At 46.3% G+C, this 288,358-nt stretch overlaps 1 protein-coding gene across 1 annotated transcript; it reads right to left on the bottom strand.

Moving 5' to 3' along the window:
* Nucleotides 1-66,075: 66,075 nt before the first annotated feature.
* Nucleotides 66,076-286,966, bottom strand: ANOS1 (anosmin 1). The gene is made up of 14 exons (XM_068962943.1): nt 286,760-286,966; nt 243,279-243,326; nt 153,218-153,280; nt 129,378-129,600; nt 115,885-116,069; nt 108,892-109,021; nt 99,537-99,742; nt 96,123-96,267; nt 86,903-87,049; nt 74,856-74,950; nt 72,493-72,671; nt 70,923-71,142; nt 69,551-69,677; nt 66,076-66,134 (listed from the first exon to the last, which is right to left on the bottom strand). The coding sequence occupies exons 1-14, from the start codon at nt 286,964-286,966 to the stop codon at nt 66,076-66,078; spliced, it is 2,034 nt and encodes a 677-aa protein (XP_068819044.1).
* Between the last annotated feature and the right edge of the window lie 1,392 nt (nt 286,967-288,358).

The raw sequence follows: 288,358 nt of genomic DNA, 5'->3' as shown, positions 1-288,358 counted from the left end.
TCGAATAATTAGCAGTATCGATCACCTTTTCACCTATGTTGGCTGTCTAGCTATTGACAATTGCCATGTGCTGTATGGCCTGTCTTGTTTACAGATTTGTTGCTTTGGATTTGTTCTGTATTTATAAAAATCCATCGATTTATTTGGGGCTTTCTGGGTGGCTCAGTGGTAAAGAATTTGCCTGCCAGTGCAGGGGACCCGAGTTCTACCACTGGGTCAGGAAGATCCCCTGGAGGAGGGCACGGGAACCCACTCCAGGATTCTTGCCAGGAGAATCCCATGGACAGAGGAGCCTGGCAGGCTGCAGTCCATGAGGTCAGAAAAGAATTCAGCAACAAGTTAGTGAGTAAACAACAACAAAATAAATTTACTTTTTCATTTTAGGCTATCATATCCCTGTGGAACATTTTAATATTTGCATAACAAGCCATCTTATGTTTTACTTACATACTTTTTGTATTGCTGGACATTTTTCTCTTTTTTGCTAACAATTTGTATTTTAACTAAGACTTTGGCAAATTTGTTTGATGCTTGTTGATATCTGTTAACATTTGTTATGATTATATCTTTTAGGTTTAACATCTTCAGGATAGATTTCCAAATGTGAAGTTGTCAAATAAAGGCCATTCTCATATTTTACGTACATGACAGATAATACCAGAAACCTTACTAAAGTAGCATTTAGATCCACTGTACACACTCAAACAAGAGACAGTCTTAACTTCTAAAAGGGCTGTTTACCCGATTGCAAGAGACAGTCTTAACTTCTAAAAGGAACTGCCTGTTTACCTGATTGAAAACCTACTGTGCTTTTTGTAACTGTGTGGTTCTTTTGATACATTTTAAAAGTCACTCTATTGAGGTATAACTGACATGTAAAAAACCTATGATTATTTAATGTATACAGCTTGGTAACTTGGGTGTTTACTTCCCATAAGATGTAGCTCTTGGAATATTGAAGGATACACTGGAGTGTTTTTTGTTTTTTTTTTTTTTTGGCTGCATTGAGTCTTCGTTGCAAGCTTTTTCTCATTACAGCCAGTCCATTCTTTTTGGCCAACCCAACAGAAATTTCAATGATACATGATATAAGATGCCTTCGGAATCATGTCTTCAATTTTTTCTTCAAGGATTAACACATATTCCTTTAAAAACTTGTTTTAAACGAATCTTATGGAGGTGGCTTAGAGATTCTGAAAGTTATCATAAGCTGTATGGAGACTATTACCTTAACGGGAAAGAGTAAGAAACATTAGCAACAAAAGCAAGGTTTTAATATCGAGAAATAGAGTGGTTATATTTTGACAAGAAATAGAGCCATTCAACTGCATTTTAAATAGAGTGATTGATTAGGAATGAAATCCTGGATACACATCTGTCTGGCTCAGAAAGCTGAACTGTGGAGGTAATAGTGCTTGCTAGGAGCCCACCTGGCTGTTCCCTGGTGGCTCAGATGGTAAAGACCGCACCTGCAATGCAGGAGATGGGGGCTCGATGCCTGGGTCGGAAAGATCCCCTGGAGGAAGGCATGGCAACCCACTCCGGTATTCTCGCCTGGAGAACCCCAGGACAGAGGAGCCTGGCGGGCTGCATGCAGTCCATAGAGTTGCAAGAGTCAGACTCGACCAAGTGGCAGCACACACCGTTGCCCCTGCCATCCTCCTGCGGTGCAGCTCCTACTGGAATCTGGCCTTCTCTGTTCTCGTGGCAGTTCCTGGTCGGAGCTCAAGAGGCACTCAGTGAAGGGCCTCCCCTCTGCCAGTCCCCATGCCCGCGTTGCTGCAGCCAGCTCCTGGTGCTCTGCATGTCTGATGTCTCCCAGACCTCCTCGGGGTTCCCGCCGTGGTTCACTTTAGACCCCGGAGAGGTGACTTCTCCTTCTGTAGCATGCGTTTTCTTGTGTTGCCAGTAACAGCAAACAGATGCCTGTGCGGCGAATCTTTGGCAGGCCATAAATTCTACAGAGAACACATTCCTTTTTTTTTTTTTTTTCCTTCCTGGCCTTCCCCTGGAAGGGCTGCGAGGGTTCCCAGACATGTGGGCCCTTGTTCAAAGGCATGACCCCTGAGCTCCGTGCAGTCCTCAGCAAGAGAGGTAAACCCACCCCCGAAAAGGTGCACCTGTTTAGACCATCTGCTGAGCTCGAACAGGATGCATTTTTTCTCGCACCTCATTGACATGAACAGAACTCATGTGGTTAGAGCCGAATTCTGCAGGCAAGGCCTCTGGGGGTAGGGGTGGGGGGCGTCACTGTGTCCACCCCAACTGACCTTCCCGGTTAGGGCACGATTGTGTGCCCGAGTCCTTCAGAAATCTGCTACCGTGACCTCCTGCTTCCCCAGTGGAAAAGAATCTGCCTGCCAGTCTCTGGTCCAGGAAGACCCCCTGGAGAAGGGCATGGCAACCCACTCCAGTATTCTTGCCGGAAAAATCCCATGAACAGAGGAGCCTGGTAGGGTCACAAAGAGTCAGACACGACTGAGCAACTGAAAAACAGCAGCAAGCCACTTATTTTCAGATATCAAGAAACGAAAGCTTCGATCAAATAGAGTGGCCCATCTTCTGAGATCACTGACACATGGTGGACACAGCCCTAAAGTCTCTTTACAGCCACTCAGCTGTTCAGTTCAGTTCAGTTCAGTCGCTCAGTCGTGTCCGACTCTTTGTGACCCCATGAACCGCAGCACGCCAGGCCTCCCTGTCCATCACCAACTCCCGGAGTCCACCCAAACCCATGTCCATCGAGTCAGTGACGCCATCCAGCCATCTCATCCTCTGTCGTCCCCTTCTCCTCCCACCCTCAATCTTTCCCAGCATCAGGGTCTTTTCTAATGAGTCAGCTCTTTGCATCAGGTGGCCAAGGTATTAGAGTTTCAGCTTCAGCATCAGTCCTTCCAATGAAGATTCAAGACTGATCTCCTTTAGGATGGACTGGTTGGATCTCTTTGCAGTCCAAGGCACTCTCAAGAGTCTTTGCCAACACCCCAGTTCAAAAGCATCAGTTCTTTGGTGCTCAGCTTTCTTCACAGTCCAGCTCTCACATCCATACATAACCACTAGAAAAACCATAGCCTTGATTAGACGGACCTTTGTTGACAAAGTAATGTCTCTGCTTTTCAATATACTGTCTAAATTAGTCATAAGGTTCTTTCCAAGGAGTAAGCATCTTTTAATTTCATGGCTGTTAAATACATCCATTTGGAGAAGGACGTATTGTCTGTATCCTAAGTGGACAATTTTTAAGGGTCTTTTTAATGCTAAAAAAAAAAAAATGATCAGGCCTATGTTAAAAATCATATGGTGTTGTTAGGCCATTGTGTAACTGTTTGAGAATAACCAACTTTTGCAACCATCCATTTATAAGGTCAGACACTTAAACCATCCATCACCAACCTTTTTCGGCAACAGGGACTGGTTTTGTGGAAGATAGTTTTTCCATGGACCAGGGCTGAGGGGGGGCGTTGGTTTTCAGATGATTCAAGCACGTTATATTTATTGTGCACTTTATTTCTGTTCCCTGGAGAAGGAAATGGCAACCCAATCCAGAATGGACAGAGGAGCCTGGTGGGCTACGGTCCATGGGGTCACAAAGAGTCAGATACGAATAAGTGACTTTATCTTTTTCTTTCTTCATTCCATTTAGTATTACATCAGTTCCACCACAGATCATCCAGGGTTAGATCCCAGAGACTGGGGACTCCTGACTTACGCTGTCAGTCAGACAAATTGGCTACTTGGATTACCCTGCCCTCCAGACTCGAAATCTTTATCCTCCAGACTCGAAATCTTTACCCTTGTATGTGGTTGTTGCTGTTTAGTTGCTAAGTCGTGTCTGACTCTTGGCGACCCCATGGACTGTAGCCCTCCCAGGCTCCTCTGTCCATGGGATTCTCCAGGCAAGAGTACTGGAGTGGGTTGCCCTTCCCTTCTCCAGGGCATCTTTCCGACCCAGGGATCCAACCCACATCTCCTGGTTTGGCAGGCAGATTCTTTAGCATGTTAGCCACCAGGGAAGCCGAGACACATGTATATATCATTACCTTTATTCTTAGAGGGCTTCCCCTGGGGCTCAGACGGTAAAGCGTCTGCCTCCAATGCAGGAGACCCGGGTTCGATCCCTGGGTCGGGAAGCTCCCCTGGAGAAGGAAATGGCAACTCACTTCAGTATTCTTGCCTGGAAAATCCCATGGACGGAGGAGCCCCGTAGGCTACAGTCCATGGGGTCGCCAAGAGTCAGACACGACTGAGCGACTTCGCTTCACTTCACTTCACTTCACTTCTGTTTTACTCTTAAGGAAGGAGGGAAGCTTTTGGTAAAGTCCTGTATCTTGAGCAAACAATGGTATTTCCCGACTTTTACCCTCTTACAGTATTTAATCAATACTCTTCACATTTTCCTGGCCTTCTGCTGGGTTTTTTCTTAAAGGAGTATTTAGAGTACGCTTGAGGTCTCAAGGCTTATAAGCACTATGAGCAGAACTCATTATTCATGACAACATTCTGTGATGAGCAGAACTCATTATTCATGACAACATTCGGTAATGTCAGAGCTATGGTTCTGCGATGCCTAAAAATTATGCACTTCTGTGAGACGAGGCTAATGAATGAGGCATGTGGGCTTGATGGGCCTGCCTGTGTCAAGCTGAAGCTATTAGTCCAGACTCTGATACAGCGTTGCCCTCATTTCTTTGATATTTTGAAGACATTGCTATGATCACGGAAATCAACAACTGCCTTTCAAAAATGATGTTATCTCATTTAATAATTTTGTTTCCTAAGTAATAAATCTACATAAATATCTGCTTACATAAAAATGTTAGGAGTTAACAAGGGTCTTAAAAGCTACATTTAATCATTGATAATAAATTATTACTGATGATAATAAATATTACTGTAAACTATTACTGATAAAAATTATTACTGATATAATTATTATTATATTTTCCAAGATTTAACTAATCAATTAAATTACATGGCTACTTGTGAATATAGGACACTCCCAAAAGTTACATTGTGTATTTTTTTTTTAATTTTATTTCATGTTTAAGTTCAGCCAATTAACAATGTTAAGATGGTTTCGGGTGAACAGTGAAGGGAGTCAGCAATACATGTACATGTATCCCTTCTCCCCCAAACTCCCCTCCCATCCAGGCTGCCACGTGACACTGAGGAGAGTTCCCTGTGCTGGACAGCAGGTCCTTGCTGGTTCTCCATGTTAAACACAGCAGTGTGTCCATGTCCATCCCAAAGTCCCTAACTATCCCTCCCCCCATCCTTCCCACCCCTCAACCATAAATTCATTCTCTTAAGTCGGTGAGTCTTTCTCTGTTTTTTTTTTTTCTATTTTTGAAATTTAAAAAATATATATATTTAAAATTATATAAAATAAATTTGTATAAAATTATCTCAAGTTTATATAAAAATGAGAACTCTTAACTTGTAAACTGCTGTGTCGGTTTCTGCCATGCAGCCCTCAGTTCAGCCACAATTACGCAGACATCCTGCCTCCCTCCAGGCCCCGATCCCATCCCTGCAGGTCATCACAGAGCAGCAGAGTGAGCTTCCTGTGCCTCATAGCAGCTTCTCACCAGCTCTCCATCCGACCCCTGATAGTTCACGTGTGTTGGTGGTATTTTCTTCGTTTGTCACACTCTTTCCCTCCCTCACTGTGTCCACAAAGTCCCTTCTCTGCTCTCTGCATCTCCATTCCTTCCCTGCAAATCGGTTCATCCATTTTTCTAGATCCCATAGATATGAGTTAATATACAACATTTTTCTTCCTGACATACTCTGTGTAACAGGCTTTTGTTTTGCTCATTCGTATCGCTTCTTTTTAGATTCTGCATCTACGGGATCAATCATACGATATTTGTCTTTCTCTCTCTGGCTTAATTTCACTCAGTGTGACAATGTGGCTGCTCAGTCTAGTTTCTAAGAGAAGACTGTTTACATTAACTGCACTCTGCTATTGAATTTTAGTAGTTGTTAAAGAAGGGCATGAAAATGGGTAAGATTCTCATTTGAATTCTCCTTTCTTCTTGTGATCCTGTGGAATGTGTGTTGAACTTACATAATTCCTGCAACTCTAATCAAAGCATTTGGAAGGACGTGTGGGCTCTAGAAGACAGACATGATTAAATAACAGAAAAAACGGAGTAACTGTGAAGCAAAGTTGAAATATTTTTCAAAAGCAACAATGAATGGGGCTTAGCGATTATTGAAAGTATTCCCAAGAGATTACAGAAGCTGGTAAATGTGCATGTTTAACTTGCAGAAGTATTTCCAAAGATGCATAAGAAAGTACGACATGATAAAGGTGGAATCTTCATCAGTGGAAACGGGTGACGTTGACCAGTAAATGGATTTGAGGCAGCTGGCTATTTTGAAAACAAAGTTATTATGCGTTACCTCATAATATGCAATACAATATCCAGATGGGGTAAAGATTCAAAAGTTATCCGTTGACAGAGGAATGGATAAAGCAGCTATGGTACATACACACAGTGGAATATTCAGTTCAGTTCAGTTCAGTCACTCAATTGTGTCCGACTCTTTGCGACCCCATGAATCGCAGCACACCAGGCCTCCCTGTCCATCACCATCTCCCGGAGTTCACCCAAACTCCTGTCCATCAAGTCAGTGATGCCATCCAGCCATCTCATCCTCAGTCATCCCCTTCTCCTCCTGCCCCCAATCCCTCCCTGCATCAGAGTCTTTTCCAATGAGTCAACTCTTCGCATCAGGTGGCCAAAGTATTGGAGTTTCAGCTTTAGCATCAGTCCTTCCAAAGAACACCCAGGACTGATCTCCTTTAGAATAGACTGGTTGGATCTCCTTGCAGTCCAAGGGACTCTCAAGAGTCTTCTCCAACTCAGCCATAAAAGGAGTGATTTTTGCGTCAGTTTTAGTGAGGTGGATGAATGTAGAGTCTATTATACTGAGTGACATAAGTCACAAAGAGAAAAACAAATATCATATATTAACACATGTAGATGGAGTTTAGAGGAGAAGGAAATGGCACCCCACTCCAGTATTCTTGCCTGGAGAATCCCATGGACAGAGGAGCCTGGAGGGCTACAGGCCATGGGGTTGCATAGAGTCAGACACGAGTAAAGCAACTTTGCACGCACACACGGAGTTTAGAAAGATGGTACTTACGAACCTATCTACATGGCGGCAAGGGAGATGCAGGGAAAAGAGTTGTGGAAGTTGTAGGGGAAGGGGAGAGTGGGATGAGTTGGGAGAGTAGCGTTGACATATACGCGCTCCTGGGTGTGAATTAGGCAGCTAGTGGGAGCTGCTGTATAACAGAAGGAGCTCAGCTCGGTGCTCTGTGATGACCTAGGGGGCTGGGATGGGGGCTGGGAGGATGGCAGGGAGGTCAAGAAGGAGGAGACATACGCATACTTACGACCGATTCATGTTCTGTGTGGCAGAAACCAACACAACATCGTACGTAAAGCAATTGTCCTCCAAGCAAATGCTGAAGTTATAAAGAAGGGCAATGGTGGTGGAAGCTCAGACATAAAACCAGGTGGGGAATGCGTGGGAGACATCCTGGGAACCCCCTCACCCAGCCCGAGGCTGAGCTGTCCCTTTTGTCGAGAGTGATAACGTAATGAATTGCTGGTATTACGGAGAATGTTCACTCCAGCCTACACTCATGTCTCCTGCGCATCTCCCACTGACAAGTTGTTCCCTGTCCAAAGCCACTGCAAATATAAGCTGCACTGTCTTCTCACGCAAGCAGTCACCCTCTTGGGTTCCCCGTCAGAGCAAACCCCGTGTTGTTCTGTAGCCATCCCCTTGCTCCTCACGTCTCAGGCAACTACTGCGATCTCCTCTCGCCCACAGATGTGTCCTTTTTGACGGTGATGGACAGGGTGGGCCTGGCGTGCTGCAGTCCATGGCATTGCAAAGACTCGGACACAACTGAGCAACTGAACTGAACTGATGCAATAGACGTGTGTGAGCTCAGTCGTGTCTGACTCTTTGCAGCCCCATGGACTGTAGCCTGCCAGCCTCATTTGTCCATGGGATTTCCCCAGCCAGAATAATGGAGTGGGTTCCCGCCCCTGAGGGATCTTCCCCACCCAGGGATCGAACCCACATCTCTTGAAGCTGCTGCATTGGCAGGCGGGTTCTTTAGCCCTAGTGCCACCTGGGAAGCCCCATGGGATAAATCGATTCTGTTTTTAAAATACTAATAGCCAGTTCTTTCTTTTTTATTTTTTAAACCAGATTCTCATCTCATTTTGTGTATGGGGTTTGTATTTTTCACATGCGAAAGGCATAGGCTGTCCCATCTTAAAGTGGAAGCACTATATTACACCGTTTAATGTTTCTATTATTATGCAACTAACCCGTGAGATAAATGGATTTAGCTTTTAAAATACCAATAGCTATTTATATCTTTTCTTTTTTGAAACTGGATTCCATTTTTCTTACTTCATTTTGTGTGTGTGTTAAACTGGAAGCACTGTGTTACACCGTTTAATGCTTCCATTATAATGTAACTAAAGCAGGTTAATAACAAAATGCGTTTGCAGTGATCAGCATGCATGAGAATTCAGAAGATTCCCCCAGAAAATATATACTGAATCCTTCTTCAGGGGACACACATCTTTTAATTTCACGTATTAACAGAGTGTATAGATTTTTCTTCTGTTCCTCTCTTTTTGAAAAAAACAAAAACAAAAAAAAAGCTTCAGAAGTAAAATGACCCGACTGTGGAAACTGAATCAATCAATGCTTATTTGATTGGTCCTCGGTGATGCAGTTTGGCTTGGATGATAGGAGCGTAGGCTTTCGTTTGATTGCAGACTCGTTAATGTGAATTTGATTGTAAAGCCTGGAAGGCCTGTCTCATGCTTTTGTGTCTGTTTTCTTAAAAAAAAATAGATATATATAGATACCAGCACCGTGGCTTATTTATTGACAGGCCGGGGCACCAAGGGGGAATTTCTGACCCAGGTCATACCAGCCAGCGGAGGTCTGTAGGGCAATTAGGTCAAACCCTGTTTTGAGTAACCCGAAATCGTTTCAGCATCGTTCTGACTTTCCCCCTAATTGCTGTCGTCCTCAGGGGACTTGTGGACTCCGCTAGCTGCTCCAAGGTTTTTAACAGGATCCCATCATGGTGATGCCCCAATTGTATTTCAGAAACGCAGGTTTTTTGATTTAAAGTTAAATATCATTCTCGGAGGCACTGCTGGTTGGCATGTGTATGCAAGTACATACGCACGCACACAATTAATTCATGGTTAATCTGGAAGTTTTCACGTGTCCTAGCCGACGGGAAATAAAGTTTTGTAAACAGAGCAGAAGGCCTGTTGTTCCTGATGGTTGGGGAGGTCAGCTTAAGTGGCAATACTTTGTAAACAAAGCCATGCCGATATGTGTTAGTAGAATGAGAGCCTTGATTTTTATGCAGGGTACATTCCAGGACCTTTGCGTATTTCCCCATTAATGAACATTGCTCTAAGGTTTGGGCTTCCCTGGTGGCTCAGATGCTAAAGAATCCACTTGCAATGTGGGAGACCTCGGTTCGATCCTTGGGTCGGGAAGATTCCCCTGGAGATGGGAATAGACTACCCCCACTCCAGTATTCTTGGGCCTCCCTGGTGGCTCAGCTGGTAAAGAACCTGCCTGCAATGTGTGAGACCTGGGTTCGATCCCTGGGTAGGGAAGATCCCCTGGAGAAGGGAAAGGCTACCCACTCCAGTATTCTGGTCTGGAGAATTCCATGGACAGTGGAGCCTGGAGGGGTTACAGTCCATGGATTCTAAGAGTCGGACACGACCGACGGACTGACACTTTCACTAAAAGGCATACTTTGACGCACAAAGTTGCTGAGCATACTTGCAATGTCTGTGTCGGTATTTGGACGCTAAAGGTAGGTTAACTCAAGGTGTTGCAGAAGAAAAACGGCTTTTACATTACAATGATGAGTAGGGAAGCAAAACAAAAAAAAGAAAAAGCCATGCCAACCCCATGAAGGAAGCCTGAAGTCTTGCTAGCATCATTAGGAAGCTGCCGACCAGAGTCTGAATTGCTACGTCAGCAGAATTCAGACTCGTTACGGGCTGTGGGATTGTCAAGGTCCCTCATTAGTGCACTGTTGAGCACTGGTGTCCAGCAGGCCTGTTTGTCCAGGCTGCCTGGGAGTCCGGCTTCCCACGCAGCACCAGTCCAATTATCCCTCCTCCCCTTCCTGGGTTCACCGTAAGAAACGTAAACCCAGAGACATAATAAAGAGTGGAACTCACGGACACAGCAAGTCATTAGGGGATGGAAGGGACATCTCTCTGTGTCCTGAACTTGGCTCCGTCTCTGGACGCCTTTGTGGGTAGAGCACACGCGATAAACAAACACAGCCTCCTCCCTTTGAAACATGGTGACCGACCATCAGTCCGTTCACTTTCGGTGTAGCAGAGAAATACTGCTGTTCAAAAATGCTGAGACCCTGCCCCGGAAGGCAGGAGTAGCAGGTTGAAAGGTCTTCGTGGTTAAAACCACTGAATGCTGGCGTTAGATGGTCAAAACCTTCATCCTTTATGCAGGTTCCTGTTGGGTCTCTGACACGTGCTGTCAGAAAGCGTGGAGGGGACACTGGCCAGCTTCCCAGCCAACCCTCCCCACGCGTGCCTGTCTGCCTGATTCTTGATTGAAAGCATGTGAAATGCACATCTGAAAGTTGGGGGAAAAGGTTTTCAGAGGAAAAAGGACATGGGCGACTTCTTTCCGAACAGATATAGGCTCAGTGCGTTTCTCAAGGGTTGCGTTCTGCTTTTATTTTTCACTGCTACTTTAGAAAAATATTTTGTTGATTTTATCTTATTGGTTTGGCCGAGTCGGGTGTCAGTTGCGGCTCGTGGGATCTTTGTTGTATCACGTGGGCTTTTTTTCTTGGGCCACAGAGGCTCTCTAGTCATGGTGCAAGGCCCTCAACTACTCTGCTGCACGTAGGATCCTGGTTCCCCGACCAGGGATTGAACCCCGTGTCTCCTGCATTGCAGGGCAGATTCTTAACCGTTGGACCACCAGGGAAGTCTCTGGATTCTACTTCCAATTTAAGTACGCAACGTTGTTTGAAAGATCCGTTGGTGGTTTAGACGATTAATCATGTACTGATACTAACATATGTATCTCTGAAATGAATCTACTTCTGAAAGTTCAGTCTTCATTTTGACTGCTTCAGCGACCTCAGGAACGTTTTTTGTATCTGAATTTCCATTCATTCCTTAATACGTTGCCATCTCATGATTCATATTCAGGTTTGATACAGTTGTTTCTTCTTTTGTCCTATTTTGGTTTCATCACATTGCCTGGAGAATCCCAGGGATGGAGGAGCCTGGTGGGCTGCTGTCTATGGAGTCGCACAGAGTCGGACACGACTGAAGCGACTTAGCAGCAGCAGCAGTGTATTTAAGATGTTTCCATTAAACGTTAACATCGTAAACATGAACAAATTAATTGTATGTTAACTCTCGAAGTTACCCCTTATCTCTGCCCATCTAAAAGATTCAAATTTATTTTTACTTCAGATCCCTCCCTTACATCCTCAAATAACTGATAAAGATCAGCGGGTTTTGAATGATGTAAATTTTTTGTTGTGTCGTTCCTTCACTTTACGGCTCATGAACGGCAGAACATGAGAAATGCACATATTTCAACAGTCATTAAAATCAGAGTCCTCTGCCCTGGGCTGTTTCCTGCTGATGTATCGGTTGCGATGAGGCGTTCATACGTTTGTGCTGTCGCCCTGGGTCAGCTCAAATCCCGAGAGAAAAGTGACAGGTCCATGCATCTGGCAGGAGGCTTCGAGGCATCTCCTGAGATGTAGCATCGTCTTATGGTCTGGGCGGGACAGAATCGTCCCCCCAAAGCTGACAGTGTGAATTTAGGCAGCAGCTGCGATCTCACTGGAGACGCGTCTGTATTTCCCAGAACTACTTCATCGATGCTTTTGTTAATCGTGATGCACCGTAGATGAAGCCCGGAGAAGCACAAGGCTAAAAAAATAAATAAATAAAGTGGAACTGTCACTCCAGATAGATTCAGCATTTAACGTGTGTGGTCTTCTGAACAATGAAGTCAGTTATGTAATCATTTAGCATGAGTGATCTTGTTTGGAGTAAAACCGCACAAAGCCCCTGCCTCCAGAGGGTCCAGCATCCAGTTCAGCGTGTGGAGAAAGCAGCATTTGCACACGATCCAAACAGCACTGGTGTGTTTTCTGTGTTTGATTATGACAAGCAGTACTGGAAGTATTTTTGGTAGTTCTGAGAATGTACGGAGCCATTGAAATAAAAACGTACAACGGAAGACTCGGGAGGAGGCGTGTCCTGGCATACAGACTGCTACTGAATGTTTCTTTCATTTGTGGCATGTCCCAAGGCAGCCCAGGACCCTAATGGAGTGGGTGTTTGCAGTGAGGGGACCGCTGGGAGTCAGAAACAGTGGGAAATCCATTCATCCATCAGCAAATAGGCATTGACGGACAGACTTAACGGTAACGCTGTATCCTGGGTATTTGCATGCTAAGTCGCTTCAGTCGTGTCCGACTCTTTCCATCCTGATGAACTGTAGCCCGCCAGGCTCCTCTGTCCATGGGGATTCTCCAGGCAAGAATACTGGAGTGGGGTTGCCGTGCTCTCCTCCAAGGGATCTTCCCAACCCAAGGATCGAACCTGGGTCTCCTGCACTGTAGGCAGATTCTTTACTGTCTGAGCCATCAGGGAAGCCCTAAAAAGCATAAGCTACCTACATATTGTGCATACGCCCCCTGTTTAAAACGGGCTGCTTTTCAGAGCCCTCGCAAGCTGTCAGCTTTGCCATGAAAAAGTCTTCAACACTGTCTTCATTAAACCCACATTAGCGTCACTGTGGTGCCAGACACACGATCTTGTGGTCGAGGACATAATCGTACGATGTCCGTGAATGGCTCTTTCATGTCTGTTAACAAGTTACCTTTTGAGTGTTTCTGATGGACACGGTTTTGCATGAGACAAGATTTCTGTTGTACGAGACCTAGAAGTCTTGGAGCAGAAGTAGGGAATAAAGAGAGAAATGCAGAGCCCTGAAGCAACTTAGCACACACGGAACCAATGACGTGTGTATATGTGTGAGTTAACACACACACACACACACACACAGAGGTCTGCTTTAGTTTCTGTGATGTATTAGCGTTCTCCAGAGGAATAGAACCAGTAAAAGTCTGTGTGTGTGTGTGTGTGGTTGTTTAGTCAGTAAGTTGTGTCCGTCTCTTGTGAACCTATGGACTGTAGCCTGCCAGGCTCCTCTGTCCATGGGATCCTCCAGGCAAGAATATTGGAGTGGGTTCTTTCTCGTGTGTGTGTGTGTGTGTGTGTGTGTGTGCGCGTGCATGTGTGTGTGCGCGCATTTTATGTGTGTGCTTAGTCTCTCAATTGTGTCTGACTCTCTGCAACCCCACAGACTGTAGCCCACCAGGCTCCTCTGTCCGTGGGGATTCTCCAGGCAAGAATACTGGAGTGGGTTGCCATGCCCTCCTCCAGGAGATCTTTCCAACCCAGGGCATGCTGCAGTCCATGAGGTCACAAAGAGTTGCACATGACTGAGCAACTGAACTGAACTGACTTGAGGGGTCAGACCCAGGTCTTCTGCATTCCCGGTGGATTCTTCACCGTCTGAGCCACCAGGGAAGCCTGAAAATACTGGAATGGGTAGCCTCTCCCTTCTCCAGGGGAGCTTCCCGACCCACAAATCAAACTGAGGTCTCCTGCTTTGCAGGCGAATTCTTTACCAGCTGAGCTAGCAAGGAAGCCCCATATATATAAATATATGTGTGTGTACAATCTCCAAATACATATATATGTATATGCATGTGAGATCTCTTGCTGTGACCTGTGGGATTTAGTTCCCTGGCCAGAGATGGAACCCATGCCTCCTGCATTGGGAGTTCAGAGTCTTGGCCACTGAACCACCAGGAAGTCCCTCTGGCTGTCTTGTAGACCATGAACTGGAGAAAGGATCAGTGTATTGTGGGTGGAATTAAAAAAAGAAAGAAGTAAGTTTGCAAGCACAGTCCCATGAGCTTCCATCCCCAGATCCCTTGAGTGTGACTGAACTGAGTGAAGGGCTTCCAGAACAGCATGCGGAAAGGGGGGAATGGTCACTATAGTTGAAAGATGGGCAAAGACTCTGTCCCCTGGCAATGCCACGTGGATGGCTTGTCCCTGTTGATCTGATGTCACCTCAAAGAGACCAGGGCACCTCACCTCTGTGATATTCCTCTCCAGAACCCAGAACCCCAGTCACCCCATGACAAAAACATCCTATAAACCCAGATTAAATGGGCTCTGCAAAAAAGAAAGAAAGAAACCTGACCAGTGCATCTCAGATCTGTCAAGGTCATCCAGAAGGAGACAAGTGCCCATCCAAGGTGGACGAAGACCACATCCCCCAAAGACAGTGGCACGTCCAGGATTGCAGGCCGGAATGGAAAAAAAAGGAACCTCAGTAGGAAAACTCATAAAAGTCTGACAAAACCCAGTCTGGTCAATAGCAGTGCAAGCATTTGGGTTTTCCTTAGCCTGACAGACATGCCCTCGGGGCCCAAAGGCTTGACCTGAAGGGGAGACTGGATGTGTGGGCACCAAGGACAGTTTGTGATGTCTTCGCAGCTTTTCTGTAAATCCAGAAATGCTCCTAAGTGAGAACTGTGGTGTTGGAGAAGACTCTTGAGAGTCCCTAGGACTGCAAGGAGATCCAACCAATCCATTCTAAAGGAGATCAGTCCTGGGTGTTCTCTGGAAGGACTGATGCTAAAGTTGAAACTCCAATACTTTGCCCACCTCATGCGAAGAGTTGACTCATTGGAAAAGACTCTGATGCTGGGAGGGATTGGGGGCAGGAGGAGAAGGGGATGACCGAGGATGAGATGGCTGGATGGCATCACCAATTCGATGGACCTGAGTCTGAGTGAACTCCAGGAGTTGGTGATACTGAACTGAACTGAAAAGGTTTTGTTTTTCCAAACCAGAGGAATGGGCGAGAGAGAACAGAGTGAGCTGAGGACGGATGGCTGGAGGTTGTGTGAACTCGCGATGCGGGAATCACCTGTGGTGTTGGAGGAGATGAGGCTGGGAGTTAGGAAGTCGATGAACTAAAAACAGAGAGACACGGTGAGCAGGAAACAGGATCTTCTCGGGTGAGGTGGCAGGAAAGAGATGCCTGCTTGAAGGCCATTTCCGAAGAGAGCCTGATGAGTTCTGTGCTCTGGAACGCGGGAGGCTAGAATTGACAGGAAGTGACCGAGGGCTGAACCCGACAGAGTCGTCAACATCCAAGCCTGGATGCCTGGGTGATCACAGACTCGTTTGCAGAAGAGGAGTCCCCGTGAGGGAGACGGGGCAGGAGGAAGCGGAAACTCGGGTGCGAACGCACGCTGACGCAGAGGGAGGGACCACGTCCAAGCGGAAGTGATCTCATGGCGTCGAGCCGACTTGAAAGGAGCGTCAGACGGCGTGATGCAAAATAGCTCAGGCTGCGTGCACGGTGTTGCCGAGATGGGACTCTGAGCTGGAAACCGTCAGACGCCGTGATCAGGTGGGAAGGACAGGCTGACGGTGGACCACCACAGATCTGTGAAGGCAGCCGGGGTCTTGGGGAGACTCAGGAGCAGGGCCCACAGGAATCGAGGGGGCCTCTTCGGGGTCCCCAGCCCCAGTGCAGACGAGAGAGCAAGCCAGGGGTGAGACCACAACACCAACACTGTTGGTGCCCGTGGGCTTTGGGGGTGACCCAGAGAGGCATGCAGTGGAGATGCCAGGCAGGGGCGTTCCGCAGCATGATGAGGGTTCAGTTCAGTTCAGGTCAGTCGCTCAGTCGTTTCCGACTCTTTGCAACCCCATGAACTGGAGCACGCCAGGCCTCCAACTCATGTCCATCGAGTTGGTGATGCCATCCAACCATCTCATTGTCTGTCATCCCCTTCTCCTCCTGCCCTCAATCTTTCCCAGCATCAGGGTCTTTTCAAATGAGTTGTTTCTTTGCATCAGATGGCCATAGGATTGGAGTTTCAGCTTTAGCATCAGTCCTTCCAATGAACACCCAGGACTGATCTCCTTTAGGATGGACTGGTTGGATGTCGTCACAGTCCAAGGGACTCTCAAGAGTCTTCTCCAACACCACAGTTCAACAGCATCAATTCTTCAGCGCTCAGCTTTCTTTCTAGTCCAACTCTCATATCCATACATGACTACTGGAAAAAACTATATAGCCTTGACTAGATGGACCTTTGTTGGCAAAGTCATGTCTCTGCTTTTTAATATTTCCAAAAGTTTTCCAAAGTGACAGTGAGGGTGGAGTCCCAGTAAAAAGACTAAAAAGAGCGTGAAGGAGAGAGAGAAAGACAGGGAGGTGTTAGACCTCAAGGGCTCTGTGATGGAGACCTCAGAAGCTGACCACTCAGCACGTCTACCCCCCTGATTTCTCAGCCATGGCACCACTCGCCTTTGTGGCCACGTGATTCTTGGTCATGGGGTGCATTGCCCACTGCAGAGTGATGAGCGGCTTGCCTGGCCTCCACCCACTAGGTGCCAGGGCTGCCCCAACACCCCCCCCCCATCACGATGCTGAAAAGTGTCCCCCATGTGTTAGGAGATGTCCTCCTTGAGGGAGGCAGTCAGGATGGTTCATCCTGACTTGGAGTTCAAGTTTCGTTTGTGAAGGAGAGAACACTTCAGTGCGGGGGTGGGGAGGGGATGGAAAGAGAGAATGGAGATACTTGTATCTCTTTCGAGTTTGTGACAATTTCAAATGCCAGCCAGCAGCATCTGTTCCGACTTTTTGTGACTCCATGGACTGTAGCACGCCAGGCCTCCCTGTCTATCACCAACTCCTGGAGTTTGCTCAAACTCATGTCCATCGAGTCGGTGATGCCATCCAACCATCTCGTCCTCTGTCGTTCCCTTCTCCTCCCGCCTTCAATCTTTCCCAGCATCAGGGTCTTTTCAAATGAGTCAGCATCAGGTGGCCCAAAGTATTGGAGTTTCAGCTTTGGCATCAGTCTTTCCAATGAAGATTCAGGACTGATCTCCTTTAGGATGGACTGGTTGGATCTTCCTGTGGTCCAAGGGACTTTGAAGAGTCTTGTCCAACACCACCATTCAAATACGACCAGCATTGACACACTTAAAATCACCACCCTCCCTGGTCTGTGCTGGATGGCCTTGGTAGACAGGAAGTTGCGTGCCTTATGTGCGTCCTTGCCACTAAGCTCACGTTTCAGAAGGACCGATTCCCTCTCCAAGTGGGAAGAATGCTTCTGTTCTTGGAGGCCCAGCTCTCTGGTCAAGCCGGGGGCTGGTGGGGGGGGGGGGTGGCGCACACATGCAGAGCCATGTGTGCCCGAGAACACATCTGGATGCACCGTCAGCCAAGAGCCTGATGCAGCTGGTAATGACAGAGGACAGAAGACTAGTCAGGCTGGTGCTCTGAAAGCCAGCGGTGCAGGGAGGCGTTTCCCAAAGCGACCGTGGCCCATCCGCGTTTCTGTTTGTTCATTTCTGTGCCCCAGAGCTCAGCGCTCATCGGTCCTGTCGGGAACGTGTGACCTCTGTCGTCCACGCGCCGCTGAGAAGCCTACGCCGGACAGGACACCCCGAGCAACGGCATTCTGTAAAAGCGGGGTTCCAGAAGCATCGAAGACTCTTTCAGAACCACCCACTGGCTGCTAGCGCATGATTGCTTCCAGGCGCTTTGCACGGCATTGTTATCATGGCCCCAGAGTCGTGTAGGGAAGGACTCTTCCCCACTGGGGTGCTCTCCCCTCCACCCCAGACCTGTAACTGCACCGTGATGCTCCCAAAAGCGTCCGCAAAGCGGAGATGGGGGGACATACTCTAGCAGCATGAATTCATGAGCAGCACTCCTCAGTGTGGTTGAGGTCGTGAAAGTACGAAAGACTGCCTCGCCTAGGAGGAACAGGGTGGGACTGGAAGAGTAGTGCGGTGTGAGGTCCTAAACGGGACCTGGGATGAGGCGGAGGAGGCTGGTGCAGCCACTAGGAAACCAAACGTACTCTGGAGGGCAAATGATAGTCGTGACTGTCTTAGCTGTGGCAAGTGCCCTGTGGTCACGGAAGATGCTGCCGTGACGGGAAACTGGATAAGGGGTCTCAGACAGCTCTCTCTATTAGTACGTCCCCGCCTTTGCTTATGTCCAGGAATTTTCTCTTTAAAAAAAAAAATATTAACTTTTCTTTTTGGAGTGGCTTTGCAGTGTTGTGTTACTTTTGCTGCACAGCAAACCGAGTCAGCTCCGCGTACGCGTATTTCCACTTCTCTTTTGGATTTCCTTCCCATTTAGGTCACCACAGAGCTTTGGGTAGAGTTCCCTGTGCGGTACAGCAACTTCTCCTTAGTTTTCCCATTTTATACAGCATGGGCTTCCCTGCTGCCTCAGTTGGTAAAGAATCTGCGTGCAGTTTGCAGGAGTGGGTTGCCATGCCCTCCTCCAGGAGATCTTCCTGACTGAGGTCGAACCCAGGTCTCCTGCACTGCAGGCAGATTATTCTTTACGATCTGAGCCACTTAGAAACCCCGAGTCTCGTGTGTAGGTTCAAAACAGGGCTGAGAAGAGGCTGTGCGGACTATGGAAACTTTATAAAGCCCTTAGAGGCAAGACAGATGTTTAGCAGGTGGCTGTCGCAAGGCAGCCGTGGAATCGGTGTGACTCCATGCCGTTCTCACAGCGTCTTCTAGGGAAGGGTTTACTGTTAAAGGTGGAGGAACGGTCGCCCCGGGGGTGGCGCCCCTAATTCCCTATCACAGGGCTGCAGGGAGCGGACCTGCATTCTATTTCATCTCCATCTGGGTCAGAAGCCCGTCTTCTGCAGAACTGACCTCCTGCCTGCCAAGTGTGGGTTTGCTGCAAAGGCGTAGGATGCAGGAGAGGAAACCCAGGGGTCAAGGGAGCTTCCAGCACATCCCCAGGTTAGAGGGAGTGGGGTCAGGCGGGCGGCAGGAGACAGGAAGTGAAAGGAGTGGCTGGTAGGGTGGGAAAGATGGGCTTTGATGTGTCACGGGCAACGGGGGAGAGTGGAGACAGCAACCGGGGAGCTGAGGCATGAACCGGAGGGCCACACGCACACACGCGTGACGGTGTGTGTGTGTCTCCTAGCTCATGTCACTCCTGGGTGAGGCGAGTTCAGGTTACCATTCCCGACCGTTTGAGAGTGAAATGCAACAGTCACACGCAGATGACACAGAAAGTTAAAGAGTTAGTCGCTCAGTCGTGTCCGAGTCTTTGCAACCCCCATGGACTGCAACCCCGCCAGGCTCCTCTGTCCATGAGATTGCCCAGGCGAGAATACTGGAGTGAGTTGTCATTCCGTTTCCCCCAGGGGATTTTCCCGACCCAGGGACTGAACCTGGGTCTCCTGCAGTGCAGGCGGATTCTTTATACTGTGTGAGCCACCAGGAGAGCCCACACAGCACACAGGATGCATTTAAAAGTCAGTTTCTTTCCCCTCCAAGGGTGCTGCACCAGGAAATGTTTGTATCCCCCAAATCACTGTGTGTAGCAGTCCTCACACGTGTGGAAAGAACGTGTGTGTCCCTGGAGAAAGAAATGAATGGGGAGTCCTGCCCTGAGTGGTCATTCCCCTGCGGTTGCAATGGACAAGACAGCCCTCCAGAGGGATGTGGGTGGTGCACTTGTGCAGGGTGTCTCCAGCTATAAAGTAGTTACTTACTATTCTGCAGTTTTGAAAAGTAGCAACTGTTTTGAAACATTGTCAATGCCAGGCCTCTCTCTCCACCTTCCCTGGCTTTCTCGGTTCTAAGGTGAGGAGTCAGACAACTGCAAAATGACATCTGCAGTAGAGGAAAGAAAGCAAGGCAAGGTTTATGTAAATGATCTAAACAGTGTGTGGAGTTCACGGGAAAGCTTGCTGTTATGGCAGCCCCGATCCTTTCTAAAGCTGGCCGGTAAGCTGAGAATGTGCCTCGGCCGACTTCTCCTTGGAAATATACCCGGTGATGGTGGCGCTGGTTTCACTGAAAGTTGTCCTGAGTTCACACTTCATCATGCCTGGGTGTGAGGGTCTGGAAGCAATGACGCGTGGACCAGGCTCCAACGCTGAGCCCAGAATGTTCCGTCCTGTGGTGAAATCAGATCCTCTTGTGTGCGTTTTTCTCTGCACATGGATAGACCACAGTGAAAACACAGTGCTGTTCACAAGCATGTGTGTTAGTACCTTTCTGAAGTTTATTGTATTCATGACAGCTAGGGAAAGTGGCAAAGGGAAGGAATTTTAGGAAGGAAGAGAGAAGACTTAAAAAAAAAATCAGAGTCAGGATATAAAGTTAAGCCTGGAGAAAGAAGAAAATCCTTCATAAACTAACATAAGAATAACAACTTTGGTGGTAGACCTAGGTATGGATGTTTGCTCTGCCGCTGTCTTGGTTAGATTTTCGTTCCTGTTTATTGTCCAATCATGAAGTCATTTTTAACACGAAGAGGATAAGGAATGTTCTGATGAACGGGTTTGCACCTTGCCTTAGCTTTCGTATTTCACCTCGTTTGCTGTAGATGTTTTTAAACTGTTACAGACAGAATCATCGACCAGGTGGATCGGTCCCAGTCCTCCAGCCCCTCCTTCCCTCCCCACACATAATTAACAATCTTTTTGTGGTCTTTATTACCCCCTTATGAGCTGTTACGCTTTTATTGTGCGTGGGCATCTGTAAACAATACACAAGTATGGCTCAACGTGCTTATGTTATGGAAATGACATCATAGTATCCCTGTTATCGCGTGTTTGCCTTTTCCCGCAAAATTGTGCTTGAGTTTCAATCATGCTGTGAGATGAGGGTATAAATTCGTTAATTTTCAGTGCCAGATAGATTTTCTTACACGTGCATGATATACTTAGGCATCATCCTGTTATGGGCTCCCCATAATAGTGGCTCAGACAGTAAAGAACGTGCCTGCAATGCAGGAGACCTGGGTTCGATCCCTGGGGTCGGGAAGATCCCCTGGAGAAGGGAATGGCAACCCGCTCCAGTCTTCTTGCCTGGAGAATCCCACAGACAGAGAAGCCTGGCGGGCTACCGTCCATGGGGTTGCAAAGAGTCGGACACGACTGAGTGACTCACACACACAGATGCATTATCCTATCAACGAACACTTGAGTTTCTTGCAGGCGTCTCACTACTATGCGATACTGTAAATGTTTAAGGAAGTGTTTATTTATTTGGCTTCTCTCTAGCTGTGGTGCCTGGGCTCAGTAGTTGCAGCTCACAACTTTAGTTGTCTGCAGCATGTGAGATCTTAGTTCCCTGACCAGGGATCAAACCCATGTCCCTTGCATAGGAAGACGGATTCTTAACCACTGGACCACCACGAACACGGTGTCATTTGTCCACAATGCTGTCATTTCTTTGTGCTAGATACATGGAGCCCAAATCCGAGATTTGGGGATTGCATTCTGAATCTCAAGATTTTCGAAAGTTCCCCGGGAAAACCTACCGGGTCGCCCAGATTCCTCGGTCAGACCTCTCCTGACCACCGAAATGCGATTCAGCAGATGGCGGATGACTGGATTTTGTTTTTTGTGAAGAACCCTTTGGGAGAGTCTAACAGGCCCCCAGAACGGAGACACACCCTCCCTCAAGAGGAATGCTTGCGTTTGGTGGACAAGGAAGGAGACCCAAGAGTGTTTGCTGTACAGCATCCTAGAGCAGTGATTCTGACTCTGACGTGCAGCCAGGGCTCACGCGCTCACACCTATGCAGTGGGCCTCCCAGGCGGTCCGGGTGGTAGGATCCAGGGCCTGTATCTGGGTACCCTGACTCTGCTCAGGGTGGTCAACTGCCCACCCATGGAATTACATCGGCCGTGTTTGTTCCCGTGAACCTACAGTATCACCACTCCTTTGGGGTGGACGGTGCATGCGTTTGTAACCATTATAACTCTCTCACGGTGAGATCAAGCTCTTTCCTGGACATTGTCCACTTGAGTTGCTCTACAAAAAAGTTGCAGTTGTCCATGTAATTTGTCCATTTGTAAATCTCTTGAGGATTTTTAAAGTTTTTTTTTTTTAGGTAATTTGTTGATTTAAAAAGACACATATGTGGAAGTTGTGGTACATATGTAGACTGTAATATTATTTAGCTGTTAAAAAAAGAACACATTACTAAGCTATTTTAAAAAATGCATTTGAGTCAGTTCTAATGAGATGGAGGAAACTGGAGCCTATTATGCAGAGTGAAGTAAGTCAGAAAGAGAAACACCAATACAGTATCAGTTCAGTTCAGTTCAGTCGCTCCGTCGTGTCCGACTCCTTGCGACCCCATGGATCGCAGCACGCCAGGCCTCCCTGTCCATCACCACCTCCCAGAGTTCACCTAAACTCAGGTACATCAAGTCGGTGATGCCATCCAGCCATCTCATCCTCGGTCATCCCCTCCTCCTGCTCCCAATCCCTCCCAGTATCAGAGTCTTTTCCAATGAGTCAACTCTTCCCATGAGGTGGCCAAAGTACTGGAGTTTCAGCCTTAGCATCGTTCCTTCCAAAGAACACCCAGGGCTGATCTCCTTTAGAATGGACTGATTGGATCTCCTTGCAGCCCAAGGGACTCTCAAGAGTCTTCTCCAACACCACAGTTGAAAAGCATCAATTCTTCAGCGCTCAGCTTTCTTCACAGTCCAACTCTTGCATCCATACATGACCACTGGAGAAACCATAGCCTTGACTAGACGGACCTTTACAGTATACTAACGCATATATCAGGAATTTAGAAAGATGGTAATGACAACCCTATATACAGTACAGCAAAAGAGACGCAGATGTAAACAACAGACTTTTGGGCTCTGTGGGAGAAGGCAAGTGCGGGATGATTTGAGAGACTAGCTTTGAAACATGTATATTACCATATGTGAAATAGATCTCCAGGGCAAGTTTGCAGGGCGCTCAAAGCCGGTGTTCTGGGACAACCCAGAGGGATGAGGTGGGGAGGGAGGTGGAAGGAGGGTTTGGGACAGGGGGACACGTGTACACCCATGGCTGAGTCATGTCGATGTATGGCAAAAACCACCACAATATTGTAAGGTAATTAGCCTCCAATTAAATTAATAATTATTTTAAGAAAAAGATATGTATGTATGTGTGTGCTCAGCTGTGTCCGAGTCTTTGTGACCCCATGGACTGTAGCCCGCCAGGCTCCTCTGTCCATAGGATTCTCCAGGCCAGAATACTGGAGTGGGTTGCCATTTCCTCCTCCAGGAGATCTTTCCAACCCCGGGATCAAACCTGGGTCTCCTGGGTCTCCTGCATTGGCAGCTGGGTTCTTTACCACTAAGCCACCGGGGAAGACCAAAAATATATACCCAGATACAGTCCATGTCAGTAAAGGGAAGTTGTGTAAGCCTTTTTCTCATCTGTGTCTTGATTTTTACCTCCAAAGTCTTGTGCAGAATAAAAGGAAGTGAAAGTGAAGTCGCTCAGTCGTGTCTGACTCTTTGCGACCCCGTGGACTGTAGCCCACCAGGCTCCTCTGTCCATGGAATTTTCCAGGCAAGAATACTGGAGTGGGTTGCCATTTCCTTCTCCAGGGTATCTTCCCCACCCAGGGATCGAACCAGGATCTCCCATACTGCAGGCAGATGCTTTACCATCTGAGCCACCAGGGAAACTCAGGATGAAAGAACGTAATGTCAAATTTTCAATGATTTTAGGAGATTTTGAAAAATGATTGACTTTGTGCTAGTTTGAGGAATATGGGCTTCCCGGGTCGTTCAGCTAGTAACCAATCTATCTGTAAGGCAGGAGACCCCGGTTTGATTCCTGGGCTGGGAAAATCCCCTGGAGGAGGGCATGGCAAGCCACTCCAGTATTCTTGCCTGGAGAATCCCCACGGACTGGCTCCTCTGTCCATGGGGTCACCAAGAGTCAGACATGACTGAAGGACTAAACACAGCACAGTTTGAGGAATAGTGTGCAATACCCATACCCGTGTGAAACACACCCCCTGTGAAAGCGCTGAGCATTGCAGCACCCCAGGAAGTTCCCTCGTGTGCCTACCTACTGATCTGAGCCCCCCCGTAGTCAGCCCTCCCCGCCAGCCACCTGTTCCCAGCTTCCCGGTGGATTCGCTTGGAAGTTGTCAAACATCCTGTAAAATTTCATCTTACAGAGTCTTCTCTTTGGTGATCGGCTCCTTCCACCCGAGCGTAGGGTTCTCGAGACACACGCGTGGTAGGGGGTGTATAAACGGCTCATCGCTTGTACCGAGGACATTCTTAGCAGCAGTAGACAGTGTGTTGGTCTCTCCTCCTGTGGACGGAACAGTGATGGGTCTCCAGCACTGGGCACTGATGAGTAAAGCTTACATGAGCAAGTCTCTGTGTGGACATACATATTCTTTTTCAAATCTTTCTTTATTTGGTTGTACCTCTTCTTAATTGTGGCATACAGGATCCTTAGCTGGCTGTGGCATGTGACTTTTATTTCTCCGACCAGGGATAGATCCCAGGGCCCCCTGCATTGGGAAAGTAGAGCTTCAGAGTCACTACTGAAAGCCAGTCATGGGAACCTCTAGATTTCTTTTTTTTTTTTTTTCTCAAAAGTCATTTGGCTCTTCTGGGCCCTTGACAACTCCTCATGAATTTCAGGAGTTACTTGTCAACAAAGCTTGCTGGCAGGATAATTAGAATTGCATTCCATCTCCGGATAATCTGCAGACAGTTGCGAGCTTGATGATACTGAGTCATCTAATCCTTATCTGTGACTTACCTTTTCATGTATCTCAATCGACTTTTAATTCCCTCTCAGCACTGTTTTGTTATTTCAGGGTAGAGGTCTTGCTCCACTTTTGTTCAATTTATCTCCATTGTTCTCTGTTTTATGACGTTACTGTGGATGGCATTTTGGTACGCGAATTTCCATTTGTTGGGTGCTATGTTGTGTAAAAAGACTGACCGTTTGTTTACTGACCTTTGATTCCGTACCCACGCTGAATTCACTCGTTAGGATTAATTGTTGTTTACTTTTGTTAACCTAGCATGGAATAGATGAGCTGCGAGGATCAGATGGTTGGATGGCATCACCGACTCGATGGACATGAGTTTGAGCAAACTCCGGGAGTTGGTGATGGACAGGGAAGCCTGGCGTGCTGCAGTCCATGGGGTTGCAAAGAGTCGGAAACGACTCAGCGACTGAACTGACCTGAGCGTGGAATAATGAAAGTAATTAGATTTTTTAAAACTGTTTATTTGGGGGCTGTGCTGGGTCTCTGTTGCTGCATGTGGGTTTGCGGCGAGCAGGGCCTCCTCTCAAGGTGCACAGGTATTTTCACTGTGGCGGCTTCCCTTGTTGGGGCTTAGAAGTTGTGGCTCATGGTTTCTTGAGCACAGACTCAGCAGTTGTGAGACTTGGACTTAGCTGCCCCCTCAGCATGGTGGGATCTTCCCAGATCAGGGATCGAACCCGTGCCCCCTGCCTTGGCAGGCGGATTCTTCACCACCGAGCCAGCAGGGAAGCCCAGTAATGGTTTGTACATCTCAGCACTTTCTACCCAGAAAAGCATGTCTCTGCACTGATAGACCCTTACTTCTTCCTTGTTAATATTCTTACTTTAACTGATACAATCCACTGTGTTATTGCACCTTGACCTCCAGTACAACCGTGGATAAAGAGGAGAGTGAACATTCTCTCTGTTTTATCCTTGTCAGAGTGGAAAGCCTTCGGTCTTTCATCAGCAGACTTCCGTAATCTCAACTGGGTCTTGAGTTTTATCACAAACCCTTTCTGTATCGGAGAAGACCCTGATGCTGGGAAAGATTGAGGGCAGGAGGAGAAGAGGGCGACAGAGGATGAGGTGGTTGGATGGCATCACCGACTCAATGGACATGGGTTTGGGTAAATTCCAGGAGCTGGTGATGGACAGCGAGGCCTGGCGTGCTGCAGGCCACGGGGTCACAGAGAGTCAGACATGACCAAACGACTGAACTGAACTGATTCCAAAAGGCTGGCCTTCCCCCTGTCTTCAAAACACACTCTGTGTTTACTTAACTTCTATGCCCTCACTCACGTGATGTCCAAAATTACCTTCTGTCCTCTACTCACTTTCATTGGAATTCCATCATTTGGAGCCCCATGGAAGACCCAGTTCCTGGGAGAAAATTTCTGATCTCATTCTTTTGGTGACAGAGAGGCAATTTTTTTTCTCTGTGACGTTGGAGTAGGCGATCGTAAATGAGGTTTGCACACGTCCTTAGACCTTTAGTGTTTCTCATGCTTAGTATGTTCCTTCTCTCACAGCAGTGTGTTGTTCGGTGAGGAGTAGCAACCACGTCTTCCTCTTTCCTTGGAATCCCCACCAAAGTGGGTGCCAGGCCTTGTGCGAAGTTCAGGGTGGACATTCCACAGTTGGTATTTCATGTATTAATGTTGGCATCGTTAGGCTCTTTTTTTAAAAAATCATGTATACCTTCCAGTGTTCTTATTAAATGATGTTGAAGTATTCACGTTGCTCACGGGGAACCAGACATAACAGAAGATTCGTGTTCCATTCTCTTGAATGTTGACTCCTGACTGATGTCCCGTAAAAGTCTTTGTTGGTTCACGGAGAGATTACTTGGGGCTTTGGGTCTGTTTCTTTTCTTTTTTTTTTTTCCACAGTTTTTCTGGGTTTTGTTCCTTTCCCCCCCTTATTCTGGCATACTTCATGGCCCTCTGACTGAACACCACTTCAAATCAGTGCTCAGAAATTTCCAGCATAAAGCCAGACCTCGGAGTGGATGAAAGCATCTCCGAATCATACAGACAGGGAGGAAGACACCTTTAGGGTACAAGATCCCGGGAGCCTCAGGCAGTTCCCTGAGGGGGATAGAGCAGGATTCACCTGATTGGTGGTTGCTATGGAAATCAAGGCCCACCCAACCACGCTGGGTGTGATCACGCCCCAGTGGTAGGAGGAGGACTGGGGAGTGCTGGGGGTGGAGGCAGGGGAGACTCAGGGGGTGCTGACCCAGCCCTGTGTACTTACTTAGGGCAGGAAGCACGGTATTAAATCTGCCATGTGTATGGAAGTCGGTCAGCAGATGTATAGAGCCACAATCCACCCATTTTAAACTCTTCAGTGAAGTTCCATTCAGTTCAGTCGCTCAGTCGTGTCCTACTCTTTGCGACCCCAGGGACTGCAGCACGCCAGGCCTCCCTGTTCATCACCAACTTCTGGAGCTTGCTCAAACTCATGTCCATCGAGTCAGTGGTGCCATCCAACCATCTCATCCTCTGTTGTCCACTTCTCCTCCCGCCTTCAATCTTTCTCAGCATCGGGGTCTTTTCAAATGAGTCAGCTCTTCGCATCAGGTGGCCAAAGGATTGGAGTTTCAGCTTCAGCATCAGTCCTTCCAATGAACACCCAGGACTGGTTGGATCTCCTTGCAGTCCAAGGGACTCTCAAGCATCTCCTCCAACACCACAGTTCAAAAGCGTCAATTCTTTGGCGCTCAGCTTTCTTTATGGTCCAACTCTCACATCCATATCTGACTACTGGGAAAACCATAGCCTTGGCTAGATGGACTTTTGTTGGCCAAGCCTGGCATGCTGCAGTCTCTGGGGTGGCAAAGAGTTGGACACGACTGAGCGACTGAACTGAACTGAACTGAACTGTGTCTTACTTGCAGCTTACAAGATCTTTAGTTATGGCATGCAAACTCTCAGTTGCACCATGTGGGGATCCTAGTTCCCTGACCAGGGATTGAACCCAGGCCCCCCTGCATTGGGAGCTGGAATCTTGCCCACTGATACCACCAGGAACGTCCCAAGGCCTGTACTTCTGCTATGAAGTGAGAGAATCGTATCTTCCTCTTTTTAAAGCAAGGACTTTTGGACTCAGAGGGAGAGGGAGAGGGTGGGATGATTTGGGAGAATGGCATTCTAACATGTATACTATCATGTAAGAATTGAATCGCCAGTCTATGTCTGACGCAGGATACAGCATGCTTGGGGCTGGTGCATGGGGATGACCCACAGAGATGTTATGGGGAGGGAGGTGGGAAGGGGGTTCATGTTTGGGAGCGCATGTAATAATTAAAGATTTTAAAATTAAAAAAATAAAAAACTAATAAAAAATAAATAAAAAAATAAAAACAACCTAAAGATGATTCAAAGTTATCACTAAAGTGTATTTTCATTTCCATATATTTTATTGAATGGAGGAAATAAAATATTATGTCTACAAAAAAAAAAAATAATAAAGCCAGGAATTCAACTTTAATCTTTCTTACGTGATTATCCTTTCCTAGAGCCATGAGCTTCAGGACCAAAGGCTGATTTTAACAGTGAGGATCTGTGGAAAATAAAATAAGTACCAAGAAGAAAGCATGTGCCAGATATCATTTCCAAAAAGTTACAGTAATGTGTATTCATATAAGAATTTGGAAGGAAGAGTATAAATCTTAACAGGATGCTTGTGGACAGCGATCATCCAGAAAATGAGGAAAAGGTTGACACATATCTTTTTCACTTTCACTTACATGAGCAGGTCGAGTCAAGAAACATCACTTAATTTAGGTTTTTGTAAGTTTACCTAAAGCCAAAAAGAGAACAGATTTATCTGAGAAGAAATGTCACCAAAGTTTTACATTAGTACTGAGTGAGTGTCCTGAAACACTTTGAAAATATCGATACAACAAACCAAAAGTTTGTTTTCTGTTTTTTTTTTTTTCTTTCTCTTTCACTAAGATTTTCTTATTTGCATATAATCTCCCAAATCTACGATGAACCTGTCTTGTTTCCCCCCACCCCCGTGTCTTTTTGAATTACTGCTGAAAGGAAAGTTTCCATATTTAAGAACTAAAGTGTCTTTCTATGTGTTCTTATAATCCCCCGGCTAGGTAAACTGATGTAATTTATATTTGTAGCATAAACATTGGGAATATTTTTTTTCCTCCCAAAGTCTTTTTTTTTTTTGAAAGAAAAAACCAAAAAGTTGTGAGTGGTAGAAAACAGAGAGATTTTGCCAAAATGGAAAGGAAAATTATCTGCATAGTTCAAGTCAGGCACACACGTTTGCAGAATGTTTCACGTGAGACCAGGGAGCCCATGCGTTTCCCTGAGTTATCGTGGAGGAAACTGGTGTCGTGTGACTTGTAACGCGGCTGGAGTATCTTGGTGAGCTATTGTCTACAGATGTCTGATGGAGCAAACAGACCCCAGGAACCCCAGGCTCTTGTGAAATCTCTGCTCAAGCGCTGTTAAGTCAGTCAAGATTTATGACTCCTGAATCCAAAGACAGGAACACAAATCTCATTATCCCCATTACTTAACGTAAGATGATCGCAAACACCCCGCCTTGCAGGCAGGCACCAAAGGGTGGTGGCACTCTGAGCATCTAAAATGCTTACCATTGCGTTCGGGGGGAAGGATGGAAAATCACTTAAGAGTCCACATTCTTCACCAGCTCCTAGCGGTGCGTCCCATGGAATCACGGGGAAAACACGACCACAAATTAAATGGACAGGCTTAGGAATGCGGTACCTTCCTCTCAGAATTTTCCAGCGCTTTATACCTCAGGGGATGTCTACTTCTCACCTAGAGGACTCATATTTCTGGATTATACAGTGGTTTCTGTCTCCTCATGGGTTATTACCTTTTTTTTTTTAAGTTGGTGGAAAAATTTTATTTACAATGTTGCGTTGGTTTTTGCCATACAGCAGTGCGAATCAGGCATAATTATGTGTATGTGGCCTCCTTCTTGAGCCTCCACTTGGTTTGTCAGTACTGGTTTTCCAGATTCCATATATGCGCATTCATAGATGATACTTGTTTGTCTGTTTCTGACTTACTTCCCTCTGTATAAGAGGCTTTAGGTTCATCTGCACCGCTACAGCGGACCCAGATTTGTTCCTTCTCTATGGCTGAGTAGTATTCCGTCGTGTAAATGTACTACATCTCTTTACCCGTTCATCCCTTGATGGAGGTCTAGGTTGCTTCCACGTCCTGGCTACCGTGCATAGCACTGGAATGAACACTGGTGTATGTCTTTTAGAACTGTGGTTTTCTGAGGTTATATGCTTGGCAGTGCGATTACTGGGTCATACGGTAGATTTATGCCTAGTTTCTTAAGGAATCTCTATACCATTTCCCATAACGGCCTGTATCAGTTTATACTCCCACCCACAGGGTAGGAGGGTTCCCTTTTCTCCACATCCTCTCCAGCTTATATTGTTCGTAGACTTTCTGATGATGGCCCTTCTGACCAGTGTGAGGGGAAACCTCACCGTAGTTTGGATTTGCACATCTCTCGTCATGAGTGAGTTGAGCCTCTTTTCATATGTTTTTGGCCATCTGTACGTATTTTCTTTGAAAAATGTCTGTTGAGGTCCTCTGCCCATTTTTTTGATTGTGCTGTCTTTCTGACATTAAGCCGTATGAGCCGCTTGGTTATCTTGGAGATTAATCCTTTGTCAGTTGCTTGAGTATAATCTTGAAGAATAAAACACTTTCAGCCCTTCTCCTGAAATACACACGATGAAATGAAGAACTAAATTGTGCAGTTTTCCGCTTCTCCATCTTAGCATTGTTTGATTTTGAGATGAGACAGTCTGTGGGAGCTGGGAAAGAGCCAAGATGAAGAGAGCGCCATGAATATAGCCTCTGAGGTTTTTCAGTGAGCACAGTACGCAGTGGTGATGTCACTGTGAGACTTTACGGGAAACGTTGTTTTAAATCCATTTCCGGTGAGAATTTGGCCTCTATGTGAAAGCTTCCTCTGATGCTCGTCTAAATGGTGCCAATCTATGGGATAATGGATTTACTCAGAGGGGACACTGCCTGAATGAGGGACATCCCCCAAATGAGGCTCACAACTGAAAAAAAAAATTATTCCAAGACCTGTAACTGCAGAATTTGGCCCCGGTTCACAGAAAGCAATGAGAGCTTGGTCCAGGGATGTGGGGAGTAGGTCCTGGTGGAGAGCTCACTTGTTGCGAAAGTCAGCTTGATGCTTGGACAGTCCCCGGTGTCTGGATCTGGGGCAGGCAGTGAAGGGCATGAGCCTCCCATTGGAGAGACCATTCATGCTGTCTTCACACGAGTACCACCCGTTTCGGTGAGGCACACGTCTCATTTTCTCGGGACAGACTCGTCAGTGCCAGCCTGAGGTCGTCTGGGTCTCAGAATCTGCCAGTGCCTTGGTACCTGGAAGAAGAACTGTTTGCAGCATCTCAGGGAGTTTGACCACTTGGTGGACAGTCGCCCTCCAGCTCTGTCTGCAGGTCAGTGTACCGGCACGAGCTGCTGTGAGCCCTTCTGAGATGCTGTTTTCTCGAGGGGGTTCAGCAGTGCTGGGGTTTCAGAAGCTTTCGAGCCTCAGCTGAAACCCCTGGGCCTTCTACCTGCCATCTGAAGCTCAGGCTTCAGCGTAGAAACGATGCTAAACTCCTTCCAGGAGAGAGCGAGAAGAATCCATTCCAGACTGAGTCTCAGGGAGCAGGGCTGTTTAATCACCATCTCATCTATTCGTGGAGTGGACTAAACCTGCTTAGGGTATTCTTAAAACCCGTTCCAAATGGGAATAAGACACTCAACGCTCATTTATTTTATTCAGACCTCCTTTTTGCGTCTCGTCCTTCCTTCCTTCCCTGAGCCTTCACCCCAGACAATGGGACTAAGAGATGCATTTTTTTTTTTTTTGGCCCTATGAAGAAAGAGGATTGGCAGCAAGGTTTCTGACCCGAATTCCTCAAACACATGTTGTGTGGGTGGGATTTCCTGGAAATCCATCATGACATTGAACTCCGTGAATGGAATGAGCAACGCTGTATACATGTAATTAAACTTGGAATCTGCCTCTGCAAGCTAAGCTTGAACTGAAATATAAATCACTGTACGTCTCTGGGTAAGCAAGAAGTTGTGTCTTGAGGTCATACCGACTGAATCTTCGGAGGAATTGACTGCGGTGAGAGAGCTGGCTTTCCGGTATGTTTGAGCTGTGGTGTTAGGCTCTCTGATACACAAAAGCCAGGTTCTAGGGAGGCAGAGAGGAAGCCCCAGGGTGGGCGGTCAACGTTGAAGCGGGACTCGGCAGGACACCTCGTACCAAGAAGCCCAATGGATCTTCCCCTCGCCAGAAACACGCCTCATAACTAGTTAGGTTTCCAGGCTGTGCCAGGCGCGTCTGCAGAAGTGTCTGGAATGCCTGAGCTGTTCAGCAGAAGCGGCAGAACTTGGGCGAGGCCCAGCTCCAAATGTGAGAGCTGGAAGCCGTCACGCTCGTCTACGTTCAGTTTTGCAACGATGCACGTTCTAGAGGGTGCTTAGACGTACGGTGAGCGCTAACGTCACGGACTATATGCTGCATTCTCTGGTTGCCCCAGATTTGGTATCAGATGTTCACAGAATGAGCAGTATCACTTTTATTTCTGATAGGACTTTCTTACAGCTCATTTTGTTTTAAAAAAATTTTATTTGTTGCTATTTATTTATGTATTTGTTGCTGTACGGGGTCTCACTGCAGTGGCCTCTCTTGTCCGGTAACACAGGATCTAGGGCACCTGGGCTCCAGAGTTGCGGCCCCCGGGCTCCAGGGCACAGACTTGGTGCTTGTGGAGCGTGGACTTAGTTGCTCCACAGCATGTGGGATCTTCCTGGACCAGGGATCGAACCAACCCACGTTTTCCTGCACCGGTGGGTGGATTCTTTACCACTGGACCACCAGGGAAGCCCTACGTTTATGTTTCTTTTATCTCAGTTTTCATCCTTGTTTCTCCTTTATTCTACTCAATTAAAAAAAAATTTTTTTTAATGTCTTTGTCTCTGTAGGATCTTAAGTTTTATTTCAGCGTATACAGGCTTCATTGCATCATACAGGGATCTTTCCTGTACAGTGAGTTAAGGGCAGCCTTTCATTGGTAACGTGTGTGTGTGTGTGTCTGTGTATTTGAAATAAATGCTGGGCATCGCTTGTAGTTTGAATTACTGATCAAACCTCGATATTCTCATCCTTCCAGCTTGGCTTTGGAAAGCTCGTGAGTCGTCGTGAAGTCTGGTCTCCCCTTCAGCGCTAGCTAATGAAGCCTTAGTAAGTGGGAGATGTCCCAGCCCTATACATTTTCCCTTTTTCTCTCTTCAGAATCAGCCAACCAAAGGTGTTCTCAGTATTTACAGGAAGGGATGATAGTTTCTGAGCCTGTTTTCCGATTGCAGGGAACCTGCATCTATTAAACACATAGCTCCCCCTAACCATTTCTGCCTTCCTTATTATATTAAGAGCTCTTTGGTGACTGGGAGCATTTCTGTTGGATTCAGATCTCAGTGGGGCTTCCCTGGTGGCTCAGTGGTAAAGAATCCGCCTGCAGTGCGGGAGACCTGGGGTCGATCCCTGGGTTGGGAAGATCCCCTGGAGAAGGGAAAGGCTACCCACTCCAGTATTCTGGCCTGGAGAATCCCACGGACAGGGGAGCCTGGCGGGCTCCATGAGGTTGCAAAGAGTCAGACACCGCTGAGCGAATAACACTTTACTTTCCTCACATCTGTAAACGACTGCTGGAAGAACCAGGGGCTTGACTGTATACAGACATGTGCGCGCACACACACACACTCTTTTCCAGATTCTCCTCCATCCTGACCTATCACAGGATATTGAATGGAGCTCCTGTGCTCTATAGTAGGTCCTTATTGTTTATCCGTCCTGCATATAACTATTTACCAACCCCAAACGGTTAGTCGATGCCTTCTCCACCCCCTCGGTAACCACGTATCTATGAAGAAGTCACTTTATATGAATGACAGAGCGTATTAGACTGGAAAGCTCTGAATTATGTTCCCCTGAGGTTCTCAATAAGTCAGCCTAGAAGCCGCACACTCATAATGACAGAGTCGAGGCTTATAAAATCAATTTAGAAGATTCTGATTTTTTCAGTCGTGTTACAAAGACAGGAGCCTCATTCCCTTTTATCATTTATACTTGTGAACTACTAATGTATGCATGGCCTTGCTATACATGATTAAATTTCACTGTAAGTGGGGAATGTTAATATTTTAACCCAGTAGTTTAAATGCTAGTAATACTAATGTTGTCTTTCTAAGGGAGAGCTTTTCAAATTCAATTGGAATCTTCTTAAATTTTGTTTCTGCAGTGTTGGAAAAGACCCTTCTAGTGGGGTGGATTATCCTAGATCTAAGATAATGAAAAACCAATGTACGTGTGACTTGAATGCGTTTGGGGATTTGCTTGAATAGGCATCCCATTCTTTTTTATCAGTGACTGGGACACAGTCTCCCAAAGGGAGTGCAGTCAACAAGCTGTGCCTCTTCAGGCTTCAGCTGCAAGCTGGAGCACATCAGTGTCATCCGCTTCCCGCAGGCCTGACCAGGTCTCCTCTCCAAGCCCAGAACCAAGAGGGGCGGACCCTGGAGCTCCCACTCTGTGGGTCAGGGGTGTAACTCTAGGACCAGCAGAGCTGGAACAATGGAAAGCAGTGACTCAATGTTCCCTCTTGAGTTTGAACAAACTCAGGAAGATACTGATGGACAGGGGAGCCTGGCGTGCTGCAGTCCATGGGGTTGCAAAGAGTCAGACATGACTGAGCAACTGAACAACAGCAACCTGATTCTTTAGCATCATTCTCCGGAAGTCTCCGGAAGTCCTGGGATGGGTTTACCCATTGCTCTACCTTCCCTGGCTTTAGTAAGAGCGTATTATGTTGTTCTTGCTGTTGCTGCTCTTGTTCAGTCGCTCAGTCGTGTCCAACTCTTTGTGACCCCGTGGACTGCAGCACGCCAGGCTTCCTGTCCATCACCAACTCCCAGAGCTTACTCAAATTCTTGTCCGTCGAGTCGGTGATACCATTTAACCATCTCATCCTCTGCTGCTCTTTCTCCTCCCGCCTTCAATCTGTCCCCAGATTGAAGACCGCATCAGGGTCTTTTCCAGTGAGTCAGCTTTTCCCACCAAATGGCCAGAGTATTGGAACTTGAACCTCAGCAACAATCCTTCCAATGAATATTCAGTATTGGTTTCCTTTAGGATTGACCGGCTTGATCTTATCGGCTTGAGAGTCAAGAGTCTTCTCCAACACCACGCTTCAAAAGCATCAATTCTTTGGCGCTCAGCCTTCTTTATGCTCCAACTCTCACATCCATACATGACTACTGGAAAAACTATAGCTTTTAGTATAAGCAACTTTCTCAGCAAAGTGATGTCTCTGCTTTTTAATATGCAGTCTATGTTGGTCATAGCTTTTCTTCCAAGGAGCAAGCGTCTTTTAATTTCATGGCTGCAGTCACCATCTGCAGTGATTTTGGAGCCCCCCCAAAATAAAGTCAGCCACTGTTTCCACTGTTTCCCCATCTATTTGCCATGAAGTGATGGGACCAGATGCCATGATTCTAGGTTTTTGAATGTTGAGTTTTAAGCCAGCTTTATCACTATCCTCTTTCACCTTCAAGAAGCTCTTTAGTTCCTCTTCATTTTCTGCCACTAGGATCTTGTCATCTGCAAATCTGAGGTTATCGATATTTCTCCCGGCAATCTTGATTCCAGATTGAGATCCATCCAGTCCAGCGTTTCTCATGATATACTCTGCATAGAAGTTAAATAAGCAGGGTGACAATACACAGCCTTGACGGACTCCTTTCCCAATTTCGAAGCAGTCTGGTGTTCCATGTCCAGTTCTAACTGTTGCTTCCTGACCTACATACAGGTTTTTCAGGAGGCAGGTCAGGTGGTCTGGTATTCCCATCTCTTTCAGAATTTTCCACAGTTTGTTGTGATCCACGCAGTCAAAGGCTTTAGCATAGTCAGTGAAGAAGAAGTAGATGTTTTTCTGGAATTCTCTTGCTTTTCCCATGATCCAGTGAATACCGGCAATTTGATCTCTTGTTCCTCTCTGCCAGCTTATACATCAGAAATTTCTCCGTTCACATTCTGCTGAAGCCTAACTAGAAGGATTTTGAGCATTACCTTGCTAGTGTGTGAATGAGCACAATTGTACGGTAATTTGGACTTTCCTTGTGGCTGGTGAAGAATTCGCCTGCAATGCAGGAGACCTGGGTTCGATCCCTGGGTTGGGAAGATCCCCTGGAGAAGGGAATTGCTACCCACTCCAGTATTCTGGCCTGGAGAATTCCATGGATGGTACAGTCCATGGGGTTACAAACAGTCGGACTGAGCAACTTGTAAGGTAAGGTATAGTAATCTGAACATTATTTTTCATTTCCCTTGTTTAGGATTGGGATGAAAACTGACATTTTCCAGTCCTGTGGCCACTGCTGAGCTTTGCAAATTTGCTAGCTGATTGGGTGCAACACTTTCACAGCATTATCTTTCAGGATTTGAAATAGCTCCACTGGATTCCATCACCTCCACTAGCTTTGTTCGTAGTGATGCTTCCTAAGGCTTACTTGACTTCATGTTCCAGGATGTCTAGCTCCAGGTGAGTGATCACACCGTGATTATCTGGGTTGTGAAGATCTTTTTTGTACAGTTCTTCTGTGTATTCTTGCCACCTCTTCTTAATATCTTCTGCTTCTGTTAGATCCATACCATTTCTGTCCTCTATTGAGCCCATCTTTGCATGAAATGTTCCCTTGGTATCTCTACTTTTCTGGAAGAGCTCCCTAGTCTTTCCCATTCTATTGTTTTCCTCTATTTCTTTTCACTGATCACTGAGGAAGGCTTTCTTATCTTTCCTTGCTATTCCTTGGAACTCTGCATTCAGATGCTTATATCTTTCCTTTTGTCTTTTGCTTTTTGCTTTTCTTCGTCTCACAGCTATTTGTAAGGCCTCCTCAGACAGCCATTTTGCTTTCTTGCATTTCTTTTTCTTGGGGATGGTCTTGATCACTCCTTCCTGTAGAGTGTTACCAAGCTCTGTCCCGTAGTTCATCAGGCACTCTATCTACCAGATCTAATCCCTTGAATCTGTTCATCAGCAGCAGCGTATAATCATAAGGGATTTGATTTAGGTCATACCTGAATGGTCTAGTGGTTTTCCCTACTTTCTTCAATTGAAGTCTGAACTTAGCAGTAGGAGCTCATGATCTGAGTCACAGGTCCAGGTCTTGTTTTTGCTGACTCTGCATAATTTCTCCATCTTTGACTGCCAAGAATATAATCAATGTGATTTCAGTATTGACCATCTGGTGATATCCATGTGTAGGGTCATCCCTTGGTCACTGGAAAAGGGTGTTTGCTATAAACAGCGCATTCTCTTGACAAAATTCTGTTTGCCTTGGCCCTGCTTCATTTTGTACTGCAAGGCCAAACTTGCCTGTTAATTCCAGGTATCTCTTGACTTCCTAGTTTTGCATTCCAGTCCCCTATGACGAAAAGGACATCTTTTCTTGGTGTTAGTTCTAGAAGGTCTTGTCTGTCTTCATTGAAATGGCCAGGTTTAGCTTTTTCAGCATCAGTGGTTGGGGCATAGACTTGGATTACTGTGATGTTGAATGGTTTGCCTTGGAAATGAACAGAGATCATCTATCATTTTTGAAGTTGCACCCAAGTACTTCATTTTGGACCTTTTGTTGACTATGATGGCTACTCCATTTCCTCTAAGGGATTCTTGCCCAGAGTAGTAGATATAATGGTCATCTGCGTTAAATTCACCCATTCCAGTCCATTTAAGTTCACTGATTCCTAAAATGTCGACGTTCACTCTTGCCATTTCCTGCTTGACAATTTACAACTTCCAAGCTACCTTGACTCATGGACCTAACATTCCAGCTTCCTGCGCAATATTGCTCTTGACAGCATCGGACTTGACTTTCACCACCAGACGTATCCACAGCTGAGCGTCATTCCCGCTTTGGCCCAGCCAATTGATCCTTTCTGGAGTTGTTAGTAATTGCCGTCTGCTCTTCCCCAGTTGTATATTTGGACAGCTTCCAACCTGGGGAGCTCATCGTCTGGGAGTATCTTTTTTGCCTTTTCATACAGTCTATGAGGTTCTCACAGTGAGAATCCTGGCATGGATTGCTATTTCCTCCTCCAAGGGACCGCATTTTGTCAGAACTCTTCACTATGACCCGTCCCTCTTGGGTGGCCCTGTGCAGCATGGTTACAGCTTCATTGAGTTACACAAGCCCCTTCGCCATGACAAGGCTGCGATCCATGAAAGGGATATTTTTTTTAAAAATCAGACAACAACTTGGGAGTTAAACTAGATTACATTAGCGAAAAATCAAAATGTTCTCTAGCTTTATTGAGAGGGAATTTTTGTTAAGAATAACATAACGGTAACTATAATAATTGCTTATACCCACATATACCTGATGCATGTGTGCTGAAAAACTGTGGGTAACATAGAACATAATGTTATCTGGACTGTCTAAACACCAAGTGTTTACTTTGCCTAACTACATGTTGAATAGTGAATTGTTCTGTTTAATAAGCAAAATGCTTTCAGTATTTAAACACCATATCCATACGACCCCAAAGAGTAAGGCTGCTTAATGATTTCCACTGATTTTTCGTGGAATGAGGTGAATCCGATGAAGAACTTGGTCGCAGTGTACTTTGACATGCAAGTGAACTCCTGGCACCCAGGATGATCGTGACGAAGAACTTCTGAACAACCTCATGTACATTGGAAGGCTGGAAAAGCCTGAAAGAGTCTTCGATGATTTACAGTAGAAAGGCTCTTGTTATTCTTTTAAATACCCCTTGAAGAAAGGCCAGATAACAGAGGGCAGGTTTCATCTCAATTTGTATCCATGTCCTCTCTAAGCATCTAATCTCTGGCAGCATTTCACAAAATTACAGGACGTACGATCTGCGTGAAGACATGATTCAGAGAATGTCGGGGAAATTTATCTGTCCTCTGTTAAACTGCCTCTGGCATATTACCGTGTGAGCCCCAAACCATTAGTTAAGAGCTTTACAAGGGTTACCTGCCAGGACTCATCCAATGTATACCAGTTTGGTGCCACAGAGATAAGAAACACTGATGGACGTTTTCTGACTTCAGCTGTATCTAGTTTGACATATTGCTGAAATGTAGGTCAGCAATATGTCTTATATTGACTTGTGTTTTTTTTTTTTTTGGTTAGTTGGGTTTTTTTCTGAATCAGGCCAGTATGCATAGATGTAGGCTATCATACCACATTAAAAAAAAAAAAAACAGTCGCTCAGTCGTGTCCGACTCTTTGCGACCCATGGACTGTAGCCCACCAAACTCCTCCGTCCATGGGATTCTCCAGGCAAGAATACTGGAGTGGGTTGCCATTTCCTTCTCCAGGGGATCTTCCCGACCCAGGGATTGAACCCAGGTCTCCCACACTGGAGGCAGACGCTCATCGTACCACATATCATGGTGTATACCAAAATGTTAATGCTGGCTTTTTTTTCTCCTCAAAGTCTCAAGTATTGGATTGTCCCAGCTTGCATGTCTGTTATTGTTGTTCAAGAAGAAGTTACCGAAATGAGCTAACATCCGTGTCTGCATGTTCAGTTGCTCAGTCGTATCCAATTGTTTGCGACCCCATGGACTGTCGCCCACCAAGCTCCTTTGTCCATGGTATTCTCCAGGCAAGAATACTGGAGTCTGTTGCCATTTCCTCCTCCAGGGGATGTTCAAGACCCAGGGGTCGAATCTGTGTGTCCTGCATTTCTTGCACTGCAGGCAAATTTTTTACCACTGAGCCCCTGGAGAAGCTCTAACATCTGCTTCTAGTCAGATTGAAATAATCCCCCCACTGGAAGCTGGGCTTAACTGACCCTGTCATCTGCCACTTTGAGAAGCCTTATCAGAGGGAGAGTGGCCCCCTATTCAGATAGTAAGCTAACATTCTGGGGAAAGTCTTTCTACTCATAGTATGCCTGCTTTGATGTCATGTAACTTCATTCAGGATAACAGATTGTGATCTGAATTAGAATGGAGATTCTTAACTTATGTAGTATATGTGTTACTCACCAAAAAGTGTTACCAGGTCATTCCATGTCTTTCTATTCTGGTCAAATTAAGTCTGGAATGCCCTGTCCTTATTAGTATTGTTCCATTGCTCAGTCGTGTCAGACTCTTTTCAACCCCATGGACCACAGCACGCCAGGCCTCCCTGTCCATCACCAACTCCCAGAGCTTGCTCAAACTCATGGCCATCGAGTCGGTGATGCCATCCAACCATCTCATCCTCTGTCATCCCCTTCTCCTCCTGCCTTCATTCTTTCCCAGCATCGGGGTCTTTTCCAATGAGTTAATTCTTCAAGTCAGATGGCCAGAGTATTGGAGCTTTAGCCCTGGGGGGCAGTCCTGAGCACAAACCTTGCAATTGTCACTCCAAGGAAAGAAGGAGCTGAACTCTGAGACATCAGCTCCTTTCAGGCAGTGGTTGGGCCAGTGTAGGAGGCCTTTATCCCCTGGCACTTGCAGAGTAGGCTCCGGTGGCCCGGGAAAGCCCCGTGCCAAGGGCACGCTGTTGCTGGCAGACTGGTGGACAGGTGAGAGCACTGTGCCTGCAAACCATCAGGACTAAGGAAATACAGGAGTGGGATGTCTGTATCTGTGACTGTGTCTATGTCTAATTGTATGTATATCCACAGCTTCGTATGTAATGGAATCCAAGTCTGTAACTGTTTCTGTGAAGTGACGTGAAGTCGCTCAGTCGAGCCCGCCTCTTTGCAACCCCATGGATAGTGGCCTGCACCAGGCTCCTCCGTCCGTGGGATTTTCCAGGCACGAGTACTGGAGTGGGTTGCCATTGCCTTCTCCAGGGAATCTTCCCAACCCAGGGATCGAACCCAGGTCTCTCACATTGTAGACAGACGCTTTACCGTCTGAGCCACCAGGCAAGTCCCTAGCGATTCCTGTAACTGTACCTGTATGTGTAGCTGCCTCTGGAATTGTATACATATCTAAACATAGAAGTGTCTGTGTCTGGTAAAGTAGCTGTATCTATATCTGTAATTGTGTCTATATCAGCCTCTGTCATTGTCTGTATATCAAAGTCTGCAGCTATATATATCTGTAACAGGACCTATTTCTACAGTAAAGTAAAGTCACTCAGTCGTGTCCGACTCTTTGTGACCCCGTGGACTGCAGCCCACCAGGCTCCTCAGTCCATGGGGTTTCCCAGGCAAGAGCGCCGGAGTGGGGTTGCCATTTCCTTCTCCAGGGGATCTTCCCAACCCAGGGATCGAACCCGGGTCTCCTGCATTGGGGGCGGATGCTTTAACCTCTGAGCCACCAGGGAAGTTTCACCTATATCTATAAGCATATATGTACATTTATATATTTACACAGATATGTCTGCCTATATGAATCCACATACTGATTATGAGTTGGTTTAAAAAAAATCCTAAAAAAAAAAAAGAAAATGTCCAAGTTTTACAAAACACTTTCATACACGAAACTGCACAACAGCAGTACAGATTGACCCCCCCCCAATCATTTATAAGTTGGCTCATGTGTACACTGATGAAAAAAAAGAGGATTGTGTAAAGTGAGACCCAGATCAAAGGGAAAATTGTAGCAGAACTAATTGTCACTTGTCTACCACGTCATGAAAAGGTGAATTCCATATGGCAAAGCCTGTCACAGACCTATTTATATCCACCTAAACTCTCCTTATTACCGTGAAAAAGACTGAATATAAATAAAGTACATCTTCAGTATACGAAACTAGAAAACATAACTGGAAAAGCAAAATAAGACATCTGGTTTCTGGTTCCACAAGAAAGGAGAAAAATCAACAGCTCTTCTCAAATCCATGACAGAGAGGAAGACACCACTGTCCCCAGCATTGATGAATTGCTGGAGGCTCACATGGACAAGTCTAAGAGTTGAAAATTCCAGGGGGGTGGGGGGTGGGGGGTGCAATTTTCTGTGCACTTACTGCAAGGAGAATATGGCTTCCCTGGTGGCTCAGAGGTTAAAGCGTCTGCCTCCAATGCGGGAGACCTGGGTTCAATCCCTGGGTTGGGAAGATCCCCTGGAGAAGGAAATGGCAATCCACTCTAGTATTCTTGCCTGGAGAATCCCATGGATGGAGAAGTCCATGGGGTCGCAAAGAGTCGGACACGGCTGAGCGACTTCACCTCACCTACTGCAAGGAACTCGATTAGGTTTTATACGGTAAATACTGGAGAAGGATGCCCTCACGATTCCAGCAGGAGGAAGGGGAACTCAGAGAGCAGGAGTCAGTAGTGTGTAAGTCACATCTGTTGGCTGCTTCGTCCAGCAACAGCACACACGTGCTTCTCGAGATCACGTGCAATCACTCTCCAAGACAGACCCTATTCTGAGCCATAAGCACAAACTTGCAGGGATGGAAATCGTACGCTATCTGCTCTCAGGACACAGCAGAATTAAGCTAGACATCAGTAACAGAAAGAGAGGTGCAAAACCCCAAATACATGGAAATGAGCACACCTCTCCATCACACAGAGGTAAAAGAAACCTCAAGAGAAAGTTTAAAGTACTATGAACTCGCTGGAAACGAAAACACCCCTTGTCAAAATTTGTCCAATGCGATGCAGGCATTAGGAACGACGAGAAATCTAAACTCAGCAATCCGAGTTTTTAGTTGAAGAAAAGAAATAGTGAGAATCAGCAGAAATCATTGAAAATAGGAAAGCAATTATTAAAACTAAAAGGATAATAAGGGAATTCTGTGAATGACTCTACGTCCACATGTTTGGTGACCTAGATGAAATGAACCAATTCCTTGAAAGATATAGTCTTCCCAAATTCACATAAGAAGAAAGAGATGAAGTGAATGGGCCTAGCTCTCCTAAATAAATTGAATCAATAATTAATAGCAATAACCTTCCAGAGCAGAAAGCAGCAGGCACAAGTGGGTTCCCTGGTGAACGTTACCAACCATGTAAGGAGGGAATTATACCAGGTCTCCTAGAGTCTCTGTCAGAGGACAGAAGCAGAAAGAATGCGTCCTCACTCACTCCGTGAGAACCAGAGACATCACGAGAAAACTGGAGATAAACCTCTCTCCCGTGCACTCAGACGCAAAATCGTTAGGACAATGTTAGTGACTCAAATATAAAAAAGTATAAGAAGAATTATACTCTGTGACCAAGTGGGAAATCTTCCTGCAGTGAATCCAATGTGGGTTCCGTATTCAAAAATTAATGTAGTTCATGACATCAACACTTTGGAAAACACACACACACACGTGTGTTTCTATCAGTGGATGCACAGAAAACATTTAACAAAATCCAACACATATTCATGATAAAAAGCTCTCAGTAAACTAGCAGTAGAGATGAACTTCAACTTGATAAAAAGTATTCATAATAAAGCAAAATAAATGATTAAAGAAAAGACTGAAAATTGCTAAAATAGGGAAATAATAGCAATAATTAATGTCATAAATATATCCAGATGCTATTCCTTTGAAGTTATTTTTTTTTCAGAAAGTTAGATTAGAAAATTAGATGAAGCAAAAATGAATGAGATTATGAATAAAAATAGCAATGTAATCATATGTTAAAGAGATGGAAAGAAGTATGAGAACAGATTTTGTACACTGCTATTGCAATCCCCTTGAGAATTCTGAAGAGAATGGCTGATTTCTTGAAAAAATATCCCAAAGAGGCAGAAAACTGAATCCACGGGTCATCAAGGAGGGTGTTGAGAAAGCAACTTAAAGAGACGCAGGTTTTAAAAAAGTAATACTCATCAGACCCAGATGGTATTACAGCCGGTGTCTATTTGAGCTTTAAGGTATAAGTCATTTCTATGTAATGAAAACTTTTCTAGGCTGTAGGAAAAAAAACTGGGAAACAGTCCAGTTTCATGGTATGGGTGTAATTTTATTGCTGAAACTTGCTAAAGTACAAAATCATTGAACAAATTCTAGAATATATATATGATTATTGTGTATGATTTGATGCAAAAGCTTATGGATTACTAGTCAGTAGAGAAGGCAATGGCAACCCACTCCAGGGCTCTTACCTGGAGAATCCCAGGGACGGGGGAGCCTGGTGGGCTGCCGTCTATGGGGTCGCACAGAGTCGGACATGACTGAAGGGACTTAGCAGCAGAGCCTGAGGTGTTCAAGCAGATGCCTGACATTCTCAGTCCAAGATGCAGTGATGATTGAGGGTCTTCCTTTGTACCAAACTAAAGGGTGAACCATGCGTTCATATCCGTGGTAGCTCATGACCCAAGGTGTGAGACATGTTCAGTAGCTGCTCCTGAGTAAAGTCTGAGATAGGAGTAGAGGGAAACAGCCTCATCACGAAGAAGACTACACACCACCACTTACCATCAGAAAGAAGGAATAAGCTAGTTCTATTAAAAATAGGAAAAACAAAACCAGGGGTATGTGCCATCCAGGGGTATATGTTTAAAGGAGACCAGCCCTGGGTGCTCACTGGAAGGACAGACGCTGAAGCTGAAGCTCCAGTCCTCTGGCCATCTGATGCGAACAGCTGACTCATTGGAGAAGACCCTGATGCTGGGAAAGACTGAGGGCAGGAGGAGAAGGGGACGACAGAGGATGAGATGGTTGGATGGCATCATCGACTCGATGGACATGGGTTTGGGTGGACTCCGGGAGTTGGTGATGGACAGGGAGGCTTGGCATGCTGCTGTCCATGGGGTCGCAAAGAGTCAGACATGACTGAGAGACTGAACTGAATTGATGTGATAGCACCATTCTTAGCCAACATTGCTTTGAAGCATTAAATCACAAAGGCCAGAAAAAAGAAATTATTTTACATAGTTTAAGTTAAAGTTTAGTATACAGATACTGATACCGTATATCTAATTTTTTAAAAATTAAAAGTATTTAACAATTTATAAGATAAGCTATTAGAATAAATGGTGCAAGTCACGTATAAAGCTTTCTCTCTATTCTAACCATATCCAAGAGGAAGTGAGGAAAATCTACACTGTATTCATAATAGCAGCCAAAATGATAGAAAGCCTAAGAAAAACATCATTATAATAAATTTATTATCTACAAACATGGCTTCATTTTCTTAGTCATTATCTCTCTCTACATCCTGTATGCATATAATGTACATCTTATATAAGGTATTTTTCTAATATATTTATATGTAAGGACTTCAGTATATCATATACCATATATTTATGAACAGATATGTCCTGTGTCCGCTTAGTCACTCAAGTCGTGTCAGACTGTTCGTGACCCCATGGGCTGTAGCCCACCAGGCTCCTCTGTCCATGGGATTCTCCTGGCAAAAATACTGAAGTGGGTTGCCATGCCCTCCTCTGGGGAAGCTTCCTGAACCAAGGATCAACCCTCGTCTCCTGCATTGCAGGCAGATTCTTTACCGTCTGAGCCACCAGGGAAGCCCACCCTTTGTAGAGCCCTGCCTTATATATATTACCTATGTGTAATAGATAAATTCTGGAGTTTTTTGGTGCATATTGAAGGAAAAAATACTTTTGGTTGAGAGGATGAAAAAAATACACTGCTTCAAAATCAGTATATGGATCTGATACAGTTGCAAGCAGCATCGTGTTGCGGGTTTTTTTGTTTTTGTTTTTTGGTTTTTGAACTGAACAGGAAGGAAGACACTGAAGAGGTAGCGGACGGGTGCTCTCAGCCCTCGGGGCCATGCTGGAGTGGACAGCTCTGTCAGATGCTAGCTCTCCTGCAGCTCAGCCCACTTGCACGTTGAGTGAACGGACTCCCCCACGCGAGGAGGAGATGCTCCTGAGGACCTGTTTTGTCTGCTTGCCCTAAATCAGTGCACTGGTACCCAAACATCTGGATTCAGCAGAGTTCCAGGGAAACAATGAGTGAGCACGCAATGTCACGATAACCACAGCAGCTGATTGGCACAGTTCAGAGAGGGCGACCCTGCAGACCGCTGGGTGGCACTGAAGATGTTCCTTACTCTCTCTGCCGCTTTTACTCTTCGCCATCTTGCAAAAGAACTGATGCTTTTGAACTGTGGTGTTGGAGGAGACTCTTGAGAGTCCCTTGGGCAAGCAGATCCAACCAGTCCATCCTAAAGGAGATCAGTCCTGAATGTTCATTGGAAGGACTGATGTTGAAGCGGAAACTCCAATACCTTGGCCACCTGATGCTAAGAACTGACTCATTGGAAAAGACCCTGATGCTGGGAAAGATTGAAGGCAGGTGGAGGACGGGGTGACAGAGGATGGGATGGTTGGATGGCATCACCGATGGGATGGACATGAGTTTGAGCAAACTCCGGGATCTGATAATGGACAAGGAAGCCTTAATCAGGGAACTAAGGTCTCACATGCTTTGCAGCAAAAACATGAAAAAGTAGAAGCAATATTATAACAGATTCAATAAAGACTTTTAGAAAATGGTCCACATCAAAAAAAAAAAAGAATATATGAACATTTGAAGTTCTGATTGGGTATTTTAATAACTTTAGCTTGAAAGGAATGGCATTTAAAAATGGTTTTAAACTGCTACATTTTTAAATAGCCAAGCAGTCTTTCCTTCTGCCAGAGGTATCACCTAGATGTGGTGTCACCCTGAGAAGTCCAGCTGGGTCCAGTGCCATTTCTGTGGCAGCACAGAACATCCCAGGATGGTTTTACGTGAGGAAAACTAGATTGCTAATGATGAAAACCGTCATGGTTCTATGGCAGACACTTAACTACCACATGCAGCACTTGCTGTAAATTGAATGATTAATGCCGTGTTTTAAAGGTGCATCAATGAAGCCCCAAAGACTGCAGACACGACAGAAAGACTTGCGAGTGAATCCCAGGTCTTTGACAGATTTCAAGTGACACCTACTGAAATATGAATCAAAGCTCTGTGAGCGTTCAGCTGTCTTAGTAACAGAGATCGTTGCCGACTGAGAGAGCTGACCGATGCTGTCTTCAGCCTTCCCATCACGGTTTCTCAAACAGCTCACTGAAATCTGGTAGAAATTTTATTTGGTAACTCGGTATATTTGTTTCCTCTGAAACTTACCTCAAAGATTCCAGGGGCATGTTGTGGTTTTCATCATTATGCTTTAAAGGAAATAATTAGCATAGCTTCAAAAGAAATGGAATACAAATATAAATTCTGACTCCTTGGTAATGCAGTGTTAAAAGTGGCTTTGTTCTGTATGAACACCAATATGCGCAAATGATTTCTCATATTGTATTTTTCCCACATAGAATGACATTTATAATTCTGTTTCTTAAAAAAAAAAGAATGTTACAAATGACCACCATTACAATATACACTTAAACTCAACACAGAAATGTACCAGATCTTCATTTGCTAAACGATGTTTTCCTGTTGCTCTCCGGGATTGAAACCACACAATCTGTGTAACAGACATGTTCTTAGGGTCTTAAGCATGCTGGGGGCATAGCGGACGGTTTTGGCTGGCATCTAGCCTAGGTCCACGTCAACTCGCTAAACAGCATCAGAATACTCTGTGAGGCTGTGTTGCGTCAGAACTCATGAGGATTGACTAGTCTTATGTTCTAAGTAGGAAAAAGAAATGTGTTCATGACCTAGCAGAGGGGACAGTTAAAACACCTGCCATAATTAGGATGGGAAAGATCCCTTTCTCCAAGGAAGACGTCTGACTCTGCCACGTGTGGCTAGAGTTTTCCTTCGATCATTAATTAATCAATTTTTTTTAATGACTGTACTGGGTCTTTATTGCTGCCAGTGGGATTTCTCTAGTTGCCAAGGAGGGTGGGGGAGCTACTCTTCTTTGGGGCGGTGTGAGCTTCTCTTCGTTGGGGCGGTGTGAGCTTCTCACTTCAGTGGCTTCTGTTGTGGTGGAGCATGGGCCCTAAGGCCGTGTGGGTTTCTTTCAGTCGTTTCGGTACTCAGGCTCAGAAGTTGCGGCTCCGAGGCTCTAGATCACGACTTCGGTAGTTGTGGCAGGCAGGCTTAAGTTGCTCCAAGGCATATTGGAATCGAACCCATGTCCCTTGTGTCGCAAGGCAAGATTCTTAATCGCCGGACCACCAGGGAAGTCCCTTTGATTATTTCCGTTGCGTTGACCTGATGGTTGTAAATTACCGGTCCCCCGAAGATTTTGCAGCAAGATGAAAGGTAATATCCTCGTCACCGGGCTTCCGTCCACAGAGCACTGGGGCGGGCATCAGGACTTCTAGTTACTGCTAGAAGGACTTCTAGTTACGGTTGAATCAAGGATTGCTTAAAGCAGGAAAACTGCTGAAACAACAAGACTTCTTTCCGAGGCAAGGGCTTGCAGTGCACCTCGGACGGCAGCCTCGTGGGTTCATCTCCCAGCAGGCTGGGATTGTTTCCACACCCCGGCTGTCTCTGTCTCGTCTGACACCGCCTGCAAAGCACTGTAAACGTTGTCCCCGTGCAGAAGTTAAGAGCTGAGAGGTGAGATGCATGTGGGTTGTGTCAGCTTGCATTGGTAGGGGTGCTGCTGTGAGAAATTCAACTGAACTTGGCAGGAGCCTAGACTAAGTCAGCATTCTCCTTTCTTAAAAGCTGGAGGAAGAGTGTTGTTGTTTGGGAGGTTTGTTTTCGGCTGTAAATTGACTTGGCATGTAATTCCAAGCTTTGAGTTTTGTTGCATAGTTCGAAACCAGCTCTGTCGTTGCTTCAAAAATATCTATAGTTAAGCCCTAAAGCACTTTCAGGGGAAAAGTAACTAGAATTTATTCCCACTTAAGACAAGTAACAACCATGTCTAAAGACATTTCAAAACTTTCCTTGGGTTTCCAGTGCTAAATGGAAAACATGGAGTCCTTCATTCAAAACAGGTATCAACATTGCTTCTTTTTTTTTTTGCTCAACAGTGGATGCAAAAACTTACCGGGATAAACAGATAACACTTGAATAAACATGCCCCTGATGGAGAGGGCACATTTTCCCAAAGAACCAACATTTTCCCTCCCTCCATTTTTATCTAGCATTGGTCAAAACCTTCCCCTGCCAAATTTAATTGTGTTAAAAAAAAAAAATGTGGTCTTTCTCTGCTCCTTTATGAACAATGGGAAAAGAAGGAAGTCATCCTCTGTGGTTCAGAGTCAGCTCCCTTCACTTTTCCCCGTGGTGTGTCTCTTGATCTTCGGCTGAACCTCGCAAACACGTTTCATGCCCCTCCAAGGTAGTGTGACTTTTGTTCGAGGCTTCCTGTGGCGTTCCTAGGTTCCGGTGAGAATTAGAGTCTTGCAGCTGTTGTTTAGTACACTTGGTACACTTGGTACCAGTTCCACACTGGCCAGGTCAGTGTTGGCTCCCATCCTTCATTCTATTTTTTTTCTGAATGTATTTTTTACATTTTGCCTGCACTCCACAGAATATGGGAGCGTAGTCCCCCAACCAGGGATCAAAGCCATGCCCCCTGCATGGAAAGGCAAAGTCTCAGCCACTGGACTGCCAGGGAAGTCCCCCTCTCATCCTTCACTCTCTGTTTGTTGTTCCTCAGTCACTCAGTCCTGTCTCTTTGTGACCCCCGGGACTGCAGCACGCCGGGCCTCCCTGTCCATCACTGTCTCCCGAAGCTTGCTCAAACTCATGTCCATCGAGTCGGTGATGCCATCCAACCATCTCATCCTCTGTCACCCCCTTCTCTTCCTGCCTTCAGTCTTTCCCCGCAGCAGGGTCTTTTGCAATGAGTTGGCTCTTTGCATCAAGTGCCCAAAGTATTGGAGCTTCACCTTCAGCATCAGTTCTTCCAGTGAATATTCAGGGTTGATTTTCTATAGTATTCATTGATTTGATTTCCTTGCTGTCCAAGGGACTCTCAAGAGTCTTCTCCAACACCACAGTTCAAAAGCATCCATTCTTCAGTGCTCAGCTTTCTTTAGAGTCCAACTCTGATATCCATACATGACTACTGGAAAAACCATAGCTTTGATTAGATGGGCCTTTGTGGACAAAGCAATGTCTCTGCTTTACAATATGTTGTCTAGGTTTGTCATAGCTTTTCTTCCAAGGAGCAAGTGTCTTTTAATTACATGGCTGAAGTCACCATCTGCAGTGACTTTAGAGCCCAAGAAAATAAGGTTTGTCACTGTTTCCATTTTTTTCCTCCATCTATTTGCCATGAAGTGATGGGACCAGATGCCATGATCTTAATTCTTGGAATGTTCAATTTTAAGCCAGCTTTTAAAGTCATTCTCTACTTGGTCTCCTTAAATTATCACTAATATGCATTTATCTTTACCAAGGACTCCATAGTAGTTCAGTATATAGGTTTAAAAAAAAGAGAGAGATAAAGATGAGGGAGGAAACGAGGCTTTCTGAATGTGACAGTGCTTTTGCTACCATCACGTGCGTTTGACTGTCAGGTCAGGTCAGTTCAGTTCAGTTCAGTTCAGTCACTCAGGTGTGTCCAACTCTTTGCAACCCCATGAACCGCAGCACACCAGGCCTCCCTGTCCATCACCAACTCCCGGAGTCGACCCAAACCCACATCCATTGAGTTGGTGGTGCCATTCAACCATCTCATCCTCTGTCGTCCCCTTCTCCTCCTACCCTCAATCTTTCCCAGCATCAGAGTCTTTTCCAATGAGTCAGCTCTTCACATCAGGTGGCCAAAGTATTGGAGTTTCAGCTTCAGCATCAGTCCTTCCAATGAACACCCAGGACTGATCTCCTTTAGGATGATCAGTCAGTCAGTTCAGTTGCTCAGTTGTGTCCGACTCTGCGACCCCATGAATCTCAGCACGCCAGGCCTCCCTGTCCATCACCATCTCCTGGAGTTCACTCAGACTCACGTCCATCGAGTCCATGGTGCCATCCAGCCATCTCATCCTCTGTCCCCTTCTCCTCCTGCCCCCAATCCCTCCCAGCATCAAAGTCTTTTCCAATGAGTCAACTCTTTGCATAAGGTGGCCAAAGTACTGGAGTTTCAGCTTTAGCATCATTCCTTCCAAAGAAATCCCAGGGTTGATCTCCTTCAGAATGGACTGGTTGGATCTCCTTGCAGTCCAAGGGACTCTCAAGAGTCTTGTCCAACACCACAGTTCAAAAGCATCAATTCTTCAGTGCTCAGCCTTCTTCACAGTCCAACTCTCGCCCATGATCACCAGACAAGGGCAAATGTGGGTGGCCACCATCTTGAAACCTGGACTGCCTCGTTCAGGTTCAGGAAGATTTCGCGTGACACTTTTTATCTGTTTGGGAGTCATTGGTTCATTGTTTTCATTCATTCATTCATTATGCAATTGCATCTATCTTTCTTTCTTTATTAGTGGGTGCACTGCATCTTGGTTGCTGTGTGACGGCTTTCTCCAGCTGCAGTGGGCAGGGGCCGCTCTCCTCTGGGTTGCAAGGCGTGGACTTCTCATTGCAGTGGCCTCTCCTGTTGCAGGACACAGGCCCTAGGTGCTTGCCCTTCCGCACTTGCAGCTCGTAGGCTCAGTGCTTGTGACATGTTGGCTTAGTTGCTCCGTGGCCTGTGGGATATTCCCGGACCAGGGGTCAAACCCATGTCCCCTGCACTGGCAGGCAGGTTCTTCACCACCGGACCACCAGGGAAGTCCCCACAAATGTTTCTTAAAATGCTAAATTTCCTTGGAGAAAGGGCTCGAGGATTGGGTAAGCAGAACGTGGGCAGCCCTGGGCAGCCCTGGACAGCGTTCGTGTCCTCATGCCAGAGTTGGTATAGTCTGTGGAAATGGAGATGCCACCCTCAGGCACTTCCTTTCTCTGTACCCCAAGAAGTGCCCTTCCCCCACAGGCCAGAACTGATGCACAAAATGAACTGGAAAATGCTAAAGAGCTTTTTTAAAAGCTCCCCCTGGGGTCATTCCACCAGCAGTCCCAGTTTGGCTGAACTCCAGTGGTGTTATCTAACATAGGGTGAAGTTCGTAAGATAATTAATTTGGGTGTAGAAAGTACTAGAACGTCCTTTTATTAATATTTTATTTCTACCTAACAAGTTAAGAGGAGAAGGCAATGACAACCCACTCCAGTACTCTTGCCTGGAAAACCCCATGGACGGAGGAGCCTGGTAGGCTGCAGTCCATGGGGTCGCTAAGAGTCGGGCATGACTTGAGAGACTTTACTTTCACTTTTTACTTTCATGCATTGGAGAAGGAAATGGCAACACACTCCAGTATTCTTGCCTGGAGAATCCCAGGGATGGAGGAGCCTGGTGGGCTGCCGTCTATGGGGTCGCACAGAGTCGGACACAACTGAAGCGACTTAGCAGCAGCAGCAGCAATGAGTTAAGAGGGTGACTAAGAAGGAGTGAGTGGTTTTCTTTTTTAGATTCCACGTATAAGCACCATCGGATGATATGTGTCTTTTGACTTACTTCACTTAGTGTCATAGTCTCTGAGTCCATCCATGTTGCTGTGAATGGCATGATGTCATTCTTATTTATGGCTGAGCAGTATTCCACTGTGTGTGTGTGTGTGTGTGTGTGTGTGTGTGTGTGTGTGTGTGTGATTTCTTTATCCATTCATCTGTCAACGGGCAAAGTTTTCTTCCATGTTCTGACTATTCTAAATACCACTGCAGTGTACTGTGGGGGTACATGTATCTTTTCAAGTTATGGTTTTCTCCAGTCACACGCCCAGGAGTGGGATTGCAGAATCAAGATGCAAATGAGCTTATTTACAAAAGAGAGTGAGACTCACAGACAGAGAAAACAAACTTGCGGTTACCAGAGGGAGAAGGTTGGGGGCAGGGAGAGGGATGAAACAGGAGGTGAGGATTAGCATAGACACATTTCCCTGGTGGCTCAGACAGTACAGAATCTGCCTGCAAGTGCAGGAGGCCTGGGTTCGATCCCTGGGTCAGGAAGATCCTCTGGAGAAGGGACTGCCCGCTCACCCCAGTATTCTCACCTGGAGAGTCCCAGGGACAGAGGAGCCTGGTGGGCTACAGTCCGTGGGGTCGCAGAGAGTCGGACAGGACTGAGCGGTCTGTAGCCCACCAGGCTCCTCTGTCCATGGGTATTCTCCAGGCAAGAATACTGGAGTGGGTTGCCATTTATGTAAAATAAACACCAAGGACCTACCACATAGCATGCGCGACTATGCTCAGTAATTTTTAATAACCTGTAAGGCAAAGGAGATCAGCCCTGGGATTTCTTTGGAAGGAATGATGCTAAAGTTGAAGCTCCAGTACTTTGGCCACCTCATGTGAAGAGTTGACTCATTGGAAAAGACTCTGATGCTGGGAGGGATTGGGGGCAGGAGGAGAAGGGGGCGACAGAGGATGAGATGGATGGATGGCGTCACTGACTCAATGGACGTGAGTCTGAGTGAACTCTGGGAGTTGGTGATGGACAGGGAGGCCTGGCATGCTGCGATTCATGGGGTTGCAGAGTTGGACACGCCTGAGTGACTGAACTGAACTGAACTGAACTGAAGGGGAAAGAATCTGAAAAAGAACCTAAAGACAGCTGAGTAACTCTACACCAGAGTCTAAAGCAGTATTGTACACATAAAAGGCGTATTGATTCATAACATTCAGCCTTATATTGAGTCCTCACTGAGTGCCAAGAAGATGGGGTGTGCCCTTTCCCAAGTATGTGAGATGTCCTGAGGGTTGGTTGGGATTTTGTGCCAGCTGCTGTGGAGTCTGTGCAGATTCCAGCTGACCTCATGTCACAGAGGGGCTGCAGTTGCCCAGTTCACGCTGCCCAGTCCATGGGCAGAACAGAGACCCTGCACCCTGTGTGACTCCCAAATGCCCTGTCTGCCCCCCAGCCTGCAGGGCTTGCTTTTGCTTTTTACAGGTGCTGGCTTGTCAGCAACTGGGTGAACACCCATGTTTGGCTGCAGAGGACAGCCCAGCACCCGTGAACACACGGGGACAAAGGTCCCTGGTGGCTCTGCAGGGGGCCAAAATGCGCCTTTCCTGCCGTGGGAACAGAACCGGGCCAGGGCATGGGTCTAGAACAGTTCCCGGAATCCCTGGGAGAGGCTGAGGTACAGGCTGATAGATGGGGCTGTGGCGGGGTTGGGGGGACAGTGTGTGATCACCTCCTGACACCGAGAACCAGCGTCACGCCCTGACATTTAGGAGGGAGGCAGTGGAGGCGACTGTGACGATTAAGAGGGCACAGGTATGCTTCCTGTCACTGGTCAGTGGTTCCCGGGGCGTCTTGCAGCGGCTACCTCTGAGCATCTCTGCTGCCTGGTGAGGAGGCTTCCTTAATGTTGGAGGCATGACTTCATTTTCAGACTCCAGGGTTCCCTCACTACCTGATCTGAGCCACTGACTTGGTTTCTCACTTGTACTTCTGAGCTGTAAGATGCTCCCTGCTCCCCTCGCCCCCGCCCCCAGGGATGCTGGCAGAAATGAATGAGTTAATGCAAACAGCACCTTTAGCCAAACACAGTATCGCTGGTGCTGTCTTAGCTCTGGGGTTGATTCCATGAGCTGTGTCTCTAAAGTGCAAGAGCTTCCCAGGTGGCGCTAGTGATCAAGAACCTATATGTCAATGCGGGAGACTTAATGAGACGCGGGTTCGATCCCTAGTTCAGGACGATCTCCCGGAGGAGGGCGTGGTAACCCACTTCAGTATTCTTGCCTGGACAATCCCCATGGACAGAGGAGCCTGGTGAGCTGCAGTCCCTGGGGTTGCAAAAGAGTCAGACACGACTGAAGCGACTTAGCCCGCACACGAAAATACAAAGCCGGGAGGGGGAGGGGGTGGTCTTCGGATCACGCCAGGGCAATTCCAGGCGGGTTGAATCCACACAGGAATGAAGCATGGTTTCCATTATACATAATGAACCTAATTGCCTGTGATGGGATGTTGTTTGAGATGGGGAGGGCGATACCGGGGTTGGAAAGGTCACTCAGCATCCAGTCAGGGTCACACACGAGCTGGTGCTGTAGGTAGGCCCCCCCGGCTCCATCCTAATTGGCTCCTGAGATTGCGTTTAAATCACTCCAAGCTGCCTGTCTGAAAGCTCTTTCACAGCAGCTAGGAAAAACATGCAGTCTCTCCTAACTCACACCCTGTTGCTGTTTAGCTGCTAAGTTGTGTCGGACTCTTGCGACCCCGTGAGCTGTATGTGGCCCGCCAGGCTCCTCTGTCCATGGGATTTCTCCAGGCCAGCATACTGGAGTGGGTTGCCATTTCCTCCTCCAGGGGATCTTCCCAACCCAGGGATGGAACCCAGGTCTCCCACATGGCAGTTGGGTTCTTTACCACTGAGCCACTTGGGAAGCCCATACACCCTAGAATATCCCAAACTGTATCTGACTACCCTGTGTTTTATTAGTGTTTCCCACAGTAAATTCGCAATGACGCCCCAAACACAGAATGGGAGATGTCTGCATATAGGAATGCCCACATCCATCTACGCAGCTATACAGCTGCACCCACGCTGAGGTGGGCAGCTGTGTCTTGCTGCATAATTTACTCTGGCGTAAAAGTGGGGCAAGAAAGCAGCTCTGGTGCAGTCCCAGTATAGTGCCTTTTCCTGAGACTTTTAACTTCTTCAGCTCCACGAGCAGGATGTTTGTAACAGGTAACAGGGTCTGCAGGACAGGTTCTCACCGTGGGTCCATCTTAGAATTATCCAAGGACGCTTAATTTACTTATTCATTTATTTACATTTGGACTTCCCTGGTGGCTCAGACGGTAAAGCGTCTGTCTACAATGTGGGAGACCAGGGTTCGATCCCTGGGTCGGGAAGATCCCCTGGAGAAGGAAATGGCAACCCACTCCAGTACTATTGCCTGGAAAATCCCATGGACAGAGGAGCCTGGTAGGCTACAGTCCATGGGGTCGCAAAGAGTCGGACACGACTGAGCGACTTCACTTACTTACATCTTGTGTGGAAGGCGGGGATCTTAGTTCCCTGACCAGGAATCAAACCCGTGTGCCCTGCAGTGTGGAAGCCTGGAGTCTTAACCACTGGACCCCCAGGCAAGGCCCCCGGGGACCCTTGAGCACAGCTCTGAGGTCCACGCTTTCACTCTAGTCCTGAAGGTGCCGGAGGACTCTAGCGAGGTCTCCCCTAGAATCTAACCGGCAGCAAGTTTTGAAAGCATCTGGACTGAACTGAGGTTGATATCAACTGGAGGCTGTTCTTCAAAACTCATCTCTTGGAATTATGTTAATCTGAAACAACAGTGTGTTTACTACTTTGGGCAAGGTCTGACCTTCTAAACAGGAACAAACCTCAGTTTCTTTTTTTTTTTTTTAACTCTCCATAAAACCCACATCTCAACCATAAATATGCACATACATTCCTCTCAATCCGTGAAATGAGTTTTCAGATCTGTGGATTTTATTTACACATAGGTTTAGTTTCATTGGACAAGACAGAGCTTTATAGGCAGAACTGGTGGTAGGCATGCAGCTTTAGGAAAACAAGTCATAGCCTGACATTCGAGACACTGTCAAATACGTAATGAGCTGATGGTTTTGATAGCATTGAAGTTAACATTGCCCTGAAACAAATGGCATCCAGCTTGAGGGAAATTGCAAAAATACACAATACTTCCTTAAAGTGAATTTAACTAATTGTGGTTTAGATGTTCTTTTGCTTAGAAAACAGTGCTGTTCAGTTGATTAGTCGTGTCCAGGACTGCAGCACGCCGAGCTTCCCTGTCCATCACCATCTCCCAGAGCTTGCTTAAACTCATGTCCCCTGAGTCAGTGATGCCATCCAACCATCTCATCTTCTGTCATCCCCTTCTCCTCCTACTTTCGATCTTTCCCAGCATCGGGGTCTTTTCCAATGAAGTTGGTTCTTTGCATCAGGTGGCCAAAGGATTGGAGTTTCAGCTTCAGCATCAGTCCTTCAGGATGGACTGGTTGGATCTCTTTGTTGTCCAAGGGACTCTCAAGTCTTCTCCAGCACCACCGTTCAAAAACATCAGTTCTTCGTCACTCAGCCTTCTTTATGGTCCAACTCTCACACCTATACCCGGCTACTGGAAAAAAACCATAGTTTTGACTATATGGACCTTTGTTGGCAAAGTGATATCTCTGCTGTTTAATGACGCTGTCTAGGTTGGTCATAGTTTTTCTTCCAAGGAGCAACCCCATGCATAGTATGAAAAGATAAAAAGAAACAGTGGCATGTACATACATGTAGTAAAATCACATAGAACTAAATAGACACACACGCACGTGCATGTAAAGCCAGAGACATCTGAGTCATCTGACTAAGTTCTCTGGATGGTGTCGATGGCACGTTTCCGGTTATGACTCTGTCCTGTAGTTTGTTTGAACGACGTTACCGCTGGGGGGAAACCCGGATGAGGTTCTTGGAGAGTGACCTGTTTTGACTATTTTTTCTTACTGTTGAACTGTAGTCGATTTTCAATATTGTGTTAGTTCCAGGGGTACATCAAGGTAATTTCATGATCTATGTATATATGTTGTTTCAGATCAATTAGCATCGCAGGTGATTCCAACAAATTATCGTTCCCTGCTGTTGTTGGGTCCGTTGTGTCCGACTCTTTGTGACCTCACGGACTGTAGCATGTCAGGGCTCCCTGTCCCTCACTATCTCCTGGAGTTTGCCCAAGTGTGCTACACAGTAGCTCCTTGCTGCTTGTCTATTTTATATACTGTACTTACCAAAGGGAGAAGGTATCTGATAAAGCCTTTGACTGTGTGGATCACAATAAACTGGGAAAATTCTGAAAGAGATGGTCATACCAGATCACCTGACCTGCCTCTTGAGAAACCTGTATGCAGGTCAGGAAGCAACAGTTAGAACTGACATGGAACAACAGACTGGATTGAAATAGGAAAAGGAGTACATCAAGGCTGTATATTGTCACCCTGCTTATTAACTTATATGCAGAGTACATCATGAGAAATGCTGGGCTGGAGGAAGCACTAGCTGGAATCAAGATTGCCAGGAGAAATATTAATAATCTCAGATATGCAGATGACACCACCCTTATGGCAGAAACTGAAGAGGAACTAAAAAGCCTCTTGATAAAATTGGAAGAGGTGAGTGAAAAAATTGGCTTAAAGCTCAACATTCAGAAAACGAAGATCATGGCATCTGGTCCCATCACTTCGTGGGAAATAGATGGGGAAACAGTGGAAACAGTGGCTGACTTTATTTTTCTGGGCTCCAAAATCACTGCAGATGGTGACTGCAGCCATGAAATTAAAAGACGCTTACTCCTTGGAAGGAAAGCTATGACCAACCTAGACAGTATATTCAAAAGTAGAGACATTACTTTGCCAACAACAGTCCATCTAGTCAAGGCTATGGTTTTCCCAGTGGTCATGTATGGATGTGAGAGTTGGACTGTGAAGAAAGCTGAGCGCTGAAAAATTGATGCTTTTGAACTGTGGTGTTGGAGAAGACTCTTGAGAGTCCCTTGGACGGCAAGGAGATCCAAGCGATCCATCCTAAAGGAGATCAACTCTGAGTATTCATTGAAAGTACTGATGCTGAAGCTCCAATACTTTGGCCACCTCATGCGAAGAGTTGACTCATTGGAAAAGACTCATGTTGGGAGGGATTTGGGGCAGGAGGAGAAGGGGACGACCGAGGATGAGATGGCTGGATGGCATCACTGACTCGATGGACATGAGTCTGAGTGAACTCCAGGAGTTGGTGATGGACAAGGAGACCTGGCATGCTGCAGTTCATGGGGTCGCAGAGTCAGGACACAACTGAGCGACTGAACTGAACTGAACTGAATCCCATACTCCTGATCTGTCCCCTTCACTTTCCCCTTTGGTGATCATGAGTTTGTTTTCTCTGTCTGTGGGTCTGTTGTATATAGGTTTCTTTGTATCACTGTTTAGATTTCACAGAGAAACGATATCATATAACATTTGTCTTTGACTTACTTCACTTACTATGATCATCTCTGGGTTCATCCACGCTGACCTAAGTGGCAATATTTGATTCTTTTTATGGCTGAGTAATATTCCAGATTATCTGTGTATGTACACATATAGATGCAGAACTGATTCATTAGAAAAGACGCTGATGCTGGGAAAGATCGAGGGTAGGAGGAGAAGGGGGCGTTGCAGGATGAGATGGTTGGATGGCATCACTGACTCAATGGACATGAGTTTGAGTAAACTCCAGGAGTTGGTGATGGACAGGCAAGCCTGGCATGCTGCAGTCCATGGGGTCGCAAAGAGTCAGACAGGACTGAGCGACTGAACTGAACTGAACTGAACACACATATATTGACACGTAACACATCTTCTTAAATCAGTTGTCTGCCGACGGGCACTTGGGTTGTTTCCGTGCCTTGACTGTTGTAAACAGTGCTGCTGTGAACATTGAGATCCATGTATCTTTTTGAATTCGAGGTTTCATTTCTTTCCAGACACTTGCCCAGCCGTGTGATTGCTGGATCCCATGGTAGCTCCATTTTTAAATTTTTAAGAAACTTCCATACTGTTCTCCATAATGGCTAGACCAACTTGCATTCCCACCAACAGTGTAGGAGGGTTCCCTTTTCTCCACATTATCTCCAGTATTTATTTGTAGACTTTTTAATGCTGGCCATTCTGAGCTGTGGGAGGTGGTCTTTCATTGTAGGTTTTATTTGCAATTCTCTAATAAATAGTGAGTCTGAGCATCTTTTTACGTGCCTATTGTATGGCCATCTGTATGGCCGACAGACATTTTGGAGAAATTGGCCTCGTGGACCGGAGGACCCGATGGGGTTGAAGTGGGGTTCCTTGGGGGTGAAGCCTCAATGCTGAGAGTGACTCAGGCAGCTGGTGCGGGGGCTCAGGGGCAGGGCTGCCGTCAGGAGGGGCACTGCCTGGGCCTGGATTCGGGATACCAGGAGTGGGACTGAGAACCAGCACACCCTCCTGGTTAAGATCATGGCCAGGGACATTATTCCTTCAGTGGGATTTCTGCTTGCTTTTCACTTGAAAGGCAGATGGCTAATTCTTTCTGCAAATAAGTTGTATTTGTACTCACACTGGGTTATGATATGTAACCTGTGTTTGTATTTGGAAATTACGTGGTGTTGCTTATATGTTTTTCCTAGTGAAGTTAAGGCTTGCGTCGGATAAACTGAACCATTTTAAGAGCGTAATTCAGTGGCATTTAGTTCCTGTTGAAAACGCACAACCATCCCCTCTATAAAGTTGCAAAACCTTGTCATCACTTTCAGACATGAACACTGTCCCCATGAAGCACTTACCACCCGGTCCCTCTCCAGTCCCTGGCAGCTAACCCAGGTGTTTTCTGCTTCCATGGACTTTACTGTTCTAGAAAGTTCACAAAAACACAGTCAGGCAACAGCAGACCTTGTGTGTCGAGATTCTTAGGTGTGGCTCATATTTTTTTTTTTTAAAAGAGTCCATTACCACTGTTTGAGAATTTACTGGGCCAATGACCAGCACAGTCTCTCTAGATGCAGCCGCTTCTGATTACAAAGAAACACAACACAAACGTGTGAGTTTTTTTGGTCAGGAAAATCCCATCATTTTTTCAAGGAGAGATTAGAAAACAACAGAAGGAAATGTAGCTGGCTCTGGAGGTCACTCAGGAAGCCCAGGCTCACACCTCAGAGGTCCCGTGTCTCCCTGTGGGTGCCCCACGTCCATCCCTTGGGTAGCCGCCAGCTTCTTCACCATGGGGGTCTCAGCCCAGAGTGATCCTGCCTAAGAACACGGAAGTCAGGACCCCACAGCCTCTCCCTCACCCAACACTCTGCTTTCGTTTCCTCCTCGGGTTTCTCCCACTCTCCAGTTCTGTCTAGTTGCTTTCTCCTAGAAGGAGCAGCCCTTGAAGCCCTGGGACCTGCCCTCATAGCCAATATCCCACCCATATAGCAGGACCACGCAGCAGCAGAAACTTGAAGGACGTTCCTGCCGGGTGAACGCGTAGAGAAATAAGTAGGTGATTTGATGGAGACAGAACTCATTTTGGCTTTCGCATGGACCGCCTTCTTCAGGTGGTTTATGGAGTAGCATCCTCCTGAGTCATGGATGGAGATGCCCGTGGGCACAGCGGCCACCCAGTGTGGGGTCTGCACGGGTGGGAGGGGACCCCCCCCCTTCTCCGGCCTGCAGTGACTGTGCTGTTGAGAACCAAGGGCTGTGGCTGAAAGCTTATGAGTACATGTATCTAGTGGCATTTTATGGACAGCACCTGGGGTCAGGAGTGGTAGGGGGGGACAGTTGTTTAAGCCTGTGGACCAATGGATGGAAAATGCCACCAAAACCACTGAGAGTCATGCTTGTAAATCGAGAGAAAACCGTGACGCACTGATCTCTGTCAATGGTCCAGAACGCTCTGTTCAGGACGACGAGCTGCCTTGTGGCATTTTTGTTCATTGTTGTTCAGTTGCACAGTTGTGTCTGTCTGTGACACCGTGGACTGCAGCACGCCGGGCCTCCCTGTCCCTCACCATCTCCTGGAGTTTACTCAAACTCATGTCCATCGAGTTGACAATGCCATGCAACCATCCCATCCTCTGTCGCCCCCTTCTCCTCCTAACCTCCAATCTTTCACCAGACCTTGAGTTCCATTCGTACTGACAGGAGAATGAGGCTGTTTCAGTCTCCCCAGCTTCACAGGAAACTGCTCACTTTTCTTTCTAAATGAAAATAAAATGTGCGTGTGTGTTTTCAGGAACATAAGGAGTCCAGTCCACTGGGCAGGTTTAAAGGTCCTTTATTACGGAATCAGTCAGTATGTACAAACTCTACCGTTAAAATAATGAGTGACAGGGATCAGACTATTTACAATGCTTTTGTGTGTTTTTTTTACAACATTTCTTTACAAGATTATTTCTCTCTAAATAACATGAGACACAAACAAAATCATTTTTTATTACATACATAAATAAATATTGACTTTTAAATGACCTAAGGGACGTGGTTTGCATGAGAGGGTAGCCATTCTGTTATCTGTGCACTACAGTTATGTCAAGAAGTCCTAACAGTTTTGCAGAGAGACCTGTGTGAGTCACTCTGTGAATCGTGTAACTTGCCAAGTGTTCAAGAGAGCTGAGAAGCTGAGTTTGGCCATGCAAAACCGTAGACACCATAGGTCACCGGCTTTGTGCATTTTTATCGTAAATGAATGCACAACGCAACAAGTATTTAACCACTGTGTTCTGGTGACGATGGGCACGTGTGCATAAGCTTAGATTGAGATATTCTCAGTCACAGGACTGAACATGATGAACCCCACGACATGTGGTGTAAGGGCGTTAAGTAAGACTCCCATCATCGTGAATGATGCTGCCTGGTCAGTAGGACAAAATGAATATTTGCACTCACATGATAGACAAACTCAGCCTTTTAATCAGGTTCTTCAGTGGAGATAAAAGATACCGCTGAGGTGGTGAAGGACAGGGAGGCCTGGCGTGCTGCGATTCATGGGGTCGCAAAGAGTCGGACACGACTGAGCGACTGAACTGAACTGAACTGAAGGGCTTTGAGGTTCAGTGTAAGCACTTCCCAGGTATGCCTACTCCACTTGACTCAGTTCCACGTTGCAGAGGGCAGTTTTCCTCTATTCAGTGAACATTATTACGATGCAGTGATTCTCACCGGGGGCGACTCTGTACCCTAAGACGGTGTGGACCGTGATGACAGAGCGCGTGGTTATCACACCCGGGGTGGGGTGCTCCTTGCCTCTGGTGGGTGGAGACCAGGGGTGCCCCACGCCCCACAGTGCAGAGGGCAGGTCCCGCCCGCCGACAGAGAGCCGTGTGGCCCCAAGTCTCAGCAGTGCTGAGCTGGAGGATGGGTTCTGCTCTCTAGATGGGTTCTGGGTTCTTCCAGGTCTTTCTAGGACAGAGATCTGTTTGTAAACTTTGGATTCTGGAAGTTTTACCTGTCATAAACATCATTGTCTCTTGAAGAAAATTTTATTGGGAGTGTAACTGCTTTATAATGTTGTGTTAGTCTCTGCTCAGACCTAAGTGCACATGTATCCCCTCGTTTCTGGATTTCCTTCCCATTTATGTATATTAAAACAACACTGGCTGATACGGAGGGCACACATTCATTTACAAAGATTGCTCCCTGAGCCCACTTCCAACAAGAGGATAGCCCAGATAAATAAACCCATCACTGAGGAGTGAACATTCTCAGCAAAAAAGACGCACATAGCCTTGATGTAGATCGGGTTACACACCTGTATTTGATGTCTTCATATGTTTGACGAGCTTGCCTTTTTTAAAGAGTAAATGCTGTCACTGAATCTACTTTTTCTCATAGGAGAGAAGTGCATCTAATTTCAATAAAACAGAGAATCAGCCATGAAACTGGTTTTAAAACTAAACAACATAAATTTTTAGACCTTTATTAGGGCAAATTTTTAAAAATTCAAAAAACTGTAATTATATTTCTGCTCATTTCAGTACTATTGAAATTTATAAAGGAAACTCAGCTTTCTCTTATTGCCTAGTCTTCTCTTCCAATAATACTAATAAAATTTATCAAATGTTATAGCAGGATGAAATGCTCGTAAGACCTACTTCAGGTATTTCAAGGAAGATAGAAGCTTCAGAACCTTGATCCGAACTAAAAATGTATATGCTCAACGTCTATGACCCAGGCAAAAGAAACGTCATTAAATTTTACAAAATTGTGTATTTAATAATTTAATAATATTTCGCATCTATGTATATACTCCCGCGTTTTAAACTATACAACAGTACAAAGATGAGCTGGCACAAATACTTACTGATATATTTAGGACCAATGAAGGTAGACGATAAACACACAGCCAATAATAATTTGAAGCCTTCCCTTTTGAGATTCTGAGGGTTTGAAAATCCAGATGCTGGGAACGGCGTCTCGGGAAAACCCATGGTTTCAGAGATGAGCTCTGTGTTTACGCATGCGTCCTCCGTGAAGACTGTCCCTCCCGTCTCCGTGCAGAAGGGGAACCTGCTGACTCTGCAGGGACATTCTGTTGCAGAGTCCACCCCAAACCACGTAAGGAGCTGCAGAGAAACAGCCCGAAGCCCCGTGAGCTGGCTGCACCCTTGAGATCCCCCCGTAGCCCCTCCTTCAGGCTGCAATGCACCGCCCGCCTGCTCAAGCTTCCAAGCTCATCGAAGACGGAGGAAGTAGTTTTTTTTTTTCCCATCTGTTCCGTCGGAGATCCATGCGTACCGGCCCCGGGGTTCTCCGGGGAGAGAGGCGTGCGTGTGATAACAGGGGTCGTCTCTCTGCCTGGTGTCCGCACTTAAGAGCTTAGGCCTCCCAAGAGGAGTCGAGACCCTCACATTCTCGGCCTGCGCCGCTCATTCAACCCCTCGCCACTCATTGAACCCCCAGCAACCAGGGCGCCCACCACAGGCTTTCGGAAAGCAAGGGAAACGGCAGGCTCCCAGGCGCACAAGAGCTTTCACTGTGTTCCTCGTGTACATAATGAGATGAGGACGCCCTTCCATGTTTAATTTGGAGAAATCGCTGTTTTCTCATAGAATAGACACCGATGGGGAAAACAGATTACTTGAATGATGTTTAGAGTTGCATCCATCACGGGTGAGCTGGTTAAATAATTATTGCAGCGACTTGTACTCAAGCTACCCACGCGTATATGTGTGTGTCTGTGTGTATGTACTTACACGTATGTATGTATTGTATGCTGCTGCTGCTGCTAAGTCACTTCAGTCGTGCCCGACTCTGTTAGACCTCATAGATGGCAGCCCACCAGGCTCCTCTGTCCCTGGGATTCTCCAGGCAAGAATACTGGAGTGGGTTGCCATTTCCTTCTCCATATATATTGTATACCTACCTGGAAATATACAGACACACATACATACATGTATATACACATGGGTGTTCCTTCAAGCAAAAAATATATTAAAACATCTCTAGTTTAAGGGTGCCCCAACATTCCCCTCAACACTATATACTAACACCGTGTCTTCAGTTGAGTTCATGCTATGAGGCATTAGCATGGCGCCTCACAATTTTTCAATTAAAATTTTCATAAGATTTTCAAATAAGATGTAATAGATTTGAAGGAGTAGACAAAGGTTTCCTGTTTAGTTGCTAAACTGTGTCTGACTCTTTGCAATCCCACGGACTGTAGCCCACCAGGCTTCTCTGTCCATGGGATTTTCTCCAGGCAAGAATACTGGAGTGGGTTGCCATTTCCTCCTCCAGGGGAATCTTTGCAACCCAGGGACCGAACCCATCACTGCATCTCCTGCGTTGGGAGGCAGATTCTTTACCACTGAGCCACCTGGAAAGCAAAGCCAGGTTAGTCCAAGGCCAACAGCCGTCCTTCTCTACCTTCCAGAGGCCCCCTCTGCCTTTTCTACATTATGGAGAATATTCTACCAAACAAAGAGCTTGCTTTGATTAAGGAAAGGGGAAAAGATTTGAAAATGTTCAATAGTTGGGTTTCTTTCATTTCAAGCAAGAGGTTTTGTAGCGTGTTAAGACACGGGAAAGTGGCCGAACAAAGCACAGCAGCAGGTGTCTTCCCCATCAAGGAAAAAAGGAAAATATCAATCAAGTATCAGGAAACCTTCTTGTAGGATGAAATATTAAAGCCCCAGGAAACAGTTTTAATTTCTCCAGGGCAGACTCTGGGTAGCAGTGTTGACTCCTGGCTGGGAATGTCTTAACAGAAACTGTCCTTTCGAGGCCAAACTCATCTATGTCTTTGTATAAAATGAAGCCTGAGTGCTTGAAACTGGAGCATTTTAGATTTAAACTAATGGGCAATATTTTGGGTTTACAGACTTTTCAGTTGAAAAAAAAAAAAAACCCACAGGGGATTAAAAAACATTCATCTTCAGAAATCTCTGAATCAATATTAGGACGTAAAAATCTGGGTACTTTCCCATTGACCTGGCAAATCCAATCAATAATGTAATCTCCAAGTGTTCAGTGAGTAACTGTATGCTTACTACGGGCAGGCCTATTATGTGTGTAAATTGCTTCTTTGGAGAATCTGTTGATGCAAATTCGGGGACAACTCAGACCTGCATTGGGAGGAGCTTTACCACACAGGCAGGCAAGAATTAGAAGTGGAACAGGGCTGGGCTGCGTGTTGTCTGTTGTCATGGGAACCTGTCCCAACCCCCCCACCCCCCCTCCACCCCCGCCTTTGCTAGGCTCACTTCAGGTCCTTGGTTTTGGGGGCACGTTTTCCAGAGCAGACAGAGTGTTGAGCGCCCTGCGGTTATTAGGCAGGGGCAGGCGGTCTTCCGGGAAGGGCCTGATGCCTCCCAGTGGGCACGGCCAGTCCTTGGGGGGTTGTGCCAGCTTCCACACTCGCTCAGGGTTCAGACGGGCTCTCAGAGCAGCTCAGTACCTTTCTGCAGGAGGCTTGTAGTGGTGGGGATGGCGGTGTTTCAGATGGGGGCCTAGAGACAGAACGGACGTGTCAGTCCGGCCACCATCCCCGGCTAGACCGACTGGAGGAACAGGTGTGTGACTGTGCCCTGCCCTGCCTGGGTCCATGCCACCCAGGTCCTCCCGAACCTGACTCTGAACTTGGAGACACACATCCACCCTGCCTCTCTTTTCTCTCTGCCTTCCCCAGCTCTCTGGTTCGCTCCATAAAACCTTCAAGATCGCAAGAGAAAGAAGACAAGCCCCTTTCTTTATAATAATGTAAGCCGGGCAGAACCCTTTGTATTTCCTTGGAAAAGTTTAGAAATTAACACATCCTTTCATGACACACACACTTTCGGTAGAGGGACATTGTAAGTGATGGGTGGACATGGTCCCAACTGGGACAGGGCGTCACACAGGGCCCTCCCAATGGGGTGGTTTTTATTTGTCTTTAAACTCCTAAGTGCAAAAAGCTGCTGGGGCAAATTTGATCCATCATTTAAAAATTAAACCCAGGATCATTACTTCTTATCAACACATAAACCGTTGACGTGGCTTTTTAAAGTTTAAGCTGAGAAAGCAATGTACATAATCTGAAACCCAACAGGATGCTCTCTTTGTTTTAAATACACCATTGTTACCATTTAGTTTTGCTAATAACTAATTTTTGTAAATACACAATTAATGCCATTTAGTTTTGCTAATAACTAATCTTTGTAAATACACAATTGTTGCTGTTTAGTTGTGCTAATAACTAATCTTTGTAAATACACAATTAATGCCATTTAGTTTTGCTAATAACTAATCTTTGTAAATACACAATTGTTGCTGTTTAGTTGTGCTAATAACTAATCTTTGTAAATACACAATTGCTGCCATTTAGTTTTGCTAATAACTAAAATTAGCTTCTGTATGTGTTTACTAATAGGGCAGAGGCTTAAGTGTGTAACAGTGGAGGGGATGGATGTCTACTCTTTCTAGCACATCGCCTGCATGAACAATTTAAAGTGATGGAAGAATTGAAGCAAAAAGTAAGAATCTGATATTTTAAATGATCTGCTTAAAAACAGGAACAGAAATGAAAGCATTGCTCCTACAATATAGCTGTTGAAATGACTGTTAAAAAACAACTGGTATTTAGCCACAAGAATTTGGGAAGACATAGACTATTCTCCATGTAGTTTCTTCACACAGCACTTCCCCTGGTCTTGTCCAAGCCTAATTCTCCTCACCTTCCTGACCTCCAGTACACAGCCCCACGTTCAATTACTACCCACATGCCGATGACCTTCAAAGCTTTCAGCGCTGGACCCTGCAGTCCCGAAGGCCTTCAGGAAGTCTCTGTCTCACTATCCCACAGGTGACTCAGATGCAGTCGTCTCTACGTTAATCTGACCATCCTCCGTCTCACACCCCAACCTGGGCCTCAAGCACCTTGGACCACGGTTCCAGCAAACCGTATCCTCTTGCACTAAATGACTCTTGGCTTCCTCCCGCACTTATTCCTCTGTGCATACTTTTTGTTTCCAAACACATACGTTTTAAAATTTTATTAGAGTATAGTTGATTTACAATGTTGTGTTTAATTTCTGCTGTAGACCAAAGTGATTCAATTTTATATATACAGTGTGTGTGTGTGTGTATATATATATATATATATATATATATATATATAGGGAGAGAGAGAGAGAGTACAGTTTTATATATTCTCTTTTTATATGTATGCACACACTGTATATATTCTTTTCCATTGTGGTTCCCTGGTGGCTCAGATGGTAAAGCCTGCAATGCAAGAGACCCAGGTTCAATCCTGGGGTGGGAAGATCCCCTGGAGAAGGAAATGGCAACCCTACTCCAGTACTCTTGCCTAGAAAATTCCATGGATGGAGGAGGCTGGTGGGTTACAGTCCATGGGGTCGCAAAGAGTTGGACATGACTAGGCAACTTCACTTTCTTTCTTTCTTATCACAGAATATGGAATGCAGTTCCCTTGCTCCATGGAAGGACCTTGGTGTTTATGCATCCTGTGCATGCTGGGCTCTATCTGCTGATCCCACACTCCCACAAGTCTGTTCTCTCTGTCTGTGGGTCTGCTTCTGCTTCGTAGTCAAGTTCCTTTGTGCTGTAGTTTAGACCCCACGCGAGTGACATCTATGAAACAAGAACAGACTAACAGACATAGAGAACAGGCTTGTGGCTGTGGAGGGTGGAAGGGAGGGTGGGGCGGGGGGTGGACCAGGAGTTTAGGGTCAACAGACCCAGCACGTATTCAATCACTGCCAAAGCTAACAGTTCCGGCCCCTGAAGACATCACTAGATTTTCTTTCCCGTTTTTTCAGTATCAGCAAACACAGTAGGATGAGGACTCCTTTATGGTCAATAACTGCGACTACTCCCCGGCATATGTCCTTAGTGTTGCCCGGGAGGCTCTTTGTTTTGAAACAATAGGTGGAAATCATTTTTAATCTACGTGATTTAGCAGGAAGTCAAGTAGACTGATTTGGATCGTATCGTGAAGAAAATTTATGTAATATAGACAGTGAAAATGAAAGTTGGCTCAGTGGTGTCCGACTCTCTGTAACCTCAAGGACTATACAGTCCATGGAATTCTCCAGGCTGGGATACTGGAGTGGGTAGCCTTTCCCTTCTCCAGGGGGATCTTCCCAATCCAGGGATTGAACCCAGGTCTCCCGCATTGCAGATGATTCTTTACCAGCTGACCCACCAGGGAAGCCCAAAGATACTGGAGTGGGTAGGCTATCCCTTCTCCAGGGGGTCTTCCTGACCCAGGAATTGAACCAGGGTCTCCTACATTGCAGGCGGATTCAGGGAAGCCAATAGATTATTATACAGTAGAAATACACGTAATAAGCTGCATAGCAAAGTAGTATTTCCTATACAGTTATATTTGAACGTCTTAATTTTTAAAAAATTTCAGAATGATATGAGATGATGGAGATTTTCTTTCCCCCTTGTGTGGGCGCATGCTAAGTCACCTCAGACGTGTCCGATTCTGTGCGACCCCATGGAACATAGCCTGTCCAGGTTCCTCTGTCCGTGGGATTCTCCAGGCAAGAAACCTGGAGTGGGTTGCCATGCCCTCCTCCAGGGGATCTTCCCGACCCAGGGATCGAGCCTTACGTCTCTAATGTCTACCTGCATTAGAAGCCCTACCTCTTGGGTATTAAGGTTAGAAGATAAGAAAAAAGCATGCCTTAGAGCAAAAAAGTGACGGAAGGGGAGGAGGAGGTGCACGGGAGGGAAAAAGGGAGCACGTCAGGTCGGCTGGGAGGAAGCCCGTACAAAGGGGAGGGGGCGCTTCGGGTTCAGAGGACACCCTGTGGGTAGGAGCCTGCAATGTGGATCTATGGATTGCCGTTTTTCACCAAGACTTTCTGTGTGTCTGCAAGCTGGGCGGGACCCCCGCCCCCTGGCCAGGACTCACCGTGCATGTCGGGGGTCCGGAAGGTCCTGATGGTGGCGGGCCCCTCCCCGCCCGCAGTCAGCACCTGCACCTCCAGGCGGTAGAGGGTGGCGGGCCGCAGACCTGGGACCGAGAGCTCAGGGTGATCCTGGGGAAGGGGAGGGAAGGCGTTGGGGGACACGGGTCCGTCAGCCACTGCCTCTGACCACGACCCATGTCTGGACTCTCCTCCAGAGACTACGCCTCCCTCGCGACATCACCGTGATCCGTGCAGTTGCGGTTGGCTTGTTTCCACTCCACCGTGTTCAGGAACCCGCAATCTGTCCATGTTCGCTGGAGACCCCTTACCCCCTCCACCCCTGGGTGGTCTGGGCAGCAAGGAGACCCCGGCTCTTGGCAGCCAAGAGCTCACATGAGTCAGGCCAGTTCTGGCCTCTCACCCCCACCCCCTCCAGGGGACTGTATTTTCCATTCCTGAATCTAAGACTTTCCAGGCTTTAAAAGTTTTCATCTGCACATCTTGTGATGTGAATTCTTGATAATCCATGTCTCGGGGAAACGCGCCAACTTGCGCTCCTTAAAAGACAGTATCTGTCAGTGCCAGCAGCCAAAAAATGTTTCTTTTTATGCCAACACTTTTTTTTTTTTTTTTTTTTGGTCTTAGAACTCAATGGAACCTAACGCACATACACAGAATAATTACTGTCCAATTCCATGGAATTTTTTTTTCCTTCCGGGATTTAAGGTGTTTTTTTTTTTTTTTTCTTCTCTTTTTGGAGCAAGAATTGCATATTCTAAGGGCATTTTGAGAGTTGGTAAAAGCCCACACATGCTTTTTTTGTTCTCCCCCCAAACCAAGGAATTAAGTTGGCCTGGAAGGCACTCCAGCTCATTAAGTGCTCTGGCCAGATTTGAAGGGGAAAATGAAGAGAAAAAACAAGGTTCTTTTTAGCTCTTTTCCCCCCCAAATTTAGCACTTCAAATGGGGCACGTCCGCTTGGCCCAGAAGGACAGGGATTCAAAAGAACAGAAAATGGTGAAAGCTTTGCGTTCCGTGTGGACAGGAGAGGCCTCCTTAAGAGCTGGTCCTGGTCATCACGTTTAGCTAGATGGCAGTTTCTCCGAAGTTTATGGTAATGATAGTTAATCTACAGGAACCCTGATGGTGTGCTCCGATTTTTACAAAAGAATTTACTGGGGGCCCACAGGAACCCTATTGGTATGTTCTGATTCTTGCAAAAGAATTCACACAGGAGAAGAAAGCCTACATGTTGAGTCTCAACACGTTGCCCCTGCAGTGGGGGTTTGGGGTGCCCGAGTGCCTCCCCCAGGGATGCTCCCTCCGGGTTGGGGGGAACCCACCCTGAGATGGGGCAGGTGGGCGGGCACTCACCGCGGGCAGAATCTGGGACTGAGAGATGATGCTGTTCGGGAGGCTGTTGGGCCGGCTCTCAGTGGTGACCTCGGCCCAGGTCACCTGGAAGCCGGTGGCCGGCCGCGGCAAGCCCGCCTGGTTCACCTTCCAGGAGAAGTGCCCCGTGATGTTGGCATCGCGTACCACAAAGGAGGCGGACAGGTTCTCAGGTTTGGCCTGCACTTTGGGGCGCACGTGACTGTAACCTGCGGGCGCAGGAAGGGGAACCGTGCAGCGGTTAGAGGGGTGGAGAGAGGGCAGCCCCAGAGGACACGGTGTTCAGACTGCCATTCTCTGGGATCCGGGATCAGCAACCTGACCTCCCTTAGCGGGTGGGGGCGGGGGGAGGTCCCATGGCTGCCTGGCGGATGACATCTGAGCTGGACCCTGATCTCTGCAGCTCTGTGCCCAGTGGCTGCTGATGGCTCGGGGTCATTTGCGAGTCCAGCTTGCAGATGGGAGTGGACGATGCAGAAAAGAGTGCTGTGATCTCAGAGGACCCGGCCACTGAGAGGGCAGGAGCGGGTGCTGTGGGAGGGGGTGGGTGGGGAAGGCTGGGGTCGCGGTGAGAGCCATTGGCAGTGACCAGAACCAGCTCTCGGGCGGGGCCTCTGAGGATAAGTGTCCCTCGATGTGGGCCAGGGCTGCGGAAGGTGGAGATGGGGGATGGAAGGGCTGTGAAGGGTAACGCCCCTGGGGCCGGGCTGAACACGAGTCAAGTGAGGCACCCCAGAGCACCCACAGAAAGATACCGGCCCCCCTTCTAAGGGCTTGGGCTTCTAAGGTTGGGCTTCCCTGTTGGCTCAGCTGGTAAAGAATCTGCCTGCAATGCAGGAGACCCTGGATCAATTCCTGGGTCGGGACGATCTGCTGGAGAAGGGAAAGGCTACCCAGTCCAGTATTCTTGGGCTTCCCTGGTGGCTCAGCTGGTAAAGAATCTGCCTGCAATGCAGGAGACCCTGATTCAATTCCTGGGTTGGCAAGATCCCCTGAAGAAAGGAAAGGCTACCCACTCCAGTATTCTTGGGCTTCCCTGGTGACTCAGCTGGTAAAGAATCCGCCTGCAATGAAGGAGACCCTGATTCCATTCCTGGGTTGGGAAGATCCCCTGGAGAAGAGATAGGCTACCCACTCTAGTATTCTTCGGCTTCTCTGGTATCTCAGCTGGTAAACAATCTGTCTGCAAGGCGGGAGACCTGGGATCCATCCCTGGGTTGGGAAGATCCCCCTGGAGAAGGGAAAGGCTACCCACTCCAGTATTCCGGCTTGGAGAATTCCACGGACTGTACAGTCCATGGGGTCACAAAGACTCGGACACCACTGAGTGACTTTCACTTTCACTTCTAAGGGCTGATCCTTCAGCAAAGCCTGTCGCTAAGTGCGGCTGGACTTCAGAGGCTAGGCGAGGGTTCGTATACACACGTTCTCTTTAGACAGGGCTGTCCTAGGGCCGTCTGGAAAGGGGTGATCCTTGTGGGTTTCAGGGCCTTGTGAATCGCACTTTGGAGCTGTGCCCAGCGACGCGCCTCCCGGGGATTCCAGGTGACACGTACCCTCCTCCGTGCCAGGGCAGCTGAAGTGCTTGTGGGTCTTGCCCTTGAGCGCAGAGCACGGCGGGGTTGTGAAGGACGCGCTCTCCGCCTTCCAGCGGCCCTGGGGCCGCGCGGCTTGCACGATCACCTTGTATTTGCAGGAGAATGACAGGTCTGGAAGAATCATGTAGTTTTCCTAGAGCGAGATGGAGACAGAGAACACGCCAGCTGTAAAAATCTCACGAGGGAACGGACTTGGCAGGAGATGCGATGATGTCCCAGGAGGTTGTCTTCTTGTATGTGGTGGGGTGGGTGTGTTTGTGTGTGTGCGTGTGTGATACAGCCTTTACACAAAGCACACAGGGTCCTCGCCGAGATGATTTACAACCATGACCTGCTCCTGCGGTGAAGAGGGTCACCCAGGCTCTAGAACAAGCGGGTGGAAGCGTTCAGTCCACGGCAGCCCTGTTCTGACTGTCACGACCCACTGTGGGGAGCTGGCTGGACAGGGAGGGTGAAAAGCTGTGAATATCAACCCAAATTGTTATTAAAAAAAAAAAAAAGCTGACTCGGGCTTCCTCCCAGACACAGGCTCAGTTTAGACCTGAGTCTTTCCTGAAGGCAGAGAAGACATTCTGGAGGCGTGTCTCTTCTCCCCTTTCTGGAGGGCTCTCTCTGTTGCTTCCGGCCAGAGTGTGATGATTAAACAGAATTACGAGGCCAGACTCAACCGTGGAGGGCTGAGGGGCTGGGAATGTCGCCTTACAGGAAGAAGAAGCTGATGGTTATGGTTGTAACAAGCTACTGTGCCGTTTCTTTCTCTTTGTGTGTGAGCGTGTGCGTGTCCCCTGTAGGGTGGCGTTGTCGCAGCCTCCTGCACACATATATAACCTTACGGGAACAGGAAAGCTGACTGTGACATTTGTAACAAGCTGGTGCGAGGTTTATCTCCCTTGTGTGTTTGTCAGGGCGTGTGTGTCCATTCTAGGTGCTGTCAAGGCCCTGGGTGCACTTGTATAACCTTATGCCAACGTGAAGCATGACAGTGATGTTTGTGACAAGCTAGTGCGATGCTTCCTTCCCTTGGTGTGTTAGGGTGTGTGTGTGTGACCCTTCTAGGGTGTTGTTTTCAGGGCCTTGTATACACGTAAATAACCTGGGGAAAGCTGACGGTGATGGTTGTAACAAGCTAGTGTGACGTCTCCTTCCCTTGGTGTGTTAGGGTGTGTGTCCCTTCTAGGGTGTCGTTGTCAGGACCCTGTGTATAATACATATATAACCTTACAGAACAGGAAAGCTGACGGTGATGGTTGTAACAAGCCAGTGTGATATCTCCTTTCCTTGGTGTGTTAGGGTGTGTGTGTCAATTCTAGGCCAGCAGTTGTGTTAGGGTGTGTGTGTCAATTGTAGGTGAGTTGTGTTAGTGTGTATGTGTCAATTCTAGACAAGCGGTTGTATTAGGGTGTGTGTGTCAATTCTAGACACGCAGTTGTATTAGGGTGTGTGTGTCAATTGTAGGTGAGTTGTGTTAGGGTGTGTGTCAATTCTAGACAAGCGGTTGTATTAGGGTGTGTGTGTCAATTGTAGGTGAGTTGTGTTAGGGTGTGTGTGTGTCAATTCTAGACAAGCAGTTGTTTTAGGGTGTGTGTGTCAATTGTAGGTGAGTTGTGTTAGGGTGTGTGTGTCAATTGTAGGTGAGTTGTGTTAGGGTGTGGGTCAATTCTAGACAAGTGGTTGTATTAGGGTGTGTGTGTCAGTTGTAGGCGAGTTGTGTTAGGGTGTGTGTGGGTCAAGTCTAGGCATGCAGTTGTCAGGGCCTCCTGCCCCCATACAAGAGCTGCAGCTGCGAGCATGTCTGGGACCCTTAACGTCAGAAGAGCATGTGCTGGGGCCCAAGACGGGCGGGTCTTCCACCCCCAGCACAAGCTGGCACAAGGTAGGGTTGTAGCAAAAGGGTGAGGCTGAGGGACAGGGTTGCAGAGAAACCCTGGGAAATTTTCCCACTTGCCCTGGGAAAACAAGGCCTTCAGGTCACAGGGCATTCTGACTCAGAATGGAGAAGAGAATTCCGAACTTCTGTGTGATTAAGAGGAAACACTCCCAGGCTGATGCTGTATGCCCTGGGAGCTCCGTGTGAGTTGTGTCTGGAATCTCCGCATCTCAGGGTCCCCTCCCTCAAGCTGACAACGTGCAGGGATGAGGGGTGAGGGAACACGTGACCCTGTGTCTCCTCCCCGCCTGTCCCTACGGTAACGGGTTGGTGACCGAGTCACCCACAGCACATTCAGCCTGCACCTCTTCCCGTCCAGCTGCACCCGCAGGGCGAGTGTGTCTAAGAGCCCCCAAGCACCCCCATTTCAAGCCTCTTCCTCCTCCTCACCTGGGTCACGGCCGAGGACGCCTCCAGCCTGGCGGATTTGTTGTGGGCGCAGACTTCTGGAAACCACTCCACGTGATACGGTCCGACGCCAGGATCTGTAAGGTGAACGCAATTGAGCAAAAAAAAAAAAAAAAAAAAAAAAAGAACAGTCCGCAAGCGAGAGGGCTCGCGGCCCGACTTTCCTGAGGCTGGAGAGAACAGGAAGGGGGCGGAGGACCCTGCAGGCAATGCAGACGGGCACCCGCCAGGCTGAGGATGGAGGTCTCCCCAAATTCTGCGTGCTGTTTCCTCAAGAGAAAATCAGCTCAGGACTTCCCTGATGGTCCAGTGGTTGGGACTCTACCTTCCCATGCAGGGGGTGTCGGTTCCATCCCTGTCTGGGGATCTAAGATCCCACACGCCTCATGGCCAAAGAACCAAAGTGTAAAACGGAAGTGAACCGCTTCACACGTTCCGTGAAGGCTTTAAAAACGGTCCGTATCAAAGAAATCTTCAAGAACGGAGTCGGGGAAGAGAATGAAGTCGGGGGGGACGTAATAGAGCATAAAAGGAGAAGTAATTTGAGACATGAGAACCAGATAGGAAAAAAGACAATCATGAGGAAAGCGGCAGTGTGACGCGTCTGCAGAGGTCTTGAGCCCAGCCCAGCCGTGGCGCCCACGGTAACGGAACCCGAGGAGAATGGGGGATGCTCAGCGCCCCTCCTCTTGTTTCCTAGGTGATGAGAGAGATTCCGCAGGAGTCTCTGAATCCTGCAAGTTTCTGAGGAAGCTGGTGGAAGAAATCCTGCAGCCGGGCAGGAGTAAACACCTGGCCCTTCCTCACCCTGAAGGCCTGGCTGCCCCAGTGTGCTCCGTGTGGACTTGGTATGGACTCTGTGTGTGCTCCATGTGGACTCCATATGTGCACCGTGTGTGCTCTATGTGTACTCCATGCGGACTGCGCGTGTGCTCTGTGTGGACTCTGCGTGTGCTTGGTGTGTGCTGTGTGGACTCCGTGTGGACTGTGTGTGTGTTCCATGTGTGCTGTGTGGACTCTGTGTGTGCTCCGTGTGGACTCTGCGTGTGCTCTGTGTGGACTCTGCATGTGCTCCATGGGTGCTCTGTGTGTGCTCTGTGTGGACTCCATGCGGACTGTGCATGTGCTCTGTGTGGACTCTGCATGTGCTTGGTGTGTGCTGTGTGGACTCCATGTCTGCTCTGCATGTGTTCCATGTGTGCTGTGTGGACTCCATGTGGACTGTGTGTGCTCCGTGTGGACTCTGCATGTGCTCTGTGTGGACTCCATGTCTGCTCCGTGTGTGCTCTGTGGACTCCGTGTGTCCTCTGTGTGTATTCAGCATGTGCTGTGTGTGTGCTCTGTGGACTCCATGTGGACTCTGTGTGTGCTCCGTGTGGACTCCATGTCTGCTCTGCGTGTGTTCCATGTGTGCTGTGTGGACTCCATGTGGACTGTGTGTGCTCCGTGTGGACTCTGCATGTGCTCTGTGTGGACTCCATGTCTGCTCCGTGTCTGCTCCGTGTGTGCTCCATGTGTGCTGTGTGGACTCTGCGTGTGCTCCGTGTGTGCTCCATGTGCACAGGGTCTCCTCCTCAGGAGACGAGAGTGAGAACAGTGTGCAGTGAGTGCACCCCAGCCTCGCCGGCTGTGTGACCCCTGCAGAATCAGACCTGCTGCCCCAGCACCCAGAGGACAGGGCCGCTTACGTAACGTCTCCACCTCCAGCCCGAGCGGCGCGTTTTCTGTCCGTGTCTTTTCTTTGGGAGATCGACCGAGTGGAAAAAAAGACAAAAGTGCTGCAGAGCCAGGCCTGAGTGCGGGAACAGAGGCTGGCAGGGTTTATCAATCACCCAGTGAGTCCCCGGGCGGGCGTGAAAGGCATCGCCCCTACCCACACCACCCCCACCCCTGCGGTGATTAGCCTCGCATCCCGGCCGCACTCAAACCAAGCGTTTAAACGGAGGTTTTCAGAGCGCAGACCTCTTTGACGGAGTGCTGGGTCCGCTGGGAACTTGCTCTGGAGCACTTTGGGAATCGAGAAAAGGAGAACTTTTCCACCAGAAAGTAAAGAGATACCAAGCAGGCACCAACGCTGTTTAGCTAAAAAAGGGTTGAGGTAACTTCTTACATGGCAGACATCAAGAGCTATGGGTTGACTGGAGAACCGTACATTATACGCAAAGTATGAAGTCAACTGATGAGCGAATTCATACCCTTTCTTTCAACAGGTGCTGCGACTCGACGCATCCTGCTGAAATGACCTCCCAGAGGCAGCTGGACTTGTGGACCCGAAACCCGGAGGCGTCTGGGTAAGTAGCAGAGTGCCTGGGTGACATCCACGTTAGTTTGGACGGAAGTGGGACGCAGGTGAATACAGAACAACCTTGACAGAAGCTCAGTGTACTGACGAGACGGTGATGGCGATAACTCGGCATGGGCACAGCTCACGGAAGGGGTGGGCAGAGCCCTGAGCAGGGCAGGTAGTGGCGGGCAGGGTGCCACCCGGCGCCCGTGTGCCCCGATGCAAACTTACTTCTGTACGTGGTGAACCCCTGCGTCCCTCAAGCCCACAAAGCAAATGGAAGCATTTGCTGCTGCCACTGAAGGGATCAGACTCTTCCTCTTAATGTAAAATCCCACTGGACAGGTGGGTGCCCCACCCCCCCATCAGAGAGCGTGATTCGCACCACAGAGAACAGGCCAGTTCCTGCCAAGTCCCGAGCCGGGCACAGAGGAATCCTCACAGTCCCCGGTGCAGAGCAGCCAAGTGGACCCTACTTTGCCACGCTACAGCTGTGTGATGTGCAATTACTACCCATAGCTCCCCCAGGAACCCATGGGTTCCTACAGCGCGGTTCACAGGAGCATGTACACACATCCCACGGCCCCTCCCACCCTTTAGCTCTGCAAGCTGCCGGCTCTGAGTGCACGACCTGGGTCTCTGGAGACAGACCCCCACCTTGGTGAGGATCTCCGTGCAAACCCAAGGCTTTCCAATCACTTCCCATGGCTGGCTCAGCAGACTCCACACCCTAGATTCCTGCCCCCCTACATTCCCTCTGCCTTTATTTAACGATGCCTTTGGTTTCCTGTATCTGTGAGGCTCTGACCTCCTGGGGCCTGGCGGGACGGCCCTCCCCAAGATGGCCTTATGTCCAGAGAGCAGACGGCTCACCTGCAGGCATCCGTGTTCTGTGCAGACCGGCCGACCCAGAGCCTGCAACCCAGCATCCCTTCAGAGGGGGGACCCTCACCCTCGGGGCCACCAGGTCTACCCTCATCAGCCCCCCAGGGCCAGGGAACTGGGGCAGCCTGTGTCCAGAGCCTGAGCTTCCCTGGTGGCTCAGATGGTAAAGAATCCACCTTCAATTCAGGAGACCCGGGTTCCATCCCTGGGTTGGGAAGATCCCCTGGAGGAGGGCAAGGCAACCCACTCTGGTATTCTTCCCTGGAGAATCCACATGGACAGAGGAGCCTGGCGGGCTACAGACTCGCAAAGAGTCGGACACGACTGAGTGACTAAATCACCATCACTTCCCAGAGCCCACTTTGATGATGCAGACCCACCAACCCTGAGAACGACCAGTGTTTCCTGTCCCCCGTCCACAGAAAGCATGGTCAAGGCTCCTGAGCACTGTTTCTGCCTCCTGCCTGACCCTGGAGTCTGCCCGAGAGGAATGGAGGGCCCCCACTTTGGCCGCCAAGAGTCACACACCATCTTCTCAACGGCAGGTCTCTGTTGATCAGTTGCCTTCCACCAAACACAGTTTACACGAACTGCCTGTCTTTCCCACAGTCCTTGATGGAGTGTTTTCTGACACAACTCACGGTCCAAGCTTTTCTGAGGTGGGTCAAAGAGTGGCCTGCATCTCACATCAAGCCTGCAGCCGTCTTGTAACTTGCACAAGTTAGGGTTTTGAAAGTCACTGTGAACACACCATAGCAAATCCTGGGTGGCTGCTCCTTGGCGGAAATGCAGGGTTACTGGATTCTTGTGATGACAGGTATCGTTGTCCGCTGATCAGTAAGTAACCTGTTTTAATGTGTTTGTTTTTTTAAAAAACTTACTATATCTCTCTTAAAAGCATCAGTCGTCCCAGTCATGTCTGACTCTTTTGTGATCTCCATGGGCTCACTGGAGCCCGCCAGGTTCCTCTGTCTTGTCTGAGCTTCTCCAGGCAAAAGCACTGGAGTGGGTTGCCATTTCCTTCTCCAGGGGAATCTTCTCCACTCCAGGATGGAACCCATGTCTCCCGCATTGCAGGGGGATTCTTTACCATCTGAGCCACCAGGGAAACCCAAATCTAATCTAAGAGATATTACAATTATTTATGAACTGAAAGAACTCTAGGGAATGGCCATCCGCTTCAGTGTTCTTGCCTGGAGAATTCCATGGACAGAGAAGCCTGGTGGGTTACAGTCCGTGGGGTTGCAAAGAGTCACACGACTGAGCTACTCACACACACACACACACACACACACACACACACAGAACTCTAGTTGAAAACATTTTCACAATCACACACACAGAACTCTAGTTGAAAACATTTTCACAATCCCGAATAGAAGGACAGCAAATGTCTTTTGCCTCCAGCCCCATTGTACTTCAATCCATCGTCATCTCAGAACCCACAAACTTAACCCCTTTTTTACATTTTTTTGGGCTTCCCTGGTGGCTCAGCTGGTAAAGAATCTGCCTGCAATGTGGGAGACCTGGGTTCAATCCCTGGGTTGGGAAGATCCCCTGGAGAAGGGAAAAGCTACCCCCTCCAGTATCCTGGCCTGGAGAATCCCATGGGCTGTATAGGCCATGGGGTCGCAGAGAGTTGGACACGACTGAGCGACTTGCACTGTTACTTTCTGCCCCCTTTCCAGAGCATCCTCACGGGCTCTCAGTGTGACCCCAGCCCCTGCCACGTAACCGCAAGCCTGAATCAGGGGCTCTCCTCTCGCTGTTTCTGGAGGCGGCTCCAGGTTACTACCTCCCTCTCACTGAGCTCACGGTGCCACAGGCCACACCTGCAGGGAGACGGGCCCGCCGCCCACCTCCATTGCCAGGTGGGGCGTCACCTTCCTCCTGGGGAGCCTTAGGGGGCAGCTCTGCACTCTGGGCCACTTTCACACAGAACAGAACGAGACAGACATGGCGTACAGGGTGGGAAAGCAGACCATGCCGAGGGTGTGTTCCGGTTCGAGGGCGGAACCGAGAGGGCAGCGGCGGGTGGGAACGTGGACGCAGGGTCCCTTCCAGCCCAGCACCACGCTCTGCACGAGCATCTCCACCAAGGACCACAAGCACCCCGGGACTGGCGTGTAAACCCCAGTGACTCCATGAATCTGCAAGGACACAGTCCCGTGGGCACACACGATCCACAGCCTGTCTTTCCTTTTCAAATCAGTAGCATAAGGTAGAGCTTTAAAGACACACAGTCCACAGCACATTCATTAAGCCACTGCGTGCTCAGTCGCTCAGTCGTGTCCAGTTCCTCTGGGCACTCACTATTTGGGTTCTTGGCTGCCTCACCCCGCTTTGTGCGGGCTGTTGAGACGGGTCTCGATTCCTCTTCCCTCCACAGCAGTGGTCCCCGACTTTCATGGTAGTATCAGGGACCCATTTCGTCCACGGATAAGGGTGGGGGGTGGAGGTGGATGGTTTTAGAGATGATTCAAGTGCATTCCTGCAGAAGGAAGTGGCCACCCACTCCAATTCTCTTGCCTGGAAAAGTCCCATGGACAGAGGAGCCTGGTAGGCTACAAGTCTATGGGGTCACAAAGAGTCGGGCACGGCTGAGCGACTTCACTTTCATAAGTGGCGCTCCATTTATTGTGTGCTTTCTCTTATTATTTATTCCATCAGCTCCACCTCCGAGCATCAAGCATTAGATCAGAGGTTCGGGACCGCTGCTCTAGGGGATCTTAAGTTCTTCCCTTACTTAAGAACGTATTCTTAAACTCTGACTTAACTCCGGCCCCAGTCCAAGTGAACCGTGTTTTACATACAATGGTTGCTTGGAGATACTCAGTTGCAGTGATTTCTCTTACTTATAAATAATACTACTACCTGTTTCCATATTACTAGTGGAACCATGAGACCTGTTTTCTAATTACTGGTAAACTGATCATGGAACCTAGAAGAAAGCAAAGAAAAAAGTGCTTCTGACTGATTCTTATTTTGAATAACCAGAAATGAAAGAGGCAAAAAGGAATTTCAAGCAAACATGGTGTCTATAACCATCACTTTCAGTCAACATTGTACTCAAAGTCTCAGCCAGCAGTAAGACAGGGCAAAAAAGCAAAAATGCGCAAAGCCTGGGAAGAAAAATGTGACTTTCTTATGATTTACTGACAACATGATGATTTTCATAGAAAATGGTGGAAAACAACTATGCTTCAATTAAAAAAAATCATTTCTTTGGGGAGAAAAAAACAGGGAAAGAAAAATAAAGGAACACGGATGCCCTACGCTGGATCCTTACGACAGAAATGAAATCCAAACAAAAGCCAGCTGAGAAGCAAAGATGGAACAATGCCACTCCTGGGATGTAAGGAGGGCACCTGAGTGACCCTGTGTGAGGAGAGCGCTCACACAAGACACGGAGCCCAGTGAACCTGAAGGAAACAAAACGATGAACTGATCATCTCTTAAAGGAAGAACTATTAAGAAACTGAAAAAAAAAAAAGTAGAGAAAGACTTAGATAAAACCAGGAAAGACCTGGATAAAACCAGCACAGCCAGTTCCCTTCTCCAGGGGCTCTTCCCAACCCAGGGATCGAACCTGGGTCTCCCGCATTGCAGGCACGTTGTTTACCATCTGAGCCAGTAGTGAAGCCCCAAGTGAAAGTGAAAGTCGCTAAGTTGTGTCCGACTCTTTGTGACCCCATGGACTATACAGTCTATGGAATTCTCCAGGCCAGAATACTGGAGTGGGCAGCCTTTCCCTTCTCCAGGGGATCTTCCCTACCCAGGAATCGAACTGGGGTCTCCTGCATTGCAGGCAGATTCTTTACCAGCAGAGCCACAGGGGCAGCCCAAGAGTACTGGAGTGGGTAGCCCATCCCTTCTCCAGTGCATCTTCCCTACCCAGGAATCGAACCAGGGTCTCCTGCATTGCAGGCAGATTCTTTACCAACTGAGCCACCAGGCAAGCCCAGTGAAGCCCCAAAGTAAGAACTATCAGGAAAGTGAAAGAAATAAAAGTAGAAAGAAACTGAGATGAAACCAGCACAGAACTCGAATACTCCATACATAAAGGACTCTTGCAGGACAGACTGGCTAAACCACCTGGACCGTGCTTTGGAAAAGAGGAGCCCCGTCGCCAATAAACTCACGACGAGCTGTTCAACCCCTGGACGAGCGGCAACATGCTAACACAAACAGCAGCGAGCCATCACGACACATGTTCCAGAAGGGCTGAGCTGAGAAAAAGATGGATTCTCCACTTGGGAGACTGTGTGAAGAAGATCTAAGCCTCCTGGTGGGCGGGTGCATGGTCCAAGCACTGTGCAAGACTCTGCTAGGGCTCAACATCCTCTGACCTAAGAGTCTCACCTCTGGGTGTGGGGAATATGTACGCACATGTGTGACTCAGCAAGCGTGTTCACAGGATGTTCACAACGGTGCTGTTCTTTTCGATCTTTAAGATTCTTTGATGCGGATCCTTTGAAAAGTATCGAATTTGCTACAACATCATTTCTGTTTTATGTTTAGTTTTGCTTTTGGCCCCAAGGCATGTGTGATCCTAGCTTCCTGCCCAAGGACGGAACCTGCAACTCCTGTGTTGGAAGGGGATGTCTTGACCACTGGACCGCCAGGGAAGTCCTCCTTACCAGCCCATCACTGGGGCCAACCAAATCTCCAGCCGCTGTTGACAAGAAGCTTCACAGCTGGAGGTGTCCCGGGGACAAAACGGTGCAGCAAGATGAGTGGATGAATCAGTGCTTCCTGCAGGAGACTCAGTGAGTGTCCCCCATGTACTGTTCACTGCGGGAAGCCAGGTGCAGAGCGTTAAGATCCCATCTGGATAAACTCAAGTACAGGGACAACACATGTGCATGCTCAGAAGTCAGGATGTTGGCGGTTTACCCCTCTGTGCCTGAAATGCTTTCATCTCCCGTATGTTCACCTTTTCGTTAGATGAGATGCTTACATGTTCGATAATAAAACGTGTTATTTCATTAATACTAATGTCATATGGATGTACAATGCTAATTTTAAATTGGTAAGGACAGTCATCCTCTGATACCCACTGGAGGTTGGGTCCAACCCGACCCAACCTCCAGTGGGTATTCAAGAATCGGACCCCCGCCTTGAATACCAAATTCCAAGGATGGATGCTGGAGTCCCACAGTGAGCTCTTCATACCTGTGGGTTCTGCATCCTCGGGTTCAACCAGCTGCTGACCGTAGACAAGAGTACGGAACTCACAGGCCGGTGAATCCGCAGACACAGAACCCGCTGATGTGGAGAGCTGACTGTACAAGAGATTAAATAAATTCTATCATTTAATGTTAACTTAATATGAACATTAAAACTAATAAATTAATATTAATTCTAATGTTGCAATATGTATACATAATGTTACTTTAGCAATATTGAATAAATTTAAATTAACATACAATAGTAATAAAATACTAAACCTTATTGGTAATGCTATTTTAGCTACAGAATGAATTTGAGCAGCTTAGAAGAAAATTCCAGAATAAGAGCTCCAGCACCAATATCCCCAAATGGCACATGAGCTAATACAGTGAGTAAAATAGTGCCTCAGAAAAGTAAGAATTTTGAAAACTAATTCACGAAACAGTTTGCCTAAAATAGATTTTGTGTCTTAAAATGCATAGAAGTGATAATGTGTATGTCAATTATCTCTAAAAGCAGTATTTCAGTAATGCAAAACAAATTCTCTTAGGAAACAAAACAAAGGAATGAAAGCAATTTGTCTCAAAGATAAAAAGAAAACAGAATCTATTCTAAGGATGAACGTTCACTGTAGTATTAATGATAAAACAAATTCTGAAGGAAGCTAAATGTTTGGCTACAGTGCAATTACCACAACACACCATCAAGGTAACCATTTCAAAATGTTATTAAAAATACTAACAGGATATAAAATGCAAATATATTATTTGAAAATGTGTTCATTTTACATACACACACACATAAAAATGGCTTCCCTGGTGGCTCAGCCTGCAATCCAAGAGACCTGGGTTAGATCCCTGGGTCAGGAAGATCCCCTGGGGAAGGGAATGGCAACCCACTCCAGCATTCTTGCCTGGAGAATCCCATGGACACAGGAGCCTGGTGGGCTGCAGTCTATGGGGTCAGAAAAGAATTGGACCCCACTGAGAGACTACAGTTCAGTTCAGTTCAGTCATTCAGCCATGTCTGACTCTTTGCGACCCCATGAATCGCAGCATGACAGGCCTCCCTGTCCATCACCAACTCCCAGAGTTCACCCAAACTCATGTGCATCAAGTCGGTGATGCCATCCAGCCATCTCATCCTCTGTTGTCCCCTTCTCTTCCTGCCCTCAATCCCTTGCAGCATCAGGGTATTTTCCAATTAGTCAACTGTTCGCATCAGGTGGCCAAAGGATTGGAGTTTCAGCCTCAGCATCAGTCCTTCCAATGAACACCCAGGACTGGTCTTTAGAATGGACGGGTTGGATCTCCTTGCAGTCCAAGTGACTCTCAAGAGTCTTTTCCAACAGCACAATTCAAAAGCACCAATTTGGTGCTCAGCTTTCTTCACAGTCCAACTCTCACATCCATACATGACCACTGGCAAAACCATAGCCTTGACTAGATGGACCTTTGTTGGCAAAGTAATGTCTCTGCTTTTTAATATGCTGTCTAGGTTGGTCATAACTTTCCTTCAAGGGGTAAGCGTCTTTTAATTTCCTGGCTGCAATCACCATCTGTAGTGATTTTGGAGCCCCTCAAAATAAAGTCTGCCAATGTTTCCACTGTTTCTGAGAGACTACATATATAATAACTGGGTGAAACATGAGTATAGAAAACTTACGAAAGCAAGTCTACAAAAACGCTATTTCCATGAAATACTGGGAAGAGAATTGGTTTTTCTCCTGTCTTCCAAATTATCTGCATTATGCACCTTTTTAATAAACAATTATTTTAGAACAGAGCTTTACAGTGCAAAATAACGACTGTTCCGAGTGTTTTAACACAAGACCAGCTTTCTAGGAAAGAGGTGAAGACAGGTCAATATCCCTGAAATGATGCAATGTCAGCAGCAGATTTCAGAACGTGATAACACATTCCTGGGAACCAGGGGCAACCCATTCAAACGTCAGAGCAGCAAGGCATTCGATAAAAGAAGAAAGCGTGCACGCATTTTGTTCAGCTGTTTCCTAAAGAGCAGTAGTGTGGCTTGATGGTGACATTCGCACAAGCACCCCGACAGCTCAGAGCTCTTCAGTGCAAACAACAAACATAAAACTCTTAGACAGAAGCAGAGGCAGAACACTCTCTGCAATAAATCACAGCAAGATCTTTTTGGATCCACTTCTCAAGAGTAATGAAAATAAAATCAGAAAAGAAACAAACGGGACCTAATGAAACTTGAGAGCTTCTGCACAGCAAAGGAAATAATAAAACAAAAAGACAACCCAGAAATGCGAGAAAATATCTGCATACGACTGATGAAGGCTTAATCTACAAAATATACGAGACGCTCATCCGCCTCAATACCAACAAACAGCCCAATCAAAAAATCACAAGACCTAAAAAGACATTTCTCCAAAGACATGCACATGGCTAAGAGCAACATGAAAGATGCTCAATGTTACTAATTATTACAGAAATACAAATCAAAACTACAATGAGTTACCACCTCACACCAGGCAAAACGGCTCTCATCAACAAATCTGCAAACAATAAATGCTGGAGAGAGTGTGGAGAAAAGGAAACTTGCCTGCACTGTTGGTGGGAAGGCAAATTGGCACAGCCACTTCAGAGAACAGTCTGGAAGTTCCTAAGAAAACTAGAAACAGAGCTACCATATGACCCAGCAACCCCACTCCTGGACACATACCTGGAGAAAACCATCATTTGAAAATGTACATGCACCCCACTGCAGCACTATTTACAACAGTCAAGACGGGGTAGCGACCTCAATGTCCACCGACAGAGGAATCCATGTGGCGCACGTGCACACACAATACTACCCAGCTTCATAACGAGTGAAATAAATGCCATGTGCAGTGACACGGGTAGGGAGGTAGAGATGATCGCAGAAGGGGAATCAGGGAAAGAAACAGGATATCGCTTCTCTGCGGAATCTAAAGAAAAAATGATAGCGACGAACTTATTTACAAAACAGAAATAGATTTACAGACTTAGAAAGCAAATTGACAGTTACCAAAGGGGACTGGTGGGGGTCGGGGGGAACAGACTGGGAGACTGGGATGGGCAGGTACACGCTGCTGCTGCTGCTGCTGCTAAGTCGCTTCAGTTGTGTCCGACTCTGTGCGACCCCATAGACGGTAGCCCACCAGGCTCCCCCGTCCCTGGGATTCTCCAGGCAAGAACACTGCAGTGGGTTGCCATTGCCTTCTCCAGTGCATGAAAGTGAGAAGTGAAAGTGAAGTCCACGCTACTATATTTAAAATAATCAACAGGGACCTACTGTATAGCACAGGGATCTCTGCTTAATGTAATAACCTAAGGCTTCCCTCATAGCTCATTTGGTAAAGAATCTGCCTGCAATGCAGGAGACCTGACTTCGATTCCTGGGTCAGGAAGATCCCCTGGAGAAGGGAATGGCAACCCACTCCAGTACTCTTGCTTGGAGAATCCCATGGACAGAGGAGCCTGGCAGGCTACGGTCCATGGGGTCGCAAGGAGTCGGACACGACTTGGCGACTAAACCACCACCACCACCAACTGGAAAAAGAATCAGTCTGTGTATAGGTACAATTGAATCTCTTTGGTGTACACCTGAAACTCGCACAACACTGTACATCAACTGTCCTCCAATATTAGAATAAAACTCGAAGACAACGATGACTAAGCAAGCATCTGCTCACCTTCCGTCTTCTTCCAGTAGACCTTGACTTGCAGCTGGCTGTCTTGGAAGAACGGAGCCCCGACTTCCAGGAGGCGAGCGGGCCGGCGTCTTTGCAGGGGAGGCTGCGTGTGCATCACACTCTTTGTGCTTTTCCCGAGCTGTTCTTCTACAAGAGTGCACAACATTTTGATTTACTGTCTAAAAAGCAACATGCAACCTGATGGTAATCCCAGTGCATCTGATTTCCCTCTGTGATCCTTTCATATTTAGTGCCTGTTTTTTAAAGGAAAATGTAATTCAGCCACAGACTCCTTCCTGCCCAGGTTGACCACACTTCCCCCTTCATCACAGGCTGTAATGCAGACCTTAAAGTATGCCGTGTAGATTACACTGAACCCCCAAATTTAACTTGGTAAGAAACACATATCCACCAACCTTGATAGATGCTCTGATTTCAGGAATAAGTGGAAATAGTATTTCTCACAATACATGAATTTTTTTTTGGCACTTGTGAAGAAAGTCAATGAGATAATATTAAAATACCATTTAAACAGTATACTCGGTGGGTTTTCGCTGAAGGACCAGCATGTTAGATTCCTCCATCTTGAGACAGACAGAGGAGAGTTCACATGGCCTAGTAGGAAAGATACCCAAAATTCCTGGCCTCCAATCTCTCCTTTTGCAGCTCACTGACTTTTAGAAGTTGCATTTGTAGAAATAATGTCCTTTTCTGCTTTCAGAATTCCAAGTACTCCTATGAGATATAACATCTCAACCTGTATTGATGAGAAACCAGTAAGCAATGTAAAAAAGTTCACTTAAAACTGAGCATTTAGAAAACTAAGATCATGGCATCTGGTCCCATCACTTCATGGCAAATAGATGGGGAAACATTAGAAACAGTGACAGACTTCATTTCTGGGGCTTCGAAATCACTGCAGATGGTGACTGCAGCCATGAAATTAAAAGATGCTTGCTCCTTGGAAGAAAAGCTATGACCAACCTACACAACAGAGACATTACTTTGCCAACAAAGGTCCATCTAGTCAAGGCTATGGTTTTTCCAGTGGTCATGTGTGGATGTGAGAGTTGGACTATAAAGAAAGCTGAGCACTGAAGAACTGATGCTTTTGAACTGTGGTGTTGGAGAAGACTCTGGAGAGCCCCTTGGACTGCAGGGAGATCCAACCAGTCCATCCTAAAGGAAATCAATCCTAAATATTCATTGGAAGGACTGATGCTGAAGCTGAAACTCCAATCCTTTGGCCACCTGATGCGAGAGCTGACTCATTGGAAAAGACCCTGATGCTGGGAAGATGGAAAGCAGGAGGAGAAGGAGACGACAGCGTATGAGATGGTTGGATGGCATCACCGACTGAATGGACATGAGTTTGAGTAAACTCCAGGAGTTGGTGATGGACAGGGAGGCCTGGAGTGCTGCAGTCCACAGGGTCGCAGAGAGTCGGACACAACTGAGTGACTGAACTGACTGTTCTTCAAAGGTAGTGATGCCTAAGTGTGAAATCTGATTTAGATATATGAAAAAAGAGAAAAAAAAAGGATATAAATCAGAAACAGCCAGATTGCAGAGCGGCGTGGGATACGGTGGGGAGAAGGGGGTGGGGCTTCCTGCTCTAGGGAGTCCCCCTCCCAGCACGGATTCACCAAGTCCAGAGCCTTCTGAATCCTGGTGTCCGGGGTTTACAGAGGCTTTATTACACAGACATGACGGATTAAATTATTAGCCACCAATGACTGAACTGTACCTCCAGCCACTCTCTCTTCCTCAGACGTGGTGGTAGGAAGTGGAGACAGAAAGTTCCAACCTTCCAGTCACTGGTACGTTCCTTTCATGCCCACCCTGCCCTTAGGTGCTGTACAAAAAAAATCACCTCATCCACATAAGAAAACACACCTTCATGGCTCTCATTGCTTAGGGAATTCTAAGAGTTTCTGGAGCCGTGTGCCTGGAACGGGCAAACACCAATGTCAGCTTCAAGTCACAACATCACAGGCTGTGTGCCTTGCATCCCAGTCTGCAGACCCCAACACAGCAAGCCTGGGGCCCAGAGTGGGGGCAGGGTCACAGGGAACCCACAAGACAGGCACCCAAACATGCCCCTTTCCAGATGCCACCGTGGGCTTACAGAATCCCTCTGCTTACATCTAAGGCATTGTTTAAAAAGAATTGAAGGTGTAATGGAATATTACTCAGCCATAAACAGGAATTAAACTCTGCCTTCTTCATAGACATGGAGGGACGTGGAGACTGTCATACAGTGTGAAGGAAGTCAGAAAGACAAATGCATTAATGCGTGTGCGTAGAATATAGAAAAACAGTGTAGATGAACATATTTGCAAAGCAGAAATAGAGACACAGACGTAGAGAACACACCCAAGGATACCAAGGGGGTTAACAGTCAGGTGGGATAAACTGGGAGATAGGAATTTACACACATACACAAAACTAATGAGAACCTGAATCACTGGAAAAGACCCAGATGCTGGGAAAGATGGAAGGCGGGAGAAGGGGACGACAGAGGATGAGATGCTTGGATGGGCATGAATGAGTAAGCTTCGGGAGCTGGTGATGGACAGGGAGGCCTGGCGTGCTGCAGTCCACAGTGTCCCAAAGAATTGGACATGACTGAGCGACTGAATCGAAGGTCAATGAGAACCGACTGTATACCACAGAGAACTCTACTCAATGCTCTGTAATGGTCTATATGAGAAGACATCTAAAAGAGGGGATATGTATATACATATAAGTGCCTGTGCTGTATAGCAGAAACTAACACCAACACCGTAAAATCAACTATACTCCAATAAAAAGCGTTTTTAGAAGGTTTAAAGTTTTTCTACAAATCTTAAATTTCTCACAAGCTCACTTATGCATCTAATTCCTTTAATAACCTGTCACGTTAAGAATTTACTGGCAGATAAGCAAGACAGTCTAGACGGTTGTATAACTTCTCTGTGAATATTGCCCTCCTTCAGCCTGTTATATCCCATGGAAATGCTTAGTTTTCACTACGGACGTAAAAAAGCGTACGTATCTCAGGATTGAACGTCTGCTGCTATACTGAATGATTTCAGAGTGAACACGCGTGGACACGCCCCCACACACAGAGGACACGCCCCCACACAGCACATGCCCCAGAGGACACGCCCCCACACAGAAGACACGCCCCGAGAGGACACACCCACACACAGAGGACACACAGTCCAATCTCAGCCCTGGAGGTCGTCCTTCCCTCTAAGCGTGTCCTCCACTTCCAGCAGGAAACAAAAATGGAATAAAAGCCATTTCTCCACATTCTAAAAATGTATGAGGTCTGGTTTATACCTCTTTAATAGTCCTAAAAGTTAAAGAGAATTGAGTAACTAGGCCGTTTCTCCAGATGTTAGAGTTAAGATGAACTCTGGAATATTCTTCCAGCTCCATGAGGAGACTACATCAAGCACTTGGAAACTGTCACCCCTGAAAATGTTCCTCTTGCCTCCCAAGAGAGCAAGTTACATTTCTATTAAAGGCAGGATTATGTCTTTCTTTCCTTCAAGGGACCCCTTTATAAAACTTTGTGAACACGCACCCTTTGCTTTCATAGAAACATTTATCATGAAAACACCTAGTAGCCTGCAGACCTGGAAAACCAGCATTCAAAAAGTAATTTATATGCTGACATTTACAGCACTGCTTCCTATAAAATATGATTTCCCTTACTTAAACTGGAAAGTTGCAATGATTCTTTACTTCTGGTTGGTTCATGAGGAAAACTCATTGTGTTCCTGTCACAGGCACACATGAGTGTTTATGGGATTATACATCAATGTTGGGTTACAAAGCGTGTCCTGACACACACTCAGCTGTGTCCTGCCTAATCCTGTGTTAAGACAGTCTCTGCTGGAGGCCACCCTGAAACCCAAGTAACATGTATTATGACTGGTACTTTGCAATATTACTTATTTTTTTAATTATTGTTCTGACCCTTCTGACAGGAATCAGTTAATCCTAGAATAAAGTGGCCTTTAGTAGGCTAAGTTACCATATGTTTTTCTTGGTTAGGTAAAATGGTACAGGCATGCTCAGTCATGTCCAACTCTTTGCGACCCCATGGACTGTAGCCCAAAGTTATGACCAACCCTAGACAGCATATTAAAAAGCAGAGACATTACTTTGCCAACAAAGGTCTGTCTACTCAAAGCTAGGGTTTTTCCAGTAGTCATGCATGGATGTGAGAGTTGGACCATTTAGAAAAGCTGAGCGCTGAAGAATTGATGCTTCTGAACTGTGGTGTTGGAGGAGACTCTTGAGAGTCCCTTGGACTGCAAGGAGATCCAACCAGTCCATCCGAAAGGAAATCAGTCCTGAGTGTTCATTGGAAGGACTGACGTTGAAGCTGCAACTCCAATCCTTTGGCCACCTGATGCGAAGAGCTGACTCTTTTGAAAAGACCCTGATGTTGGCAAAGATTGAGGGTGGGAGGAGAAGGGGACGACAGAGGATGAAATGGTTTGATGGCATCACCGAATCAATGGACGTGAATTTGAGTGGACTCTGGGAGTTGGTGATGGACAAGGAAGCCTGGCGTGCTGCGGTTCATGGGGTCGCAAAGAGTGGGACACAACTGAGCTACTGACGTGAACTGAGCTGGACTGTAGCCCACCAGGCTCCTCTGTTCATGGGATTCTCGGTTGTGGGCAGAAAGGCATATTCAATTATGGGACTCGTACGGCCCCTTTGTGGATCACAGCCGTACCAGCCTCTAAGGGGGAAGGAACACTTTGTATATGACATATTTGTTTATACTCTAATGGAGTCTATGATAGTAGAATATAGTAACTATTCCCACAATTAGACACAGTTTGAGGAATGAATTAAAGTGTGAAAGTCACTCAGTCGTGTCCGACTCTTTGCTATACAGTCCATGGAATTCTCCAATGGGTAGCCTTTCCCTTCTCCAGGGGATCTTCCCCACAATTAGACACAGTTTGAGGAATGAATTAAAGTGTGAAAGTCACTCAGTCATGTCCGACTCTTTGTGACCCCATGGGCTATACAGTCCATGGAATTCTCCAGTGGGTAGCCTTTCCCTTCCCCAGGGGATCTTCCCAACCCAGGAATCAAACCCACGTCTCCCACATTGCAGGCAGATTCTTTACCAGCTCAGCCACCAGGGAATCCCAAGAATACTTGAGTGGGTAGCCTGTCCCCTTCTCCAGGGGATCTTCCTGACCCAGGGATCAAACCCAGGTCTCCCGCATTGCAGGCAGATTCTTTACCAGCTGAGCCACGAGGGAAGCCCGAGAGTACTGGATGAATGAGTGTAGGATTGCATTTAAAGAAACTGATGAATGGTGGATACAGCCACTGTGGAAAACAGTATGAAAGTTCCTAAGAAAACTAAAAATAGAACTATTGTATGGTCCAGCTACCCCATTTCTGGGCGTGTATCCAGACAAAGTTGTAATCCAAAAAGGGACACGCACCTCCAGGTTCACTGCAGCACTATTCACAAGAGCCAACACGTGTGAAACATCCCCAAGGCCCATCAACAGAGGGCTGGGTAAAGAGGACGTGGTACATACAGACGACGGAATATGACTCAGCCACGGAAAAGAATGAAACGAAGCCATCTGGATGGGCCTAGCGATGATCCTACTAAGGAAATTAAGTCTGACAGAGAAAGACGAATACTGAACGTCACTTGTGGAATCTGAAATATGACACTAACAAACTTACTTATGAAACAGAAAGAGATTCACAGACATTGAGAACAGACTGGTGATTCCCAAGGGGGCCAGGGATGGGGAGGGAGGGAGTGGGAAGTTGGGGTTAGCAGATGTGAGCTTTGGTATAGAGAATGGATAAGCAACAAGGTCGCATCATGGGGAACCATATTCAATATCCTGTGATAACCCATCATGGAAAAGAATATACTTTTTAAAATGTACGTATATACGTAAGTGAAATAACTCTGCTGTATAGCAGAAAATGGCCACAATGTTGTCAATCAACTACACTTCAATAAAAACTTCTTTTAAAAAATCAATGAAGCTATTAAATGTTCAGAAATGTTTCCATAAAAGTTATACTGTACCCAGACTGACACACAGAAATAGTGGACTTTTCAAATCCATCTAATCTCCCAAAGGACCAATTTCTGAAATAGGGAGGAAGCTCTGTTTCGAAAACTCTTTTGAAAAAACACCATTTCAGGTGGACCTGCTCCTTTGGACTCCATTATCCTCCAGGTGGTACAAGATAATTAGAGCTTCCCAAGTGGCTCAGGCAGTGGTTAAAGCACCCGCCTGCAAATGGAGGAGACACAGGTTCCGTCCCTGGGTCGGGAAGATCCTCTGGAGAAGGAACTGGCAACCCACGCCAGTATTCTTGCCTGGAGAATCCCATGGACACAGGAGTCCATGGGGGTTCACAGAGTTGGACATGACTGAGTGTGCACACAAGCTCAAGGAACATGGTTTCGGACAATCCCTGCGTCTAACTCAGAGGAGCCAGCCTCAGTTCAGTCGCTCAGTCATGTCCAGCTCTTTGAGACCCCATGAACCACAGCACGCCAGGCCTCCCCGTCCATCACCAACTCCCAGAGTCCACCCAAACCCATGTCCACTGAGTCGGTGATGCCATCCAGCCATCTCATCCTCTGTCGTCCCCTTCTCCTCCCGTCCTCAATCTTTCCCAGCATCAGGGTCTTTTCAAATGAGTCAGCTCTTCGCATCAGGTGGCCAAAGGATTGGCGTTTCAGCTTCAACTTACTCTTTCCTAAATTCTAGACGCTTGTCACACCATCTTGGTCGGACCCAGGCCCGGAGCCATGCCGAGAGGCAGACCTCGCGAGCCTGGGACAGCAACACTTGCAGAGATGCCTATGGCCTCTCCCGGGCTGGCCTCCCATCAGCCTGGCCCCAGGAGGCTCCCCACAGCCCTGCCCGCCACTCCCCAGCTGTCGGCAAAAGCCAGCAACACCACAGCACCCAACATCTGGCTCAGAGACGAGGGTCTCGTATGCCCTTCCTCTCGCTGTGCCAAGTTCACGCTCATAGATGAGCCTGGTAACACTGGCGCCTCGGACGTGGGCGTGGGCTGACGTGGTCACTGCTCCCAGTGTGGTACTCGGTAGCCTTCTGCAGGAATTGTGACCAGTGTGTGAAGCCCACCAAAAAAGGGGTTGAAAGCCTCAAATGCATGTTGCATCTGAAGAGGGAATTAACAGCTTCTGAGAGTTTAACTACAAGGATCCTCCTCGAAGACCGGTACACATGTGTGAGGACCCGATCGTGTGAACACAAGCGTTTGCTGGAATGAGACACCTCTTAAGTTTCCATTGTGACGTCACAAGTATCTATGAAACAGATAAAAGTCGTACAGAAAACTCCAAGGCAGGGCCTCCCTGGTGGCTCAGTGGTAAAGAATCCGCCTGCCAAAGCAGGAGACACGGGTTCGCTCCCCAGTCTGGGAAGATCCCACGCGTCATGGAGCAGCTAAGCCTGTGTACTACAACTAGTGAGCCCGTGTGTCCTAGAACCCGTGGTCTGCAACGAGAGCCAGCTCAGTGAGAAGCCTGGGAGCCATAACTAGACAATAGTCCCTGCTTGCCGCTGCTAGAGAAAAGCCCTCACGCAGCTGTGAAGACCCAGCACAGACATTAAAAAAAAAAACACTATAAAAAATAAGGACACATTTGCATAATGACCCTGAATCACGTCAACATTGGCATCTGCTAGGATGAGACACCTTTTCCTCTGAAGTTTCCATTAGAATAAGGACCCTGAATCATGTCAATATCAGCATCTGCTAGAATGAGACACCTTTTCCGAAGTTTCCATTAGAATAAGGACCTGAATCACGTCAATATTGGCATTTGCTAGGATGAGACACCTTTTCTTCTGAAGTTTCCATTAGAATAAGGACCCTGAATCATGTCAATATCAGCATCTGCTAGGATGAGACACCTTTTCCAAAGTTTCCATTAGAATAAGGACCCTGAATCATGTCAATATCAGATGCTAGGATGAGGCACCTTTCCTTCTGAGGTTTCCATTAGAATAAGGGCCCCAAATCATGTCAATATTAGCATCTGCTAGGATGAGACATCTTTCCTTCTGAAGTTTCTATTATAAGAAGGACCCCGAATCATGTCAATATCAGATGCTAGGATGAGACACCTTTTCTTCTGAAGTTTCCATTAGAACAAGGACCCTGAATCATGTCAATATCAGCATCTGCTAGGCTGAGACACCTTTTCCAAAGTTTCCATTAGAATAAGGACCCTGAATCATGTTGATATTGGCATCTGCTAGGATGAGACACCTTTCCTTCTAAAGTTTCCATTAGAATAAGGACCCTGAATCATGTCAATATCAGATGCTAGGATGAGGCACCTTTCCTTCTGAGGTTTCATTAGAATAAGGGCCCCAAATCATGTCGATATTAGCATCTGCTAGGATGAGATACCTTTCCTTCTGAAGCTTCTTTTAGAATAAGGACCCTGAATCATGTCAACATCAGCATCTGCTAGAATGAGACACCTTTTCCTCTAAAGTTTCCATTAGAATAAGGACCCCGAATCATGTTGATATTGGCATCTGCTAGGATGAGACACCTTTCCTTCTGAAGTTTCTATTACAAGAAGGACCGTGAATCACATCAATATCAGATGCTAGGATGAGACATCTTTCCTTCTGAAGCTTCCATTAGAAAAAGGACCCAGAATCATGTCAATATCAGATGCTAGGATGAGGCACCTTTCCTTCTGAAGTTTCCATTAGAATAAGCACCCTGAATCATGTCAATATCAGATGCTAGGATGAGGCACCTTTCCTTGTGAGGTTTCCATTAGAATAAGGGCCCCAAATCATGTCGATATTAGCATCTGCTAGGATGAGACACCTTTCCTTCTGAAATTTCCATTAGAATAAGCACCCTGAATCATGTCAATATCAGATGCTAGGATGAGGCACCTTTCCTTATGAAGTTTCCATTAGAATAAGGACCCTGAATCATGTCAATATCAGATGCTAGGATGAGGCACCTTTTCCTCTGAAGTTTCCGTTACGATGCCAAAACACTGCACGCAGAATAGACAAAAGACTGTGAGGAAGACGCCAAGGTAACATGTGCACACGTGCTGGTTCACAGGACACAGACACACACGTGCCGGTAGGAAGACCTGCCTGGTGAAGACAGGAAGTGAGGGAAAGGAGCCGTGCACACTCACTGTTGTGGGCGGCGTGCGCAGATGTGAACCGCAGGGACACCTTGGCGCTCTTGAGGCGCGTCTGGCCCCAGTAGGTGATGGCCTGAAGCTCCACGGTGTAGTCGCAGCCCAGCTGCAGCGGCTCCAGGGTCACTGAGTTCTGAGACTGCAGGCGGAGGGGAGACGAGACTGTGTCACAAGCTGCCCGGACCCTGAGCCTCCTGCCAGGGGTCCCCGGTCCTCAGGAAGCCCGCCAGCTCCCACCTGACCTCCTCCCAGACTAAGAGCATGGAACCTTCTACATCTTTAGCAAAACCAGTTGTGCCGTGGATCCAAATAAACGTCACACAAAAGCACCTTTTTCTCTTTTTTTGAAACTGTGTCAGTAATCCCATTATTGGGTGCTCTGCAGTCATATGAGGATGAATAACTCCTAGGACTCACAGTTCTAGGACTGGATGTGTGTTTGAATTCTGTGCCATTGGCAGGATGTGTGTGTGTGTGTGTGTGCATATATTCTGTGCCTTTTGCAGGATGGTGTGTGTGTGTGTCCTGTGCAATTTCCAGGGTATGTGTGTGAGTGTGTATTTTGTGGTATTTCTAGGGCTGTGTGTGTGTGTGAATCGTGTGCCATTGGCAGCGTATATGTGTATGTGTGTGTGTGTGTGTGTGTGTGTGTCCCTCAGTCCTTCCTGGACGGCAGCTCACAGAGAAAACGAGAGCCCTTTATAACAGACTAGCAGAGGGTTACGTCAGTGCACACCGAGAGAGACCCAGCGACCTGACATTCACCGTATTTCCCCGATATGGATCCTCCGTCTTCTATGAGAAAATTCCCTCCAAAAGCTATTAAGAAAAATCGACTTCACAGAATGCTTTTTAAAGCACATTTTTATGGGTTGTGGGTATGATAATAAGGTCCCTTACAAGAACTGGGAATTAAGAGAAATAAGCTTGTGGTCTTAGAATTCAAACATTTGTCAAAAGATAGTACACGGGCAGTTCCATGGTAGTACACTGGCTAGGATTTGGCATTTTCAGTGTTGGGGCCAGGGTTCAATTCCTGGTGGAGGAACACATACAGCAAGTGGAACAGGACACACACACGCACACATACACACACAATGGAACAGGACACACACACACAATGGAACAGGACACACACACAGACACAAACACAGACACACAATGGAACAGGACACACACACACCGTACAAATGACACGGGGTACATATACACATGTACCCTGCAAATAGCACAGGATACACACGGCACAAGATTCAAACACACACACGATCCTAGAACTGGCACAAAATGCACACACACACACACCCTGCAAATCGCACGGGACACACACACACACATACACACACACACACACACACACACACCCTGCAAATCGCACAGGACACACACACACATCCTGCCAACAGCACAAGATTCAAACACACACACAATCCTAGACCTGGCACAAAATACACATTCACACACACACCCTGCCAAAGACACAGAATACACGCACACACTCACACATCCTGCCAACAGCACAAGATTCAAACACACACATGATGCTAGAACTGGCACAGAATACACACTCACACACACCCTGCAAACTGCACAGGACACAGAGACAAGCACACACCCGTTCTCCAAAAGGCACAGGATACACACACACACACACACATCCTGCCAGCGGCACAGGATTCAGACATACACAATCCTAAACCTGGCATGAAATACACACACACATATACACATATATATCCTACAAATGGCACGGAATACACACATACACACACATCCTGCAAATGGCTAAAGACACACACACATATACACACAGCCAATAGCACAAAATACACACAGACACACATCTTGCAAATGGCACTAACACACACACACACACACATTGTGCTAAAGGCACAAGATTCACACACACACATACACATATCCTGCGAGTGATACAGGATACATACACACCCCCTCCAGTGTCACAGGATACACATACACGCGCACACACACACACACACATACACACACACATCCTGCAAATGCTAGAGAATACACAGGCATACCCTGCAATGGTGAGGAAACACACACACTCTGCAAATGATGCAGGATACACACACACACACACACACACACACATACTGCAACTGTCACAGGACACACACACACATATCCTGCAGATGAGACAGAATACACACACAGACACCCTGCAAATGGCACAGGATACACAAAGAGAAACATACATATAGGTCCTGCAAATGGCATAGGACACACACACACAGACATCCTGCAGATGCACAAAATGCACACACACCTCTCCGATGCACAAAATACACACACAGACACACACACACACACAATCTCCTTTCAGTCTAGGGGCCACCCGATACCACACGCACTACAGATACACTATACGTACACTATACGTGCATATACTTTATCACATCACATTCTGATTTCCACTTCTGTGATTTCCCAGCTTTATCTCTTTCAGCACTTTCTATGAGATGAGCACACATCATCAATTATCACTTGTTGCAGAGTTGTGCGAAGTAAAACCGGGAACTGTCAGAACGTTTCTTACAAAGAAAACAGCATCACAGCCAGATGTCAGTGACGCGGGCTGGTAGAGACAAGGTTTACAATCCTCGATGGCACAGATGCTGGAATGTTCATTAAAAAAAACTGTTGCTGGCTTTTTAAAGCTTTTTTCAACATTAATTTGTGGAATTCAACCTTATAAATTAGAGAGGAAGTTGTTCATTTACATTTTATAACAAGATAAAAAGTGTAATAAAAGGACTTTTTTTATACATTAAGCATGTCACACAATGCAGAATGTTCAGTGTTATGGAGATCTCATTGCATGAAATGTTTCGGTGAAGATTTTATTTCTTGGTATGCGGACAGTAAGCCATCCCACGTCCTTTAAGTGAGATAGAAACATATATTGTCAAATGTACATCTTGTAAACTGTCTGCAGTTCCAGCAATGACATAACAGATGCGAGCACCTTGCAATACACAACAGAAAAAGTACAAACTTTAACTCCCCACTTCAGAAGGATCACTTAAAAAACAAAAAAAGCAAATCTTAATGTCAAGGATATTTTGAATTGTACCATTTTCAGTGGCTAGACAGGTAAGATGGACATCATTCCAGTCCCTTTGATTTCTAGAGTTTGTGCTGGCCCTTTGGATATCAGTAAATCAACAGACAACATTCAAGCGTTCTCAACCTGAAATGTCCGAGGCTGAATGGCCGGTGTGGTCCTCTGATTGCTGACCCTCCTCAGTCAGAGGGAAGCGATGGGAATTCATCCCTCATCCACCCCTCTTGTCGGCTCAACGGAGGCTGCTCTTAAACCGGGCGCCTTGAGTTCAACGCCCCTAAGAGACACCAGGCCCCCTCCCCGGGATGGGCACTTACCCCATCCGTGGTCTTCCTCCTCTTCTTCTTGGTCGGCACAAGGGACTTGCCGCTGACCGTCCAGCTCCAGAAGACTTTGTAGTGGTGCACCGGGATGTCTGGTTCCTCGGGGACATCCCACGCAATGGTCACGGCCACGCTTCCATCACTGTGGACGGTGGAGTTCGCCAGCCGGAGGTTGGCTGGGGCCGGGGGTGCAGACGGATCTGAAATCACAGGAGACAGAGTTCAGTTTTGAGGATGACCACGAACGCACCATCGACTCCATGGATAGGAGTTTGAGCAAACTCCGGGAGACGGTGAAGGACACGGGAGCCTGGCGTGCTGCCGTCCGTGGGGTTGCAGACATGACTGAGCAACTGAACACCAACCACAGAAGCGCCATTTCTGCACATGTGATGACTGCAGGGTCAGCACAGGAACACTGCCCTTTATATGTAGGATACTTGAAAACAAGCACTTCGGTTCAGTTCAGTTGCTCAGTCACGTCCAACTCTTTGCAACCCCACGGACCACAGCACACCAGGCCTCCCTGTCCATCACCAACTCCTGGAGTTTACCCAAACTCATGTCCATCGAGTCGATGATGCCATCCAGCCATCGCATCCTCTGTGGTCCCCTTCTTCTCCTGCCTTCAGTCTTTCCCAGCACTAAGAGCCACTTTTTAGGCCTCAAATCGAAATGCAGTCTACAGAACAGTAGCGAAAGTGAAAATCGCTCAGTTGTGTCTGACTCTCTGCAACCCCATATTGTGCAGGCCAGAGGGGGTAGCCTTTCCCTTCTCCAGGGGCTCTTCCAAACACAGGGATTGAACCGGGGTCTCCTGCACGGTAGGAGGATTCTTCACCAACTGACCCACCAGGGAAGTCCACAGAATGGCAAGACATTTGGACCATGCTTGCAATCTAGACAGTTTCATACCACTACCACCCTGCCAAATTTTCACTGTACTGAAACTGATAAAATTCTGTAAAACCCAGTCAAATTCCATTTAGCTTGGGTGGCATTAAACACATCAGCAATGGTGAAATACCTTTGAAAATTCTGAAAAGAGAAAACAGAAATCCAGGGCCAGCTCATACAAATAAGTGTTCATCTGAGTGGACCTGGAGCTGAACATCCTTGAGTCCAGAGTTAAGAGCCACATGGAGACATCAGCAAAAACAAACCATTTTTTAAAAATCCACATTACGAATGAGATGACAGACGGCTAACATGTTTGTCATCTCACTGTTTCTCGTTTGTTGCATAAACCTGGACCTTCTCAGCTGTCGAGAGAGACCAGGTCCTAGAACGACTGCCCCCGACCCCGACAAATCTCCATTTGAGATGTGTATATGAGAATGACTAAGCATGTGTGAACTTGGGGGTCTTTCCCTCATTTTTTGCCACATGTGTGTGTGCATGTTCAGTCGCTTCAGTCGTGTCCGACTCTTTGTGACCCTATAGACTGTAGCCTGCCAGGCTCCTCTGTCTATGGGATTCTCCAGGCAAGGATACTGGAGTGGGTAGCCTTTTCTTCTCCAGGGAATCATCCAGACCCAGGAATCAAACCCAAGTCACTTATGTGTCTCCTGCATTGACAGGTGGGTTCTTGGGAACCCACCTGGGAAGCCCCAGAAATTGAGCAAATATAGATGCCGCTCACCACAAATGACTTACAGATGGTTTTGCTTCAAGATGCCTGCCCAATAGTTCTAACACCATCTGCATCAGAGGAGCAAAGACGCAAACTCGATATAAATGAAGAAAACCGGGCAAAAATACCTATGTTTTTATTCTCAGGATGCTTTGCATTTTTGGAATGATGGAAACATGAATTATTGTTTTGTTAAATCTGTTGCTTTCCTCTAAGATAGCTAAGTTCTGGAGGTTTGTGGGGTTTTTTTTTTTTTAAGTTTTGTAATTGCTTTTCTAGGCTAATCACTAATCCAAAGCATATTATATGATTTTTTTTTTTTTTTGGGACCAAGTGGTTCTCAAACAATCAACATTAGGAACCCTCCGGGAGTGCCCAAGACTTATGCTGAGATAATGCTGTTTCAGTGAGTCCTGAGAGGGCCCAGAAATATATTCATGTGAAATATGTTTTATATAAAATAACTGTTGTTGTCATTTAATTGCTCAGCCATGTCTGACTCTCTGCAACACCATGGACTGTAGCCCGCCAGGCTCCTCTGTCCATGGGATTCTCCAGGCAAGAATACTGGAGTGGGCTGCCATTTCTTTCTCTGGGGAATCTTCCTGACCCCAGGAATCGAATGTGTGTCTCCTGCCTGGGCAGACAGATTCTTTACCACTGAGCCACGTGGGAGACTACTTTGCCAGTCTTGGCCCCTCCAGCCCCTACTCCTCACAACAGACACCCCATCTCAGGAAATGCACAATCCTCCTTCCCACGGCTCCTTCCCCAAACTTTGAGGCTGTATCCTTCCTGAGCTCTCACTGAACAGCTCCCGTGGGCATATCAACACTACAGAGTCTATCTGGAATCCCACTGTCTCTACCAGAATAACACCCTGGGCCCATTTCACCTTCCTCTCTCCCTGATTATTGGGAAGGCCTGTCTGAGTCTTTCTCAGTATGGCAGCTAGTGAAAATTTTTTTTTTTAACTTATTTGGCTTCCCTGGTAGCTCAGCTGGTAAAGAATCCGCCTGCAATGCAGGAGACTCCGGTTCGATTCCTGGGTTGGGAAGATCCGCTGGAGAAGGGATATGCTTACCCACTCCAGTATTCTTGGACTTCCCTGGTGGCTCAGCCACTAAATAATCCACCTGCAATGTGGGAGACCTGAGTTCGATCCCCGGGTCAGGAAGATCCCCTGGAGAAGGGAATGGCTACCCACTCCAGTATGCTATTATTTTTGTTTATGTTTCATTTATTTTGCTTTTAAATTTATTTGTATTTCTTTGGCCATGCTGGGTCTTCATTCCAGCATGTGGTATCTTTAGCTGGGACATGGGAACTCTTAGTTGCGTCAGGTGGTACCCAGTTCCCCAAGCGGGGATTGAACCTGGGTCCCCTGAGTTGGGAACACGAAGTCTTAGGTACTGGACCACAAGGGAAGTCCCAGCTGGTGATTCTTCATGACATGACTTCAGAAGCTTTCACTACCCACCCCTCCCAAAAGAGCTGGCAGTCTCCCCAAAGCCCTGTGCGTTCCTGCCATACATAACGTCCCAAGTCTCCTTGGGACTGCTCTTCCTGCTGCTCTGGCCACTGCTGGTTCCCAGGTTACTTCTTGGAGATGAAACCAGGAGCTACTGAGGCTCTTCCAATGGTTGTTGAGCCTCAACAACTCCCCCCCAAGGAGTCCTGACCTGACTGTTCACCTACTATGGGTCGACCAGATGTCTTGCTATCCAAGTCCATTTTATCGGTTCTCCTCCTCTCTCTGGTAGAATATTGCCACAGTTTCCTCCCGCCTTCGTGTTCTCTGAGGCCCTTAGAACCAAATCTATGGCGTGATTCGATCCTGAACCTACACCAGCTCAATGCAGACCCTTCTCAGAGGAAGCTAGTCTTCCAGCTCATCACTGCTTCAAAGCAAAAGAAAAATTAAAATGTGTAAAGATAATCACAGCCATTCACGTTTTCAACGATGCACCTGGATGTCTATGTGCTGAAAATACATGGCTATGCTTCCAGAAATCCAAAGTTCACAGGAAAAGAGCAAAATCATCTACATTTCTAAAGAAAATTCCCAGTTAGGAAAGTCAGTTGGTGGTGTTTCATCATTTCCTTAATCTACTTCATTCATTCTATCATTACTCACCACCCTGCAAAAATATCTCATGCCTAACGTGTGACTGCAATAGTCCAGGATAACATCACCTAGTCTGTGAAACAGGAAACAACCTAACCGATGAAACAGCACCAGGAAATAACGCCTTTAAATAAACTAATACTATGTGGCTCAAGTTTTCTTCCCTGGTGGCTCAAAGAGTAAAGAATCTGCCTGCAATGCAGGAGACCTGGGTCTGATCCCTGGGTAAGGAATATCCCCCTGGAGGAGGGAATTAACCCACTCCAGTATTCTTGCCTGGAGAGTCCCATGGACAGAGGAGCCTGGTGGGCTACAGTCCATGAGGTTGCAAAGAGCTGGACACGACTGAATGGCTAACTCTTTCACTTTCACCCTGTCTTAAACATAAGGCCCATTTCAGTGTTCAGAATACCAAGATGGCATATTCCCATAACGAAGATAAGACACTCCAATCTCTTCCTTCCCCCCACCCCCAAATAATCACTTTAAAATTACAGAGCCAAGAGGGAACACCAGAGATGATCTGTTTATCAGCCCCAATTAGTCTCTGTAAACCAGCTTTTTGTTTATCAGTTTAGTCACAGAAGACCTCAGATGAGAGTCTGTCTGATCTGTCTAAGCTGAAGGATTTCAATCAGTCCCAACAAATTCCCACACTGCAGCCATCCATGGCCTTGTGAAGTGGTTTCCTACATTGCGAAATGAAGTATATTCACTTTGTTGAGAGGTACAAGAAATTTTCTTTCAACTTACATAATGTTTCGATTATTATGAAAACTTTGAAATGCAGGTGGAAGTTTGTGGAAAACAGTTATATGCATATAGCTGACGCCACATTATGATAAAGCCTCAAAGGATCCTATAAGCTACTTTGGTCTTTTTTATTTTTTTTTCTTAAACAGGTAAGGATCTTTCAATCTTTTGACCCATAGGGTTGAACAGGTGAAGTGACCTGCCCGAAGTCATTCAGGGAACTGGTGGCAGTCAGAAGTGAGAAAGACAGGGAGGGGAGACAGAGGGGCTGAGACTCTCACACTCCGGCACGTTTGCATTCATTACTGTAATAACGTTATGGTTCCCAGGGGGAAGGGTGGGGGAAGGGGTAGTTAGGGAGTTTGGGATGGACATGGACACACTGCTGTATTTAACAAGGAGGACCAATCAGGACCTGCTGTCCAGCACAAGGACCTCTGCTCAATACCCTGTAATAACTTTATGGTTCCCAGGGGGAAGGGTGGGGGAAGGGATAGTCAGGGAGTTTGGGATGGACATGGACACACTGCTGTATTTAACAAGGAGAACCAACCAGGACCTGCTGTCCAGCACAGGGACCTCTGCTCAATACCCTGTAATAACCTTATGGTCACCAGAGGGAAGGATGGGAGAAGGGATAGTTAGGGAGTTTGGGATGGACATGGACATGGACACACTGCTGTATGTAACATGGAGAACCAGCAAGGACCTGATGTACAACACAGGGAACTCTGCTCAGTGTCATGTGGCAGCCTGGATGAGAGGGGAGTTTGGGGGAGAATGGATCCGTGTACATGTATGGCTGAGTCTCTTCACTATCTAGCTGAAACTATCACAATATTGTTAATAAGCTCTGCCCCAATACAAACTAAAAAGGGCTTTCTTAAAAGAGCATCCATGGACTCATTAAAAAAGACCCCAATGCTGGGAAAGACTGAAGGCAGGAGAAGGGAGTGACAGAGAATGAGGTGGTTGGGTGGCATCATGACTCAACGGACGTGAGTTTGAGCAAAGTCCAAGAAATGGTGATGGACAGGGAAGCCTGGTGTGCTGCAGTCCATGGGGTCGCAAACAGCTGGACACAACTGAATGACTGAACAACAACAAAAAGATTGACAATATGGAAACAAATGGGTGTGGCTCTGTGCTAATGAAATGCTATTTGCAGAAACAAGCAGCAGGCCAAACATGGTCCATGGGCCACAGAGTGCCAACCCCAAGTCAGTCTTTCTAAAGCCATGACAGCATTTAGTCTCTTGGAACTGGACATAAAATTGTTAGTCGTTTAGTTGTGTCCAATTATTTGCAACCCCCGTGGACTGTAGCCCTCTAGGCTCCTCTGTCCATGGGATTCTCCAGGCAAGAATACTGGAGTGGGCTGCCATTTCCTTCTCCAAGGGATCTTCCCAACCCAGGAATCAAACCCAGGCCTCATAAGTGGTGCTTATTTCTAATGAGCATATGGCTGTAGTTTGTTTTTGAAATGTTGTCATCATGTTCCCATTTTACAGATGAGGAAACTGAGGACCAGAGTTTCATTCACTAGTCGGGGAGTGTAGCACGAGAGGGCCAGAGTCACATCCCAAGATGAGAGCTTCTGTGAAGCTTAAATGAGAGCATTTCCCCCCATCCCACTTCTCTTTCTGCCTCATCCACTCCCTCTTTACAACCTTCCCAGTCGTCTACAGAAACCCATCTCACGGGGCAGGAAGCAAACACACCCTCACAGATGAATGCAAGAGGAAGGCCATGTTAGCCTCTTTTACAATTTGCGTGATTTCCAGGGCAAGATGTATTCAGTATTTAGCAAGACTACCCAAATTCAGCCTTGAAAACAGTTCCTTTTATTAACAACTCTATGTAGTGCTTTTGGCAAAGGAAGATGGAACACTTGGATTTCAGAAGAAAGATTTATGGTTTCCTCTCTGAACCTTTCATGATTAATTCCATGAGCAAAAAGTAACAGGCACAAGGATGGAACAACCTAGCGCCTACAATGCAGAAAATGCCAAATGAAATAACTTGTCACCCCTGGAGAAATGAGATCTATCATCGCACCGACATGAAATCCCATGAGAAAGGAGCCCTTGCTCTGTCCTGCCCGGGGAGAAAGGCCATCACCTCCTGTGAGGCAGGCACCTCCAGGTGTCCCGACAATGCTAATGGTTACATACAGAAACCCACCTCCGCATTTGTACAGAAAACCAGTGTGCAAATTGCAATAGAGAGAGAGACCTTTAGATGGTCATAGTGCAGGAGACAAGCTCCATATAGGATCACTTACATGTGGAACCTAAAGAGCTGATGCTTTCAAATTGTGGTGCTGGAGAAGACTCTTGAGAGTCCCTTGGACAGCAAGGAGATCAAACCAGTCCATCCTAAAGGAGATCAACCATGATTATTCATTGGAAGGACTGACGCTGAAGCTGAAGCTTCAATACTCTGGCCCCTTGATGTGAGGAGCCGACTCATTAGAAAAGACCCTGATGCTGGGAAAAGATCGAAGGCGGGAGGAGAAAGGGGCGACACAGGATGAGATGGTTGGATGGCATCACCAAAGCAATGGACATGAGTTTGAGCAAACAGTAGGAGATGGTGATGGACAGGGAGGCCTGGCGTGGTGTAGTCCATGGAGTCACAAAGAGTTGGACACAACTTAGTGGCTGAGCAACAACCACAACCCTTAGCCACATCCTGGATGAATCAGCTTCAGCTGCTTAGCAGGTCTTCAGTGAAGACACTAGAATCTATCACGAATTCCTGGCGTGTGTTTTTTGCTTCAGACGTGCACTCTGCAATGCTGAATGCTGGGCACACTTGTCAAACCAAGAAACAGAACGATTTAATGGTGAGTGCGGGGATTGCCCAAACGGTGCACCTTCATTCAACGAAAGCCCATTTCAACTGACGGACACAGGGCTAATCCGAGACCCGAGCGGTGCTCAGATACGCAGGAAGGGCTGGAGCGACGTGGCCCTGCTGTCTCCCCGGGACGCGTGCCTCTTTGGAAGTTGGCAGCCACGGTCATGGGACCTCTGCCCAGGTCCCATCCAGCTCCAAAGGGGATTTGTCCTGTGTGTGCAGAGGCTGGGCACTGCTGCGCCTCGTGTGTGCGCAAGCTGTGTTGATTTGAGAGTGCCAGACCACAAGCAGGCAACGGGGCCAGTATGACCGTACACACCTGGACCACGTGTGAGCTGGTAAAGTCAGGGCGGAGACTTCCCGAGCCCCGTGAGGATCCTCCCCTCTGAACCCACCACTGACTATTTATTCACATGGCCTCTCTCGATCATCGGACCACAGGGAGACAGTCCTCATTCGAGAAAGGTCTCACGTCTCTGTTTGTTATTTCCCTTTCCAGCTTGCTCAGTGTATTCACCTAGGAGTGGGGTGTGCGGGATATACCTTTCTTAAAAGGGCTTTTTAAAAGAAAGAGTTAAAAAAAAAAATCTACAACACAGGGGACTTCCCCAGTGGTCCAGTGGCTAAGACTCCGCACAGCCGGTGCAGGGGACCCTGGTTCAATCTCTGGTCAGGGAACTGGACCCTACATGCTACAGTGAAGATTGAAGGGTACTCCTGTCACAACTAACACATAGTGCAGGCAATTGAAAAAAAAAAAAAAAAAGAGTCTGCAATAAACACTGGAATGGCATCCAAAAATTTAAATTATTTGGCTGCAAATTTTCCACTTGAGACCTGTGATTATGTCGGTAAAGGTGTGGCAATATTATTCCAGCAAGATATAACAGACAGACTAGCTGCAACATAAGAGGATGTGTGGGCTCAGCCACGTCTGGCACTTTTGCGACTCCATGGACTCTAGCCCACTAGGCTCCTCTGTCCATGGGATTCTCCAGGCAAGAATACTGCATTGGGTTGCCATTTCCTCCTCCAGGGGATCTTTCTGACCCAGGGATCGAACCTGAATCTTCTGCATTAGCTGGTGGGTCCTTCACCACTGAGCCACCTAGACATCCAAAATGGAAAGGAATTGCAATTTATAGCAGCTAGTGCAAACCTTCCCATCTTGAAAGACAGGACTGATGTTACACGCCTCACGTTATTCACTAACGTCACAATGCCTGCCTAAAACGAGTTTGAGTGACCTCGTGTCGAGGACGATAACTGCTGATTAGTCAGTGAATAACCTCACTAATCTTCCATGAAAATGGACCTTGCTGATTAGCCAGGCTGACGTATCATTAATTCAGAATGCACAACCCAACTGGAGAAATAAACACAGAGCTATTCTTAATATCCAGTCCAATCATGTCCTTGCACTATCACAGACTAAACCAACCACAAACGGAAAACCGAGTATTCATCACACCCACAGAGGTTTTAGAACAGCAGTGAAATGAGAAGGGAAGAAAGTGATAGCTATGATAAAGTGACTCAGGACGGATTTAAACTCTGCCTGTGTGTGAAACAGGAGGTGAACTGACACTCAACAGAGCCACTATTTTCAAGAGACCTGCATCGTCTGATGTGGCAGACACGAAAGCTTTCTCTCCAAAATACTTTAAACTGAATGGTGCTTGATGCATAAGAGATGGAGAGACCCAGGCAGTGGAAGCTGACTCTAGAGAACGGCCTGTTCCAAGCTGAGAAAACATCATCGTGATGACAGTTTCCGGAGCCTGGCAGAGGTCAAAACACAGGGATCCTCCCAGCCGTGAATTCATGCGGCTCCTTCAGAGGCATCTGGTCCCACTCGCTCAGCACAGCAAAGCCACGTGCTGGCCAAACACACCCATGCCAGCCTGGAGACACCATGGATGTGTCCCCCTATCGCGAGGTGGGCGGGTTGGAGGGCGGCAAGCACCACTGACCTTTGGAGGAGCGGAAGTGCTTGCTGGGGGCGGTGAAGCCTCGGGTCCCGTGCACGTTCACGGCCGCCACACGGAACTGGTACCACCTGCTGGGCCGGACGTCCGTCAGCTGCACCCGCTCGTCCGTGGTCTGAGGGGAAAGGCACACAGAAGCCTGTTACCCTGATGTGCCCGCTGTGTATGCTTTGTAAACACATGCTCGACTCATCGGTGGACTTGACGCCCTCCCCCTGCCCTCCTGGGTGAGGATGGGCAACCCTGCTAGATTCCAGGGAGGGCTGTCGGGATCAGGGAATTCCCAGGGGAGGTTCCAGCGGCTGCATGCCACTCACGGGTATTTATTCCCAAAGACTCGGATGACTCTGTGGAAGTCAAAGTCTCAGGATGAATGCATGGGCTGGTTTTTACCTCTGATGACTCCATATAGCTTTGGAGGGTTTTCATTAATGAAGTATACACACGAATGAATAATGGGCTTCCCCTGTAGCTCAGATCGTCAAGAATCTGCCTGCAATGCGGGATACCAACATTCGATCCGTGGGTCGGGAAGATCCCCTGGAGAAGGGAGTGGCAACCCGCTCCAGTATTCTTGCTTAGAGAATCCGATGGACAGAGGAGCCTGGTGGGCTACAGTTCATGGGGTTGCAGAGAGTCGGACAGGACTGAGCGACTTCACTTCATGAATGAATACATATATGAAGCGATCATTACATTACAGAGAGCATGAAATCATTTGTAGATGACAGAGGGAAAATGCCTCCTACTTGAACACCAAATATAATTCTGGAAGTAGGTATGTGAACCCACACACTTAAATTCCCCAAGTATATTGCAACTCAAGGCTTTTTCTTTCTTTCTTTTTTAGTTTGAGTAAATCATGTAAGATGCGCATAGATTCATGTTTCTGAAGGGTGAGGTGTATTACTATGTTCAGTTCAGTTCAGTTCAGTAGCTCAGTTGTGTCCGACTCTTTGCCACCCCATGGACTGCAGCACGCCAGGCCTCCCTGTCCATCACCAACTCCCGGAGTTCACTCAGACTCACGTCCATCGAGTTGGTGATGCCATCCAGCCATCTCATCCTCTGTCGTCCCGTTCTCCTTCTGCCCCCAATCCCTCCCAGCATCAGAGTCTTTTCCAAGGAGTCAACTCTTCACATGAGGTGGCCAAAGTACTGGAGTTTCAGCCTCAGCATCAGTCCTTCCAATGAACACCCAGGACTGATCTCCTTTAGAATGGACTGGTGGATCTCTATGTGGAGATGATTTAATCACTAGGTCATGTCTGACTCTTTGCAGCCCCACAGACTGTAGCCCACCAGGCTCCTCTGTCCGTGGGATTCTCCAGGCAAGAACAGTGGAGTGGGTTGCCATGTCCTTCTCCAGGGGATCTTTCCAAACCAGGGATCAAACCTGGGTCCGCTGCACTGGCAGGCGGGTTCTTTACTGCTGAGCCATCAGGAGTGGCTGTGTGAATATATCTTAGTCCAATAAAACGTGGCAAAGAAGAAAACTGGACACAAGGACACATCGACAGGGCTTGCTGTCCCTCTGGTTATGTCCCAAGATCTCAGACAACCTGACCATATTGTCACTGCCCCCCTTTGTCAAGCTCAGGGCAATATGCCCACTTCCAACAATGTCCTAGGGCAGACCTGAGAACTTGGCCATGACTCTGAAAGAGTCACTTTCTAGGCAGGTGGATGAGAAGTCCAGGGGACCCCAAAGAAAGAGGGATCTGGGGTTCTCGAGGAGGAGATAGGGATCTGGAATTCTCAAGGAGAAGGAAAGGGCAAACATCTTTTTTCTCTGGATTCCTTAGTCTTAGTCACAGAAAACATTTGTTGTTGTTGTTGTTATTTTTTCCTTTAAGCCTGGAACTGATGATTACATAAAAAACAACTCAGTTTAAACTCTGTACTAAGGATTATATAACAACAATGTATCCTGCCTGAGGACAGTTTCTCCTTCCTGAAAGCTTCTGACTCATCCTGATATCTTGGACCACATTTTGTCCAAATTCTGATATCTTAGAATGTATATTTTTTCCAGTAGTCATGTATGGATGTGAAAGTTGGACTACAAAGAAAGCTGAGCACCGAAGAGTTGATGCTTTTGAACTGTGGTGTTGGAGAAGACTCTTGAGAGTCCCTTGGACTGCAAGCAGATCCAACCAGTCCATCCTCAAGGAACTTAGTCCTGAATATTCATTGAAAGGATTGATGCAGAAGCTGAAACTCCAATACCTCGGTCACCTGATGCAAAGAGCTGACTCATTTGAAAAGACCCTGATGCTGGGCAAGATTGAAGGCGAGAGAAGGCGATGACAGAGGATGAGATGGCTGGATGGCATCACTGACTCAATGGACATAAGTCTGAGTAAACTGCGGGAGTTGGTGATGGACAAGGAGGCCTGGCGTGCTACAGTCCATGGGGTTGCAAAGAGTTGGACACGACTGAGTGACTGAACTGAACTGAACTGAAGGATTATATAACAATGTTTCCATCTTAAAGACGGTTTCTCCTTCCTGAAAACCTTCTGACTAATCCTGATATCTTAGAATGTATATTATGGGAGTGGATGTGGTAGAATCTTTCTATTGTCAAGTTCTAAGGACTTCTCTGCTGGCTCAGACAGTAAAGCGTCTGCCTACAATGCGGGAGACCTGGGTTTGATCCCTGGGTTGCGAAGATCCCCTGGAGAAGGGAATGGCAACCCACTCCAGTACTCTTGCCTGGAAAATCCCATGGAAAATCCTGGAAGGCTACAGTCCATGGGGTTGCAAACAGTCAGACACAACTGAGCGACTTCACTTCACTGAATCCTGTTATCCTAAAATGTAAATTGTGGCAGTGGGTCTGGTAAAATTTTTGCAACCTTGAGATATTCTTTTGATTTATTGTAATAACTAAAAACTATATAGCTCCCTTGCTAACACTAGTGAAGGGGGCACTCTCCATCCGCTTTCTGATGTCTGTCAGAAGCTTTTTCTGTCTATTTTCTTACTTCAATAAAACTCCGCTACACAGAAGCTCTTGAGCGATGAAGCCTGGTCCCTGGTCCCAAAGCTAAATCTCCTTCTTTGGAGATCACGAATCCGACATTGTTCACTGTAGGCTATCAGCTCCAAGGGATAAATGGCTGAGTTCTGTGGGTTATCTGGGCCTAATGCCAGCTGAGCTCAAGGAGACACTCAGGGCATGAAACTGGGCAACAGAACGGAACTGAAATCCTTCTAAACCTCAGCTTGTGAAAACTTGCTGAAAGGACTGCCACGTGTACTTCAACATTCAAAAGAAGCTAAGTACTTCCACGATTAAAATAAATAAACAGGGTCGTCATTACCGTCTTTCTAAATTCCATATATATGCGTTAATATACCGTATTGGTGTTTCTCTTTCTCACTTACTTCACTCTGTATAATAGGCTCCAGTTTCAGACACCTTATTAGAACTGACTCAAACGTGTTTTTTTTTTTAATCACTGAGTAATATTCCATTGTGTGTGTGTAGCACAACTTCGTTATCCATTCATCTGTCGATGGACACCTGGGTTGCTTCCATGTCCTAGCTATTGCAAACAAGTGCTGCAGTGAACACTGGGGTACACGTGTCTCTTTCAATTCTGGTTTCCTCAGTGTGTATGCCCAGAAGGCTAGAGTGGGATGATTTGAGAGAACAGCACTGAAATATGTATATCACCATATGTCAAACAGATGACCAGTGCAAGTTCGATGCAGGAAGCAGGGCACTCAAAGCGGGTGCTCTGGGATGACCCAGAGGGATGGAGTGGGGAAGGGGGTGGGAGAGGGGTTCAGGATGGGGAACACGTGTACACTGGCTGGAACACATGTCCACGTGCCTGATTCCTGTCAATGTCTGGCAAAAGTCACAATAGTGTAAAGTAATTAGCCTCTAATTAAATAAATAAAAAATAAATAATTTTTTTTTTAAAAGGAAGACAGTGACAAGCGTGGCTTTCTACCTTATCTGGCAGAATTTGAGACGACATTTCCATTGACTTCTTTGTCTAGTTTCAGCCTTCAGTTTAAGGAACTGAAGTCCTTAGTTTAAGGAAGTAAAGCATTCTCAGCAGACACAGAAAGGAAGCATTTCGTGTGGAATTAACCAGTGAACACAGCAATGATAATAGAAATGATAGAGCAAGGGCTTTCCTCTCTCCAAGAAAGAGAATATGAGAAAGTCTTATTATCAGTTACTTTCATAAATCTTCAAACTGGTAATCTGTAAATTCTACACGCGATACCATAGCGCCATTTAGGGGAGAATGCCGTGTAAACCAAACATAATTTTAGGCTGTATTCTGAACATCTTTATGTTTTGTTAAAGCAAAAGGGTTTCACAAGGTAGATATGGAATAAAATTACTAAATATTTCTGATCGGTTCTTTTTTTTCCCCTAATTGAAGATGTTTCTTTTAGACGTGGTCCATATACGCAATGGAATATTACTTAGCCATAAAAAAGGGAATGGATCGGAGTCACTTGTGATGAGGTGGATGTACCAGGAGTCTGTTCTACAGAGTTGAATAAGGCAGAAAGAGAAAAAAAAAAGTCAAATATTAGTGCATATATATGGAATTTCAGAAAAGGGTACTGATGAACCTATTTGTAGGGAAGAAAGAGACAGAGACGAAGAGAATGGGTGTGTGGACACAGAAAGGGAAGGAGGGAGTGGGGCAAATTCAGCAAGTAGCGCTGACTATGCACACTCACAGCACCAACCCTATGCAAGACTTTATATGTGGAATAGAAACCTAGCAGGAACCTGCCGCGTAACACAGGGAGCTGAGCCCGGTTCTCTGTGATGACCTAGAGGGGCAGAAGAGGGGGGTGGAAGAGTCAAGGTGGAAGGGATATTGTACGCATGTGATTGATGCACTTTGTCGTACGGCAGAAGCTAACACAACATTGCACATTATCCTCCAGTTTTTTGTTTTTTAAATCATTTTAACATTTCATTTCTCATTGCTTTTGAGGTCTTTAAATGACTCTCGTGTTTATCCTCTCGGAGACACCACTGATGAAAAAGGGATTACATTTTTCTTTCAAACACCTGAGTATGGCATTGTAGTTTCCTTGTACTGAAGAAAAAAAAAAAAAAAGTCAAGGGAATCTCGTCTTTGGAGAAACACGGTCTTACACACATCAGCAGAGATTTCCGTATAGACCTACATGTGGGGAAGGCTTGTTTACTTGTTGAAAAGCATGAAGCGGTTTCATACTGATCATTTATTCTTTCCTCGGCACTGGGGAGATGACCCCCAGGAGGGGTGCTGCCTGGTGGCCCATTAGTTGGGGAGTTGAGCAAGAGGAAGGAGAAGGAAGCACTCAGGGAAGATTCGAGATCTGCCCGCTGCTTTCCACCAAGCAGTTTGGTGACAGGATTCTTCGTTCAGCCAGTCAAGTCCTGTGCGGAATGAAAGCTTAAATGTGGGAGTGAGAGAGTCAACTCCTAGGCAGGTTGATAAGAAGTCCAGGGGGTCCCCAAGGAGAGAGGGGGTCTGGAATTCTCAAGGAGGAGGAAAGGACAAACTTTTTTTCCCTCCACCTTCCTTAAGATTATGTAACAATAATGTATCCTGCTTGAGGACAGTTTCTGGAAAAAACCTTTCTGGCTAATCCTGTTGTCTTAAAATGTCAATTATGGGAGTGAGTCTAGGAAGGTCTTTACAACCTCCAGACATTCTTTGGATTCAAGGTAGTAAGTAATTAAAAAGTATATAACTCCGTTGCTAAAACTAGTGAGGGGGTATTCTTTCTGCCCCGCTTCTGATGTCTATGTCAGAAGCTTTCTCCATCTCTTTCATACTTTAATAAAACTTTATGACACGAAAGCTCGAGCAATCAAGCCTCATCTCTGGCCCCGGATTGAACTCTACTCCTCTGGAGGCCGAGAATCCCGGCATCTTCCATGGTTCAGCAACAACGTTTCAGGAGCAACACGGGAGAAGACGTCAAGACAATCCAATGGCAGGTTAGCAAGTCCTGTGGGTGTTGCGTGTTGCGTTTCCCTCAGTCTAGCGGGTTCTACCTGTATCTCAAGGCTTAAGTGCCGTTCTCGGAGGACATGAATGTGAGCACGCATCGGAAAACGGCTTCCCTGGTGGACCAGTGCTTTAAGAACCCGCCTTGCAATGCAGGGGACACCACTTGGATCCCTGTTCTGGGGAGATCCCACAGAGCTCGGAGCAAGCAAGTCTATGGGCCACAACTTCTGAGCCTGAGTTCTAGCGCCCGTGTTCTAGAAGGCACTGCAATGAGAAGCCCTCACACCACAGTGAAGAGGAACCCCCGTTTGCTGCAATGAGAGGAAGCCCGAATGTCCTAACAGGGCCCAGCACAGCCACGAGTAAGTAAATGGATATGCTTTGGGACTTCTCTGGAGGCTCAGATAGTAAAGCGTCTGCATACACTATGGGAGACCTGGGTTCAATCCCTGGGTCGGGAAGATCTCCTGGAGAAGGAAATGGCCACCTACTGCAGTATCTTGTCTGGAAAACACCATGGATGGAGGAGCCTGGTAGGCTACAGTCCATAGGGGTTGCAAAGAGTCAGACACGACTGAGTGACTTCACTCACTCACTCACTCACCATGCATCGTGAGCACGTGAAGCCCACTTTCTCGTGGTACCAGGTTAGACACCCACGGAGCTTCTCCTATCTGTCACCCCACAGGATGGGGGGTGGAGGTGAGGTGCATGCATAGCAGTTTAAGTAACGTGCATGCTCAGGCTATTTTGAGCAAGCTACAGCATGTTAACCTTCTCTGTGTAGGTGTGCAGGAGACGTCACCTCAAGGGTGACATCAGGAGACCCAGGTTCGATCCCTGGGTTGGGAAGATCCCCTGGAGGAGGAAATGACAACCCACTCCAGGATTCTTGCCTGGAGAATCCCATGGACAGAGGAGCCTGGTGGGCTGCAGTCCGAGGGGCCGCAAAGTGTCGCACAAACAGAGCCCACGAAGCACTCACCTGCGCCACGGTCTGCCAGGGTGTGGCGTCGTCTTCACTTGGATGGATCCCATAATTCCACCTTCTCTGCAGCACGTAGATCACAGGCTCAATGGAAACGTTGAACCTCGAGGACCACTTTACCTCCAGCTGCCCAGACGGCAGTTCCGCGAACCGCAACTCCTTCCTGGGCTTCAGGGGGACACCTGGAACAGAACCACGCCGGTCACAACAGCCTGCACGCAACGCAGACTGCGGTGAACGCTGAGGAAGAAGAGCTGAAGAGGAGATGAAACTCATCTCATGACAAAAGCCCCCCTGTCTCCTTTCTTAATAGCAGCGTCTCCCTATCAGGGATTCAGCCTGAAATCGTATAATGCCAAGTTCAGTTTCACGTGCCTGCTGTTTTATAGGGTCTAAATTGATTCTTGATCCTGAACAAGGTTTTGTCTCCCCAGCTGACTCTGTGATCCCCCCAAGAATGGTAGCCTGCCAAGCTTCTCTGTCCATGGGATTCTCCAGGCAAGAATATTGGAGTGGGTTGTCATTCCCTTCTCCAGGGGGATCTTCCTGAACCAGGGATTGAACCCAGGTTTCCTGCACTGCAGGCAGAGTCTTTACTGTCTGAGCCACCAGGGAATCCCATAACCTCAGAGCAGTTCTTTTATGTGCATTCTTTCCAATAAAAGAAAATGCAAGAACTTTATAGATGGCAGTGTCAGAAAGCACTCCCACTGCAGTTAAAACTTGACAAATGGGCAGATGAAACCTTTTGTAAGGGGAAGAGAAATACCTAGCATTTACTATGTGCCAGGTGTGCTTCTGAACCCAAAGTGGGTTCAATTTGGTTTGTAATGAAAAGCTGATAGAATTCCCATTTTCTAACACCTAAGTGAACAGGTGGAATTAGGTCTTGACATGTTGCATCAACAGGTTTCCCTGATGACTCAAGTGGTAAAGAATCTGCCTGCGATGCAGCAGAGACAGAATGCCCTGGTTTGGTCTCTGGATCGGGCGGATCCAATGGAGGGGGGCACGGCAACCCACTCCAGCATCCTTGCCTGGAGAATCCCATGGACAGAGGAGCCTGGCAGGCTGCCGTCCATGGGGTAGCGACAGTCGGCCATGACTGAAGCGCGCATGTACACCACAAGCTGCACGTGGGAGCCTAACGTGGAATCCACCAGAGACGACAGTCATCAGGAGTCTCCAGTCCTTCTCCATGTAACATGCTCCGCCTCTAATGCTATATCTCGGGGTGCTTAGGACACGGTTCCCGAGTTTCCTCTCCTCTCCGTCTGAGTGAGTTTGCCTTTTAAGGAAAACATTATAAAGCCCAGTGTCTCATGTGGTCAAAGCATACAAGAATGGTTTCTGAAGCACAGATCTCGTGGATTTCTCCAAGTGATTGCTGGGGCTCTCCCCACTGACTTGCTGTTTAAAATTGGGAGGAAAAAAAAGAGATGAATTTATAATGTTTGGGTTTTGGCACGGGTGAGAGCCTGGCTTCAAAAACAGTCCCTCACAGGTGGCTCGTCGGAACATACTTCATCATTTTGATTTCTCTCTCCCCCGCAACAGAGCGAGCAAGTTGCCTGGTAACCCAAAGATGTAAGAACCACGGTTCAAAATAGCAGCCATAACAGAAAGGGGAACTTAGAACAAATTCATAATAGCAAAGCGATCGATGGAACCGACAGAATTTAGGTGGAGTGCAGTGCCACACGAACCAAGTACACCGGCTGCCCGTAAAGCCATCCTACCCTGAGGACGAGCGTTTGCCTAGAGCGCTGACGACTCATTCGAAACAGTGAGTTCGGAAGGCTCCATTTCTTCAGTCTCAGCGGAGGGAAGGCTACAAAGCACAGAGGCGATCTGCCGCAGGTTAGCGGCGTGGCTGAAATTCCAACTCATCTCATTTTGATCTGAACTCACTCCGAGGTCTGCTTATGGTGGGAAATTCTAAAGTCATTCACCACTGATCTGGATGGAGCTGGGTGATTTAAACACAGCATGTGTGTATCTGCTCAAAAGCTCACTGATGATTTTTTTTAATTAATTGATTTTAATTGGAGGCTAATTACAGTATTATGGGGGTTTCTGCCAACACATCGACATGAAATCGGCCATGGGTGTACATTAAAAAAAAAAACTATTTATGTGTTTATTCATTTCCAGCTGTGTTGGGTCTTAGCTGCAGCTTGCAGGAATCACAGAGTGCAAGCTGCCAATCAACTCCAGTACTCTTGCCTGGAGAACCCCATGGACGGAGGAGCCTGTTGGGCTACAGTCCATGCATCTGCAGAGAGTTGGACAAGACGGGACCACTAAATCGAAACAATACACCACCTGCCTTCGACACCCGGCTTCCCCCGACCACACTGCCAGGCGCTCCTTACTGCTGTGGTCCGGTCACATGGTCTCCTTCACGCTGAAATCTCTTGCCTTCCGTTTTCTGACATAGACTCTGGGATACGTCCAGGCTCAGTCCGGATGCCACCGCCTTCTCAGCCACCTTCCCTCAACCTCCAGCTAGAAGTGCAAGGCTCCATTCCTTGCTGTCGACACAGGCATTCAAGGGCCTCTGACCACCTGACCACAGCCAGCTCTCTGAATGTCTTAGCTTCCCTATGAAGCTCAAGCTCCAGGGGTGGGGTGTGTGTGTGTGTGTGTGTGTGTCAAGAACTGGGTTCTCCTCCACCCTCCCCAGCCCCCCAGCCAATGTCCCCATAAGCAGTACTCTGCAGAAGCAAATGGTGTGGAGCTGTTCACTGAAGAAAGGGCCTAGCCCACTGCATTATCCTTCTCTCAGGAAGACGCCTGGAAAAGTCGGAGCAGCCCTCTTCTTTATTCTTTTCTCAGGAAGAAGTAGGAGGAAGACATGGCAACAGGGGTAAAAATCTCCGCTTGAGAGTCTCAGTGAGGAACGAGAAGGCTCATTGCAGGCGTTCACTGCCACCTCCTCTGGGATCGTATCTATTCAAGGAGCTCGCATCTCCCTCCGCCATCAAGGTCCTGGGACTCAAACATTCCTTTACTTCCTGTTTAAACAGAACAAGGTGAGGCACACAGCAAAAAAATGTACAAACAATGAATGCTGGAGAGGGTGTGGAAAAAAAGGGACCCCTACTGCGCTGTTGGTGGGAATGGACTTTACTCAAACTCACGTCCATCGAGCCGGTGATGCCATCCAGCCATCTCATCCTCTGTCGTCCCCTTCTCCTCCCGCCCTCAATCTTTCCCAGCATCAGGGGCTTTTCCAATGAGTCAGTTTTTCACATCAGGTGGCCAAAGGATCAGAAGGCCAATATCAGTCCTTCCGTACGAACCAGCAATCCTAGTACCAGGCATATACCCTCAGAAAACTACAACTGAAAAAGACACAGGTACCCCAATTGTCCATGACAATAGCTAAGCCACGGAACTGACCATGATGTCCATCGACAGACGGATAAAGAGGTTGTGTTACAGACACACAGTGGAACACTACTCAGCCATAAAAAATGAATTTGACTCTAGTTCTAGTGAGATGGATGAAACTACAGCCTGTTATACAAGTACATCAGAAAGAGAATAATAAATATTGTATATTAACACATGTATATGGAACGTAGGAAAACAGTTCTGAACGTTTAAGTGTTAGTTGCTTAGTCACGTCCGACTCTTTGCAAGCCCATGGACTGCAGCACGCCAGGCCTCCCTGTCCATCACCAACTCCCGGAGCTTGCTCAAACTCATGTCCATCAAGTTGGTGGTGCCATCCAACCATCTCATCCTCTGTCGTCCCCTTCTCCCGCCTTCAATCTTTCACAGCATCAGGGGCTTTCCCAGTGAGTCAGTTCTTCGCATCAGGTGGCCAAAGTATTGGAGTTTTCAGCTTCAGCATCAGGCCTTGCAATGAATATTCAGGACTGATTTCCTTTAGGATGGACTGTGCTTTATATATATATAAACATATATATATATGTTGTATTGTGTATATATATATGTTATATATATAACACACACACACACTTAGGGCTGATTCTTGTTGTTGTATGGCAGAAACCAACAAGACACTGCAAAGCAATGATCCCCCAATTAAAAATACATTCTCTCTTTTTTTTTTTTAAAGGGACAGAAGATGACTCATTAGTTTCCTGACATCACAGAGCACTATCTGAGACTGCAAACCCACCCTGCTCCTTGGCCCTCCACGGAGAATCCTCTAGGGTAAATGCAGCTCCAGTAACTGGTCCGGCACTCAAGGACCCTGAACTCAGCGGGGGACCCCTGCCCCCACACCCGCACGCTCTGAGGCCTCGGTCATGAATGTCATCTGACTGCCACGGGCCTCCACACCACATGACTGAGCATCAGGGTGCTGTCACCTCCAATTCCTTCCCTTAAGCATCTCCTTCATTCTGACGGGCAACGGATCTCGCCACTTGCACGTGAAGAAACGGTCTTCATCCATCTGGTCTGCATTAGAGCCGGCTGGCTGCCCTGACTGGGAGGAACTGCACCCTCTGGGCTGTTAATTGTGTGCAGACCTGGCCCGGCCCCCACCGTTGCCCCTTCCAGGGATCTTGTTCTTGCGAGCTCCCCCAGCCTCCTGACGGCATCCCCAGAGCAGAGGACAGAGATCTGTCCTCAGTGTGGTTTTCATTATGTAAACGACTACCATCTTTCTTTATTGATTTCAAACAACGTCGTCATCCGAAATGTACACGATTCCATTAAAAATGTCAAAACGCTGCAGTGTAGCATCCCACCATATATGGGGGTGTTTCTTGAAAGCGTAGCAAGTCTTTTGCGGAAATCAAAGGCACAGAAACGCAACATTTCAAAAAAAAAAAAATGTTCAAAACAGACTGATGGAAAAATCGACGAAGGCTGGCAATCGGCAGTTGCAAATCACCCGAGGTGAGTGTTTCATAAAAGGACTTGTCACAAGTCCAGGTGTGAAAACGCACCAAGATACAGAGTTTCAGTGAGTCATTAATTAGTCACTGCATCACGTGTCTCATTTAGCAGCAGCAGCAGCAACAGCAGCAACGTCTCTCATAAAGACAGCTGTACTCAAGGCATCTGGGTTCCTATCACATGAGGGCATGCAGTCAGTGTATTCAAAATGCGGGTGATTACTTTGTGAGAAGTGGTCCACCTCGAAAATCCTGAAGTTTACAAATTTCAAATACTGACAGGTTCATGGAAATATTAAAGCAGTGGCGTCATCAGCTTTTTGGAAAAGAAACAAACTGATAACACAACTGATTCCAGGTTAGCACCTGCTAAAGATGATCCCTGGGTCACAGCCACCTGTAAAGCTGAAGGCCACGGCTACCTGGGGTTTTTCTGCCTGGAAAACAAGTTCAGCGTTTCTCCTTCCCTACCCAAACTAACCGCCGCAGTTGGGTGTCAGGAAAGTGAAAAGTGAAAGTTAAAGTCGCTCAGTCGTGTCCTACTCTTGGCGACCCCGTGGTCTATACGGTCCATGGAATTCTCCAGGCCAGAATACTGGAGTGGGTAGCCTTTCCCTTCTCCAGGGGATATTCCCGACCCAGGGATCAAACCCAGGTCTTCACACTGCAGGCAGCTTCTTTAGCCCCTGAGCCATAGGGAAAGTCCAAGAATACTGGAGTGGGTAGCCTATCTCTTCTCCAAGGGGATCTTCCCAGCCCAGGAATCGAACAGGGGTCTTCTTCATTGCAGGCGGATTCTTTACCAACTGAGCTATCAGGGGATCCATGGGCATCAAGAGAGGCAGTAAAATAAGAAAGCAAGACCTCTAGACAGAGGACAGTTCGACAAAGCTGTTAAGTAAACCAGAACTAAACTAGGGGGGAATCAAAGGAGAACCCCAACAAAGCAGAGCTTGTGTGTTACCCACAGAAGGTCAGCTTGTGAACATCCCACAGCCTCACAAAGGCGCATGTTTCAGAGACCGGGCCTGGTTCACCCAGAGTAACACTGTGAAGTCTTCGAGGCTTGTAATAGCCTTACGTGAAGGGTGAAGGAAAACCTCACTGCTGCTTTTTCCTTCGTGTCAAACCCCAATATCAGCCTGCAGAGGTAACGTGAGGCGTCAGCCAAGCACAGTTCTCAAAGCACTACCCCAAGTTATGTGCTCCAGGGTAATGGGTCACTCCATGGACCATCTTTTCAAAACATACCGTGTCTCTAAAAAGTCAAGTTTCAGGCGTAAGAAGCCTCTGAAGTTATGAGGTCATCCCACATCTCCTACACACATGGACTGCACAGAAAGGATACATGTGTTTCCATGAATTTTCATAATTTTTCCTTAGCCCCATAAGAGAGAAAGAGGAAAAAAATTAGGGCAGTGGTTGGCCCGTATAGTGTCAAAAGTTATGAAAGTGAGTGGTCCACTTAAACACCAGTGTGCGAGCGTGACCACCTCAATGAGTTCACTGCTGGGCCGGGCAGAGGCTGTGTGCTTCAGTTCTGAACGTCAGTGACGAATAAAGATCATCATCATCAATGTCAGGCAATCCTAGTAACTCCTAGTTTAGTTCCGTTCAGTTCAGTCGCTCACTCGTGTCCGACTCTTTGTGGCCCCATGAATTGCAGCACGCCAGGCCTCCCTGTCCATCACCAACTCCTGGAGTTCCTAACCGATGGTCAATATTCACCGAGCGAACAGGGATCCATACTTGTAGACTGAGCTGACGCTTTAGACCTCAAACTGGGGAAAACATTAAGAAGATGCCCTGTGGGCTTTGCCTGGTGGCTCAGTGGTGAAGAATCTGCCTGGCAGTCTAGGAGACACAGACTCAGTCCCTGATCCCGGAAGATTCCCATGTGCCAGGGAGCAACTGAACCCATGCACCACAGCAAGAGAAACCACTGCAGTGAAGAGCAGCCCTCCCTGCAGCAACTAGAGAAAGCCTGGCAAAGCGACAAAGACCCAGTGCCGTCAAAAAATAGTTATAAACAAAGAAAAATGCTCTTTGGGATTCCCTATGAGATTGACACTTCAGTAAGTTAACAATGAACAAATGAAAACTGAAGAACTTACAGGCCTGTCCAGGAGGCTCTGGTTCTTCACGTGTGTGTGTGTGTGTGTGTGTGTGTGTGTGTGTGTGTGTGTGGGTGGGTGTGTGTGGGTGTGTGTGGGTGTGTGCGCTAGCTGCTCAGTTGTGTCTGACTCTTTGTGACTGCATGGACTGTAGCCCACCAGGCTCCTCTGTCCATGGGATTCTCCAGGCAAGGATACTGGAGTGGGTTGCCATGCCCTTCTCCAGGGGATCTTCCCCACCCAGGGATCAAACCTGGGTCTCCTGCATTGCAGGCAGATTCTTTACCGTCTATGCCATCAGGGAAGCCCTTCACGAGGTATATGCTTCATGTCTCATTTAAATACTGAAAGTAGAAAGTGTTAGCCGTTTAGTCATGTCTGATTCTGCGACCCCACGGACTGTAGCCCTCCAGGCTCCTCTGTCCATGGGACTGTCCTGGCAAGAATACTGGAGTGGGAAGCCATTCCTACAACTGCAGAAATTAGCTAAAAATTACCTTCAGAGGAAAAAAGCTCCATGTTCTTTATTAGCCTAAAACGACTGCTTAATTAGTGATGGTATTACATTTAACCTAACTGATCCAGATATATCTTTTAACCGACCTATAATATAATAATACAGGGGTGCCCAAAGACAGCTTGAGGTTGAGGGCCCTCTTACAGTAGCTGGACAGAGTCACAGTAGAGATGACAGGAGAGCTGGGCAGATGGGATTAGGCCCTGGAGGCGTGTCTGATGTCAACCACGAGATTTCCCCAGAGAGGCCCGCAACCTCAGCCTCGGTGCTGCTGAACTAACCGTGGGACTGGTCCAGCTCAACCTGTGATGGAGCGTGTTCTTCTTGAGGAAAAAGTCTGCACTTCAGGACCACTGTTATGTATCCCACGTATTTGTGCTAACATACAATACTTGGGCTTCCCCGATAGCTCAGCTGGTAAAGAATCCGCCTGCAATGCAGGAGACCCCGGTTCAATTCCTGGGTCGGGAAGATCCCCTGGAGAAGGGATAGGCTACCCACTCCAGGATTCTCGGGCTTCCCTGGTGAATCAGCTGGTAAAGAATCCGCCTGTAATGCGGGAGACCTGGGTTCCATCCCTGGGTTGGGAAGATCCCCTGGAGAAGGGAACAGCGACCCACTGCAGGATTCTGGCCTGGAGAATTCCATGGACTGTATAGTCCATGGGGGTCACAAAGAGTCGGACACAACTGAGCGACTTTCACTTTCATACAATACTTGTCTTTTTCTGACTTACTTCACTCTGTATAACAAGAGTTACACATCACTACACATCACTACAAATGAAACCATTTTGTTCCTCTTTATGTCTGAGCAATATTTCCTTGTATATAGGTGCCACAGGCTTCCCAGGTGGCTCACTGGTAAAGAATCTGCCCATCAGTGCAGGAGACATGGATTTGATCCCTGGGGTGGGAACATCCCCTGGAGAAGGGAATGGCAACTCACTCTAGTATTCTTGCCTGGAGAATCCCATGGACAGAGGAGCCTGGTGGGCAGCAGTCTATGGGGTCACGATTTAGCAACTAACCCAACAACAGCAACATATATGGGCCATGTCTTTACCCCTTTATCTATTGATGGACACTCAGGTCACTTCCGTGTCCCGGTTATTGTAAACAGCGCTGCAGTGAATACTGGGGCGTGTGCGTCATTTCGAATCATGGTTTTCTCAAGGTACAGGCCGGTAGTGGGGCTGCCGGATCATATCAGTGCATGTACGCAGAGTCTAGAAAAAATGGTACAGAGGAACCTACTTGCAGGGCAGGAAGAGAGACTCGGACATAAAGAACTTGTGGACATAGAGCAAGAAGGTGTGGACATCACGTGGGAAGGGGAGCATGGGGTGACCAGAGAGAGAACCACTCACATATACACTGACATATATACAAGACCATGTGTAACACAGTGAGTGGGAAGTTGCTGTACAGAACAGGGAACTCAGCTCGGGGCTCTGTCATGACCTGGAGGGATGGGACGTTTAAGGAGGACGAGACATGTGTACAGATATATGCTTCAGAGAGAAGGGAAAATATCTCTACCTGTACTTAGATTTTTTTTTTTCCCCAAAAAATTATCCTCTATTTCCCTTATGCTCATTATGCCAAAATCACTGCCAAGTCAACAGAGCCTGTTTCTTGTCTTGATGGTTAGCTCTCTGTGAATGCCCTCTTTCCACAAACATCCAAGCCCAGAGTTACTGGCAGCAGAGAGGTGACTTCAGCCCTGGAAAAAAAATGCATCGTGTGAAGGTTAACGTGCAAGCGTCCTGGGACTTCCCTGGTGGTTCCATTGGTGGAGAATCTGCTTTGCAGTCAGTGTAGAGGGTTGCAGGTTCAGTCCCTGGTCGGGGAACTAAGATCCCCCATCCAATGGATGAACTAATAAGCCCGTATGTTCTACAAGTACTGAGCCGGGATGCCTCAACGAGAGAGGCCCTGTCCCACAAACTATACAGAGCCCCCCACCCCCAAGCTCTGGAGACCACACACCACAGCAAGGGAGAATCCACATACTGCAGTAAGGAGCGTCTGCACTGCACCTAAAGACCTTGCATGCTGTTAACTAAGACGGGACACACCCATAAATAAATAAATATAAAAAAAATAAATTGCAGGTATCTTTTAATCATTAATCATGTATGCTGGCCCTCGCTGGAATATTCCCCTTATTCTCGGTGAACCAGGCATACTTGAAATTCACAGTAACTCTTCACTGCTTTCACACAAAAAGCATAATTTATAGCGCCTCTTTTAACCACCTCACTTTTAAAACAAAAAGGTTTTGCAAATGGGTTTTCCACAATCATTCTAATAGCATCCTATTTTTATGGTAAATGAAAATATTTAAAGAGCAAATGATCTATAATAACAGAAAAGGTTTCCTAAGAGTAGACTGTTACAAACTTAAGTGGTGTGAGATTTTGGTAGAAGTCATCCTTTGTGGCTTATAATAAAAAGCATGGAAATAATAAAACTCAGATCCATTAAAGAAATGTCAGTCTGTTAAGAAAGGGAAAACAGCAATTATTTTCAATTTGAGACAGTAACTGTGCCAGGTTTCCAAGGATCTTAGGGTGAGAAAAATGGAAAATGGGATGGATTATACAGACTTCAGATAAGAATGCTTCCAACAGGAACCTGGAGGGATGTGGTGCAGCTATGCGGCTTCTGGGACACCTGAGTTGTTATCAGTCTAACAGTGGACTTCTGAAAATGTAAGTAAGGACTTGGGAAAACGCTCAGCAAACACTGAATTCAAAACCAGCAGTGCAACAGTACCAACTTGATGTGTGACAGCAAGAGAGATTTCTCTTTCTGCTTGTAATAAATAATCCTGAGTGATTCTATTTTTTTCTCTTCAAATCACACTCCAAAAAGTAACCAAATGCTACGTCTCTCATAGTATACTTTGATGGCATCCAAAACTTGTACATAACACAACAGCATTGGTTTGGCATGAAAGAAGTTGGTCACGTCTGCACGAAGAGTCAAGTAACGCTTAGCATACAGGAGTCAAGTGCCCTAGAATCTGCCTAGGAAGGCAAACTGTTACGTCACCTAAAGTTTTTGACAAGCCTCATCCCGGTCTTTTGGAAGAGAGCAATCTTAGCATCTAGGATCTCAAGTGAAAGTGAAAGTCTCTCAGTCATGTCCGACGCTTTGTGACCCCCCATGGACTATACAGTCCTTGGAATTCTCCAGGCCAGAATACCAGAGTGGGTTGCCTTTCCCTTCTCCCAGGGATCTTCCCGACCCTGGGATCAAACCCAGGTCTCCAGCATTGCAGGCGGATTCTTTACCAGCTGAGCCATCAGGGAAGCCCAGGATCTCAAGATATTATTCAAAATACTGAAAGTCCCTGCAAACACCCTTTTTTTTTTTTCCTCACTTAAAATTTTTTATTTTGTATTGGGGTATATGCCAATTAACACTGTTGTCATAGTTTCCGGTGGACAGCAAAGGGACTCAGCCATACATATACATGCATCATTTCTCCCCCAAACTCCCCTCCCATCCAGGCTGCCACGTGACACTGAGCAGAATTCCCTGTGCTGACCAGCAGGTCCTTGCTGGTTCTCCATGTTAAATCCAGCAGTGTGTCCATGTCCATCCCAGACTCCCTGACTATCCCTTCCCCCATCCTTCCCCCTGGTGACCATAGGTTATTACAGGGTATTGAGCAGAGTTCCCTGTGCTGTCCAGCAGGTCCTTGCTGGTTCTCCATGTTAAATCCAGCAGTGTGTCCATGTCCATCCCAGACTCCCTAACTATCCCTTCCCCTATCCTTCCTCCCTAGCAACCATAAGTTCATTCTCTGTGAGTCTGTTTCTGTTTAGTAAGTTCATCTGTATCATTTTTAGATTCCGCATATAAGGAATGTCATAGGACATTTCTCCTTCTATGTCTGACTTCTGTCAGTGTGACACTCTCTAGCAAACACACCTCTGTTCTTGGATAACGCAAACAGAAAAACCACAATACTCGTACATGCTTTATAGCTTTTTCAAGGGTGCCACCCCTGGCCTATTTCCCAAAGATTTAAACACATTTACTCCTAGGAAGCCAGTAGAGCCTCAGCAGTTTACTCACGTTGGAGAAAAACACACCATAAAGTCCCTGAATTGATGATGGCCTTCCTACATGTTCAATTTCGGCAGGATTCATAAAACATAGCCATTATTTTGTAAAGACTTTTTTTTTTAATGTGGACCATTTTGAAAGTAATCATTGAATTTGTTATATCATTGCTTCTGCTTTCTGTTTTGGCTTTTTTCACCATGAGAGGAATGTTAGCTCCTAGACCAGGGATCAAACCTGCACGCCCTCCATTGGAAGGTGAAGTCTTGACTACTGGACCGCCAGGGAAGTCCTGATAATAACTTTAAATGGAGTATAATGCTTTTTATTATATATATTATATTTACATAATTTATTATATATATTTATATATGAAATGCTTTATTACATTTATTTTATTATAGATTTCATTATTTTATTATATTTATAAATATGTAAATATTCATTATATTTATGTTTATTATATTTTAATGTTTCATTCTATTAAAATATATTTTATTATATGTATTATATATTAAAATATATTTTATTCTATGTATATTCTATTATATTTTAATATAGTCATTCTATTAAAATATATTTTATTATAGTTACTGTATTAAATATAATATACTTTATTGTATTTATATTTTATGAGTCGTGTCCACCTCTTTGCGACCCCATGGCCGTAGCCTACCAGGCTCCTCTGTCCATGGGATTCTCCAGGCAATAGTCCTGGAGTGGATTGCCATTTCCTTCTCCAGGGGATCTTCCCAACCCAGGGCTCAAACCCAGGTCTCCCACACTGTAGACAGATGCTTTACCGTCTGAGCCACCAGGGAAGGCAAGGGTGAAGGAAGAGTATTATATTTTAATATATATGTTATTAAAATATACTTTATTATATTAAATATAATATATTGTATTATAATATATTTAATTATATTAAAATATATTTTATTATATTGAAATTCTGGTCCCATCACTTCATGGGAAATAGATGGGAAAACAGTGGAAACTGTCAGATTTTATGTTTTTGGGCTCCAAAATCACTGCAGATGGTGACTGCAGCCATGAAATTAAAAGACGCTTACTCCTTGGAAGAAAAGCTATGACCAACCTAGATAGTATATTCAAAAGCAGAGACATTACTTTGCCGACTAAGGTCCGTCTAGTCAAGGCTATGGTTTTTCCTGTGGTCATGTATGGATGTGAAAGTTGGACTGTGAAGAAGGCCGAGCGCTGAAGAATTGATGCGTTTGAACTGTGGTGTTGGAGAAGACTCTTGAGAGTCCCTTGGACTGCAAGGAGATCCAACCAGTCCATTCTAAAGGAATGATGCTAAAGCTGAAGCTCCAGTACTTTGGCCACCTCATGGAAGAGTTGACTCGTTGGAAAAGACTCTGATGGGAGGGATTGGGGGCAGGAGGAGAAGGGGACCACAGAGGATGAGATGGCTGGATGGCATCACTGACTCAATGGACGTGAGTCTGAGTGAGCTCTGGGAGTAGGTGATGGAGAGGGAGGCCTGGCGTGCTGCGATTCATGGGGTCATAAAGAGTCGGACACGACTGAGCAACTGAACTGAACTGAACTGACAATATATATTATGTTTATTATATTCTATTATATTATTATTATACTCAATAGTTTTGAGTCACGAGGTTGTACACTAGAAACCAATATTGTAAATCAACCGTACTTCAGTAAAAACATGGATAAACATTCACATGAACGATTCACGGCACCACAGCGTGAGTTCACAAATTTTCAGATGTTTGTGTGATGCAGGGTATTTCTTCCTGCAGCTCTCTGTTTCCTGGCCATCGTCACGTCTTTGACCGATACCCTCTCCCACGTGCACACACAAGCCTCAGTGAGGCTGGGCACCCCTTCGCCCCCGCTCCGCCCTGCTCCTCACCTTTGTACAGAGTCTTGGGCACCTGGCAGGTATGCCCGCAGCCGTTGGAACAGCACTTCTTAACCCCGGAGCACTCGTCGTCCGCGTCGCAGCTTTCCACGCAGGCGGCGGCGAACCCGCTGGCCTTCTCTGGGGAGGGGCAGTCTCCCTGCTTCACCGACAGGATGTACTTGAGGAACTCACAGCTGGTCACGCACTCGTAGTTCTTCTTGGGGAACAGAGACTGCAAGAGAGCAGAAATCCTTAAATTAAAGACTCATGGGGTCTGATGTCCACGACATCAGAGAGGCAGGTCACAATTCTGAAGCAACTTCAATGTCCTTCAACAGACGGATAGATAAAGTGGACGTGGAATACGTGGAATACATCCATATACAATGGAATATTACATGTCATTAAAAAGAATGAAGTCATGTCATCTGCACCAGCATGGACGGACCTAGAGATTGTCATACTGGGTGAAGCGAGTCAGGCAGAGAGGCAGAATCATTGTATGACACCCCTCCTGTGAAGAATCTAAAAAGAAATGATACAAACGAACTTATGTACAAAACAGAAATAGATGCAGAGACTTAGACATGAACTTACGGTTGCTGGGTCAGGGGGAGGATGGGGGAAGGGACAGTCAGGGAGTTTGGGATGGACATGGACACACTGCTGTACTGAACATGGAGACCCACAAGGACCTGCTGTCCAGCACAGGGAACTCTGCTGAATACTCTGTGATAACCTTATGGTTCCCAGGGGGAAGGATGGGGGAAGGGACAGTTAGGGAGTCTGGGATGTACATGGACACACTGCTGTATTTAACATGGAGAACCAGCAAGGACCTGCGGTCCAGCACAGGGAAATTTGGTCAATACTCTGTGATAACTTTATGGTTCCCAGGGGGAAGGATGGGGGAAGGGACAGTTAGGGAGTTTGGGATGGACATGGACACACTGCTGTATTTAAAATGAGTAATTAACAAGGACTTACTGTCCAGCACAGGGAACTCTGATGGGAGGGGCGTCTGAAGTAGGATGGATACATGCATATGTTTGACTGAGTGCCTTTGCTGTCCAACTTGAAGGTATCACAACATTGTTAATTGACTATACCACAAAAGAAACAAAAAGATTAATAAAAAATAAAATGAAACTACGGTTACTCCTTTTATAAAAGTGATGATCATCTCATAAAGTATCTTTTGTGTAAACTCCTATTTTCATATACAGAATATATTTTAGAATTTAAAAGGCTATCTCAAATCCTTTCTGGAAAGAGGGGAATGTAGACAAATTTAATCATCAATACTGTCAAAATGGAAAAAGAGGAGGGATGTGCGTATTTGTGTCTGCATGTGGGTAGGGAAGGAAAAAAAAATCTTGCTCCATCAGATTTTTCCTTTAATTGTTTACAAAATAAATGTACTTGCTTTCTTTCCCTCTCAGTCATGTCTGACTGTTTGCAACCCCATGGACTGCAGCCCACCAGGCTCCTCTGTCCATGGAATTCTCCAGGTCAGAATACTGGAGTGGGTTGCCATTCCCTTCTCCAGGGGATCTCCCCGGCCCAGGGATTGAACCCAGGTCTGCTGCACTGCAGGCAGATTCTTTACTGTCTGAGCCACCAGGGAAACCTCAAAGAAATGACGTGCTGATTTTCTAAAGAAGTATGAGCCATGAACTGTAACTTTATATTATACCCAACAGATACATGTCAATCACACACACACACCCACAGATTATGGTTAATCCATTCTGAGTTCTGACACTGTAAATTTAAAGTACAAATTTAATGTACATGTCCTCAGTACTCTGACAAATATCAGGGGAAAATTTCACCCTCTTTAATGCAAAGCGTGGAACACTGGAAGCACTCGGTGGAAAAAGTACAGTCCCAAGGTTTGAATTCAAATTGTAGACGTCAATAAAATTGATTGTTAATAATCAGATATAAAGAGTCGGACACGACTTAGCGACTGAAGGGAAACAACAATCATGTATAAAATTTGAAAATAATATGATCTGACTGGATTAAAATCGCATCTCAACTCAAGAACTATCCAGGTAAGACAGAAAAAAGGCCACATTTTCAATACCGAAGTAGCAGAAATCTGTAGCTAATTTAAAAAATATAACTCTGTACATTTAAAGCATTATCAGTTCTTAAGGCTTTTCTCTCTTACTCAATTTCACAGCTCAGTGTTCTCTTACTTTCGAGATCTGCTTTACTTCACTGGCTTTTGAAAAAGTTCTAAATTCCAGTCCAAATCTAAGGAATCGAGGAAGCGTGCAAAAGGATCGGGAACAATTGTGGAGTGTTGGCCAAGTTTCCTCTTTCAGCAAAATGTATACATTACATGGGCTGAAACAAAGCCGTAAAGTTACCCAAATTGCTGGCCCCTGCAGCACAGGCTGAGCTTTGCAAGTAGAAATGATTTTATTCAAGCTGGCAAGTGTTTACTGCTGGCTAAGTTAGCAATCACAGGGACTTAAGTGTGTATTATGGTGTAATCAAATCAACTGAGTGCAAACTTGTTCACATATGAAAACGACGTGTAACTTGGAATCAGAAAACAAAGAAAGAGCTCTCTGTCCACGTGAGTCTAATCACCCATGTACCAACCACCATGCCCTTGAACCAGGACAGAAAAAGAGAGACCGCTGTCTCCTCCTGTTGCTAGTTTACTTGCCGAGCTAACAGATCAAAGTTAAAAACAAACACAGTCGGGGAGACAGATCTGGAATGTTTGTTCCCACTGAGAGCGAAAGCAGAATGATCAGGAAGTGAAAGTGTTAGTCGCTCAATCCCGACCGACTCTTCGCAACTCCATGGACTGTAGCCCACCAGGCTCCTCTGTCCATGGAGATTCTCCAGGAAAGAACTCTGGAGTGGGTTGCCATTTCCTTCCCCATGGACTGTAGCCCACCAGGCTCCTCTGTCCATGGGGATTCTCCAGGCAAGAACACTGGAGTGACAATGTAGGGCAAAACCAATACAGTATTGTAAAGTAAAAAAATTAAATTAGCATTAAAAATTTTAAAAATAAATAAATAAAAAATAAAAAAGAACACTGGAGTGGGTTGCCATTTCCTTCCCCATGGACTGTAGCCCACCAGGCTCCTCTGTCCATGGGATTCTCCAGGAAAGAACTCTGGAGTGGGTTGCCATTTCCTTCCCCATGGACTGTAGCCCACCAGGCTCCTCTGTCCATGGGATTCTCCAGGCAAGAATCCTGGAGTGGGGTGCCATTTCCTTCCCCATGGACTGTAGCCCACCAGGCTCCTCTGTCCATGGGATTCTCCAGGCAAGAATCCTGGAGTGGGTTGCCATTTCCTTCCCCATGGACTGTAGCCCACCAGGCTCCTCTGTCCATGGGATTCTCCAGGCAAGAATCCTGGAGTGGGTTGCCATGCCCTCCTCCAAGGGATCTTCCCGACCCAGGGATTGAACCTGCCTCTCTTACATCTTCTGCATCGGCAGGCGGGCTCTTTACCATCTGAGCCAGTACGGAAGCCCTAATCCAGGGCGACGGCAGGACTATTTGCTACTTAGTGAGTTAAGTCGCCACAGTTACCATGTGAACTATTGTTCCATCAATTGCTCCAGAGTGTAGCCGCTGTGAGAAACCCTTAACAACATTCCTTTTTAAAAAAGAAAATATATAAAAACATTTTGAGTGTGTCATCTAAATTCAAGTTCATGGTCTTCTCAGTCTTTTTATTTAATTCTCTTTGATTCATCTGTGTGTGTTAGTCACTCAGTCGTGTCTGACTCTTTAAAACCCCATGGACTATAGCCGGCCAAGGCTCCTCTGTCCACGGGATTCTCCAGGCAGGAATACAGGAGTGGGTTGTCATTCCCTTCTCCAAATGACCATAATTTGTACATAATTTGGATCTTCCAGTGGATGTGAGGGTTGTTCCATGCAATTAAATACGTCTCCTTTTTGAGAGGCTTTCACAAACGTGATTCTGTGGGAGGGTGATTGTCTTGAGGTCCATGGAAAAGAGTTGGGAAAGTTCCTGTCTGCGCTGGAGCTTTCTAGACTGGTCCCTGAGCTTGTCATGTTGCAGACGAGATGATGAGGATTAGGAGAGACTGGGCACACAGACAACCAGGCAATGCCGTGCAGAGTAGGTCACACCAGCTACTCAACAGGACTGGACCCACGGACGTCCCTTTTGTTTCTCCACTGCTACAGATTTCCTGTGTAACATTTCCAGATTCTTCTGTTATTCTGACCAAAATGCTACAGAGGCCAGAGCAAGAGTTGCTTCCCTAGTGATATGACCACCCACAAGTCTCCAACGTGCCCCCCTACGAGGCCCGGCCCTGAGACCTCTAAGGAGGGAATTGAGGCCCCTTGTAACTTCTAAGAAACCGTCTGTAGTCTTTGAACTTACATGAAGACCGTCTCACACATCCGTGGATTTAATAATCTTTCACAGGTGTTCTACTTAACAGTTCCACTGTTTACACGCACTGAAGGCAAATTTTGATGTTCTCTGTCAATTATCTTTCAGAATTTCCACAGTTTATTGTGATCCACACAGTCAATGGCTTTGGCATAGTCAATAAAGCAGAAGTAGATGTTTTTCTGGAACTCTCTTGCTTTTTCCATGATCCAGCGGATGTTGGCAATTTGATCTCTGGTTCCTCTGCCTTTTTTATTTTTATTTTATTTTTATTTTATTTTTATTTTTTATTTTTTTATTTTTTTTAATTTTAAAATCTTTAATTCTTACATGTGTTCCCAAACATGAAACCCCCTCCCACCTCCCTCCCCATAACATCTCTGTGGGTCATCCCCATGCACCAGCCCCAAGCATGCTGTATCCTGCGTCAGACATAGACTGGCGATTCAATTCTTACATGATAGTATACATGATAGAATGCCATTCCCCCAAATCATCCCACCCTCTCCCTCTCCCTCTGAGTCCAAAAGTCCGTTATACACCGCTGTGTCTTTTTTCCTGTCTTGCATACAGGGTCGTCATTACCATCTTTCTAAATTCCATATATATGTGTTAGTATACTGTATTGGTGTTTTTCTTTCTGGCTTACTTCACTCTGTATAATCGGCTACAGTTTCATCCATCTCATCAGAACTGATTCAAATGAATTCTTTTTAACGGCTGAGTAATATTCCATTGTGTACATGTACCACAGCTTTCTTATCCGTTCATCTGCTGATGGACATCTAGGTTGTTTCCATGTCCTGGCTATTATAAACAGTGCTGCAATGAACATTGGGGTACATGTGTCTCTTTCAATTCTGGTTTCCTCGGTGTGTATGCCCAGCAGTGGGATTGCTGGGTCATAAGGCAGTTCTATTTGCAATTTTTTAAGGAATCTCCACACTGTTCTCCATAGTGGCTGTACTAGTTTGCATTCCAACCAACAGTGTAGGAGAGTTCCCTTTTCTCCACACCCTCTCCAGCATTTATTGCTTGCAGATTTTTGGATCGCAGCCATTCTGACTGGTGTGAAGTGGTACCTCATTGTGGTTTTGATTTGCATTTCTCTGATAATGAGTGATGTTGAGCATCTTTTCATGTGTTTGTTAGCCATCCGTATGTCTTCTTTGGAGAAATGTCTATTTAGTAAAACCAGCTTGAAAATCAGGAGGTTCACGGTTCACGTATTGCTGAAGCCTGGCTTGGAGAATTTTGAGCATTATTTTACTAGCATGTGAAATGAGTACATACCAGACCACCTGACCTGCCTCTTGAGAAACCTATATGCAGGTCAGGAAGCAACAGTTAGAACTGGACATGGAACAACAGACTGGTTCCAAATAGGAAAAGGAGTACGTCAAGGCTGTATATGGTCACCCTGCTTATTTAACTTGTATGCAGAGTACATCATGAGAAACGCTGGAGTGGAAGAAACACAAGCTGGAATCAAGATTGCCAGGAGAAATCTCAATAACCTCAGATATGGCAGATGACACCACCCTTATGGCAGAAAGTGAAGAGGAGCTAAAAAGCATCTTGATGAAAGTGAAAGAGAAGAGTGAAAAAGTTGGCTTAAAGGTCAACATTCAGAAAACGAAGATCATGGCATCCAGTCCCATCACTTCATGGGAAATAGATGGGGAAACACTGGAAACAGTGTCAGACTTTATTTTTCCGGGCTCCAAAATCACTGGAGATGGTGATTGCAGCCATGAAATTAAAAGACACTTACTCCTTGGAAGAAAAGTTATGACCAACCTAGACAGTATATTCAAAAGCAGAGACATTACTTTGCCGACTAAGGTCCGTCTAGTCAAGGCTATGGTTTTTCCAGTGATCAGGTATGGATGTGAGAGTTGGACTGTGAAGAAAGCTGAGTGCCGAAGAATTGATGCTTTTGAACTGTGGTGTTGGAGAAGACTCTTGAGAGTCCCTTGGACTGCAAGGAGATCCAACCAGTCCATTCTGAAGGAGATCAGCCCTGGGATTTCTTTGGAGGGAATGATGCTGAAGCTGAAACTCCAGTCCTTTGGCCACCTCATGCGAAGAGTTGACTCATTGGAAAAGACTCTGATGCTGGGAGGGATTGGGGGCAGGAGGAGAAGGGGACGACCAAGGATGAGATGGCTGGATGGCATCCTGACTTGGTGGACGTAAGTCTGAGTGAACTCCGGGCGATGGCGATGGACAGGGAGGCCTGGCATGCTGCAATTAATGGGGTTGCAAAGAGTTGGGCACGACTGAGCGACTGAACTGAACTGAACTGTCAATTATCTTGGATAATCCTCTTGGATTCGGTTGAAAAATATTACTGGTCTGAGTGCAAATGAGAGAACATTTGGCATCTGTACCAAAGGTCTCTTCTCACATCTTTCACCATCACTTACTAAGAATTGATGAGCTCAGTGGAACAAAGACAGAAATGCTTACAGGTGACAGAAAATGACGTCAGAGCAAGAAAACGTGTCAGTGTCAGTCGCTCAGTCGTGTCCAACTCTTTGAGAACCTGTGGATTGTCGTAGCTCAGTCGTGTCCAGCTCTTTGTGACTCAGTAAACTGTAGCCAGGCTCCTCTGTCCATGGAATCCTCCAGGCAAGAATACTGCAGTGGGTTGCCATCCCCTTCTCCAGGGGATTTCCCCACCCAGGGAACAAACCCAGGTCTCCTGCGTGGCAGCCGGATTCTTTACCACCTGAGCCACCAGGGAAGCCCAATACATTCAAAGAAGGGCTCAGAAAAGCAGTGCACTCAGGGAAAATGCCGCTGGATGCACTGGATGAAGGGGAAAACACTTCTATTTGAATCAATACTCTTTAGAATATTAATCAATTCTTATAAATCTCTCCTACATCCCTACCTCTTAGCTCAGAACTAAAGTTGTGTTTTCAGTACCCCACCTGCTCAACAAGCTAAGATCAACTTTCTTGTGGCCGATGGTAAAACGAAAACAAAACCCTAACAACAGCGCCTAATGGTTCTTGGATGCTTTTTAAAAAGACACCATTGTCTTCATTTTGGTGCAAAATGCAAGATGGTGGTAGTGGTGGTGTAGTCTATACACACACACACACACACACACACACACACACACACACAGATGCATGTAGATTATACATGGGGCTTTCCAGGCGGCACTAGTGGTGAAGAATTGGCCTTCCAGTGCAGGAAACCTGGGCTCGATCCCTGAGTCAGGAAGATCTCCTGGAGAGGGAAACGGCAACCCACTCCAGTGTTCTTGCCTGGGAAATCCCAGGGAGGGAGGAGCCTGGAGGGCTACAGTCCATGGGGTCATAAAAGAGTTGGATATAACTGAACACACACACACACATAAATCAAATATATGTAAGTCAAAACAGCAGTTATAGTCCAGGAATCCTGACAAGAATGAGCAACACTGAGATACAGCTTGCACTACTGAACTTCAAGAATAAAAATAAAATTTTTCAGGCATGTAGGTAGAAAAGGCAAGTTGATTATGATGGGGAAAATAAGCTTTCTCTTGGGTTAATTTCTCTCTATCAAATTTACTGTGTGAAGCCAGTAGAAAAATATATAATACTAAATATATATATAGATAAAACTATATAATACTAAAGAATATATAATAGTATATAATATTAAAGAATATAAATATTATATATACCATATAATATCAAATATATATAAATACTAAAGAATATAAAAAATAAAATGAAGTCAACTGTTATTTAAATATTCATGTGACAGAAATATTCTCAAAGACATAAAGACTCAGAGGATATAACACTCATGAGTCTTTCTTGCCAAACTACGCCATGGTAAAATTCAGCTGTTCCACAATTAACAGAGATAAAGAGTAGGCTGGCTAGCACAGCACCCCCTCCCCCAAATAGAGCATATACATACATGTGTATATGTAGCACTTCCCAGGTGCTGCTAGTGGCAAATACCCGCCTGCCAATGTAGGAAACTGAAGAGACACAGGTTCGATCCCTGGGTCGGGAAGATTGCCTGGAGGAGCGCCTGGCAACCCACTCCAGTATTCTTACCTGGAGAATTCCACGGACAGAGGAGCCTGGTGGGCTATAGTCCATGGGGCCGCAAAGAATCGGACACAACTGAAGTATGCACATATATATTATGTGAGAAAACGAGTTTGTGCAAATCAATTTGGACTTCAGGTATAACAGAAGGCAGAATCTGTCATGAATCATCTCAAAGAAAATGGTGTCTTTTAAAATAAGACACCCAGACAGGATCAAATTTAGAAAGCCAGAAATACAGAAATTAGCATAAAAGAATTACTAATCATGTTCTCATCCACATATATGGGAAACCAAAATGGAAACACTGAAGGCAGGAAAAGAAGGGGACGACAGAGGATGAGATGGCTGGATGGCATCACTGACTCGACGGACATGAGTTTGAGCCAACTCCAGGAGTCGGTGATGGACAGGCAGGCCTGGCGTGCTGCAGTCCATGGGGTCGCAAAGACACAACTAAGCAACTGAACTGAACTGAGAATGGAAAAAACTATGAATGACAGTTTTTTTTTTTTTTAAAGAGGACATGATATAATAAATAAAACTAAAACTAAAAGAGTAGGTCTTTAAAACTTTGGTGGCTTAGAAGGAATGGGGCAAGAAACCTTGAACTTAATTTTAGGACCCCTGTACTCAGGGCTGTGATGGATGGACTGTAGTAGGAAGATCCAGAGCAAAACAGGCAGAAGGGAAGGGCCCCGTGGGGAGAAGTCCAGATTGAAACGAGGCGGCAGGTCTCGCATTAGAGCCACACAGGACGTACTCAATCCGTCCAGCCACGAGTTCTAACAGCACGTGTGGAATGCTGTCATCCAGAGAAGATCTGGGCGCAGGCCTGAGGCCCAGAGTTCTTCTGGGAAGCTGGTCACTGAGGTTCCTTCTGCCCAGCGTGGACCAGAATGCAGACTCACAGAAGGGAACAGGGGCCAACAGTTTAGGAAGGGCGAGCCCTTCTTATCAGTGAGGGGTGGGTGGGAAAAGCCCTCCCTCCAATTCTTAAGTTTCCAGAAGCCTGCCAAGGGTCAACCTTTTAAGCAGGAATTTCTAAAGACAGTTTTGCTATGGTTGACACCTCTGTGCAGGTAATCATGGCTATTTCTGGATGGTAGTTGTTGTTGAGTCGCCCAGTCGTGTCTGACTCTTTGTGACCCCATTGACTGCAGGGTGCCAGAATTCCCTGTTTGTCACCAACTCCTGGAGTTTGCTCAAACTCATGTCCATTGTGTCAGTGATGCCATCCAACCATCTCATCCTCTGTCGCCCCCTTCTTCCCCTGCCCTCAATCTTTCCCAGCATCAGAGCCTTTTCAAATGAGTTGGCTCTTCCCATCAGGTGGCCAAAATATTGAAGCTTCCATTTCAGCATCTGTCCTTCCAATGAGTATTCAGGCTTGATCTCCTTTACGATGAACTGGTTAGATCTCCTTGCTGTCCAAGGGACTCTAAAGAGTCTTCTCCAACACCACAGTTGAAAAGTATCAACTCTTAGGCGCTCAGTTTTCTTTATAGTCCAACTCTCACATCCATCCACGACTACTGGAAAAACCATAGCTTTGACTAGAACAGACCTTGCCAGCAAAGTGATGTTTTTGATTTTTAATACATTGTCTAGATTTGAGAATTTGTAATGAAAGTTAAGTTTCACTCTCTTGTGCAGTTTGTTTTACCAATGTTTGCTCATATACAATTTCCAATGCTCATATACAATTTTTATTACAAATAAATACATTAACCTGTTTAGACACAACAACCCAAACCGCCAGCTGCATGTTTCAAAGAAGGCATCCAGTGACTAAGTATTCGTGAAATCGGAAAAAGAATTCTCAATTCAAACATTTCTAACCTGGGCTCGGAAATGCAATTATGAGTTGCTTAGAAACTCAGTTATATATCCTAATGGATTAAATGTGATGAACATTAAATTGCTTCCCAGGCAAACTAGACCATGGCCGTGAATGCTATCAAGTTAGGAGAAAATCAGAAACACGTATTTTAAGAACGCCACTTTCCTACTACTACTCTGATGAAAGTGTACGATCCTTACACTTTACCAGAGCCGTTCAGATAATGGCCCCCAGGTTGCCCAGGGCTGTGTTCCCTGAGAGCTCACACACATGCGTTGACCCCAGAGATGACCGAAAATGCACGCCTGGAGGCAGGCTCAAGGCCATGGGGCCTGGCCAGATGTTGACAGGTGCTTCTGAGTTGAGGAGAAAGAGATCAGAGTTTGAGGAGGCTGGGACTTCCCTGGTGGCGCAGTGGATAAAAATCACCGCCTGCCAACGGCAGAGACACAGGTTCGATTCCCAGTCTGGGAAGATTCTCTGATGCTGCAGAGCAACTAAGTCCCAAGAGCCACAGCTAATTGAGCCCGTGCTCCAGAGCTCCCGAGCTGCAACTCTCAAGCCTGAGTGTTGCAGTTACTGAAGAAACGTGTGCCTGGCGCCCGTGCTCGGCCACGAGAGAAGCCACCACAATGAGAAATGGTGTGCATCACAAATAGAGAGTAGCTCCCACTGGCTGCAGGTAGAGCAGTTCAGTTCAGCTCAGTCACTCTTTCCCAGCCATCAGGGTCTTTTCCAGTGAGTCAGTTCTTCGCATCAGGTGGCCAAAGTATTGGAGTTTCAGCCTCAGCATCAGTCCTTCCAATGGACACTCAGGACCGATTTGCTTTCGGATGGTCTGGTTGGATCTCCTGGCAGTCGAAGGGACTCTCAAGCGTCTTCTCCACCATCGCAGTTCAAAAGCATCAATTCTTTGGCACTCAGCTTTCTTCACAGTCCAACTCTCACATCCATACATGCTCACTGGAAAAACCATAGCCTTGACAAGATGGACCTTTGTTGGAAGTAGAGCAAAGTCTGTGCAAATCAACGAAGGCTCAGCCTAGCCAAAAGAGTTTGAGGAGGCTGAAATGTGTAGGTCCTGTGAGCAAAAAAATCAGGAAGGATGGAGCTGAACAAAGAAACCCAGATAAGTGTGAGGGAACCCCCAGGGTTGGGCTGAATACTGCTTTTTGAATGTGCACGTGGTGAAAGCTCACAAGAACAGCAGAAAGCACCAGAAGAGAAAGCACCAGGGCAAAGCACGCCTAGACTTCCAAGGAGCCTGCTGCTGCTGCTGCTAAGTTGCTTCAGTCGTGTGCAACTTTGTGTGACCCCATAGACGGCAGCCCACCAGGCTCCCCTGTCCCTGGGATTCTCCAGGCAAGAACACTGGAGTGGGTTGCCATTTCCTTCTCCAATGCATGAAAGGGAAAAGGGAAAGTGAAGTCGTTCAGTCATGTGTGACTCTTAGCGACCCCATGGACTGCAGCCTACCAGACTCCCCCGTCCATGGGATTTTCCAGGCCAGAGTACTGGAGTGGGGTGCCAGTGTCTTCTCCATCCAAGGAGCCTAGCACCTCCCATTCCAGCCTTCAGAGCAGAGAGGATACAGAATACACATGGCATCGGACAGAGTCCCAAGAGAAGTATCACTTTACTGCTCAGTGGCTCATTCATGTCTGACTCTCTGCAACCTCACGGCCTGTAGCCTGCCAGGCTCCTCTGTCCATGGGATTCTCCAGGCATGCATACTGGAGTTCAGTGCCATTTCCTTCTCTAATCACCTTAGTAACAGGGACACATGAGCCCCGGACTAAAGGCTGCTCTGACTCGGCACTAAGAAAGTTTAAAAGCAAGTCTCTGCAGAAGAAACTGATGTCAAGCAACTCTCTCCATGCCAAAAGAGTCTAATGCTTTTCACAGAAATACAGCAGAATTGAGAACACGCAAAAGTGACATCTAGTCAAAAAATCAGCTGGTGTGCAAAGAAGCAGGAAACTATGACATGCAAGCAAAAGGGAACTAGAAAGTCTAAAGGTGATGTCATTGGCAGAAAAAGACATGAGAAGAAAAAGACATGAGAGGATATTATAAATATGCTCCGTATACCTTAGGAATATATAAGAAAACATGGACACAGAGAAAAGAGAAACAGAAGATGAGAGAAAGACCTGCATGAGGCTTGCAAAAGCAAAGATGGAAACACAAAAAATATACCAGATAGGATTTTTAAAGTGTCAGACATTGCAGAAGAAAAGATTCCCTGATGGGAACTTGAAGTCACAACGATGAAAATTATCAAAATGAAGCAGAGAGTGGGTGTAGGTGGGGAAATGAACACCACCACCAACAAAAAATAAAAACAAGATCAGAGAGTCTCTGATGAGAAGACCGTATAAGTCTATCATATATATAATCAGGTCGCTAGAAGACAGGACATGGAGGGTGTTTAAAAAAAAAAAAAAACTTGGTGAAAATTATAAGCCTACAATTAGAAGAATCTTACTCACCCCAAACAGAATACATATAAAGGCTACCCCATCAAGGTATACCATAACCATATTACAATCAGACACAGGAAAAAAAAGAAGTGAAAAGCATACAGTGAGAGGGCTTCCGTGGTGGTCTGGTGGTTAAGAATCTGTCTTGCAATGCAGGGGACACAGGTTTGATCCCTGGTCGGGGACCTAAGATCCCATATGCCTTGAGACAACTAGCCCTGTGCACAGCTAGACAGGTCTCATGCCTCAGCTACATAGCCAGTGCTCCAAAATGAAGACCCAGCACAGGCGAAGGAAAGAAAAAAAAAAAGAAAGAAGGAAAACTATAAGAACAAATACATCACTTCAAGTTGAAAAAAAAAAAGGCAGAAAAATAAAAAGATAATTTATATACAGCTTAAAAAAAAAGCAAGTCAGAAAATTTTCAGAAAATACTCAAGACAAAAGTAAATGAAGAGCTATTTTTAAATCACTAAAATTTTTTAAGAAATTATTAATATTTCACTGGAATTCTATACCCCATTCAAATACCTTTCATTTGGGGGCAGAGGCAAGGCAACAGTTGTAACTCTGCATTTTAAATGATGAAAAGACTGAGGGTTCCCCCCGCCACCTTAAAACACCTTTATGAGTCATTGCATACTTTCTTTCTATGGAATACCAGAGAGGATAATGGCAAGACTTCATCAAGTCAGCAGGTGACACAAAGTGAGCGCTTAACACGGAATCCCAGGATCTGTGAGGCGTATCCACACGCACACTTGCTTGTCCTTGATCAGCCTCACTGGGACTCATGGACCCTGATGCCCACGGCCCACACCTGCTGGGTCAGGATCTGCACTTTAGCAAAAAAAACCTCCAAGTGACGTGTGTGCAGCAGGACCAAGTCTGGTCCCTGGAAGCTGCATGGAGAAGCCGTCTCTCTCTCATCTCTGCAACTGAAACGTGATTCAAAAAGCTCACCTGTGACTCCAGAAATCTGGGCTTTTCCCCAGCATCTCCCTCTGCACACTCCTGTTCATCTCCCCTTGGCTTGTATTCAAGCTTTTCCAAGGTGAGAACACGCAAGAACCGTCTCCCCAGAATGAAAGCCCCTGACCACAGCCCCTTGTTTCTCGTCTTTCCCACCCAGACAGTCTTAGGACGGAAGTTAAAACTTAGGAACAGACTTGTGTGCGTTTGCCGTGCCATTTCCTTCTGTGTGTCTGCATACTGACTTAGTGATCCCTGGGGGGTCAGATGGTAAAGAATCTGTTTGCAATCTGGGAGACAGGGGGTTCAGTCCCTGGGTTGAGAAGATCCCCTGGAGAAGGGCATGGCAACCCACTGTAGTATTCTTCCCTGGAGAATCCCATGGGCAGAGGAGCCTGGCGGGCTACCATCCATGGGGTTGCAAACGAGTTGGATGTGATTAAACAGTGGACACTTTCACGTCTCTACTGTTCAGTGGGACTTTATCAAGGAATCTTCAAAGCGATGACCTTGTACTTCGCCTTCATCATAAAAACCTACTATTTACCCCTTCTCTGTTATGTCCTGTCACTGTTTAAGTGCTTTAATATATGTTTTATCATTTACTTAAATTAGCTTTAGCAATTTCCAAGACATTCCACTCCTCGTGTGGCTACCTGCCTAGTCCTTCTTCTCAGACAGGATAAGTCTTTAAATCATTCCAAATGGCCTCCAGTCTCAGTCTGTTCCAAATTTTCAAACCTCATCAGTTCTCCTCAACAGAGTCTCGTATAATTCTATAGTCCCCAGTGCCACATAAAAATTCACTGAAAATTGAGCCTCACTGCTCGGGGAGAGGAAAAAAAAAAAAAAAAGACTATATTCCATGGAGAACATGTTCCACCCAGTGAATAATTCACCCAATGACAACAAAACATCATTCAGTATTCTTGATATCCTCATTTTGCAGGACTGTGAAACTGGTTCTAATGAGGACAGCTTCTTTTATAAAGCGATGGTAAAGGAAATCTCATAGTGATTATAAAATTCTCCATTCCGCGAACCGTTTCAGTTCCATGACTTCCACCCCAAGTTGAAAACTTGGACCAAATCTGCGCCTTACCCAAAGATCATGACCCAGAATCTCTCGCCCACACGTTTCTTTACTATAAAAATATAAAAGGGAAACGTCCAGCATTTGTAAAAATAAAACCTTATTCGTTGTAGTAATAGGAGCTAACACTTTCAGAAAATGTGCATGTCCTCCTAGCCACCACTGCTCTCAGCAAACCACTCCCTTACACCAACAGAAGAACACTTCCACAAGTCCCCCTTCACACCCACCCATGCCCGGAAGCTGGGCCCACGTGCCTTCAGTCCAGTTCAGTTCAGTTGCTCAGTCGTGTCCGACTCTCTGCGACCCCATGGACCGCAGCACGCCAGGCCTCCCTGTCCATCACCAACTCCCGCAGTTTACCCAAACTCACGTTCATGAAATGTTCTTATAGCCACCCTCCTCTCTGCAAGCCGCCCGCCCACCCCTCTGGAGCACATCCAGCAAGCTTTCTCTGCAGCCACCTTCTAACTCTGCCCTTATGAAGGGTGCCCATGTCCCGTGCATCACGGCACCCAGTGATCAATTTTCAGACCTCCCCCGTCTTGCAGACACAGTCCATTACTGCTTCCTTCTGGGGATTTCCCTGGTAGCTCAGATGGGAAAACAATCTGCAATGCAGGAGACCCAGTTTTATCCCTGGGTCGCAAAGATCTTCTGAAGAAGGGAAAGGCTACCCACGCCAGTATTCCATGTGCCTAGAGAATTCCATGCACAGACCATGGGGTTGCAAAGAGTTGGACATGCTGCTGCTGTTGCTGCTAAGTCACATCAGTTGTGTCCGACTCTGAGCAACCTCATTGATGACAGCCCACCAGGCTCCTCTGTCCCTGGGATTCTGGACATGACTGAATGACTGATAGTTTTCTTGAAAAACTGTTGCTGTGTGTCCTTTAGACCTCCACGCTGGACTTTCTCCTCTGGGAGCACAGAGTCTCAGCCACTGGATCACCAAGGGAAACTCAACCTTCCCCCATCTTAACAGCTTCCCTTAGTCCACTGCGGTGTTAGAGAAGCCTCTTGGACTGCAAGGAGATCCAACCAACTAACTTATTCTAAAGGAAATCAGTGCTGAATATTCATTGGGAAGACTGATGCTGAAGCTCCAATCCTTTGGCCACCTGATGTGAAGAACCGACTCATGGGAAAAGACCCTCATGCTGGGAAAGGTTGAAGGCAGGAGAAGGGGAGGACAGAGGATGAGATGGTTGGATGGCATCACCAACGTGATGGACACGAGTTTGAGTAAGCTCTGGGAGTTGATGACGGACGGGGAAGCCTGGCGTGCTGCAGTCCATGTGGTCGCAAAGAGTCGGACACGACTGAGCAACTGAACTGAACTTACTCCACTTGCTGGTTTTCCTAGGCTCCCATCCTTATACTACTGTGATTCAGGGCATAATCCAGGAAGCTCCTGTCTTTCTACCACTTCATCCAGCTTCATGATTTTAAACACCGTCTATCAACCATGATGTCTGCATTCCTAGCCTGATCTCCCCTCAACTGCAGACTCATGGATCGGTGGTGTGCCCATAACGCGTCTCAAGTGGAAGTACGGTTTGCGTCTCAGACACAGTATGTACAAACTTTTAGTATATCAGTTCAGTTCATTCACTCAGTCGTGTCTGACTCTTTGCAACCCCATGAACCGCAGCATGCCAGGCCTCCCTGTCCATCACTAACTCCCAGAGTCCACCCAAACCCATGTCCATTGAATCCGCGATGCCATCCAACCATCTTATCCTCTGTCGTCCCCTTCTCCTCCTGCCCTCAATCTTTCCCAGCATCACGGTCTTTTCCAGTGAGTCAGCTCTTCACATCAGGTGGCCAAAGGATTGGAGTTTCAGCTTCAGCATCAGTCCTTCCAATGAACATTCAGGACTGATCTCCTTTAGGATGGACTGGTTGGATCTCCCTGCTGTCCAAGGGACTCTCAAGAGTCTTCTCCAACACCACCGTTCAAAAGCATCAGCACCAAACTCTACCTGCACATGTCCCTTCACAGGGATGTTCTAGTCAGGTCAGCTACTGTTCTGATACACTGAAGCCAAAGGCTGCTAACGTGCAGCAAATTCTATGGGCCGATCCGCTGTCTCATGCACACACCTGGGCCAGATTATATAATTTTATCTGTTTAGCTCTCATCCGTTTCTTTCAGTACCTTTAACTCTTACAGAAACACACCCAGACAGGTGAGGGCTCTGCCTGAATTCCTCAAGTGATGCACATTTACGTAACACCCCAGGTCGGAAGACAACAGAACTGGGTTGTGGGGGAGCAGAAGGAAGACAAGGTCTGCTGGCAAGAAGTGGGGTGCGATGAGCACCACAGTTTTGGAGTCTGATGAACACCACACTTTTGGGGGTCTCTTTCCAGTCATGCTGGAATATCCCAAGGCCAAGGAGACCCTGAAGTTAGTGAGGAACCTTGCTCTTCCTTTAATTCCTTGAAGGACCTTGAATGAACTCTGATTTTGCACCCTCAAAGCTTCCTTCTCATTTGAGAGCAAGTCTCTGAACACACTAATGGTTGGGACAATGACTTTCCCTAAGAGGCTCATTCTGTACTTTCTGCTGAGGGACGTAAAACTCTTGTCTTCCACTCTGGGCATTGTGACATGGAGCAGGTTAGACAGAAATGCCTGGGGACAGAGGGTGGTGGGAAAGAAACATAACTAGAAATCACATGCCCTTGATTTTACGTCTCATTTCTCTGCCTCTCAACAGTGTCATCTCATTTTCTCCTTGCGTGTCAGCTTCATTGTCCACAAAGTTCACCTAGCGAAATTCAGACGTAACTTCTCCTGAGAATTGCCATGAAAATCAAATGGAGTGAGATGGAAAAAAATATTTTTGAAAATCAGAAAGCACAAAGAAATAAATCAATGTTGCTGTCTGTGGCAATGCGCCAGCCTCGTTTTGGTTCCTATTTTTACCCTGACGAGGACCAGATCACCAGGCAGACCGAATGTCAACTTCAATACCAACCAGGGACGTTTCTCTCACTGACTCACACGTGATGTAGGTGAGCTCTCAGCTTTCCAAGACCCCTAGTGCACAGTTCAGATGGCCAGTGTTGACTGTCGGCTGACATCCTGCTAGACTGGGCATGTTAGGAAGTCAAAAACATCACAGGCAAAGGTGGGAGGTGTATCGTCACCAAGAAGGCCCTGTGTAAACTATGATGTATCCTGCGCCATCAAAAGTAAGGCAACAACAGCTCTAACACAGATGATTATCTTACATACTTCTAGCAAGGAAAAAAGATGCTTTCTCTTATCATTTAAGATTCTATCAATCGTAAGAAAGAACATTTAAACATAGGAAGACATGCGTTTTATGACTAGTAAGACAAACTTTCATAATTTATCATGGTTCTTAGGATTTTATAAAAGTTAAGAGGAAGGGAATAATAGCTAATAAACTAAAGCAACAAAGTACAATCTATCCATGTTCCTATTGTGGGGAAAAAAACCACATTTCATAACACTTGAGAAATCATCCGTTAAGACCCACAGAAAGAGTCCTGAGAGATTCCTGTCCTAATACCTGTAACTTTTTTTTGTTTAAAAAATAAGATTGCTAGCTTTGCCTGTAGCCTGAAATGGTAGCGAAAGCAGAAGGGTATCCATAATCAAATGAGAAGTTGAAAGGGTCAATACATGAGAAGGTGATGAATTGGTTCTAGGGATGTTATTTTATATATATATATATATACATATGCCCCTGGGGGCTTCCCTGGTGGTCCAATGGTTAACAGTTCGCCTACCGATGCAGGGGTCATGGGTTCCGTGCCCCGAGCCTGAGCTCCGGAGCTGCCTGCTGCCACTAGTAAAGCCCACACGTCTCAGCCCATGCTCTGCAACCAGAGAAGCCACCGCAATGAGCCTACACCATACTTCAACAAACAGTATTTTCTCCTCGCTGCCGCTAGTGAACCCCAGTGCCCAGCAATGAAGACCTAGCACAGCCAAAAAGCAAACAAATAAGATGCCCCTGAAAATCTTCTCCATGCACGATAGTTTTAAGACCAAACTTACCAAGAACAATGGTTTATGTTTAGACATGGGTGCTGGTGATACAGATGAAGACAGGATGGCAGTCTGACTGGGTAGGGGGGTTATGCGGGTATCATGATGCCTTGTGGTTCCTCTTCCCTGCTGGCTCAGAAGACGGTAAAAGCATCTGCCTACAATGCGGGAGACCCTGGTCTGATCCCTGAGTTGGGAAGATCCCCTGGAGAAGTGAATGGCAGCCCCACTCCAGGACTCTTGCCTCGAACATCCCACGGACGGAGGAGCCTGGCCGGCTACAGTCCACTGGGTCGCAAAGAGTCGGACACGACTGAGTGACTTCACTCAGAAAGTGGGATATACTTTCTGGGAACGGTCAGATTTTCGCCAAAGTTTCAGCTTTATGGACCACACGACATGTCACAACTACCCAACTCTACTCTTGCAACACAAAAGCAGTTGTATACATTAAAAAAAAAAACAACTGTTCTGACTATGTTCCAATAAAACCTGATTTACAAAAGCAAAGGACAGACTGGTTTTTGCTCTTTAGGATGTGGTTTGCAAGCTCACGCCTTTGAAAAAGCTTGGACCGCATAGATGGAAGAGCTACAAGTGAATACGTTAAATCAAGTGTCTCTAACTGTCTAGTTGTTTCTGCCGTAGAAGCCTAAAATCTGGAGTCGTCCTGGGTTTGGACTCTTAGAAAGGGAAAGCTTAGGTTCTTGACAATATGGAACCTGGATACCTTCTCAACACAAAATGTAATAACCAGAAGGATGGACAGGTCTTCTCAATGAATGCCTAGCCTTGAAAACACTGAACCAGGAATGAGTCCTTCCAGGATTCAGTCTCTTTAAGCAAAAGTCAGACATTTATTAGCACAATAAAACAGGGGGAAAAACAAAACAAACAAACAAAAAAACCCACAGGAATAAGAACAATCAAAGCAACTAAAGTTGAATATTAAGGCTTGAGCTTTTGGACCATTGGGCTGGGAGCTCTCTACAAAGTTCCTCATGTTAAGTAGCCTCTCTTTTCCCCACCTTTCAAGTTTCAACAAACCCTTCTGCCACAGCATATCACAATTTGGACATGCATCTGGGTCTTTGCTGCCTCATGGGCTTGCTTAGTTGCACCTAGCAGGGCCCAATGCTAGTTGTAGAGGGCAGGCTCCCAGTCTCATTTTAATAAACCAGACGTGGTTCAGAAGCCCCCACAGTTATTTCAGACAGAACGAGATTCACAGAAGCCCACTCCTGCCGCTGCTAAGTCACTTCAGTCGTGTCTGCCTCTGTGTGACCCCAGAGACAGCAGCCCACCAGGGGGGATTCTCCAGGCAAGAACACTGGAGTGGGCTGCCATTTCCTTCTCCAGTGAAAAGTGGAAGTGAAGTTGCTCAGTCGTGTCCGACTCTTAGCAACCCCATGGACTGCAGCATGTCTGAAATTGCACGGAGAAAGGTTTCAAATGACCTTCAGTTGTATTTCCTGTTTCAGGGATCTGACATAAACCTACTACCCCAGACTCAGGGATGTTAACGGATAATGCGTTTCTCAAGCGAATAGCACATCTTGTTCCTCTAGAATTGACAGCGGCACGTTTTTGTTCCTATGGATGTGTGGTCTGTGTGCAGAATCGAACACAAAATAAAACCAGAGTGCACGTTCCAGAACGTAGGGCATGCAGAGGCGGCCTCACGCCCCTGGTCTTTGCACGCATGCATTGGTTGGCTTTACTGCTCCACTTCTGATCAGGGAGCTCTGTGCTGCGTCTCAAGAGACCTGAATCTCCTCTTTTTACCTGCTTCTGTATTAGACACACGTTTCCCTGGTGGCTCAGTCCATAAAGAATCCACCTGCAATGCAGGAGAGCTGGGTTCGATCCCTGGGTCGGGAAGATCCCCTGGAGAAGGACTTGGCAACCCACTCTGGTATTCGTGGACTGCAGCCCACCAGGGCCCTCTGCCCATGGAATCACAAGAATTAGACATGACTTAGTGATCAAACCACCAACTCTCAATTAGACATGGCACAGAGTGGGCCTCACTGAGTCACAACCTGTCTGATGTCATCATCTCTCGTGTGTGTGTGTGTGTGTGTGTGTGTACACTTCTAATCAACACAACACGGCTGAGGTTAAGCACTGTCACTGCTGAGATTATGTTGTGTTACATAAAATTCTGTCTCAGCAGGCTGGAGATCAGGATACCACTGCCAGTCTTAAGAGAAAAGCTCTTTTGTGATCTGTTGCTGAAGGGGCCACACAGGGAGGTACCACAGGCACCTCCCAGGAGCTCAGAGGGGACCCCAGCCACCCGTCATCAATGCAACAGGCCCACAGTCTCATCACTGCAAGGAAATGGATCCTGCCAACGACTGCGATGAGTTGAGACCACACTTCTCTCACAGTCGAGCCCCTAGATGAGAAGGGACCCCAGGCAATACCTTGACTTCAATCACGACAGATGTGGGGCAGACAGTGCAGTTAAGCTCTACCCGAGCTCCTGACCCAAAGAAACAGTGGGATGCGATACCGGTGCTCATGAACAGAATGTTAGAGTTCTAATTAAAAAAAAAAAAATAAAACGTCAACAGGCAACAGAAAAAGTTTATAGCACAGAGAACTGTAGTCAGTATCTTGTAATAATCTATGATGGAAAATAATATGAAAAATGATGTACGTGTTTAAGTATAACTGAATCATTTGGGAACCTGAAACACTGTAAGTCAAGTATACTTCAATAAAATATATATATTAAAGAAAAAAAAAAACCAGCAAGCGAACAAAACAAGATTCGGGTGTGGATTCAGCCAGTGAAGTTTGAGGGTGATCTGTTATGAGACAAGGGGCATGTAATATAAACACATATTCTACTGAGGGCTTGTCAGGTGGTAAAGAATCCACCTGCCAATGCAGGAGACCTGGGTTCAATCCCCAGGTTGGGAAGATCCCCTGCAGAAGGGAAAGGCTACCCACTCCAGTCTTCTGGCCTGGAGAATCCCGTGGACTGTATAGTCCATGGGGTTGCAAAGAGTCAGACACGACTGAGCGACTTTCACGTTCACTTTCTGGGTGTCTGCAGTGGGTGAGCCCAAAGGCTTGAAAATTTCCAGCCTCCACTCTTGCACAGTTCACGCACAACTCTGATGACCTTCACGTCCATCAGAAGGTCAGATGGTACTGGGAACGTGAATGTATCTCACGGACCTTAAAACTGCAGGGGCTGTTACGATGCCAGGTCCACAGGCATGTCTTCAGGACAGAGTCTGCGTGCCCTCTGAGGTGAAACTCAGGCAACAGGACCATACTCACAAGGTGGGGGGAGGGCTTGGGGGAGGACCAGACTGCTGTGATTATCTGGAACAGCTCAGAAGTTTTGATCGGCCCTGGTTCCACCTGGAGCAGACCTGCAGCAGGGTCTCCCTCTGAGACCACTCAGGCACATCTCTGCTTCCCTCCCCACCCCTCCATGGTGGTGCTCTGGTTCCCATGTGGGCCCAACTCACGTCCTCAAGGCCCCAGTGGGCTTTCTGACTCCCCCTACACTGAGTGGCACTGTGTGGTCAGACTGTCTGCTTCACAGCAGGGCCCCTGGTCTGCCCTGGAGAATTGTTCTTGTTCAGTTGCTAAGTCACGTCTGACTCTTTACAACCCCATGGACTGCAGCACACCAGGTGTGTGGACTGCAGCACGCCAGGCTTCCCTGTCCTTCACCATCTCCTGAAGTTGACTCCAACTCATGTCCATTGAGTCGGTGATGCCATCCAGCCATCTCATCCTCTGTCGTCCCCTTCTGCTCCCGCCTTCAATCTTTCCCAGCGTCTGGGTCTTTTCAAATGAGTCAGCTCTTCGCATCAGGTGGCCAAAGTACTAGAGCTTCAGCAGCACTCCTCCCAATGAATCTTCAGGGCTGATTTCCTTTGGGATGGACTAGTTGGATCTCCTTGCAGTCCAAGGCACTCTGAAGTCTTCTCCCTGCCCTGGAGGATAGAGTGCCACAAAGCAGCACCTTCTTTCTTTGGCACAAGCAGTGACTTTAGACAGCAGTTGCCCAGGACAGGAGTGCTCTGTTATCTAACTGAGAGCAAAGGGAAAGGAAGGTGCCTTCTGCAGGAAAATGTGGGCCAGTCTCAGCCCGGGTATGTGGCCAGCCCAGAGGAAGATCAAATGATCTGAGAACCCCGCCACTCATAAAACATGGGTGAAGTGAAGTGAAGTGAAAGTCACTCAGTTGTGTCCAACACTTTGCAACGTCATGGACTGTCCATGGAATTCTCTAGGCCACAATACCAGGCAGGGTAGCCTTTCCCTTCTCCAGGGGATCTTGGTCACCCAGGGATCAAACCCAGGTCTCCCGCATTGCAGGAGGATTCTTTACCAGCTGAGCCACCAGGGAAACCCATAAAACATGAGGCTCCTTCCAAAAGGCACGAGCATTCCAACCTCACGCCAAGAGCCACCCAGAGAAGAGTCATCATGTGAGGTCATTTTTTTTTAATTTGTAGTAAAAAAACAAAAATAATTTTCCTGCCTAATTAATAATGGAAGCAGTGAGTGGCGAGGCTTTAAGTGCATGCAAAGTCACTTCAGTCGTGTCCAATGCTCTGTGACCTCATGGACTGTAACCCATCAGGGTCTTCTGCCCATGGGATTTTCCAGCTTAAGAATACTGGAGTAGGTTGCCATTCCCTTCTCCAGGGGATCTTCCCGACCCAGGGATCAAACCCGAGTATCTTAAGTCTTTTGCGTTGGTAGGCGAGGTTCTTGACTAATAGCACCACCTGGGTTTTTAGACGTCTCAACAATTTTGTTGACTGTGAATTTACACACACACACACACACACATACACACACACACCCCAGAAGTAAACTGAGCCTCCCAGCCCCAGAAGGACATGATGCCCTCCCTGGATGCCCAGGACTCCTTGGGCCACAGCTCGGCCTGTGGCCGCATGCACACCCCTTACCTCGCAGAAGCTCTGGCATTGCTGCTTTCGCAGGTCCCAGGACACCTTGCAGGGCTCCAGGCACTGGGAGAGAGAACGGTGAAGACCAATCAGTGGATACAAGTGACAGACAAGGCCCCTAAGGAAAGGTCCCCACTGCGCCCACCCCAGACTTTTCAGGGCCAGCGTTTCTGAGTGACTCTGGGAGATCCAGCTAAACCTCACCCCATCTCAAACGTGCATCCTGGGAAGCTGAAGGGATTCCTTGCAAAAGACCCTGATGCTGGGAAAGATTGAAGGCAGGAGGAGAAGGGGATGACAGAGGATGAGGTGGCTGGATGGCATCACTGACTCGATGGACATGAGTTTGAGTAAACTCTGGGAGTTGGTGATGAACAGGGAGGCTTGGCGTGCTGCAGTCCATGGGGTTGCAGAGAGTTAGACACAACTGAGTGACTGAACTGAACTGACCTCTTAAATATGATTTATACACGATTTAATAAATCAAAGAGAGTAGCCAGGATCCATTGTTCAGCAACAATTTTAATAAGAAATACTAATATTATGGAATAAACAAGGTCTATATACACATAAATGCACTTTGCTATATATATGCAGTACTACTTATATAACACATAAAATATACATTATCTATATATCAAAATGAAGAAGAGGTAAGTCAGGCCTCATGATCGAAATCAAAATGGTACTTTCATATGAATGGATATATGATTCTCAAAATATATTTTAATGCAACAGTTAATTATTAACTTATCCATTATTAAATATTCATTATGTCCGGTTAAGTGCCCATTATCTAAATGTTGGTATGCTCATGGCTCCCATAAGCTCATGATTATCTCAGAGCTTCCATATATTCAAAACTGCATATACGAAAACCAGCGACTGGTGGTATCAAGTGTCAGTCTGTCATAGGACTGCTCTCAATGCATGATCAGTGACCAGTAACAGGAGGGTCACCTTGCAGGTTATCAGAAATGCAGGCCCACGACTGGCCCCTATACCAACAGAGTCAGCTCTCTGGCATCAAAACCCAAGATCCTCTTTCAGCAATTTCGCCTGGAAATCTCGGTGCTGCCACTGATCTTTAAAAAGAACTAGGTTAGTGTGGTAAACATTTTCCCATACACATATGTATCCAACCTCACACTGTATACCCTAAACTTACACAATGTTATATATGTCAATTATATCTCAATAAAGCTGGGGGGGAAAAATTGCTATAGGATTTGATGACAACAGTCTTTTTCTTGTTCCATGTAGACTTCAAGGGGCAAGCTATTTCTTCTGAGAATATTCTAGATTTTATATTCTTTAATACTGAATATAAAAGATTCATTCTTGGTTCCTTAATGAAAAAAAAAGTTAAGCTCATCAGTGCTTTTCCAAGACCTGTACAAGCTTGTCCCAAGTTTATCAGTGTTCACCTCTCCCAAGTATGTTCTAAAACAAATGTATAGATTTTCGTCAATACAGCAATTCTAAAAGAATACCATTTTCAAACAGTAATGAAATAATTTAAAAATTTAAATGAAACAGTGTAAACACTTGTCCACCTTATATACTTTACAAACTCCCTAAAGAGTTAATTTGTTTGCTAAACCTTAAGTCCAATGCTTTACCCTCTAAGTTGTCTTCATTCTTTTCAGGACTGTGGCTCCTAACCAAAAAAGTTGGTGCTTAGCCATTTAATAAATATGTTTAGCCCAACTCCTTCTCAAGAGTACTCAAAATGAACCAATGGCACCCTTTAAAAATAACCTGCAATTTTTTTTTTCATCTGAAAAAGTGTCATATGATGGAGAAGGACCACTCCACAAGACCAGGGGATTTCTCCCAGACAGAGGCTCAGCTCCTGACAAGTTAAGTCTCCATCATTTCATTTGGGAAACATCCAACAAGCATTCATTCCATATAAAAACTGTTCAATGCAATGTGGCTAAAAAATATCGCAAAATAATTGTGTGAATCTTTCTGTCATTGCTGAATGTGTAAATTAGGAAAACAAGGTATTGTATGTACACACTTGCATTTTCCCAATATAGACACTAGTGTATTAAAAAGTCATTCCTCTCTAACGTCCATATTACCAAGTAACCATAATCCTGACAACTTGTGGAAAAAATACCTTACAGAACACAGACATCATTCACAAAGAGAGGCATATGTCTGAAACACTCATGGCAGAGATACCTGTGTGTTATGTGTTAGTCGCTCAGTCGGGACCGACTCTTTGCGACCCCATGGACTGCACCCCACCAGGCTCCTTTGTCCCTGGGATTCTCCAGGCAAAAATACTGGAGTGCACGGCCATTTGTCCTCCAAAAAGGCTGATGAAAGTGTGTAAAATGAAGGAACTACATTTATCTTCTTTTTAATCCACAATCTCCATCTGTCAAATCTAGCATCAGTGTATGCAATTTAAAGCTCTATTTTAATTGCATGCTTGCTTTTCCAATCACCACTACTCAGAAGCATTTAAATAAACACATCAAAATATTATTAATGACAGGCAACATTTTCTTTTAGTAATCTTCCCTGTAGATGGTAAACAACCTGCCTGCAATGCAGGAGACCCATATTCAATCCCTGGGACAGGAAGATTCCCTGGAGAAGGGAATGGCAACCCACTCCAGTATTCTTGCCTGGAGAATCCCATGGACAGAGGAGCCTGGTGGGCTACAGCCTGTGGGGTTGCAAAGAGTCGGACACGACTGAGCAACTAACGCTACTGCTACTACCGTGAAAATTACAAGAACCACCTAGATGTAAACATCTGAGTAAACCTTTGCAGGATGAGTTTGTCAAAGCTCTGTTTCTTTATGATGCTACTGGCCAGATAAAATGATTTCAACAAAAGCAAAAGATTAAAAAAAAAAAGACAGCCATTTCTCTCACACTTCAAACAAGAGTAGAACACTTCCTGTTTCTCCAAGCAATAATAACGATAAAAGTGTGCCAAAAAAAGGTAGCCCGCAAACCTCTCTTCCACGTGTGAAGGGAACTGTCGTTCAGCCATTAAATTGTGTCTGACTCTGTGACCCCATGGACTGCAGCAGGCAATGAAGGCAACAGAAGACAAATAATACTATAAACAGACGACTGCAACTTTAAATGCCCTGATCATATACTGCCTCAAGCTATGAATTAATCAGTAAATAACAGCAATCAAAACGAATGTTCTAACAAGTGTCTCAGGCTTTCAAGTTTTAGGATGATCAACTGTTTGAAATCATTTCTTTCTAGGCTGCTGATTCAAACTAAATGAAGACAGACTTCAAATTTCAAAGAAACCAACCAAAGAAGCTGAGTGAGCTAATCACATCTATCGTCATTTGGAATGGAGCTATGGATTTCTGTTTTTACTTAATCTAGAAAGATACCCAGTAGTCGTGTATGCATGTAAGAGGTGGACTATAAAGAAAGCTGAGTGCCGAAGAATTGATGCTTTTGAACTGTGGTGTTGGAGAAGACTCTTGAGAGTCCCTTGGACTGCAAGGAGATCCAACCTGTCCATCCCAAAGGAAATCAGTCCTGAATATTCATTGGAAGGACTGATGCTGAAGCAGAATCTCCAACACTCTGGCCACCTGATGCAAAGAGCTGACTCATTTGAAAAGACTCTGATGCTGGGAAAGATTGACGGTGAGAGGAGAAGGGGATGACAGAGGATCAGATGGCATCACTGACTCAATGGACATGAGTTTGAGTAAATTCTGGGAGTTAGTGATGGACAGGGAGGCCTGGTATCCTGTGGTCCATGGGGTTGCAAAGAGTCAGACATGACTGAGTGCCTGAACTGAACTGAACTAGAAAGATATGATCACAGTATCGCTTGCTCAGATGATAATTATATATCACATTACTATTTTAAGATATACAATAATACAAGACATATTCATAGAATATTCCCCTCATGGAATAGTGGGCAACGAGACTCTGACATTTATTACATTTACTACACTACTCTCAGCATTGGGTAGCAGCTCAATAATCTGACAAAGTGAAATGTTGAATAAATGCATTGATAAATTGAAATACTTTTATAATCAGTACTTAGGGTTGGGACACCCAAACACCAATACTTTCAGGGACCAGGCTCACAATGAGTAAGAGTGAAGGGGGTATATTGTGGACAACTGGAGGTGACAAAAAGAATGGTCAACTGGAGAGGTCAGCCAATTATCTAGGAAACAACTGCTCTTCATGGCCTTCTGGTCATTTTCCAGAATTGCCTTGCACTCAGACTTTATACAGAAGCCATCAATGGAGAATTTACGTAAACCCTTCCAACTTTTAAATATATTGTATGACACAGTACAGGCCTCCTGGGTGGCTCAGATGGTAACGAATCTGTCTCCAATGTGGGAGACCAGGGTTCGATCCCTGGGTTGGGAAGATCCCCTGGAGAAGGGAATGGCAACCCACTCCAGTATCCTTGCCTGGAGAATCCCATGGACAGAAGAGCCTGGTGAGCTACAGTCCATGGGGTCACAAACAATCGAACATGATTGAGTGATTAACACACACACACAACACTGTACAGGTCTCTTTACTGTAATTTATTTATAAGATACTAGACAACTTATTTTCATTGCTCTAAATATGTGGTTCTGAAATGGGAGTGATTTTGCATTCCTGGGGTGAAGGGTTACTAATACACACACATACACACATAAACACACACACTGTACAGGTCTCTTTACTGTAATTTATTTATAAGATACTAGACAAATCATTTTCATTGCTCTAAATATGTGGTTCTGAAATGGCAGAAAGTGAAGAGGAACTGAAAAGCTTCTTGATGAAAGTGAAAGAGGAGAGTGACAAAGTTGGCTTAAAGCTCAACATTCAGCAAACTAAGATCATGGCATCTGGTCCCATCACTTCATGGGAAATAGATGGGGAAACAGTGGAAACAGTGTCAGATTTTATTTTGGGGGGGGCTCCAAAATCACTGCAGATGGTGACTGCAGCCATGAAATTAAAGACGCTTACTCCTTGGAAGGAAAGTTATGACCAAACTAGGTAGCATATTCAAAAGCAGATACACTACTTTGTCAACAAAGGTCTGTCTAGTCAAGGCTATGGTTTTTCCAGTGATCAGGTATGGATGTCAGAGTTGGACTGTGAAGAAAGCTGTGCCGAAGAATTGATGCTTTTGAACTGTGGTGTTGGAAAAGACTCTTGAGAGTCCCTTGGACTGCAAGGAGATCCAACCAGTCCATTCTAAAGGAGATCACTCCTGGGTGTTCTTTGGAAGGAATGATGCTAAAGCTGAAACTCCAGTCCTTTGGCCACCTCATGCGAAGAGTTGACTCATTGGAAAAGACTCTGATGCTGGGAGAGATTGGGGACAGGAGGAGAAGGGGACGACAGAGGATAAGATGGCTGGATGGCATCACCGACTGGATGGACATGCGTTTGAGTGAACTCCTGGAGTTGGTGATGGACAGGGAGGCCTGGCGTGCTGCGATTCATGGGGTCTCAAAGAGTCGGACACGACTTAGTGACTGAACTTACTGAAATGGGAGTGATTTTGCATTCCTGGGGTGGGGTGTTACTAACACACAAACACACATACACAAATACACACACTGTACAGGTCTCTTTACTGTAATTTATTTATAAGATACTAGACAAATTATTTTCATTGCTCGAAGTATGTGGTTCTGAAATGGGAGTGATTTTGCATTCCCAGGGTAGGGGGTTACTCACACACACACACATGCACAAACATACACACTGATACAGGTCTCTCTACTGGAATTTATTTCTAAGAAACTAGACAAATTATTTTCATTGCTCGAAGTATGTGGTTCTGAAATGAGAGTGACTTTGCATTCCTGGTGTAGGGGGGCATCTGGCACTGTCTGGAGTCATTTTATTTGTTTTGATTAACAAGAGAGGTACTGACTTCTTGTGGGTGAGGCTATAAATACTGTTTAAACATCGTGCAATATCCAGATAGCACCCTTGTGATAAACTTATCCAGCTGCAGATGTTAACAGTGCCGAGGCTGAGAATTTCTTAACAACAGGCAAAGTGACCGTGGTAATAGATTTGGTCCTGAAAAACAACCTTCCCAAAGTGGAGGAGAAAATGATACTTGGGACTCTGACCTCTAATATGGAACCATTCTACGTATCTTGGACACATTCATCTTACCAAGTCATGGTTTTGAAGATCTGAGGTCACTGGTACAATTCAGTTCAGTTCAGTTTAGTCACTCAGGGATGTCCCCGTGGACTTTGTGACCCCATGGACTTCAGCATGCCAGGCCTCCCTGTCCATCACCAACTCACGGAGTTTATCCAAACTCATGTCCATTGAGTCGGTGATACCATCCAACCACCTCATCCTCTGTCATCCCCTTCTCTTCCTGCCTTTAACGTTTCCAAGCATAAGGGTCTTTTCAAAAGAGTCAATTCTGATACAATTAGTCAATAATTATTCAATCTAACCCAGAGTAGATGGGTTTACATTCAAAGTGAAGAAAAAGTGTTAGCAACTCAGTCGTGTCTGACTCTGTGCAACCGCCAGGCTCCTCCGTCCATGGGATTCTCCAGGCAAGGATACTGGAGTGGGGGTGCCATTCCCTTCTCCAGGGGATCTTCCTGACCCAGGGATCGAATTTGGGTCTCCTGTATTGCAGGTGGATTCTTTACCATCTGAGCCACCAGGGAAGCACTTATATTCCAAACACCTGGTCAACCAGCAAATCCTGCCCAATTAACACTTTCAATATCCTATGAATGGCTTCCAGTGAAGCTAGTTGCTTTTCTGTTCCGTAAACCCCAAATCCTTTCTAACCCCACTTTTGTTATGATATGTCTTCCTTAAGTGCTTCCCTGGTGGCTCAGGGGACAAAAACTCTGCCTGCAATGCAAGAGACCACATGCAGTGCAGAAGACCCAGGTTCGATCCCTAGCTTGGGAGGATCCCATGGGGAAGGAAATGGCAACCCACTCCTGCAGAATTCTGGCCTGGAGAATCCCGTGGACAGAGGAGCCTGTCGGGCTACAGTCCATGGGGTCACAAGGGTCAGACATGACTGACAGACTAAACCAACCTGTCTTCCTTGCAGACAAGCTATGCTGTTCCTCTCAACTCAGACCAAACCATCTATATTTGGCCACTGCTGTGCACAAAGCACAACTGATTTCCCCCCTGTGCAACCAGGTAGGATTTAGAGTTTCCCCCAAGAATGCTCACATTGCTGACTGGTGGCAGTCTATGATTCGTACTGAAGTTATAGTATCTCCAGGTCCTGGTGAGAGGGGAACGTGTCTGCTAACCCTTACGTAACCCTTCACAAGGCATGTGGGACAGAGCATGCCCTCAGAGAGTACCGTCTACGGAAGAAGCCATGGGCATCATGGAAAGCAAAGTCTTGGTCTGAGGCTAACTTGACCGTGTGTCTACTCTACAACTGAGAAAATCACACCAACTATTCAGTTTCAGCTTGCTAATTCAACCGCTTCATGGATCACAGCCTTGACGTGGCAAAGGGGCTTGTGCAACTCAGCGGAGCTATGAGCCATGTCACGCAGTTCGCCAAAGATGAACGGGTCAAAGTGAAGAGTTCTGACAAAATGTGGTCCACTGGAGAAGGAAGTGGCACCCAACTGCAGTATTCTTGCCTGGAAAAACCCAATGGACAGAATGAAAAGGCAAAAAGTCAGGACAACACTGGAAGATGAGCCCCCCGCCACCCCTGCCAAGTGGGAAGGTGTCCAATATGGGGAAGAGCGTATTAAAAAGCAGAAACATCACTTTGCTGACAAAGGTCCGTAGAGTCAAAGGTATGGTTTTTCCAACAGGCATGTACAGATGTGAGAGTTGGACCATAAAGAAGGCTGAGTGCCAAAGACTTGATGCTTTTGAACCACAATGTTGGAGAAGACTCTTGAGAGTCCCTTGGACTGCAAGGAGATCAAACCAGTCCATCTTAAAGGACATCAACCCTGAATATTCACTGGAAGGACTGATGCTGAAAGTGAAACCCCAGTACTCTGGCCACCTGATGCAAAAAGCTGAGTCAGTGGAAAAGACCCCGACGCTGGGAAAGACTGAGGGCAGGAGAAGCGGGGTTGGGGCGGGGGTGGGGGGTGTGGGTTACAAAGGATGAGATGGTTGGATGGCATCACAGACTCAATGAACCAAAATCTGCATAAACTCCGGGAAACTGGAGGACAGGGAAGCCAGACACGCTGCAGGCCAGGGGGTCCCACAGACTCAGATATGACATAGCAGCTGAACAACAACAATGCTAATTCAAATATGAGAACACAATCATCCATGTCAACTTGCTACAGTCTTGCTGAATGAGACTGTGCCCAGATTTTTACAGACTTATGGAGCACGTTTAAAATGATTTGTTCAATGGAGCCTCATGGCAACGAATCAATGGAGGTAACATTAAGTACTACTATTCTATTTTAGAGAGAGGAAACTTCTGTTTGTAGAGGCTGAGGAAAGAAAGCAAGTAAAGATAGTTGAGACTGTGGGAACTCGTGTTTGGAAACACACTCTGGCCCACTCAAAGGAATGTTATTTCCACTATAAAGCACTGCCCTATTTCTGCCATGAGCTAGAAGGGCTTAATGAGATGATATATGTGAAAGGGATTTTGAAACTGAAAAGTACTCTGTAAATCTATGAGATTACTAACTTATTATGATCCCAAGGAGGATTCACTTCCAGAATGTCCTAGGTGCTAAAAATTCCAAAGATTTTATGTACACCACAGATAAAGAGATCCACCTCTCATGAGCCAAAGTACTGACAAAGAGAAAAATTATTGATATTGCTTTGGTGAACCTCCATCTTCACAGTATTTAGCACAAAATCCCATACTTTACATTCAACCCAAAACTTTCTCAAAAGTACAGCAAAGGAAATTATATTACCTAAACAGCAATCACAAAAAATTTCTGAGACAAAAGCGTTCTGATGAAATTCAAATTTTCATACGTACCCCATTCTCAAGGAAATAGAACCCATAAATACATTATGTTAAATAGATAGACAGCGTCCCAGGGGGCACTAGTGGTAAAGAATCCACCTGCCAATGGAGGAGACACAGGAGAGGCAGGTTCAATCCCTGGGTTGGGAAGATCCCCTGGAGGAGGAAATGGCAACCAACTCCAGTATTGTTGGCTGGGAAATCGCATAGACGCAGGAGCCTGGAGGGCTACAGTGCATGGGGCTGTGAAGAGTCGGACATGACTGAGTAACTGAGCACAGATAGATACAACCCTCCTAAAAATAGAGCAACCGGCATTCTATACAGTTCAACCTGTTCAAACTAACATCTGCTAAATCGACAGACACGGATTCATGCTTCCTATGTTCTAAGTGCTCATCTACTCACCAGGGTGGGGGTAAACATAGTTGAAATTTGTCCAGCCCTGATGTGGTCTGTAACCCCCATGGGAGAAAAGCACACAAATACATCAGCCTATAGCAACAAATGCTGATGCTTTGGAACTGTGGTGTTGCAGAAGACTCTTGAGAGGCCCTTGGACTGCAAGGCAGATCCAACCAGTCCATGCTAAAGGAAATCAGTCCTGAATGTTCATTGGAAGGACGGATGCTGAAGCTGAAACTCCAATCCTTTGGCCACCTGAAGCGAAGAGCTGACTCTCTGGAAGAGACTCTGATGCTGGGAAAGACTGAAGGCAGGAGGAGAAAGGGATGACAGAGGATGAGATGGTTGGATGGCATCACCGACTCAATGGACGTGAGTTTGAGCAAGCTCAGGGAGCTGGTGATGGACAGGGAGGCCTGGGGTGCTGCAGTCCATGGGGTCGCAAAGAATTGGACACGACTGAGCAACTGAACAACAATAACAATAGCAAGAATGTGTACAATAAATGACCAAAGAAGAACATCCCATGAGAAGCCAGAGAAGTGATATGTTGTTCCATATGCGTTAAACGGAGAAGGTTTCACAGAATGAAGAGCACGTGAATCAGCTTAGAAGGATGAGGACAATCTGATCCCTGGTAAGCAGGTTTGGGGCCTGAACAGGACTGTAAATATGCGGAGTATGAAAGCCAAAAAAGAGAAGACACCATAAAACACACGGCTAGAAAGATGGCCCTTGGAATTCAACAAGAGCCATTGACAGTCTTACTGGGTTGGCCAAAAAATTTGCTCAGGGTTTGCCATGAGATGTTACAGAAAAACCTAAAAGAACCTTTTGGCCAACCCAACAGAGCAGAGTCGCTTGCCCCAGTTCATGCTTAAAATGACTCGAGTGTTAGAACAGGAGGTGGAGCAGGGAGGTGAGATACACAGGACACCAAACCAGAGCAAAAATTATTATCGTGTCTCGCAAACATTCTCCCTACCACTTGTAGTGTCGACATGCCATTTGGATGGCAGACGACACTGAGTGAAAGGCAGAGAAAAATCAACCCGTGGACGGCAAAGTCGGAGAAATGAGAATGGCCGAGGCACCCAACTTGCTAATCTCCACCAGAAGGGAGCTGAGGGTATCAATAAGACGAAGGGTGCACAGGGAAAGGGCTGGAAGTCAACATTTAACACGATGAGTCCAAGGTGTTGAGTGGATATACAGGGACGGTTGCCCACTGACCTGCACAACCGTGGATCCGCAGTTCTGCTCAAAGGGTAAAGCAAGCAAGGAACATTTACAGCATATGTTTTCTCTTTCTTTCTACATCACTCGTTCATTCTTTTTTCATAAACATACGCTGCATTCCATTACCGTGTCACGCGAAGCGGTGGTTCTGCTTAATTTATAAACTATACACACATACACACACACACACACACACACACACACACACACACCCTATCTTCAAGTTCTTCACAGTCTAGAGAGGTAAACAAGTCACTTAGAAGCAAAAATCTAAGATTCACATCAAAAGGAAGCAGAGGAAATGTGAAGATGGTGTGTAAAGGATTTGGGGAGCTGTGACATGTGAGCGCTAGAATGGCAACACTGGAGGTCTCATGGTTCCACAGAGCATTCTTGTGTGATCTATCATGTCTCCTCTTTTTGTTAAATTAATGTTTATTGGAGTATAAAGGCTTTACAATGTTGTGTTAGTGTCTGCCCTATGTCAGAGCTGGAGAAGGAAATGGCAACCCACTCCAGTATTCTTGCCTGGAGAATCCCATGGACAGAGGAGCCTGGTGAGCCACAGTCCATTGGGTCACAAAGAGTCAGACACGACTGAAGTGACTGAGCATGCACCCACGTGTGGCAGAGTGAGTCAGCTGTTCAGTTCAGTTCAGTCGCTCAGTCGTGTCTGACTCTTTGCGACCCCATGAATCGCGGCACGCCAAGCCTCCCTGTCCATCACCAACTCCAGGAGTTCACTCAAACTCACATCCATCGAGTCAGTGATGCCATCCAGACATCTCATCCTCTGTCGTCCCCTTCTCCTCCTGGCCCCAGTCCCTCCCAGCATCAGAGTCTTTTCCAATGAGTCAACTCTTCGCATGAGGTGGCCAAAGTACTGGAGCTTCAGCTTTAGCATCATTCCTTCCAAAGAAATCCCAGGGTTGATCTCCTTCAGAATGGACTGGTTGGATCTCCTTGCAGTCCAAGGAACTCTCAAGAGTCTTCTCCAACACCACAGTTCAAAAGCGTCAATTCTTCGGCGCTCAGCTTTCTTCACAGTCCAACTCTCACATCCATACATGACTACTGGAAAAACCATAGCCTTGACTAGACAGATCTTCGTTGGCAAAATAATGTCTCTGCTTTTGAATATGCTATCTAGGTTGGTCATAACTTTTCTTCCAAGGAGTAAGCGTCTTTTAATTTCACGGCTGCAATCACCATCTGCAGCGATTCTGGAGCCCAAAATATAAAGTCTGACACTGTTTCCACTGTTTCCCCATCTATTTCCCATGAAGTGATGGAGCCAGATGCCATGATCTTCATTTTCTGAATGTTGAGCTTTAGGCCAACTTTTTCACTTTCCTCTTTCACTTTCATCAACAGGCTTTTTAGTTCCTCTTCACTTTCTGCCATAAGGGTGGTGTCATCTGCATATCTGAGGTTATTCATATTTCTCCCGGCAATCTTGATTCCAGCTTGTGCTTCTTCCAGCCCAGTGTTTCTCATGATGTACCCTGCACATACATATACATATATCCCCTCTGTTTTGGATTTCTTCCCATTCAAGTCACCAAAGAACAGAGTAAATTTCCCTGACCTATACAGTAGATTCTCATTAGTCATCTATTGTATACACAATAATATGTATATGCAGGCTTAGTCTTCCAATTCACCCCATGTCCTTTTCCCCACTTTGGTATCCAAAACGTCTGTGTCTCTATTTCTGCTTTGCAAATAAGTTCATCTGTATCCTTTTTCTAGATTCCACATATAAGCAACATTATTCAATATTTGTTTTTCTCTGACTTCCTTCACTCTGGATGACAGTCTGTAGGTCCAGCCACATCTCTGCAAATGGCACAAGTTTATTCCTTTTCATGGCCGAGGAGTATTCCACTGTGTATATGCACCATTTCCTCTTTATCCATTACTCTGTCCATGGACATTTAGGTTGCCTTCATGTCTTGGTTACCGTCAACAGTGCTGCTATGAACCTTAGGGTACATGTATCTTTTTGAATTATGGTTTTCTCCAGATATATGCCCAAGGGTCAGGTCATATGGTCGTTCTTTGTTGAGTTGTTTAAGGAATCTCCAAATGGTTTTCTATAGTGGTTGCACCAATTTTCATTCCCACCAATGGTTCAAGACGGTTGCCTTTTCTCCACACCCTCCCCAGCATTTACTGTTTACAGATTTTTTGATGATGGCTACTCTGACTGGTGTGAGGTCAGAATATTGTTCTATATTCATGACAGTTTTGATTTGCATTTCTCTAATAATGAGTCACCTGAGCATCCTTTCATCTGTTTATCCCCTCTTTTTGTATTAGTGCATGGGGAGACTGACACAGGAGGAGACACCAAAAAGAAGAGACCAGAACCTATTAGCAGGTAAAAAGAAAGGAACTGATGGAGGTGGTCTGACTGAAGGGCTAGGAGAAACACGAAATCAGAGAATGCTCCAGGGGTTACAACCTGGAAACAGAATTTTAGAGAGGCAAGTATCTCTGGTGGCATCGAACCCAACCATGCCTCTTGCAGATTTGGGAACTAACATGTGTTTACAGGAGCAATGGCTGGGTAGCGGGATTTATGTCCATGGCTCCATCTGTGATTGGACACAAAGCATTCAATTCACTGCTGAGCTTAGAGGATGTGAGAATCTGGATGCAGAGAGAATGGTCATGAGAAGCACACTGTGTCCACAGCTTTCCAATATGGTGGGAAAGTGCTAATGACCAGACGTGTGTGCCTTTCTAGGTGCAACTCTTGTGACTAAGCTTGAGAGGTCACGAGTGGAAAGGTAACACGAAGTGAAGGACTCAGAAATGGATGGTTCCAGGCAGGTCTGAGGTTTCTGATACATCAAAGAGTAACATGCACCGTGGCCCGCCAGGTTCATCTTGTCCATAGAGTTCTCCAGGCAAGAATACTGCTACGGGTTGCCATTTTCTCCTCCAGGGGATCTTCCCAACCCAAGGATCAAACCCATGTCTCCTGCACGGCAGCTGTATTCTTTACCATCTGAGCCACTGGGGAAGCCCCTGCTACTCCCACAAAAGAGAAATACTTGCCTTAGAAGATTCTTGCTAAAAAAGATTTGTACAGACAACATTTTTAAATGCCCACACAGTGGTGGGTATTCAGGAAATCTGATTCTCTTCCATTTCTAAAAGACCCGTAAGGAGAATTTATTTTCATTCTCTCGGATTTCCTTGATAACTGCTTTTTTTTAATTAAAGACATGAAAATTTCTTTTAATTCTGGTCTCTCAAGCCTGTTTCAGTAATTGTTTCAAAACTGCCAACTTCTTAGCCTGAAGTCCAACAGCTGTGGTTGGGTGAGGTGTCAGGTTCTTTGGTGTGGCTGCAAGCTGAAATCAGAAGGAAAATTTTGGCACCAGAGCACTGTACCATTTATAGGATATATAGAATGCTCTCATACACAAAACATTTCTGTTGAATAGTGATATATATTCATTTTTGCCTGCATGTAAAAAATAAATTTGGAGTTTCACACACACACACAAAAAATCCACTTTTCATTTCACACAGGTATATACTCAAAAAGTGGATAATAATGCTCTCAACAGACATTTCCAAAGACCTTTTCTGTTTTCTGAATTAAGGGCAGCAAGTTTCCTTGGAAAACTATGGATCTGTTTTTTTTTTTTTTGTCCCCAATGGAAAGCATTTTTCCCCCCAATATATTTCCTAAACTATGTGTACTGTGGTGGCTTTAGAAGTCTACATGGACTCTCTCCAACTCTAAATTGGTAGAGAAATTGTTGCAATCCTGTTTGTTGAAAAGTGTACCGTGTCTTGCCAAAATAATGAAATCTTTTGGCGGTCGGCCCGTGGACGCACAGCTGCACGACCAGCAGAGCCTAAACCCGAGAGACCAGCCCGGCTCTGCCATGCCACACCACCTCCCGCATCTCACATCAGAGAAAGTCAGCTTTCTCTGAAACGCTCAGAGGAGAGTCACTCTCCCACCGTGATGACTATCGAGAAAACTGGGGTCTCATGTTATCACAACTACTGAACCCAATAAAGGGGATTCTAACCATCAAGAGCTCTCTTAGTTGCAATGAAAATTGAAACAAACAAAAAACTGAAAAAAAAAAAAAAGTGAATCGAGGTAGCTATTATCAGGAAACCACCATCTCACTGTCCTTTTTTTATCAGGTCAACTGTGCCAATAGGCATATCATCAAGTCTCTTCAAACAGATCCGTCAGGGGAATTCTGTTTATTGATGACCAAGCATACTTTCTTAGCAGCCGGATTCTCCACCTGCTCCTTTGCTACGGCATTTTTTGGCACAGTACTGAAAGTCCCAATAACAGCCCATGGTTACTTCTCAAGTTAAAAAGATATTATTTATACTTGGAACTTGGGCCTCCATGATAGCTCAGCTAGAAAAGAAGCTGCCTCCAATGCAGGAAACCCTGGTTCGATTCCTGGGTCCGGAAGATCCACTGGAGAAGGGATGGGCTACCCAGTCCAGTCTGCTTGGGCTTCCCTTGTGGTTCAGCTGGTAAAGAATCTGCCGCAATGCAGGAGACCCGGGTTTGATCCCTGGGTTGGGAAGATACCCTGGAGGAGGGAAAGGGTACCCACTACAATATTCTGGACTGGAGAATTTCATGGACTGTATAGTCCATGGGGTTGCAAAGAGTTGGACATGACTGAGCAACTTTCACTTTTTATACTTGTAACTTACATAAGGTTGTACATCAGTTCAGTTCAGTCACTAAGTCATGTCCAACTCTTTGTGACCCCACGAATCACAGCACGCCAGGCCTCCCTGACCATCACCAACTCCAGGAGTCCACTCAAACTCACGTTCATTGAGTCGGTGATACCATCCAGCCATCTTACCCTCTGTCGTTCCCTTCTCCTCCTGCCCCTAGTCCCTCCCAGCATCAGACTCTTTTCCAATGAGTCAACTCTTCGCATGAGGTGGCCAAAGTACTGGAGTTTCAGCTTTAGCATCATTCCTTCCAAAGAACACCCAGGGCTAATCTCCCTTAGAATGGACTGGTTGAATCTCCTTGCAGTCCAACCATAGTCTAATTAAAAATATTTAATATGCTAAAAGATATTAGTAATGAAGATAAAGTGACAGCTTTACAGTGGAGAAATCTGGATATAACACCTTAACTAAGTGATAAAGGAAACGTCTCCAGGGGAACCCCACGTGGCATGCCCCTAACATGACACACTGGTAAAAACACAGCCTCACCACCACCCAGGTCGCATCCTGAATCTTAATGGAACCACCAGGAAAAAACCTGACAAATCCAGAATGAGGTGCCTTCTGCAAAGCCAAAAGCCTCTAGTCGTAAAACATACCAACGTTGTGAGATGCAAAGGAGGGCTGAGGACTGCTTCTTGATGAAAGGAGATGGAAGACCCGTAAGAGCTGAACATAAGGAGTGCTGGATGGGCCAGACCCTGAACCAGGGGAAACAATGCTGGATAGGACATTATTGGCACAAGCAGGAGAAGGAAATAGCAACCCATTCCCGTGTTCTGGCCTGGAGATCCTGGATAATCTCAGGGATGGGGGAGCCTGGTGGGCTGCCGTCTACAGGGTCGCACAGAGTCGGACATGACTGAAGTGACTTAGCAGCAGCAGTGAAATTTAACAGCAGACCAAATATGAGATTATAGGGCTACACCCACGTGGAAGTCTCTGAATGTGATCATTCCACGGCAGTTACATAAGAGATACACTGAAGGGTAAAAAGCCGTGATGTCTGCAACTTATTGAAGAGATACATGCTAAAATATTAAAGGATAAAAAGTCATGACATCTGCAACTTATGTAAGAGATACATGCTAAAACTTTGAAGGCTAAAAAGTCGTGACGTCTGCAACTTAGTTTTAAATGGATGGGAAAATGAACAACTCTAAGTATATAGATACACCTGTATCTGTATCTATCTATCTAGAGAGAACGTGACAAAGCAAAGAAAAGTTAGTAACTGGTACATGTGAATTAGGGTCAGAAGCTAGAAACCAGGGACCAAATCTGAATCACCAACTGTTTTCGCAAGTAAAATTTATGGGACCACAGCCACACCCATTCATTAATGTGTCGTCTGTGGTTGCTTCTGTGCTGCTGCTGTTGCTGCTAAGTCGCTTCAGTCATGTCCGACTCTGTGCGACCCCAGAGATGGCAGCCCACCAAGCTCCCCCGTGCCTGGGATTCTCCAGGCAAGAACACTGGAGTGGGTTGCCATTTCATTCTCCAATGCATGAAAGTGAAAAAGGAAAGTGAAGTCGCTCAGTCGTGTCCGACTCTTAGCAACCCCATGGACTGCAGCCTACCAGGCTCCTCCACCCATGGGATTTTCCAGGCAAGAGTACTGGAGTGGGTTGCCATTGCAGCTGAGTTGAATAGTTGCAACGGTTTGTACGGCTAAAGAAAGTGAAAGTCGCTCAGTTGCGTCCTACTCTTTGCAACCTCATGGACTATAGAGTCCATGGAATTCTCCAGGCCGAAATACTGGAGTAGGTAGCCTTTCCTTTCTCCAGGGGATCTTCCCAATCCAGGGATCGAACCCAGGTCTCCAGCATTGCAGGTGAATTCTTTACCAGCTGAGCCACTAGGGAAGCCCTTTTATGGCTAAGAAAGGCAAAAATGTTTACCAGTCTTTGTCAACACGTTTGCTGTACTCTGATTCAGGAGAAAGGTATATGAAAGTACTATTCTTAAACGGTTTCTGGAAGTGTTCTAAATCAAGTTAACAATGAAAACATCAAAACAAGGCCTTCTTGTGTCAGGAAGTATTTAACAGGAGGCTTCCTGTGTGCTGTTTTGGATCTGTCAGGAATTCTCTTTTCCTTATTAACTGGAATTAAGAGGAGAGGCAAGCCTCTCCCAGGACTGAGGAATCCAGGCACTTCCTTCTTAGTTTTTCTATATGGTGATAAGTACCCTCTTCCTTTTTATGAACCATATGGTAAAAGTGGTTATTTACAACTCTCTTCTTTCATATGGATGATCTCATGTTTTCTTGATAACTTGTAAGTTTAGATTTTATCTCTGCTGAAAATAGCTATCTTGTAAGACAGTATAAATACCTACACAATGTTGAATAAAACGCCTTTGTTCCATCAGAGCGCTGGTCCCTGTGTCTTTCTCTCTCTCTCTTTCTCTCCTTCTCTCTCTCTCCTTCTCTTTTTCAGGCTGATCCCCTGGAGCGCAGAGGCTCTCTGAGTTCACTTTCCTGCCCGGGCTTCTAAGACCCTCTGGAGAAGGCGCTCTGCACCTTCACCCCATCGAGAGGGCGCCTGAGGCCTCTGTGAACAGAGCAAGCCCCGTGCAGGGGCTTTATTGGCTTTCTGTGTAAACCAAGGAATATCAGCCTCTTTCTCTCCTTTACTTTCTTATCGTCGACTCTGGATCACCAGGTTCCGGTCCATTAAAGGACCTCAACATTCTTGTATAGCTGCAGGGAAGTATATTCAATATCTTCTGCTAGAGCATCATGGAAAAGAATATTAAAAAATGTATATACGTGAATAACTGAGTCATTTTTCTCCATAGCAGAAATTAAGGCAACATTGGAAACTAACTGTACTCTAATTTTTTTTTTAATGAATATATCAACTATTCTTAAAACTACTCAGAATCACAAACTTTGCCTGGAAAGTCGGACAGGACTGAGCGACTAAACGACAACCCATTTTCTATAGCAGGCATCACAGAAATCTACTATGGACATAGATCTGTTGGCAAAAGGTGATTTAAAAATAGTAAAGGGGTGATGGGAATTTGCTACATGACTCAGGAAACTCAAACTGGGGCTCTGTAATTTACTGAGAGGGGTGGGATGGGGAGGGAGGTGGGAGGGCGGTTCAAGAGGGAAGGGACATAGGTATAAGTATGGCCAATTCCTGCAGATGTTTGGCAGAAACCAAAAACACAACGCTGTAAAGCAGCTATCCTTCAATTATAAATAAATAAATGTAATTTAAAAAATCAAGATAGCAAAGTGGCTATGAACAAGTTGTGGGAAGATATGGAGAGTCAAAGAAGGAGGCTTGGGACCCGAAACCTCATACTGACGGGAGGGCGGGTCTTCCCACACAATGGTTCACAAGAACCTTCCAGGCTCTGCAAAGGTGTATATAAAGGTGCTGCAAACAGCTGTTTTTTAAAATCTTTTTATTTGTATTGGAGTATAGCCAATTATACAGCCAATTATAGTAATGCCAAAGAATGTGCAATCTACCACACAATTGCACTCATCTCACATGCTGGCAAAGTAGTGCTCAAAATTCTCCAAGCCAGGCTTCAACAGTATGTGAACCACGAATTTCCAGATGTTCAAGCTGGTTTTAGAAAAGGCAGAGGAACCAGAGATCAAGTTGCCAACATCCGCTGGATCATGGAAAAAGCAAGAGAGTTCCAGAAAAACATCTATTTCTGCTTTATTGACTATGCCAAAGCCTTTGACTGTGTGGTTCACAATAAACTGTGGAAAATTCTGAAAGAGATGGGAATACCAGACCACCTGACCTGCCTCCTGAGAAATATGTATGCAGGTCAAGAAGCAAAAGTTAGAACTTGACACAGAACAACAGATTGGTTCCAAATAGGGAAAGGAGTTCATCAAGGCTGTATAGTGTCACCCTGCTTATTTAACTTATATGCAAAGTACATCATGAGAAACACTGGGCTGGATGAAGCACAAGCTGGAATCAAGATTTCCAGAAGAAATATCAACAACCTCAGATATGCAGATGACACCACCCTTATGGCAGAAAGTGAAGAGGAACTAAAGAGCCTTTCGATGAAAGTGAAAGAGGAGAGTGAAAAAGTTGGCCTAAAGCTCAGCATTTAGAAAACTAAGATCATGACATCTGGTCCCATCACTTCATGGGAAATAGATGGGGAAATAATGGAAACAGTGAGATACTTTATTTTGAGGGGCTGTAGATGGAGACGGAAATGGCAGCCCACTCCAGTATTCTTGCCTGGAGAATCCCAGGAATGGGGGAGCCTGCTGGGCTGCAGTCTCTGGGGTCGCACCGAGTTGGACACGACTGAAGCGACTTAGCAGCAGCAGCAGCAGATGGTACAGATACAGATGTTCACTGCAGATGGTGACTGCAGCCATGAAATTCAAAGACGCTTGCTCCTTGGAAGAAAAGCTATGACCAACCTAGACAGCATATTAAGAAGCAGAGACATTACTTTGCCAACAAGGGTCTGTCTAGGTAATGCTATGGTTTTTCTAGTAGTCATGTATGGATGTGAGAGTTGGACTATAAAGAAGGCTGAGCACTTAAGTATTGATGCTTTTGAACTGTGGTGTTGGAAGAGACTCTTGAGAGTCCCTTGGACTGCAAGGAGATCCAACCTGTCCATCCTAAAGGAAATCAGTCTTGAATATTCATTGGGAGGACTGATGCTAAAGCTGAAACTCCAATACTTTGGCCACTTGATGTGAAGAACTGACTCATTTGAAAAGACCCTGATGCTGGGAAAGATTGAGGGCAGGAGGAGAAGGGGATGACAGAGGATGAGATGGTTGGATGGCATCACTGACTCAATGGACATGAGTCTGAGTAACCTCCGGGAGTTGGCGATGGACAGGGAGGCCAGGCATGTTGCAGTCCGTGGGGTCGCAGAGTCGGACACGACTGAGTCACTGAACTGAACTGAACTGATAGCCAATTAACAATGTTGTGATGGTTTTAGGTGGACAGCAAAAGGACTCAGCCTTACATATGCATGTATCCATTCAGGCTGCTACATGACATTGAGCAGAGTTCCCTGTGTTGTCCAGCAGGTCCCTGTTGGTTCTCCATGTTAAATGCAGCCATGTGTCCATGTCATCCCCAAATTTTTCCCCCTGGTCACCATAAGGTTATTACAGAGTATTGAGCAGAGTTCCCTGTGCTGGACAGCAGGTCCTTGTTGGTTCTCCATATTAAATACAGCAGTGAGTCCATGTCCATCCCAGACTCCCTGACTGTCCCTTCCCCCATCTTTCCCCCTGGGAACCATAAGATTATTACAGAGTATTGAGCAGAGTTCCCTGTGCTGGACAGCAGGTCCTTGCTGGTTCTCCATGTTAAATACAGCAGTGTGTCCATGTCCATTCTAAACTCCCTGTCTCTTTCCCCCATCCTTACCTGTCAAACAGGTGTTTTAACAACAGTCTCAGGAACCCTGATGGTGCCAGAGTAGCCTTGTCACCCTGGAGTCCTGGGGTAACTCCACGGTGGGTATGTGATGACCCCAATCACCCCTTCCCTGTCTGGGTTTCCAATTATAAACACAGGGAGCGATTTCACTCAGCCCTATGGTCCAGTTTGCCTCTGAAAATGTGCCTCCCTCCTTTGTACCAAAGAAACCCTCCACTAACATCGAAGCAAACTGTCTCACAGTGAAACCAGCAAAGAAGGATAAGCCACTTGTTGCGCTGCTGCAAACCACTCGATGATCCATCCCATGAAATTATCAGCTTTCAGTAGTATTTGCCCAAGCTGCCTTAAATTCATACCTAAATTCTGAAAGCGGCAGAAATCAGCCCTTCCCTATTACAAGTCCAGTAATAGGAAAAATTGATATTGCTATTTGGCCAAAACAGGGGCATAAGAGAAGGGTGATTTCATTGATTTTTCAATCCGCTCCATTCCTCATCCTGACATCATCAACTCCCTGAGGGCAATGGACTGTAGACGTGGGTGGTCCCAGCAAATAACGTGCACGAGAAGACAGCCTTTCCTCTAGAAAAATAAAACATGTATATTTCATTGGCGTGGGCAGAAAACCAACAACAGCTAAGAAATATGACCTCTACGTCATTTCAAAGCCAGAAAGACACACATACACTCTCACGTGCAATAAATATTTTTTAATAGTTTGGTTATAGGCATCTCTGTCTTCTGCAGCCTACCAAATCAACCAGTCCTCATTCTCCACAAAGGACCCCCAGGTAATCAAAGTAACTCAGGAAAACCCATCACTGCCATCAGTCAAGATTTCACAGGCTGAGAACCGTCCTGTGCTTTCATTCACTCAGGTTCTCTGCACAACTCGACGGGGATGCCCAGTCACAGCATCCCGAGAGCTTAACCAGCCGGTCCCCCGACTCCGTGGTGAAAAGCCAGAGTGTGTAATCCGCCCAGCATGCTCCTGACAGCTCGGAGGCCAGGTCTGAAAACCCTCCTGACATGCCACACGCCGAGCGAGATTAGGGGCCCCCCTGCCTTCGTGTGATGCTGAGATGTGAAGCTGGTCCAGCACTGATCCTTACCCCTTGAACATATATTTTTTTTTTCACCTGCACATTTTCTTAACAATGCACAAATCTTAGGGAATCATGTCATCAGCGGTGTTGGAGAACCGTGTCAACGGTATTCCCTCGCCGGGTGGTCTGCATTTATCTGCTCTTACAAAATGTGCCTAAGTCAATTAAATGACTCTGCACGGGGCCCTATGTTCCATCTCATGGAGCAGCTTTGGAACTTATATATATATATAGCATATGTGGTGTGAGTTAGGAAGATTATTTATATGAGCAACGCCTAGGTGGATGGACACTGCAGCTACTTAATTCCAAGCAGTTGGATGTATCTGTCTGGGAGGTGAGTGACTGTTGTAGCAGGTCTCCAGCAAGGACAGGGGAGCAGAGCAAGTCCTTCCATTTGCACAAATCATCGGGAGCGTTGGTGTTAATCCTTTGTAGAGAGAAGCAGCCTGTTACCACTGACGGCTTAATCTGTATCCTTGTGGTCGGGCTGTCTGACCACATCCAGCTCCTTGAAGGCATGGCATGCTCCTGAAAAGACTGGGGAGGCAAGCAAGGTTCGTGAGGACTTCTGTGTTTCTCCCATGCCAGCGGGTCAAGTCAGCCCAGCTTTGTGGACCAAGACGGGCCTCGAGCACATTACGCCATCCCTGAAGAAACCCATTCAAGGGGGGCTGCTTGAACTTGAGTGAGTCATAATATCTGGAACTTTCCAGAAGCTGAAAGCCCCGGAGAGGGGGGATATACTTTAGTGATGTGTGGGAGACCCTGTTTCTATAGGACCCATTCTGCCCTTAACCCAAACTCAGAACACATCGAGTTTCACTTGGGTGTTTCATTTCGTTGTCCTTTTACCTGGAAAAGAGTGGTACCGAGGTTCTTCTGTCCAGTGGAACTCCACCCTGATAAAATAACAATGAAAGCTACCTCCATCCATCCACGATGACTGGAAAAACCATGGCTTTGATTATGCACACCTTTGTTGGCAAAGTGATGTCTCTGCTTTTTAATACGCGTCTAGGTTTGTCATAGCTTTTCTTCCAAGGAGCAAGCATCTTTTAACTTCGTGGCTGCAGTCACCATTCACAGTGATTTAGCAGCCCAAGAAGATGAAATCTGTCACTGTTTCCACCTTTTCCGCACCTTTTAACTTTTGCCCCACCTTTTAAAAACCTTGGAGAGTGTTGAAAGTACAAGAGTGCACATTCAACACCCATTACACACTTCTCCCGGTGGGGAAGGAAATGAAAACTACATTCCCCAGGAGACCTTGTCACAAAGACTCGGAACACCACTTGGCCGTGCTGGTGAACCCACCAAGGCCACCTCTGGAGGAGGAAGACGCTGTTTCCTTGCCTGCCCGCTCACCGTCCCCCATCACCGTTTCTGCTGTACAGAACGTGTGACCTGTCCAGGATTTGTACTGTCATCCTCAAATCTCTGCTGCTCAGTTTCTGGCTATCTGGAGAGTCACAGGGGAAGACCCCTAGGCCTGAGATCGTTGTTCCAGAGATCTCTAGAGAGACCAAGAGGGTCAGCTCTGTACTGTTCTCAACGTGCCTCTGGAGGTTTAGTGGAGAGCCTAATTCCTTCTGCACTTACATTTTAGAAGCACTTGATTCCCTGGATTAAACTCCTTCCAGTGTGTGTTTAACTTCTATGCAGACTACATCATGAGAAACGCTGGAGTGGAAGAAGCACAAGCTGGAATCAAGATTGCCAGGAGAAATATCAGTCACCTCAGATATGCAGATGACACCACCCTTATGGCAGAAAGTGAAGAGGAGCTAAAAAGCCTCTTGATGAAAGTGAAAGAGGAGAGTGAAAACGTTGGCTTAAAGCTCAACATTCAGAAAACGAAGATCATGGCATCTGGTCCCATCACTTCATGGGAAATAGATGGGGAAACAGTGGAAACAGTGTCAGACTTTATTTTTGGGGGCTCCAAAGTCATTGCAGATGGTGAAATTAATAGACGCTTACTCCTTGGAAGGAAAGTTATGACCAACCTAGACAGCATATTGAAAAGCAGAGACATTACTTTGCCAACAAAGATCCATCTAGTCAGGGCTATGGTTTTTCCAGTGGTCATGTATGGATGTGAGAGTTGGACTGTGAAGAAAGCTGAGTGCCAAAGAATTGATGCTTTTGAACTGTGGTGTTGGAGAAGACTCTTGAGAGTCCCTTGGACTGCAAGCAGATTCAACCAGTCCATTCTGAAGATCAGCCCTGGGATTTCTTTGGAGGGAATGATGCTGAAGCTGAAACTCCAGTACTGTGACCACCTCATGTGAAGAGTTAACTCATTGGAAAATACTCTGATGCTGGGAGGGATTGGGGGCAGGAGGAGAAGGGGATGACAGGATGAGATGGCTGGATGGCATCACGGACTCAATGGATGTGAGTCTGAGTGAACTCCGGGAGTTTGTGATGGACAGGGAGGCCTGGCGTGCTGCAATTCATGGGGTCGCAGAGAGTCAGACACGACTGAGCAACTGAACTGAACTGAACTGAGTGTGTGCACCTGGCCTGGTTGCTTCTCTTGACTGACACTGGCTGACCCAAGCCACCAAGATGATGGATGTGCATTCAAATCTAACCTTGATGCCATCAACAATGCAAAGAACAGAGCCACGGCTTTACAAGTCATCCCTGTAAGTGATTAACCACTCTGGTACCTCCCTACCTCCCCTGCATACTATTTGTTGGGCCACATCTGAGACATAAGAGTTAGTGGACACACGAGACAGACAGCCTGCTTCGATGGTGAGTGCGATGGAGGAAAAGTTAATTAAGTGTAATGCTTGGGATCGATACCATGGAAGAAGAAGGGAGAAGAGACACACACAGACACAGACAGGAGCTACATCACCCTAGCATAAAGCTGGACAGAGCTCTCTCGATGAACGGATATTCGGGCAGCAAACAGAATGCCAAGTGGGAGGAAAATGAGTAGCAGGAGCAAGTGGGCTGTTCTTGTTGGATCCGACCTTCAGAGGCATGAAGATAAGGTTGTAAATTTCAGCACTATGGATCCACCCCCAACAGTTTCTGCAGGTTTGCGAGAAGAAAGACATAGATGATTTACAACACACAGGCTTCTCAGAGTAAACTTCAGCTGTTGGCAAGTGAGAGCTGGGATCTTAGCTGTCCTTGAAGTAATTGCTGAATGTGTTTCCAGAAACACAGCAGACATGATGTCAAAGTGTAAAACAGAGGCAAGAAAATGACTCTGTTATTAAAAGAAATTTATGCTCCCTTTATTGAAGACAAATGATCTAGCTTCCATTCCTCCAAACACCCAGTGCCGTTTATAGAACCAATTGTTTAATCATCTAATAAATACAGCATAGAGTGTGCTGCTCTATGAAACAGGAACGTTATTAAGTAAGAGTCTGCATGCTTGAAAATAACATGTGTTAGGACACTCCTATATTACAAGAGACATGTGTGGTGTTTGTGACATAGCTCGTATATTAAGACTGCTTCTTCGATTTTAGGGGAGCTTAAAAATGGTCTCATTCACACATGAGAGTATTTCCAAATTTTAGATAAAGTGTTGTTGCTCAGTATGTCATGTTCGACTCTTCAAGCTCCTATGTCCTGCAGCACACCAGGCGTCCCTGTCCTTCACTATCGCCTGGAATTTGCTCTAACTCATGCCCATCAAGTCGGTGATGCCATTCAACCATCTCATCCTCTGTCGTCCCCTTGTTCTGCCTTCAATCTTTCCCACCATCAGGGTCTTTTCCAATGAGTTGGCTCTTCCCATCAGGTGACCAAAATATTGGAGCTTCAGCATCAGTCCTTCCAATGAACTTTCAGGACTGATCTTTAGGATGGATTGGTTGGATCTCCTTGCAGTCCAAGGGACTCTCAAGAGTCTTCTCCAACACTGCAATTCAAAAGCAGCAATTCTTCGGTGCTCAGCCTTCTTTATGGTCCAACTCTCACATCCGTACGTGACTACTGGAAAAACCATACCTCTGACCATACAGATAAGGTGCACAAACCCCACAAATCTGAGTTGGCAGCTCAGTATAACTGAGACCCCTCACTTTGGTAGGATAAGTGGCTGCAGACACACAAAGGGAAAAGCAAAGGCTATTTCTTCCGCGGGTTCTATTATTTTCCGTGCAACTCCTTCAGCTTATTGTCCACCTGTTATCTCCTGAGAGTGACCAAGAACACGTGGCACCTGCACAGCGACGTTGCAGCGACCTCAGCCAGGACACTGCTGGCTGATGGTCCACGGAACCACATCACGGACGGCCGACCACTGCTTTATTCCTGAGCGCACTGAAGGAAGGCACTTCCACACCCTGAGGAACGCTCTTCTTCTGTGTCTTTTCATATGCTCTCAACGTCTCCACGTGTTGATACAGAACATTAGCACCTTGCACCCGAGTCATTAACTTTACCCGGGGAAATGTGAGCGACTCAAATATACACTTGACTGCAAAGAGCACTCCGGCCGCTGCAGGAGGCACAGCATTCTAAGCACTTTTCGACTCAAGACTTGTCTTTTCCATGAAGGGATGAGCTCCTCTCCCTTCTGTTATTTATTATTATTATTATTATTGGAAATGAAGTTGCCACTGCTGTTTGTTAATGAGACGAAGCCAGGGACCCTCCGAAGCAGAGAACCAGATTCCCGCTGCAGCCCACTCCCACCCAGAGCGACCCAGGGAGAACAGAATGCGCTTGTGTCCCACCCCATGACGGGTCCTCAGGAGCTTTGCAGACCACCTAGCAATCCAAGAAGGGGGGTGGAGGGCCCGGCCGCCTTTGTGTGCTGGTCAGTATTCTCTGTGTCCATTCTCCCTTCCTCCCTCCGGGGGCAGCAGCATCGTTATCACTGCCCTGCATGGTTAGGCAGCCGGAGGCAAAGGGCTTTTCTCTCCGAATTTCACGGCCTGATAAGATGCTGGGGGCTGTTTCCCCCGGGGACCTGAAAGCCCTCCTTTGTGAGCTGCCGGAGGGTCAGGTTAAGCCCTGCGTTTTGGCAGCAGGCATCTGTTTGTCTTCAGCAAGGTCTCCTAAGGGGAGGGAGAGAGGGGAGGCGGGGTAGGGGAAAGGAAGGGAACTCCTCTCTGAAAGCCGTCTTCTGGGTGGGGAGGTGCAAATTCCCTCCTGCCACTCAGCAGGAATCGGGCATATGTAAAAGGGCTGCCCCCCAAAAGGAGAGCCCCCCAACAAATCAGCTCGATTAGGTGTGATGCCCAGTCTTCGTCCTGCAGTCTCAGCCCTCTCTTCTTGCTCAAAAGTGATAAGTGCGGCAGAACCTTTGCTCAGACTTCCTAATCAGCAAGAAGAACTGCAGAAACTAGTATTGGAAATACTGAAGATGCATTTCTTAGGGTTTTTTTTTTTCCCCGCTGTTTGCAATAAAATCGTACATAGAAGTTGGAAATGAAGTCTCAAGTCTCAATTCAGGAACCCTGTTGGCCGAGGAAGAAATATTTGCTATGCAAGTTTAACAAAGAGGCCATTCTATCTAAAGATAGTCTCTATGAAAAGAGCTTCACCGGACGTGGTTAATATTGAATTATTTCTGTAAGTTATAGCTGGGGCTTCCCCAGGGGCTCAGCGGTAAAGAATCTGCCTGCCAGTGAAGGAGACATAAGAGACGCGGGTTCGACCAGCGGGTCGGGAAGATCCCCTGGAGGAGGGCAGGGCAACCCACTCCAGGATTCTTGCCTGGAGAATCCCATGGACAGAGGAGCCTGGCGGGCTACAGTCCATGGGGTCAGAAAGAGTCAGACATGACTGAAGCGACTGAGCGGGCATGCACGCGTAAATTAAAGCTACAATTTCCACTGCAGAAAGAAACTAAAGGGGAGAGATGGCCCCCTAAAAAGTTAGATCGCTGGATATGACCCAAACCAGTAGTTCAAAAATAAGAGTTTTCTGAAGTCATTATAATCTACAGAGCAGTGTTTTTCCCATTTTAACAGGACTGTACTTCTTTCTTTGATGTTAAGGCTGTACTTCAATAGCTCAGCTGATGTGAAGAAAAAGAAACATTTTTAAATTATGAGAAAGCTACCAGAAATAAGTAGGTTAATCAGACATACAGAATGCCCAAAAAGCAAAGAATTTTACAGGGAAGAAAGCAATATAAATTACTATATTTTATGAATCTGAAGAGTCATTTTTTATATATATATACACACACACACACACACACACTATATATATATATATATATATATATATATATATATAAACTATCATGTATAATATAAAGCAGAAAAGGCAATGGCACCCCACTCCAGTACTCTTGCCTGGAAAATCCCATGGACGGAGGGGCCTGGTGGGCTGCAGTCCATGGAGTCGCTAAGAGTCGGACACGACTGAGCGACTTCACTTTCACTTTTCACTTTCATGCATTGGAGAAGGAAATGGCAACCCACTCCAGTGTTCTTGCCTGGAGAATCCCAGGGACGGGGGAGCCTGGTGGGCAGCCGTCTATGGGGTCGCACAGAGTCGGACATGACTGAAGCAACTTAGCAGCAGCAGCAGCATAATATAATGAAATTATATTATATTATAATATATTATGTATATTTAATAATAGATTATTTTATATATATTATATATAATCATATATAATATAGTATAATATATAACATAATCACATACAATGTGTATTATAATGTAATGTATATTATAATCATTATAATATAAAATATGTATATGACATTATATAATATATAAAGTATAGTATTATAATAATATAACATAATTCATATATCATATATAAGTGAAAGTGAAAGTGAAGTCGCTCAGTCGTGTCCGACTCTACGACCCCGTGGACTGTAGCCCACCAGGTTCTTCCGTCCATGGGATTCTCCAGGCTAGAATACTGGAGTGGGTTGCCATTTCCTTCTCCAGGGCAATCTTCCTGACCCAGGGATCGAACCCAGGTCTCCCGCGTTGCAGGCAGACGCTTTAACTTCTGAGCCACCAGGGAAGCTCTATCATATATAATGTAATACAATTAATATATCATATATAATACAATACAATACAATATAATATGGTATAATAATATACCATGTATAATATAACTATATCATATATTATAATATATATAATTATATATATATATAAAACCATATACACACACACAGAAAAATAAAAGCAATACACTGCCAACTATCTAATTTGCCCTTGGTGAACAAGGGAGTGATCTAAAATCAGATGTGTGAGAAGAGAAGAGTTTTCAGGGAAGTGGTCAGTGAAATAAAAGAACGATCCTTACATTCACCTGTTCAGCACACTCTTCTTCCCTAGGATCCTTTCCCCCCATTCACTGAGGCAGATGCAATTATTCCACCAGTCTTTTTAAAAGAAAGACAGCATCAGTGGAAAATCGATCTCATTTACAACTGTGCTCCCTCCTTGATTCATTAGAATACTATGAAGTACAAGACCCAAAAATGCAAAGAATGAAAAGCGAATAAAACACACCGGCATGCACACAGAAATGCACACACTAGTTTATAGGAAGTCACTGCAGACACACCAGAGCCCGCGAGATACAGCTCAGATACTAAATGCAGACCCCAGGTACGCCCGTGTATTCAAGCGAACGTCACTCTGACGGAACCTGGGTGTGTGCAGCAAGTCTATTCATCGTTTCTCAAAGAATTAAGTGAATTTCCTCCAAAGCTGATTTAAGGTTAGTGCTTAGTGCTCCAGAAAGACATCCACTCTGGGTTTGTTTTGTTACTGGCTTTTTAAATATTTCATTTTAATTAATCTATTTTTTATTGAAGGATAACTGCTTTACAGAATTTTGCTGTTTTCTGTCAAACCTCAGCATGAACCGGGCATAGGTATACATATATCCCCTCCCTTCGGAAACTCCCTCCCATCCCACCACTTAAAATCTTATTTTATTTTTAATTGCAGGATAATTCCTCTATGATATTCTGATGGTTTCCACCATACATCAGCACGAACCAGCCATAGGTAGACATACGTCCCCTCCCTCCCAAACCTTGTTATTCTTTTGATATTGGGCGTGAGTTTTATTATGTCAGGAATTTACAATGGGAAAGGGTGAAAAAGGTCATCTTACTATTATAACAGGCAACTCAAAGTATAAATTTAATGCAAACATTTCAGGATAAAAATACGTCTAATAGGTTTGTAATTCCATCCACACCACCCAAAATTTGTACACAAATGTTCGTGAGAACACTACTCATTAACAGTCAAAAAGTGGATACCGTCCTAACGTGTATTAACTGATGAAGGAATAAATACAATGAAAATGCACAGTGGAATATTACTTGGCGATGAAAAGGAGCGAAACCCTGATGTGATCCATGAGACAGCAAAGATGAGCCTTAACAATATTGTAGTTGGTGAGAGAGGCCAGGCACAGGAGACTACAGACTCTGTAATGCCGTCTTTATGAAAAGTCCAGAAGGAGCCAGTCCACACAGGGACAGAAATTAGACGAGAGGCTCTCTACGACTGGGGACGTGAGAGAGAGGGAAAAGGCAGTGACTGCCAACATCTACGGTGCTTTTCTGGGGCTGGTGTTGGAAATATCCCGTTATTGTGCAACTGGTTGCAGAAGTCTGTGGGTACACGAAAAGCCAATGAATTCTGTAAACAGGTGAACTGCACGGCATGTGCATCATATCTCAATAATGTTACTATTTCTTAAAAATTATGCTCATAAATTCATCAGTGTATAATTTTTATTGAATAGTAATTGAAAATGAAAGTCCTGTAGGTTGAGGTTTGCCAGAAAACAGTAAGATTCTGTAAAGCAATTATCCTTCAATTAAAATAAAAATAAAAAAATAAAAAATGTAGTGCTGTTTGTCCCATTTTGAACAGACTTGTACTGGCAGCCACCTCCTTTCCCTTCCGTGGACTGAGCACGCACATCAATCTTTCTCAGTGTGGGGGCATGGTCCTCCCATCCCCACACCTCACCAAGACTGGGGTTCAGTCTGAAGGCGCACCCCGGAAGAGGTGTCAACGGGGACTCCGCGGTGATGCTTATGCAGGCCGCACTTGAGGACCAGGGCCCAGATGATAACCGTGACTTCAAGTCACACCCAGTCCAGAAGAAAACCCTGGCCACACACAACTGGGGCTCTTCTGGGGACTTCTCTGGTGGTCCCATGGTAAAGAATCTGCCTGCCAATGCAGGGGAAGTGGGTTGAGTCTCTGGTCTGGGAACAGCCCACATGTTGCACAGCAACTTAGCTTGTGTGCCAGAATCACTCTGGAGCCTGTGCTCTGAAACGAGAGAGGCCCAAACACCGAAACTAGAGGTTATCTCCTGCTAGTCACAACTAGAGAAAGCCCGCACAGCAACAGAGACCCAGCACAGCCTGAAATCAATAAATAAAATTTTCAAGTGAGATTAAAATTTTTAAGTGGGATTAAAATCCTTAAATGTGTCCACTTCCACATTAACTTTGGAATAACTTTCTTTTCTCCCCATGCAACATATTTAACCACCCTCAAGCGATAAATCTAGAAAATGCTAGAAAACGAAAACATTATCTCAAGTATTACAGGGCAGTTGGAACATTTTTTTCTATTTGTCTGTCACCTAGGAAAAAATGACCTCTTAAAAACGAAATGACCTGTTGAAAAAAGAAATTCTAGACATACCAATGCCAAGACTCGGCACTCATTCATGGATTCCTGACATTGCAATATGGTATCCGGAAAAGGTCGTTGCAATGAAACAAAATGAAAGGTGGGGCTTCCCTTGTAGCTCAGACGGTAAAGCGTCTGCCTACAATGAGGGAGACCTGGGTTCGATCCCTGGGTTAGGAAGTTCCCCTGGAGAAGTAAATGGCAATCCACTCCAGTATTCTTGCCTGGAAAATCCCATGGATGGAGGAGCCCGTAGGCTACAGTTCATCGGGTTGCGAAGAGTTGGACACGACTGAGCTGCTTCACTTCACTTTGTAACTTGCAATCCTTGGACTCTTTCCTCATCAGTGTAGCAAAGTGATGTACCATCCTGAGATGTTCAGTTCAATTCAGTTCAGTTGCTCAGTCGTGTCCGACTCTTTGCCACTCCATGGACTGCAGCACGCCAGGCCTTCCTGTCCATCACCAACTCCCGGAGTCGACCCAAACCTAGGTCCATTGAGTCAGTGATGCCATCCAACCATCTCATCCTCTGTCATCCCCTTCTCCTCCCACCGTCAATCTTTCCTAGCTTCAGAGTCTTTTCCAATGAGTCAGCTCTTCACATCAGGTGGCCAAAGTGTTGGAGTTTCAGCTTCAGCATCAGTCCTTCCAATGAACACCCAGGACTGATCTCCTTTAGGATGGACTGGTTGGATCTCCTTGCAGTCCAAGGGACTCTCAAGAGTCTTCTCCAACATCACAGTTCAAAAGCATCAATTCTTTGGCGCTCAGCTTTCTTCACAGTCCAACTCTCACATCCATACATGACCACTGGAGAAACCATAGCCTGAGATGCCGGTGGCTACAATTTGGAGCTCAAATCCCCCACTGCACTAATGAATCAGGCCCTCTCATTCCAAGTCATGTTACTGTCCTGTTCTGCTTCTGTTGAAGATGTAGGTTGAAGGAACTGATGCTTGTGACATAACTTTCCTCTCCAACACTGTATCAGATGGGTTTTCCAGGTAAAATTTTGAAGTGATAAGCTTTTACTATAAACAGTACAGTACTTTTTGAATGCATGTTCCTTGACATGGAACTCAAGGCTCCTTGGAGAAGAAATACAATGAAGCAGAGGGGCAACTGAGCGCCGTGCGCAAACTCCCATTCATGGAGGGAGGTCAAATGTCCAGGAGAAATGTCCACGCCCGCTGGACCCAGAAAGCTGGGCGACCTTTCTGGGTGACCCAGAAAGGCCCCCAAAGGGCCTTCTGCAGAGGTTGGCGAAGCGTCCGCTGACTGAGATTTCCAACTGCTGCTTTCACAAAAGGCAGACTTGGGTGGACCCTCAGTTGCTACATTCAACACAGTCGGACTTTCCAGGGAGCTTAATTTTCACCTGACAGCCATGCTGACCTACTGCACGATAGACTTAGATGATTGCACTCCGTGTTTCCATATGGTTCCCCTTATTACACCTCTCCACTCACCTTCAAGTGTGCTATCCTTGCCCTCTTCTGGTTTTTTTTTTTTTTCCATTTCTTTCAAAATTCATCTTCTCTTTATCTCCTCGGTGAAGAAACACGATCTCAAACATTGCCTGAAAGTTGAGTCTACCTGATACAGCTCCATAGGTGTTTGCGTCTTTTAAAAAAAGAACTGGGGTGCGGGGAGGTGATTATATACAGACATGCGGACTGTCTCTGATTCTGCAGATTGTTTAGAACTACCCGCAAAGAGGGCTTCGTGAGTGATTCAGTGGGGAAGAATCTGTCTGCCCATGCAGAGGACACAGGTTTGATCCCTGGTCCGGGAAGATCCTACACGGTGAGCAGTAATGAAGGCCATGTACCACAATGACCGAGACTGTACTCTAGACGTTGGGAGTTGCAACTACGGAGGCCTGTGCTCAGAAATACGAGAAACGACAGCCTACACACCCAACTGGAGAGAAGCCCCCATTCGCTGTAGTTAGAAAAGCCTTCACACAGCATCGAAGACCCTGCACAGCCAAAAATAAAGCAGTACATATTTTAAGAGCCTCTCCTAACTTACTTTTTCAGAAGAAGCAAGAAAATCCTTAGCTGGACCTAGGCGTTCAGCCTTATGGGAATCTTCACCTGGGGAAGGTGAGTAATAAATACAGTGAAATATGTCTTGCACAGACTCTACCTTTCAAGGCAATAACTAAGAGGAAAGGACAAGCCACTGAGTTCAAGAATAAGGGTGATAAACGTGGGACCCTCAAGGAAGAGATCTTCAGGTGGGTGAAATTTGAATTCTGTGGGCCTAATGAGTTTGGCAACTGGTACTAGAATACTGAGGATACGCTTTAAGAATGTCCACATGGACAGGACACTGTCCTTCTCAGCATGACTATTAATGGAAAACATCACGCCCATCTTCCATCTTTACTAGGCTGTCACAAAAGCTCTATATCTTTTCTCGACTGCAATTATTAGTAAAGGCTACCCCTCCCCCTGCCCCACCTGAAGGGGAAAGTCTTTAAAAGAGAATTTTAGGGGAACATGTCATGTGGCATTTGGAAGACACCAAGATTGAGGGCTTGACCCCCATGTGGCACGATCTTTCATACAAAGACCGAACTCTGTTCTTGAAGAGTTGCGGGAGGCTCCCGAGAGTGCCTTGGGCAGCAAGGAGATACAATCAGTCCATCCTAAAGGAAATCAACCCTGAATATTTATTGGAAGGGCTGAGGCTGAAGCAAAAGCTCCAGTACTGTGGCCCCTTGATGCAAACAGCCAACTCATCGGAAAACACCCTGAAGACAGAGGCAGAAGGAGAAGGGGGCAACAGAAGACGAGATGGTTGGATGGCATCACTGACTCGATGGACATGACTTTGAGCAAGCTCCGAGAGTTGCTGATGGGCACGGAAGCCTGGTGTGCTGCAGTCCGCGGGGTCGCAAAGAGTCGGACGCGACACGGAATGGCAACAAATCAAGACTGTCTCATTAATGTTTCTGGGGCACTTTTGAAACGTTTATGTAGAGGTCACATCTGTTGGTCTTGAAGTGAACCAGTGCATTCCCTCTTAGCTGTAAGCAGTAAGCAAGCAGAGTTACTATGATCCACATTGTTCAGAACACGCCTAAGAACTCCAGAAAGATGAAGGACATGGGGAAAAGTGAATTGTTACATTACTAAAATTCCATCACTACGCTCAGATGAGCCAAAGGAGTGCTTTAAAGGCACACGTTCTGATTGCATCTCATTTGGGCACTGTGTTCTCTCCCACTCAGCCTTCTAATTGAGGGCAACAAATACCATTAAAACTTTCCACTTCTATAGTACTAAGCATCGGAAACCTGGTGAAGTTCATTAAATTGTAACGATGTCATAAACTGTTAGATGAGCCAACTGAAATAATGCCTCTTGAGTTAATCTTCAGAATGGGAAATACTTTAAATGTTTCTTTGAAAGTGGACCAATACAATATATTAAGATAATTATATAAAGAGAATTCTATTACAAAGGAAACAAATTTAATCAGGTCAAGGAAATGCTAAAAGAAAGCATTCAACAAACGTGCAAACTAAGATACTCTGGACTGTAAGTCTGGAATCTAAAATAAGCAAAATAATTCGAAAATGGGAAAGTTGCTTTTTAAAAATCATTTTGCTATACCTAAGGCAAGTTGAAGAATAAAACTACTTAAATATATACCAACTTTATATTCTTTGGGCTTCCTTGCTGGCTCAGACAGTAAAGAGTCTGCCTGCAGTGCAGGAGACCCAGATTTGATCCCTGGGTTGGGAAGACCCCCTGGAGGAGGGCATGGCGACCCACTCCAGTATTCTTGCCTGGAGAATCCCAGGGACAGAGGAGGAGCCTGGTGGGATACAGTCCATAGGGTTGCAATATAATGTCACTTTGCAAAATTAAAGAACCATAGACACTTGTTACTCTACTTTTTTTAACGATCTAATGTTTATTAATTACTTTTCATTAGAGTATAATGGCTCTACAGTATTTCGTTAGTTTTTGCTGAATGACAAAGTGAACCAGCTCTATGTACACATATATCCCCTCTGCCTCGGGTCCCCTCCCACCACCTCCATTCCACCCCTGCAGATCATGGAAAGGACTCCTAGTAGGGAAGTGGCTCGGTCGTGTCCAACTCTTTGCAAAGTCATGGACTGTAGCCCGCCAGGCTCCTCCAATCATAGGATTTTCCAAGCAAGAATACTGAAATGGGTTGCCATTTCCTTCTCCCGGGGACCTTCCCGACCCAGGGATTGAACCCAGGTCTCCCACATTGCAGGCAGACTCTTTTACTGTCTGAGCCACCGGGGAAAGACTCTTCAGGAATCTCTAAAAGGACCAGAGTTACTCAACAGCCAATTTTAACATACACGCTCATTTCCTTACTAATTTTCTTTTTAATTTCGTTTCCAGATATGTTACTGAATAGCCCATTTTAACACAAGATCATTTATTTTTAATTAAATTTTCAAAACATGATAGCCTGTTTTAACACATTCTTATAGACCTATGGGGGTATGGTCTTTTGAACGATATCACACAGGACCAGGTGCTCTCTGCATGTTTAATAAGTACACACTGAACCCATGACTGAACACCTTCCTTCAATATAAAGAACCAAGCAAGGAGTGGCAACGTCTGAAGTCAGCATTGCCTTCACTACCAGTTCAGTTCAGTCGTTCAGTTGTGTCCGACTCTGCGACCCCATGGACCGCAGCATGCCAGGCCTCCCTGTCCATCACCAACTCCCGGCGTTTACTCAAACTCATGTCCATCGAGTCAGTGATGCCATCCAACCATCTTATCCTTGGTCGTTCCCTTCTCCTTCAGACCCTCCCTTATCACCAGACAGTTCCTTAAGAGGGTTCCAACAGAGGAACGTTTAAAGCCATGAAAACCCACTCGAAAATAAAAATGCTATACTGCCGCAGTGTACGTCTCTCCCAGGAAGAACACCTGAATTACTTGAGCACCCCAGTGAATTTACAAAGGGGCTCATCCTTAACTCCAAGACAGTTCATAAAGCACAAAATCCAGACGATCCCAACGTGTCTGATGGGAACAGACATGGCTGGGATCATCAGAAACACACGTGAGATGGAGAAAATAAAGAGGAAGAGTTCTCAAGTCACAGGATCCATCCAAAAGAGTCTACGGGACGCCACTTTCCTGCTGAGGACTTGACGGCCCAGGGAGCTGACACGTGTGAGGAACTCAAGGCAACGTGTGGTCTCAGGACAAAAGATGGTCTCATGAGAAACGCAGGACTGGACGACTCATCTCCTAGCCTGCCTGCCAGTGCCCCCCAACCTCCGCCTCCAAATGCGCATCAGGCTCCCCAGTGCTCACTCAGCCACCAGGCACAGCATCTACCTGAGCCCATGTCTGTCCCCTCCTCACTCGACCTTCTGCCGTGGCCCCACCAGCCTCTTCTCTTGTGCTCACAAACAGAAGCCTTCTTCTCTTCATCCCCAGATGTGCTCTGCATAAGCAGAGCAGGCATCCTAGGAATGAAGGTAGCCATCACATTCTGGCGCCCCGGCCTGTCACAGGACCAAGTCCTACAAGGTAAAGTTTGTCATGCACAGGAAAGGTCAAGTTGTTGATCAGTCACTCAGTCCTGTCCAACTCTCTGCAACCCCATGGACTGCAGCACGCCAGGCCTCCCTGTCCATCACCAGCTCCCGGAGCTTACTCCAACTCGTGTCCATTGAGTCAATGATGCATCTTAGCCTTCCTCGCACACAGTGGGGCTTCTGCAAGAACCAGCCTTTTATGAGGTACACCTTCTTGGGACAGCCCTCATTCTCCAGGCACTTAAGCTAATTCCCCAGGGTGTGCCTGAAGTTCAAAGCTCAGGGCTCTTCACCCACCATGAACCTTCTCAAAGCCCTGGAAGAAGTGCACGTACAAAATTTACAAAACTAACAAATCTTCATTCATTTTTCTTAACAATATAAGGAGATCAAACTAGTCAATCTTAAATGAAATCAACCCTGAAGGTTCACTGGAAGGACTGATGTTGAAGCTGAAACTCCAATACTTTGGCCACCTGATGGGAAGAGCTGACTCATTTGCAAAGACCCTGATGCTGGGAAAGATTGAAGGCAGGAGGAGAAGGGGACGACAGAGGATGAGATGGTTGGATGGCATCACCGACTCGATGGACATGAATTTGAGTAAATGCCAAGAGTTGGTGATGGACAGGGAGGCCTGGCATGCTGCAGTCCATGGGGTCGCAAAGAGCTGGACACGACTGAGCAACTGAACAACAAGAAACTGCAGGATGGCTTCTGTTTCACACAGCTCCATCACATGACGGGGACAGGCTTTATTTCTGGCAAAGGGTCGGTAGGTATCAAGTTTGATCTGCCACGCACAACAGCTGCCAGGGTATTCTGCCACAGTCCAAGCATGGAGACACGCAACCACGTCTTCCAGAGGACCAAGGTCTCCAGGGTCTGTCCTGGTGTGAAACTGTTCCCTCTGTCCACTTTGGCCCTATCCATGTGCCCTTTATAAAAACACCCTCAAGGTCTCCTGAACGATCAGAAAGAGACACACGAGAATCAGAAGGTGTCAGACCACGTTCAACTTGTAAAGACAGAACAACGTTGTCAGAATGGAGAGGCAACCAGAAGATCGGGTAAATAGGACAACTGTGTGTGTGTGTGTGTGTGTGTGTGTGTGTGAGAGAGAGAGAGAGAGAGAGACAGAGATAGAGAGAGAGAGAGTCGCTCAGTCTTCTCCGCCTCTTTGCAACCCCATAGACTGTAGCCTGCCAGGCTCATCTGTCCACGGGATTCTCCAGGCGAGAACACTGGAGTGGGTTGCCATGCCCTCCTCCAAGGATCTAGCTGACCCAGGAATCAAACTGCGGTCTCTGTCATTGAGGGCAGATTCTTTACCATCTGAACCACCAGGGAAGCCAACTGCACCATTACAAAAAAAAAAGAAGAAAGAAAAGACACAGCCAACAAGAGCGGTTGGAAGACATACTCCTATGGGACACAGTCTGATGATGGTAACTGGTACCTTCAGAAGTCTGTCCTTTTAAGCACAGGGCCAAGTCCAAGGAGAGGTATAGACAGGCGGGGGGTGAGGGGGGATGCAATTTGTAATCCCAGAGGGAGGACTGCGTGAAAACTCTGTGAAAAGGAGTCAAGGCTTAACAGCACTACTTTATCAATGGAAGACATTTCAAAGCCCTAAAAGGAAAATCGCTAATGACCATTGCTAATGAATCATTCCACAGATTCTCATGCAAATGTCTCCGGGGTGGCTTTGATCCACACTGACACCTGAAAGAAAGCGCGCAGCCTCTGCACACTGGACAGATGACTGGGAAGGAATGGCTTGGCCAGGACACAGAGCCCCGCGCCGCCTACCCTGGGAAAGCCGGGGCGGCTGGCGCGGGGTGGCTGGGCACGGGGGTCCTTCCCAGCCCACCCGAGGGACTCGGAGATGCTCAGAGGTGGCCCGACCATCTCTCAAACCGCAAAACACGTCGCCTGCTCAAAAGCAGACGGCCTTCTCACGCCCTCTGTCTTCGAAGCAATGCAAATCACTTCCCAGGACCCTCCAGTAATACTCTCGCCATGAAAAGGACCCCAGAATACATTAACTCCTCGAACTGGGGGGAGAAAACGTGAAGTAAAATTCGCCAGAGAGTGGCGAAGTGATAGGACTCTAGGGCGAAGAGAAGATTACTCGGCAGGAATCAGAGAGGAATCCTTTTCCAGGACCACATTCTCAGCTGATAGGTGGCCAAGAGGCCTGAAATTTATCTTTTTTTTTTTTTTTTTTTCAGATTTTTTAGAACAAGAGTGTGTCTGAGGGAGGGGCTGCTGATTTGTGAACTACGCCAAGTGGGTGCTCTAAAAACCATTTAAAACGATATTACATCAAGAAACAATTTCCCCAGCCGAGATTTCTGCACTGGCTTCCCACAAGGTCACCCAATAAAACACTTCAGAGTGGAGAACGGTGCAGAGAGAAAGGACTCAGATGGCTGTGCTCTTATCTACGTGAAATTAACTCCTGTCAAACCAGTGGTTCAGCTGGAATTGCATTTCCTGTCCTAAAGGTTCCATCATAATTAGTGAGGCAAGGGACTGGGGGTCGGGGCCAGGCTGAAACATGCGGACAGACACGGTGGACAGTAGCCACAGGCAACAGGGATGGGCCACCAGCAGCGGCCTGGGGGTACACCACAGCCTCAGGCTTTCTTTTTAGCAGTGATTTTCAATGACACATATATTCATAAAAAAATAGAAAAATGACCTACATTGGATGCCAATGAGAACAGATAAGAGGAAATGAATCACGAAGAAGGGTGAGAGCCGAAGAACTGATGCTTTTGAACTGCGGTGTTGGAGAAGACTCTTGAGAGTCCCTTGGACTGCAAGGAGATCCAACCAGTCCATCCTAAAGGAGATCAGCCCTGGGATTTCTTTGGAAGGAATGACGCTAAAGCTGAAACTCCAGTACCTTGGCCACCTGATGCGAAGAGCTGACTCGTTAGAAAAGATCCTGATTGCTGGGAAAAGCAGAAGGGGATTACAGAAGATGAGATGGTTGGATGGCATCACCGACTCAGTGGACATGAGTTTGAGCAAACGCCAGGAGTTGGTGATGGACAGGGAGGCCTGGCGTGCTGCCGTCCATGCAGTGGCAAAGAGTCAGACACGACTGAGCGACTGAACTGAACTGATACCAAATTACACCCTGTGGAGGTCTTAACACAAATACTGGTCTCAGCTTTTGACCGGTCAGCAGGAAAACGAGACCCTGATCAGTCCATACAATTCGAGAACTCAGAGGTCAGAAGCAAGAAGTAGGCTGCAGCAACAATTGCTCTCAACACAGATACTAAAAACAACGTCCCAATACCGTCCACGAGGAGCCCCTTCTGGTGAGGGGGCTTACACCACAGTATCCTGGGAGGGCTTCCCTGGCGGCTCAGTGGTAAAGAACGTGCCTGCCAATGCAGGAGGCATGGGACCGACGCCCCTGGTCAGAAAGATCCCCTGGAGAAGGGCGTGGTTACCCACTCCAGTCTTCTTGCCTAGAGGATCCCACGGACAGAGGAGCCTGACGGGCTACAGTCCACGGGGTCACCAAGAGTCAGACACGACTGTGAGAAAAGTGTTTAGCCAGGGACCTTTTGCTAAACAAACACTCCCTCCCCCAAACTCCGTCTCCCCCAAAAGTGCCTTCGGTGTTCTCTCTTGGTCTCCTCGCCAACCAGCATAATTTAGATTTGCTTCTTGCCTGTCTTGTTTCTCCTCCACCCTTGATGGTCCTCCATGAGGACGTGGAATGGTGTGCACACTTTCATCCTGGAATCACCAGAGTCCCGCACAGTCTCGGGCACAGAGTAGGCACTCAACACTCGTTCAATGCCAGAGTGAGGAGTGAATGGATATGGGGCCATCTCTTTGTTCACCAGCTGAACTGGTGAGTGCCAAGCAGGGTGCCAGGTGCTGGGTGATTCAATGGGCACCAAAATAGACATGGCTCAGCTTCCAAGGGGACTTCTCAGCTGGCTCCCTGGGCACTGGCCTCAGTGGCATGAAATTCAAGGCTTCACATTTCAGCTTTGGCCTCAGATCGTCTCTGGTCTCACTTTCGAGGCCAAACCATCCGGGCCCAGGGCCAGAGCTGACACCTCTTTTGCCAGCCGTGTGCCCTTGAAACTGACCTTGTGTGTTTTCCCTCATTGGTCTGCATCGAGGGAGGCAGAGGTTCCTGGTACAGGATGCCAGTATTGGCATTTAGATATTTACAAGCGACGTTCAGTAAAATGGAATACAACCACCGCCCCCCCCAAAGAAACCTGTCCTTGTCTAGCAGGAAATATCAATGTAATCCCCATAAAAGAAAGAACAGCCGTGGTCCCGGTGAAGGTCAGTCTCTACTCCGTCTGCCCAACAGGAACAACATATATTTCTGACCTTTTGCTACAAATTCACCATGATGAGGACCAAAAAAAAAAAAACAAAGTCCATGTTTGATGCTTTCGAACTGTGGTGCTGGAGAAGACTCTTGAGAGTCCCTTCCTTGGACTGCAAGGAGATTCAACCGTTCCATGCTAAAGAAGATCAGTCCTGAATATTCATTGGAAGGACAGATGCTGAAGCTGAACCTCCAATACTCTGGCCACCTGATGTGAAGAGCTGACTCACTGGAAAAGACCCTGATGCTGAGAAAGACTGAAGGCGGGAGGAGAAGGGGACGACAGAGGATGAGATGGCTGGATGGCATCACCGACTCAATGGATGTGAGTTTAAGCAAGCTCCGAGAGATGGTGAAACTCAGGAAGAGAGTTGTGCTGCAGTCCATGGAGTCACAAAGAGTCAAACACGACTGAGCGACTGAACAAGATATATGTCTGGTCTTTTGCTACAGATTTACTATGATGACAAAAAGTCCATGTTGAGCAAACAGACAAGAGTTGCTATTCTTGATTCTTGCTTTTTATCTCCATTTAATCCACCAAGTGGCTCAGATAGTAAAGAGCCTGCCTGCAGTGAGGGAGACCCAGGTTCAATCCCTGGGCTGGGAAGATCCCCTAGAGAAGGACCTGGCAACCCACTCCAGTATTCTTGCCTGGAAAATCCCCCAGACGGAGGAGCCTGGCGGGGCTACAGTCCATGGGGCCGCAAAGAGTCAGACACAACTAAGTGACTAATCCACCAAGTACAGGAATTGTCAGCAGATTTTTAAAGAACTGAACACAGAAAGCTTTTAACGTCTGTCCAGGAGCAGAACTTAGCCCAGAGCCTGAGCCCATCTGTGTCCCGTGACCACAGAGCTCACTACACGGGGCTGGTGTGACTCGTCTCCTTGTTGATTCCTCCCCTAGAATCCTCAATGAGCTCCTTAAAGCAGGGGCTGGCGTGGTCATTCAGGGCTTGGCAACGTCAGGCCAAACTAGCCTGACACCTGTTTCTCTACAGTCCACGATCTAACTGCAGTGTTTTTCTTAAATAATGTTTTCAATTTATTTTTATTTCGGGCTGCGCTGGGTCTTCACGGCTGTGTGGGCCTTTGTTTAGCTATGGCGCATGGGCATCTCATTGTGGTGGCTCTCTCTCGCAGCGGAGCCTGGGTTTCAGGGCACAGGGCCTCAGCAGTTGTGATGGAAGGGCTTTTAGCTGCTCCTCGGCATGTGGGATCCTCCTGGATCAGGAATCCAACTTGTGCCTCTCGCAGTGACAGGCAGATTCTTTACCACTTAGGGCCACCATGATTTTTTAAATTTTATTTTAATTTATTTATTTTAATTGGAGGCTAATGACTTTACAGTATTGTAGTGGTTTTTGCCATACATTGACCTGAATCAGCCACGGGTGTATGTGGCTACAGGGATGTTCCCGGGGGTTCAGTGGTTATGAATCTACCTTCCATGTAAGTCAGAAAGAGCAAAACCATCATATATTAACGCATATGTATGGAGTCCACAATGATGGTACTGATGAACCTATTTGCATGGCAGCAACAGAGATGCAGACATAGAGGATGGACACAGGACGGCAAGGGAAGGGTGGGTCAAGTTGACAAAGTAGCATTGAAACATATACACTACCATAGGTGGAATACGGCAGTTCAGTTCAGTTCCATCACTCAGTCATGTCCGACTCTTTGCGACCCCATGAACCACAGCACACCAGGCCTCCCTGTCCATCACCAACTTCCGGAGTTCACTCAAACTCACGTCCATCAAGTCGGTGATGCCATCCAGCCATCTCATTCTCGGTCGTCCCCTTCTCCTCCGGGCCTCAATCCCTCCCAGCATCAGAGTCTTCTCCAATGAGTCACCTCTTTGCATCAGGTGGCCAAAGTATTGGACTTTCAGCTATAGCATCAGTCCTTCCAATGAACACCCAGGACTGATTTCCTTTAGGGTGGACTGGTTGGATCTCCTTATAGGCAGTGGGAATTTGCTGTATGACTCAGGGAGCTCTAATCTGGTGCTCTGTGACAACCTAGAAAGGTGGGCTGGGGTGGGAGGTGGTGAGGAGTCTCGAGAGAGAAGACGTCCGTCTACCTATGGCTGATTCACGCTGACGTACGGCAGAAACCAACACGATACTGTAAGGCAATCATCAGCCAATCAACAATCAATACATTTTTTTAAAAAAAGGACAACATGAAGATGGAGGGTACGTGGACTCCATCCCTGGTTGGGGAAGTAAGATCCCACATGCCATGAGTAAGTCCGCACAGGGCAACTACTGACTCCAGTGCCTGCAACTAGAGAAGTGTGCACGCTGAACTAAGTCCCGATGCAATGACACAAATTAATTTTAAAAGTAAATGTAATCTTAAAATTAATTAATTTTACGTATATTTAATATAATTTATAGTTATATAAATATATATTTATATGTGAGTAAGTGAAGTCAGTTAGTCCTGTCTGACTCTTTGCGACCCCATGGACTGTAGCCTACCAGGCTTCTCCATCCGTGGGATTTTCCAGGCAAGAATAGTGGAGTGGGTTGCCATTCCCTTCTGCAGGGGATCTTCCCGATGCAGGGATTGAACCTGGGTCTCCTGCATTGTAGGAAGATGCTTTACTGTCTGAGCCACCAGGGAAATCGATATTATAATATACACAATATATTAATATATAATGTAATACATAATATATTTTATATATTTATATTTTATATATTTATATAATATATAAAATATAATTCACATAATTAAATTTATTTCATTTTTAAAATTTATTTTAAAAGAAAGATAATTTACAAAATAAATTAATGTACATAATAGATTAATATACAATATAATACATAATATATATGAATATATACGTGAAATAATATATTTCATATAATTAAATTGATTTCATTTTTAAATTAATTTTTAAAAGAAAGTTAATTTACAAAACTAATTAATTTTAAAAACTAACTTAAAACAAATTACTTAAATTTCAGGAATTTCTTTAATAATTAGATTTAATACATAAATTAATTTAAAAGAAATTAATTCAAGAAACAAGCTAATTTTTAAATAAATAAAATGGTTGAAAGAGATCACGTGAAGAACTAGAGTTTCACAGTATCTGACAATTACGTGGAAATCCAACGTCAATGTCCAGAACCCAGGTGGGACTGCCACACAAGCCACACAGTTCCCACTGCCCACAGCTGATTTCAGGTGGGCAGGACTGAGTAGGTGCAATGGGGCATTCGGCCCCACAAAGCCCCAAACCCCTGTTCTCTGGCCGTTTAGAGAAAAACGTGTCAAGCCCTGCCCTAGCTCATCACTTCTCTCCATGCAACAGCAAGAACCTGGGACACGGCCAGTCGTCCTCAAATCTGTATCAAATTCACATGGGCAGTCGTCCTCAAATCTGTATCAAATTCACATGGGCAGTCCTCCTCAAATCTGTATCAAATTTACATGGCCAGTCGTCCTCAAATCTGTATCAAATTCACATGTGCAGAACTCTCACCTCTGGAAACAATCTGAGACCTCAGAATCGTTTTCTTTTATGGCACAGCGTTAGTCACTCAGTCGTGTCTGACTGTTTGAGACCCACCAGGCTCCTCTGTCCCTGGGATTCTCCAGACAAGAATACTGGAGTGGGTGGCCATTCCCTCCTCCAGGGGGTCTTCCCAACCCAGGGATTGAACGCAGGTCTCTTGCACTGCAGGCAGATTCTTTACCGTCTGAGCCACCAGGGAAGCCCCCCTTTCAGTAGCATCAACACAGCAGTGCCCAAGCGGCTACAAAGCAAGCTGATCACCTGTAGGAACTTCCCTGGCCAGGAGAAAGGAGAGAGAGTGGTGTTAATCTTTGGGCATCATTTGGCCCAGTCCTGCAACATCAGTGGAGTTGGCATAACTGGGAGGGAGGTTCCCTCGGTTTCACAGAACCTGAGAATCGATACTCAAGCCCGCAATCACGGACACCAATACGTCGTCCCTCCCCCAACATGGTCCTTCCCCTCAAGAGCAGCACATGTGATGAAGGGAACAGAAGTAAGGAATCCAGGTACTCAGAGAGGCCTGCGGGACGCAGGTCTGCAACACCTAACCCACACCCTCCATATTCCCAGCACCTTCATAAGACCTCTTTTTGCATTTCTGCAATTGCCTCCAATGGGAAGAACCAGCCCCCACCCCTTATACAATAGCAGGGTTTCCCTGGTGACTTGCCCACCAATGCAGGAGACATGGGTTTCATCCCCGATTCAGGAAAATCTCCTGGAAGAGGAAACGGCAACCCACCCTAGAATTCTTGCCTGCAGAATCCCAAGGACAGAGGAGCCTCGCAGGCTAAGGTCCATGCAGTCGCAAAGGAGTCAGACACGACCGAGTGCCTAAATGACAACAAGCAAGGAGGCTCCTGCCACCAGGACACTCTGGACCCAGCAGTGCTGGTGAAGAACACAGGCTTGAGGGGGTAAGAAAGCCCCGCCGGGAAATGCCGTGTGAACCCGGCAACTTACATAGAGGTTCCCTGCCGCGGTTTTCTGATCAATACCACGGGGGCAAAAAGACTCCTCCTGGTCCTGCCCACTGCTACGCAAGGCACCCACCTTTCTCGGCCACCCTAGCGAACGACCTAGCCGCACCCTGTTCACCTAGCTCAGCCCTGGGAACTCTGCATCCCCTGGACCAGACCCTGGTCCACAGTTTGAAAGCATCAGTTCTGCGGCGCTCAGCTTTCTTTAGGGTCTGGCTCCCACATCCGTTAGAGAGGAGGAGTGTAAGAATTCAGGAATTCGGGAGTGCGTGCACCAGTGTCTGTGACACGCTGAGCACCTTGAGAGGGAATGCTGTGCATTCTGCAGTGGGCAGGAGCGAACAGCAGATGAGCTGGTTTAGTACCGAATGAAACCGTGGCGTCTCTCCAAGACGTGGAGATTGGCATCGCTTGTGAGAAGTGCCCTTCAAGCTGGTATTTCCTCCCAGCCTCCAGACATCTTGATAACTGGAAAATTCGACCTTCAGGGGCTCCGTTCGACCTTAGGAGCCCTGGGATCGTGGCCAGGGATCCTACCCAAGGGCTGACACCATCACTGCATGCCGGCAATCCGTTTTTCGCTACCCACCCCGGACAAACACGCCAACTGTTCACCGGAGCAGCGGACTGGGAGAAAATACATCTTGCTCCAGGACAACCAGGCGCGTGAAGAGAACTCAAACTCCAGCCGTCACCCACAGGTGCAGAACTGTAGAGAGACTCTGAACAGAAACTCCGTCCATATTCTTCCACCAAGCCCTACCCCATCAGACGCTCTCATCGGTTGCTGACCTTTTCCCTCCAAACCCCAGGACGCATCTAGGAAAATTCAAGTCTAAAATGAAGAGGAAGGTGAGTTTACACTTTGTTCGGAAGAGATTCAAGCCTTCCTGACGGCTTCCCTCATAGCTCAGTCGGTAAAGAATCTGCCTGCAAGGCAGGAGACCCAGGTTCGATCCCTGGGTTGGAGAGATTCCCCTGGAGAAGGAAATGGCAACCCACTTCAGTATCTGTGCCTGAAGAATCCCATGGACAGAGGAGCCTGGCAGGTTACAGTCTATGGGGTTGCAAGGGTCGGACACGACTGAATAGCTGAGCACATGCAGTGGAGGGTGTTTGATCCCACACACCAGCAGAGATGAGGGGAGCTTCTTTGGGGGAAGAGTGGGTGGAATTTAAAGAATTTTCGTTGCCAAAGACCACAAAGGTCCAATGGCTTTCTAGAAGGTTGTCCCTTAGGTCAGTCTGGGTCAGGAGAGCAAGATTGCAGCTGTGCATGAGTGGATGGAAGCTCGAAGCATGGGCTTGTTGGGCCAGGTGTCCTGGGTTCGGACCCATCTCCCCCACATTCTACAGTCAGGGGATAAAGAGTACCTTCTACTTGATACCACTGCAGTGGGATCTGGACAAGAGTTTCGACTTGCCAGGTGCTGGCAACTGCCAGGAACAGGGAGAGAAACGTGATGAGTGTGGGGAGGGGGAACTGGACCCCAGGCTGACTCAGGCTCTGGCCCTGACCTTTGGGGTCACAGCCCTAACTGTCTGTGATGCCGAGTCCCTGCCTGCCTTCATGAACACAAAGGTGCTTGTTAAGTCACCAAGTTGATGGACACTCTCTCCATGCATTCAGAGTGCAACAGCCCAGAGGTCCTCCTGCTGCTGCTACTGCTGCTAAGTCGCTTCAGTCATGTCTGACTCTGTGCGATCCCATAGATGGCAGCCCACCAGGCTCCCCCATCCCTGGGATTCTCTAGGCAAGAATACTGGAGCGGGTTGCCATTTCCTTCTCCAATGCATCAAAGTGAAAAGTGAAAGTGAAGTTGCTCAGTCGTGTCCGACCCTTCGCGACCCCATGGACTGCAGCCCACCAGGCTCCCCCGTCCATGGGATTTTCCAGGCAAGAGTACTGGAGTGGGGTGCCACTGCCTTCTCCAACTGAAAACACCGTGCGGTCACGGAAAGCACAACTTCACGTCTCTCGTCCCACACTCTCCTGAGCCGGAAACCTCAGACATCTCAGCCTATGAGCTCAGTCTGTCACGTCCAAAAGGGAGTTTCCACGGGGTCCAGCCCTCCTCGCCCAACAAGGAAGAGCATGTACAGACGTGATGGTTGGACCATAAAGGAGGCTGAGTGCCAAAGAATTGATGCTTTCCAACTGCGGTGCTGGAGAAGACTCCTGAGAGTCCCCTGGACTGCAAGGAGATCCAACCAGTCCCTCCTAAAGGAGACCAGTCCTGAATGTTCATTGGAAGGACTGATACTGACGCTGAAGCTCCAGTACTTTGGACACCTGATGCGAAGAACTGATTCACTGGAAAAGATCCTGATGCTGGGAAAGATGGAAGGCGGGAGGAGAAGGGGATGACAGAGGATAAGATGGTTGGATGGCATCACTGACTCAATGGACGTGAGTTTGAGCAAGCTCCAGAAGACAGTGAAGGACAGGGAAGCCTGGCGTGCTGCAGTCCATGGGGTCGCAAAGAGTCAGACACGACTGAGTGACTGAACAATAACAACAATCAAGGTACCTGTTATGTGGGAGACACTCAATTCCAGAACACGGAGGTTAAGTACCAGACTCTCACTAATATTTCCAATTTGAGGCATGTATACAAGGTCAAATAATCTACTTCAAGGAAAGATGTTTTCATTTCCATGAAGGGAAATAGCTTAATTTAAATACTTAGCATTCTATATATATATACATATATATATTTTTTCCCCTCCAGAAAAGTGGGTAAAGGCATGCAGAGATCAGATAAAAGGCTATTTGTAAAAAGGTGCAAATTACATTTCCTCTCTGGTTGTTACTGAGGGACACAGTGCTAAATTAATCTTCTGAACAGTAATTTCCTGCTAATTTGTGAAGAGAGAAAAAAAGAGAATGTAGTTGTAAACCTTAATACGGGGCTGGGATATTATGTGTGCTCCTCTGATTTAGGAAAGACTTCTGCACGCTTATGAAAACCAACCTTGCCTCAAGTAAAGCAACATGTACCCCTACTTGATATTATGATGGTACATATTATGTGTTTATATACTATGTGTGGTGAAGAATCTGCCCGCAATGCAGGAGATCCCCTGGAGGAGGGCATGGCAACCCACTCCAGTATCCTTGCCTGGAGAATCCCAAGGACAGAGGAGCCTGGAGGGGGTTACAGTCCATGGGGTTGCCAAGAGTCAGACTTGACTGAGCGACTTCCCCAGCACCAACTAGGTTTGTATGAAAGGCCATTCAAAAAAAATCCAATGACACATTAATTTCCTTGAATGGTTTAAAATAATCACTTCTGCAGAGAAATCACACACACACACACACACACACACACACACACACACACACACAAACACGCGTGCGCGCAGTCCTGTTTGCATCACATGGCTCCCCAGCCCTTAGAATTTAAATTTGGACCCACCCCATTGACAATGCCAAGGAGAGTTTGAAACCCTGCTTTATAAGAGGAAAATGCCAGGCAGGTAAACTGAGGGCCGTATGTGGGATCCACCTGCTACCCTAATCTGTGCGTAAAAAAATTTCAAATCCATCAGCCCAACTCCAATGAATGGTGTGTTGAGGCTTGGCCAGAAGCAGTGGGAAGTGTCCCACGATGCCACCGTGACTGCGGCATCACTCCTGACAAGTGACTGCGGGTCAGCTGCTCATCCATGCTGGGGTCTGGGGATGTCCTTGCTCCCAATGTGGGAGCCGAGCATTGCTAACAAGCCTGGCTACAGCTGGGCACCGTGGCTTATCCCCTGGCACCCGGAAGAGAACCGAGAGAGCTAGATGGCTTCGCCCTCAACTGGCCCATGACGGGGCCGACCAGCCTGTTAATTCATCAACTAGGCTCTTCAACCTGAACACCAGTCATATCCTGATCGTAATAGGAAAAAACTCCTCACTCAGAAGGGGGCTGGTCGCTCAGAGCAGGAGAGAACCGTGGATCTTCCCGGTCTTTTTCCAGGAGGCAAAAAAAAAAAAAAAAAAAGGGTGTGAACAGGGGAGTTTCCGAATTGCTCCAGGGGACATAAAAATAAGGAAGACCTACTAAAATAATGAAGCCAGAGAAGTCAGAGGTTCACCAAGGTAAAGTGAAAAGTGAACGTGTTAGTCGGTCAGTCGTGTCTGATTCTCTTGTGACCCCGTTGACTTTAGGCCACCAGGCTCCTCTGTCCATGGGACTCTCCAGGCAAGAATACTGGAGTGGGTTGCCATTCCCTTCTCCAGGGGAATCTTTCTGATCCTGGGATCAAACCGGGGTCTCCTGTACTGCAGGCGGATTCTTTACCATCTGAGCCACCAGGGAGGCCCACCTAGGTAAGCACAGAACTAAATATGACTTACTGTGAAGAATGGCTGTATTCAATGCTCTTACATATATTACAGAATAAAACAGAACTGTGTGGCTATTTTTTTAACACTGAAATCATTTGTTAGCTTATGACAACATTTGTTACCTTACCTTCAACATAAAAATAATGGGGCTTCCCTTGTGGTCCAGTGCTTAAGAATATGCCTGCCAATGTAGGGGACACAGGTTCAATCCCTGGTCCGGGTGGATCCCACATCCTGCAGAGCAACTAAGCCCGTGTACCACGGCTACTGAAGCCCTGTCCTTCCAGAGCCTGTCTGCCACAACAGAGATGCCGCTGCAAATGAGAACCCCTTGCAATGCAACCGACATTAGCCCCTGCTCGCCGCAACTCGAGAAAGTCCCTGTGCAGCCAGGAAAGCCCAACACAGCCCCAAATAAAGTTAAAAAATTAAAATATGAAGGTGATGGAACCTAATTTTAAGACAAAACTCTTATCATCCATTCAGCTGGGGGCATTAATTAGGTAAATGCTTACTTAATGCTTCCTGCACAACCACCCAGGGGGTTCAGTGGTAAAGCATCCACCTGCCCATGTTGGAGACTGGGGTTCGATCCCTGGGTCGGAAAGAGCCCCTGGAGGAGGGCATGACAACCCACTCCAGTATTCTTGCCTGGAGGATCCCATGGACAGAGGAGCCTGGTGGGCTACAGTCTATGGGGTCACAGGAAGTGACAACCCACTCTAGTATTCTTGCCTAGGAGAATCCCGTGGACAGAGGAGCCTGGTGGGCTACAGTCCACGGGGTCAGAAAGAGTTGGACATGACTGAGTGACTAAGCACAGCACAACCACCTACACCGTCTCATGTACTTTTAAAACTGGCGTGGAACACTCAGTTTGGCTCTCTTCTGTGTTCCCTGACATCATAAGCAATGACGCTCCATTGTTCTTTTTCAGAAACTGACAAGAGCTGTCATATCACATGACGGAGCTTCAGAAACGATGCTGGGACGATGGAACTTGGCAGTTGCACGCGTTTCTCTTCACCACGATTACAGTCTTCACGGAAAGGGGAAGTCTCTGACAGACAGAGCAGGGGAGGTTTTCCAAACGCTGTCCAAATCAGAAACCCCGGTTCGTACAAAGAGAGCAGCCTGTAGACACGCCAGACGCTCCAGACCCAGGATGCCACGGGCACTGATGTCACCTTACAGGTGGGTCTCAGGCGCTCCGCTGAGGCACCCTTGACAACCCGTCTCCAGACCGCCCTCCTCTATGTCCGCATTTTGCCGGGGGCCAGCGTGAGGAACTCGGCCCAGGGCAAAGGTCATGAGGAAGGAGGCTTGGCATACGCAAAGGCGTGATCACGCCTCAGGAAACCCCCTGTTCCCGAGCATCTAACCCCAAACCAGAGTCTGTTTTATGCTCTCACCTACACCTCTGACTTTACAGGGGGCTCTCCCCAATAACCGTTTCTCTTAGAGGAGGAGTAAACGTGCAGCTCCAAGGCAATAAAAATTCCTGGGCGTGACAAGAGTGTTTCAGCTTACGGACTCCTCTGAAGGTTATCTAGCCCACCTGTATAGGTTCGTCCGGCCACATGTGATTGTTTACAGCCTCCCAACCTGAGAGGCACGAGATGTTTTAGACTTACTAAAGGCAAATTCTTTTGGGGAGTTAGAAATTATTAGTATAATGGGTTGGTTAGGAATTATATTGGTGAAGGGTTTTTCATTTGTTGTGTCAATAATTGCTGCTAATTCCCTGCTCTGGGTGGGACAAGGATGTCTCAGGTCAAACCTCTCTGCTGACAGACTAGCTTGTGTGACAGGATTATCCATATTCCTGCCACTATGCACATGATTGTTTACTACCCCTCAACCATAAACAGCACAGAGAGTTTTGGAGTATTTTGAGAGTCTTAATTAGCATAGAGCTTTTTCTTCTTGTTGAGTCAATGACTGCCGCCAGGCCTCCATATCCTTAGGCACTTGGGAATATATTAATCAATGTATTTGGAATATAGAAAAGGAAATACAGTAGTTTTTGATGTTAGCAACACTAGGCTTTTCGAGTTAATAGATTTTCTCTTTTGTAATAGATCACTGTACTTTATTATAAATCACTGTGTCCTTGTTATGTAAAAATGTAACTTTATCATATCTGAAGACTAAATAGATCTTAAGGGGAGCATTGGTGAAAGGATTTTCATTTGTTGGGTGATGTTTGCTGCTAAATCTCCATGTTCCCTACCCTTATAATGAATATAACTAACATATAGGAGAAATAAGTATTAACCTTTAAACATATAGGAGAAATAAGTATTAACCTTTAAGACTAATCATGTTAACCTTGGGTTAAATAAATTCCTTTCTTGATTGTAACTCACTACACCCTCACCCTATAGGAATGTAACTTTATTTGGAGGGTGGTGCCTGGTTTAAGAAAAAACACCCTTGGAAGAAATAAGTTTTTTGGTTATCAGAAAGAAAGGATCATAAAATGTCAGCAGGTCTCACTCATGGCCAGAAGATGATGTAATATCCCTAAGACCTTTTTTTTATACATTTATGTGAAGCACCTGATTTTGATAAAGGTCAGGACTGCTGACCCCCGTGTGACTCCATATTCATCCCTATGTGTAACAAAAGGTATATAAGCAAACCCAAAAATAAAGAAATCGGATCAGTTTCCGGAAAGACTGATTCCCTCATGTCGCTTCTTTCTTGCTCCCGTTTTTCTGGCTGAATTCCCATCTGGAGCATGGATGCTATTCCACGTAATCCAAGTTATTCAGCCTTTTTCTCCACTCATCTTCCTACTACACTATCCATTTCTAATCTATATCTGTGATTAAATATGTATTTTTCCAGGACGCCGACTCCGTCCCCACCTTGGAATCAGCCTGGATCCACCGGGGCTGGACCCCGGCAGCATTTCAGGAGGGGCAAGAAACGGACAGTGGGACTTCCCTAGTGGCACAGTGCTGAACATTCTGCCTGCCAGTGCAGGGGACATGCGTTCGATCCCTGGTCCCGGAGGATTCCATGTGCCCAGGGGCCCGCTGGGCCCATGAGACACACCTACTGAGCCCGTGTTTCACAACAAGAGATGCTGGAGACCTGTGGTCCACCCCGACCAGGAAGCACAACCGCTGGACCACAACCCCAATGAGAACCCTACACACCGCAGCTAGAGAAAGCTGGTGCGCAGCAGTGAAGATTCAGAGCAGCCAAAAATAAAATAAATACAAATGTAAAAAAAATTAAAAAATAGAGAAACGAACAGTGAGCTCTGTTCCACCTTGAAGCGTTAGATAAAGTTAGCTCACGTTTCGAAATGACCGTTGTGGGATCCTTACCCCGGAATCGCCACAGAGATGATGACACTTAATCCATTTTCCAGGCTGAGTGTCGTCAGTGTTTCAGTGAGATGGACAGGCTGGAAGGGCAAATGCCCAGGGAACGTGACCAGCAGGGCAAACGGGGTGTGGAGGATGGTGGGTTGAACCTGACACCCCCAGGCAGGCAGGCTGGCCTCACAAGGAGCCACCCCACTCCCCCTAACCCCCCCAACCCCCCCACCGGAACTAAGATCTGCCCTGCAAGGCTGCCTGTGGTCTCTCTCTGTCCAAGGTGTCAACCAGCCCATCACCAGGCTCCAAATGCCAGCAGTAAAGGAAACTTCACAGGCTCCCGGGAAGGGACCCATAAACAAAACACAAGCACCTTTTGGCTTATTTCTTTACATGGAGAAACTCACAGTCTCGATTTCTTTTCTTTCTTTCTTTTTTTTTTTTAACGTGGGAAGATTCTGCAAAGCCCCTTCACTTTTATGTGATCGAAAATGGAGACGCATTATCTCCAAACTGTTTGCAAAACTAAGAATGGATTTCCTCAGGGTCTCAACCAATGTATGTTTCAAATATATTACTCTTATTAATTTCTTTTAGAAATGCTAAGAATGCCTACTTTGTTTTGTAGTTTATGTTAACATTTCTGTGATCCCATTTAAGTCAGACTTATAAAATCAACAAGCCTCACAAATAAAACCACAAATGTTACTGAGGGATGGGATCGCTGTATCTGAGTGTTCATTGAAAGGACTGATGCTGAAGCTCCAATACTTTGGCCACCTAATGGGAAGAGCTGACTCATTGTAAAAGACCCTGATGCTAGGAAAGATTGAAGGCGGGAGGAGAAGGGGGTGTTAGAGGATTAGATGATTAGATACCATCACCAACCCAGTGGACATGAGTTTGAGCAAACTCCAGGAGACAGAGAAGGATAGAGGAGCCTGGTATGCTGCAGTCCATGGGGTCGCAAAGAGTCAGACACGAGTTAGCAACTGAACAACAATTGCTTTATCTCCTTTCTGAGGTCTTAAAGACATAGATGCCTCAAATGACGAGCATAAAACTCTACGCATGACGAGTTCCTAACAAAATGCATATGCCTCACTGATGTGAAATTCACCACTCACGCACAGAAATCCCTGAGTTGCCTCTAAAACGTGCGGGATCCCAGGAGCAACAGAGGAATTGCGACAGGAAACCGTGGCATCCGTACGTGAGACCTCCCGACGTGGCCATCTCTGCCCCGTCTCCGCACAGTCAGCTCCACGTATTCTAAAAGCAGGTTCTCACTTCCTTGGCCCTGTTTCGACAGCAGGGTCGTTCCTTCCAAAGACGATCTGAAAGGCGTATATGGGCCACAGAAGGCAGTCGAGAAACTGAGTCTCGCATGCGTAGACTGCCATATACTCCATCCCAGAAAGGAACTTCTCGAAACCCACAAGCTATGAATTTGGCGCTGCTCGACGAGAACAGAAATTGGCTTTCAAAAGCTGGCACCCCTCAATGGGCACAAAAGTTAGCAGAGCGAATCGCCCCAAGTATTCTGTAAACATAATATACTGCACATTTTCCCCAGGCATTGTTTTGAGGCCAAAACATGTGCTAATACATAAATACATAAACTGATCATATGCTCCCCGCAACTTTCAAACCATAGAAGAGAAAGATCTCCTCAAAGGAAAGGCATGGGAACCATTTCCCCAGACATCTCCTCCCTGCTGGTACATTGAGAGAGAATCCGTCCAGATGCCCAGTGAAGTCATAAGAAATGGAGACAGTGGCAGTCTCCATATCTGAATGTGCTCCTAAACCAGCTCTGGGTCTCAACCTCTGGGAGAACGCAAGCATCAACATATGTAAATATAAGAAGCCTTTGTCTTTGGTCTCTAAAATCACACATTTCGACCTCAACAGTCCTGTTTGTTTAGAAGTGGCTAGGAGGAGTTTCCCCTTGGGTGTCCTAGCTTCTGTTACTTGCTGTTTTGACTGATTTTCATTTAACTCAAGTGGTAAACTAGCCAGGGTTGACTATGGGGTTCCCTTATAACTGGTTCAATAACATATACTTTGATCTCCTCTCCAGAGTCACTCACTGGGCTGAAATGGCATAAGTGTAACTCTGTGAAGACATTCACAGCTTCCCCGTTGAAGGAAACAAAGAAAGCATAAGAAAATTCACAACTTTCCCTTTGAGGGAAACAAAGAAATCATAAGAAAATTCAGTTGAGTTCAGTCACTCAGTCATGTCCGACTCTTTGTGACCCCATGAACCTCAGCACGCCAGGCTTCCCTGTCCATCACCAACTCCTGGAGTTTACTCAAACTCATGTCCATTGAGTCAGTGATGCCATCCAACCATCTCATCCTCTGTCATCCCCTTCTCTTCCTGCCTTCAATCTTTCCCAGCATCACGGTCTTTTCCAATGAGTCATCTCTTCACATCAGGTGGCCAAAGTATTGGAGTTTCAGCTTCAACATCAGTCCTTTCAATGAATATTCAGGATGGATTTCCATTAGGATGGACTGGTTGGATCTCCCTGCAGTCCAAGGGACTCTCAAGAGTCTTCTCCAACACCACAGTTCAAAAGCATTAATTCTTCTGTGCTCAGCTTTCTTTACAGTCCAACTCTCACATTCATACATTACTAAGAAAATTAGGTACATGCATATGCTATCTTTATTTGCCTAAGCTAATCTGGGGGAAAATGATCTTTCCAAAGATGAAAAATAAAATGATACTTTTGGGAATATGGTGCATCATTCATCGTTAAGTTCCACTGAAGCTGGGCTGGAAGGGAGGGATGTCTTCTCTTCTTCTATTGAGACCGTACAGTAAAATACATATTTATGAAAACTTGGTTTGTCAATTGAAGAAGATCCATAGCTGTCTTATGATTGTTCAGTGAGGAGAAAAAGAACCGCACTGTCTTGATATCTTTCTTTCCCTTCCGAGATTGACCATGGAAAAGTGAGATGCAAAAACGACTTGGGATTTGAAGAGCTGGCCTATTTCTGAACATCATACGCTGACTACTTCAGACTGCTTTCTCAAAGGCAGCGGTGGTGGTGACAATGTAGAGAGGGTGTCAGCTCTGAAAGTGGGAGACCTGGGCTCCACCCCTGTGGTACGAGGGTGAGCCAACAGGTCTTCTGTTGAAAATACATGAGTTCATTCACATATGAAGACGGTCAGAGGCTTCACTTCACACTCTCATCTTTACACATTGGTAAAATGCAAAGGTGACCTGTGTTGCTGCTGCTGCTGCTAAGTCGCTTCAGTCGTGTCCGACTCTGTGCGACCCCATAGACGGCAGCCCACCAGGCTCCCCCGTCCCTGGGATTCTCCAGGCAAGAACACTGGAGTGGGTTGCCATTTCCTTCTCCAATGCATGAAAGTGGAAAGTGAAAGCGAAAGTCACTGAGTCGTGTCCAACTCTCAGCGACTCCATGGACTGCAGCCCACCAGGCTCCTCCATCCACGGGATTTTCCAGGCAAGAGTACTGGGATCTGTGTTAGGCAACTGCAAAACTTCAATGAGACAGTTAATAGTGAAGTGACTGTCGTCATGGATTACACATAACAAGGTTGAACATTACTAACATTACTTACAGTGTGACTTCAAGGAGGGTCGTCGTCTCCCAACACTTAAGAAGAGATCGTCTACGGGAAAGGAATCCAGGGACTTCCCTGGTGGTCCAACATAGGGGACACAGGTTTGATCCCTGGTCCAGGAAGGTCCCATATGCTGAGGGGCAACTAAGCCTGAGCTCCGCAACAGTGAGAAGCCCGTGGACCTCGGCGAGAGTAGCCCTGTGCTTGCTGCAACTAGAGAAAAGTCTGCTCAGCAACAAAGACCCAGCACAGCCAAAAATAAAGGTTTTTTTTTTTTTTTTTTTAAAGAAAAGAAAAGGAACATAGACTCTGCAGTACCTCATTCAGAGAAATCGCCTTTAGAAGAATACCACTTCCCAGCTCTCGCCCAGAGAGTCACTATGAGTCACGTCTCCTCTCTCACCTTAGACAGGGCGGTCTGGCAGAACTGGGGGAAGTGGGGTGGGTTTGCGGGGGGGATGTTCTCCACTTCTCCAAACACACACGGCAGCTTCCAGCTGTGAGTGGTCACTGAGCCCCTGCAACAAGGCACATGGGGACTCTTTCTACTTGAGTGCTACTGACATTTTGGGTCAAAGACTTCTTTGTTGGGGGGGCTGCCCTGCACACTGCAGGGTGCTGAGGGCAGCACCCCTTCCATGCTGCAACTGGATCCCAGACCACCTCCTTCTCCCAGCGGGGACAACCAAAGCTGTCCCTCCCTAGACACCGCCAGACGTCCCCTGGGGAAGCAAAACTATCTCCCCGTTGAGAACCATGGGGTTACTGGAACTGAATTTCTAACTGCATTCAACTTAAATAGCAAACCTTGAATATACATTGGAAGGACTGATGTTGAACCTGAAATTCCAATACCCTGGGCACCTGATGAGAAGAGCCGACTCACTGGAAAAGACCCTGATGCTGGGAAAGATTGAAGGCGGGAGGAGAAGGGGGCAACAGAGGATGAGATGGTTGGGAGGCATCACCGACTCAATGGACATGAGTTTGAGCAAACTCAGGGAGATGGTGAAGGACAGGGAAGCCTGGCGTGCTGCCATCCCTGGGGTCACAAAGAGTCGGACACGACTAACCTACTGAACCACTGCAATAAATGTGTTGAGCAGCTACATTTGGACAGCAATATCTTAAAACCCATGACATTATTATAAAAAGCTAGACTGACAGTCAACAAATATGATGGGAAGTTTAGGATTTTTTTTTTTCCCCTCTGAAAGGGCTAAAGATTAAAAACAATAAAAACTTCCACTTTATTTGCATAATAATTATTTTTTCTGCTGTCTTCAGCTCAGGGTATTGAGAGCAATGGCAACCCAGCAATGTGTGAAAAAGGTACAAGATTCATAACAAAAGAGGATCTTTAAAAAACCACCACAGGTTTTTTTTTTTTTAATCCCTACCTGCCACCCAGGGAGGGAATAATGAGATCAACAGAGATCCCACAGTAGCAGGGGCCTGAACCAAAGAGACATCCCACAGTAGCAGGGGCCTGAACCAAAGAGGGAGTTAAGAGCCGTGACCACCCGAAGCTGTTCCTGCTGGCTCTCACTCCCTTCTTCGTGAATAATCCGTCCCCCCCGCACCCCCCCCCCCCCGCCACACACACACACGGGACCAGGTCTGACTGACCTGATCCAGCAAGCTGCACCGCCCCCTCCCCAAGCCCACCACAGTCACCCCACTTCCACTGCTGGACACTGAGCTGACGCCGGGACCTTTCAAGTGGGGTTACAAGGGTTCATCCGACACATGGGAAGTTTAGAGACATGTATGCTTTCATTTGGGCAGAGAGGACAATCCCCCCGGGGACAGGAGATGACTGTGTCAGGTCGGAGAACCCAGGGAACAAGAGTGAGACCCCCCCTCCTCCAGATTGAGTCCAAGTTCAAAGGCAGAAGCTCAGAGAGCAATCTGACTCGCTGGAATGTCGAAGGCAACTGACCAGCAGCAGCCCTGAAGGCTGAAATGTCTCACCTCCCAAGCCTACATCCCAGGAAACACACGGGTACTGCTGGAAAGAAACAACACATAGTGTGGTGAAACACGCTAACATTTGATGATTTCCTCCCAAACACTCGGAGGGGACATCTACTCAACATTTCTGCTGCCAGCAACACCCAGTTAAAGTCCAAAGGAACACGGGCTGTAGAGACAAATGGTCCTGACATTTAGCCCACAGTCGGCCAGTTTCGGGGACCTCAGACAAGTCATGATTTTAGCCGAGGTCCAGCTTTCTGAAGTGCAAAAGGAGAAAAATCATAGCCACTTCCTGAGGTTCCTGTAAAAACTAAGAGAGCGTCTTGCAGAGTGTGCCAAGCCATACATTTTGCCCACTTCACATGCCCTAACTTCCACTCTCCTTTCACCCAGAGTAATTTTTTTGGGTGTTCTTGGTGCTGGAAGATACAGAAAGGAACAGAGTGCCCCGCCCAGCAAGGCGCTCACGGAGCCCCAGACGCTGTAAGCACAGTCTCCACACTCCAGGAGACAGGCACATAAACGCCGCTGGAGATGAAAGAGAGACACGGGGGGGGAACACACCACTTACCGTCGGAGCAAGCCGGACGCCACGCCTCATATACTTTGGAGAGGAAATGCCCCCTAAGTGAACAGCTACCAAAAGGGAGCAAAATAAACAACTCTCTTTAATTGTGAAACCGAAAAAAAAAAAAAAGAAAGTGGGGCGGGGGGAGGGTGTCTCAGGAATCTGTGAGTTTCAAGAGCTCTTATAACGGGACAAACAGTTCAAAACCCATTCATTCACACAAGTCCTTAGTCAACTCAAGAGTCCTAGACATTAAATGATGACACTGCTCCCAACAACTTTTGTTTAGACAATTCAGATTAGAGGAAAAAAAAAGAAAAATGAGGATCAACTCAGCAACAACTTGATTTTAAAAGGTGTGCATTCAGACATACAGAACAGACTCTTCTTGACTGCTGAAGGGGCAAGGGTTGGGAGAGGGATGGAGAGGAAAGTTGGGGTTAGCAGATGTGAGCTTTGATAAATATACAGGATGGATAAACAAGTTCCCACTGTACAGCACAGAGAACGGTTTTCAACATCCTAAATAAACCAAAAGAATACTTGAAAAAAGCATGCATATGTACGTATGTATGACTGGCCACCTTCCTGTGCAGCAGTAATTAACACAACATTGTAAATCACCTAGACTTGGATAAAAAAAATTTTAATTGAAAAAAATTAAAAGATGAGCATTAGAGAGAGGGAAAGGAGTTGGACACAGAACGACCGCATGATCTCATTCATATGAGGCTTGGAGAGCAGTCTTATTCATGGGGTCAGTGGGTGGAAGGGTGGGTGTCAGGAGCTGCGGGGTAGAGAAACGGGGAGTCAGGAGCTTGGCGAGTGCAGAGTTTGGGTTTGGGATGATGGGAAGGTTCTGGAGATGAATGGTGGTGACGGCTGCACAACCATGAGTGTGTGCTTCATGCCACCGGACTGTGTGCCTCAAGGTGATTTACCACGGTAACTTGTTACCGTTATGTGCCTTTTATCACAATCAAAAGAAAACATGGGGACTTCCCTGGTGGCCCCGTGGTTAAGAACCCGCCTTCCAATGCAGTGGACATGGGTTCCTGGTCGGGGAACTAATATCCCATGTGCTGCAGGGCGGCTAAGCCAGGGCGTTCCAACAAAAGAGCCGCCTGCTGCAAGATCTCACGTGCTGCCACTGAGTCCTCAGGAAGCCAGGGGGATAAATACGTAAATATTTTTAAAAAAAGGAAAAGAGAAGATGAACAGCCCAGTTATGCAGCACTCCTAGCTATGAGGCAGCTGTGTATACACACATACAGACACAGGCTCACACACACACACACACACACACACAGAGGGTCACACACACACACAGGCTTACAATTACACACACACACAGGCAGATACACACACAGGTTCACACTTACACACACACAGGTTCACACTTATACACAAACAGGCAAACACACAGGTTCACACTTACACAGACACAGGTGCACATACACAGGTTCACACTTACACACAAGCTCACACACACAGGCTCACAATTACACACACACAGACACACACACAGAGGGTCACACTTACACACACACAGGCTTTTACACACACACAGGCAGATACACACACAGGTTCACACACACACACAGGTTCACACTTATACACACACAGGCAAACACACAGGTTCACACTTACACAGACACAGGTGCACATACACAGGTTCACACACCCAAGCTCACACACACAGGCTCACAATTACACACACACAGATACAGGCTCACACACATACACACAGACACACACACAGGGTCACACTTACACACACACAGGCTTACAATTACACACACACACAGGCAGATACACACACAGGTTCACACTTACACACACACAGGTTCACACTTATACACACACAGGCAAACACACAGGTTCACACTTACACAGACACAGCCACAGGTGCACATACACAGGTTCACACTTACAAGCTCACACACACAGGTTCACAATTACACACAGACACAGACTCACACACATACACAGACTCACACTTACACATGCACAAGCTCACGATTACACACACACAGGCTCACACTCAGACATACACACACAGAGACACAGGCTCATTTACACACATACACATTTACAGACACAGGCTCAAACACACAGACACAGGCTCACACACACACATACAGGCTCAAACACACAGACACAGGGTCACAGGCACACATACAGGCTCACACACACAGACACAAGTTCACATTTAAACACACAGAGGTTCACACACACAGACACAGGCTCACACTTACACACACAGGCTCAAACACACAGACACAGGGTCACAGGCACACATACAGGCTCACACACACAGACACAGGCTCACACTTACACACACATATAGACACAGGTTCACATATGGACACAGGCTCACACACACACATGCAGACATGGGCTAGCACCTACACACACACACACATACATAGAGCCTCACACTTACACACAGATTCATGGTTACACACACAGATACAGGCTCACACTTACACACACACAGGCTCACATTCACACACACACAGACACAAGCTCACATACACAGACACACAGACACAGGCTCACACTTACTTACACACACACACACACACACACACACACAACACACACTTGGCACCTATGGTCCCCTTGGAGTAAAGATGGGAGATCACACACTTGGCACCTATGGTCCCCTTGGCATGGAGATGGGAGATGACAGCAGAGAAACCTCTCACTGCCTCTCAGGGCACACTGCACCCACAGGAAGCAAACAGCCCTGAAAGAACGTCCTGGGACACCCACCTCTCCAGGGGGTGAACCGCAGAGCCGGTGCTGAGGGCAGAGCGCCAGATGACTCTCCTCGCGGCAGACACGCTGCTAGAAGTGCCTCCCTGTCTCCTGCCGGGAGGGGCTTCCTGGTGGCTCAGTGGTAGAGAACACGCCTGCAATGCAGGAGACCCAGGGTTTGATCCCTGGGTTGCAAAGATCCCCTGGAGAAGGGATTGGCAACCCCCTCCTGGAGTCTTGCCTGGAGAATCCCATGGACAGAGGAGCCTGGCAGGCTACAGTCCACAGGGCCACAGAGAGTCGGACACGACTGAGCGAGTTTCACTTTTACTTTCTTTCACTTCAGGTTAGTTAAGGGGTTCCCTGATGGCTCAGATGGTAAAGAATCTGCCTATAATGCAGGAGACCCAAGTTCAAGTCTTGGGTCAGGAAGATCCCCTGTAGGAGGCAATGGCAACCCACTCCAGTGTTCTCGCCTGGAGAATCCCATGGACAGAGGAGCCTGGCGGGCTACAGTCCATGGGGCCACATGACTGAACATGAGCACTTCTGCCCACTGCCCGTGTCCTGAGGGTGGAACGTGACCCATTTGTCTTGTGACCACATCACACAAGTTTTTTTGCTTGATGAGCGAGCAGCTGACCACAAGAAAAACATTTTTAAAATTCCTATTTTAGGCAAGTATCTCCTTCTCTAATGATAGTAGAAGTTCCTGGAACTCAGCCTGTCTGGGTTACTTTCAGTTTGTGGAGAAATATAGTCCAATCATGGCATAGGAAACAGAAACATTTCCATTAGGAGCAAAAAATAAAATAAAATAAAAAAGATAAACCAGGTGTAACAGTAAAAAGGAAAGTTCACCCAACTATGTGTCATAACCTTTGCCACTAATGGGATATTCTAGATACGGTGCTACCCTCACCAAGGGCTGTGATGTTTACAGTTAATTGGTTAGAGCCTTGCTACTCGAGCTCTGGTCCACAGACCCACAGCCTCGGCATCACCTGAGAACCTGCTGGAAATACAGAGACTTGAGTCTCAGCCGGACCTGCTGAACCTGAATCTACATTGGAACAAGACCTCCAGGTGATGCAAACCAAAGCTTGAGGAATCCCATCTAGGTAAGCAGGCCCCCCAAACAGGGTCTTAACACATGAGAACACTGCATTACATGGGTGACATAACTCCAGTAATTTGTGGTCTGTAATAATAGCAACAACAGTTGTCAAGGTCAAATAAACACATGTGTCTTGCTTGGCAAGTTGGACACAGTTGTGTCCGACTCTTTGCGACCCTGTAGACTGTAGCCCACCAGGCTCCTCTGTCCATGGGATTCTCCAGGCCAGAATCCTAGAGTGGGTTGCCTTTGCCTTCTCCAGGGGATCTCCCTGACCCAGGGATCAAACCCAGGCCTCCTGCATTGCAGGCAGATTCTTTACCATTGGAACCACGAGGGAAGCTGGAATACATGTGGGCAAATCCGTGTCATCTTTCATCTAAAATGAAAATCTCACACGTTTGCCTTTCTCTGTAAGGTTCCCTGGCCAGGAAACAAAGTCAGGGAAAGGGAGAACACAGTCAAAGCCAGCAATTTCCCTGGCTGCACCCCTGGGATAATAAAGCGTTATTAAGACATCAAGATGTTACGTAGCATAACGTGAAATAATCCAAAATTTTAGCTGATAGAAAAGTTATGTCCAACAGAGTATATTATGCATATGCGTGCATGTTCAGTTGCTCGGTCATGTCCAAGTCTCTGCGACCCCATGGACTGTAGCCCGCCAGGCTCCTCTGTCCATGGGATTTCCCAGGCAAGAATACGGGAGTGGGTTGCCATTTCCTCCTCCAGGGGATCTCTCCTACCCAAGGACCAAATCTGCATCTCCTGCACTGGCAGGCACATTCTCAACTGCTGAGCCACCTGGGAAGCCCCATGATCAGTGTACATTAAACACTGCATGGGAGTTTTAAGAACCGTCCCAAGAGTCTGCTTTTTTTCCTTTACCTTGCACCTCAAAACTAGCATACCTGTCAAGTTCAGCCAACACATCAAGCTGGGGAAACTGAGAGGGTAGAGGAAATGTTTTCCTTATATGCTAGTCTAGGCCCCTAGCAGCTATATAGCAGGCAAAGATCAATGTCCAAACGAACTAAATAGAATGTGAGGAGGAATGTTTACTCATATACATTCAAGAGAATATAGCTAAATCTATCATTTTTAAGAGATTGTCCTGTTTCTCAAAACCCCGATTCCCACCTTTATTGTTTTCCTTACGGCCAAACTACAAAATGAAGGGGCCCCATAAAGAGCATCAGTTCTCCTCCTTTGCACGTTTTCAATGCATTCGCAGTCAGGTTCTTGTCGTCCAGGCTCCCCTGTCCTCTTTCCCTCAAGTTACCAAGGACACAGATGTTGAGTCCCCTGTGCCCACAGTCTTACACACTAGCCTCAACACACGGAGGGGGCTACTCCCCATACCGTGCCCTACACAACAGTCAAAGAACGTCAGTCCTTCCCCTTCTCTGTTCAGAAAGATGCTTTGAAAAGCAAATGGTATTAATTTCTGTGACGACATCTGCAGGCTGTAAATCTTAACCAAATGAAAGATCTGAACGTCAGGACTGAAGATCAAGCGAAAGTCATCAGCAACACATTTCGGGAACAGTCTAGAAGTAATATAAATGTCAACTTACCAGCAACACACGTTAAGGAAGTGAAAGAATTCTGCTGATCAGAAGGTACTTCTGAGAACACAAAACTGAAGAATTCTGATCGGATGATGAAGTTTATAACTAACCCTTCTCCTCATCTTGCTTGACCCTCCATAAGCACTGGGCCAGGCACACAGATATAACACAATTCAAGGTGAAATAATGGAAAGGGCGTGAAGAGGGATAAACAAACTATAATAAAGGAGGTGAGGGTAATAAGGTTCCATACCTTGAGAATCTTGGGTTCCATATGCAAACACACAGAAAAAAAAACCTCCAAGTGAAGACAGAGTACACAAATATCAAATTACCACTTACATGTGGAAATTAAAAAAAATTCAAAGGAATTTATTTCCTAAAGAGAAATCAACTCACAAACATAGAAAACAAACATGGTTATCAAAGGGGAAAGAGGTGGGAGGGATAAGCTAGGAGCTTGGGATTAATTATACACCGCTGCTGCTAAGCTGCTAAGTCAGTCGTGTCTGACTCTGTGTGACCCCATAGATGGCAGCCCACCAGGCTCCCGTTCCTGGGATTCTCCAGGCAAGAACACTGGAGTGGGATGCCATTTCCTTCTCCAATGCATGAAAGTGAAGAGTGAAAGTGAAGTCGCTCAGTCGTGTCCGACTCTTAGTGACCTCATGGACTATAGCCTTCAGGTTCCTTCGTCCATGGGATTTCCCAGGCAAGAGTACTGGAGTGGGTTGCCATTGCCTTCTCCAAACTACACACTAGTATATGTAAAATAGGTAAACAACAAGCACCTACTGTATAGCACAGAGACCTATATTCAATATCTTATAATGTACAACAGAAAAATATGAAAAAGAATATTATATATCTATGTATATATGTAAATTGAATGACTTTGCTATACACATGAATCATTACAAACCAACTAGCTTTCAATTTCTTAAAAAAAATAAAAAACAGGAACAAAGAACAAGAACAAACAAAACAGTATCAAATATGACAGATATTAGCCCAACGAAATCAGGAATCACTGTAATGTCTAAATGCACCACTTAAAAGACACTGATTGTCAGAATGAATCAAAAAAAACAGACCCAGTTATACGTTATCTGAAAGTCTGCCTTAAACATAAAGACACATATACATTAAAAGGATGCTAACATTCAGAAAATGAAGATCATGGCATCCGGTCCCATCACGTCATGGGAAACAGATGAGGAAAAAGTGGAAACAGTGTCAGACTTTTTTGGGGGGCTCCAAAATCACTGCAGATAGTGACTGCAGCCATGAAATTGAAAGACGCTTACTCCTTGGAAGAAAAGTTATGACCAACCTAGATAGTATATTCAAAAGCAGAGACGTTACTTTGCCAGCAAAGGTCCATCTAGTCAAGGCTATGGTTTTTCCCATAGTCATGTATGGATGTGAGAGTTGGACTGTGAAGAAAGCTGAGTGCTGAAGAATTGATGCTTTTGAACTGTGGTGTTGGAGAAGACTCTTGAGAGTCCCTTGGACTGCAAGGAGATCCAACCAGTCCATTCTGAAGGAGATCAGCCCTGGATTTCTTTGGAAGGACTGATGCTGAAGCTGAAACTCCAGTACTTTGGCCACCTGATGCAAAGAGCTGACTCACTGGAAAAGACTCTGATGCTGGGAGGGATTGGGGGCAGGAGGAGAAGGGGATGACAGAGGATGAGATGGCTGGATGGCATCACCGACTGATGGACAGGGAGGACTGGCGTGCTGCGATTCATGGGGTCGCAGAGTCGGACACGACTGAGCGACTGAACTGAACACTAATTATAACAAACCATGAGTAGCTATATTAATTTCAGAGAAGATTTCAAAGCAATAAAGTTATCAAAGATTAAAAGAAAAAGAGCATTACATAATGATAAAGTGGTCGATTCTCCAAGAAGATGTAATGGTTCTTAACAAACTCCATGAGACAAAACCAAGTAGAACCACAAGGAGAAATATGAATAGATGTCTTCACTATCATAGCTGGAGACTTCAACACCCTCCTCCCAGCAACAGACAGATCCAGTGGGCAGAAAATCAATAAAGACAAAACTGAACACAACTACATATATGGCAAGTCACTCAGTCGCGTCCGACTCTTTGCAACCCTGTGGACTGCAGCCCACCAGGCTCCTCTGTCCATAGGGACTCTCCAGCCAAGAATACTGGAGTAGGTTGCCATGCCCTCTTCCAGGGGATCTTCCCCACCCAGGGATCGAACCCAGGGCTCCCACATAGCAGGTGGATTTGTTTACTGTCTGAGCCACCAGGGAAGCCCCAACTGCATATAATTGATGTCAGATGTACGTAATTGATATTATATAGAGACGACGTCCTTCAACAACAGCAGAATACACATTTTTCTCAAGCTCACATGGAATCTTCATCAAGAGAGGCCACATTCTGGGCCACAAAAGACACCATAACAAATTTAAACGAAGAGATATCGTACAATGTCTGCTCCCAGATTACAATGGAATGAAAACTAGAAATTAGTCACAGAAAGATCACTGGAAAATCCACACATATGCAGAGTGAAAAACACATTTCTAAATAACACGTGGGTCAAAGAAGTCTCAAAAGGAATTCAAAATTATTTCAAACGAAATGAAAAGAAAAACACCACTTTTCACAATCTGTGGCATATAGTGGAAACAGTGTTTAAGGAAAAACAGACAGCACTGATTCTTATATTAGAAAAGAAGAAAGATCTAAAATCAATAATGTAAGTTTCCAATACAGAAAACCAGAAAGAATAAGTTAAATCCAAACTGAGGAGAGGAAAAGAAGTAATAAGAATTAGAATAGAAATAAAAGAAATTAAAATAGGAAGCCAATAAAGGAAATCAACAAAACCAAAAGCTATTTCTTCAAAAAAGAGCTATAATATCATTAGGACTCTGGTCAAGCTAACAAAGAAAGAGAGGACACAAATTCCTACTACTAGCAATGAAAGTGGGGACATCACTATGGATCACATGGAAATTCAGAATATAATAAAGGAATATCATGAACACTCTATGCCCCCAAATTCAATGACCTAGATGAAATCCACCAACTCCTTAAAAGGTACCATCTGCCAAAACTCACAAGAAGAGATGATCTCAATACAACTCTATCTATGTTAAGACAGTGAGTCAGTAATTAATAAAAAGCAGCAAGCCCAAATGGGTTCGCTGGTAAATTCTACCAAACATTTAAGGAAGGAATGATGCTAATTCTCTTGGAGAAGGAAATGGCCACCCACGCCAGGATTCTTGCCTGGAGAATCCCACGGACAGAGGAGCCTGGCTGGCTACAGTCCACGGAGTTGCAAAGAGTCAGACACGACTGAGCGGCTAACATATTAATTCTCTACAGTGTCTTTCAGAGGATAACAGCAGGGGGAATACTTCCTCATTCATTCTATGAGGCCAGCATTACCCTACTACTGAAAGCAGCTAAAGACAATACCAGCAAGCTGTAGAAAATATCTCTTATTAACAGACACACAAAAATCCTCAAGAAAATATTAGCAAACCAAATCAAAAAATGTATGAAAAGAATTCACATTTGACCAACTGGAATTTATCCCAGCACTGAATGTCATAAGGGTTCAACACTCAAAAAAAAAAAAATCAGTTAATATAATTCATCAGGCTTCCCCGATAGCTCAGTTGGTAAAGAATCCACCTGCAATGCAGAAGACCCCAGTTTGATTCCTGGGTTGGGAAGATCCCCTGGAGAAGGGACAGGCTACCCACTCCAGTATTCTTGGGCTTCCCTTGTGGCTCAGCTGGTAAAGAATCTGTCCACAATGCAGGAGACCTGGGTTCGATTCCTGGGTTGAGAAGATCTCCTGGAGAAGGGAAAGGCTACCCACTGCAGTATTCTGGCCTGGAGAATTCCATGGACTGTGTAGTCCATGAGGTCACAAAGAGTTGGAAATGTGTTAATTCACAATATCAATAGCCGAACAATGAAAAACACAATTATATTAATAAATGCAGAAAAAATCATTTAACAAAATCTGACACTCATTCATCATAAAGACTTTCAGTAAATGAGGAATATAGGTGAACTTTCTCACCTTGATAAAGACTATCTACAAAAATGGTTTCTCAGGTCAGGTGAAGTCACTCAGTCGTGTCCGACTCTTTGCGACCCCATGAACTGTAACCTACTAGGCTTCTCCGTCCATGGGATTCTCCAGGCAAGAAAACTGGAGTGGGTTGCCATTTCCTTCTCCAGGGGATCTTCCTGAGCCAGGGATCAAACCCGGGTCTCCCACATTGGAGGCAGACACTTTAACCTCTGAGCCACCAGGGAAGCTGGTTCAGGGATAAAGATCCTGCCTGCCAACGCAGAAGACATGGACGTGATTCCAGGGTAAGGAAAAACTGCTGGAGTAAGAAACGGCAACTCACTCCAGTATTCTTGCCTGGAAAATTCCATGGACACAGGAGCCTTGTGGGCTACAGTCCACAGAGTTGCACAGAGTCAGACATGACTAAGCACACACATAGAGACACACACACACAGAGGCATCTAAGAAAATACCTACAGTTATCATCAAACTTAATGATGAAAACCTTGATTCCATAGACAGAGGAGCCTTGTGGGCTACAGTCCACAGAGTTGCAGAGTCAGATACGACTAAGCACACACACACACACACACACACACACACACACACACACACACACACACACACAGAGGCATCTAAGAAAATACCTACAGTTATCATCAAACTTAATGATGAAAACCTTGATTCCATGGACAGAGGAGCCTTGTGGACTACAGTCCACAGAGTTGCAGAGTCAGATACGACTAAGCACACACACACACACACACACACACACACACACACACACACACACAAGTTGCAGAGTCAGATACGACTAAGCACACACACACACACACACACACACACACACAAGTTGCAGAGTCAGATACGACTAAGCACACACACACACACACACACACACAGAGGCATCCAAGAAAATACCTACAGTTATCATCAAACTTAATGATGAAAACCTTGATTCCATGGACAGAGGAGCCTTGTGGGCTACAGTCCACAGAGTTGCACAGTCAGATACGACTAAGCACACACATACACACACACACACAGAGGCATCTAAGAAAATACCTACAGTTATCATCAAACTTAATGATGAAAACCTTGATTCCATGGACAGAGGAGCCTTGTGGGCTACAGTCCACAGAGTTGCAAAGAGTCAGATATGACTAAGCACACACACACACACAGAGAGACATCTAAGAAAATACCTACACACACACACACACACACACACACAGAGGCATCTAAGAAAATACCTACAGTTATCATCAAACTTAATGATGAAAACCTTGAAGCTACCCTGGACTGGCAACACCAGAATCCAGTGGAAGTCTCTTAGAAATACAGCATCTCAAACCCTACCCAGACCTACTGAATCAGCATCTTTGGAGGTGGGGCCCAGGAAACTGTATCTGAGCAAGCTCGGCAGGAGACACTTGAGCAAGCTGATGTTTGAGAAGCCCTGCTCCAAGAAGTCGGGATCCACAAACAGTAGAGCTAGGGAGAAAGTCATGAGATGAGTGTGTTTCAGAGACAACTCATGTGTGAACAATAGAGAGGATGGCAAGTTAGCTCAAGACACGAATCTCAAGAGCTTCACAGAAAGACGGGTAAAAAGGTAAAGGAGAGGGTGGCCCTACAGAGGATTTTGAGTTTTTAGGCTGAATGACTGAATGAATACTCATGTTTTTCATTAACATGGAGATTCCAGGGAGAGGAATTGGTTTGGGGAAGGCAAATAAGCAACTTGGGCCAGGTCACAGAGTTTACAAATCACATCCTCAGGCCAGCGGCCCAAAGACCAGACTTGCCATACACCATCCACAGCCTCTCATGCACAGGGCAGAAGAAATGTGTCTCACTCAGGGCACAGCGACTTAAAGGGCTTTTAAAGAACCGTAAATCAGAACTGATCGACATGGAGTTGAATCCACACCTCAGGAGAGAAATACTGTTTCAGGGAAGAACCTGTTTACATTAACCTTTGCTTCCCGGTGCTTTTACTAAAAGGGTACCTCTGCACATAAAGGCCTGCCTCGGGGAACCCTGCCCTCTGCCTGAATGTTAACACATTGTCCTTCCCAACTCTCCCCAAGGCTGGCCATTCCAGAAGATATTTGCAAGACCAATGGCTTTTTAAACTTTACTTCCTCATCTCCTGTCTCTGTGTGTTCTATAAAAGAACCTGGCATCCAGACTCCAGTAAGACAGTTATTCTGAGACATTAGTCTGCCATCTTCTCGGTCTCCTGGCTCTCCCAACAAAGTCATTATTCCTTGCTGTACCACCTCGTCTCCCAACTTACTGGCCTGTCTTGCACTCAGCAGAGCAAATTTGGACTCAGTAAGAATATGGCGGTGGTTTGTGCACATATGGACAGAACAATATCAGAAAGAATGAGGCAGGTAAAGAAAGGACATTTTATTGACCAAAAATGACGTTCTCATTCTTCCTTCCAAATATCAGAGGGCATGTACCACTGTTCCATTTCCATTAGACACTGGTGATTCAGAAAGAGCCTTCAACTCCATACATTAAGGGTCTTAAGGCTTGATTTATACTACTATAAAGGCATTGTCGGTGAACTCTTACAAGTGAAAGGAAAATGCAGGCCGCCTAGCCTTGACTTCCTCCTGAGCAAGACACAACCTATCAACGGGATGGCAGCTAATGTGATAACATGCAAGATTTCTGCACAGTGGCTCACAGAAGCCTGGAGATGGGACTCACCCAACCTAGGTTATTTTTTTTCCCTCCCAAACTCTGTCCCAGGAGTGAGCAGAAAATGATTTAGAAGTCAAAGAAAAGAGCCACCGAGTGTGCATAATTCAATATTCCACCAGAGTTCACGTCTCCTAATAATATTCTCCATTACCAGTTGGAAAACAAAAGTTGTAAGGAGGTTCATTGTCTTTTTGTCTCCAAGTGACAAAGAGATGAAATAAACATACGTGGGATGCCAAGCACAAAAGCAGAGGATGGGTGCAGGACGGAGCTGCATCCCAGACCTTTTTTTTTTTTTTTTACAGCAAATTGATATGTTGGTGGCAAACCTGCCATGGGGTCTTGAAATTAGTGTCTGTCTTTAAAGCAACAGGCTTTCCTGGGGAACAGGACACTTTTCGATGTAGTTTCACGCAGCAGGTTGGGGATGGCCAAGATTTACAGTTGATTAGCCTGCATAGCTGAGTTGCTTTCTCAAAGGCTTCTAGGCAGGGATTACTTCTGTGCCCAAAGAGCCCAAGAGAATAGGGAGGGCGGCTCGCGGCTGTAATGTGCATTCCCCAGGCTCCGTACACTGTGCTCATTGAAGCAGATAAAGCAAAGTTAAAGAAGCATTTAGTTCTTCAGAATGGCAGCCTTAATAAGTATCTTTTTTTTGTGGAAGGATTTAGGAGGAGGGGAGGGTGAGCCTTAGTGCAGGCATTATTTCCTCATACAAAAAGGGAAAATGTGCATACAGTGAAATGTATAAAAAGCCAAAATGCGCACAGCTCCCCTCTCCCTCCCTCCCCCAAGGAAAAGATGCTGAACACACACTCCCCAAACGCCAGAGCATGAATCTTCACAGCTTAATAGTCCCGGGGCCATTGTGCACTTTCTCCTGGGAAAGGCAGCTCATTCATCTGCAACCGCCCAAGTTCAACCTTTTAGCTGTGAGAACCAGGGTGGGGTGGGGGTGGGGGGCACATGGCCCTCCAGAGTCCCACCGTCTTTAGCAGGAGGAGGCCAGAAGAGTTGCTGTGTCCATCCAGTCGTGTCCTGAGGAAGAACGGCTCAGCTACCCTGGCCCCTCGTCACAATGCTGCCATCGAGGCACGGGAGAAGAGTCTGCGAAAGGCTGGGCCAGCCCCACCTGCAGGCAGCCAAACCCTCAAAGTGACCTTTGCCTGCACAGTGCAAGGCCTGGGAGCCTCCACGGCTCTCATCGTAAACAGCCTTCCCGACATGGAATCTGACAAAGAATCAGTCCCCTGTAGTGAATTCAAATGCATGTGGTTTAATAAGGCAGTGGCTTATGATCCCACTTCTCCTTCTCAGCTCGGCCTTACCCACAACCTGTCTTCCAACACGAAGAGACGTTAACAGGAACGGAGCCACTGGTATAACGAAAAACGCATCGGGGTTGCGGCACCTGTCCCTTGAGTGGGGTTTTCCATTTAGCTAAACAAGGTGATTAACCCAGTTCATCCACACCTGTGTCTCAATGCTGAAAATTTTCAAGAGGGACTTTCCATAACCTAAGGCAGATTGGGAAGGTTTGTCTTTGAAGTTCACAGACAGTTGGGACTATAATAAAAAGAAGGAAGGAAGGAAAGGAAAAAGAAAGGAAGGGAAAGAGAGAGGCAGAGAGAGAGAGAAAAGAAAGAAACAGGAGAAAGGAAGGAGGCAAGGAAGGAGGGGAGAGCGAAGGCAGGCCATCCTTACAAAGTGCACACTTGAAGTCGATGCATCCCTCGCACCAATGGAAAATGAACTCACCCACACTGGTCGCTCCGCTCTGAAAGGACGCAGTTGAGAGAAGTCCTTTCTTTATTGTGTGGTTTTAAAGACTATTCTTTGACCTCTGCTATTTATGACTTGAAAGCTGTGAAGACAGGGCCAGACCCCTTTGGCTCCAAAAGGCGCTCACAGACAAAAGCTTTTCACCTTTGTTCCGCTTACCTCATTCCACTGCCCCCCACCCCGCCCCGGCTCAGAACATGTCCCTACCGCAGCCCCCTGGTTTCACAAACTGAAATCTCCCCTTTCTCTGGCCCAGTTACAGCCATTGCCGAGCTGACAAGTGGCCACCTTCGCTCCTTTGCAGGGAAGGAAGCAAGGAAGCCCTAGTCATCACCACCCGGCTGAGAGGGGGTCTGGTAGGAATATAGATGTCTTGTCATCTCATGTCAATTAACCATGAAATTGTAGACAGAATGGTTCAGGAAACTAAGCAACGCACGGGGGCAAGTTTCAGCCACAGTGTGGGATTTCCCGAGTTATTATTTTACGATTTATGGACTCATCTGTTGCCTTTCTCACTCTTAATGGCATTCGAGACAGTTTTCAAAGTTCCATCAGATAGAGCCAGAAAAACAGATAAAAACTGGACAGTAAAAAGTGGAGTCAGTGATAAAGCGAGTTCCCAAAATACATGAGATGAAGTTTAGTAACCTTGCTAAAGTAAGTGATTTTCTTTATCGTTGAGCCTTCCAACAGCCAACTCAAAGGGAAAAATACAGTGTCCAAGGGCTAAAATATATACCAGTTTCTAGGGTAAGAATAATTACTATTGATCAGATGAACATGCCTGAAGGAGGCATGGCAATCCACTGCAGTATTCTTGCTGGAGAACCCCACGGACAGAGGAGCCTGGCAGGCTACAGTCCACAGGGTCGCAAAGATTCGGACATGACTGACTGACTGACTAAGCAACAAGGTGAATACAGTGAATGACCCCCCCCCCAAGTTTTCTCCTAAAAACGGCACAGAATAACAGACTGATGTCCTTGGCAAGTTCCTCAGAGTATTCCCCAATGACTGAGTTTCTGAGACAGTCTCTGAGAATATCGCATGCCTTGCATTGCAGCAACATGGGGTTCAGTAAATGTCATTCATTAAAGGACAATTTTGAGACAGTGAAGGGACATAGTTTAGTCCTGTAATCAAGGCATGGATGGTACAGCATCTGGAAACTCTATATGCATGAAAGTGAGAGTCGTTCAATTGTGTCTGACTCTTTGTGACCCCGTGGACTATACAGTCCATGGGATTCTCCAGGCCAGAAGGTTACTTTTCTTTCTCCAGGGGTCTTTCCAACCCAGGGATCGAACCAGGATCTCCTGCACTGCAGGCAGATTCTTTATCAACTGAGCTATCCATGAGGCACATACAAATGTTGGTGCTCTGGATGACTTTCTGTACTGCAAGGATACAAAAGGTTTGAGCTTCTAGCCCTTGGCAGGTACCAGCAAAGCAGTGGCGTGTGGGTTTTCACTGTCATTTCACAGGCAGCAGAGGTGCTGTTAGCTCCGATACCCACAGCAAAAATTACATATCTTAACGAGGATGATTGTTTGGATAAGAATGTCACCCTAACTCTGCCTACACACACATCAAAGAAGGTGAAGGAAGTACCTGGTCAAGATCCTCCTTAGGAAATGGTATTTTCTCTTCCAACATGGAAGAAACCAAAAAGGTACAAGCTCAGTGGGACATCCTATCCGTGGCTGCAGTAATTTTAGGCTGAAAGAGAGTTTAGAACAAGTCCCCAGCTTAGCCATCAAACACACATACACACTTCATATTGGAATCAAGCAGAGCCCTATGGGACTTTCCCAAGATGGACCTCCCCTGTGTCCTCTGACTTCCTCCTGATTCTTTGAAAACTTTAGCCTCCTAGGCTTCCCCTGAGATCCAAAAGGCAAATTTAATCTGAAAAGTGAGAGAATGCAGGAAGATGGGAAAACGGTCAAGGAAGACACAATAATAACAGTTTATCCATTAAACGAAATCAAGGATGGCTATTTCCTCCTCAGGGGCTACAGATAATATTCTGAGCCGTGTCCTTGAGCCGTTTTGCAGATACCAAAACCCCACCATGTGAAGGAATTTTACTTCATGTTGACCACAAGCATTCCAGACCCGATAGAACCAGAAGTCCGATACGGTTGACTCCCAAAATACCACTTGGTTACCTCACCACCAACCAAGCAGAATAATGTCCATAAGCTGATCACACACCTGCAACCCCTCTCCCGCACCCAGTCATTAATAACATTTCCCTGTACACTATGACATCCCTGATATGTAGAATCTATAAAGAAATTATACAAGTGAACCTACTTACAAAACAGAAAGAGACTCACAGACTTAGAGAATGAACTTATGGTTGTCAGGGGGAAGAGAGTTAGGGAGTTTGGGATGGACATGTATGGACGTGTGGGATGGACATATCATATTTAAAACTGATAACACCAAGAAACTACTATTGTCCAGCACAGGGAACTCTCCTCAGTGTGGCAGCCTGGATGGGAGGGGAATTTGGGGAAGAATGGATACATGCATACGTATGGCTGAGTCCCTTCGCTGTTCCCCCGAAACTGTCATAAGATTATTAATCGGCTATACACCAAATAAAAATAAAAAGTGAAAAACAAAAAAATTCCCTGAACTTCCTTCATGGTCCCAGGTTACCACTCCGTGTTTTCACTGCAAGGGGCACAGGTTCAATCTCCGGCCCACTGGTTGGCTAAGTGCCACTTTCTGGCTAACTCAAACGTTGTTGTTCAGTCCCTACGTCCTGTCCGACTCTTTGTGACCCCATGGAATGCAGCATACCAGGCTCCTCTGTCCCCCACCACCTCCCAGAGACGGGCTCAAATTCACGTCCACTGAGTTGGTGATGCAATCTAACCTCTGATGGAACACACTACAACTTCAAAACATCAGGCAGACGATCATCACCATGTAACGCATGCTGGTGGAGATGTTTCTCATATGTTCCGCGTGGAATCCCTTTCTCAAGTCAGCTTTCAGGAACCCTTCCTCAGTCATGGGCCAAATAAGAGACTTCGTTTGTGTCTCCTTCCATGAGACGGGAGGAGAAATCGAGTACGAGATGCGGAAGAGGTGGGGATTACGAGTTACACAGAGGTGTTTTTTCCCTTCCCCGTGTCTTTGCTTTGACGTTTACTGCAGGTGGAAATTCTTTCATCACCGTAAAAACTGATACAAAACAATCAGAAACACATTGGGCTATTCATATGCCACATGCTGGACTAGAATCCAAATAAGAACCTGTTCTTTTCCTTAAATATTGATTGCGCTACTAGCCAAGTGTTACAAGTTACGCAGCACACAGGCTAGTTTCTAGGCTAAAAAAAAACTTCAGAATGTTCCAGCTACTGCTGGCTAATGATGCCCCAAAGCACACTAATATGTTTGATAAAAGTTCCCAGTGTGAAGGCGGAAAACACTTACCATAAGAATGATGGCGTGAGGGAGAGCAAATCAATGACACTGCTATAGCCTGCCTTCCATGCTAGAGGCTCCAATTAGAGCTCTGAACCTGCGTTCCAGGAGGCTGCGTCAGATGGAAGCGTGCCTCAGATCTCTCGTTGTTAAAACCATTAACTCACCAATCCACCTGCCAGGCCGCACAGCGACCCTGCTAAGAGCCTTCAGCACTTACGACTTCAGAAACTGAAGCTCTGAAACTAGGTATTTATTTAGCTGCACCATCTGCCTCAACCTGATGCAAAGAGACCACTCAGGGGAAAAAGATCCTTGATGCTGGGGAAGACTGAGGGCAGCAGGAGAAGGGGGGGCAGAGGATGACGTGGTGGGATGGCATCACTGACTCAATGGACATGAGTTTAAGCAAATTCTAGGACACACTGAAGGACAGGGAAGCCCGGAGCGCTGCAGTCCATGTGGTCGCAGAGAGTTGGACACGACTTTGCAACTGAACAGCAGACAACCATCTGTAATCTGTTTTTGATTTCACGGGCTCCACATTCTCCCACTTCGTTCAGACTGGCGCGGCGATACTGGATGGAGGCAATACTGAACCCTAATTCAGACTTGCTGATGGTGTGATTTGCAACTGCATGGAGACCAGGAACTCTAAGAGCTCAGGTCTCCCAGAGGAGAGACTTCATCACTTGGCGAGCACTCAGCAGTCTTTGGGGTGCTCGAGATTATGCCATTTACTGGCACGGTATTATAGGACAGTCTGACAAATGTGCATTCAACAGTTTTTATTCATCACGCTGGGCACAATATTGCATTACAGACCGATTTTTCAAAAGAACAGTAGCCAAATTTTAATACACCTCACGATTTCTTTTCCTATGCATTCCATACACATTTCAATTTCACCACTGGTTTAAATAAATAGAATCTCTCTCTTCCTAAATTATCACATCCCATTTACTTAAAAATGAAGTTATAATCAAGGGGGTGGCAGAGGATAAGATGGTTGGATGGCATCATTGACTCAGTGAACATGAGTTTAAGCAAACTCAGGGAGACGGGAAAGGACAGGGAAACCTAGCGTGTCCATGGGGTTGCAAAGGATCAGACACGACTTAGCAACTGAAGAACAACGTCATGATCATTACTTATGAAAATAATAATGCTAATATTAAAAATAAAGGGAATTAACTATAACATTGCATAAGTTTTCTACTCTTGCAGCAGCATATACCTACAACTTCTCTTGGCATGTCAGTGGGGACTGTATTTATGAAATACTTGGTAAACTCCCAAAAGATATCAATACGTTGGACAAGAGATGTTCGATATACATCAACTTTGTCCTTGAAGTGGATATTTATACAAAGTCAGGGAAAACTGCATGAATATCAGTAAGTATTACCATAGGTTTCAAGTGTTTTGAAGTAAAAGGAACAACTGAAATTTCAAACTGTTGCATATTACAACACTGCAAAAGATAAACTGTTCAACTGTGGCTCTTTGGCTATTTGGACATAGCGCATTTCCATGGGTGCCTGAGTTTTCATTTTCCTCCGTAAGATGTATTTTCCTGGGGCTCTATGGACTTACAGTCATTACCACATAAATCATGGGAAGCATCTAACACGAAACAAAAGCCTCCAACAGTCACATTCAGTTATGTTTCTGGGGTTTGACCTTTATCCAATAAATTTCACAGATGCCAAATGAAGCCGTCCAGATGTTCATACGAGCAAAACCAATCTTCCTCACCTCCAAATTTGGCTTCAGAATAAGCCTGGAAAATCACTAACAATCCAGAGTTATGGCCCTTATAAGAACAGAACTCCCACTGAGATCAAAGCAACAGGCCACCACACCAAGATTGAGCCCCGAATTACTGCTTTTCAACTCAAATCCTCACAACCAAATGGGAACCAACCGTCAACCAAGACAGTTACAACACCCAGAAGGAGAAGAATGAGCACGCATGCACCCCAGATGGGTGGCTGTCACCCAGAGTGCCAGTCTTAGGCGCAAGGCTCAGAGAGGTAACGGAGCATAAGGTCAAAGCATACTTATCTTACAAATGCATGACTCTCGTGCAAATATAAAATGAACAAGCGTCAAATACTGAACTCATGAAATACTGCCAGGCCCAGAAATATCCTACATTTGGTTCAAAGGAGACATCCAAGAAATACAGACATACTGATACAGAGAAAGGATTGCTCAACTGGATTTACAAATACGCGCAAAATGGTCTGTTGATGGGGAAGCTTCAGTTTGCAGTCCCCTGCACACAACCACTTGCATTTCCGTGGACAAGAGTCATCTGCCTTCGTATCAGCCTCCTACCATTTGCAGAGGAAGAAAACAGCTCAAGGATACGGAGAATGTAGATAACCCACAAGATGCGAGATGGGAGAGCATCCAGCCACCTTTCAGTGTGCCCCTTTCGAAGCCCTCCACAAGTCTTACTTGTGGCAGAGGATGAGCTGGTTGGATGGCATCACCGACTCAATGGACATGCGTTTGAGCAAACTCCGGGAGACAGTGAAGGACAGGGAAGCCTGGTGTGCTGCAGTCCATGGGGTCACAAAGAGCTGGACACTAATGACTGAATAAGTCTTACTGGGATTCCCAGGTGGCGCTAGTGGTAAAGAACCCGTTTGCCAGTGCAGTAAGAGACATGGGTTTGACCCCTGGGTCAGGAAGATCCCCTAGAGAAGGACATGGCCACCCACTCCCATATGCCTGCCTAGAGAATCCCATGGATAAAGGAGCCTGGCAGACTCCAGTCCATGGGGTTTCAAGAGTCGGACATGACTTAGTGACTTTGCACACACGCACAACTCTTACTGGCTCTAATAATCACTGAATGTCCAAAAATTAACTGTGATTTAATATTTTCTTCATATTGTTTGGGCTTCCTTGTGACTCAAATGGTAAAGAATCTGCCGGCAATGTGGGAGACCCAGGTTTGACCCCCGGGTCGGGAAGATCCCCTGGAGAAGAAAATGGCAACCCACTCCAGCATTCTTGCTTGGAAAATGCCATAGACGGAGGAGCCTGGTGGGCTGCAGTCCATGGAGTTGCAAAGAGTTGGATACGACTGAGAGACTTCACTTTCATTTTCCTTTCCTTTCCTTTATTTACCATTCCTTTCCCTTGGACTGCAAGGAGATCCAACCAGTCCATTCTAAAGGAGATCAGTCCTGGGTGTTCTTTGGAAGGAATGATGCTAAAGCTGAAATTCCAGTACTTTGGCCACCTCATGCAAAGAGTTGACTCACTGGAAATGACTCTCATGCTGGGAGGGATTGGGGCCAGGAGGAGAAGGGGACGACCGAGGATGAGATGGCTGGATGGCATCACCGACTTGATGGACGTGAGTTTGAGTGAACTCCAGGAGTTGGTGATGGACAAGGAGGCCTGGAGTGCTGCGATTCATGGGGTTACAAAGAGTCAGACACAACTGAGCGAATGAACTGAACTGAACTGAACAGTCAACGAATCCTCAGAAGCTGATCAACAATCTTCCACACGAGGTGTTATTAATGGTCCATTTATCAGTTTCAATACATCAAGATATGTCTTTGTATTGAGAGAAAAATACTACTTTACGGTTTGGTTTTTGCTTGCTTTTGCCCATGGGGATGCCTTGGCAGACAGAAGAGGTTGGCAAACTACAGCAAGTGGGCAAGCCCAGCTCAGCACCTGTTTTTGTACAGCTGGCGAGCACAGAATTGTTCTTACTTTTTCAAATGTGGCTGGCGAAAATAAAATGTCATGACACGGAAGTTATATGAAATTCCAATTTCAGTGTCTGCACGTAATGTTTCATTGGAAAACAGCCGCTTACCTTTATTTATCTCCTATCTATCACTTTTTTTTCAGGCTACAATGGCCACAAGAGTAGTTGCCACCGAGATCTGAAGGACCACAAAGATGAAAATATTTACTATCAGATCCTCTACAGAAACTGTATATGATGAAAATCAGAATTCCTAACATTATAATGGGCCTCTGAAAGGTGCTAGGTGCATACCACATGGTCAGTAAACCATGTGTTTATTTCCCTTCAAGTTATAAAGTAAAACTTCTGAGAAGAGAACTGTGTTCTTCGATTCTTTTTGTCATTGTTCAGTTGCTCAGTTGTGTCTGACTGTTGGGGACCACACGGACTGCAGCACACCAGGCTTCCCTGTCCGTCACCATCTCCCGGAGCTTGCTCCAATTCATGTCCATTGAGTCAGTGAGGCCAACCAACCATCTCGTCCTCTGTCATCCCCTTCTCCCTTAATTCTTTTTATAACTTGCAAAATGCACAGACAAAGGCTTCGGAACCTCACTTGGCACTACTGAGACTGAAGTCAGGAAGCTCCTCACCATGAGAGAGTCCTATACGTTTTGTGGTTTGTCAGCACCCCTGACCTCCACCCGCTAAATGCCAGTAGCTTCCCATCACCAATAGTGACCACCAAAAATGTCTCCTGCCATTGCCAAACATCCCCTGGGGAGCAAAATCGCTCAGGCTGGGTAGCCAGTGGCTCCAAGCAATGCTGGACAGTAAGTCACTGTTCTAAATTACGAAGGAGCCGAAAGCTGCTAATGAAACCTGACTTCATTAAAGGAGGGAAAATTTCCTAATTAATAATAAATGATCTTTATTTATTATTAATTCAGTTCAGTTCAGTTCAGTCGCTCAGTCGTGTCGAACTTTTTGCAACCCCATGAATCACAGCATGCCAGGCCTCCCTGTCCATCACCAGCTCCCGGAATTCACTCAGAGTCACGTCCATCGAGTCAGTGATGCCATCCAGCCATCTCATCCTGTGTTGTCCCTTTCTCCTCCTGCCCCCAATCCCTCCCAGCATCAAAGTCTTCTCCAATGAGTCAACTCTTCGCATGAGGTGGCCAAAGTATCAGATTTTCAGCTTTAGCATCATTCCTTCCAAAGAAATCCCAGGGTTGATCTCCTTCAGAATGGACTGGTTGAATCTCCTTGCAGTCCAAGGGACTCTCAAGAGTCTTCTCAAACACCACAGTTCAAAAGCATCAATTCTTCGGCGCTCAGCCTTCTTCACAGTCCAACTCTCACATCCATACATGACTACTGGAAAAACCATAGCCTTGACTAGACGGACCTTAGTTGGCAAAGTAATGTCTCTGCTTTTGAATATGCTATCTAGGTTGCTCATAACTTTCCTTCCAAGGAGTAAGCGTCTTTTAATTTCATAGCTGCAATCACCATCTGCAGTGATTCTGGAGCCCAAAAAATAAAGTCTGACACTGTTTCCACTGTTTCCCCATCTATTTCCCATGGAGTGATGGGACCGGATGCCATGATCTTCGTTTTCTGAATGTTGAGCTTTAAGCCAACTTTTTCACTCTCATCTTTTACTTTCATCAAGACGCTTTTTAGTTCCTCTTCACTTTCTGCCATAAGGGTGGTGTCATCTGCATATCTGAGGTTATTCATATTTCTCCCAGCAATCTTGATTCCAGCTTGTGTTTCTTCCAGTCCAGCGTTTCTCATGATGTACTCTGCATAGAAGTTAAATAAGCAGGGTGACCATATACAGCCTTGATGTACTCCTTTTCCTATTTGGAACCAGTCTGTTGTTCCATGTCCAGTCCTAACTGTTGCTTCCTGGCCTGCATACAGATTTCTCAAGAGGCAGGTTGCAAGAAGAGATAAGAAAGCCTTCTTCAGCAATCAATGCAAAGAAATAGAGCAAAAGAACAGAACGGGAAAGACTAGAGATCTCTTCAAGAAAATTAGACATACGAAGGGAACATTTCATGCAAAGATGGGCTCAATAAAGGACAGAAATGGTCTGGACCTAACAGAAGCAGACTATATTAAGAAGAGATGGCAAGAATACACAGAAGAACTGTACAAAAAGATCTTCATGACTGGGATAATCATGATGGTGTGATCACTCATCTAGAGCCAGACATCCTGGAATGTGAAGTCAAGTGGGCCTTAGGAAGCATCACTACGAACAAAGCTAGTGGAGGTGATGGAATTCCAGTAGAGCTATTTCAAATCCTGAAAGATAATGCTGTGAAAGTGCTGCACTCAATATGCCAACAAATTTGGAAAACTCAGCAGTGGCCACAGGACTGGAAAAGGTCAGTTTTCATTCCAATCCCAAAGAAAGGCAATGCCAAAGAACACTCAAACTACCGCACAATTGCACTCATCTCACACACTAGTAAAGTAATGCTCAAAATTCTCCAAGCCAGGCTTCAGCAATACGTGAACCGTGAACTTCCTGATGTTCAAGCTGGTTTTCGAAAAGGCAGAGGAACCAGAGATCAAATTGCCAACATCCGCTGGATCATGGAAAAAGCAAGAGAGTTCCAGAAAATCATCTATTTCTGCTTTATTGACTATGCCAAAGCCTTTGACTGTGTGGATCACAACAGACTGTGGAAAATTATTAATTAGGAAATAATTAATAAATAATTAATTACCTGCCTCCTGAGAAATCTGTATGCAGGTCAAGAAGCAACAGTTAAAAGCAGACATAGAACAATAGACTGGTTCCAAATTGGGAAAGGAGTACTTCAAGGCTGTATAATGTCACCCTGCTCATTAACTTGTAAGTACAGTGCATCAAGCAGAATGTTGGGGTAGATGAAGCTGGAATCGTGACTGCAGAGAGAAAGAGAAAGATCAATACCTCAGATATGCAGATGACACCACCCTTATGGCAGAAAGTGAAGAGGAGCTAAACAGCCTCTTGATGAAAGGGAAAGAGAGTGAAAAAGCTGGCTTAAAGCTCAACATTCAAAAAATGAAGATCATGGAATCCAGTCCCATCACTCCATGGCAAATAGATGGGGAAACAACAGAAACCGTGAGAGACTCTATTTTCTCGGGCTCCAAAGTCACTGCCGATGGTGACTGCAGCCATGAAATTAGAAGACACTGGCTCTTTGGAAGAAAAGCTTTGACAAAGCGAGAGAGCATATTAAAATAAAAAAAACAGAGACATTACTGACAAAGGCCCGTACAGTCAAAGCTAACGTTTTTCTAGTGGTCATGTATGGATGTCAGAGTTGGACCATATAGAAAGCTGAGTGCTGAATAACTGGTGCTTTTGAACTGTGGTGTTGCAGAAGACTCCAGAGAGTCCCTTGGACTGCAAGGAGATCCAACCAGTCCTTCCTAAAGAAGATCAGTCCTGAATATTCATTGGAAGGGCTGATGCTGAAGGTGAAACTCCAATCCTTTGGCCAGCTGATGCAAAGAGCTGACTTATTGGAAAAGACTCTGATGCTGGGAAAGACTGAAGGCAGGAGGAGAAGGGGACAACAGAGGATGTGATGGTTAGATGGCATCACTGACTCGATGGACATGAGTCTAAGGAAGCTCCGGGAGTTGGTGATGGACAGGGAAGCCTGGTGTGCTGCAGTCCATAAGGTCGCAAAGAGTCAGACACGACTGAGAAACTGGACTAAACTGGACTAAACTGAATAAACTGATCATGCTACATTATTCAGGTACAAAATGGATTATATAACCTTTTTTTCCCTGAAGGTAGTACAGTAAGGATGTACTTTGGAGGAGGAAGAAAATGTAATGTATACATTTCACTCATGGATCATTCACAAACACTTAATGAGCACCAGCCAGAATGGCTATCATAAAATATATCCATAAACAGTAAATAATGGAGAAGGTGTGGGGAAAAGGGAACCCTCCTGCACTGTTGGTGGGGATGTAAACTGGTACAGCCACTATGGAGAACAGTATGCTGCTGCTGCTGCTGCTAAGTCGCTTCAGTCGTGTCCGACTCTGTGCGACCCCATAGACGGCAGCCCACCAGGCTCCCCCGTCCCTGGGATTCTCCAGGCAAGAACACTGGAGTGGGTTGCCGTTTCCTTCTCCAATGCATGAAAGTGAAAAGTGAAAGTGAAGTCGCTCAGTCATGTCAGAGAACAGTATGGAGGGTCCTTAAAAAAACTGAAACTAGAGCTATGGCCCTGCCCCCTGGAGAATGAAATGGCAACCCACTCCAGTATTCCTGCCTAGAAAATGCCATGGACGGAGGAGCCTGGTGGGCTACAGTCCATGGAGTCACAAAGAGTCAGACACGACTGAAGCAACTTAGCATACGCGCACGACCCTGAAATCCCACTCCTGGGCATATATCCAGAGGAAAACCTGACCCAAGAGGATACGCACACCCCAGTGTTCAGTGCAGCACTATTCACAGCAGCAAAGACATGGAAACGACTCAAACGTACACCAGCAGATGAAAGGATATAGACACTGTGGCACATATATAAAGTGGAGGATTACTCGCCATTTCAAAGCAGGAAGTCATGCCATCCGCAGCAACACCTATGGACCTAGAGCTTGTCACGCCAAGTGAAACTAAGTCAGATGGAGAGGGAGAAATACACTATGACCTACCTTAGATGTAGAATCTACAAAGAAATTATACAAATGAACTTGCTTACAAAACAGAAAGAGATGAACAGACCTAGAAAACAAACTTATGGTTGCCAGGGAGAAGATAAGTCAGTGAGTTTGGGATAGACATGTACTCTGCTCTATGTAACATGGAGAACCAACAAGGACCTGCTGTCCAGCACAGGGAACTCTGCTCAATCCTCTGTAATAACCTTATGGTTCCCAGGGGGAAGGATGGGGGAAGGGATAGTTAGGGAGTTTGGGATGGACATAGACACACTGCTGGATTTAACATGGAGAACCAGCAAGGACCTGCTGTCCAGCACAGGGAACTCTGCTCAATCCTCTGTAATAACCTTATGGTTCCCAGGGGGAAGGATGGGGGAAGGGATAGTTAGGGAGTTTGGGATGGACACGCACACACTGCTGTATTTAATATGGAGAACCAGCAAGGACCTGCTGGACAGCACAGGGAACTCTGCTCAATGTCATGTGGCAGCCTGGATGGGAGGGGAGTTTGTGGGAGAATGGATGCATGTATACGTATGGCTGAATCACTTCAATGTTCACCTGAAACTATCACAACATTGTTTGTTAATCAGCTATACCCCAATACAAAATAAAAAGTTGAAAAAACAAAACAAAACAAAAAGACAAATGCTCGGTAAGCAATGACTCCATACCCACACACGGTTCTAGGCTTCAGGATCCCACAATGAACAAAGCGCGACACAATCAATGGCTGCCTGAAGCTTCTTTTCTGGTGAAGGAGACAGAATCGCAGAGGCAAAGAAATAGGTATATAAAATGACAAGGGTGTAGTATGGCCGAGGACACTGTAAAGGGGTGGGAGGTGATACGGGAGGGCAAGGCTGAGGAGGTGGCATTTGTGCTGAGATGTGAATCGGGGGTGGGGGGGGGGGCGGGGGCGGTGGTGCGTGGTGAGTTGGGTGTCTATGGGAGAAGCCTTCTGGGAGGAGGTAAAAGACATGTTGATGGGGGCTGAACACAGGAGGAAGTGGAGCGAGACCACAGGCAGATGAGACAGTGTTTACTCTGAAGGAGATGCTTAGACAGTAAAGGGCGTGAGTCAAACGGCAACATGATTCCGACTACACGTGTAAAGGGTCTTTTCAGCACCCACATGCACACAGTCGAATGTGGGAGGCCCGAGAGCACGCTCACAGACTGGTCCAGACAAGAGATGCTGGCAGGCTGGACAAGGCTGGCAACTGCATGGGAGGAAGAACCCATGTCCTAGAAAGATCCTGATAGTGACCAACTTTGCAGACGCAACCAGAACTAGTTAGAAACTGTGCACTTTCTATAAAAAGCAGAGACGTCCCTTTGCCAACAAAGGTCTGTATAGACAAGGCTATGGTTTTTCCAGTAGTCATGTGTGGATGTGAGAGTTGGACCATAAAGAAGTCTGAGCACCAAAGAATTGGTGCTTTTGAACTGTGGTGCTGGAGAAGACTCTTGAGGGTCCCTTGGACTGCGAGGAGATCCAACCAGTCCATCCTAAAGGAGATCAGTCCTGAATATTCACTGGAAGGACTGATGCTGAAGCCGAAGCTCCAATGCTTTGTCCACCTGATGTGAACAGTCGACTCATCGGAAAGACCCTGATGCTGGGAAAGATTGAGGGCAGGAGGAGAAGGGGACGACAGAGGATGAGATGGTTGGACTGACTCAATGGACATGAGTTTGAGCAAACTCGGGGAGATAGTGAAGGACAGGGAAGCCTGGCGTGCTGCAGTCCACAGGGTCGCAAAGACTTGGACACGACTTAACCACTGAACAACAACTTTCTATGAAATATTATGTAAGCTTTATCTTTTAACATACACTCAGTTACCTCATCAGCATAACTTTTTGACTTGGTGAGGGTTTTTTTTAACTCTTCTGTCCCAATATTTGTTCAAAACGGTTTTTAAAGCTGTAGATCTTTACTCAAGACCACAATGGAGACAGCATTCCCAACTTGAGTTGCCTCTATCAATGTGCTTGCCTGGGAAGTCCAATGGGCAGAGAATCCTGGCTGGCCACCGTCCACTGGATGACAAAGAGTCAGGCACGACTTAGTGACTAAACAACCACCACACCTGGTTTGCTGAGTTATTTCAGGACCATTATCCAATATGTTTGTGCTTGATTTTCCCCACATGTAAAATGGAATTATCATCGCTTACCCTTCACTCCATTAACCAGAAGATCAAGGGGAAAAGCTTACACAGTGCTTCAAGTCTCAAAAGAAATGCAAACTATCTGCGAATGTACCCAGTGATAATATCCAAAGGAGATAAACTTTGATTAACATGTAAGGTTCATCCCCACGGATTCAGACTCAAGACAACCCTGAAATTTACATCAGCTTTGTAATATAGTCCAAAGGTTCTGTTGGAATTAGCCGTGACTTATTGATTCATTTTTGCTTTCAGGCAAAAGGAATTGATTTCTGTTCTTGTGAAATTCAGTCTCTCATGTCAGCCTTGATCATTCAATTATGAAATATGGTTCAACGATCTGTATTCCCCAGAGTTGCAATGTTCTTTAATTAGGGTATTTTAGAAGCAGTTCAAATGAATCTCTCCCATTCAAATTTCAAATGTATAAAAAAGAATTAATCTCTTGATGGGGTAAGGATAAAAGGGGTGCTAAGTACGAATACTACAGATACAAAAAATTACCATCATGTGAAGGAAAGTTATGACCAACCTAGATAGCATATTAAAAACCAGAGATATTACTTTGCTAACAAAGGTCCATCTAGTCAAGGCTATGGTTTTTCCAGTGGTCATGTATGGATGAGAGTTGGACTGTGAAGAAAGCTGAGCACTGAAGAATTGATGCTTTTGAACTGCGGTGTTGGAGAAGACTCTTGAGAGTCCCTTGGACTGCAAGGAGATCCAACCAGTCCATCCTAAAGGAAATCAGTCCTGGATGTTCATTGGAAGGACTGATACTGAGGCTGAAACTCCAATACTTTGGCCACCTCATGAGAAGAGTTGAGTCACTGGAAAAGACCCTAATGCTGGGAGGGATTGGGGGCAGGAGGAGAAGGGGACAACAGAGGATGAGATGGCTGGATGGCATCACCGACTCGATGGACATGAATTTGGGTGAACTCCGGGAGTTGGTGATGGACAGAGAGGCTTAGCATGGTGTGATTCATGGGGTTGCAAGGAGTTGGACATGACTGAGCAACTGAACTGAACTGAATACCCAACCAACAAAACTGGAAAAAAAAAAAAAAACTAATTATGAAATTTAGTCGCGTGGCCATATTTTCTTACACACACACACAATCTTTTTCTGTAATGATGACATAAACGAATTCAACACTAGTTGAAGAACAATTAATATAACAGATATCAGAAAATGTCTTATCAGGGCCAATGTTTACGATACTATATAAAAAGGAAAAGGATTGTAGACCAGACATTCCATTTCTGCCCAGAATCTAGAGAGTCAGAGGTAAGCAAAGCTTGCTTTCACCAAATTAGTTCACATTCACACGATTATATAATTTTGACTGTAAAATAAAAGAAGGCTTTAACTTTCAGTCTAATAGTAGCACCCACGAAAGAAATTTCAGCAAACTCTACCATGACTGCAAAGCACTCCAGTATGTACAGCAGGTTTCAACTGTATTCACTTATACTGTCTGAATATAAAGCCAACTTTCAGACTAGAGCTGAAGCATATACTACATGTATATTACATATATACACACATACAGATTCTTATAGCTTATGATGTTTTTGGTCTGAGAAATTTATGCCATCAAACATATGACTGAGAATAATGTGAAATTTAGAACATGGGTGTGCAACAAGAAATACTCAGAAATAGAAAAGAGACTGCTTGCTTAAAGAATCGAATTACTTAACGACCAGTTCCTGCACACAAAGTAAACACATACAAAATAACTTAGCTGTAAGTCGAATGCATTAAGTCTTCTGGTGGAATCAGAAGATGTTTTCTCCTTAAAAACATTTCTGACTAAAATAACTGGAGAATGGAGAGACAAATAAGGTAATACATAGAAATACTGATACATACATCTTGATTGCAGCAGTGACTGCATTAACGGAATCTATCCAAGTGATAAAAACGTTACAAAACTATATTAATACATCCCTTGCACCAATGATGATTATCTGCTTTTGTCACTGTGCTGCGAATATATACGGTATACACATTGGTGGAAAGAGAGTGAACAGTACATGTGATTTCTCTCTACTAGCTCTGCAGCTTCCTGTGACTCTACACTTATTCCAAAATTAATTTAAAAAAAAATACTGATACAGTTGTAGGGCACATACCTTTGAACATTGCTTGTGATTCTGGCACCAAACCAGGGAACCATTGTTCTGCAAAACGAGAAAAGAAACATTGACTCGTTAGATACTTTTCTATTTGAAAACTACATACACCTGTGTGCTTTAATATAATTTAAAAGTATCAGCCCTAATGAAAGACCAACTTGCCACCCTGCTATGTCTTTCTTCCGAAAACAGAAAAGTGGGTTTCTAATGGAAATCGTGTTTTGCCCTTGACTTCGTGATACAAATACATATAAAATAATGAAGAATTTCAAGCTGTTCTGGGAAGGAAAAGTGTGTGAGCCATCTCTCAGGGGTGTGCTGAGTGATCAAATACAGACCAGCAGGAAAATGACCCGCAGAGGTGTCTTCCTGGAGGCTTTGCAATTTCAACTAATCAGTAAAAAGAGTTTGAGCCTGGAAGTCAGATACCATGTGAAAAATGTTCTCTCTCTCTCTCTCTCTCTCTTTCCCCCTTCTCTGGATGTGTGACTCTGGACAAGGGGCTTGTCTGTCCCTCAGTTCATCCACCTGTAAAGCATAAAGACATTAGCTCTTGCATGTGGTCAGCGGTATAAGTAAGTGAGGGGATACGCACAAACCACTCAAACACACCAAATGCCAGGATTAGGATTTATTCAAATTCAAATTTCTTTTATTGAAGTATAGCTGATTTATAATGTTGTGTTAATTTCTGCTGTACAGAGTGACTTTGTTATACATACATATATATATACACATATATATACACACATTTTTTCATATTCTTTTCCAGTTATACATACATATATATATACACATATATATACACACATTTTTTCATATTCTTTTCCAGTTATACATACATATATATATATACATATATATACACACATTTTTTCATATTCTTTTCCATTATGCTTTATCAGAGGATATTGAGTGAATGAGGACTGCTGCTGAAGCTGAAACTCCAATCCTTTGGCTACCTGATGCAAAGAGCTGACTCACTGCCAAAGACCCTGATTCTGGGAAAGACTGAAGGCGGGAAGAGAAGGGGAGGACAGAGGATGAGATGCTTGGATGGCATCACCGACTCAACAGACATGAGTTTGAGTAAACTCGGGGAGCTGGTGATGGACAGGGAGGCCTGGCGTTCTGCAGTCCATGGGGTTGCAAAGAGTCAGACATGACTGAGCAACTGAACTGAACTGATTGAGTATAGTTCCCTGCGCTCTACAGTAGAACCTTGTTTATCCATCCTATATATAAATGCGTGTTTCCATCTGCTAACCCCAAACTCCCAAGTTGTCCCTCTCCACCACCCCACCCCCTTGACAACCATCAGTCTGTCCTCTACGTCTGTGAGTCTCTTTCCGCTTCATAGATAAGTTCGTTCGTGTCGCATTTTAGATTCTACATGTAAGTGACAGCCTATGATCTTTCTCTGTCTGACTTATTTCACTTACGTGATGATCTCTGCATCCATCCACGTTGCTGCCAATGGCCTTATCTCATTGTTTTCTGTGGCCGACTAGTATTTTATTCTATACATGATTTTCTCTACCCACTCATATGTTGATGGATATTTACATTGCTTCCATATCTTGGCTATTGTAAATAGTGACACCATGAACACAGGGGTGCACGCATCTTTTTGGAATTACAGTTCTGTAGGACTATGATTTATTATCCTTAGATTCTGAATTTCTGTCTGAAACTTGTCCTCGTACATGACTAAAATTTTGGTTGGATTATGATACTTTACATCAGACTGTGCTAGGCTGGGATAGGTTGGGAGAGCTAATGGAAATGGTCACCTGGTAATTAAGACACTGTGACCTCCTGTTCTCTGAAATTCAAAGTTAGCCACGAGATTAAAGTAGCCCATTACCTATGGCTGAATGCCTAAACTTTTAATTTTAAGAATATCATAGTGAATAGAATAGTATCGCCTTTGTTTGCACTCAAAAGAACACTGAACCAATAATATACCTTTTGAAAATTATTCTTATTACAAAATTCTGATACATAATTCACATATGCAAAATTCACTCATGTAAACTGAAAAATTCAGTGGTTTTTAGTAGAAAGGCAGTGCCACCATCATCACAAATTGTTGGACTTTTTCATCACCTCTGACACAAAACTGTCCATTTTGCAGGCCCTCTCCTCCGACTCTGACAGCCACTAACATCCATTGTTTCTCTAGAAATTTCCTTACTCTGGACACTTGGTGTAAATGGAACCAGAACATACGTAGTCTTCTGTGTCTGGATCATTTCACTTCATCATGTTTTACATTATGCTCCTGAGAGTCTCTTGGAGACTCAAGGAGATCAAACCAGTCCATCCTAAAGGAAATCCATCGTGAATATTCACTGGAAGGACGGAAGCCGAAGCTCCAATACTTGAATGCAAAGAGCTGACTCATTAGAAAAGACCCTGATGCTGGGAAAGATTAGAGGCAGAAGGAGAAGTGGGTGACAGAGGATGAGATGGCATCACTGACTCGATGAACATGCGTTTGAGAAAGCTCCAGGAGAAATAGGAGAGGACAGAGAAGCCTGGCATTCTGCAGTCCATGAGGCAGCGAACAGTCGGACACAACTTAGCAACCGAACAGCAGTCTTTTTGCTTCATCCCTGCTGTCACATACATCAATACTTCATCCATCCTTTTTTTACTGTCAGATTCTATTCTATGGATATCTACTCTTCCATTCACAATAACATATCTTCCTAATGCAGGAGTCTCAAAGTCACTGGGTAGATCTCAACTGTTTAGGATTAGAAATTTCCCTCTTCTATCTAAAAATCATTTGGCTAAAAGATCTCCGTTCTGCAGGAAAGCTTTCCCCATTAAGTGTCTCTGTCATACTAACTCGAGTCTCCTTTACAAGCTTAACTCCCCCAAATTGCTGAATGCCCCTAACAATTTTCGATAATCTGGTATTAACCTCCTTACCCCCTCGCTGAGCTGCACTCATCCTCAGTGGGCACTGATATCTCCCTACATTATCAATGCCTACCAAGCCATCAATAAGGGCTGGAGCTGTGTATGAACAGCCTGGACTGAGGTCAGGCACGGTCTTTTGTAGGCTTGATATCAGAGAAATAAGAATTTAATAGACCGGGTGGGGGCCAAAGCTGGACAAACAGTGGACATGGTTTAATTACTGGCAATAATATGTTCAAGAAAGAGGCCATTATGGGAAAAACCCAGTGTTTCATAAAAACTGGTGACAGCGTTCACAAGGGCTTTAGGCAGATCAAGGTACTGGTCACAAGCCGACTGTACTGTGTTCGGACATGTCTCAGTCATGTCTGAGTCTTTGCGAGCCCAGGGACTATAGCCCGCCAGACTCCTCTCTCTGTGAGATTTCCCAGGCAAGAATACTGGAGTCGGGTAGCCATTCCCATCTCCACGACATCTTGCTGGAGATACAGGGATCGAACCTGTATCTCCAGCATTGACAGATGGGTCCCTTACCACTGAGTCACCTGGGAGGCCCATAAAGAAGGTTAACAACAGCAACAAGAAGCAGGGCCCAAACGCTGAGAAGCATGTTGTCATGGCAATGCTGGGGGCAGGGTCTGGGGCATCGCGAGAACTTCTCTCCTCGTCGTCCTGTCTGGGAAGGGTGTTTGTCGCCTGTCCCATGTGGGGTTGAGTCCTGCTAGGACTTCCAAGGACCAGGTCTGGCAGACCACAGCCTGACCCCAACCTGAGTGCCCTGCGCTCACGCCCCAGACATGGGAACCAGTGAGGTTCCTTCCAAAGAGACACAGGGCTAAAGCGAATGGACTCCCAACCTTGGAGACTAGGTCGAGGCCAGATCTTGACCACCTCCTTCAGCAGGGTCACGGTCTGAGGGGGCCTTCCCTGGTGGCTCAGATAGACCAGAATCTTCCTGCCAGTGCAGGAGACCCTGGGTTGGGAAGATCCCCTGGAGACGGGAAAGGCTACCCACTCCAGTGTTCTTGGGCTTCCCTTGTGGCTCAGCTGGTAAAGAATCCGCCTACAACGTGGAAGACTTGGGTTTGATCCCTAGGTCAGGAAGATCCCCTGGAGAAGGGAATGGCAACCCAGTGCAGTATTCTTGCCTGGGAAATCCCATGGACGGAAGAGCCTGGTGGGGCTAGGGTCCATGGGGTTGCAAAGAGTCGGACACGACTGAGCGACTCCATGACAACAACAGTGTGGTCTGAAGACCTTCTGCCTCCCTGAGTCAGGTCAGCACGTCCTGCCCCTTGCCCTGGGATCCCTGACCTGGGACCGGCATCCACCAGCTTCCCCTCCTGGTCTTCTTTCTCCTGGACACATGGGCAGGCCCTCTGCAGTTCTGCCTCTGCTCTGGAGAGATGCATCACACACCCTCCTGCTCTAGGACCTCTTTTCCCTGCCCTGAGTCTTAAGCTCCTCAATGGGAGTGTGCTCCTGGACACAGGGATTCCTGTTTCCGATCCGCTTGAAACCTTCACGCTGGCAACTGGGCCAGCTTCTTAGGCCAATTGCAAGGGTGCCCAGGGCTACAGAAGCAGGCATGGCAACTGCTCCCATGTCAGCCCAGTGATGGGCTGACAAAAATATTACCAGCGGGGTCATATGCCACTGACCTGAGTATTCTCGATAAATAGCATGATTGAGACAGTACAAGCATCTGCTCTGGTTATCTGTCATAGTCACCTACATGATCAATCCAGAAACTCAGCTATGAGTGCCATGGTGAAGAAAAGCGAGGGAGACAGACAGAGAGACTGAGAGCGGGCTGTGAATGAAATCTCCAGATGTACAAACCACAAGGAGAGTAGGAATCGGACCAGAGAGCTCCCAACATTGTAAGCTCAGAGAATATCAGATCAGGTGGGGCGGCTGGAGCAGGGAATAGGCGAGGAGATGGGGTGAACACGCAGGAAGTGGAGCCGGTTACAAATTACTGGAAAGAACACTTTTCACTTAGTATATGTCTTAGGATTAAAAAAATAATAACAACAACAACATAGATTAGAGCTGTGAGAAGCTCCGTTCATGGCACATCTTGGTTAGAATCCTTCTGTTCGCTTTGGAGGTAAAATGGTCAAACCTCAACAACAGACGAATCCAGGGAAGGGTGCGTTCAGCTGCCTGACAAACGCAAACACGACTGCCAGCCCCAGGCTGAAACACACATTGCTGCCGGTCCCATTGGCCTGCACACCCTATCCCAGCAGCCACTGAGCCCATCTATCACTGACATTTTCCTGGGATTTAATACCAACGCATTTCCTCCACCGAAGCACTTTCATTTGAGGCCAAATTTCCCATTAATCACAAAAAATGAAAAGCTGTCCTTAGAAAGAAATATTGGGGGCAACAGCAAGCAGGCATGAAAGGTTTATTATGATTATAATCGTTAACTTTTTTATTACAAAAGATAGGATGTCATAGCTTGCTGGGGAAGATTAAAAAGATAATCCACGTAAAGAGTTTAGCAAAATGGTTGGCACAGAGTTAGATGCTTAAAAAAAAAGATGATTGTGATTATAAATTTTACTATGTTTGCCATTATTTTTGTTCTGAGAAGTAGAAGAGTAATCCTGGACTGTCAAACTCCCAGCTCCCATGTGTAACACGCATCCTAGGCTAACTGGTTTCATCTTATTAGTGAGGCTCAGAGGGTGAGGGGGTTTGGGGTACTGAGATGGGTCGGGTTGGGGTGGGAAGAACCATGTTTTCTTCCCTTCAGTTCAGTTCAGTTCAGTTCAGTCGCTCAGTCGTGTCTGAGTCTTTGCGACCCCATGGACTACAGCACGCCAGGCCTCCCTGTCCATCACCAACTCCCAGAGTTTACTCAAACTCATGTCCGTTGAGTTGGTGATGCCATCCAACTATCTCATCCTCCATCGTACCCTTCTCCTCCTGCCCTCAATCTTGCCCAGCATCAGGGTCTTTTCAAATGAGTCAGCTCTTCCCTGAGTGGTAGCAATTTTCCAACATTGGTCAATGTGATCAGAGGGCAACTGCTTTAATTGCCTTCAATTGGCCATTTGTATTTCCTCTACGGTGAACTGTCTCTTCATTTTACCATTTCTATTTTGGAGAGTCCACCCTCTTCTTAGATACTGTAGCAGCTGTTAGTACCCATTAGACTTAGTAATAATTTGCCTGTTACTTACTGCTTTAAGTAAAAGGTTTCCAGTACACTGTTTGTCTTTTGAATTTACTCATGGAGTTTTCTCCACGTAGAAGTTTTCTACACACACACACACACACATTTCCCCACCCAAAGTGTCTCTATTTCCTTTTGGGATTTTGAGTTTCCTGTTTTCTTTAAAACAATTGCCCCCCGCCACCCCACCCATGACAAGGTTTTGCAGCTGCCCTATGCTTTTGGTTTTATCAATCAGCATCTTCCACACAACTTATCTCTACAAAGAACTTCTAAGAACACTGCCTAATGGCATGGCGGATGTCTGTAAACCCCCGATTAGCTCCAGCCACTGTGTTTAGGCCAGGTGTGCACGAACACCCCACCATCCACCTCTGCAGCTTACCTGGAATGCTCTCTAAGCAGAGGAGCAATGGAAAAATATAAAAACCCAGAGCATTTCAACATCCTGCCCAGGGGGAAGTTTTCAGCCGGATTACAATAGCATTCACCAGTTAAGCCACTTGACAACAAAAAAATAAAATACAGTATCTGCAATAAAGTCTCACTCTGGCTGAAAGCCAGCAAAAATAAAGAGCCAAAGTACATTAGGCATGAAAGATATTTGCCTCTAGAATCATCACTTTAACCTCCAGGTAGCATCAGACAGAGGGACTTTGGTAATCATAGAAAGATTACATCCGTATTTTATTGGTTTAACGAGATCAAACATGAATGCCAGTCAGTCCAACTTTCAAAGAGTTTATGTAAGTTCAGTCAGCTGCACCCAGACACTATTTCCATGATATTTTCAAAGCCGCTTCATTTCTAGCCGTTTGATTTTTTCCCTTCAAGAAAAAAAAAAAAAATTCTTCAAAAGCTTCAAGTAAAGAAAACACTTCACTCAAAGACGACCCACAAGGGAAGGATAAAGACAGATGAAAACTAGCTATCTCAATACAGTCATTTGCTGAGAAAAAAAGAGAATTAGAACAGATCCCCCTTGTTTTGGAGGTAATGTTGTGGCACATCCCATAAGGACTAACCAGGGTGCAGTTTCAGGAACGTGACACTGAATGAGTGCCCAACAGCAAGACGGAACATCTGACCTGAAACCATTCCAGACAGCCCAACACAGACCAAAGCTTAACAGATCAGCCCTTTGAAACCACAATATCATTAGCTGTGACTCAACTGATTTTCTTTTCGTGGAAAAAAGAGGGCATGGATTGAAATTTAGGAATTTCCTTTTAATCCAGAATATTTTTCTATGACCTTGGAATTAAGAAATAAAATACTTGATTTCACTCACTGTTGCAAGGATATTCCGTTGTATTGTCGATTCACTCACAAGTTCCTCATATATTCAACAGCAGCTAAGAGGGGTGTTCAGGAGACTTCGACTGGGACTGAACATTTTCATGGCTCAAAGTATTAAAAAATTTTTTTAACATTTATTTATTTGGCTGCACCCGTTCTTAGTTACAGCAAGCAGATCTTTAATTGCAGCGTGCAAACTCTTAACTTGGCCCATGTGCGAACTATTGCCCTGAGCGGGGATCGATCTCAGGCCACTCGCGTTGGGAGCGCAGAGTCTTGGCCATTGGACCACCAGCGAAGTCCTTCAAAGCACTTTTTTTTTTTTAAATGAGTCTTTGCTAGTGATCATCACAACTACACATTCATTCTAAATGTGTCTCAGGAAACTTAAACACATATTGCTAAGTGAAAGAAGTCAATCTAAAAAGGCTACACATTGTATGATCCCAGCTTTGCAACGTTCTGCTGCTGCTGCTAAGTCGCTCCAGTCGTGTCTGACTCTGTGTGACCCCATAGACGACAGCCCACCAGGCTCCCCCATCCCTGGGATTCTCCGGGCAAGAACACCGAGTGGGTTGCCATTTCCTTCTCCAACGCATGAAAGTGGAAAGTGAAAGTGAAGTCACTCAGTCGTGTCCAACCCTTAGCGACCCCATGGACTGTAGCCCACCAGGCTCCTCCGTCCATGGGATTTTCCAGGCAAGAGTACCGGAGTGGGGTGCCATTGCCTTCTCCAGTTCCAACGTTCTAGGAAAGGCGAAACTATGGAGACAGTAAACGGATCAGAGGTGGCCAGGGGTTGCGGGGAGGGAGGGATGAACAGGTAGAACACAGGATTTTTAGTGCAATGAACCAACTCTGTGTGACACTGTCGTGGTGGACACATGTCATTAGACATTTGTCCAACACTCACAAATTGCATAACAAGATGAACGCTGATGCAAATTGTGGCCCTGGGGCGACGACAGTGTGTCAGTGAAGGTTCCTTAGCATAGCAGATGTACCACTAGGGTGGGATGTTGGTAACGAAGGAGGCTGTGCATATATGGGGTCATGGCGTGAAAGGGAACTCTTGGTACTTCCTGTTAAATTTTTTTGTGAAGCTGCTGTTGCTGCTGCTAAGTCGCTTCAGTTGTGTCCGACTCTGTGCAACTCCATAGATGGCAGCCCACCAGGCTCCAGTCCCTGGGATTCTCCAGGCAAGAACACTGCAGTGGGTTACCATTTCCTTCTCCCTTTGTGAAGCTAAGAAGCTCTAAAACAAAATCTACTTAAAGAGAAAAAAAAAAAAAAAAGCTCAATGTTTATATTTGTTGTTTATAGTACAAGTTCTTTTGTTATGGATTATCCTCAGTAACAGAGAAGGCAATGGCACCCCACTCCAGTACTCTTGCCTGGAAAACCCCAGGGACTGCAGTCCACGGGGTCGCTAAGAGTCAGACTCGACTGAGCGACTTCACTTCACTTTCACATTCTCAGTAAACAAGCAACCTTTTCATAAACCCCTCCCCATAAACTTCCCTCTACATTCGACAACTATCTCCCAGTGAACTGAATTCTACAGGAAAACAGTATCTGACCACACAAACCTACCCCCTCAAACGCCCAGCCCTCCCCTGTGGCCCCCACCACTGGAACCCAGGGTCTGGCCACGTTCTCTACCTCATTTCCTGACACCTGGCATCCTGTCCAGGAATGAAAACCTCTGTAAGTGCTGTTCTCCCATCCGGGACTTGTCTGCTCCCCAAGGCTACTTCCATGCCACTTCTTCCAGGAAGCCCTCCCTGATGCCCGACTCCCTGACTACGACAGCTCCCCAGTGGCACATGCCCTGGGCCTCCCTGCACTTCTGTTCCAAAGCACTCTAGATGGTGGTCAAGTATAAATGTATTTGTATTGTTTTTCCTTAATGATCATCACCACCCCACCACCCCCGCCTATGACTTCCTCAAATACAGAATGTGTGCATTCCCTCCTCACCACTGGCTTCCTCACGATCTTAAAGAATACTGGCTGAATAGATAAATGAATGGAATAGGGAGTCACAAATGAAATTACACTTTAATCATTAGGTCACGAGGAACTGAAAAGAAGGAAATAAAGAGAAAGAGATGAAAGTGTTCATCTTCACTAGGGAGAGATTTCGGAAAATGGCTTTACTAGCTTGCTTCCTATAGAGAAGAGATTCAGCATCCTAGAGATTCAGCCTGAGAATATGAAAAATTGAATGAAGGCTTGTATACAGAGTCAAGTGTAAATTATTTAAGAAATAATCGTGCTAACAATCTTTGCATAGATGTAAATAAAGTCATCTAAAGAAAATTTATTGAACGGCAAGCGTTAGACAATGCCATATGGGAAAACATTCCTTTTATGAGCACTTGACTATGAATTTTAACAAGGAACATGCTTACAAATTCCATCTTGGGGAAAGCACTGCATGCAACTTTTATTACTCACTCTCCCCGATGGAATAAGGGGGACCACCACGGAGTTACAGAATTGGAGGTACCGGCTTCTGTTAGCACATCCCAAGGAACAGTCTTCCGACTTTAATCTCCTCCAAGAAGATGTGTTAATTCTGAATTCATCCTTGCCACAGCTGTGACTGCAGATATGTAAACTACATTTGGCATTCAAATGTACATTCTCAGAAGAAAATTCTGATAAATCGTGCCCTCTCCACGAAAATCACATTAAGCCCTGAAAGATATTTCAAGACAGAATAAGTGACTTGTGCGGAAAGAAATCCAACCTTCGGGAGGTTGAGAGGGAGCGTTAAAGGTAATAACTAAAATTGAGTTAATGACTCGTATTACAAAGTAAGGGAAGCATCAGCAACAGAGCAGCTACATAAATTAAACAACGACGGCATTGTTCCTGGGAAACCTAAAAAAAAATAAAGAAACGTCTGTATAAACCTCATTCTCTTCCCACCTCCTCCTTCACAGCGGAGACAAGAACAGTGATGAACGCAGCCTATAAAGGCAGGCGTGCTCAGACATCGCTCTCAAGTTCTTGCTTCGCTTGTAAATTGTGTGGATCCTCCCCGTTCCAGGAATTTCTCCCCCATCGCCATACCTGCTTGTAGAGAAAGTAAACAAGTATCTATGGAATAAAGTGTCCAGGCTGAAAGCACAGAGATGTGGCATTCCTCAGGTAGGAATGACCACCGAGTTCAAAGTTCTGGAAGGGTTCTTTCCGAGGCGGGACGGCCACACACTCTTGCATTTCTAACCCTTACTTCAAAGTGGCCCCAACTTCAGTCTGAATCACCTGTGTGGGTCTCAGTGTCGGTGGGAAAGACGAGACTGGGAAGAGGAGACGAGAAAGAGCCATAGGGAAGAAGCAGGAAAAACGGGGAAGAAAGATAGAAAAGGTCCCAAAAGTCTGATGTAAAGGGCATACTAGGTCCCAGGGCATAATTGTGAGATGTTAAAACCCCTTTGAAATAGAATATTAAAGACAGACTTCATTTTCTTGGGCTCCAAAATCACTGCAGATGGTGATGGCAGGCATGAAATTAAAAGACGCTCTGCTCCTTGGAAGAAAAGCTATGACCAAACTAGACAGCATATTAAAAAGCAGAGACATTACTTTGTTGACAAAGGCCCATATAGTCAAAGCTACGGTTTTTCCAGTAGTCATGTACTGATGTTAGAGTTGGACCATAAAGAAAGCTGAGCGCTGAAGAAGTGATGCTTTTGAACCGTGGTGTTGGAGAAGACTCCTGTGATTCCCCTGGATGCAAGGAGATCAAACAAGTCAATCCTAAAGGAAATTAGTCTTAAATATTCATTAGAAGGACTGATGCTGAAACTGAAGCTCCAATCCTTTGGCCACTTGATGCAAAGAAGTGACTCATTGGAAAAGACCCTGGTGCTGGGAAAGACTGAAGGCAGGAGGAGAAGGGGACGACAGTTCAGTTCAGTTCAGTTGCTCAGTCCTGTCTAACTCTTTGTGACCCCATGGACCCCAGCACACCAGGCTTCCCTGTCCATTACCAACCCCTGACTCATGCCCATCGAGTCAGTGATGCCATCCAAGCATCTCATCCTCTGTCGTCCCCTTCTCCTTCTGCCTTCAATCTTGCCCAGCATCAGGGTCTTTTCCAATGAGTCAGTTCTTCGCATCAGGTGACCAAAGGATTGGAGCTTCAGCTTCAGCATCAGTCCTTCCAATGAGTATTCAGGACTGATTTCCTTTAGGATGGACTGGTTGAATCTTCTTGCAGTCCAAGAGACTCTCAAGAGTCTTCTCCAATACCACAGTTTCAACAAAGGTAAGTAGATATGAGCTGTATTTCTCGGAGGAGATGAGGGTGGTGAAAGCATTAACCCTGTGCTGGGAAGACCCAACAGCAGTATGGAGGGGTAGCCCCTTCAGTGTGGAAGAGGAATGTAAGTTCACACGAAATAGGAGATAAGCAGGTCACCACTTCCGCCCAAAGACACATCTCCCCATTTCAAGCCCCAACAAAGCTCTTCCTCAATGAACCAAGCTAGTTTAGGGGGCACTGCAATTTCACTGGAGGTTAAGATATTTTTCCTGAAACTAAGAGAATCATGGTGTTTTGAGTGTATTCACCAAAGAACATATTGTTGTTCCAATGTGTTTTGACTCGTTATTGGCAGCTGCGTTCTTCTGTACTTTTGTGTGAGCCTGCGTACCAAGCAACTGAAAGGAACAGTGGAAATATTGTTTAAGAAAACACGTCAACGTCCCTGTGAAGAATTCAAACCATGATCAAAGGAGAAAAAAATGCAAGAGCAATGTGGAACAGCAATTTAGAAACATAACTTTCCACAACAGTTAATTACATCTTTCACTACTTTTCTCTGGAAAGACAGTGATGTGGATATTCGCAACTCGCTAAAAACTGAGGTCAGCAGGTGAAGGGGGCGACAGAGGATGAGACAGTTGGATGGCATCATCGACTCGATGGACATGACTTTGAACAAGCTCCGGGAGATGGTGAAGGAGAGGGAAGCCTGGCGTGCTGCAGTCCATGGGGTTGCAGAGTCCAACACCACTGAGCAACTGAACAACAATAACAAAATACAATTTAGGCAGCATTAGAAGACTAGTAATGTCTAGAAGTCCTCCTGGGTCTTTTCTTTCCTTAACTATTGTTGCTCTTATGTTTTTATTGCAGGCTGTTTTATAGGTGAACAAAACAGGAAATTAGGAGACCTCCTAGCAAAAACTAAAGGGACATAGTCAGCTACTAAAGCAATGACTTCACTAGATTTCTGAGCTACAGTGGGATTTAATCTTGTCCTGCCTGGGAAGGGTAGTGTACAGAAGCTGCTGTTATCTGTAAGCAATTGAAAACCCATTTTTTTTTTTTTTTTTTTACTATATCAAAGCTAACTGAGGGCTCTTAGAATGCTGACTCTGCACAGTTTGCCAAGTGAGTCAAGTGGGATTCCAGGACTCTCTTCAAAATTGCTACCAGGTGGGCTTTCCTGGTGGCTCAGACAGTAAAGAATCTGCCTGCAATGCAGGAGACCCGGGTTCAATCCCTGGGTCGGGAAGATCCCCTGGAGAAGGGCATGGCTATGCACACCAGTATTCTTGCCTGGAGAATTCCATGGGCAGAGGAGCCTGGCAGGCTACAGTTCATGGGGTCGCAAAGAGTCAGACATGACTGAGCGACTAATACTTTTTTCACTTTTGACTTTTTTTCAGGCTTTCTTTTTTTTTTTTTTAATCTTTCATTTTCTGTCTCTTGAAAGTCATATGCAGAGGTATAGGTTTGGGGCATTTCTGCCACTTGTTCAATGAGCTTGTGGACCTGAAGTTTTGTGTCTGATGGCTTCACTGGTGGCCTGGTGGTTAAGAATCTGCTTGTCAGTGCAGGAGACTTGGGTTCATTCCCTGGGTGGGGAAGACCCCACATGCCCCTGAATAGCTAAGTCAGTGCGCCACAGCTATTGAGGGTCTGCTCTAGAGACCGGAGACAGAAACTACCGCGCCTCTGCTGCAACTGCTGAAGTCCAAATGCTTTAGAGCTCTATGTGGCACCACAATGAGAAGCCACCACAATGAGAAGCTCACACACCATGACTAGAGAGGAGCCCCAGCTCTCCGCAACCAGAGCAAAGCCCATGCAGACCCAGCATGACCAATAAATAGATAGATTTTCAAAAATCACTAACGGTCACCTTGCATCACTGAGCATCTCTGTCCATCTCTGTCCTCAGAGTGTTAAGATCTATCCCCACACTAGCACCAAGCCTGTGCTCTAAGTACAAACAGGACAAGGAAAAGAACCCCCACCATGACTCCAAACACCCACTCGAAATGTTTAGAAACCAGGATTCTGAGTCAGATGCTCCCAGTGGAATTATAAGTCAGAGAAGACCTTTGAGGGTCATGCAATCCTTCTTCTTGCTGAACACAAGACACATGTGAGCTGTGAATGACATGTCATTGTCTTATAATACAGGGAACTTTGCAAAGGAAAGAGGTTACAGGGCCCCAGTTAACCTGTAAGCCTGTCTCATGGACTTTTCCAACCCTGGAATCCAACTCAAAACTCTCAAATCCATTCAAGAGCAGAGGGGTGAGACGTTATTAACTTTCAAACCTTCTGCCTGCTAACATTTTATCCTCTAATAAACTAAAGTCTCTAACTGTTGTTGTTTTGTCGCTAACTCATGTCCGACTCCTTGCGACCCCCTGGACTGCAGCCCACCAGGCTCCTCTGTCCATGGGATGTTCCAGGCAAGAATATCGGGGTTGCCATTGCCTTCTCTGTGGTATTGTCTCGACCCAGGGATCGAACCCTCATCTCCTGCATTGCAGGCAGATGCTTTACCACCGAGCCACCAGGGAATCCCAACAGCTCTAATAACTCTCTCCAGAACATTTACAGTGTCCTCGCAGAAAGGTCAAAAGCAGATGAGAAAGACACAACACAGTCCATTCAGTGTGAGTCCTAGGAGGGAAGATCACAGAGACCCACGGTACTCAAGGGTGGGAAGACCACGGAGACAGACGGTCCTCAACCTCACTATCGATAACTCAAGGGCCAAACCAAGATGATGATGCAGATGAGCTGCATCCTGGGCACCACCGTGAAACAGGAAACCTGAGAAATGCCCAGCAATGTCTGAGGAGAAGGGCATTCTCAGAAAGGCTGGGGAGGGAGGCTGTTAAGTCCAGCAATGGCACAAAGCCCAGAAGGACCATGCCGGGGACTGTCTGGCCACGCGGGTCACCCATTATCATGGATCTGAGGGACCCGTGCAAGCCATGAGGAATGCTGGCGACAGCAGGTGCTGAAGAAAATTCTAGATCCAGGAGAATTCTGACAGGTAAGAGAGACTGAGGATCAATGTCCTCTCTTTAGAGACCCAGAGAGTAGAGCCTAGGAAGTAAAAAAAAAAAAAAAAAATACGGAACACCTTGTGGATTCTAATCAAAATAATTTTCACAGAAAGCATACCCACACGGAGTCAAAAAGACCCTACTTCACATCCCAGGTTACCTCTCCATCATAAATTGTGAGCTCTCGAAAAAATGAGTTTCTTCTTTTCCTAAAATGCAAGGAAGAGTGTTTTTATAAAGATCATCACAGAGATGTTTACAAAGACACCCTGGGATCATCTAAAGTCAAGGCTGCTGTCCAGGTCCTACACACTCAGTCACGTCTGAGTCTTTGCAACCCCAGGGACTGTAGCCCGCCAGGCTCCTCTGGCCATGGGATTCTCCAGGCAAGGATACTGGAGTGGGTTTGCCACTTCCTTCTCCAGTGACTGTGAACCTCAGTGCAGAGTATGGAATTTTGCAGGCAAGAATACTGCAGCGGGTCACCATTTCCTACTTCAGAGGAAATGTGCAAATCAGTGGTCGTGTCTAGGTGTCAACATGCAAATCTCTCAGGCTTCCCTGGTGACTTGGTGGTAAAGAATCTGCCCCCACTGCAGGAGACAGGGGTTTCATCCCTGATCTGAGAAGATTCCACATGTCACGGGGCACCTAAGCCCGTGTGCCACAACTATTGAGTCTCTACTCTATATACTCTGGAACTGCAACTACTGAAGCCCACGTGTGCCCTGGAGCCTATGGTCAGTAACATGAGAAGCCACTGCAATGAGAAGCTCTGCTGGCCGCAACTAGAGAAAGCCCACGTGCATCAAGGAACAAACATTGTTCCAGTAAATCTTTGTTACCAGTACAGTGGGGAAAAAAAAAAAAAAACTGATGCAAATCCATGTACAGGAAGAGTTCTCAGCACAAGGAATGACTCTTAATAATGTAGAAGACGTTCACAGAAAGTTCTGGAGTCCTGCCTGGCTCACATGATTGATGGACTGTGGAGAAGTCAGAATTCTGAGAGCCCTCAATAAGATCTGATGTAATGATAAAGAAAACGATTTTCCACTTTTGGGGAATAAGGTCAGTGTTATGAACAGCTATGTCACTTGGTTCTTTGGAGTCCTTCTAAAGACACGTGGTCTGTGAAAAGCTTAGAATCAGAACACTGCTTCAGTGCAGAGCTGCACTGAAATGAAATCCATAACTCATAGCCCCATTTGGGGGAACATAAAAGTCTCATATCAGCAAACACTATTTCTTCGGGGTTCCTGGACCCAAGTCCAACATGCGTGCTGCCAGGGAGTGGGAGGGGTGGTGGTTTTCCCACACCACCAAGCAATTTGCTTGCACTAACAGGGTGACTTGATTCTGACACTGTCTACCCTGAGACAGCTCAGAACTCACAGGCTAAGGGCTCAATCCCATTGGGCTGCCCCCACCCCACCTTCAGATGCCAACAGCAAGCCCAGGCTACCATCAGAGCTTTTAAACAACCAACTACAGATCGGAGATTCCAACGATCCCTGTGGTGTGCCAAGTCACTTCTGTCATGTCCCACTCTTTCTCACCTTATGGACCACAGCTCACCAGGTTCCTCTGTCCATGGAATTCTCCAGGCAAGAATACTGGAGTGGGTTGCCATGTTCTCCTCCAGGGGATCTTCCCAACCCAGAGAGCAAACCTTTGTCTCTCAGGTCTCCTGCATTGGCAGGTGGGTTCTTTATTACTAGCACTACCTGGGAGGCCCCCAAAAATCCCTCCTAGGCTTTAAACACCAGCTGCAAGTCCAAGTTGTTACCTGTACTTGTGGCCAACTATCTACAGCAGATGTTCCCATGACCTTTATTGGGTTTGACTGGATTGGATTGGATTAACTTTTGATTGACTTGCTGGAGCAGCTCCCAGAATTCAAACATTTCACTTCCTAAGATTACTGGGCTAGAACTCAGGACCAGAGCTTCCCAAGTGGTTCAGCAGTGAAGAACCCACCTCCCAATGCAGGAGACGTGGGTTCAATCCCTGGGTCAGGAAGATCCCCTAGAGAAGGAAATGGCAACCCACTCTAGTATTCTTGCTTGGGAAATCCCATGAACAGAGAAGCCCGGCAGGCTACAGTCCATGGTTGGAAAGAGTCAGACACAAACCAGTGATTCAGCAGCAACAACCTATAATGAAGGTTGGTCAGTACAAGAATGTAGGGGCTGGAAGGCAGAGAATGTAATGCGTCAATACTTTGAAATTGGCACAAGTCACTAGGCAGAGAAAGACATCAGAGAGAAGCCCTAGAGCATACATAACACCCCAGCAGTGGTTCTCAAAGTGGGATCTTGAGACCAGCAGCATCGGCCTCACTTGGAAGCCTGTTAGACATGTCAGTCTTGAGTTTCACCCCAGATCCACAGAATCGGGTGCTCAGAGGGTGGGTGCTGAGAAATGTATTTTGACAAGGCTCCCGGTGATTCTGATCCTCACTGAAGCTTGATGACCTTGCTGGAGAGGAAGAAGGCAGTCCATCGTACTGGGCTACACGGAACCTCAAGGAACCACGCAGAACCAGCGCTCCCAATGTTGGCTCCATCCCCCTCTCCTCTCAGAGTCTTCTGAGCGCTTCGTGTAGCTCTTCAGGTATCTCTTTGTGATCCAGGTATTGAGAAAGACAACCCTCTCTATCAACTAATAAATAGATCATTGGATGCACGTGTGTGCGTGTATCATTTTCCACTAGTTCAAGTCCATTTCTGCTTCTCAGCCTTCGGGCTGATCTCCCTCGGGGAAGCATGGATTGCCCCGGGCAATGACCCCCAGAGCAGTCCAGGCCCCTCTGCCCTCCACTCTGTCTCAGCGTCACCTCGGTCTCCACAGAGTCAACAACTGCAGGAAGATGCTATGTGTTGATGGGGATGACAGTGAGGGTGGAAACACAGCCGACTCTAAACGCACTCTCGAGTTCCCTATTATTCTTCAAAATAGACGCTTGGCAGCTGTAAAGCTCAACAGGGCGATCCGTGGTTCATAATAAAAAGTTCCCACGAGGTGCATGATGCTCTGGATTCTAGCATGCTGACCAGCAGAGGTTAAGGATAAATTTAAAATTGTCAAGCTGATTACTCATTAGCATAAATAGCAACCACAGACAATATATCGTCAGGCGATATGAACTGGATTCTCTTCTATTGCTGTTATCAACCAGTTGTCATTGTTCAGTTGCTCAGACATGTCTGATTCTTTTTGACCCCGTGGACTGTAGCACTCCAGGCTTCTCCTGGAGTTTGCTCAGACTCATGTCCATTCAGTTGATGATGCTATCCATTATCGCCACAACCATTTAAAAAAATGTTACTTGAAAAAATATACAATACCCCGTAAATGAAAACTGTTTGCATTCCTTCAAAATAGTTTAGTATCCCGTCTGGGAATACAACAAATCCTAGAAGTACTTATTTTACTACGAAAGCAAAATCTACCACCTTGATAAACACACACATGGGATGGAAGATTCAGGACTGGTTTAGCTGAGTTTCATTTGTAGTGGGGAAAATCTAGGCAGAAAAGAACAATGGCTAATTGTAGTACATGGCTTTCCCATTCTACTTGACTTTACTAAGTCAGATTTCTGTTGCTTGGTTTTCTTGTGATATATGCTTCTTCACGGTGCTAATTTATGTGTTATTCATTATAGCGTACAGGATAATTAATCAAGTTAAAACAGAGCAACTCATACTCCATGATACCCTGGCTCATATGGTATTCTAGCCCATTCATCATGATGTTGAGTTATTTTAATACGAAGTTCAAAAGATAGCCTGTTTTAATGAGAGATCACTTGAGAAAACATGATGAATTAAATCGGCTGAAAGAGAAGGAGCAATAACCCCAACACAAGACCTCGATTTGCAGAAAAAAAAAATTAATTGCAAGAAAAAAAATGTCATATCTGCAGATTTATAAGCACCCAGCATCTGGAAAAGCAGGTTATGTTTTCCTAACAGAATAGATGACCTAGAATTCAGTGGTCTTTTCTCCTTATACAATAGGTAGGCAGGACTTCAAACTACAATTTAAAAATCTACTTAAGCTATTCCCATGCATCACAAAGGAAAAAAAAATCTTTTAAGTGGCGAGAGTGGGTAAGAGATCTGAATTTCATTCTCTATGGAGAACTAGGTGCTTTCCAAGAAACTTCAGAGGGTAAGGTTTTCAAATTAAATAATAAATTTAAAAGTATTTATTTTTCATTTTTAGAGCAATTTTAGGTTCATAGAAAAATTAAAAGAAAGGCACAGAGAAAGGCACTCATATAGCCCCCTGCTCCCCATCACTCACAGCCTTCTCCATCATCAACACCCCCACCAGTGGCTCATTTGTTACAAGTGATGAACCTACAGTGAAACATCATTGTCTCCCAGAGTCTACAGTTTACTCCACAGCTCACTCCTCATTGTGCATTCTAAGGGTTTGGACAAATGTGTGACTACAGAAATCCGTAATAATAGTATACAGAGTAGTTTCACTGCCTGAAAAAAAAAAAATCGTCTGTGCTCCACCTGTTCATTGCTACCCACCCCAGCCCCTGCAACCACTCATCTTTTCAATTTCTGCTTAGTTGTGCTTTTTCTAGAAGGACATACAGTTGGAATCCTGCAGTGTGCAGCCTTTTCAGACAGGCCTCTTTCACCTGATAATATCCATTTTAGTTTCCTCCGTGGCTTGACAGCTCATTTCTGTGTAGTGCTCAGTAACAGTCCATAATCTGGATGGACCTCAAGTTTGTTTATTCTATTTATCCTTTCAGCTACTGGAGGACATCTTGGTTGCTTCCAAATTTGGACAATAATCGATAAAGCTGGTCTATACATTCATGGGCATGGATGTCTGTTTCATTATGTACAGACATTTTAAGCCCATTAGAACAAATGCTGAGGAGTAAGGGTATGTTTCGTTTTGTAAGAAACTGCCTGCCCTGTTTTGCATTCCTGGCAGCAAGAAGGGAGAGTTCCTGGTGCTCCATCTCTTCAGCATCATCTGATGTTGTCTGTCTCCCGGATTACGGCCACTCTAACGGGCGTGTGCCAGTATCTCGCTGTTAGAATCTGTCCTTTTCCTAATGACATGCGACGTGAGGCATCTTTTTCATATGTTTCTTTGCCATCTGTCTATTTACTTTGGTAAAGTGTCTGTTGCTGTCTGTGATTCCTTGGTTAGATTGAGTTGTTTAAATTTCCTTGCACTGCACAGAATCAGACACGACTGAAGCAACTCAGCAGTGGCAGCAGGAGCCCTCACTTCACAGACCAGCCTGTGAAGGACTGAGGGGTGCCCAGTATTCATTTTGGCATCCCAAGCCCTTCAGCACCAGGGCCTCGCTCATCTTAGCAACAGCAGCCAAGACTTCTGCAGAGCTGAGGATTGATACACGTGAGGTTCTGACCCAGGTGAATCGTGTGACATCGTAGCAGGGTCCAGAGAGGCAGCATTACCACGGCCACCACTTTCCAGGTGACACACACTTGATATAAAGAGCACACAGAGGGCTTCCCTGGTGGCTCAGTGGATAAGAATCCACCCACCAGTGCAGGAGACGTAGGTTTGATCCCTGCTCCAGGAAGATCCCACGTGCTGCAGAGCAACTAAGCCCATGCACCGAAACTACTGCGTCTGTGCTCGAGAGCCTGGGAGCCACAACTACTGAGTCCACAAACTCTATAGCCCATGCTCTGCAACAAGAGAAGCCACAGAAATGAGAAGCCTGCACACCGCAACTAGAGGGGAGCCCCTGACCACCTCAATTAGAGAAAAGGCCGTGTAACGACAAAGAACCAGAACAGCCAAAAATAAATAATTTTTTAAAAAAAGCATGTAAGAAGGCTCAGAGACAAAACGTTGCTTGAGAAAGGCAAAGAATTTACTTGCCAAGAAGTCACAAGGGAATCAGACTTTAGGACCCGTTCATCAAATTTTAAAAACATAGTGGATATTTAAAGGAAAAGATGTTCCATGATCAACTTCACATTATCCTGCTCATGGCTGGAAAAAAACCCCAATTTTCTTACAGGCTATCACTTCCACATATGCCATGACCCATCTCCGGAATCATCACTGCTGAGGAGAGACATACAGCTGTTTGCATTCAGGAGAATGAACTGCTATAGAATGGGAGCCAAGCATTTTTTTTTCTCATTGCACTTTGTCGAAACAAGTACCTCATGCTTTCCTAGAATCTCAAATGACAGAAATGAGCATGTTTCCAAACTCCCATGTTATAAGGGAAAAGTGAAAAAGTCGCTCAGTCGTGTCCGCCTCTTTGTGACCCCATGGACTATACAGTCCGTGGAATTCTCCAGGCCGGGATGCAGTGGGTAGCCTTTCCCTTCTCCAGGGGATCTTCCCAACCCAGGGACCGAACCCAGGTCTCCCACCCTGCAGGCAGATTCTTTACCAGCTGAGCCAGCAGGGAAGCCCAAGAATACTGGAGTGGGTAGCCTTTCCCTTCTCCAGGGGATCTTCCTGACCCAGGAATCAAACTGGGGATGACCCACAGAGATGTTATGGGGAGGGAGGTGGGAGGGGGGTTCATGTTTGGGAACACATGTAAGAATTAAAGATTTTAAAATTAAAAAAAAATAATAATAAAATTTAAAAAAAAAACAAACAAACTGGGGTCTCTTGCATTGCAGATGGATTCTTTACTAACTGAGCTATCAGAGAAGGCTAAGTGAAAAAAGAACATTGTTACTGCAATCAATCTACTGGCTCCTGTATCTAAGTTTACCCTTTTAAGAAGATGACTATATGTCATAGAAGACTCATACATATACATTTAGATATGGATATACGTCTGAATACAGGTACTGAACTAGATACGTGTTGATCGAGAGAGATGTTAAGTAACAACTAGAGAGACAACTAGATCAGTGGTTTCCAACAGGGGTGACTTTACCCTCTGGCACAGATTGTAGTATCCAGAGATATTCATGTGTGTGTGTGTATGTGAGTGTCATGATTGGGGGTGGGAGGAATCTATTGGGTAAAGACCAGCGGCTTGCTCAGTGCTAAAGAATCCATCTGCCAATGAAGGAGATGCATGAGACACAAGTTTTGATTCCTGGGTCAGAAAGATCCCGAGGGAGGAAATGGCAACCCACCCCGGTATGTTTGCCTGGGAAATCCCATGGACAGAGGAGCCTGGTGGGCTGCACAGTCCATGGGGTCCCAAACAGTCAGACACGACTAAGCAGGCATGCTGGGTGCTGCTGAACAGCAGCAATGCACAGGACAGATCCCATAACACAGAATAATCTGGCCCCAAAGATCAACATTGTCAAGGCTGAGAAACCATGAACTCGACACTAGTGGGTAATATACATACAGACATAGATATGAAAAAAAAAATTGGGGCCCTAATTTCATACAGTTGTTCCAAAAGGCAAGAAAAAAACTAACTTCCTCCTTTTTTTTTTTTTGCAAAATTGTGGAGTAACAAATGAGATCAGAGTATACAAGTCTTGCCCAAGAAAAACAGGCTTAAAATATTATACAAGTCCATGGCCTCCGAATAACAGAAAGATCAAAATACAAATGGAGATCTGTTCTCATGGAACCTCACCTCTACATGTTTTGTTTCTAGTGATAGTTAACAAGTAAATACATCCTGCACAGAAGGTTTTTTTTTTTTTTTTTTAATTTCTCTGCAGCTGTGAAGACATTATCTCATAGCTCCGGATACAAAAACGTGGAAACAACAACAATGGAAAATGTTCCCTACTTTCTTTTAGAGTCTGGCCCAATGGGAAAAATCACTTCCCAGATGTTGGCCATTCCTGGAACGATCAGCGAATGGGTTTGGCTGTGCAGCTTTCAAAACGGGACAGCCAAGTGTCAAAATAAAGAAAGGAGAGGAAGAGAGGAGGGAGGTGACAGAGAGGGAGAGAAGATGCATTTCTAGTCAACGATGCCTCGGGGATATTCGCCAAACCCCTACCGTGGGCCTATCTACGTCTAAAAGAGGAAGAAAGGAACTGGGTTATCTATCTTAGTTTTTAAAGGCAAAGTTTCAGTTCTAAATGGCTATGATAGCCCCAAACATGGAAGAGAAAATCATTAGAAGCCAAGTAAGTGCCCACCTTCAACCAATGACTATCTTTAATTGTGGCGAGCATCTCGGGTGATGCTCTGCACTTTCTTGCCACAGAAGAAATTTAAAACAACTGCAGTTACCAATACATCTCAATGGCAACCGGCAGCTCAATGTTTCTGAAAGTTATCAGTAATTTCTACACATACTTGGCATTCTTATCATTAATAAACTTCCACTCCAGAAAGTGAGCTCCAAGCTGGGATATACTGTGGCCTGTAACTTTACCCCTATTTGACTCACCTATATGGGAGGACTGCAGAGCAAGAATGGACCACCCCAGATGCCTGGGTTGGGGGCGGGTCTTCTGATCCTTGTTTCACACCAGGTTTCTCCTCTGTGGTAAGCAAAACCCTATTCATTGGGGGAATGGCAATCAAGGGAAAGACTGACTTCAGTAAGCAGGAGCAAAGTAGGTAGCCCCATCATGATGTGTAAAGTGTGGAAATCTGAGTGTTTCAACAGAACTGTTTGTGCAGAGATTTCTCAGGGAACAGTGCCAACACTTTCAAATGTGGGGATGTTGATGATGAAGATGGGAAGATGGGGATGATGATATGATTCTGGTGATGGCAGTTATGATGATAATGATAGTGATGATGGTGGTGGTACTACAGTCATGATGGTAACGCTGGTGATGGCGGTGGTGGAGGTGATGGTGGTTATGATGATAACGATGGTAGTAATGATGGTCATGATGATGGTGATGGTAGTGATGATGGTCGTGACGGTGATGATGGTGGTGGTAGTGATGATGGTCGTGATGGTGATGATGGTGGTGGTAGTGATGATGGTCGTGATGGCGATGGTCGTTATGATGATGGTGATGATGACAGTGTTTGTGGTGGTGGTGGTACTGATGGTGATTATGATGGTGACGGTGATGATGGTGGTGGTAGTAATGATGGTCGTGATGGTGATGATGATAGTGTTTGTGGTGGTGGTGATAATGATGGTGGTGGTAACGATGATGCTCATGATGGTGGTGGTGGTGGTACTGATGGTGATGATTCGCATGATGGTGATGATGGTAGTGGTGGTAGTGATGGTTATGATGATACTGGTGATGGTGATGATGGTGGTGATGGTGGTGGTGGTGATGATGGTCATGATTGTGATGGTGGTGGTTAGGAAGATGATGGAGATGGTTGATGATTGTGGTGGTGATACTGGTGGTGGTGATTATAATGATGGTGGTGGTGATAATGATGATGGTGATGGTCACGATGATGGTGGTGGTGGTACTGATGGTGATGATTATGATGGTGATGGTGGTTGTGATGATGGTCGTGACGGTGATGGTCGTTATGATGATGGTGATGATGACAGCGGTTGTGGTGGTGGTGATAATGATGGTGGTGATAACGATGATGCTCACGATGATGGTGGTGGTGGTACTGATGGTGACGATTAGCATGATGGTGATAATGGTAGTGGTGGTACTGATGATGGTTATGATGATACTGGTGTTGGTGATGATGGTGGTGGTGATGATGGTGGTGGTCATGATTGTGATGGTGGTGGTTATGAAGATGATGGAGATGGTTGAGGATTGTGGTGGTGATAGTGGTGATGGTGATTATAATGATGGTGGTAGTGATGATGATGCTAGTGATGGTCACGATGATGGTGGTAGTGGTACTGATGATGGTTTTAATGATACTGGTGATGGTGATGGTGGTGATGGTAGTGGTGGTAGTGATGATGGTTATGATGATACTGGTGATAGTGATGGTGGTGATGGTAGTGGTGGTAGTGATGATGGTCATGATGATGAAGATGTGATGGTGGTGGTTATGATGATAATGACGGTGATGATGGTGGTGGTAGTGATGATGGTCATGATGATGAAGATGTGATGGTGGTGGTTATGATGATAATGACGGTGATGATGGTGGTGGTAGTGATGATGGTTGTGATGGTGATGGTGGTGGTGGTAGTGATGATGGTCATGATGGTGATGGTCGTTATGATGATGGTGATGATGATAGTGTTTGTGGTGGTGATAATGATGATGGTGGTGGTAACAATGATGCTCATGATGGTGGTGGTGGTACTGATCGTAATGATTATCATGACGGTAGTGGTGGTACTGATGATGGTTTTGATGATACTGGTGATGGTGATGATGATGGTGGTGATGGTGGTGATGATGGTCATGATTGTGATGGTGGTGGTTATGAAGATGGAGATGGTTATGATGATGGTGGTGATAGTGGTGGTGATAATGATGATGGTGATGATGGTAACGATGATGGTGGTGGTGGTACTGATGGTGATGATTATCATGATGGTGGTGGTGGTTGTGGTGGTCATGAAGATCGTGAAGATTATTGTGATGGTGATGGTGATGGTGGTGGTGGTGGTTATGATGGTGATGATACTGGTTGTGGTGGTGATGGTGATGATGGTGGTGGTGGTGATGATGGTGGTGGTGATGATCGTCATGATAGTTATGATGGTAGTGGTACTAGTCATGATGATAACACTGGTGATGGTGGTGGTGGAGGTGATGGTGGTTATGATGATAACGATGGTAGTAATGATGGTCATGATGATGGTGATGGTGGTGGTAGTGATGATGGTCATGATGGTGATGGTCGTTATGATGATGGTGACAATGATAGTGGTTGTGGTGGTGACAACGATGATGGTGGTGGTAACAATGATGCTCATGATGATGGTGGTAGTGGTACTGATGGTGATGATTATCGTGATGGTAGTGGTGGTAGTGATGATGGTTACGATGATATCGGTGATGGTTATGATGATGATGGTGGTCGTTATGATGATGATAGAGATGGTTATAATGATGGTGGTGGTGATTCCCCCACAATTGGAAATGGTCTTGGTATTCGCATCCTGCAGGGGTCTGTTCAACAGTTGGAAAGCAAGCTAATAATGCTGAGATGCCAGTTTCCTTGGCATCAACGGTTGGAAAGCAAGCTAATGATGCAGAGATGCCAGTTTCCTTGGCATGTTTGCTTTTTTATAACAGCACCGAAAAAGCTGTCCAGGGACTAGGGTGTCATATCACTTGTAAGATGTGAGTCCTCTTCAAAATCTCTCCTTCACTCTTCTAGGTTTGCGAGTCTTTTATCAATTTTGCTTCCAGTCCACAAAGTACAACAGACAGTACACATTCATTCCTCTAGTGCAGGCGTTTAAAGACAAGGGCTGAGACATCTATAAGACTACAAACTGCCATCTCTCTCAATTAGGTCTTATCAGAGAATGAAACAAGAGTTGATAAACTGACATCGGAGGGACCGTTTGTGTGAATCCAATAAGGACACCATAAGTAATCAGTAAAAACCACATTTAATCTGAAACTTTTACTTTTTGTTTGTACTTAGAATTTCTTGACTGTTTTGGTCTTTCTTTGAGAGAAGCTCTCCGTCACCTCCCAAGAATGTGCCTCATCTGGCTTGTTCTTAGATAAGAACATCACTTGCATTGGAGGGAGAGAGGAAGAATAAAATGCTGTGCTGTGTTTCAAACATGAATTATCAACGCATTGGAACAGCACAGTGGGATGAAAAAAAGGTGCACACTGAGAACATAGGATGGAGAAAAGAGCTGTAAATTGCTTACGTACATGAATTCCCAACACGTCTGTTGCCCCCAGCAGTGGCATGATTGATGACATTTTTTGAAGGTGATGGATTACTTGGCAAAATTAATGTTTCTTGCTTCATTAAAAGGACTCTGTTTTGCGTTTTCATTTATGGACTTATAGAATTGTCACTTCTTTGGCTATCATCAGAAATCAGCTATGAAATTTTAAAAGTCATCAGTGATGATTAGATTCAAGACTGAGCGGGGGGAGAAGAACATGTATTTTTGTTCTCTGAAGGTTCTTTGAGGTCCTGCACATGCCAATAGGACCATGCACTTCCCTACAGTGAAGACGCTGATCACCAGCCACAATATGACTCTTTCCAGTGGAGACAGCTTATCTCCTTTATCTTTCAAAGAAAGAAGGTACCAGGGAATACGAAATTATGTATTTTGAGGTCACTCTAACAGAGCGTCATTTTCTCCAGTTGGCAGGGTATTAATCACTTGGAGACCAAAAAGCTTACTAAATGATAGAAGCTACAATTTAAAATGAAAGGATAAATAGCATGTGAATGAAGAGTTTTATATGAGCGTTTTCGCCCCTCTTGATGAGCCGTTGTTCCTCAGGTTCCCCTGAAGATAGACTGTTGGACTTAGAGGGGGGGTTACAGAATCCCAGGTCATCACCATTTTCTTTTCACGTGCAGCCTAGAGAATTTTCTACATTCTTTCTCAGAATTCCTTATTGTCTAACGTGTATGTATTACAGGGAAGCTGGAAAGAATGATCAAGTGTAAACACACACATACACACCATTCAAAGCAAAAACAAAAAGCTAGTGAACGAGCGTATGACAGGTCTTGGAAGTTGCTAATCACATACCTACAAGCTATCATCACCACTGGCAAATACTCTGAATATGTCAGAACAGCAACAGCAGCCAAGAATGAAGGTCAAGGCTGAAGTCCTGAGACCTCTAGGATTCCCAGACAACAAACTCATCCTCTATGACATCAAGAAGTCCAGCTGTTCGTGAAACATTTCTGCGAGGATCATAATACTTCTCTGCTATTTGGCTAGACAAGAGGAATTCTGGGTGGGCCTACACAAACAGGACTTCCCAGTTGGCGCCAGCGGTAAAGAACCCACCTGCCAGTGCAGAAGACATAAGAGCCTCGGGTTCGATCCCTGGGTCGGGAAGATCCCCTGGAGAAGGAAATGGCAACCCACTCCAGTATCCTTGCCTGGAGAATCCCACGGACAGAGGAACCTGGAAAGCTACAGTCCATGTTGCAAAGAGTTGGACACGACTGAAGTGACTTAACACGCACGCACACAAACTCAATTTATAAGGGAAAAGTCTTCATCTAAGAGATTATGACTGTGCATCAAATGGCTGTATAAAGATTTAAAATATGATTAATGATTATAATACGTTCTTCACTTCCACAACCGTTTGCACAAATGTCTATCAGTTTCTCTCTCTAGTAGAAAATAATTCTTCTGTGGGTGGGAATCACGAGACACTTATGCTGGGTCCTCAGAAACTAAGCTACTTGAATGATAACTGCGTGTGACAGATTTGTGTTGGTTGGAAGAACTAGGGTAGACAAGGGCACACGGGATCTTGTTGATGGAGTGATATTTTTAACATATCCTTTTCTTCTATCACACCAACAACCTTTCCCTTCAATACTTTGTGATGCAATGGTGGTTCCAGGAGGCAATGAATCCATCTCCCCCCAGACTCAGTGATTCCTGACGATATTACAGCTAACATATTAACTCTGTCTTCTCACACTGTTAACATGTTGAGAAGTGGGTCATTTAGTACAAACGTCTGGCAATGTGACAATTAGGGCTTGAGTTTCTGCCACGAAGCCCTGGTTATCTCATCTTCCGATGGCTTCGGTTGTCTTATTTATCAAAATAACGCTCCTGACCTCAAAGGAGTTGCTGTGAAGGTCAAAGAGAGATTTTATGTGAAACTACTCTGTCAACTGCAGATGGTGATTGCAGCCATGAAATTAAAAGATGCTTACTCCTTGAAAGAAAAGTTATGACCAAACTAGACAGCATTATTAAAAAGCAGACACATTACTTTGCCAAAAAAGGTCCATCTAGGCTATGGTGTATGGATGTGAGGGTTGGGCTATAAAGAAAGCTGAGTGCCAAAGAATTGAGGCTTTTGAACTGTGGTGTTGGAGAAGACTCTTGAGAGTCCCTAGGACTGCAAAGAGATCCAACCAGTCCATCCTAAAGGAGATCAGTCCTGGGTGTTCATTGGAAGGACTGATGCTGAAGCTGAAACTCCAATCCTTTCGCCACCTGACGCAAAGAGCTGACTCATTGGAAAAGACCCTGATGCTGGGAAAAACTGAAGGCAAGAGGAGAAGGGGATGACAGAGGATGAGATGGTTGGATGGCATCACCAACTCAATGGACATGAGTTTGAGTAAACTCTGGGAGTTGGTGATGGACAGGGAGGCCTGGCGTGCTGTAGTCCATGGGGTCACAAAGAGTCGGACACGACTGAGTGACTGAACTGAACTGAACTCTGTCAACACCAAGGCTGCATAAAAAACAATGAACGCCAAATAACCTTCTAACCTGTGGCTCGGCTGTTCAGCAGAGATTCTGCTTTGGATCCAGCCCCACCAGTTCAGAACTGGGATCCTACCATAAGCCAAAGCATGATCGCAGGGAGAGAGGGAAGGCAGTCCTTTCTTTCTTTTTGATGCTTAGCTGGGGCTTTTCCTCAGGAGGTGATGGCAAGGATCTCCAGAGAGATCAATTCAATACCCTAAGGGTAACTGGTGGTGGAGCACGAGGTTCAACCAGATCAGCAAGAACCAGGAAGACATCGCCAAGTGTGATGACTTGCTCTCAACCTGTTCTGCAGAACAAAGGACTTGAGCTTTGTAACAGCTCTCATGAAAAGTCCCCAACGCCTGTCTGCTGTCTGGGTGGGCTGACACTGCATCCTGTCCATCACGAGCCACCAAGAGGCCCCCAGCAGACAGACTGCACTCCCGCAGGACTCTGCATTGACTCACGTTGGCTATTCTACATTGGAAGAGCCCGCAGTGGCTGTGTTTAGCTTGTATCATCTCCCTTGGGAAACATCCACTCAAGCAACAGGAACCCTCCTCCGAGATCTCACACAAATAACTCTCCCCAGCCCCTCCCTGGTGGACTGCCATGGTCTGTTTACAAGTCTTAGTCCTTATACCAGACTCTAAATCCCTCAGGATTTTACAGCCTCATCTCTGAAATTGCAGCAATCCATCGATATCAGCCGAAATAAATGGAAGTGATTAAAGTGACGTGCTTTTTCTTTTTTTTAAGGGAGAAAGAGATCCAGCATCCACAGTCTGAAATTTACATGAAAATGAGCCATAGACAAGGCTTGCATCAATCACTCTTTACTTGTTGGCTCTCAGGGATGACCACTTTTATCCAACCGTCTGTCCCAGCGTTGGGGAAATGCCTCAGCTCACCACTTTGAAACCATGTGCATGTCAAGTCTTTTAAAGATATGGAGGGGACTCAGGGTCCCTGGTGGCTCAGTGTAAAGAATCCACCTGCCAGTGCAGGAGATGCAGGTTCCATTCCTGGGTCGGGACTATCCCCTGAAGAAGGAAATGGCAACCCATTCCAGTATTCTTGTCTGGAGAATCCCATGGACAGAGCAGCCTGGCAGGCTACAGTCCATGGGATTGCAGAGTTGGACACGTTGGAGTGACTAAACAGCAACTAGGTCCTGGAGGGACGTGGCACCCTTGGTCACTTGCTGAGTAAATCCAGAGCTGTGTAATATCTGAACTAACCACTCTTCCTTGCCACCTTCTTAGACCTGCTGGGGGTACTGAGGTTAATGATGTTCCCTGACGCTATCTACTGTCCATCTCTCATACACTGTTTCAAGCTGGCTTCATAGTACAGTTGTCCCTTGGGGACTGTGGGCTTCCGGGACCCCCACGGGTATCAAAATCTGCGGACACTCAAGTCTCATACACAGTGGCAGAGTACAGCTGGCTCTCTGTCTCTGCAGCGTCCTCATCCCCAGATTCACCCAACTGCAGCTGGCAGAACCAGCACACACACAGTGCCAACTACATTTATAAACATGGATGAGTGTGTGTATTTATGTGTATTTCACACAGGCAGTGAAGAAGCATGATGTATATGTGTGTGTGTGTATTTCACACAGGCAGTGAAGAAGCATGATGAATATGTGTGTGTGTGCGCGTGTGTGTGTATTTCACACAGGCAGTGAAGAAGTATGGTGTGTGTGTGTATTTCACACAGGCAGTGAAGAAGCATGATGTATATGTGTGTGTGTGTGTCTGTGTGTGTATTTCACACAGGCAGTAAAGAAGCATGATATATTTATGTGTGTGTGTGCATGTGCACACACATGTGTATATTTTCGGGGTTCTCATTTCCAGATTTAACCAACTGCAGATGCCAGAAACAGCACACACATAGTGAGAACTATATGTGTGTGTGTGTGTGTGTGTTTCACACAGACAGTGAAGAAGCATGAGATATGTGTGTGTGCATGTGTATTTCACACAGGCAGTGAAGCAGCATGAGATGTGTGTGTGTGCGTGTGTGTGTATTTCACACAGGCAGTGAAGAAGCATGATATATATATTTATATGTGTGTGTGTGTACACACACATGTGTATATTCACAGGGTCCTCATTCCCAGATTCAACCAACTGCAGATGGCAGAAACAGCACATACACAGTCACAACTATACATATATATGTGTGTGTGTGTGTGTGTGTGTGTGTGTATTTCACACAGGCAGTGAAGAAGTATGATCTGCTTATGTGTTAGGATCAAGATTTTAATCTTTTCACTGAAATCCTCAGGAGAGAAAAACTAAAATAACAGAAAACGTCCTGACCCTCTGAGTGCTTCCTGATCTAGAACGATTATTAATTTTAACTTGTACTTTTTTTTTTTAAGGGGAGAGGGGGTTACAAAACAGAAACAGACTCACAGACTTAGAAACCAAATTTATGGTTACCAAAGAGGAAAAGATGGCGGCGGGGGGGGGGGGAGATAAATAGGAGTTTGGGACAAACATGTACATGCTACTCTATATAAAATAGGTAACTAACAAGGTAACTAACTAATAGGTAACAATTTCCTGTACAGCACAGGAAATTCTACTCAATACTCCGTAATGACCTACATGGGGAAAGAATCGGAAAAAGAGTGCATATATGACTATGCATAATCCATGCACTCTGCTATGCAGCAGAAACTAACAGACCACTGTAAGTCAAGTATCTGAAATGTCCCACCCTTTGGGACCCCGTGGACGATACAGTCCACGGAATTCTCCAGGCCAGGATCCTGGAGTGGGTAGCTGTTCCCTTCTCCAGGATATCTTCCCGACTCAGGGATCGAACCCAGGTTTCCCGCGTTGCGGGCGGACTCTTTACGAGCTGAGACAAGCAGACGTCAAGTACACTGAGCTGAGTCAGGTATACTTCAATCTACAATGAACATTAAATAAAGGGGACAGTGGGGAAAAGTCTGAACTGAGAGTTGTGAAAGCTGGGTCATACTTTTACTTCTACAGTCTATTATCTGTACGTGATTGAATGAATCATTCTGATAAGAATCAAGCTGTGTAACCTGCAGGAGGAAGGGGCTGAATTAGAAGAGGTACCTGAAGGGAGGTGTCTGAGGTTGGGCTTCCTGGAGGCAGAGGCAAAAGGCGGCGGGGGGTGGGTGGGACGGGTCTCTGTGAATGTGATGGATCGGGGAAGCTCTCAGTGGAAGGGGAGGGAAGGGCAGAGGTGAAGCAGGCATGCCACCTTGGGGAGAGCCCTGAAAAGCTTGGCCCCTCGCAAGGCTGCAGAGCATAAACTGAACCAGAGCTGATCCCAGCAAGAGGGCTGGCCTCCCAGATCCTCCCCGCGGTGAGCCAATGACCATGATTTGCCCTCATCAAGGAAGGAGGATGCGCTACCCTGCTGGCAAGACGGTGCCCAGGGGCGAAAGGTCAGTCTCCAAGGGGGAGCAGCTGTAAGCTATTAGCAGCTGATCCAGGGGTCGGGGTGGGAGGGGCGGCAGACTGGGGGCCAGAAGGTCACCAACAGCATCTCCTGAGATGGCATAGGCGGCTACGCCCCACATCCATTGCTTCAGGGAAGCCGAAGGAAATTACACATTCTCTTTAGATGGATGGTGCAAAAAATAACAAGGTCGACAATATCCGTTTTATCAGTCTACCTCGGTAATGCCGGTGACCTCACGCTGATCTGAAGTTGGAAGGACGTATGGATATCTTTGATTAATGGGAAGAGGAAAAACTAGGTCACACTTAATAAATGCCATATGTTGACAGACAACCAGACTTTCAGAATATGGAGTACAGGATGAGTGCAAAAGAAATGTGGAAAGGGGGCTGACTTCAGAACTCTCAATCAGGGCTTGGTGCTCACACAGTGCACCAACAGTGCTCGGAGTTATGGAATAATTTGAAAAAGCATCCCAATGGTTCAGTTCAGCTCAGTTGCTCAGTCATGTCTGACTCTTTGTGATCTCATGAACTGCAGCACGCCAGGCCTCCCTGTTCATCACCAACTCCTGGAGTTTACCCAAACTCGTGTCCATTGAGTCAGTGATCCAACCATCCAGCCATCTCATCCTGTTGTCCCCTTCTCCTCTTGCCTTCAATCTTTCCCAGCATCAGGGTCTTTCCTAATGAGTCAGCTCTTTACATCAGGTGGCCACAGTATTGGAGTTTTAGATTCAACATCAGTCCTTCCAATGAACACCCAGGACTGACCTCCTTTAGGATGGACTGGTTGGATCTCCTTGCTGTCCAAGGGACTCTCGAGAGTCTTCACCAACACCACACTTCAAAAGCATCCATTCTTCGGTGCTCAGCTTTCTTTACAGTCCAACTCTCACATCCCTACATGACCACTGGAAAAACCATAGCCTTGACTAGACGGACCAGCAGAGACACGCTATTTCCCCCAGTACTACCGTTCAGATACCAAACATCTGTCGATAATAAAGATATGCTTCACTGATCATCTTCCCAAGCCCAACCCTCAAAATTGTTTAAGAGTCAGATTTCTGGAAAGCAATGACCAAGTCACAAGTAGGGACTTCTCCATTTCTGAGTTAATACAAGCAATGCCTGCAGGCATCTTACAAGTTTCTTTACCCAGCCTGAAAATTGTATGCCAACTCACTGAAACACAGCAAGGGAGGTTATGCAATGAAATCTGATGAATCTATTTTTTTAAAATATAATCAGTTCAGTTCAGTTCAGTCACTCAGTTGTGTCCGACTCTTTGCGACCCCATGAATCGCAGCACGCCACACCTCCCTGTCCATCACCATCTCCCGGAGTTCACTCAGACTCACGTCCATCGAGTACGTGATGCCATCCAGCCATCTCATCCTCTGTCGTCCCCTTCTCCTCCTGCCCCCAATACCTCCCAGCATCAGAGTCTTTTCCAATGAGTCAGCTCTTCACATGAGGTGGCCAAAGTACTGGAGTTTCAGCTTTAGTATCATTCCCTCCAAAGAAATCCCAGGGTTGGTCTCCTTCAGAATGGACTGGTTGGATCTCCTTGCAGTCCAAGGGACTCTCAGAGTCTTCTCAAACACCACAGTTCAAAAGCATCAATTCTTTAGCACTCAGCCTTCTTCACAGTCCAACTCTCACATCCATACATGACCACAGGAAAAACCATAGCCTTGACTAGATGAACCTTAGTCAGCAAAGTAATGTCTCTGCTTTTGAATATACTATCTAGGTTGGTCATAACTTTTCTTCCAAGGAGTAAGCGTCTTTTAATTTCATGGCTGCAATTACGATCTGCAGTGATTTGGGAGTCCAAAAAAATAAAGTCTGACACTGTTTCCACTGTTTCCGCATCTATTTCTCATGAAGTGATGGGACCAGATGCCATGATCTTCGTTTTCTGAATGTTGACCTTTAAGCCAACTTTTTCACTCTCCTCTTTCACTTTCATCAAGAGGCTTTTGAGTTCCTCTTCACTTTCTGCCATAAGGGTGGTGTCATCTGCATATCTGAGGTTATTGATATTTCTCCCGGAAATCTTGATTCCAGCTTGTGCTTCTTCCAGTCCAGCGTTTCTCATGATGTACTCTGCATATAAGTTAAATAAATAGGGTGACAATATACAGCCTTGATGTACTCCTTTTCCTATTTGGAACCAATCTGTTGTTCCATGTCTAGTTCTAACCATTGCTTCCTGACCTGCATACAGATTTCTCAAGAGGCAGGTCAGGTGGTCTGGTATTCCCACTCTTTCAGAATTTTCCAGTTTATTGTGATCCACACAGTCAAAGGCTTTGGCATAGTCAATAAAGCAGAAATAGATAATTTTCTGGAACTCTTGCTTTTTCCATGATCCAGCAGATGTTGGCAATTTGATCTCTGGTTCCTCTGCCTTTTCTAAAACCAGCTTGAACATCAGGAGGTTCACGGTTCACGTATTGCTGAAGCCTGGCTTGGAGAATTTTGAGCATTACTTTACCAGCGTCTGAGATGAGTGCAATTGTGCAGTAGTTTGAGCATTCTTTGGCATTGCCTTTCTTTGGGACTGGAATGAAAACTGACCTTTTCCAGTCCTGTGGCCACTGCTCAGTTTTCCAAATTTGCTGGCATATTGAGTGCAGCACTTTCACAGCATCATCTTTCAGGATTTGAAATAGCTCTACTGGAATTCTATCACCTCCACTAGCTTTGTTCGTAGCGATGCTTTCCAAGGCCCACTTGACTTCACATTCCAGGATGTCTGGCTCTAGATGAGTGATCACACCATCGTGATTATCCGGGTCGTGAAGATCTTTTTTGTACAGTTCTTCTGTGTATTCTTGCCACCTCTTCTTAATATCTTCTGCTTCTGTTAGGTCCATACCATTTCTGTCCTTTATCGAGCCCATCTTTGCATGAAATGTTCCCTTCGTATGTCTAATTTTCTTGAAGAGATCTCTAGTCTTTCCCATTCTGTTCTTTTCCTCTATTTCTTTGCATTGATCGGTGAAGAAGGCTTTCTTATGTCTTCTTGCTATTCTCTGGAACTCTGCATTCACATGCTTATATCTTTCCTTTTCTCCTTTACTTTTCGCTTCTCTTCTTTTCACAGCTATTTGTAAGGCCTCCCCAGACAGCCATTTTGCTTTCTTGCATTTCTTTTCCATGGGGATGGTCTTGAGCCCTGTCTCCTGTACAATGTCATGAACCTCATTCCATAGTTCATCAGGCACTCTATCTATCAGATCTAGGCCCTTAAATCTATTTCTCACTTCTACTGTATAATCATAAGGGATATGATTTAGGTCATACCTGAATGGTCTAGCGGTTTTCCCTGCTTTCTTCAATTTCAGTCTGAATTTGGTAATGAGTTCATGATCTGAGCCACATAACCTCACATAATTTTTTTAGAGAGGGAATGACTGCACAAAGAACTTAAATTTAGCTTTTAAATGGAAGTCTCTAAACATACATACATGTATGTTTTTTATTAATATGAGTGAGTGAGTGAAAGTCACTCAGTCATGTCCAACTCTTTGGGACCCCATGGACTGTACAGTCCATGGAATTCCCCAGGCCAGAATACTGGAGTGGGGAGCCGTTGCTTTCTCCAGGGGACCTTCCCAACCCAGGAATCAAACCCAGGTCTCCCACATTGCAGGTGGATTCTTTACCAGCTGAGCCACAAGGGATAATATACTGAAATGTATATAGATATATACTACATGCAATATATAAAATATATAAATATATTTCTCCTCTAATGATACAGAGCACAAAGAAATCAGTAAGTCCACAAGTATTTTCCAGTGTAGTTTTATAACATCCTATAATAGTCTAAATAAGACAGACTTTTAAATCATGTTCACTGAGGGATGGAATGAGGAGGAAGCTGAGAGGGGAGTTTGGGATGGGGGACACACGTACACCCATGGCTGATTCATGTCAGTGTATGGCAAAAACCACTACAATATTGTAAAGTAATAAGCCTCCGATTAAAATAAATAAATAAATCATGTTCAATGAGAAACAGTTTATTAGAAGCAAGAAAATTTGCCATACATAACCTAATGTTTGGGCTTCCCCAGTGTTAAACAATCTGCCTGCTAATGCACGAGACCCAAGAGACGCAGGTTCGATCCCTGGGTCAGGGGGAGGAAACTGCAACCCACTCCAGTATTCTTGCCTGGGAAATCCCATGGACAGACAAGTCCAATGAGCTACAGTCCACGGAGTTGCAAAACTGAGCGACCAAGCATGCATGCAAACCACCTACTGTTTAGTTTTGGGTCAAAGTTAAAAGTTCTTGGAGACACAGCTAGAGATCCAGCGACCCAGGCCAGGATATATGAAGGTGAAACTTGAGGATGACCTTTCTTCCCAGAGACTTTCAGCATGTCACTTCGACCTCACTGCAGGCCCAGCAGACGCACGAAGACTTGAGTATATTCACCACAAGATCGTTGCTTCAAAACTCCGCCAGCCTGGGGCTGATTTGTGGCTACCGAAGGCTTCCGACGCGCTAATTATTTGCTTACTTTTTCTGAGAGCAGAGGCTAGTCCTCTACGCAGAATAAGCTAATCACCAGCTCCATTCTCTCTTTTGCCAAAACAAACAGCTTCCAATTACTGCTAGAAGAAAGCCTCTGATCTCTAATCAGTTACCTAAACCAGGCTCTCAGTGGTACTTGGAAGAGTGAATAATGTCCCATTAAGCAAGAATCTCTTCGCACTAATAAAATCCTAGAGCCCGAGGATCAAGGCCGCCAGCAACCTGCTACTTATGTTCCAAGACTCCATCCACTTCCCCCCATCAGGTCCCAAAATCCGGCCAAGAAATAGACTCACTCAGACTCTTTTTATTCCACTCGGGCTATTTTTCCTCAAGCCCTAGTCTACTGTGCCTCCTTTGAGAATACCCAGGAATAGGAAGAGCAGGTTTCAGGTTTGCTAATATTCAGCGACAGGACTCCTCTCTGCGAGGCTCTGAGGCTCAGCTCCATCACGGCCGTGATGCACAGAACCTGGGGAGACAGGCAGGGTGGCCACCAGGAATGTCCCAGCACAAGCAAGGAATTCACTCAGGCAGGATACATGAGATTCACCCAAAAAGACACAGAGCTTCTTTCAGGCTTAGTATCCCTCTTCTTTCATCTTCTAGTGAAGGAAGCTCCAGTACTTAAGCTACCTGATGGGAAGAGCTGACTCACTGGAAAAGACCCTGATGGTGGGAGGGATTGGGGGCAGGAGGAGAAGGGGACGACAGAGGATGAGATGGTTGGATGGCATCACCGACACAATGGACATGAGTTTGAGTACACTCCGGGAGTTGGTGATGGACACGGAGGCCTGGTGTGCTGCAGTTCATGGGGTCGCAAAGATTCGGACACGACTGAGCGACTGAATTGAACAGAGAAAATAAGTGCAGGGCCAGGTTACTCCCAAGTGAACATGTCAGTTATCAGATCTCTGAACACTAAAGACAACCTATGAATAATCCCCAGGACAAGCGGGCGTAACCGCTTCCAGGGGTTGAACAATCCAAACCAGGGCCGGCCCCAGGGACACAGATCCGTGCACGTGGTTCAAGCTCAGAAAGAGCCCTGCAGCTTGGGGGTGACTGTGCCAAGACCACCCTTTTGGAATTCTCAGTGATCTCGTCTCTGAGTCTGCATTTTGCAATGTGGAATCTGCTGGGATTCTGAAGCATGTTCTGGAGATCTCCGCAGGCATGATGCCTCTCACCTCCCTCTCCTCTCCAGCAAAGGTTCTGAGCTGCCTAACACTCTGGGGGCCCCTGGAGCCCCGGTCCTCCCCAACCTCTCCCTGCTGCCCCCCCATCAAAGTACTGTCACACTCTGCCCCCTGCAGCCACCTGAGAGCGGGCACAGGGAATGCTGGGGGGCACGTGCATGCTTTGACATCCCCACAGTTTCGTGGCAGCCATGCCCGTCCCACACTGGGAGCTGCAAGCTGTGCTTGTGGACGACCAGCCAGAGGCCACAACGCCACAGGAATGAGCCTGTCACCCATTCCTGGTACAGGCAGCTAACTGCTTCTACTAAGGGGGTCTGAGCACCCTTGGGTTGGGGGGGGGGGCCTGCCCCTCCACTGTAGGTTGAGCAGGAGGAAGGGGAGACCCCTGGTTCAACTTCCTGAAGTCGCTCAATCATGTGTGACTCTTTGCAATCCAATGGACTGTAGCTTACCAGGCTCCTCTGTCCATGGGACTCTCCAGGCAAGAGTACTGGAGTGGGTTGCCATTTCCTTCTCCAGGGGAACTTCCCAGCCCAGGGATCGAACCTGAGTCTCCCACGTGGCAGGCAGACGGTTTACCCACTGAGCCACCAGGGAAACCTAACTTCCCGAAAGTGAAAGGGAAAGTGGCTCAGGTGTGTCCAGCTCTTTGCGACCCCATGGACTATACAGTCCATGGAATTCTCCAGGCCTGAATACTGGAGTGGGAAGCCTTTCCCTTCTCCAGGGGCTCTTCCCGACCCAGGGATCAAACCCAGGTCTCCCACACTGCAGGCAGATTCTTTACTAGAGGAGCTATGATCTACCTAAAACAAGGTCCAACATATTGGCCCAGCAGCTGGCAGGAAAGGACACCAGGCGAGTGCCATGCCTAAGCAAGTGTGTATGCTTGTCAGATTCTGGGTATCCATGACGGTCTACACACATCCTGCGACAGTCCCTTGTGGGGCACCCATTGGGTACAGCCCCACACAGGGCACTTGGGAAGTGGGCTTCACTGGTGACTCAGATGGTAAAGAATCTGCCTGCAATGTGGGAGACTCAGATTTGGGATCCCTGGGTCAGGAAGATCCCCTGGACAAGGGCCTGGCAACCCACTCCAGCATTCTTGCCTGCAGAATCCCATGGACAGAGGAGCCTGGCAGGGCTGCAGTCCACGGGGTCACAACGAGTTGGACACGACTGAGCGACTAACAATTCCTCTGCCTCCGTCCCACCTTTCTGAGTCTGGCCCCAGCTTGGCCCTCGAGGGATGAGCCAGGAAATCCAAGTTGTGTACTGCTGGTAATTCCAAGTGAAACCTCTGGTGTTTGGGTGTAACACAGGCACTGCACAAGAGAAAGATGAACAGTGAAATCCACGCGAATGACGTCATCTTTAGATTATTCTTTACCGAGAACAGTGCTGGAGAGCAAATTTAAAACACCACGGAGAAGCCAAGAGAGAAGGGTCACGGCAGAAAGAACAAGTTTGATAGCTCAGTTCCTTCCACAACACTTCTTACTCTTTAGTCACGGACAGCACGTTTCTATGTGGCCCGGGGGCCGGAAAAAAAGGCAGCGGGTTCTGCCTTGGAAGAAAAGCTGTGACCAACCTAGATGGCATATTAAAGAGCAGACATTGCCTTGCTGACAAAGGTCTGTCTAGTCAAGCTATGGAAGTGAGAGTTGGACTATAAAGAAGGCTGAGCCCTGAAGAATGGATGCTTTTGAACTGTGGTGTTGGAGAAGACTCTCGAGAGTCCCTTGGACTGCAAGGAGATCCATCCAGTCCATCCTAAAGGAAATCAGTCCTGAATGTTCATTGGAAGGACTGATGCTGAAGCTCCAATCCTTTGGCCACCTGATGCAAAGAACTGACTCATTTGGAAAGACCCTGATGTTGGGAAAGATCGAAGGCGGGAGGAGAAAGGGACGACAGAGGATGAGATGGTTGGATGGCATCACTGACCCAATAGACATGAGTTTGAGCAAGCTCCGGGAGTTGGTGATGGACAGGGAAGCCCGGCGTGCTGCAGTCCATGGAGTCGCAAAGAGTTGGACACGACTGAGCAACTGAACCAAACTGAACTGAGAGTCCACACGCTTGTCTGGCCTCAAGGCTGCGGGCAAACCTTCCTCCAGCCTTACAAGCAGGCCAGGAACCACGCAAGAGAAACTGGGAACCACTACCTGCACCAGAGACAGCCTTCCGCTCCAGTTTATTTGCACAAGTGTGTGGGTGGCTGGGGTATCCCTGACAGAAGGCACCTTTCTCCAGTCCAGCCTTTCCCACCAGTTCACAAATCCCATCTGCAGTTGCCCCCTGCCTGATACCTCAGTTCAGTTCAGTTCAGTCTCTCAGTCATGTCTGACTCTTTGCAACCCCATGAATTGCGGCATGTCAGGCAGTCAGTTGTCCATCACCAACTCCAGGAGTTCACTCAGACTCACGTCCATCGAGTACGTGATGCCATCCAGCCATCTCATCCTCTGTCGTCCCCTTCTCCTCCTGCCCCCAATACCTCCCAGCATCAGAGTCTTTTCCAATGAGTCAACCCTTCGCATGAGGTGGCCAAAGTACTGGAGTTTCAGCTTTAGCATCATTCCTTCCAAAGAAATCCCAGGGCTGGTCTCCTTCAGAATGGACTGGTTGGATCTCCTTGCAGTCCAAGGGACTCTCAAGAGTCTTCTCCAACACCACAGTTCAAAAGCATCAATTCTTCGGTGCTCAGCCTTCTTCACAGTCCAACTCTCACATCCATACATGACCACAGGAAAAACCATAGCCTTGACTAGACAGACCTTAGTCGGCAAAGTAATGTCTCTGCTTTTCAATATGCTGTCTAGGTTGGTCATAACTTTTCTTCCAAGGAGTAAGCATCTTTTAATTTCATGGCTGCAATCACCATCTGCAGTGATTTGGGAGCCCCAAAAAATAAAGTCTGACACTGTTTCCACTGTTTCCCATCTATTTCCCATGAAGTGATGGGACTGGATGCCATGATCTTCGTTTTCTGAATGTTGAGCTTTAAGCCAACTTTTTCACTCTCCACTTTCACTTTCATCAAGAGGCTTTTTAGTTCCTGTTTACTTTCTGCCTGATACCTCAGCATCCTTCCAATTATTTAAAGAGGGGAGGGACGGGGAAGCTTGAGGTTTCATAAGGAGCGTGCGCCTCTGTCTTTTCAAATCTTAAGAAAGCTTAATCCCTGCAATTTAGATAAATCAGATAGGCATTACCAGGTTAGGGTTAAACCTCCAAGAATGGCTTTGCAATTGATTGCAGAAACAGCAGTTATTAAGTCCTAACTGAGTAATTTGCAGCTTGGTTCACCCCCCACCCCAGCTAATTAAAATGTAATCAGGATTGTCTGGCAATGTGTATTCTGTCAGCAGTTTTTTCTTCCGAAGAGAAATCATGCCAAGAGACCACAAGAAAAGCCTTTCACAGGAATTGGCTTGATCTGCACTGTTTCTTTAGGCGCTGAAACTGTAAAACAAATAAATTACAGCGACTGACAGTTCGATTTAAAGAAGGAAGGAAGGGAAGAAGAAAAAGAAAAGATAGTCTTTCTCCCCGGGAACAGGATGCTGTTTTATGTCGTTGTTTGAACAATAGGGTGGCATGGCCTCGGAAGAGCGACCGCAGGGCAGGGCAGGGGGGCAAGAATCCGGGTGGCTGGGAGGGACCCTCTCCAGGGTGTCCGCGGAATTTCAGCGCAGGAGACCACACCCCCCGGTCCCTTCCCTGAAGACCAAAGGGGGATCGCGGAGTTCTCTGAAACCTCCAGATGCCCCTTCTCTGCGAACACGCAGAACGGCGCGCACTTGGGCGCGTGGAGGCTTGGCCAGCGGGTTCACTCTCTGCACATCCCAACTTTTAGCTCTTCGTGGGCTATTCCGGGCAAGGTTTCATTAGCTCTCCCCCGCCAGAATGAACGGGACTTAAAGGCTTCGGAGATTCGTCCCAAACTCCACGGTCACGACAATGGCCCTCATCGCAGCTTAGTGCCCGGGGACCCTTGGAAGGCCCCTTTGACCCCGCGCAAGCGCGAGAGGCGCCTCGCTTATTTCAGAGGGATTCGGCTTAAAAGCCCACCGAGGAGCCGCGCGGCCCCTTTCTGGGAGCCGCAGTTTTCCCTGCGGCCAGAAGTTGGGATCTTGTAACAGGTGAACTACTACAAGGCTAGAGAGGAGACGGCGAGGGCGAGAAGCGAGCACACGAGAGGAATTAGGTTATACGCGTGAATGATTGCAGATGCGCGCGCTCGGATCAGCTGGGGACCGCGGCTGCGAGACGAGCCTGGAGCCGGCTCGGGAGCGGTTCCCGCGCGCCCATCGGCACCCAGGGTCCCTGAGTCACTCCCCGCTGTGGTTCCTCTCAGCATCCCAGCCATCTACTGGCATCAAGCGTCCTGTCCCCTGAACCTTCTACACAGGCACACGAGCCCCTATACCCCGAAGCCGGCAGAATCTACGACGGCTGGAAGAGATACTGGCTCCCGGAGTCCTCTCGGAACATCCGAACTTGACGTCTCCAAGTCCCTTATCCGTTGCCATCTCTTCCCTTAGTCTCCCCGCCACTCGCTGGCGACACCTAGAAGCTCTGGGGCTCCGAACTGGGGCGGCACAGTTACCGGCAGTAACCAGCTCCCCAGCCCACCCCCCCCCCCCCAACACAAACTCGCTGAAAGATACGACCCTTGGCTGGGGCTCCAAGGGTGGACCCCGAGCTCTCGGCCCGCCGAGTGCGAAAGCAAAGCTCAAGAGAGACAAAAAAGTCTCGGCCGGCGGGCACCTGCGGCGCCAGGGCTGGTGGCGCAGGGTCCTCCGGCGCAGCGGAGCGCGGGCCTCCCTCGCTCTGCCCGCGGTGCGGAGGGCCGGGAGCGCCGGGGGACTTTGAGGAGAGACTGGCCCCCGGCCCGCAGTCCCGCGGCGGAGGTCCCGGGGCAATTCACAAGCCCACAGCCCACCCCACTCCATCCTTGGAAGCCACAAAAGCGCTCTCCCTTCCCAAAGGAAACCCCCTTTTGGTTTTCCCCGGGGAAGAAGGGAGTTATGTCGGGAGCCGGCGAGGGGCTGCAAAGGGGGGATCGCCCACCGCCCCCCCTCCCCGGAGGTACAATCCACCCCGCGCGTAAAGCCGGACCCCGGCCGGCTGCCGCTGAGCGAGAAGTTTGAGCGGCGAGGCTGTGAAGGCGCGCGCCCCGCAGCGCCAGGGGAGGACCCGGGCGCGCGGTGGTGCGTACCTGGAAGTGCTGGAAGAAGGCGGAGATGCGCGTGATCTGCAGGCTGAGGCACCTGGAGGCGCAGCGGGCGCGCTGTACGCTCCCTGCCGCCAGCGACTCATCCAAGCGCCGGGCAGCGGCCGCGCCGGAGCCGGCCGCCAGGCAGCCCCCGGAGGCCGCCAGCCAGAAGCAGAGAGTCAGGGCCGCGCCGGGCGCCCCGGCTGCCATGGCTGCGGGTCGGAGGGCGCGCGGGCGCCGGGCGCTGGCCGAGGCTCCCAGCTCCGCACCGCCGCCGCGGACCGCGCGGCCGCCGTAACTCCGCTGGCAAAGTTCAATCAGGCCACTCCCGCCCCGCGCCCTCCCCCGGCCCCGCCTCCGGGGGGGCGGGGCGAGGGTGACAGGCGGCCGCGCCATTGGCTGCGAGGAAAGTGAGTGACGGGGGTGGGCGGGACGGACGGAGGGCCGTGGGCAGGTCCAAGGGAGCCAGACGCGCGCCCGCCTGCCAAGCGCCTCTGGTGCACCCCTCTCCTGGGGGGTCCGCTTCCCCGCACTCTGCCTGCGCTCCCTCCTGCCCCCCGGCACCCCCTCGCCAATCGGGAGTCAACAGCAGGCCCCAGGCCTGGGTGTCAAGTGGTGGCCTGGGCATCAGGGCCTGGGACCCCCACCTGGACGTGAGAACAGGGTAAGGATAGAGGGAAGCGCCCCCCGAACTTGTGGGCTTCCATCCCTGCTTCGACTCCAGTGGTCCCAGGTCCTACTCATATGCTTTGGAGTATTTGGATTTTCCCTTTTCTGAAGAGCGGAAAGGAGCGAATGGACAGAACTGCGCTGGGCGCAATGAGAGGAGACAGGCAGGGACGTTTGACGCCCCTTCTCCCCGTAGATCCCTCCTCCCCTTCCCCCGTTCCTTCTTTCCTCAACCTTTGCCCTCTTCCTTCCTGCTTGCTTCCTTTCCTTTCTTCTTCCCTCTCTCCTTCAACTGCGTCCATTGAGACCTTTCACTAGTCCTTTGCTTTCCTCTTAAGGAGCATGCGTCACCTAGAAATCCATCCAGGCAGGTCGCTAGGAACATTTATGGAGAAGGGGACGACAGAGGAGATGGTTGGATGGCATCACTGACTCGATGCACATGAGTTTGAGCAAGCTCCAGGAGTTGGTGATGGACAGGGAAGCCTGGCGTGCTGCAGTTCATGGGGTTGCAAAGAGTGGGACACGACTGAGCTACTGAACTGATGACATGGTCACACATACCTCGTCTCCGCAGGTGTAAGGCCTTACCTGGCCTGCACGAGGGACCTATTCAAGTTGGCAATCTTTCCTGCATCCTTCTCTGTGGGGCCCTAAATGGGAAACCTTAAAAAAGGGCTGGCTTTGCGATTTACAGCTAAGATGGCGCCTGGCAGAAGAGATGAGGGCGTGGCGTAAGTTGTTTGTTAAAACTTTTGATTGGCTCTCTTGATTTCCCTGCAGGTGGACAGAGTGTGATCACCATAGACTCCTGTTACAATAAAGCACATGATGACTTGACCTTTAAAGTGATTGGTGCAATTATGGTCTATTAAGATTTGACCTTTAACATGATTGGTGCAACTATGGCATATTACAATTTGACCTTTAATG

This window comes from Capricornis sumatraensis, chromosome X, assembly GCF_032405125.1.
Source record: "Capricornis sumatraensis isolate serow.1 chromosome X, serow.2, whole genome shotgun sequence".
In the NCBI taxonomy this organism is placed as follows: domain Eukaryota; kingdom Metazoa; phylum Chordata; class Mammalia; order Artiodactyla; family Bovidae; genus Capricornis; species Capricornis sumatraensis.
This window is presented reverse-complemented; position numbering and strand designations above follow the sequence as displayed.

Bases quoted from the DNA above. Each gene is read 5' to 3' on its own strand.
- ANOS1 (XM_068962943.1), bottom strand. From the start codon at position 286,966: ATGGCAGCCGGGGCGCCCGGCGCGGCCCTGACTCTCTGCTTCTGGCTG. The intron at 96,268-99,536 runs GTAAGTGCCCAT...CTCCGCCTGCAG, and splicing joins GGAGGAAGACCACGGATGGG to TCTCAGAACTCAGTGACCCT. The intron at 69,678-70,922 runs GTGAGTGCCCGC...CCCCTTCCCCAG, and splicing joins AGTCCCAGATTCTGCCCGCG to GATCACCCTGAGCTCTCGGT.